The sequence below is a fragment of the Parasteatoda tepidariorum genome, chromosome 5 (genome assembly GCF_982258835.1).
Source record: "Parasteatoda tepidariorum strain Cologne lab strain chromosome 5, Ptep-v5.0, whole genome shotgun sequence".
Lineage (NCBI taxonomy): Eukaryota > Metazoa > Arthropoda > Arachnida > Araneae > Theridiidae > Parasteatoda > Parasteatoda tepidariorum.
Window position 1 is genome coordinate 2,694,595 of NC_141759.1, and position 288,358 is coordinate 2,982,952.

Consider the following 288,358-nt stretch of genomic DNA (forward strand, 5'->3'; position numbering starts at 1 on the left):
TCTAAAGCAAACAACAATTGAATCTTTTTTTAAATGAAAGTGTAAAAAGTGTTTTTAGAATAAATATGGAATAGTAAATAAGGTAAGTAAAGAGCATTTTTCTTTATTCTACCATAGATAACATGCGATTTTCGATAATTCGAATTTTCGATATCTCGAATTTTTTCTCCTCTCCCTTCAAGTTCGAGATATCGAGGTTTGACTCTAAATATATATACATATACATATATATATATATATATATATATATATATATATATATATATATATATATATATATATATATATATATATATATATATATATATATATATATATATATATATATATATATATATATATATATATATATATATGTAATAAGCGAAACAAAAATCTCTATGTTATCCCGCCAGATGTCGCTCGTCTGAACGAAAGGCATAGAACTTTCTTGATGTAAATGAAGAGAGTCAGTTGGAATTGTCAGTCGGAGTAGTTTCTATGTGAAACTGGTAACCTTAGTGGTTAAGAGTCTATATAACTATGTTATTAGTTAATTGAGGTTTGTTTCTGTGTGAAACTTGGAACCTGTGTGGTTCGATCCTGTGTAACTAAATGTTTCTGTGTGAAACTGGGAACCTGTGTGGTTCGATTTTAATTGTTTAAGAGTCTGTGTGACTCATGTTATCATTAAAGAATAAGCATAATCATTAAATGTCTTGATTGACTTTATTAATGGTAACCAAGGCATTTACATATATATATATATATATATATATATATATATATATATAGTCTATAAACGGCTTTCTATTCTGACAGACTGACTTTTAAATCAATTTCCCTATAAATGATTTTTTTTTTTTTTTAAGACTGCTAACTTATTCAATCCGTTAAACATTTTTATTATTATTTCAATTTTATTACCTTTTTACTAATTGTTTCTCATAGATGGCAGCACTAATATTTTACCTAAACATTTTTTTTTTCTTCTTCTTCGATCAAATGTATTTTTTAATTTTATTATATTCGATTCAAGCTATAAGCACAACTTCCAATATTTTACATCTTTGCGATTTTTGTTAACTGTTTTATTATTGTACTTTTAAACCTAAACCGCGTTTTAATTCACGCCGGTAAGTTTGATTTTCTTTTACATTTTTCTTTTATTTCATGATTTTTTACAACATAAGGTTTTTTGCGATATCGACACATATAAAGAATAATTTTTATCTTAGGATAATTATTCTTTATTCAGAAATATCGCATTTATAGCAATAGATGTGTCTTGACAACGACTATTTGCTTTTACCATTCTTGCTTCTCTACCATTTAGTTTTTTATTTTATTCATGTTTTTCATGTTAATTTGTGTATTATATATATATATATATATATATATATATATATATATATATATATATATATATATATATATATATATATATATATATATATATATATATATATATATATATATATATATATATATATCACAATCATCCACACAAAATTAAAAGTTGGCAATTAATTAAATCACAAATTAAAAGTTTAGTTTTATTACTATTTCTCTAAGGTAGGGATGGACATTTTCTCGCTCATAAATTAGTGTATTTTAGTCCCTCCTATTCTTAACACTGATTGTGACATACATATCATTCATTGCGTGTGAAGTTCCTTGTATCTAAGATGTATGCATTAGTGCATTCTTTAGAAGAAAAAAACGAATCTTCTTTAAAAGTTTTTATGAGCAAGTAATGAAGTTTTGTCTTAAAATCAGTCTAAAACCATTTAGAAATGTATATTTCTAAACCGTTTTGTACGACACGTAGCATGACATTAACTATAGTATGCCGCAAAAAACGTTTTGAGAATCTGTACTAAAAATATCCTTGTACCTTAAGGGAATACCTAAAAATAATTTTATTTATATTCTATAAAGGACCTGCATGAAATGAATCCAATGGCATCAGCTGACAAATAAAACTTGTCATGCATTTATTTTGATTAAATGGAAGGTGGCCGGTTTAGCAGAGAGATGGACTCACGTTTGTGGAAACGGAAGTTCGAATACAGCCGACCGAAGATTTCCCGTGTAGTGAATGATGACTGGTGCACGTTAAATCTGGTGGGCTACAAAATCCACCATTTTCCCATAACAAATCAATACCTTGGGGATGGGGGGGGTAGTGAATTGGAGATGGATCATTCTCTGGTTCAGGTCAGAATGTCGATCTGTGAATGAATGAATGGATGTATGAATGGGTCCACCCAATAAAATGGGTGTGACGTATGGCAGCGGCGGAAGTCAAATTCTGGACCCACTGGAAAACAAGAACAATCTCACCCCCTCTGCCTTAATGGCCGATGACAACAACAGCAGAAAGTGGAGGCAAAATTTTGTTTCCATTTTAACAAAAGATAATGCATTGATAACTGCGCCACAACCTCTAAATGATAATGTAAGCAGATATAGAATTTTATTTTATCGGCAATCGACTGAATGAGAAATAAGTAATCTCTAATCAAAAACTTATTTTATTTTGGCGATTTCCTCTTCGTTATCAAAATAAGTCGGTATCCACTGAGCTAAGATTTCTAATCTGCCTCAATAAATTTTTTTTAAAAATAAAAGTTATTTCTGTTAAAGATTTATTTAATCCCCCAAGCGAAAACGGAAACTTGAATTAATTTCTTACATAAAGGATTCAGCCATAAAAATGATAATTCTAATATTTTATTCTTCTTTATTTAAAATAGCATTCTTTCGTTGAATACGAAACAATAGCCAATTACTTTTTCGCAAGAATATGAAAAGTCGGAAAGATTAAAAGCATTTGTTTATTAAAAAAGTCAAAATATTGAAGAGGATAAAAGCAAAAGTGAATTGAAACAAGAATATGAATAATCCAACCCTCGATCAAAATAGATTGAAGCAGAAAATGATATGAATCGAAATAAAAATGGTCGGAATGCATTAAAAGTAATATCTTCAATAAATATTTTCGTAAAGCGATTACAGTTTTAGAGTAATGATTAAATAACTCTCTTGAAAAAGAAGAATATTTAAATCTCACTTTCTACAAATGTAATAAAAGAAGAGATGCACTTTATTGTCTACAGATGAAAGGATATATTTTTAAGTGCTTGATTAAAATAATTTCTAAAGTAAGATTGCAATCTTTGTGTTCTTTATTTAGAATGTTGGTATATATATATATATATATATATATATATATATATATATATATATATATATATATATATATATATATATATATATATATATATATATATATATATATATATATATATATATATATATATATATATATATATATATATATATATATATATATATATATATATATTTCTAAAGAAGGTTTCTCTTGGATTATCACTGATAATCAACCGATTTTAGATTTCATTAAATATAATAAAATTAATTCTATTGCTACTTTTGATTTCCAGAATCTTTTCAATAGCATTCACCTTTCTAAACTAAAATATGTCCTTTAGAGTTATTACTATGATTTTAAAAATATCCCTTGTTGCAATTGTGATTATTGGGAAATTCTGATTAATGTTTGTCTTTTTAATAATTATCTTTACAATGGAAAGGATATTTTTCTTCAAATTGATGGAATACCACAAGGATCTAATTATTCATCTCTCTTAGCTAACTTATTTTTGCATTATTATGAAAAAATTTTACTCTTAATATCAAATTTGTTTTTAGATATATTGATGACTTAATTATCTTTAATTTTCAAGATTATACTATTTTATTAAATGATATTTACCCCGAGGAATTAATCTTGCTTCGTAATCATGATGATAATATTAATTTCAATTTTGTGGATTTGGGTATTATAAAAGTTGAAAATATCTGCTTTGTTGATTTATACGATAAAAGAAATGATTTTAATTTTAATATTAATAAACTAATTACTTGGAATTATAATGTTTCTAGGAGCATTTATATAAATACTACTTTTCATGAAATGAACGAAATTAAAAAGATATGTAGTAATATTTATTTATCCAAAAAACAAATCGATAAGATCTTTCAAAATTTGATAAAAAACAATGGATACCCAACTAAAGTAATAAAATTTTAAATAAAATCATATTTTTGTGGATATATTTACTAAACATTTTCTTTGTTAAGTTATATAATTTCCCCATGTGCAAATGCATTTCGGGTAAATCCGATGCCAAAATTATTTACTAAATAATTTCTTTGTTAATTTGTATAATTTTTCCACGTGCAAATCCATTTCGGGCAAATCCGAGGTCTAAATTATTTACTAAAAAATTCCTTTACTAAAATATCTCCTTTGTTAATTTATGCAACTTTTCCATGTGCAAATCCATTTCGGGCCAATCCGTGGCTAAAATTATCTACTAAAAATTTTTTTCCTTGTTAATTTGTATATTTTTTCCATGTGCAAATCCATTTCGGGCAAATACGTGGCTAGAATTATTTGCAAAACAGGCAATTTATGTTTCGCTTTTTTATTTTATAAATATTTATTTTCTAAAATTATATGGTTAACTTTTTGAATTATCCAGTATAATATTACCTTGCGCACATCCATTTCGGGCCCATCCTTGGTAACTAACAAATCAATGCACAGCATAACAAATCACTTCAGCAATGCAGTAAGAACGGCTCTTTAAATCCTTCTAGTTACACTCAATTTGCGCTTTTGTTTTCATATTTTGTAATCTGGCAATCTTGTAGCGAAAATATTTTTAAATCATTCTTGAAAAATTTCCCGTTTATGTAAGTACATCTGATTTCGCTACTCGCTTTAGAGATTTTGTTTTATACTGTTTTTTCTTTTTCTTTTATTTTATTTTCTGTTTTTACTTGTTATTTTTACTTATTGTGTTCTATTTTATTTGTTGTAATTTTTGTAAAAAAAGTTTTTTGAGTGCTCCTTACACTATTATATTAATATATTTTGCTTTGGCTATATTGATACAATATCAGAAAGCACTCTTTTTGGCGGATATAATCGTGTGGGCTGATGAAAAGATTACATCTATTACTTTCCGTTTTTTTTTAAAAATTTCATCCTCTTTTTTTTTTCTTTTAAGAAAATCAGTTGTTTGTTATTTTATTATTATTATTATTCCCCCCCCTTTTTTTCCATATGTCTATAATTTTCCTTTGTTTTATCTTCATTTTGAACTTATCTAATGAGTTCTGTTTACTTGCAGCAATAAATGAAACTTATTGTTTTTTTAACTTTCTTCGTGTTTTCTTGTATTTATTTATTTTGTTACGCATATACAAACTTTAATGGTAGGTTACAAACTTTAATGGTAGGTACAGGACATTGTAACAATGGTTTATTGTATAGGAATGTATAGTCGCAAGTGACGCGGTGAGGCGTAAACAGGGGAAATAAAAGGAAAGAGAAATGGAGTGATCGGTTGGTATCATAGCCGGTAGAGGGCAGTAGATGTCTAGCCGCCGTTGAAAATGATGCATCGCAGTAGGGAAAAGCGCCATTCACAATTGTGCTGCCGTAGACGATGGGTGACTTTACGTATGCAGAAAAAGCAGACATGCATTACATGTACGGCCGTGCAAATGGTAACGGCAGAGCTGCGTTACGAATGTATCGTGCGGAGTATCCTGATCGACGAATGCCGGATCATAGAATTTTTCAACGGTTACATCGTCAACTTTGTAAAACAGGTGCATTCGACGTCAACAGACATGACGCTGGTCGATTAAGAGCTGTACGCACTCCAAGGCTGGAAGAAAGCATCTTGAACATTGTGGCTGATAGACCCGAGTCAAGCACAAGAACTGTTGCGCGTGACGTAGGTGTGAGTCATCAGACTGTATGCAGAGTGTTAAACGAAAATCGCTTACACCCCTTCCATTTTCAGAAAGTACAAGCATTGAATCCGGCAGATTATCCTCTCCGTGTGAACTTCTGTCTGTGGGTGATGCAGCAATGTGCGTTGCAGCCGGATTTCGTAGGTGATGTGCTATTTTCAGATGAAGCGACATTTTCACGCGAAGGTGTCTTTAATGCGCACAATTCCCATGTGTGGGCAACCGATAATCCACATGCAACGCGTCCACATGCGTTTCAACAACGTTTCTGTATTAATGTGTGGGCTGGTATTGTGAACGACTTTTTGATTGGCCCATACTTACTACCCACACGACTCAGTGGCGGAAGCTATCTTATTTTTCTGAAAGAAGTGTTACCACAACTGCTGCATGATGTTCCGATCGCCATTCGCAACCGCATGTGGTTTCAGCACGATGGTGAGCCAGCACACTTCAGCATTGATGTACGGAACTACTTGAATGCCACGTTTGGTGCTAGATGGATTGGGCGTGGTGGACCAATCCCTTGACCACCCCGATCTCCCGATTTATCGAGCCTCGATTACTTTTTATGGGGACATCTAAAGAATCTTGTTTATGAGACTCTAGTTGACTCAGATGAGGATCTCGTCGCTCGCATATCTGTAGCTGCTGCAGGTGTGCGTGAAATACCAGGCATCTTTGAACGTGTACGCCAATCGCTCCACCGACGCTGTCAAGCATGTATCGCTTCTGGTGGACGCAATTTTGAACACTTACTGTAAACATGACACTTGTCAACAACGCTTTCAATAAAATCCTTGTTTTTTCCTTTCGGCCGTTATTTCTCCTGTTTACGCCTCACCGCGTCACTTGCGACTATACATTCCTATACAATAAATCATTGTTACAATGTCCTGTACCTACCATTAAAGTTTGTACCATGAATTCGGGACCACCCTGTATATATATATATATATATATATATATATATATATATATATATATATATATATATATATATATATATATATATATATATATATATATATATATATATATATATATATATATATATATATATATATATATATATATATATATATATATATATATAAACAGAAAAAAGAATTATGAAATGAAACAAAATTGACAATTTTTTTAATGGAAAAACGTAAAGTTTCTCTTTAGGACGCATTCCTTTACTATGTTATTAATGCGATATTCAAATAAAGAATAATTATCCAACGATAAAAGTTGCTCTTTATAATGCGTCTATATCGCTAAAATACAAAAATAAAATTGATAATCAGTTTTAGATAAAAGAAAGCAGAAAAAAACGTACCGACGTGGAGAAAAAGTAAAAATGATTTAAGATTTAATCTAACAGTTAACAAAAATTCGCTATAAAGAAAAAATATATAAAACAGTGCTTATAGCTTAAATTGTATAAAATAATTTTTAGCAATATATTTGGTAAGAAACATATAAAGCGAATTACATTTCAGCTCTGCCATCTTTAAAAAAATAATATATGTATAATTTAATTTTTCGTTTTTTTGTATGTAACAACAATATTAAAAATATATTTTTCTCTTTAAAAAAAAAGAAGTACACAAGTACATATATTTTTAGCTGAATAATTTCAACTGTTTTTATGCCAAGAAACAGCCAATATTAGAAAGCAACCATCGGGCGTCGGCAAACAGGGGGATAAGCCCCCAAATTAGATGAAACAGGCAGCTGCACTTATTAAGTTGGGTGGATAAACAAAATTAATTTCGTTTATAAACTACTCTATACAAAAGAGCTGCAAGAGAAGTTTTCTGACAAACCGATTTTTGAACTAAAGGGGAAGTTTTTTTCCTTCCTAAAGCTGTTAAATAATTCCCATCCCGATGCAATGCAATAAAATTAAATAGCAAACCTACATACTTTTTTAAGAATGTAATTTTGATTAAATAGTTAAAATTTAAAATCAGTGGGAAAAGATCTGTTCCAGTTATAAATTCGACCTTCAAAATGTTGTTTCCGGAAAAAATATTCACATTTATTTAAATACGATCACACTTGATATTCGCAATAAACTCTGCCCAAATATTGAAAACTGGAGTATTTTTTTCATTATCTGTGGGTACATAATTTTAATAGTGTTTTTTAAAACTCTTTCGCCAAGGAAAATAAAAGAAGAGCTTCTTAGTTTAAGGGGCTTAAAGCAAAGCCATCTTGTGTAGAATTATCTGGGCTTTCAAACACGGGATGCCCTAGGCGACTGAATGTAAGAAGTAATGATAAATAAAGAACAAAAATCGATTAAAAGAAATTAAACTTAGTAACATGTTTCTTTCAGGTTACTTTCTAAAGTGAATGCAGAGATGTTTTTGTGTTTATTATGAACAATGTAATATGTCACAAGCTGGTAGTTACGACTGAATAATTAAAAAGGTGAATTGAGTTTCTACCACTTCTTATATTTTTCGTCACCCTTGGCATCTCTGTAAAACGGAGAAATAGTTTTACACTATTTTAAAAGTTATTAAAAATTTTTTTTGAAATTGCCAATTTGGCAAGATTTTTTCACTTAGAATAAAATTGACCAAACCACTGTCCTATTCTCAGTTTTAGCAAATTTTTAGGATCCCAGATAAGGTAGCGTTCCAGACACTTTTTAAATACTGAAACAAATTAGACTTCAAAAGCTTTTCATTTTTGCGAAACAGTGAATTTTCAGGGTAACTGAAGTCTGGAACCATTTTTTAAAAAGAGTAGACGAAATTCAGGAAAACGAACTGGTTTATTTGATTTCTCAGAAAATCCTTTTATAAGTAAATAGAAATATTTTTGGATGTTAAAGCAAGAGTAACCGAATTCCATAACATTAAAACCTATAAAATCTACGAAGCGTTTCTTTCTTACAGACCGTTTTTCTTCCTTATTGACTTCCTTTTCAGACAGCTGTTCATGACCCAACAGTCATGAACAACTGTTGCAAGCTCAACAGCATTCAATAAAAAGCGTTACTTATTTTTAGGACAGAGCTATTAACTACAGCTTTAAGGAAGATTAATACATACTTTGAGAAAAAAAAATATAAACAAATACATTTTTTGGCAGTTCTATAGTGTTCTTACTCTTCAGTTCGTCGGTGAGTTTCCTACTTTTGTACTTAACTCAAAATAATGGGCACAATGAACGCTTTTCAAAGCAAATTTGACAACTAAACGAGGAATTACTTTTTAAACGCTAAGCCTAATCATAAAGTCCTGAACGTCAAGATAGTTGATATCATGCAGATATAACTTTTCAAGCATCTCTTGGTATTCAGAACACTTTAACTAAAAAATCGTTTTGAAAATTCGTGCAACGTCTATTTTGTTTTTAATTTTTAACCTTCCTCGAACAGTTGACCCAAATTTTTGGGTTTACGACTACTATAATTCAACTCCTTGTCATTTTGAACCCAATCCATTTTACGTTACCACTTGTGGTCGGTACGAGTCGGGTGTGGAATTTGAATCGACCCGCCATCGCTTGGATTCGAACCCGGGTCACTTCATGCGAATGCAAGCGCTCTATCCCTTGAGCCACCACGGCCCTATCCTCTTAAATGAATTAGTTGTGAAATTAGGAAAACTGCGTTAATGCGTAGTTTACTACTACAGGTTTTTTTTGGCAGACTTTTGGTGATTTCGCCTATCGAAGATCGGCACGAACTTTCCGGACGACCTAATCCATTAAATCTATTCACTTCCTGATTATATTTACACAGTTGCCCACTTTCGAGAGTGTATTTTCCAAGAGGTAGTCAAACAAATACTGAGAATACAGTCTTACTCAAAAATATATTCGTATTTTGATCTGGTTGAAAGATGCTTTCTTGAAGATTATTATGTTTTTATATATGTGTTGTAATTATTTATACGCTATGTGTGGTGATCTTTTATAATTATTCTTATCATTCAAAAAGGTGAATGGACATGCGTGAGTTTCGCTATCACTTTAAATATGAAAATAAATGAGCAGCTATGTAGTTTTGTAACATTTCTCTTATTCTTCTGTAGGTCGACACTTGAGAGTAATTTCCCTTTTTACTTTCTTAAAGGGAAAGGTACAATTATTTTTAAAAATATAATTATTCTGTTGGAAGATAACGGTGGGGTGCAGCCAGTAAAGAATGATGATGTTCTCGAATGTCAAGACCAGAGCTTTTCCGAAGTACGCTTTACGAGAACAGCTGTTCCTTTATAAGGGGTGGAAGCATGCCTTCTCCACTGAGAAATTATTCTAGATGCATGAGTTTTAAATTTATAGTAAAATTTCCTGCTAACCTCTAAGCTTTTCGCAAAGTATTTTATCGATGGGTTGACACTTAAAAACCAAAGGTTTCGGAAGATTTGGTAAACCTGCCAACATTTTAAAAGCCTCACCGCTGAAGAGCTGAAGGGATTGGAATGACATACAATCAATTATAAGGTTTTTAAATCATTGTCAGATAGAAGGACAGATAGTATAATACAGAGAAGGACAGCACGAAGATACATCTAGGGTAACAACGGGATTCGAACCCGCTACCTTCAGTCCTTGCACAGTGTTTGGAGGCCCTGAAAAAGCTGGAAAAAAATGGAGTTGCGTATGTACTGGTGTGAAAAATAGGTTTGGATGAATAAAAAATAATTCATTATATATTAACTTATCTACAACTGGATTAAATTTTTACAGAAAGCGTAGAAAATTGGCATCTCTGATTGATGTATTTCTGATCTTTGGTAGAAAACTAAAATTTAATGAATATTGTCACAATTTTTTATTTTATTTACTCTATATCGGCTGAAAACAGTCGTATACCTAAATAGACGACCAGTGTGACCCTTTCTATATTTTTGACAGTAAATCTAAATTATATACCTAAAATCTCATATTGTGGTAAAAAATATTTAATTAAATATGTACAGTTCACGAAAATAAATAAATTAACTGACAATACTGAATAACTTTTGATCAAATGATGGGATCTCACGTTTTCGGACTTAATCTTTAATATTCGAGGGGGCAATCTCAAATATGTTAATTAATTTGTGCAGACGATATTTTAAGTTACGAAATCAGACAAAAAACGTACTTTCTCTGAATAAACATACCTTATTTTTTACGTATTCGGTTTTCTTTCCCCCAAAATATAATAATAGGAATAGGGTTCCAATGGTTTGGTCAGGAGAGCGATTAAAAACTTGGACCCTCGAGAACTTTTTAAGCGAATTGAAAAAATTTTGCACACAATTAAAAAATTTGGTTATCTGAAGATATTTCCATGTAAAAAGTAACGTTTAGTAAATATTTATTATTTCCTTATTATTTATTTAAAATTAGTCGAAAAAAAAAACCTTTTTAATTCTAAAGTACACAATTTTTATATCATTTTAGAGAATGCAACTTTAATTGGCAAAATACGAAATTTGAGCGAAATCGGCCGAATAGTTTGCGAGAAATCGAATTTTGAAAAACTCGTGAAGATTCGATCATTAGATCAAAAGTCATTTAGGGTGGTCCCTTTTTTATTTTTGTCCCTGTAGTAGAGGTCTGATCATTGGAATTTAATGAATTTTTTTTTATCCATTTGAATAACAAAAATGTCTGATAAAGGGGAGTTTTTTCAATTAAGTTTAGTTGTTCAGGTAATTGAGTTTTTACCCTTTATTAACACGTTGAACGCCACGCTAATTTTACATGGCTTGCCCATCTGGACACGGTAAATAACTACAAACTAAATTTGCAAATATTAGACGGGATTTTGCTATTTTTTTAGAAGGTTTATCGTTACATATTTGTCTTTCGTTCTTTATTTAAATCAAGCTGGGTGCCTGGGCCGCGCAGCGTCCCCTAACCCATTCATCATGAAATAATTTACATTGTCTGTAAACATTTTATATTATGCAACATTGTGGTGGCAAGATTAAAAAGACAGGAAATAAGAAAAAAGAAAATATAAAAAGAACAGAAATCACAGGCATTGTCTGCAGATTACATATTTGTCAGTTCTATTGGAATATGTTATTTAATAATTTTTACAGTAGGTTCCTAGATTTTAATAATAATGGATTTTTTAAAGTTCTGTTAAATGTTCAGAGTTCGTGTTTTTGATTTTCAGCTGCTCAGAATAGACTGCAAGATGACACATGAGATTGATGTAGCTCCGGATGCATTGGAAAGTTGATGATTTTTACTGCGATCGATGATGCTGTGCACTATGCTGTTTCTAATGATTTGACGATATGCTGAAAGGATGGATGATTCTGATGATATTTAGAAAAAGTGACATCAGTTGGGGTCGAACCTGGGATCTTTGTGGTTGTATGCGGGTGCTTTATCCATTCGGCTATGACTGTTTACTTCAATTTCTGTTGCTGATGATGAAATGAGGCATCAGATGTATAGAAGGCTGCAATAGGTCGGAGATGGCAATCTTTTTTATAGTTTTCATAGGATAGGATCTGGTTGAAGTTGGCTGTTTGGCATTTTTGTAGAAATCTGCATTTAATTTGTTGATGTATTCGGAGAGGAGAGGAATTTTGAGGTCTTGATGGATATTTTTATTTCTAATGAACCAACGGGTGCGGGTGATTTTTCTGAGTATTTTGTTTTGGCATTGATTTAGTTTTTTCATTAGATGTGCCGGTATTGTTGCAGGAGAAGTATAAGGTAAAATAGGCCGGATCATACTGGTATAGAGGAGTTTTCGTAGATTTAAGGATATGTTTGGATTTTGTATAAGTGGTTGAATAATATTTGCTGCTGCTATTGCTGTTATATGTTTAATGTGGTCTGCCCAGGAGAGTTTATTTCTAAACCAAGATATGCAGCTTTCTTTACAATTGGAATGGGGGTATTGAATAGTTTCGGTTTGGCTGGATTTTTATTCTTCGTTTTTGAAAGATAAGGATTTGTGATTTTTCTGCGTTGACTGCTGTTTTCCATTTCCTGCACCAGTTTTCGACCTCTAGTAATTGATCCTGTAGTTTTACTAGGGCTAAGTTGGGGTTGCGTGATTTGATTATAATTCCAGTATCATCTGCGTAGTAGTCTGTTATGCTGTTGTAGATGACATATTTGACAAAAGTGGTGAATCATATAAGCCTACGAATTATGTAGAAATAGTGGTGGATAAAAATCCACTAAATTGAATTTATTAAGCCAAGAATCACAATAATTAAGTAAATTTTGAATAAATTTTCTGCAATTTCATGAAAGAGTGTAAATTTTATAGTTCTATATCTTGTTATACGCTGTCAGCCAGCTGTTTTTCGCGGCCTATGTGAAAGGTCAGTGTCAGCAAGCTGTGGCAGACGCAGCCTAAATGTAATTTCAGTGTCAGCCACCGGTGGTTGACGCGGTATAAATGTAATTTCAGTGTCAGCCACCGGTGGTTGACGCGGTATAAATGTAATTTCAGTGTCAGCCACCGGTGGTTGACGCGGTCTAAATGGAAAGTCCAGTGTCAGCCACCGATGGCTGACGCAGCACTCAACGTGTTAAAGAAGGAAAATTATTATAGATATAGTATTAAAATAAATCACACTATTTTTCAATTAATGCAACTGCAAATTTATGACACTCAACCAATTTATATTCATTTTTATTCATTCACTCATTGGATTTTTTGTGGAAATTAATTGTTGGAAGTAAATAAGGATATTTAATGCTATTGATTTTCAAACCAATTTTCTTGGAAAAAAGGAGAAATTTGACTGTCAAAACAACCTTACAGAATATAATTATTGTAATTATAATTTTTTAATTCAATGTATTTGAAGAAGTTCAACTAATTCGCCCAATATTGAAATCCACATAAATAGCTCTATCCGAAAAAATTCAGGTTCCTGAAGAATATAGATGGCAGCACTTTATTTGATTATTAATGATTAAAAGTTTGTGATCTCTTTTTCATGTTTTTCGAAAGAATTCAGCTAGTAAAAACGAAGAAATAAAAAACTTTAAAAAGAAGAAAGAAGAAGTAAAAAACTTTAAAGATCTGGCAATTTATATTTTATTTTATTTTGATTTGGTTAATCTAACTATGTGTAACTACAGGTATGTCTTTATTTATATTTCTTACACGTTGTTGTTGTTGTTGTTAATTTACGTCGCACTAGAGCTGCACAATGGGCTATTGGCGACGGTCTGGGAAACATCCCGGAGGATGATCCGAAGACACGCCATCACAATTTTGATCCTCTGCGGAGGGGATGGCACCCCCGCTTCGGTAGCCCGACGACCTGCGCGCGAAGTCGAGCACTTTACGGCAGCACAGTTTAACGAGGACCAATACCGCACACCCTCGGTCCCTACGCAGACTGATCCAAGTGGTCACCCACCCGCACACTGACCGCAGCCAGTGATGCTTGACTTCGGTGATCTGCTGGGAACCGTGTCTTAACGATCAGTCCACTGCGGGACATTTCTTACACGTAGACGTGTTCTTGTGAGTATTTTCAGTGTACTTTTGAGTTGTGTATTTTTGTGTGAATTTTTGATTGCATTTTCTTATTTAGTTTATCCATTATGGGGCCTCGGGGCACAGTCAGTTTTTGGTTTAATCACTGACAACAGAAAGACTTCTTCTGTGTTAGCCGACAGTGTGTCCCCTGATGAAGCGCTGTTTTTGCTAACATACGTACCTTAAAATTTCGTTTTTGGTTGTTTTCAGTTTCTCACTTTTTTTATTTAAATTGTTTACATAAGACAAATTTGGTTTTAATTGCTTTTAGCGCTTTTCCATTCTGATTTATTATTTTAAAGTTTTTTTTCTTAAAATTTGCTTAAATCAATTTCATACTTTGATTAGAATTCAAGTTAGTTTGTTTTTTCTTTTTTTTTTTTAAATAAAATTTATCTTGGATAAGTATCAGCTCTGTTGCAATTGAAAATGTCTTTTTTTTGTTAATTTTATTCGTGTATTGTAGTTAGTAAAAGAAAGAGAGACAACAAAGGAGGGTCAGAAGTTTATTACAAGACGTTGTCCGTTGAGGAACTGCCACCTGTGGTGTTTGCCGATATCGATCATGAGATGTGAATAAGATAAATGTTCATGCCTCCACAACACTCTGTACTTCACTGTGTTGAGACCATCTCTCGACGAACGCTTCTTCGCCATCCTCAACAACGCCGACCTGCAACAACAACTCATTTCATGGAAGGATTCTGAAAAATATGCTCATGGAATACCAGTTCTGAGAAATAAGAGAAAGGATTCTGAATGCTTAGAATCCGTGCATGTTTGGGATATTTGTACCATAATATAAGCTAAATGATTTTGAATACTCAGAATACGTGCATGCATTAAGCATTAATGTCACGAAATAAACTAAAAACATTCCGAATAATTTTAAACACAAAAACTGTGCAACAAGATTTTAAGCACTGTACACCACAGTCAAACCTCTTCACTCCATTTTTTGCGCAGCTATAGATCATGTTAGCATAAATAACAACCATTGGACTATAAATGTTGGCATTATCTTCAATTCTGTCACCAAAAATTTGCACTATTGCTCTTTGTTCTGCTTTGGGCGCTTCCATTTCTTGTCAAAATCATTATTAGGTAAATTAGAATACATAATTAAGCCAACGAGACGGAAAAATGGCCCTTGTGAAGGCTTTTTGATGAAATGAACCCACTTTTGCGTTAGATGGCGAGGAAAACCACGAAAACCTCCCACGATTAGCCTGAAAAGAGACTCAAATCCCTCACCGTCTACTACTGAGGATACTTTATGTCAGCACGATCGTCGGTGCGAACCGTGTGTAAAATTCGCATCGACGAGAACCGTGTGTAAGATTCGCATCGAGATTTGAACACGGTTCACTTCATTGGGTGGCGAGCGCTCTATCCCCTGATCCACCACGACTCCCAAGCAAACATTTTCGCGTTGAAGACCACTCCGAGTCGGGCCGAAAATCAGGCGCATGGAGGAGAGTTCCTGCTTCACGTGGTTATTTTCAACTTATCGTTGGAGAGAGTGGTGTTCTTAACTTCAGTCATGATGTTCATTTCCCAACTTTTTTTTCTTCAGGCTTATGAAGTCACGAGGACTGCCTGTTTTCAGTCAGCGAGTCAATGGAATGTTAGAAAAGAGGAACTGATAGAAACAAAGAATAAAATGTATCACCTGATGGCGTTTGGAGATTCAGGTCTGTGTTCATGCTTGATCATGGAGTATCTGGCGAGTGCTTCTGGAGGTCGAATGATATCCAACTTTCGGAACCGTATCCTATAAAAAAAGGGAATAAAAATAAACCTGAACTGTAAAAAATTTTAGTGTACCTTCACACAAGTGACGGAAAGCTACTTTACACCAAAATGGGTGCTGTAAAACAGATATAATTCTTGGTGTCATATAAAATAAATCCAGTTCTTGATGTCGTAAAACACCAGGGATGTTCCTTCATATCACACTACTTTTTATGTAAAGTAGTTGTCACCATTTTTGGTTTTCACTAACATTTACGTTTGTAATAACAATAAGATGTAATACGTATAAAAACAGTAGCATTTACGGGGCAATTAAAAGTAAGAACAGTTAGTTCAGAACGCAGGAAAATACTTATTCCGCAATTTTTTTATTTTCTTATTATTTAATTCAGCAGTTCTTAACCTATGGGTCGCGACCCAAAATTGGGTCGCGAGGCATATTTCTTGGATCGCGCTGAGTCGAACCAAAAAAGTTAGTAATACACCAAATAATAAGTAATACCAACACCTCCTAGAAGAAGTCCTTGTGGCTTACTCAGCCTAATTTTGACTTTTTTTTGGGTCGCGACATGAACATATTTCTCAAATTTGGGTCGCGGCTTAAAAAGGTTAAGAACCACTGATTTAATTTAACAACGAGTCAAACAGTTTTATCGTCATTCCACTATTGCTTATTTTCTTGTTTAATTCAACAACGAAGGAAGCAGTTTTATCATAATTATACAGTTTTATAGCAGTTCCATCGCTTACTTTCTTATTATTTAATTCAACAAGAAGTGAAACAGCTTTATCTGAATTCCTACATTGTTTATTTTCTTTTTATTTTGCTCAATTTTGCTTATTTTCTTGTTTAATTCAACAACGAGGAGAGCAGTTTTATCATAATTATACAGTTTTATAGCAGTTCCATCGCTTACTTTCTTATTATTTAATTCAACAAGAAGTGAAACAGCTTTATCTGAATTCCTACATTGTTTATTTTCTTTTTATTTAGTTCAAGATGGACTGTAATATGTTTTATCGTAGCAAATTAAAAGATTTAATCCGCGGTAAACTCTTTTTGAAATTAAAATATTTTCATTGAAATAAATCATAAAAATATCTGTATTGCTAGACTGAAATCGGAAACCTCAACTTGTTAAGCGCGTTTGACGTGTATACACGTCAGGCCAAATCTCTATTGCAGTGTGTATGACGTGTACACTCGTCGTGTGGCCATTAATTATCAAAACTCGAAATATCAATGAAATACAGTAATAATATCATTTGGCGATATGTTTCCTTCGTATTATTACCAACAAAATTGCCAAGTATTTCATAGTGCGGGCACAGTAAGGGAAAAAAATTCATAATTTCTTATTTTAATGATGAAACAAAGGCTGTGCCCATACCTTGTATGTAGAATAGTATAATATTAAAATAATCATAATAGTAGAAAACGACTTTGATTGACTTAATACATAGAATTTAGCTGAAGAACATAAAAATTGTGATGAAAGAAATTCAGATCAATGTAGAAAATAATTCTGTTTGCATTTTCATCTCAAAGGTCCCGTTTATTCTTTGCTATGACATATTACAAATTTTTTATATGCATAATATAACTTTTTCTATGACTAATTCCTCAATACCAAAAGCTTGACACCGGAATCTGTTTAAATATTTTTTATATTTTTAAAAGATCCGTTAAAAATGTTTGCTTTTAACACCTAGTTTTTTAGGAAGTATATTTGAGTCCTTATTGCAGAATCTTTTATGGGTGATATACAAGTGATGGAAATGGTTAGATATAAAAACAAAAACAAATTTTGTGATAGCAGCTTTCTCAATGGTAGAGGTATTTCGCTCATTAATACTGAGAGCAGGTTTTAAAACTTTATGTGAAAAATATATGTTTTCTCGTATGATTCTCGAATGCACAACATACACAAACATGTTTCTGCAAATTTAATTTAAATAAAACACTACATTTATTACTCTTTTTAAGTTTTGAAATTTAAATGTTATGTAAATATTTTGTTAAGGATTGCTGGCTTAGTACATGGTAACTTTAATATAATCATGGAATAGTTAAACATTTCTGTGGGTGCCTTTGTGTTCTGTTTCAGGATTTCTATTAGGTAAAATATCTGATACTAAAGAAAATAAAGCCATGTAAGTATTTCACAATTTAATTTCAGTGAAAAAAGAATAGAAAGAAATCTTAGAGAAGTAATTTGGTTATATTTAAATTATTTTCTTTATTATCACAATTATTGCAAAGAATGGCAAATTAAAAATTCAAACGATAATTTTATTTTAATACCAGATAAATCTTTAAGAAAGAGCTTAAATTTTACTTTATGGAAACAAATAATGATTTATAGCTATGTTTCTAGATGATAGATAAAATTATTTCCTTTAAAGTTAAAAATTTTCATTCAATTAAATGAAAGTGTTCAAGAGTAACAGTCAACAGTGCGCAGGCGCCGTCATTCTATCTGTAGGTTAGAATTTCTGGTTCTTCATTAAAACAAGTATTACAAAAACTTCGCTTAAATGATGAAATTCTCTTTTAATTACAACTCGAGAAGCATTTCATAGGATCCCCCTGGTCCCATATCTCAAAAATTCACTCACCAACCCAATGCATAATAATAAAAGAAAAAAAAGAGGATTCTGAAAAAATGATCAAACAGCAGCGGTCGCCCTAGCAACGCATACAATCACGACCCATGCGCTCTGTTTACTGTTACTCCTGAACAGAAAGTATAACTTCATGACTAAATAGTGAAATTTTTATTATTCAATTTTATAATGCAAATAAAAATAACTAGAGTTAATAACTTTTATTAAATATGTTTCCTAAATCAACAGGATCCATTGAAATTTTGATAAAACAGGCTGATTTCTAAGAGAAAACAATTGAAATGAATTGGAGAGAGATAGTTACCTGTATGCCATATCATCGTCTTCACCCCCCCAACCCCAGTACAGGTTAGAGTATCCGTTCACTGCCAGGTAGTGTTCCAGTTTGATGGAAAATACTCCTCCTACCAGTAATGCGTACGGTAATCTGTGTGTACAAAAAAGGCATGATACATTTAGAGTGTTTATATAACATAAATTAATTAAAGATTTCACATAGACATTTAATAGAATTCCTATTGATTATCAGGTTAAGTATGAATTGTGATTATATCCTCCAACATTTGAGGTTTAACTAAAGTATTTTTTACTGCGAATTGAATGAGAAAATTTTACTTAATACTTAAATTAGAATTTAAGAGCCTGACCATTTATCGATACGACCCTTTATATACATGTTTCAAATATCTTTATTTATTTAACCTTTTATGTATATGTTCCAATCATTTTTATCTATATGACCCCTTAGAGATATGTTTCAATCATTCAATCATTTTTATCTGTCCTTTATGCATATGTTTCAACCATTTTCATGTAACGATGGGCAACATTTTTGAAATTCTTATTTATTATAATAAAACGTGAGTTATTTATTATAATAAAAAATTTACTTTTGCTAACCTCATGAAATGTAGTTTCTGAAATTTAGAAAATTCCGTAGTATATATATCCGTAGTATATCATATTTTAAAATAAGGTATTAAACTTTGCTGAAACTGTTCATTATAAATTGGATTTTATTTCATTTGACTTGGTTTTATCTCATTTAATTAATCTTAAAAAACCTACAATTAAACTTGCACAGAAATGTACTGTTGTATTTATCCATAATAACTTTTATAACTTCTCATCTCTTAGATGTATCGACTTGGGTGGGGTCTTTATTCGATTTAACTTTTTTAAAAATGCATCAAATAAAAATGTCACTTGTCTACATAACAAAGTTTTTCTCCTCCCCCAGTAAATTCTAGAATGAGATTGCAGCTCACCTCAGGAAGGTGTTAATTTAAGATATTCATATGGCGCCTAAATCACATTTTTAAAACTATGTACGGGGCCTGGATAACCAGGTTGGTAGGACTATGGGCCTATGTGCAAGGGGTCGTGAGTTCGATCCCCACCGGCTGAAGACTCCTTGTGTAGCAAATGGTGATTGGTGCACGTTAAATGTGTGAGGTGACAAAGTCCTCCATGTTCCCATAACAAATCATACCTCTAGTGGTAGTGAATTGGAGATGGATCGTTATGTGGTTCAGGTCAAAATTACGATCTGTGGGTGAATGAATGCTTGAATGGATCCGCCCTATAAACGGGATGTGACGTACGTGTGTGGTAGAAGTCAAATTAATGGACATGGATGGCGCCACTGGAAAACAAAAAGTAGCGCACTCCTTCACTTTAACAGCATATGACAACAACAGCAACAAAACAATGCGCGGCATTCCCAGAACTATTTCTGTATTCAGTGACTCGGGCATGGGTCTCAAACTTTAGGGCTTTATTATAAAAAGTTCAATCAGTAACCATAGCTCTTACTCATTGATTTTGTTTTTGCTATACTTGAGGTTTTTTTTCCTGCTAATTTCCTACTTATCTAGTGTAGGCGGATGCAGTTAATGATCTTTGAATTTTCTGCAAAATGTTAATTTCCTGCTACTTTAAGCTCAATTTTAAGGTCATCCCAAATATACACCGCATAGATGTGTATTCTTTTATCATTTCTCATTGATATGCATGCAATAAAAAATACATAACATTGTATTTCACTGCCAATACTAATCGATTTTGATGAAAAATATCCCTTTTTTCGCAGATTTTTGAATGACTTTTTGCCCTTGATCCAAAGGTCCACAGAAAATATTTATGTCTAAATAGTTAGAGGGCAGTAGTACATCATAAAACAATGATAAGTGTTGCGATTCACTAGTTTAAGGAAAAGAATCGCCTCTTGTAAATTGATGTGTTTTTCTCAAAATTTCGGAAAATTTCATTTATGCATTTTTGACACCCCAAAACTTCGATAAATGTTTTTCTCAAAATTAAAAACAAAAACATGTTTAATGATTTTGCATGAATTTACCAAATATATTCTAAAAGTTTCAACGAAATCAAATATCCAACCCAGTATCTGGCCTTTTCTTCTTCTTCTTCTTCTTAAAAAAAAAAATGACTCTTAAATCCTAATGAGAGAGCTACCACCCAAAATCAATTGCGAATCTTTACATTTGCCTATAAATTTGCCCATTTGCCTTACACCTATAAATTGACAACGCTTTTCATAGAATTTGGTTATTGCTTACGCAACTGGTATTCACTGTTATCTCTGTTCCCAGTTCTATTTGTTCTTAAAATGGTAGAAGAATAAAAATGAAGAGAAATAAGAATTAACAGTTCTAATGAAGCGACACTTTTATTTTAAACCTTCATGTAAAAAGTGTTCTGCTGTCGAATTAATACCATATCATTAAGAGTTATATTTTATAACCGGTGTTGAACAGCCGACCTAATTCTGAGTTTATGATGTTAGTTACAGAGATGTTCAACTTCGTAGTCTTGTTACAGAAGAGAAAGGAACTTCCGCCTCAAGCAATGGGACAAACAAGTTTTCGTGGAGGATTTGATCGAAATAACCCTCATTTGTGCTATAGGGAGAGGAAAACCATGGAAACCTCCAACGGTTAGCCTGTTGGCAAAGAGATTCTAACTCATGATCCGTCTACCACTGAGGATATTTTCCGTCAGTATTGTCGTCGGTGTGAGCCGGAAGCAGAATTAGAATCGACCCATCGACTTTGAGATCGAACCCGAGTCAGCTCATTGGGAGGCGAGCGTTCTATCCCCTGAGCCACAATGGCACATCATCCAAAATTTGTTAAATACATAAAAAAGATTGAAAATAAAAAATTTAGCTAAAATTCCAAGGAAACTGCGATGGATAGAGCGTTCGCCTTCCAATGAGGTGAACCGGGTTCGAATCCGAATTCCTCATTCATGCGAATTCCCCATCCGGCTTTCACCAACCACAGTGGGGATGTTAAATTATCCTCAGTGGTAGACGGATCATGGGTTAGAGTGCCGTTGCCATCAGACTAAGCGTGCAAGATTTTCGTGTTTTTCCTTTTCATATAACGCAAATACGGGTTAGTTCCATCAAAAAATCCTCCACGAAGGAAAATTTCTCTCAGTACTTGATACAGGAGTTTCCTTGTCTTCTGGATTAGGTTAAAAATGACAAGGCTACGGAGATCATGAGTGGACGTAGACACAAAAAAATTGGGTCGGCTGTTCCAAGAGGGGGGGGGGGATAAATATAGAAATCAAAATAATACTGACGTGTAGTTGAATTTGTCGACGGCTACTGATAGGTGACGTGGTGAGGGTGGACAGGTGTAAAGGTTTCTGTCATCCTCCGGTATCATGTCGACATCATGGAAGACGAAACATTGGAAGTCAGAATCTTTCAGAGCCTCACGCACTCCTGCGTTCATCAGCACACCTTTGTTGAATGTATCATTTCCCCACTATATCAACATTTAACTTCAATTATTTCATTAATGTACAAACTATTAATATCTTTAATTTTATAAATATAATGTATCACATTAGTTTCAGTCACTTAAAAAGTTCATCCTCTTCTCTGCAGAAGCAACACCTCTTAGAAACGAGGATTGGTTATTCTAAGAGGAAATTACTGTCATTGAATCAAAAATACTGATTTGTTTAGAAAAATTCATTTCGACATCATTTCAATTTCTTTTTAGTGGAAAAAATCATTCGCCAAAACGCAATTTTATTTGCCAAATGTATGATTTTATCGCATTTGGAGAAGTGGTGAATGCTCCCAGAAAAGAGAAGGCCTCATCACAGGTTACCATGAACAAGAAATTTGATCCTTAAGTAGTCCAAGCATATGATATCTTTTGTATTTTTCCCCACTGCGAAGCTTAGTAGCCCTAGCGTAGTGGCATTTTTCGTATTTGCCATCCACTGCGCAGTTTATCTGCTAGATTGATTCGTGCTGAGGTCTTCTTTCTTCTCGGAGGTGTTGATTGAAGTATAAACGCGAATATTTAAAAAAAAATATTTCAAAGTTCCTATTTTACTGTTATAATAAAACAAGCAAAATATGAATTATACTTATAATTTTAGGCACATAAAAGCATGCCTTAAGTAGGAACAAACAACCACATTGTTATATTATGTTCAACGTAAATACTGTGGGTATCTCGATCCCCAAGGGTTGTTGATACGTGGCATTTGTTTACGTTAGCCACTGTTCTTTCCATTCTATTTTCGAGTAAACCATGCCCGTCAAGCATCAATGCTCCTAAGTGACACGTTCTAAATTCTATCACAAAGATTCTTTCTCTAAGATTTCAATTCTTTCACTAAAGATTTACACGGAGACTTATCACAAATATAGGCACGAAGGCATTTGGAACATACACAAACTAGTTAGACCTCGAAGTTGCCAGGAGGTACACAAAACAAAAATATATCACGGTTACAATAAATTACGTAAACACATAATAAATATCTAAGTTAAGTAAAAGAATTATATTTCAACTAATTTAGTGTGCGATAGGCACTGTATTTAATTATCGTTCATTAACATTCTAACTTTTGTGAAAAAACTTAGCTCAAATTTAATGCTCCAAATTAGGAAAAAATTAAAGTTATTAAATAATTATATGCATTTTAACACAAAACAATTAATTAAATACACATAAAAATATTACTAAATAGATATAAAATTAAATACTCATAATACAACATGATTTCATTTGACTACTACGCTGTCATAAATATCGCCATATATGCACATCCGTGTATACCTACATGTTCCTAAATGTATTTTTTTATTATTATATATTAAGTAAATACAAGTCTATACTTGCTCAAATGTTTTGTTATTTTTACCCGTATGCTTTGTTCAATTATGGTTTGCAAAATTGTATTACTTTTCATGTATTAAATCTTATTTTATCATGTATTTTCCTGCATCAAATCTTACTTTATCATATATTTTCATGCATTAGATCTTATTTTATCATGTACTTTCATGCATTAAATCTCATTTTCCAACGTGTTTTCAAGTATTAAATCTTATTTTATTATGTATTTTCATGCATTAAATCTTATTTATTACTTTTCATAGATTATATGAATTCTTATCTTCTATATTTTAATTTCAATTGGGTTTCGGAACACGAATAACACAGTTTTGTTTTATTAAACAGTTACTCACAAAAAAAGTTCTCACGTGAATGCTTGCAGGGAACACTCAGATGAAGTCCTATATTGCATTTATGTTAAATAAACTACACTGGTTATCATAAATTAAGGAAAATTCACAAAAATCGCGATAACTCAAGAAATTACACATGGAATTTTATGAAACTTACCCACAATATACAACACATAGTAAGGTATTAAACAACATAAAAAGAAATTATCAGACATTAATAGTAGTATAGAAATTAGCACATGTATAAAATAAACAAATTGGAAGTATCGGTTTGCAATAGAAAAAGTACCTTTAATATGGAATATGATTGCCTCTAGAAGCAATACAGCACAAACAGCGATGTGTGATGCTTTCAATTATGCGGTCTATCAGTTCAATAGGAAGTGAGAGCCATTGCTCTTGTAAAGCAGTTGCAAGCGTGGCAAGGGTCTGAGGGGGCGGATTGATGGCAGATACACGCCTCCCTAGAGCATCCCAAACGTGCTCGATAGGATTCAAGTCCGGGGATCGAGCTGGCCACTCCATGCGAGTAATTGTTTCCTGTTGAAGATAATCATCAACAATGCGAGCTCTGTGTGGTCTTGCATTATCGTCCTGTAACAGGAAGCAATCACCAATTGCCCCGCACATAAGCATCAAGGATGTTGTCTCGATAAACCTGAGCATTCACGGTTCCCCTTGGAAAGACATGGAGGTATGTGCGCCCTCCTAAGGATATGCCTCCCCAAACACAGACACTGCCTCTTCCGTATGCATCTCTTTCACGGATGTTTGATGGATGATAACGGGTCCCAGGTTCTCTCCATATCAAATAACGTCTACTGTCACTTTCTAGACTAAACCTGGACTCATCCGTAAAGAGAACAGGCCTCCATTGATCTGACGTCCAGTGGACATGTTGTCGGGCTCACTGCAAACGGTCTCTCCTATGGCGTGATGTGAGCGGCACGCAAATGGCTGGTCGTCTCGCATACAGACCACCTTCGTGGAGCCTTCTGCGCACAGTTGACGTTGACACCAACCTTCCGGTGGCTGCAGCAAGAGAGGATCTAAGATGTGTCGGAGTAGCGGTTCTATTCCTGCGTGCACTTAATGTCAAATATCGGTCATCGGCACTGGTCGTAACAGTTGGCCGTCCTTGACTGAACCTCCTAGATGCCGAATCTGTGGTTTGAAATTGCCTCCAAAGTCTATGAACCACAGATGGACTCACATTTAGCCATCTGGCCACTTCTGATTGACTCTGCCCTGCCTCTAGTCTCCCGATGGCTCTCCATCGTAGTTCTTCAGGCAAATGATGCCTAGAGGTCATTATTACGAATTGGCTATCTCAGATTTTCAATGTCGCAATCACAGTAAAATTTGTGTGCTTTCTCTCAAACTTGGACTTTTATGCTCCAGGCAGATGACGTAAGCCGAGTGCAGCGCCACTAATTTGCATATTGCAATTTTACTCAGCTACTCTTAGTGGACAACATATGCAAATTTTGCACGGTTTGGCTTACTTTTGAAAGAGTTATCGCTATTTTTGTGATTTTTCCTTAATTTATGATAACCAGTGTATTTATTAAACTATTATTAATATTTAAATAAGTGATTTCATTTTAATTTCTATGTCTATTTCAAGTTAATTACAACTTTCTAATCTTTTTATAAAGTTGTTTTTTTTTCAGATGCCCCTTGTACAATTTTAACATAATTTAAATGGCCATGAAGACATATTATAAACGAACTTTTACGAAAATGCTTCCCTCAATCTATTTCCTATTTTTGTAGTAGATGTTACCGTGAATGATCGAAATCAAACGAATGTCGACATTCATCGGTGAATGTCAACAATCACATCATCGCTTTGGTGAATGTCCGAAATATTTGTTGTTATACATCCGATTTGATATTCATTTATCTGTTGATATTATAATATTTATTCGATATTTTAATATCTGTTGAGGATGTTATATCTGTTAGGAGAAACATCAGTGTTCGGAGTACCGGTTGAATGCATACCGGGCACTTGTCCTTAAAAAAACATTGATGTAGGGCATACCGGGCAGTGGCACATAACAAGACCTTGTATATATTTCGGACATTTACCAAAGCGACTACGAGATGGTCAACATTCACCCGTGGAGGTCAATAACCACACATTTCTGTCATTCACAGTAACAGATTTAAAAGTCAAATGTGTCTGTAATAATTACAGAGAGAGAGAGAGAGAGAGAGATACCTGTTCAACGACGTACACCCTGTATTCCAGGAGTTGTCGCTGAAGGAGAGGGTGTAGGGTGTATAGGAGGGTGGTGAGATGTTCTAGTCTATCCCTATAAGGGATAATGATAGCTACCCTGAAGAGAGGGGCGCAGTGATGGGGCGTCCACGAGCCCCGTCCCCTCATGTAAGGGCTCCGGCGCAACAAGTCTTCGACGTCCGTCCGGTTATGGAAAGACACATCGACCCGAAGTCTGCCGGCTGCAAGAAAAAAAGAAACTTCATACATTTGTTTAAAATTATAATGCAAAGATCCGTTATAACAGATGAAATTTGTCGTTATAGCGAGATTATTATTTATAGCAAATACACATATGACTAAATAGTCCTAAAACACTGAAGCAGTAAGTTATCACTTGGTTTAAAACTTTATTCGCTTAGAAAATATACATGAATAAGAAATAACAGTCGATGTGCTTTAAGCGCTTAAAAACAGGCGCTCATTTTCAAAACTTGCCAGACGGTAATGAGAGCTTTCTACATGTCGTGCATTTTATATAAAAACTCCTAAACTTTTAAACTAAAATGTTCTAATTAATTTGTGTAGGGTTTCACTCAATCCAGTGTTAACAAAAATATATGGGAAACAATGTTTCACTTTCTTTGATATCAGATGCGTAAATAGGCACGCGTACAAATTTGTATTGTTTTGTTCGTAAACCCTTATAACTTTTAAACTATTAGTCTGATGGTTTCATACAATTTAGCGCGAAAAAATACTAATGAAAATATATCTCTTCATTTTCCCCCTCAAATCGTCCCCCAAAAGAGGGAAGTGTACGGTGAATAGATGGGGGAGTTTTCAGGTACCATTTATAAAAGTATAAAAAAGCTTGTATTTGAAAAAATTCGGCAAACCTGCAACGGAGATTTTACTAATGACATTTTTTGGGGGGCTACGTGTACAGTTTTGATACATCATGCATAATCATGTAAGTCAAAAAAAGAAATTCAAAATTGGAAATAACATGAATTCAAAATAACATAAGCACTTACTTATGTAATAATATAAGCACTTATGTACAAGTGTAAAAAATATGTTAATAAATCTCATTCTAAAAGAGATATTTTTAAACTATTGCTCATATCTACTTATAGTATAAACACTCAACCACAAAATAATTTTCCTAATTCTAAGTAATCAGCTTTATTTTACAGAATTTTTACCTATTCATATTTCGAACATAAGTAGCTGATTTGGCTTTGCATAGGAAATTTATATCTAAGTTCTGTTCATAACAGTTACCAGAGAAATTATTTTTCTTCAAAAGCAAGCTTTTCATCAGATACCCAAATAATACCCAATTACCAAGATTAATAACAAGACTTCGGTGTTAAATTTTCCGAAGAAAAAATTTAATATTACTGAACTACAATAATTCTTAATTTTACCTACACTAATGAAAATTAGCATATTACTGGCCAAAGATAGATGCAAATTAATCTAAATTTTATTTACAATTTTTAAAAAATCGCAACAGTTATAAAAAAAAGCATATTACTGTCTAAAAGTCGGTATGTAATACGTCAAAAGAAATGAAACGATAAAACAATGGAGATATTTTTTCCCCTTTAACAACGTTGGAGTATCACTCGTGGGATAAGCCAGCCCATTTTGAAAAGCAAACAAAATGAAGTTATAAAATCCTGAAAGAAGTGAGTTTCCACTCAATTGAGATTCGTAACACGATCTTGGATAATTTTTAAATCGAATTTATACCCAAAACAAATGGGAGTTTCTATCTTCTTTTTTTTCTTTTCTTCTTAGATCTGTTCTTCGTGCTCTTGTAGGTTAAGCTTTTTATCTCGCCTAACTAGGCTATGACCTTTCACTGATGGCCACTTTTATATGTTTAATACAAAAAATTTCGAATTTACCTTTGGATTTTTTGGTAGATAATATCAATTTTTAGAATAGTGTTTAATAGATTTAACAGCGTTTAAAGCGAAAACAATTTCTAAGTTTAAACTTAGAAATCATTACTTTTATAAGACACACCACACAGCAAAATTTTATAATTGTAAGATCTCGATATGAATTTCAATATGTAACTAAAACAGAATAGCTGAATTCCAGTAGAAATTTATCATTCAAAATTAAGAAATACTTATCAAGAAAACGATAAAAAATTTATTAATAATCAGCACAAATGATATTATTTTAAGTAATTCGAATGATTTTTATTGTTGTTTTCCGACTTATATTGATACAGAAATATGTACTATTCGATAAGGAAGAAGAATATTCTATAACTATTACAGTTCTTCACGTTCTGAAATCACATTTCTTCATTGGAATGAAGTAAGCAATGTTGAGTTCACTTTAATTTGTAATGAATTGAAGACGGAAAAATGTATTTTACCTTAATACACACATCTGTAACAGTATGCAATGATGGAAGTTATCGGTTGTAGGTTTGTTGATAATAGAAAGGTAAAAATTATTGAGAAATTGTTTTGTTTCAGAAAGATTTACCAATGTTCTGGGTCGTTTTTTTTAAAAGTTCTTCTGTCTTTTCCTTAGCGAAATTTTGCTTCTTATTTGCTACTAAAAATATGTCGTCCTACTCTGCCATTCATTTTAATAGAACTAAATGAAAACTTCATAAATAAAAGCCTGAAAATATATTCTCCGCTAGAGGGTGTATTCAAGTGTTGCGATCGCGAATTGTTTTCAATATAAATATTTTTGTTTCCCTAATTCATTAATCAGTACATTATCGGTGCATTGGCGGCTGTTGCTCCTTTCGTTGGTACAGTTTGATTTTACCACAGCGTTCTGTACTAGCATAAGAGTACATCATTCTTTCCACCTAATTTAAAGATATTTACCTGTATTGTTATTATAACGTTTTTAATTTTGTTTGTTTCCTAAATTAAGAGGATTGTTTTCATTTTTATAATTAGAATAATGTAATTCTGCATTACATTTTAAGATAAAGTTATTTAAATCGGTGTCCGATCTTTTATTAACCATCTTATAATTATTATTTATTATTTTTTGGTGCAAATGACATTAATATAACGGTTAAAGAGATTCGTTAAATGATTTACACTTCAGTTTCATGCAGAAACTGATGAATGCAAAAATTGTATTTAAAATACATCCGTCTGTTCGGTAAGTAAAAATATTAAATTACTCTTGTGAACTCACCAAATTTTCTATAACTATTAATTTTAAATGTTATTTCAAAAAATGATTACTTAAGAAAATAATTTTTGTTCACTTGTAGATCTTAATAGTATCAGAAGGAAACTATTTGGATGTGGAAAGTGGAGGCACAAGTGTTCTTTTCATATATTTTATGGTGCATATATTTTTTGTTGAATAATTGGATGGTTCCTAGAATAGCCCACCCCTTGGCGATTTTTTTAAAATCTCGCCAAGCAAGTTTTGCAAATAACCTTAGCAAGTTTTGAAACCTAGTTTACCATAACTAGGTTTCTGGAATATATTTTGGGCAGATTATTTTGAACACACGATCACACCTCCTAAATTCTTAAACCTGATTGGTTATTTGATACGTATATCTACGTGATTATTGGATCTCGTTAGAAAAGAGGTAAAAGAATTTATTTTTTCGCCAATTGTGCATCTGATCCCTTGCTGTAAGAATCATCGTTATTATTTAATATTTTAACCGTTATTATTTCTTTTCTTTTTTTTGTGCGGTACCGGTTGAAAATGGCGAGCGAATGAACGATTACATTTTTAACTTTATTGAATGCAAAAGGTAAGAGAGCGATGATTGAATGGTGTATGAATCAAAAGTTAATTTCGATAACGTATGAATTCCTTAAATAGGGAGAATAAATGGGTTTGATTTTTTATTCTATTAAAAGTATTTTAATAAATTTGTAATCATTTAAATGTTTTTTTTTTAATAATCAGAAAGCAACGTTGATGCTAGTAATAATCACCAACATGGCGAGATTTCAAAAAGTCGCCAAAAGTGGGCTATTCTAGGATTTTACCGATTCATTTCAACTGTTTTATGCCAATAAATAGCAATGATTTCGAAGCACTCACCGGGGTTGGTGAGCGTCATTGAACAAGGGGCTTGCCCCCCCCCCAATGTACAGCATAAAATACGCAAAGCATTATGTCTACCCACTTCAAATTAAAAGTTTTATATCTTAATAATTATTTTTTAGAAAATATCTGATTATATTCAAATAGCTGTTTAATGACTTTAAATTCTGATTCAACGAATCGAATCGGATGTTACATTCGCTTCATAATGAATGAAATGTTATTTTTTGAGCCTTTTCTTCCAGTGCTCTTTTATCCGCTATATCAATATAGCACTGCACATCGTTAGTTGCTTTTCTGTGTTCCACAATGGGCTGGTCTTTCTTCTCAAGGTCACTCTCTTCACGAAAGTGGCCTCAAGATGAAGTGACCCAAAGAAAACCGTCCCGAAGTAAAGCAATCCTGTAGGTGTCTGGAGAAGACGATAATCGATAAAAAGGACGCAGACGATGGATATTTTTTCTGAGCCATTGGGTCCACACACACCATCCATATGTCAGTGGCGTTGTCTCAGGGCGTTTCCCCCCTCCCTCATCCTCCTGCATGAAATATTAAAGGACCTCATAAAGACGTGGGAGGACAAATTCTGGACTAGAGAATGATGGTATTACAAGATATGCCATCTTCCAATTTTTATTCTCCCAGAAGAAGTCAACACAACCATTTATCAAGTTGTGAACAAAAGTATTGAATAATTAAGCGGGATAATTCGATAAGTTGCCTTAAAAGAGATTTTCTATCCGTGCTAAAAGTTCCTTTTCCTGTTTATTTAAAAATGGATAATGATTTAATGGCACAAAGGTTGTTTCTTGAGTACGTTAAGACAAATATATGTTTTATATAACTACTTTTTTATGAAAAATGCATGTTGAAACTGGGTTTTAAATATGTAATATACAACAATTTATCAAGTTGCTATATAGAGTCTTGAATAATGAGGAGAAATAATTCAATAAATTATCGAAAGGGATTTCCTAACTTTGTAAAAGATTTTTTGTGCTTATTTATAAGTGGGAAAAGATTTAACGACATCAAGGTTTTTTCTTCTTTCTGTTAAAACGTTTCATAAAACTTTTAACAAAAATTATTGCACTTAAATTCGGTTTGAAATTTCACGTAAAACGCAAACTACGGAGGAGAAAAAAAATTATGACACAAAAAATGTTCATGTATTGTAAAAGATTGAGGAAAGTGATTTTATTTTTGTAGAAAACAAATTTAATAACAGCACTAGTTTAGAATAATTTTCTTTGTTATCATTTCAAAACTGTCGCTTTTGAGTTAATAAAGAAACATAAGAGATTGAAGAAAAAAGAGGAACCTTAACAATGCAGCCATCCAAAGAATCATACACAATTGCACATTTTTGTAACCAGTCATATTCAAATTTTTAAGGAAATGAGATGGTTGCTGGTTAGTTAGAGTGTTGGGGGAACTCGATGTGCTATCATTTTAAAATCGTGAGTTTCAGGCAGTGGTCAAAAGTAACGCACTACAAGTAATAAAACTACTGTAGTCACTACTTTTTTTCGTAGTTTGTAGTGTAGTGTGGTACTTTTTTTTAAAAAACTTACTATCGATTCCTCACACCTCTAAAAGAAACCTCATTAACAAGTATGTGAAAGCACATGACCTAAACTTATATAAGTTTTTAAAATGATTCTTTTAGTACTTGTATTTTTTTTAGAAAGAACAAAAAATGTGTTAGTATAGAAGTGCTGCCATTATTTTGCTCAACCTCTGTATATAAATGAATGTCTGCCGTTCCTTAATAGCCATTAAAACAAGAAAGATGAAATTTTGCATACTTTCAGAAGCACGAGAAAGATCACCGATATTAGAACATTCTACAATAAACCGTTAGAGCAGAATGAGATAAAAACGCATTTGCTCATAGGATTAATTTTAGGCATTGTTGCATTTTAAAATGCAGACGATTCTTATTTTAGCTTATAGCTGCATTTAATAAAAACCTAGTTCTACCGAAAATTTATAACGCGTTTCTAATAAATATTTATTTTTCGTTCCTTATATCAGGTAAAAACAAGTCAATTCAAGGTGAATAGTTTTCGTAATGAATAGTGGTGTCAACGAATTAGTATACAGGGTGCGTTCTAAAAGTAATGCGCATAATTTTATTGTGACGCGACTATTGATCGCAGCGCACTCAGATGGGTCGAAAAATGTGGTGGGGGATTTGTCCTTCCAAACAAGCCTGATCTCAGATCGCTCCGAGCGGTAGGACGGGTCTTCGCGCAAAGTCTTTTTTCGATCGAGTCACGGCGTGATGGAGTGCTCGCTGGAACAACGATACACGATAAAGTTTTGTGTGCGACGGAAACTCATCACGTGCTTCAAGACGACTCTTAGGAGGAATGGATTTCGGGATCTCAGTGTGGAAGGTGACACAAGGCCTCCAAGGAGGGTCGGGTGAAGGTCACCGACGAGCCTCGTTCTGGAAGCCCCACAACAGCCCGATCCGATGAAAACGTCCAGCGTGTGCTTTTGAAGTCAGACAGTCGGTTAAGCATTCAGGCAATCGCTAACACCCTGAACTCGTCAAAATGTGTGGTACATGGGATTGTGACGGAGGATTTGCAAACGCGAAAGGTCTCTGCGAAGCTTGTGCCGAAGGTGTTGAGGGAGGAGCAAAAAAAGTTCGAGTTTTGTGCAGTGAAGAATTGATGAGTTGGTGCCTCAGCCTCCCTATAGCCCTGACTTGGGGCCGTGTGACTTTTTTTTGTTGCTCCCCCAACTGAAAAGAGAGCTGAAGGAAAAGCACTGGGAGTCGATGGAGAACATCCAGGCTCATGTTACAAGGCTCCTGAGAGGCAATCCTGTCGAGGAGTTCCAGGATGCCTTCCAGGAGTGGCAGAATCGTCTCCGCAAGTGTATTGATGCACAAGGGAACTATTTTGAAGAATTTTAACCGTTTGTACCCATTGGATCAATGATCAATAAATCTATTTTTCCCAGAAAATGCGCATTACTTTCAGAACGCACCCTGTATTAGCATTTTGATGAAGATATTCAGTGAAACCACTCTTGAGCGACCCCTCTCCGTTCCAAGGGTCACACACACATATTTGGAATACATTTTAATGTAGTTATTTATTCTGTTAAATTTTTTGTTTTGATAATTTTTGTAATTCCTTACTTGACCTTTTTGGCATTGGGTGCAGATGTTTTCCTGGTAGCTTGGAGAGGTCTTAACAGTCGCTCCTAAAAGTTTTCTTCAACGCAAAGTCAACAGAAAAAATTCCCTGCCTCCAAAAAGTGATTCTAAATAGAAGTGGTCGCTACATAGAGGTGGTCTTTCCAGAAGGTTAACTATATAGTTTTAATATATAAATACAACGAGAAGCGCGAATTGAAATCGATCGATAATGCAATTTCAGACTAGAAGCTTTGCTACGCACGCACGGTACAGTTCGATAAACAATTCCACCCTATTCGTCAGGCCGGGGATAGCCTGGTCGGTAGAGAGCTGGGCCCATGTCCGAGAGTTCGTGGGTTCGAACCCAGCCGGCCAAAGACTTCCCGTGTACTAAAGTGACTGATGCACGTTAAATCTGTCGAGTCGCAAAAGTCCTCCATGTTGCCATAACAAATCAATACCTCTGGGGGTACTGGATTGGAGATCGTTCTCTGATTCAAGTCAAAATTACGATCTGTGGATGAATGAATGGATGTATGAATGGGTCCGCCCTATAAACGGCGTATGGTGCGGCAGAAGCCGAATTCCTGGCCATAGATGGCGCCACTGGAAAACAAGAACAATCGCACCCCCTCTCCCTAAACAGGCATGCGTCAACAACAACCCTATTCCTCCTCTTGACGATTTTCAATGAAATTTTGATTGCCGTCTCATCTGTGTCTTAAGCTATCTGATTAACATGCAGGGTTAAAAAATACAGGGCCTATCGGAGTTTTCAGACACAAAAGGCCTTTCATTCAGCATCATTTTCAGGTCCTGCTAATTATGCAATGTTTTTTCGCAGTAAGGTTGTCCCTAATACTTTAACGGAACATTCCTATTTGATAAATACTCGGATATTTTAGGAAATATATTCAGTGCAAACAGAACACTGAATAACTATATAATATTTATAATCAAATTTAGACCGTTAAAAAAACGAATAAGGTAGAAAAGATACTGTGTGGGTAGCATTTCGTCGTCTGGTTTAGTAGAATATAACAAAATATTTATTACACTGACAGTTTCGAAATTCTAAATGACTGCATTTTATAGGAAATGAATTCAAAATAAAACACTGCAAAATAATGTCTGATGTCGGAAAAAGGACATTTAAATTTCCAGCGTGTGACAGTAACTTGATTTCTCAGGTATACGCTGCATAATATATGTTCCACTAAATCTATCACGAACGATATTCTTCGTACAATGAAAAAGAAAAAGAAGAGCTCAGTCATTTCCACATTCTTTGTCAAACTGTCCTACCCTATAAAAACACTGTGAAGGGGAAAATAAAAAAGGATTCTACGAAAAGCGAGAAAAAAAGATGCCAAAAATTGAATATCCAGTGAGAAATCTTTATATCCGCATCATCATTATAGTTTATTCAAGTTATGCAATAGCACGATCGTCTGCGAATTTGAATAACGAATGAGAAAACTCAACTCTGCATTAGAATTTCACTTTTTACCTTCTAATACATATTCTCTGGTTTAGGAAAACTGCTGCCAAACGATTCGTGAAAATTATTCAAATATTCTACGCCTGTATTTTAGTAGAATGTTTTGTGTCACATCAGTACCTCTAAGTTAACATTTTTAATAAAATTCTATACTTTCGGAGTTCCATTATTTTCTCTTCTTTATTTAAATACTAATAAATGGAACTGTTTATAGAAATAAAAATTGAACTTTGCATCGAAACATTTAATTAAACATCGTAATAATTAACTATGCATCGGAATAATAAATTGCTATGCATTGGAACAATGAAATGCACTAGGCATTGGAATAATAAATTACATTGTGTATTAAAATAACCAATAGCTTTCTGTATCGTAATTATAAATTGAGCTGGCATTGGAATCATAAATTATTTTGTTTATTAGAATAATAAATTGCATTATGGATCGGAATAACACATTAAACAATGCATTGGAACAAAAAGTTCCACTTTTCATCGAAATAATCGATGATACTATTATAATAATTTGAGTTATGATTAACCGAATAACATATTGATTTATGCATTGGAACAATGAATTGCATTGGGCATCGAAGTAATGAACTGAACTAAAGCGTAGGGATAATAAATTGAAATAGGAATTTCAATTAGTGACGGATATTTTCATCACTAAATTTTTTTCCAATTGGCTCATTCTTAAAAAACTGTCACTCAAAAAAATTTCAATTTTTTATAAACTTTAAATAAATGAATAAATTTATTTCTACCTAAACCTCATTAAGGTATACATATTGACACGTTTTAACTAAAATGCAAATTTTTACAAATTCCACTGCACTAAGAAAGGAATTATGAGAGCAAAATAGAAAACTATTCATCAGTTTGATATAGTTGAAAAATATTTCGAAATTTCTTTTTATATTGTCAAAAAAATTCACACTTTGTCTTTAAATATGTATTGAAAGCCGTCATGTTACCAGTTATGGGTTATGGTAACTATTTCTTCTGTTGAAATTACAAAAAAGATTTGAAAAATGTCCTCTTTTTTTTTAAGGAAATAAAAGATTTATGATTATAGAATTATATGACTCTCTTTTTTCTTTATGAGTCTTCACTAGCCCCACGAATGCATGTTTATGCTTAAAATTGGTTAACAGAAACTATACAAAGTAAAAATGAATATTAAAACAGGCAAAATAAAATGAATATAATTAATATCATAGTATAACCTTTTTTTGAAATCTTCAAAATGAAATATGTTAATAAAAAAGTAAAGAGAAAATTTACAAGCATCTTGAAAGCTTTTTTTAAATTGTTTTATGAACTTGCACCTTAAAGACCTTCTTTTATAAAAGCATTCACAGTGTGATTATGCAATTGAACATAAAAATGCACAATGCAAAAATGATGGATAACCCTGAATAACTTTTGATCTAATGATCGGATTTTAACGTTCAAGAACTCAATCTTAATAACTCATAGGGGAACCACAAATGTGCTGATTAATAAGTGCAGGCGATGTTTTAAGCAACAAAATCAGACACTAAAACGTACTTTCTCTGAATAAACATATCTTTCTTTTCGAAGAATTTGCATTTGTGCCTGCCAAGTTTTGGGGGGAGAGTCACAATCTGCGAAATAGGGTCCCAATAGTTTGGTCAAAAGAGTGATCCAAAGTTTGGACCCCTTCATGTTAATTTTGCGTATTTCGCCCTATCTCGAGAAAGTTTTCAGTGAATTGAAAAATTTTTGTACACAATTATAATATTCATTCATCCAGAGATAATTCCATACAAAATATAACTTTTAGTATGCATTCATTATTTTTTGAAAAAGACGTATTTTTAAAACTCATTTTCTCAGGAACTATTCAACCAATTTTGCTCAAATTTTATGTTTTGCCATGCAAAAATTCTTTAGAATTATATAAAAAATTGTATACCTTACAATTGAAAATGTTTTCAAATGTTATAAAATAAACTAATAAAAAATAGTAAATACTTACTAAAAGTTGCTTTTGCATGCAATTATCTCTGGATAACTGAATTTTATAATTGCGAGCAAGCATTTTTCAAATCGCTGAAAATTTTCTCGAGATAGGGCGAAATACGCAAAAGGTAACATTAAGGTTTCCAAATTTTCGACCGCTTTTGTGACTAAACTATTGGGACCTTATTTCCCAGATTGTGGCTCCTCCCCCCCCCCTGTAATTTGGGCTTCAGACATTCAAATTGGTTGGAAAAAAAGGTATGCTTATTCAGAGAAAGTACGTTTCAGTGTCTGATTTCGTTACTTAAAATATCGTCTGCACTTATTAATCAGCAAATTTGTGGTCACCCACTTGAGCCAATAAGATTGAGTTCTTGAGCGTGAAAATCCGATCATTGTTTTGGAACGTTCTCTTCTATCAATAGTTATTTAGGTTAGTCCGTTTGCGCACTGTCCATAAGTTTAACTAAATAACGAAATCTCACCGAGAAAACTTGACCCATCAATAATAAAGTTATCGAAGATGCCAAATCCCCTGAATTGGGTCGGTTGTTCAATGACGCTTATAAAATAAAATAAAAGGTTTGATTCACTTAATGTTGATTTCAATTTTAGCGTATTTCTCTGTAGATAAAAGTGTTGAAACATTTCACACATGACTGTAAAATTCATTTATCCAAACATAATGATTTCATTTCAAAGATTACTATTTATATATTTTTTTATTATTTTAGTTGTTAATGACGTAATAAACAATGTAATAGATGATATATGCAATATAAAAATTTTTTAAAAAAAAGTGTCTACAAAAGGGGAAGTAGAATTTACGAAATTGAAACTCACCGTACATAAAAACTTTCTATTAATCCTATCAACTTCATTTCGGTCTCAATAAATGAGCTTAAAAAAACACATAAGAAATACCTCTGTTGGCCTCATAGCAAAGATAGATGCGTAAACAGTTAGAAATACAAAACTGTTAATAATATTAGTTTGCCTCCTCTTCAGCTGAGAATCCCAAAAGTCCGAAATTGCTTTTCTCCTCTTCTTCTCCTCTTCAGTTGAGAATTCTGCTTTTCTTCTCTACTTCTCCTATTCAGTTGAGAATCCAAGAAGTCCGAAATTGCCTTTCTTCTCTTCGTCTCCTCTTCAACTGCGAATCCCAAAAGTCCGAAATTGCTTTTCTCTTCTCCTCCTCTTCTTCAGTTGAGAATCCCAAAAGTCAGAAATTGCTTTTCCCCTCTTCTTCTCCTCTTCAGTTGAGAATTCTGCTTTTCTTCTCTTCTTCTCCTCTTCAGTTGAGAATTCTGCTTTTCTTCTCTACTTCTCCTATTCAGTTGAGAATCCAAGAAGTCCGAAATTGCTTTTCTTCTCTTCGTCTCCTCTTCAATTGCGAATCCCAAAAGTCCGAAATTGCTTTTCTCTTCTCCTCCTCTTCTTCAGTTGAGAATCCCAAAAGTCCGAAATTGCTTTTCCCCTCTTCTTCTCCTCTTCAGTTGAGAATTCTGCTTTTCTTCTCTTCTTCTCCTCTTCAGTTGAGAATCCCAAAAGTCCGAAATTGCTTTTCTCTTCTCCTCCTCTTCTTCAGTTGAGAATCCCAAAAGTCCGAAATTGCTTTTCTTCTCTTATCTTCCTCTTCAGTTGCGAATCTCAAAAGTCCGAAATTGCTTTTCTCCCCTTATCCCCCCTCTTCAGTTGCTGATTCCAAAATGTCCAGAATCGTTTTTCTCTCTTCCCCCCTCTTTTCAATTGCAGATCCCAAATCTCCAAAACTGCTTTTCTTATTGTACAACTCGTCAGTTTCTTGTTCTACAACTGTCAATTGGCAATTTTTAATCAAAAACAATTTCATCATTACACAGTGGATATAACATGTCCGTACAATGTTTGAGCTATACATAAGCACAAACATTGTACGGACAAACGTATCTTTCGCTATCCCAACCTTCTTCCTTTAACTGCGCGAATTTCTAAAATGTTGAATGACACTGTGAAGTTTTACATTTAAGATATGATTTTATCGTATCGAATACTGTAACACATTAATTTAAAAAAAAAATCTCCTTTTAAAAGAAATTGTTATTACAATGCAAATCTGAAGATGTCTTCAGTCAAAACTGAATTGAAATTTGATCACCTCTCACTGGAACAGGGATAAAAAAAACAACAAAAAAAACAGCCCTTCCCTCAGTGTACGTCATCCGAATTTATCCCTTTTCCGTTCAGAATTCATTCCGCACCAGAGAAGGCAGACTATACTTCTTCCAAATCGTAAAACTTCCCGAATGCCTCACGGGGTGGAAGAAAAAACAACCCGCTTTTAGATGTTTTGGGGAAGATGTTTTTTATTTATTCCCATTCTTCCGCAATGATTTCTTTTTTTTTTTCATAGTGATGTGTGTCGAGATTTCCCCAGAGCTATTTCTGAGAAAATGGAAGAAAAAACTATAGAGGCAGGGAATAAAAAATAAATAAATAAACTCACCCTTTTTTGAAATCATTTTCCCGAAATGAGGGAGAAAATAAAAAAAAAAAACATCTTGCTTATCCTTCCTTTGTGATTTTTTATGACATTTCTAACCACAAACATAAAGATAACGCTTCACATGATGTAGTACTGTTCCACAAAAAGTTAAAAAATAATAACGAGATAGAATTTTCAAACTACAAAGGAAACTTTCCGGGGAAAGATGTCAATAATTGAAAGTGCTGACTGAAATGCGAACCCTTTCTACGTCGTCTCATACATACTTTGTGTTGCAGATATTTTTAGTTTAGATAGTTTAATAAAGGTCTGTTCGGCAAATAAAATGGAGGGTTTTTCTTTCCAGTTACTACTTCATAGGTCGAGTTTTATTTGAATTCTAATTCTGCATGCTTGGAAACTCAAACGTTTCTTAAATGTTATGGGCGTGTATATAATAATAATAAACTCAAACCCATAAATAAGTTAAAAATACAAAGAAAACAAGGAAAAATTATAAACATTATATATATAATTAACATTATAAAATTGCAAACATTGCATATTATATGGGTCATACTCACGAAAACTGTTATTTTTCAGTTCATAAAATCCCAAAAAAGTAAAGTGAATAAAAAGCTCTGAAACTTTTTATATTAATAGAAATATGTAATGGCATTATAAAGAAAGTATATATCCTATAAATTATACTTAATATTTAAATTAATTAATTTTTTAAATAATTAATTTATAATAAATAATAATTAATTAATTAATTTAATAAATAAATTAATTAATTTAATAAATTAATTTATAAATTTTTTAATTTATTTTTCAAATTAATTAATAAGTAAATTGATTATTTTCACTATTTAAAAAGTGAGGGAATGACACTAATAGTGAGGGAATGATATTTTATTTTAATACATGTTTTTATCTAAGTTACATCTACCTAAAGTTTGAAAATGATAACATACTAAGTATATCTAATATTTATTATAATTTAGTCTTATATATTTAATAGTTTTTACAGGTTTGGGAAATAAAATTGGCTGGCACGATTGAACAAAAAAGAATTTGGTAATATATTCATCTTGAATCATTCCCTCACTTCAGCGTCATTCCCTCACTTTATACACTAGAGAGGGAATGACGAATTCAATAAAATTTAAAAATAACAGTTAGGCCTAATTAATTTCTGAAGTCAATCACATACAATTATATTCATACAAGAAAGCAACATATAATTATCCACTTTCTCGATGAAGTCGTATTTTATTTTACTCTAAAAAATGACATGAGGGAATGACAAATGTAAAAAATTTTACCTGGTTTGGTTCATTCAAACTTATTCCACAGCAAAGCTTCTTTAAGTTGAAGATGGAAACATACTGACTATTGTTCTATGATGACAACTATTGTTATTGTTATTAAACTATTTGTTCTATGATGACAGTTGTTAACTTCTGAAGTTTTTATTAAAATATTTTTATTCTAAGAAGATTGCAGGTGATAAGAACATTGTTGTGAGGGAATGACGCGAAACACTGGGGACAAAGTTTAAAATAGTGCTGTGTTAATATTTTTTATCAGAAATTAAATATAAAATTGATTTTCTGAATTCTATATTTCAGTATTCTGAAATAAAAAACACGAATTTGTAAAATAAAATTTTTTATTTCAGAACCAATTTTTTTCTTTTTTTAAATCAGCAGTGGGGACAAGTGAGGGAATGACATATTGGTATATTTTAATTACCTAAAATAAATAAAAAATAAAAATTGATAATTTTATTTTTATTCTTTTGTTAGCTTGCATTCTGAAGGACACTTTCCCTGAATTTTTTTTTTTTTCGTAAGCTGTAAAACAAACATAAAATATACTGGGAACATGAAAATGACTGTTTTTGTGAGAATGACCCATGTATATTATAAAAAAAGAATACAACGAAAACAAGGCACTATTGTATTGATATATTTTGCTTCGGCTATATTAATACAATATTAGAAAGCAATCGTTTTTGCGGATACAATCGTGTGAGCTGATACCGTGATTATAACTTTTCACTATTTTGTTTTCCGGCTTTATTTTAAAATAAAAAATATTTCTTAAATACTTTATTTTAAAATAAAATAAAAAATTTCATGTCGAAAGTTCTATTATGAAAAGAGTGGTATCTTTTCGTTGCTAATATATCACAGCAGATTACACACTCTTTACTTCTTCAAGCAGGCTTGCCACAGGCAACTAAAAATGCAAAAAGTGGTGACAAATTTTATTAAAAGGAATTATAATTAGCAACTTTTCTAGCATATTTCTTAGTTTACTATTGATAGTGATTGCAAATAATGTTTTGCTTTGAATATATAAATCATTTGAAATGTAAGATCTAATAGTAGTTAAGATTGAATCATTAAAGAGATAATAAATAAGCAAAGATGATTTGTCCACTTTTTTTCATTTTTAGCATGACTGCTTCGTGATAGAAAGTAACAACAAATTAGTTGTGGTACCAACCTTTATATTTTCAGTTAAAAGAACTGTACCCAAACACGAACACTAAATGCAAATTAGTTCAATTCAATCAAAAACGCAACTTCAAATCATGATTTTTCTATCACTTTAAACATAAAATTAAAACAGGTGATGAATTATTGCAATGAATGAAAAATATTAGAACATTAGGACATAATTCAAATCTGAGGGCGCTGCTGAGAAGCGGCATTCACTGATTCGTTGGATTTGTGAGAGAAGTCTTGCCTATAGATGGCGCCACTGGAAAACAAGAGCAATCGCACCCCCTCTTCCTTAATGGCGGTCGACAACAACAACAACTAGATTAGAATATAATTATATTTACAGGAGTCAGCATAACATTTAAGCTGGTGTAATGAAATGTAAAATAATAGAAAAAAAATATGTAAATATTTACATATTTACACGAGACTGAGAGAAATTAAAAAGCGTCAACGACAAAGAAAAGGTTATGCAAGTGATAGATAGTCCTTCAACTACCTTCACTGTGACTCTGTTATAGTGATGACCTAGGCTTCCTGATAAGAATGAATAATATGAAAAGATTATTATTATTATTTACTTTAAATAAATTATGTGTGGCCATTTGAAACAATCAGTTACTCATAATTTGCTATTCAATCTAATAATAGCAGTGGACATAATAGCCGTATATATACATAAATATCTACTTCCGCAAATAGGTCATATCCAACTGTTCGCGGATCGGTTCTCCTATTTTCCATAAATCAACGCCCCCCAAATACTCGAACATTCTCTTTGAAGCATTCATAATCAGTGATCGATTGTTTAATTGAATGGCGACCCTTTCCGCAGATCATGTGACTGTCAGCAATCCTAGAATTGAAAATCTCCCTCGGGTTATTAACTGCAACCATCTCCCAAGCTTTGAGATTGTAAAGGAGATATGACGTCACTATCACGTTCACACTAATTGCCATCCAATAATTATGATGGGATAAAAATTGTAGAAATATGAGAAGAGAAACCATCAGAAATAAATCAGAAAATTTCTACATTTTTTGGATTGTATTTGTATGTATACAGTTATGATTTTTCGATTTTGTAGAAAAATGATGAAGGAACAAAATAATATTTGTCGGTGAAAAAAAAGTGAAAAAAAAAAAATCAGGAGAAAATTTGACATTAATAGCAAGGTTTTAATGGTGGAAAAGTAACTTTTTATTTTCTGATTTAACTTTAGATCAGCTGTACCCAATTTTTCTCGGCTACGGAACTCTAAAAAATCAACCTTTTTTTGACGAAGACCCTACTTTATAAATAAAAGTTTATTGAGGTGAAAGTTACAAACCCATTTTTGCAGGTAGCGCACTACGAGCAGTGAAATGACTGTACTTTTCTTCGTAGTTTGTTGTGCAATGTGCTACTTTTTTAAAAAAAGAAATGTAGTGAGATACAAAACAAATAGTAGTTTGTTGTGATTTCTGGCAACTACTTAGTTGTTAGGAATGGTGACACGGCTCTAACGAGACTCATTTTTCGAATGGGAAGGGTACACATTTTCGCGGGTCCCTATAACTGCTGCTGAGCGTTTATAGAAATCATACGTATTTAAAATCACGCATAACTAATACTAAAAATAGATAATTAATCATATATAGATAATGAAACGAAAAACAGATTATTAATAATAATATTGATAATGAATCACTTCCCTACCCAATTTATAGGTCTGCTATTGGAAGTTGAATGAGGCCGCAGTGTGCTTTTCTGACAATCACATAGTCGCTTTGGTAAATGTCCGAAATGTATACTAGGTCTACTAAAGTGCCACTGTCCGGTATACATTTACCCGTCATCAATGTTTTTTAAGGTCAAGTGCCACAGCCTAGTATGCATTTAATCGGTACTCTGAACACTGATGTTTCTCCTAATCTATCCTATTAAAAATATCGAATAACTGTAATAATATCAACTCTTAAATTAATATCAAAGTATTTCGGACATTCACCAAGGGGACTATGTGAGGGTAGACATTCACCGGCAAAAGTCGACATTCCCTTCATTTCTGCCATTGAACGTAACATAGACATCTATTTTTACTACATACCATAAAAATACGAAATAATATTCCTGAAATAAATAATCGCGCAATTATCTTCTGGAAGAGAAAGAAAAAAATCTGCAACATAATCATTCCTCCAATTGGTTTACCTCATCCCCAAAAGTAGAGGATTGAATTCTTTGTCCAAAAGGCCGAATGAAATGAATAAGTAACGATTTCTACACCAGTATTACTTTTTTTTATGGCAACATCTTTGCATCTCCTTTGATATCATTACTTTCAGCGCGTGAGCGAAAAAAAAAAAGAAAGAAAAGAAAGAAAGGACAACGAGTGTCATTTTCTTTGATGTCTCTGTAGAAGCCACAACACGTTCTTTCCCTTTTTATCGTCTTTGGGTAAAAACAGATAAATTCGAATGACCATTGCATTTCTGACAACATTTGCACTTTTTGAGGAAAGTTTTTGCTCGATGACAGTAAACTTAATTAAAATGATTGCAAGCCGTCATTTTTTTTAAAAAATTGGACCATCAAAAATTTAATTTATTATACAGACGTATTTTCCGTGTACAGTGCACACTGTAGAAAACGGACCACCCAGCATAACTTTTGATCAAATGATCGGATCTTCACGTTCTAGGACTTCATCTCACTGGTTTGAGGGGGTGACATCAAGTATGCTCATCAGTAAGAGCAGAGGAATATGCTAAATAGGGTTATATAGTTCGGACAAGAGAGTGATTCAAAGTTTGGATCTCCTAATATTTATTTTATTTTTTGAGTATTTCGCGATATCCCGAGAACTGAAGCGAATTGAAAAATCTTTGCACACCATTATACAATTCGCTTGTCAAAAAAAAAAAAAAAAAAAACCAATGCGGAAAGAAGCAATGAGTACAAAGAGTTTTCAATTCGCTTTAAAAGTTCTCGAGATACTACGAAATATGCACGAAATAAAATTAACATGAGGGAGTCCAAACTCTTCACTCTTCTAACCAAATGATGGGAACTCTATTTCCAGATTACGGCTACCCCCTGTAGGTGAGGGGTCAAACATCTGAATCCATTAAAAGAAAGATACGTTTATACAGAGAAAGTACGTTTTTGTGTGTCTGATTTCATAACTTAACATATCGTCTGTACTCATTCATTAGCCTAGTTGAGGTCACCCCCTTGAGAGGGAGTCCTAGAGCGCGAAGATCCGATCATTAGATCAAAAGTCATTGAGGGTGGTCCGTTTGTTTATTTTTGAGCACTGTACATGTATGAATACATTGATGTTTAGAATTCGAACTGTGGTCATCTTATCGGGTGATCAAAATAATGCGGGAATAATAAACTTAATATAATTAAGAAAGATATGTGTTTATGAACACACATTCGTTCCTCAGATACCAGTTTTTTCGAAAATAGAATTTCGAACGTAACTACATTTTGAATACTTTTTTACAGTAAAATGTGCTCAAACTCAAATATATACATCCCCACTACATTCAAACGCGACCCTAATGATTGTTTTTTTTTAATAAGTTGTACTGTGGTATTCTCTCATTTATGTGCTGGCCCATAAGAGCTCAATGAAGGAAATAATAATTAAATCAAGATTCAAATATTAAAAAAAATAATTTTTTTTTTTACTTCCTCCATATAAAATCTTCGGAAAAGAGTTGACAGAGCTTAGTATAAAATAGTTAAATTAAAAAACAACTATTCAATGGATGGTGAAGTAAAATGTGTTAGATATAAAAATTATTTTTGCTAATATTTGCATTTAATATATAGACTGTATAAAAATATATGACAAGCTAAAAATCATTATTGTATTGCGTGTCACTTTATCAGTTTGTTTAATATTATGTAATTCTTTAACACTTTCAGAAGCAGCAAATTTTGACTGCATAGTTTTGGCTGAACTATGCAGTTTGACTGAATAGTTTTGGAATGAGTGTTTCCAAACTGGTAATACTACGCCGAAAAAGGTTAAAACAAATGTAAATATGTGTATTTAAATCATTACCGGTATAATAATATTTAGTATACTGTAAACCATGTATAGGAAGGTTACTTTTAAAAAGTAACGAGTAAAAGTACAAGTACTTTTAACAAAAGTAACGAGTGAAAAGTAAAAAGTTTGGATTTTTAAAAGTAACGTGTAAAACGTACAAGTACAAAACCAAGAACACTAATACTTTTTAAAGTACATTTCGAAGAAATCGAAATTTCAAAGTGACCTAAAATGTAGGAAAAAAATAAAATTTTAATTTAAAATGCATAAATTTTTTATTGAATTGTATAAATCTTCAAAATGCTTGAAAATGTTACCAAAATTTATTGAAATAGTGAACGTTAAAAACACACAGAAACTGAACCACAAATTAAAATTCAATGTTGTTTGCATATAAAAAGTAGTTTTATTTATTAACTAGTGGGCTGCACCCCCTTATCGCTAACGCTCGCCAACCCCCGAAAATTGTTACGCAATCTTATATGGTTTGCTTCGCAAACCAAGCTCGCCTCGCTCGCTACTAACTTAGCTACATTGCAAATGCACAAAATTCTAAGAATTCAAAACAATCATTCAAATCCATATAACAAAATTTTTTTTTAAAAAAAATTACATCATTTTAGTAGATACTAAGTCAGTAAAATAAATTTGAATTCAAATAAATGACACGTAATTCGCTAAACCTATTAGAAATGTGGTATAGTATAAAATCTTAAGATAAAATTTCTGAAACTGATATCTCTTTAAAAAGGTTAAAAATTTGGCTATAATTAAGTCTATTAAAAATTGAAATAAGTAAATTGCAATGGAAAAACCTGCATAAACAAATAAATTCTAGTAAAACAAATAAATTCGTCAAATAAAATCGTCAAATAAATTCGTAATATATAAATTCGTGAAAAAAAGCGCTTTCGACAAAATACTAAAATAGAGATCTATCGACAAACACTACTCACTTCTGCCTAGCTTATGCTCCCTCTGGTTATTTCCGTTTCCGTTTTTAAAAGCGTTATATGCTGAGCCATCTCAGCTAGATTTGGCATGTGACATTTTTAGCGGCAATCATTGGTCGATTTTCTAGCGTTGCGATTCGGGGAGTTGTAATGAGACTTTTTTTTTGTCGCCGTGTAAGAGAAATATATATATAGATTTTAAAATTACCAAAGCTTTAAAAATTTTATTTTAACTTTCGAAAGGTGTGGTAATAAACTAAATTGTTGAACAAATTCGATGAATATTGTAATTTTTATTTAAAAAATGAGTAAAAAAATATTCAATATCTGGTAACCCCTTTTAAATCCATTTAACTTTGTAATTTTATAACCGTCGTTGAAAAGCCGGCCCCTTTTTGGGTTTAGGACTACTATTGTTCAACTCCGTAGCTTTGTTATTTTGAACCCAATCCAGTTGACAAGGGAACTCCTGGATCAAATATTGAAAGAATTTGCCTTCGTGAAGGATTTTTTGATGGAACTAACCCGCATCTGCGTTACACGGAGAGGAAAACCACGAAAACCTCCCACGGTTAGTAAGACGGCAAGGGGACTCTAACCCAAGATCCCCCTACTACTGTGGATATTTGACGTCAGCACTGTGGTCGGGGCAAGCCGGATGCGGAATTCGTATCGACTGGGATTCGAACTCGGTTCGCTGCATTCAATCCATAAAAATTTAGACCTGAGCAATTCTCTTTCAACACCAGAGGAATTCATGTCGTTATACTACAAATGAAATAAGTGTTAAAAAAAACCGAAACTCTCTTTTTAAAAATAATTGCAATCTTTAAAGGTATGTGAGAAAAAAAGTTAGCTTTTAAAAATATATAATGCATTAAATTTGCAAATTAAAAGGAAAATTAATTTCTAAAAAATATTTTTTTTTGAAGAAAATTTTGTGAAGAAATTTCAGAAAAAAGGAATGATTTTTTCCAAAATTTTCGTTACGAACTACTTGTGCATTTTCTCAAAAAAGTAACGGAAGAGTACTAAATTTAAAAAGTAACGAATTACAAGTAAAAGTACGTACTTTTTACTTTTACTCTCGTTGCAAGTAAAAGTATTGCCATGTAGTACTGTCAACCATTATTTCATTGAATTCTTCTAAATATTACTTATATTTCTTTAAATAATTGCCAATATGTGTATTTAACATACAGCCGGTATAAATATATTTAAAATGCCATTATTTGTAGTGCATTCCGTTTTGTGAATATGTAAATGAATGTCCTACATGTGTTCCACTCTTAAGTGATAAAGCAATACGTTTTACATAGAATGAATAAATGAATTTTTAGAAATGCATCGTATAAAGAAACGATATACATGCAACCCACATCTTCATTCTCTATTGAAAACTATAAAATACAAATGAAATTTAAAATAAAATCTTCAATGCTTTTAGTGCACGCGAGCTTTCAGATTTCAATAATCTCCAGAAAAGAAGGAAAAAAAAATACTCAGTAGTTGAATTTTAGGAAGCGGGATACGATTCTAAAGAATAAAATTCGATTTCTTTTTGCAATGATGAGTAAAAGATAAAAAACAGTTTGCATAAAATATATATTAAGAAACTCTGGAACACTTTTCTTTTTGTTGTTGCCGGAAAGAGAATCTGAAATGCATGATTGTTTTGAATATTTGACTGTTGCAATATGCTTTTCAAAAAGAACATTTTATGTTATGTTAAAACAAAAATAAATAAATTCATTTTTTTTATTTCAAGTCAATAATTGACGTTGTCAATAATTAATAAACAAATAACAGACAAATGATTATGTCTTGAAAAATATTCTTGACAAATAATAATTTCTTATCTTCCTAAGGATGTTTCATGAGTTGAAATCAGATTTTTATTTCGTTACGATAATAATAATGACCATTTCTTATCATTTTACGTTATGGTAAGAAATAAGAATAAAAAAAATTAGATTGTTATGAAATTATAATTAAAGATGAAAAAAAGGAGATTCTTATGAATTTACAAAAAGAGAACACGAGGAAAATTAAATTCTTATAAGTTTATAAGACTAAAGTGCAAAAGGAAATCAGATTCATACGAATTTACAATAAAAAATGCAAAAAAATTTTATTCTTATGAATTTATAACAAAAAACACCAAAGGAAAATAATTTCTTATGAATTTATAATAAAGAAATGAAAGGAAATTTAGATTCTTGTGAATTTACAATAAGAAACACAAGAAAAATTAGATTCTTATGAAATTACAATAAAAAAAAACCAAGAGAAATTAAATTAGATTTTTATGATAGCAATAAAAAAACGCACAGTCAATTAGGTTCTTATAAAATTACAATTAGAAAGGCAAAAAAAGTTTTTGTTGTTGTTGTTGTTGTAATTTTTTAAAAATAAAGGGAAAACAAAGAAAATGTAAGGAAGATTGAATTTTGAAAGTGCAATAAAAGAGCGTGTTTAAAATTAGAATCTTCTGAAATTAAAATAAGGAAAATTAAATTACAAAAAATTACGATGAAGAAAACTCAAGGGAAATAATTATTATCTTATGAATTTACAATTAAAAACGAAACTCAAGAAAAAAAATTGGATTCTTCGGAAATTACAATAAAAGAAACGCAACAAACAAAGAAAGTGGTTGGATTCAGAGATGAATTATTTGAAACGAAATGTGATGACTTTGAGCTTTATTGATTTCTATATTTTTTTCAGTTTGATTTATAGGGAAAAAAAGAATTTTTTTCATTTTACTCAAGACGTTAGTTTGATTCATCTTTTTTATTCGATTCCTGCCATTCGAATCCGTCACGAAATAATATATCGCTCAATAATATCGATCACTGTATGAAGGGTTCATACAGTTCACATGAAACTAAAAAAGAAAAGGGGAAATTTCCTCTCACGTGATACATACAAAAAATTTATATTTCAATTATAAGAAAATATTTTTATATATGTGTGTTTCTAACTAATGTATTATATTGTACTGAATGAGAATGACAGAAATGGGTAGTTGTTGACTTCCAATGTCTGAAAGGTCTAATTAAGTGCCGGTACACATTTAATGTGAATAATTTTTGATCTAATGATCGGATCCTCGCGATCTAGGACTCAATCTTAATGGTTCGAGGGGGTGACCTCCAATAGGCTAATGAATTCGAGCAGACGATATTTTAAGTTACGAAAAAAATCACAAAAACTTACTGTCTCCCAACAAACTTACCTTTTTTTTCCACGGATTCTTGTTTTTGACCCCCGAAATGGAGGGGGTAGCCTCCATCAGGGAAATAGGGTTCCCATCATTTGATCAGGAGAGCGATCAAAGTTTAGACCCCTTTGTGTTAATTTTACGCTTTGCGTATTTCGCCATATCTCGGGAAATTTTTAAGCGAATTAAAAAAGTTTTTGCGCACATAACATTCGTTCAGCCACAGATAATTCCATGCAAAAAATAAATTTTAGTACATATTTATTATTTTTTGTTATTTTATTAAATAATAGACGAAAAAGTTTTGAATTGTAAAGTAAATAGCTTTACGTCATTTTACGTAATTTTCAATGTCAAGTTACAAAATTTGAGTGAAATCGGTCAAATAGTTTCTGAGAAACCATATTTTGAAAGAGTCATATTTTTAAAATTCGATTTCTCAGGAACTAATTGACAGATTTTGCTCAACTTTTGTATTTTACCATGTAAAAATACATTCTTTAAAATAATGTAAAAAGTTGTTTACAATTCAAAACTTTACAGTTCAAAATTTCTTCAACCATTATTAAATAAAATTATGAAAAATAATAAATACTCACTAAAATTTATTTTTGCACGAAATTACCTGTGGCAAAATGCTTTTTATGATTGGGTGCAAAAATATTGTAATTCGCTTAAAAATTTCACGCGATAGGGCGAAATACGCAAAAAGTAAAATTTAACATTCAGGGGTCCAAACTTTGGATCTTTCCTGGACAAACAATCGGGGCGCTATTTCCCAATCAGTAGTCCGAATTCAGTCGGAAAAAAAAGGGTGCTTATACAGCGAAAGTACGTTTTTGTGTCTGATTTCGTAATTTAAAATATCGTCTGTATTCACTCATTAGCCTATTTGAGGTCACCCCCTCGAACCTTAAAGGTTGAGTCCTAGAGCACGAAGATCCCATCATCAAATCAAAAGTTATTCATTGTTGTCCGTATTTTATTATGCGCACTTCACGCCTTTTCTGATTCTCAACACTCATTTTTGTTATAATCCTGGACAAGGAAGATATATTGAATAACTGTTGCCATGTATACCAAAATATATATTTATCGCATGACTAGCAAGCTTTGAATTCAAGTTTTTGTTCTCAAATGACGTAGAATAAAATAAATTTTGAATAATTGTTTTCATTTGTATGGGTTCAAAATTGTATTACAATTCTGGGAAAATAGAGTGCTGAGTGCGGGAAAATAGAGTTCGATATGTGTAGAGTGCGGGAAAATAGAGTGCGGGAAAATAGAGTTCGATATGTGTGGGACCGCACCTAATCCAAGAGCGCAGTGGGACAACAGATAAATATTTTTTCCTCCCAATAACTTGCAAATAATGTTTTTTTTTTCCATTTACTTTCGAAATACACGCATTTGAGCCGTGGGCTCAGAGGGTAGAAGGTTTGCCTTCCAATGAGGTGAACGGGTTCGAATCCCAGCGATGGCTGGTTGATCCGGCTTGCCCCGATCACAGTGCTGACATAAAATATCATCAGCGGTAGACGGATCATGGATTAGAGTCCCCTTGCCGTTAAACTAACCGTGGAAGGTTTTCGTGGGTTTCCTTTCCAGGTAACGCACATGCTGGTTAGTGCCATCAAAAAGTCTTCCACGAAGGCAAATTTCTCCCAATACTCGATCCAGGAGTTCCCTTGTCTTCTGGATTGGGACAAGGCTAAGAAGTTGAACATAAGTAGTCGTAAACCCAAAAAACTCGGCTGTTCAACGACGGTCATAAAAGGCAATATAAAAAATACACGCATTTTAATAAGTGCAAAGAAAAAATCGATTTTTATCAACTCTTCTAAATTTTTCTGAAAATGATCTTTACGCGTAAAATTTCTTAATGAAGGCTCACAGTCTTATAAAATGATATCAAATTTAAATTTTCCCCCTCACTATTGAGAAATTTATACCTCCATCAATTTTAATTAGGCCTGAAACTAAATGAACGTTCTCCACATTCATTTTTATATGCAATCAAAAATTTCCTATTTTCTCATGAATGGTTATAGCTAGATTATTTATGAGAAAAGGTTATTGCTTTCGTATAATAAAGGGAGGAAAAAAAGACATAAATAGTGTAGAGAAGTGTTTACTTAATGAATTACCTCATTATTATGATGCCTTCATTCATGAATAATGCATTCTTTTGATCGCAAAAGAACACTATTATGGGATGTGACTATAGAAATATTTTCTGAGGGATGCCTTTCATTTCTTTTCGTAATCTCAACATCATTCTATCGATTGATGTTTTTATTCTAAGCAAGACTGGATTATTTAGTCCTGAAATTTAACACAAGAATAACGGATGCCACAGCTAACTAAAAATGTAAAGAGTGGTAGAATCACAATTCATATTTATTTGTATACTATTTCTATAATTCCTCAATTGTGATTACCACTAGGACTTGCATTTCAAATTATTCATTCTGAAATCTTATTTAAAACAATAAAAAGCGTAGCTTTCTTTTTCAGCAGTAAATTAAAAAAAATATTCTAAAAAAGTTGCTGATTTTAATCTCCTTCAATAAAAGTTTGAATTTTATTAGGCCATCATTCTTCGTATTTTTAGTCCCCGCTGCAACTGCATATATATATATATATATATATATATATATATATATATATATATATATATATATATATATATATATATATATATATATATATATATATATATATATATATATATATATATATATATATATATATATTGTTCAAAATGTAGAGAAAACAAGGGAAAAAATAATAAAAAAATAACAAGAAACCGGGAAAAAGAAAAAAGAACAAAAATTTTAAAAAATCCAGAAAATAAAAGATATAATCTTTCCATCAGCACACACGATTATATCCACAAAAAAGAGTGCTTTCTAATATAGCATCAATATAGCCAAAGCAAAATATATCAATACAATAGTATGAGAAGCACTCAAAAAATGTACAAAAAAATTACTACAAATAAAATAGAGTAAGTAAAAATATCACGTAAAAACAGAAAATCAAATATGAAGTAAAAACAGAATAAAACATGAAATAAAAACTATAAAGCGAGTAGCGATTTCAAATGCACTTACATAAACGGGAAATTTTTCAAGAATAATTTAAAATATTTTCGTAACAAGACAGCCAGATTGCAAAAAGTGAAAACAAAAGCGCAAATTGAGGTAAAAGCGTAACTAGGGAAGTTTTGTATTAAAGTGCGTTCTTGCTGCATTACTGAAGTGCGTTTGATTTGTTAGTTACCAAGGATGGACCCGAAAATGGAGTGAGCAGGGTAATATTATACTGGATAATTTAAAGACATTGACAATTAATAATTTCAGAAAATTAACTCTTAATTGAGAAAAAAATAAAATAAAACCGAAAAGGGAAAAAAAAACATAAATTACCTGTTTTACACATAATTTTAGCCACGGATTGGCCCGAAATGGATTTGCGCATGGAAAAAGTATATAAATCAACAAAGAAAATTTTTAGTAAATATATCCACAATAATATACGATTAACTCAATGATTTTATATAGAATTTTATTATTTTAAGACTGTCACCATTCACTGGTGGAAATCAACAACTACCCATTTCGGCTATTCACAGTAACATAAATAATTAAAAGCGGTATATTTGAAAACATTGTCAGAATACAATGCTGAACCAAAAAACAATAATTTTAAGACAAGATAATATTTATTATTTTTTGAATAAGCATCTATTTCTTAAGGGAAAAGAAATACATTGTTGGAAATTAATCTTAACAAAAATGGAAACTTTCTGACCACAGCAGTGAAAAATGTATAAAATGAGCTTGACCAGTCGGTAACAGGTTATGATGTCACGGTATTATTTAAACATAAGTGGAAAAATGGATGATGTGTGTTATGACTCAATATTTTACGACACATTATGAAGTTATCCGCCTGAATGAATCTCTTCCATCGCTGAAGTACTCACTTGACTTTTAACATATTATTCGATGGTCTCCTACAAGTATGCTGTATATGCTATTTTAATGAATGTAATACATATATTTGTGCAATTTCTAAAATTCATGAAATAAGGCGGTTACTATTTATGAAGATATAAAAAATTTAGACTTTCGATGTCACTTCAGAAGTAACGTCGAAGTGTTACATGTAAGTTTTAATTCGAGACAAAAAATAATTTTTGGATTTCACCTTTAGAATGACACCGGTCTTATTAGAATATTTAAATGGTTACAATAACGTGGAAGTTAAAATAATTTGCTTCATTTAGAAATAGGTGAAAAATGTCATAATTTTCCTACCACTATTTCAATTTTAATGTGATGCTGTGACTAGTATTTGCTGCGTTCTCCCGAATTCTTTTTTTTTTTTTTTAAAGTGGTTGTTACTCATTAAGGATGTGCCCTGATGATGATGAAGACCATTACTTTTTCCCATTAAAAGTTTTTCTATTTTATATTATTTTATTCTTCTTTTCTGCATATATATATATATATATATATATATATATATATATATATATATATATAATTCATTTCCGTGTGTGTGTATTGTATATGGCGATAAAATGAATCAATTAAATATTCGTTACGAACTAAATATTATAGAATTTAGTAATAAGATTTATATTTAAGAAAAAAAACTTTCTCTTTTTTATAATTTTATTCATGCTTATTTTTTGAAGAAAAAGAGTTCAGCTCAATCGCTGTACTTTGGAAAATAAATTAAATTAAGTTGAAAATTAAGATTCAAATTATTATTAAAAAATATGTTTCGAGATGTTATTATACAATTGCGAATTCGAGAATTATAATTTCGAGATATTATTGTATAATATATTATAATTAAGTTAATAAAATTTTTTTCAATTGCTTCAGGTAAAAGTTGGTAATTAAGAAAAAAACGTGCGACCATGGTGAATTACGCTAACATTAAAAATTTCCAAACTTTGATTATAATTTTTTTTTATCTGATCGAAGAAAAATGGATTGGAGGAAAAAAAAAAAAGAATGATAGAAAATATTCTCAATTTCACCTCGAAGGGGAGAAACAGTTTGATCAATATATAATTCATGTTTTAAACATGAATTCTGAAGTTCCCCGCCAGGAAACGAAAAATAAGAAAACCCCTCCCTTTATATATATCTATATATGCACGCAAGACTTCATCTTTATCCTGTTTTCCGAAAAAATGCACTCGCTTAAACTGATCGGGAAAGAAGGGGGTGTTGAAGGTCCGGAATACGTAACGTTCTGGGAAAGCATTCCATCCTACGAGACTTCTTCGAACATTTTATTCGATTTTTCTCCATCATCGAATTCGAATACTTGAATACAGTACGCGAATGGCATTGATCTTCTTTGACGGATGATTGAACGGCGAATAAGTAAGAGGATTGAAACTCTCCATTTAAAAATTCGGTCTTAACGCAGTGGTTGTCAGAAGTGATGTTCAATGACGAATGAAATACATAAAATCATGTTCCTTACGAGTTGTCATCTTTTTTTATTTATTTCTCTGTCGTTTCGAAGTCGAAAATAGGGTGAAACCTCTCGCTCACTCTCCGTTCCACAGTAAAATGGTCGTTGATGGGTCGTTCTCAGAGGTTACCTCCATTCACTTCAAAATTGTTGTCGAAGGTACACTATTTTTCGCAAACGATTTTATTTTTAGTCGTTGTTATATTTTCTGGGTGCGGAAATGCCACTTCTGTTGGCGTCACGAAAAGACGGATGAATGAAAAAAAAATAGTTCGTGGAGTCCCTCCGCGCGGAAGAAGTGAAACTTCGTAATGTGGAAATGAAAATAGAAAGGGGTAGAAATTGATATTTAGTGAAATCATACTGTTTCTTTAAGACAAACTTTATTAACATTGCTTACAATTCACAATTGATCGCATCTTTTAATTATCATTTTCGAGTGGAGAAATATCCAAATCTATAACATTTACAATGGGATTATGATAACTAAAGTAAGATACGAAATGTTTGAGTTCTATTTTTTCAATATTTCTCGCAAAAACTGCATCAATGGTAGTTCCCCCTTTGGTTGTTGAATCATTCCTACCATTTATCATTTCCAATCCAAATTTGTCTTTAAGGAAGGTTAATAATGTTTCAGGTAACGAGAAATTCACATTAAAATCTCCTGCAAGGATCACAGGCCGCTCACAATAATCAATTTCTTCACCAGTAACGTCTGCCAGAGCTTGTGAACCTGCAGTGACCTATCAAGCAATATTGGAGCAAAAAAGTTCACAAGTTAACGTTATGTTAGTATTGTGCTTATGTTAGCTCTTTGGAGCAAAAATAGATGATGAGTCGGCCTGTCTTATTCAGGGGCTCTAGATGGTGGCAATAAAGATGTTCCGTCATCAATAAACAGTTAGTTTGAATAATTGCTTTAAATCGTCTGCTGATATAATAACTGCAACTCTAGCTGGTTGCTAGGCAACCAAACGACTTTTTTTTGTTATTAATGTTTTGTTTTGTTTATCGTTGCGTTAAACGTTTAACGCAACCTTGTTGGAAGTCGCATTAGAAGTTTCACTTCAATAAAATGCAGAGTCTATAAAAATGTTCCTAACTGATATAACTACGCGTAAAAAACAAATGTACCCATCATGAATGATAAAGTTATTTTAAATAAATAAAAAATTTTGTTTTTGGTTTAAGCTAGAATTTAATTTCTAGCTTAAACCAAAAACAAAATTTTTTATTCATATCATAAAAATGAGATGGCTTTAAACGACGTGAAGAGGTGTGTTAGTTTGACATGCTTGTTTTTCTAAAATAATTTCTTTTTCTAATTTCACATTCAATTCTAGAAGTAATTCTTTACATCGTGTTGAGAGCACTCTGATTGCAACATGAGTTTGTATCGTCAAAAAGAGCTCTCTAAATTAAAATCTCATACAAATATTTTGAATAGAATTTAATCTACTTATATGTTTTTTGATATTTTTTCATGTTTCCTCATTTGACCTCTTCTGGGGCAGATGTTTGCCCGGTGACTGGGGGAGGTGTTTTAATGGTCTCTTTTAAAGGTCAACACAAAGTCTATGGAAGAAATTCCCTGCCTCCCAAAAGTGGTCTTCCTGGAGGTTTCACTCTAATATAGGATCTGATATTAGCTGTCAATTCTAGACTCAGCTTGAAATGCGTGTCACGGAAAATGGACACAGCTCAAAATGCTGTTTTTAGAAAATGGACACAACGCAAAATGCGTGTTTAAGTAATGGACACTGGAAAAAAGAGTTCAAACCAAATGAACTAAATAATGAATTTCATTTCCCCCCCCCCTTTTTTTAAAAAAAAAACGTTTAGGGTAAACCTTTATTCTTTATTTATGACCACAAAAAAGTTTCAGTGACATGGTTATACTAATTCTCACCGTCTTTTGGGTGATTCGCTTTCGCCGAATTATTTTCAAATTTAATATTGATTACGGAGGGATTGGCTTTGTTTTTGGCTATGTTATCTTTCGATAAATCGCCAAACACCGATTTCTTCCTATGCTCCTAACTGTGCGTTGGCAACCTTTCACTTACTTTTTAACTTGTAATTCTTGGTGCAAGGATTGGGGACCCTCAGCCCAAACACTTATTAACGGTTTTTCTGGATGAGAGAATAATTCTCTCGATCTCTTTAATGGGACTTTATTTTATCATTTTGGAATGTGGTTATAAATAAGGTGAATAGTTCATTAGAATAAGATTTACAAAATAAATCAATTCTTCCTAAACAATTTTATTTATTTTTCTGGAATTAAATATCCTTCCTTCACATCCAAATTAAAATGCATCTCACACGGCCAAAAATTATACTTCAATTCTACAAAGAAACTGCATCCAGTAATGAATTTGGGCTAAACTGCCATGAAAACTAATAAAAAGAACAAACGTGCTGAGCGATATAGGCGAATGGGTGACATCACACTATTAAATTCCATTGGATTTGTTTTTTTCTTCTTTAAAAGCAGAAACATGACTCTTAAAGGAAGTTTCAAAAATGGAATTTGCTATGTCTATTTTCTTGAACTCGCATTTTGGTCAAAAAACAAAAAACTTTTCTAGGATAAATAGTTTTTGCTGCATTGAATTTCTTTCTGGCAAATCATAAAAATATGAAGTCACTTGAGATATATTCATCACTGTATCCATATGACAACCTATAATGTTTGCTTTCTTTATAATTTCTTAATGAGTTGGACACATTGTAACGACATAGTGTGCAAAATACGAGGGCTGTTTGCAACCAAACGAAAAATAAATGTTTACGGAGCAAATTTACTTTTTGATTCTACATACGTTTCTTATCTTTTTCTTCAAAATAGTTGCCAAGTTTGCTTAAACATTTATCATAACTTACAACTAAATTTAGAATACCCTCTTCATAGTAACCTGCCGCCTGCTCCGATAACTGAGAGGTAAGTATATCGTTTTCCTGCCTTCGTCATCGTTGTACTGGTTGCCGCCAAAATGATATTTGAAATATCGGAAAAGATGAAAAACACTCAGCCCAAGGCGTGGGCTACATTGAGGGATGGTCCAAACCTTCCAGTCCAAAATAGTCCAGTAAAGCTCGGAACTGAGTTGTGGAGGGAGTCATTTTCAGGGAGTAACGAAATTTGTTGTCATTATGCCAGTAGGAAGCTTCGTAAACTTCACACATCTGCCGGTGAGTGTTGGTAGCAGACAGGTTTTTTGCAAACGCATCACTGACCGCACCTCATAGGCGGCGGGCGATTGGTTGAACATTTTAAAGACACAGAACTGACTGTACAGGTTACCTTGTTGTTGCTGTTGTTCCTTATCCTCCAATTGTCTGAGTCGATGACAAGAAGTGGAGTAGTGTCCTCCTTGGAAAGGCCCAAGCAGTCAAAGATATGTTCGGCAGAGGCGTGCTGTGCTTCACATTTGGAGCAGACTGCATAAGTCTTTCTTCCTTCAAATTTGCGAGAGACTATTCATGTGTCCACTTGCCAATCTGAAAATTGCTGTTTGAGACACTCCATCACCTATATGAACAAGTGAAGTGCCCAGTTCCTTGGCCGCATACCAGTTATGAGAGGGGAGGGATCCTCACCTTTTTTGATTGATGGCTTTTGATTTTGAACTGATTCTCTGAGTAGGTAAGGGCTGAGGACGAAGGTGTAGATGCAGCATCAAAATTCTGGGTCAACAAAGTCATGGAAGAAGTAGAAAGCAGCTTCTGTTGGGTTGAGTACCATATAGGTAGAAGTCTATCTTGGCTCTTGTTGGTGTTCTTTTCAGTCTGGCACCTACTCTTCGGCCTGTCCGGCTTGGGAGACCCTACCAGTAGCAAGCTACCGCCGGCATAGCCCTCCAGGTCAATGGTGCGCACATCGCCGCCCCGTCAAGACAGGAACACCATCGGTAGGACAGGTTACCTACACAGCACCGTTGTTCCCAAGATAACAGAGCACAGCTGTTCCCAAGGAATGCCAGGACACGGCCCACGCGTCGCCTATTAGAGTACGCAAAAAAAAAAAAAAAAAAAAAAAAACACAACCCTTACTTAAACAACACTCGTATTTAAAATGTTCGAGTCTCTTCATGAAAAATTTCACAAACGATGAATGAACTCGAGTGAAGAGAAGCTTCACTTTGATATGAATAATTTTTTTTTTATCATCTATGGAAAATAAACAATAAAAAAGTATTAATAATGCTACATGAAGACATATTATCATTTTGGTTCGATAATGAGGAACCTTTATCCCCGTTCAAACAAAAAATGAAAGATAGAAACGCTGGGGTTCAGAAGAAAATCATTGAAGACTACAACAAGGAAAGAGGGTGCTGACAGATTGGAGAAAAACGTATTATCTCTACAAAAGAGAGAAAACGATTAAGAAACTGAATTCCTTATTAATTTTTATAATAACTGATACCTGCACGTGATGTTTCAGACTTAAAAAATGGCCCATTTCATCAATATTTTTATTTATTTATTTATTTATTATTTTTTTTGCAGTTGTTGCAACGTTGTTGTGAGTGCAGACATACGGTAAATATTAAACTCAGATCCAATGAAATACTTGATTTGAGCCATTTAAACAAATCAATGCTTTACTTACATAAAAAATTGCTAACTAACAGATAAATTGGTAATAAAGCTAATATTTTTTATATACTATACGTAAAAGTTCTCTTTCAAATAGTTCATGAAAAATAATAAACTCGTAGGAGATTGTCATTTCTGATAAATAACAGGCATCGAGATAACTAGGAAGACAACATCTTTTAATTTGAAAATAAACCACAGGACGTGACATTTAACAAAACTGAGTAAATACAATTCAAGAAAAATATTAAATTATTGTATGCTTTCGGAAGAAATTATGAATGATCAAAAATTAAAACTACCAGAAATTAGGATAATAATGAGGTCATGTCCCTTCATTGAAAGAGAATTGTTTTACATTTGTTGTGCTCTGTCACCTCAAATTAAACAATAATTTCTTTTAATATATTTTTAAACGAAATGATCGCTGCATTAGAATGAAAGGTTCCATTCAAATAACATTGTGTTTGTGGAACAGCAAACGGGACTTAATACATGGGTCGCTGTTAGGGCGTCGGACAAAGGAGAAGAAACTGAATTCGATTTTTTAAATTTTTTAAAATTGCCTTTCCACATGGAGATAACTAACAAACGATGAAAATGGATAGACAAATAAAAATATTCATTTCCTAACGAGAGACTAAAAAAAAAAAACAGTAAATAATACAAGATTCAGTGGAAAAAAAGGGTTATCTGGCCAACACCCTGTTCAAGAATATTATTTTATTCATGAACATCGTGTTTCATGTTTTTTAAACCTAGCTCTGTATCAATTAGTAAGTAACGCGAAACCAAAAACAAAACCAGCTGGGCGTGTCCCCCCCGTTTGGCCACGTGACTGTTCTCGTCTACTCCATCCTGGCCTGTTGCCATCGTTTGTTTACATTTCCGCTTTCAGATTCCTAAACCTTGAAATTTTGAAGGTTAAAAACTTCTTCAAAGAGAGAAACTGTTTTATAAGAGGAAAATCAACAATCGCTTGAGACAGTTAAATGCCGAAGGGTTATAAGTTATTTTTAAACATTTTTATGGCATTTTTTTCAATGGGGTTGGTATCAACGGAACAAAAATGTTCTAAAATCTTTTGGCTCTCACCATTCTAAAGAACTTAGCTTCAGACATCACGAACTAAGAAATAATCGTCTGCATTGGAATCAATCCAAAATCCTTTTTGTCAAACTGGATTTTCTTAGATTTTTTCTTCTTTTCTATTTTTCCCTACTTCCGAAATAACCTTCAAATAATGATAGATTTTTACCAAGCAGCAGAATTTCTTTTTCTTACTTTTTTAACTTTATTTGAATCGATTTCCGGATTTATACATTGATTACTTCCATGTTCTTTATTTTTGAAATAGTTCCAAAGAAATCTCCAAACAAATGTTTATTTCTAAAAAATTCAGCTGAGTCGTTATTTTTGAAAGTGGAATAATTCCATTTGTTTAGAAGATTAAAAAGTCGTTTATTTATTCATTTATTTTATGACTTTAATAATCATTGTTTCTTTTTGATATATAATCAAATTTTAGTATTAAAAACATCGCCCAAACTGATTAACCTTAGCTCAAATTTTTAAATTCATTCAAGAACTAAGCCTTAAATACCATGGACTTGGACTACTCCACTCTCAAAAATAACAGCTCAGTTATTCCTAGGAGAGAAGTTTTAAAAGAAAAGTGAGCACTCGTCTTTCGTTTCTCAACAAAATCTTGGAAATCAACATTTTTATTAAAAATTATCTCAAAAACAATTTAACAATTCCAATTTTATTTTTTAACGAAACTTTTGCTTAACCGTTTTTTACGCTGAAATTGCGTTTCCGCATTACTTTGTATCGATATAAAAAACTTCCTTGAAAGAAAATTGTTCTGAATTAGCTTGATTATTAAATTCGTAATTTTTCATGTCAACCTTTTTTATCTTTAAATTATATCGGAAATGGATCGTTACAGATAAAAATGAAATTAAATATTTATATCATTAGATATATTTTTGTAAATACTTGTAATTGTTTACCCGAAACAAACTTTAAAAAATATAACACAATAAAGTTACAATTTTCTCACAAGGATATTGTAAAATTCACTCGAGTGAATGCAAAATGTGTCCATTTCTCTGCTACGTAGGAAGTAGTAGGACGAAGGTGATTATATATTTCAGTAGTGAAATTTTTTTTGACCATTTATTTTTGGTTCAAAATTTGAGTTACTATGAGTTCGTCTATAATAAATAATTCAAATGATATAGTATTTAATAATTAAAGTTGAAAAATATTTTTTTTCAAATTCATAAAGTTTTCAATTTTTATATGTCCCTCCATCCATGATGTAGAATGTTTGATAAATGAAACTTCGTTTGCTTTTAAAAATTGGAAGATGGTCAGAGTTCACATGCTTCGACAGCTCAAAAAATAAGCAACCCTTCTCAAGACTTGCCAGACGTGAATGAGGAAAACAAAAGAGAAACAGAAAAGGTAAAGGTTGGCCATGAAAAATAGAAAAAATGAAGGTGAAAAAAATGAGGAAAACCTCAGTGGTCAAAATAAGTAACTCAGGATAAAATGCATTTCCACGCGCAATGGAGAGGTAGTCAGGAACTCATATGGTTAGCAAGGGTAACAAGGTGAGTTGAGAGTTGGAAAGAAACCCTCACACTATTCTTGGCAACTTTACTATTGTCGACAATAAATGGAGAAGTTAAGGCGCCAATATTTATAATAAAAAGTTATTTACCACTGGTTTGCTATATTTTTAAATTGATATTGCTTTTGAAAAGAGGAATGATAGTTGAGGCAATACTTTAACCGAAATCTGATTTCTTTTTACCCTCATTTTTCTTTGTGAAGCTTTACAGCAAGGTTTCCATTTGTTGGATAAGTACATGTTTTAGAACATAGCTCAAACCTCAGAGAGCTGCCGCGAAGCTACATTAGCTGATGCGTCTGATTTTTGAGGCATCTATTGGGGGAAAGAGAGAGTGGTATTGGGGGGGGGGAGGACTGCCAAGCACCCAATAGTAAATTCATGAGTGAGAAACCAGTCAGTTGAACGTATGATGAAAACGATCGGAAATTAAACATAATTGAAATTAATCTAGATTAGAATGTACTAATATTTACAGGGGTCAGATTAATATTAGCATTTACACTGGTGTCATAAAATAATAGAGAAAATATTCAGCTATTTGCATATTGACATGAGATTGGGGAAAAAAAACTGTCAAGGTACATGATTGTCAACTTCTCCCATTTTTATTTTTATTTCCTTAAATATTGAAAGCGGTAAAGCATTTTAGGCAGTGCCGGATTAACCTATAGGCACACTAGGCACGTGCCTAGGGCCTACGAAATTCAGGGGCCTACGAAAAACTAGGGAGAAAAAAATTTAAAAAAAAAAATCAAACGTAGTGGAATCAGAAAAACAGTTTCGTTTTTCTGATTCCACTACGTTTGATTTTTTTTCTTTTCACGATAAATTTCGCACTCAAGAAATTTTTTTTATTCATAAATTTTATCATTAGGTTTTTCTTTTTTAATTTCCGTTGATCTTGCCTTGTTCCGGGTTTTAATATTTATGCTAGTGCCTTTTTTAACTATCGTTTCGGTTCCATAATTTTCAAGTGTTTTTATTTAGATCGAGTTAATTAGGTATTCGTTTAATTGGTTTTGTTTATATAAGTTAATTTAGGAATTGTAATTATTTTAAAAAAATAAATATGAGAATTTTGTATTTTTTAAACTGGTTTTTCTTGTCTAAACTTGTATTTTTTTTAAATTCTTTTAAATGTTATATTTCTACCACTTTTATTTTCTCGTTAAAGTTAGGAGTATCTTTCTTTTTTCTCTTACTTTATGCATTACACTTGTCGGTATTGCAGATAAAGTTCGATAAACAAATTCGTAAATTAAAATCCATATTAATAAAAAATTTTAAAAAAAATATGCAAGAAAATTTTAGCATATATTTTGAAAAGAGGGGAGGAGTGGGGGAAGGAGGGGAGGGCCCAAAAACGGCTATGCCTAGGGCCTACGAAAGGTATAATCCGGCTCTGTGCCTAGGGCCTACGAAAGGTATAATCCGGCTCTGATTTTAGGCTAAACTTTTTAATTTTGATTTTGTAAATTTTATTTGGAATGATTTTGGCTTCCACTATATGTAAACAAATTTAAAAAATCTGTTAGACCTGATAATCGGGCAATCAAATATCTATGAGCCAGCTAAATTTTTTTTAAAAAAAAGAAAGAAAACATTACCCGTTATCACTTTATAATGACTGTCTCTAAATTACCTACGCCAGTAGATTTAAAATATTATTAATATTTTTTAAAGGAAAGTTTCATTTTGGGAAAATTTAATAGAATGTATATTCGTTCGAACTTTTTAATAGGTAACTAAATTACTTTTGACTAAGAAGTAGAAATTTTATAAATAAAAAAAATGAAAAATGCTTGATAATTAAATGCTAAATAATGAAAATAAAAATAAATTAAAAAAAAAAAGTCTTCGAAAATCGAATCGCAGCTGATGGTTTAAGTGGACGAACTAAAAGTTCCTTTCTTCTGGATATTAATTTAAAAAATATATTATTTTTAACCGGAGGCCATCTTCTATAATCTTTAAAACATTTCAAAATGAGTAGGAAAATGAGAGAGGATATTTTTTCGACCACGGAACACGAATGAAGATTTAAAAATTATGCTTTTAGGGGATTTCCTTGAATCCGTCTGTAAAAATGTTGACACACTCCCATGTTTGGAGATAATTAACGAACAATTCTAATTAGCATTCTTACCTTAAGGCAATCTCTATTCTAGTAGAACATTAATTATTCACTTAGAGGAAAGCTTTTCATAATTAAGCTCTGATTATTAGGGAAGCAATTGAACCTTATATCCATAATTAAAGATGGGAATAAATAATTAGTTGCGAGTGTACTACTCATAAACTTTAAATATTTGTTTATTTGCTTATACTACTTTACCCTACAATAATGGAAGAAACGCTTTCAGTTTTTGACATTTTTTTTTAAAAAAATTTCAAGAAACACTTAAGATAGTATTTTATGGTTTAAGAGATGTTCTGAGCATGCGATTTCTCATATTTATCAATGAAGTTTAAAGCTTTTCGATGTTTGAGGAACTGGCAATGAATAGAGAACAAAAGAAGAGTGTTCGAAACCTATTTGTTTTGTGCCTATCATCACTGTAAAAAAAATTGCAGCAAAAGTGTTTTATTATTTGAGTTTATTTTGCCGAAATAAAGATCCATCTACTCACATCAATATATTAATAAAGAAAAGCTCTGGATTCCTTGACTGACTGACTGCATTACTTACGGAACACTTGGGTTTATCTTATCCGCCATCGTAAATAAAATCATTTTAGGGAAAGAAAGGGGGGCATGCAACGAGAACTGACATCTAAATGGGAGATGATCTTATAGAAATATATAAGAATGCAATAAAGGGTAATAAACAGTGATAAGAGCCGTGATAGCTCAGGGGATAGGGCGTTCCCCTTCCAATGAGGTGAACCGGGTTCGAATCCCAGCGACGGCTGGTCGATACGAATTCCGCATCCGGCTTGAACCGACCACAGTGCTGACAAAAAATATCCACAGTGGTGGACGGATTATGAGTTAGAATCCCCTTTGCAGTCAGACTAACCATGGGTGGTTCTCGTGGTTTTCCTTCCCAAGTAACGCAAATGCTGGTTAGTTCCATTAAAAAGTCCTCCAAGAAGGCAAATTTCCTCCAATACTTGATCCAGGAGTTCCCTTGTCTTCTGTAATGGGTTCAAAATGACCAGGCTATGGAGTTGAATATTAATAGTCGTAAACCCAAAATATTGGGTCGGCTGTTCAACGACGGTTATAAAATAAAATAAAATGATAAACAGTGATAGGAAAAAATAGAGAAAGAGAGAATATTTACATTATTTACATGTATTTACAATTAAGGGGATGTCACCCTACATACTTCCTCGCCTCTCCCCAACAAATCGGGCTTCGCAGGTGCAGAGTATGCAGTTTGTCTTAATTTTGATCCAATTAACCAAATCTGGGATTAAAATGCTTGGATAGCACACAGTAAATATCTGAATTTGAAATCAAAGCACAGTGCTTTTTTCAAAAAAAAAAAAAAAAAAAAAAAAAAAAAAATAGTAATAAAACCGTTTGTAACAAAAAGAAATATCCCTTTGTACCTCATTTTTTTCCATACAAGTGTTTTCGATGCATTAACCTTTTGTGAATAAACTCCACGATTTGAAGTATTTGTGAGTACAAAAGTAAAAACGTGTAAAAGAAATTGAACTTATTTAGAAGTTTTGTCAGAAGCTACAGCTATTTGAGGATAGGACTTATTATTTATTTTAGTAGTAGTAAACTCAAATTAAATTTTTTTGAAACAAACACATCTGCAGGGATGCCAACTGCTCCACTTTCTGCAAATGTTTTAATAAATTGGTAGCGAATTAAATAGTAAAACTTGAAAAATAAGAATAATTACTCCTACTTTTTAAAATAGCTACCACGAGACCACTGCAATAAAGTAGCATTTCATGTGCTACTTTAAATATTCGATATATAGTGGTTAAAAACTTATTTAAAAGGAAAAACACAAAACTAAAAATTACTTAAATTTCGTCACCACTAGAAAAATATTATTTTCAAAGCGGAGCAAGTTGGCATCTCTGCATTTTTAAAAAATATATTAGAACATAAGCATTCCTCTATATAACCCTGTATATATTTGTTTAATTCGCTTGTTTTTAGTGGTGGATAAAATTTTTTCATTCTAATTTATAAAAATATAAATACAATACCCTCACTACCACTAGAAAAATTAATTTCTGAAATAACGCAAAATAGTACATGTCTCTGCTTTTACGCTCTACCAAAATGTTTATTTCCGGTGGTTGTAAATAATTATTGAAGTGCTACCGTGAATGATTGAAATCAGGAGCATGTCGACTTTCGCCGGTGAATGTCACCCATCACATAGTCGCTTTGGTGAATGTCCGAAATATTTGTTATATCTGATAATATTTCTATCCCAATTTTGGTCAATTGCGTCAAAGTTTAGACAAACTGTATACTCTGCATCGGCGAAGCCTCGACGAGTCGGGGGGAGGCGAGAAAGTATGCAGGGGGTCATCTCCTTTTATTGTAAATACTTATAAATGTTGTAATTTCATTTTTCCTTTCATGTTTTTTGTACCGTTTATTGAATATTACCATATATAATTCAACATTCAATCTCATTTCCCACTTAGATGTTAGTTCTCTCTATAATCCCACCTTTACTCCCCCCTCAATTGTTTTAATTCTGATGAAGGAGAAGATTACACCAGAGGTTTCATAATTAATGTATCAGGAACAGAACTTTAGACCAAAAATCACTGAAAAAAATTACCACTAGAAAATTTTTTTTCTTTCCTTCCGGAATAGTTGAGATTTATGATTTAAGGGTTAAATATAAATTCCTTATCTTATATTATTCCGCGTACTTTATAAACGAGTTACTCATCTCCGACTTTTATGAAACGTTTCATTACTGTCTACCACAATAAAATTTCCGAGTGAATTTGATTCATTCCGCAATCAACTAATACATTAATTCGCTCCATTCATTCCTTGATATGGGGGAGGGAGGGGGGAGTAGAAAAGGAAGGCAAACGGAAACTACCGCAATGACCCATGCAAACATTTGAGAGAGAGAGGACTTAATCTATGATAAATGCCACTAATTTCGATTCGTATTACCTGGTTTGGGAGTTATTCTAGTTTCCTGGAAATTTCTCTGTTTTGGTTCGTCTTAACGGATGACTTCATTTTGGTTTTTATTTGAATTTTGAATAATGTTTTTTTTCTCATTCAACAGGATTAAACATGGTAGGCGGGTTTAAAATTTTATCAAGAAATTTTCAGCGTTGTCTAACTAAAAATACATGACACGGTGAAGATGGTATTCAACTGCACCCGCAACAAACCTAACCTTTAAGCTTTGTTTATACCGAGACATAGTATGTTCCATTCCTGAAAATAGTTTGCATGACAAGGTAGCGTCATTTCAGAAAAATTTAGAAACGGGTGGAAAACGATTGAGTGCATCAGTGGTCACCGATCCCCGGGCCGATCCATAGATCAAATGGTACCAGACCACCCAAAAAACAGTAAATTATTTTATATTTTATTTACTGTGGTGTACTTGTCTCGGGGTTTTGCGACTTTCCATGGACGATAGCTTCACCGTGAGATGGATGCACTTAAAACCTTATTGCCGACCACCTGTCAGTGGGAAGCGAGATTTTCTGCACTGACAGCAACCAAAACAAAACAACGGGGTAAACTGGACGTGTAGTTTGTCTACGGTGAGAACTCCCCTCGCCAACCGTCTGCTACTATGGACACAAGGATAGCTCATTTCAGGGAGGGTAGTTTCTCTTCACTCTAGGACTAACACAATGGATCGAAAAGATAAAAAAGAATTCCTTTCTCTTGCCGATCCGAGTCAAAAACTGCCCTAAGCCATGACCCCACACCCCTACTTGAAATAGTTATATCTCGTTACCGTATAGTCACTACCACGGGTCCAGACAAATTTTTATAAGCATAATACTTCGGGTGTCCTATCACCCGCAAATGTCACCGGATTCTCACTGCTTAAGCGTTCTAGTGAGTAAAAATATTAAATCACTTTACATTTATTTTTTGATGCAACTGTACTTTATTTTGAAGGCGAGTTTAAATGCATTTACGCTAAAATTATTAAATCAAAACAATCTAAATTATAAACAATCAATCCGCAGCGCGATCAGACGTTGGCCGATCCGCTGCGATAAAAAGATTGCTTTAAATTACGAGCGATTCGGGAAAGGTTATAAAGAAAAAGCTTGAATTTCCTCTTTCTTCACAATTCCATGCAAACCTATAAATTACAATATCAGAATCTTAAGAAAACGTGTTTGATGTTAAAAATGAATCATTTGAAATGTTTCTAAAAGAATCGTAATTTTTTATCTAAGGAACGTCGTGCGATATTTTTATCCATCTTAGTATACATGGGTTTGAAACTCACGATTCAAGAAATAATTTCCCATGGGTTGTTTGAAAGTTTTTTCCCACAAACACCTTTTCTGAGTCAACAAAATCGTTTTGAGAAACAGATGTTCGGAATTCTTTGGAACCTGCACTTGACGTTCGAGAACATCACCATTCTTTTCATGATGCAACTACATCTCCCTTGATACATTTTCTGACAGAATTATTTTTGTTAGGAACACTCTGACCTTTCAAGGGTAATGAAAAAATAAAAATATTTCATCTGAAGCGTCGAAAAGAATAAAAATAGTCTATTCAAATTCATGAACGGATTGGAATAAATACGAAAAATATTTTGGGAGAATTAAAATGCAACAGTTGTTGTGTACAGGTCAGTCAGTCAGCACCCCAGAAATTTCAGAAAAAATAATGCATTTTATATTACTTTACCAAAGAAGGTTGACTTAAATGACAATTTTCCAAATGGCATTCATTATCAATGTCATTGTGTAAAATAGAATTCTGCTCGAAGCGTCTAAAATTGCTTATAAAAATATAAGCAGTTGAACTTGTTAATTGTAACTATTCAATTAGCTCGACTTGACGTGCATTGAGAGACCCCATCGCTTAGGGTAGTGGTCTTCACCCCCGGTTGGCCGATGGGCAACGGTTCATGAATCAAAGAGTACCGGATCATTACCGGTACATTAAATTATGTTCATTTCATTGGCTGTGATGCATTTCTCTCGGGTTTGTACGACTTCCCATGGATGAGCGCTTAACCTCAAAAACTTTACTTAAAGCAGCACTCATAAAGCGTATGTAATTATACTTTATTTTGGAAGCTTGTTTAGATGCAATTGAATTCAAGTTATTAAATTAAAACAATCCAAAATTTAGGCCTGGTGAGTAGGGCGCTGGACTCGCGTTTATGAGAACGGGAGTTCTAATCCAGCCGGCCGAAGACTCCCCGTGTAGTAAATGGTGTCTGGTGCACGTTAAATCTGTCGGGTCACAAAGCCCTCCATGTTCTCGTAACAAATCAATACCTCTGGGGGTATTGAATTGGAGGAGATGGATCAGTCTCTGGTTCAGGTCAAAATTACGATCTGTGGACGAATGAATGGGTAGATTAAGGAACTAGGGAGCCTTCAACTCTTGCCGATCCCACAATGAGCTATTTTGAGAAAGCATCACATTCTTTTTACGTGCAACAGAGAAATAAAGAAAAAGTGTACCATATAAAATTATTTTATGAATTTCTGTTTTTTACTAACCTAATTTGTGTTGAAATGTTTTATAAATTTCTTGAGATATATTATATGGAAGCTATCAGAAAAAAACTCAACTGCTTGGAAGCATTTCATAGCCTTTGAAAGAATTTAAAAAGAAAAGAAAAACTTAAGAAAAAAATGGACATTCCTTGTTTTTACACTAAAGGCCTGGTTTCTTTGGACAGGTCGGAGTTTCAAAACGTTAGTTTGAAGCGAGCGCTAGCCTCTGATGGGTCAATTTGTGAGTTCGACAACATACATCATCGAACGCTCCATTTGAACGACAACTGCCGTCCCAATCAGCTGCAGTTGGATTGCAACGTAACGTTAACGACAGAAGAAATGATGGACAGCAGCCAACAGAGCATTGTAATCGGCCAAGAGTTTGATTTGGAGGAGAAATTAATCTCTGAAATTAAAGAAATGACCTAATTTGTATAATGTAAGATCAAAATCTTACAAAGATTCCATGCTTAAAAACCATCTGTGGTTACAGATTGAGAGGTCATTTTTTCCCTCTAAAGCACTGGTCGACAATAACACACATAAAGTTATAGGAACAAGCTGCAAAATCAAAATAAATATTTGTTTACGTCATTAACGCATGCACAATGTGAGATAATGTCTGCGTTGGAACGACTGCTCACGCTGAGCTTACAAAACAGTATTTTGCTGACGTCAGGGTATATCAACTCTCCGCTGACGCCCAGAAAAGGCGATTGTCTTAAGAAACCAGTCCAGCCCTCTCAGTTGTATACCTGCGAGCGACGTCATCGTGGGCATCGATAATGATTGGCTGTTGAAAATTGACACCATGCATTTATGTTATCCATTTTTAAATTCATTCCATCTCGAGTAATCCTAGCCCAATTAGATATGTGATCTCGTAATCAATTATCGTATCATATAATTATTTAGTAACTAATGAACTCTTGTAAATTAGTTAAATATGTAACTAATACTCAGCAAAAAAAAGAGACTAAAGAATATTTTAGAATATTTAGAATATAGAAACTAATATTTCTTTATTAAAGAAAAGAAGTAAGTCGACACTAAAGCAAGCCTAATAGTTTTAAAGTTTACACGCCATCGTGTTTATAAGCAATCAGTTGGCGCTGAAATGGTAGGTCAAAGCTAACTATGAATTTGCTTTACCACTATCTTTTTCTCCTTTCCGGGTACATAAACAGCGCTGCTGTATTTTACGCATGTAAAATAGATACGAACAGCCTTAGTGCCACCCAGTACAACTGTTCTCTGAAGCCTGAGCAAAAGACAACGCGCTCAAAGTAAAGCGAAATGTAAATAGTCTCTTTCTATATAAGGACATTCGTGTCATTTAAACTTTTCTTAAATGTTCTAAGGTTTTCCATTTCAACGAGAGATTCTAAGTTATTTTTTTATTCATTTCTCGATAATCTGTTGTTTGCCTCCCCAAAAAATATTTCATCGAGAGTTTCTTTCTTTTTTTAGAATAATGCTATGGATCGAATTTCTTCGTGAAAGTAATGAGGATCAATAATCTTAGAACACTTCAATCCGATTCTTTTAATAATTGAAAACGCAGCTTAGTGGTCTCACCGTCTCTATGAAATTCTATTTTCTCCCTAATATCTGAAGGAGAGGAAACGATGTTGCCAATCGATGCATTCAAAGTACCTCGGAAAATCGTCTGCGAATAAAAGCAATCTTGTGACGACGTAAAATGGAGTATTGTCTATTGCTTTAACACACGCACCGGTTCGTGAACATTTGGAGTGCAAAAGATATCATTTTTGTGTATAAATTGGGGGGCAGAATGCTCGTGTAAAATTCAAAATGACACATGCCAACAGAGAAAGCAATTCAGCGTTTAAAGTAATTCCTTGTGTGATGGAAAATGAAATAAGGCTCAGAATGTACCATTTGGAATTGTTTAAAAGAACCATTACAACGAAATGATGTTGGAACTTAATAGGAATAGAAACAACATTGTGTGAATTTAACATATTGCGAACCGCGTTCAATAACAAAACTGTTTTTTTTTTTTAAACAATGCTGATTTTCTTTTAGTTGGGCGTGGATTCACAGCGCACGGAAATAGCTGTTAGTAATTGCTTCGTGTTTAACAGCATTTGCATTTTTTTTTAATATTTATTGCTTTTTTGCGATATTTTTGCGATTGATAAAATAATGTTAACGAATCGTTCTCATTTTTTGTTGCTCCTAGAAATATTAAGTGCTTGTAACATATAATATCTCTTAAAAGTCTTTCTAGATTAATTCATCGCTTATAATAGATTCTCTTATGTATTTTAAGAAGTAGGAAATCATTCAAGCAGCCATTAAAAAAGTCAATATTCCAATTAAAAGATAATTTTCGATTACGGGTTCGATTACGTTAAAGAATTTCTTGCCCCCCATTCCGTTTCAGAATCCCTAAATATGTGGACAACCAGAAAGTGTGCGACTTTTTCAAGATGTAATTGCTTCTAGAACTGTGGTTTAAAAACTCTCCTCCCAACATCCTAATTGGTGAAATCCTTCCTAAAAGGATTTTCCATAATACGCTAAATAAAAATCAGAAGAAACCAATTTATATGTCGTCTATACAGGGTGATTCTAAAAAGATGGGCAAAATTTTAGGAAGTGATAGTACACACCCAAGCAAGCAATTTTTATCAAAGAATGCATAGTCGAAAACAAAACGCAAAACCGCTAGAGGGCGTCAAAGTTTATGTTCTTATATGAGGCAAAAACACACAAAGAACGATGAAGTTAAGAAATAAGTTAAGAATAAAAGAAAATGTAATGGCAAGTGATTACAATAAGTGTACAAACAGAGGCCGGCAGCGGCTATGCACGCAGTTCAACGGCGATGAAAAGATAGGCGAACATTCTGAAACACACCAGGCATACCACGAACTTTCCCTGCAGCTGCCGAAGGCTTGGCGACAAGTTCTTCAGCAGATTCAATGAGAGTCTCATACATAAGAGCCTTCAGCTGTTCCCACCAAAAGCCAATTATTTTTTTAATATTTTTAGACATTATAGCACTCGAATCAGCAGTTTTTAAGATCGTGACGAAAAATTTGCATACGAGCTCTTCTTCTTCCCATAACATGCAAATAATAACTCGCAACAGGAATGGAGCTTTCACGTTTGCATCAAACAACTTTCCAAATGCGCCAGCACCTTTGCGTTTTGTTTTAGACCAGGCATTCTTTGATAAAAATTGTTTGCTTGGGCGTGTACTATCACTTCCTAAAATTTTGCTCATCTTTTTAGAATCACCCTGTATATATATATATATATATATATATATATATATATATATATATATATATATATATATATATATATATATATATATATATATATATATATATATATATATATATATATATATATATATATATATATATATATATATATATATATATATATATAGTCCCTGCCCAAATTATTAGACGTACTATTAAATTCTATGTAAAATTTTAATTATCAAGTGATACTATACAGCTTTATTGTTTTTATGCGTCTGAAACCGGTTTGCACTTGTTTACGTTTGCGTATCAATTAATAAATTAGACGATATATAATACAAAAAGTCAACGATTGGATAAATGAGACGATTAATTATATAAATATAGACTATTTATTACATCAAATATTATATTAATATATTATAATAATTTGACCAAATTATGACACACATTGTAGTTTTTTAATAACGACATGTTTTGCACAAGTTTATGGGCAGTACTTTTGTATTTAAATGTACATGTCATGAGCTCTTATTGACGAGAATTTTTATATACTCCCTATTTGTTTTTATTTTGAGCGTATTGCATTAACCAATGGATACACGAAGGTAAACAAGTGAAAATCGGTATTAACCGCGTAAAAGCAATAAAGCTGCATAGTATCACCCTATAAATAAGATTTTAAGTAGATTCTCATACTGCGTTTAATAATTTGGCCCGGGACTATAGATATATTCACGCTAGCTTATGTATAAAAGGCAGCCACATTTGATCATAAAATTAAAAACAATATTAAAATCATTATCTAGCAGGACATTTTTGAATACGAATATAGTGTAGTTTATTGTTATTTCAATATTAACAAATATTTATTCACATAATAATAAATAAATAATGAGATATTAGGTTACAATAATAAAAAGGAAAGCTATTTGTTTTTTCACTCATAAAAAGACTTCAAAGCTGGCACATTTTATAAAAAATATAGTGGCAGGAGTCTCGCAGACGCCACTCTATTACCTCTCTGTTACTAGGCAACGGGAGAATTTAATAGTATTTGATTATTCTACAAGGTGCTAAATTTTTCCTTAGGTTGCTAAGCAACACACTTGTCAGCGGTGAATTTTTTCCTTAGCAACGCATATTTTTTATTCCCTATATATCAGACCAGACTGCGGATAAACAGCAAAAATAATAGAAGTGAATTTACTATATGAGTTTATTGCCTTTTAAGGTCGCTGGATAAGAATTTTTTGAAAAAGATAGGAAGGGCGGGAATCCAACAGTCGTTGGATTTATGTCTATTGATGCGTCGGATTTATAAATTTATGTTTGTATACAAAAAAGGAACAATAAAAGTGAACTACCGGTAAACTTTATGCCAAGTGAAATGTCCTTTTAGCTGCAAAGATCATCCGTTTTATTAAAATATCAACGAGAAATATGCATTGTTATTTAATTTCATGATATAGAGTATTAAGGGAAGAAACTAAAAAATTTAACAATAAGCAAACTAGAATGAAAGGTATGAAATGAATGAGTGTAAACGAAAAGAAAAGCTAAATGTAAATAATAATAATACGATGGAGCCTCCTTAAAAGACCTCCTCTATCTGCGACCACTTTTGAGAGACTTATTGTTGAAAAAATCCTTTAAGAGAGACCCCTCTCTCAGCACCAGATGAGGAAAAAGTCAAATAAGGAAAACAAAAAAAAGAAGAAAAAAAGAATATCGAAACAAGAAATATGAACGAAACAAATAAGTAGATTAAAATATATTCTATGCGTTTGTCTCTTATTTAGAAGAATCTTTTTGATGATCTCTGAAAGTTATCTACAACCTCATGTTGCAGTCACTAAAAACGTTCATTTACTCATTTTTAGTGTCGAACGATGTATCCATTATTTTTATTCAATTATTTTAGAGTGGATTGTTGAATGGATTATTTTTAGGGTTGAAAGTAAAATTAGAAAAAAAAAGTTATTTTAAAAAAAACTAACCATCTTAAACAAACAAACCTCCTCTCCTATTTTAAAGCGAACTCATTTGTGTGACATAAAATTAAGTGCAAACTTGAAAACATAAGTTTTGTTAAATCTGCGTTTACAAAACATTAAAACATTCACATAAAACAGTAATCTCTGTTAAAGTAACACTGTTAGCAATTTCTCTGTAAAAATGATTAAATAGCGACTCATTTAATTGTTATTTTGTCAGATTCCACCGAAATAGAGATATAACCATAAAAAAAAGATGATATTCAAACTGAGAGAAAAAATACGTTTATGGATTGTTTGTACCCAATACGGTTTAACAACCAGAATTCTCTCCGCCCCCCCCTCCCCCACTAGGCCTACGTCATGAAGCCACTTTGTTCTGTACAGCTGGATAGATATATTGTAGCTGAGAGGGCTAAACAGACAATCTTAGATCGGGGATCAGTCAGTACCCGAAGACTTTCTAGTGTCCTGCAGTCTTTAATCGGTTACCCTAGACTAAACTATCATTCTTGCATAAATTGCACAGAATCCACAGAGCTCCAATGTCCATTTAAATTTTATTTTTATGGTTTAGAAACTATGTTAGTGGTAAATGGATGCAAACCCGTGTAGTTTTGTATTTACGGTTTTTTAACCGTACAGATTGTAAACGGTTCCGAAACCGTAAAGGTAAAGAAATTTTTCTACCATAAACTTCATGGTAAATCGGATGGATCCACTGCTGTCGGTTAATTGACCGTCATTTTAGAATGAAAATTCTAACAGTGTAAGATAGATTGACATATCGCTTTAAAAAACAAAACTGCTTTCATTTAGGCTGCATTTAAAAGAAAGAAAAAAACTTCTTCATTTCGATTCGAGGTTTAATATATTTTTATTTGCTCGTCGAATTAAAAGAGTTAAGCTGTCACTCCATCTTTGTCTAAATGAAATTTCGACAAAATCTTACAACAAAGAAGTTAATTTACTCGACCGCGCCATTTCTTTGTTTTTTCTTTCCTTTTTCATTAAAGCAATTTTTCTTTTTTTCTTTTTCTTATGAAATAAGTTTAATGAATGTAAAGAAAAAGCCTTTTAATCATGATTAAAGATGTAGGGATGAAAAGGATTTATAAACGCTAAGTTTCTTACATTACCTTTGTAACATTTTTGTTAACATTAACATTTTTTGATGTATATTGTATATTCATGCTTCAAATCGCTCTCTTAAAATTTTTAATCGATACATTCTAACAATTAAATAACAAAGTTCCAATCATTATGCAATAATTTTTAATTGCTATTCAAACTTATAATTATATCCATCGTTGACCCGATTTTGAGTCGACGTCCGCCATCATCCAATTCCGTAGATTTGTCATTTTGTTTAATTATTAGACAATAATTTTGCTTCTGTTCGTACGTTTTAAATTCAAATAGGGTAGCAAAGTTTTTCATAACAATTTGGTAGGTTTACAGTATTCTGCTCAGAAGTTACTAATATTAAAACTTTATTATAAAAAATTAGTATTTTATAATTTGTAATAAATTGTATTGTATTGTGTAATTGTATTGTGTAATTGTATATAAATTTGCTTTGATAAAAAGAAAATTAATCAAAACAAAATATATCACAACTACATCAAAGCTTAAATTGCAATGAAATCCATAATAATTAGCCGAATATTAGTAATCGACCAAGATACTGTTCCCTCAGATAACACTGTTACCAGTTTGCGACCAGATATCATTCTATATCAAGTCAAGTAAGCCGCAGGGTCACATGTGACTCCACAATAAATGAGTCTCCTAGACTATTGCATTTTTGTTGCAATCTGGTAACGGTGCTATGTGAGTTGTTACCACCTGAATATTTTTGGCGAATATTTGGGAACCCTGCCTAACGAAAATCGACATAACTTTTTCGGATGACCTGATATTTAAGAAAATTTTTCGATTGAAACGAAAAAAATTAGCATTCGCGTGAATTCACAATGGTGAATTCTATGCCGAATTTAGGAGGATTATTCAGAGATAAATTTTTTTCCGACTTTCCCTAAATTAACCTTTGTTTCTCAAACTTTTTTTAGACCTGCAACCCTCTCATAAAGGTTAAAATAAAAAGAAATGTAATCATTAAAACAACAACTTATATTGCAATTTCTTAAAAAAAAAAAATTATATATATATATATATATATATATATATATATATATATATATATATATATATATATATATATATATATATATGTTATTTCTTTTCATTTTCAGTCAGATAAAATGTAAATTAAATGTATTATTTGTAAATGTATTTAAACGTGATACCCCTGATTTTTCTCTGGCATTCCTAGGGAAAGTGTTCCCCCAGAAAAACTGCTAAAGATGATAGTTTTCAGCCGTATGATCATCACAAATGAAAAAAGCATAAAACTTCTTAAAACAAAGCGTCATAGAAATTAATTCGAAACAGGAATTATTTGCACACAATATTGTTTCTGAAGGTACAAATAATTTTAATAAAATTTCATCACCTTCCAAGGTTACTAAATATACGGAAAAGTGAGTGTATCAAAAGATCTGCTGCTGTGTCATTGAGTCTTTACGAACCCATTCAGGTGCGAAAACGATCCTCAGACAATGGAAAACGAGAACCATTAATGAATGATTTGACATTTTTTCGCCATTGCGTTGGAACTCCAACTTATAATCTGTCACAATCAACATTCAGAGACTTCAGCGCAATTAACATGACAATGGTTTCCTTTTTATTCTGAGGTAATAAAAATATCAACTACAACAGCTACTGTTCCACTTATAAAAATGAGACGCGAGAATATGGAATGCGAAAAGACGCAGACGATAATTTTCTCTGCTTTTTAAAGCAAACGGTAATTTTCCTTTATTTACAATTTTTATTTTACTGTTTGTTGCCAAACAAATAAACGAAATGTCCGTGATATATAACACTAGTCAAAATAAATAATAACCATTGTTTCCAGCTGCACCTCGTTGACTGAAGCTGGATACAAAATGACTATTTTACTACATTGAACTGCCATTCTAAAATTTCAGTAGCACGTGGACATCACAGTTACATTTTATTTTTTACATTTTTTATGCAACGAAGCAAACATTTTTTAAAGTTAAAACTATTTGTTACGCACAATTTCAATTTTCATACAAACGAAATATAAAACAAACTGAGCCCATATTTACAGTGTATATTACTACATTCCAAGAAATTTAAAAATTAATGGAAAAAGATTAAAAAAATGTTTTGACCGTTTATTATCGACAAAAAATATTTCTAAATTACATAACTGTGTTACAACTGATCACCTGACTCTCTAAAATTTACATAAAGTTAAAGCCAATACAGATTACGTTAACCTCATAAAACATATGTCACCATTTTTGAAAGTATTTCCAAAATGTTTTCTCATTATTGAATAAAAGAACTGTCCGTTTAAAAGAACTCTACACATAAATGGGTTAAATTAATAAAATTTGGAAAAAAATAGAGTACTTCATAGTTAAAGTAAAATTTATGCTGACAAAATAATTAACGAGATCTTTTGATGATTCTTTTTTAGAGCTGCTCAAATGAACTCCCCGTCGAACACTTTGCATGCATTGTTGGAAATCTCTCGGAAATTTTTTTTAAATGACACTTTATTTCTTACTTTAAAATAATCAAACAAAACAGTCAAATAATCATTAATGAAACACTATTAAAATTGTTAACTGAGAAAAAAACCCGTTTAGTAACTGCTTTCACCTAATACGGTTACTCAACCAGAATTTCATCGCATCCACTAGGCCCACCTAATCAAGCCACTTTGTTCCATGCAGCTAAGTACATATTATAACCGAGAGGGTTAATCTGTCAATCTCATGACCGACAGAACGGAGGTTCGAATCCCTACGTTGACACCTTTATATTCCTTTCATTCCAGTGTTCTGCACTCCCCAATTTGTGACCATGGTCTATTCGAATAAGATACTCTCATTACCGCTAATATAGCAGCACCATAAAACTGCTTAAAACCCCAAAAAACCTAGTATTTCCTTGCTAGTTGAAAAACCGAACAGTTTTGTATTCACTGTAATTTTTAACCATACTAGTTGTAAACGGTTTCCAAACCGTAAAGGTAAAAAAATTTTCTTTACCGTAAATTTTACAGTTAATTGGATGAACAAACTGCTGTCAGTTATTTTACTGTAATTTTAGAACGAAAATTTTAACAGTGTGATTACAAAATAATACATACCGTCGAAATATACGACCAATTAATATAAATATAAAAATAGAGTTCCCTAGACTTTATAAATATATATATTTTTCGAAATATGTATGCATTTAAACACGGAAAACTTCATTTAAAAATGTTCTTTTTTAAAAGAATTTTTAATACGACGGAAGCCTCATTATGAAAACGTTTATTACCTACTCTGTCTCTCTAAAATGTGATGTTGAAATATTGTCAAAGCGATGCTATTGTTGAAGTTTTCTAGCGTTCCACTGAAAATGAGACATTCCTTTTGAAAGAACATTTTTCTGATTTTGATTTAAATTGAATATTTCATGATGAGACATAATAACGAAATTCACTTCAGTGTTTCCTCACAACATCCATTTAAAAATCAATTTACGCATTAAGTAATTGGGATTTATTTAACAATGTCATTAATTTTACGAAATAATTTCGGAACGAAATCGGAACTATGTCCTAACAGTTCGCAGACGATAATTAAAGTGAATCGTTCGTGTCTGAATGTAATTTAAGACATACTTATTCCGCTGAGTTTACCAAATATGGATTTTTCTTCTTTTTTTTTACTACAACCGCAAATCAATTTCTCATAACAACATTGCCTTGAGCCCCGCACGATTCTCTGATGCCGCCGTAATTACTAGCGCGCCCCATCACAAAGAGTGTGCGCCCCACCCTTTCGCACAAAAGAATGGAACGTCAGAGCGAAAAGAGAACTAAATTTAAGTTTTATTCGCTGGGGACGGTTATTCGTTATTTTTCGTCCGTAAGTGCATTCTGTATGAGAATGGAAAACATTAATCGAGAGAATAATTCTCACGAGAGAGTTGAAGTGTTTCCTCCTGCTGTTTTATTTTTATTCTTTGGCTGAAGAGAGCGAAAAGCTGATAATTGCATTGTAAATGAATTGTGGATTATACCGTTGAGAGATTTAATGACTTGTAAATTATTATTCTCTGAATCCCGGTAAAATTCTATATCTAAGTGAGAATAAATCGATATGAAATGGAACTGCACGAATTTATCTGATCTAAGCATATCTCGAAGACAAATCGGAAAATCAAAACTTTTTCAGAACGTCGCTGTCTATTTACAATGTGCTACGTTGAAAAAATTTTATCATACCTTCGATTCAGTCTAAAAAATAATTTTTAGACCGAAAAGTAATTTTTTAAAAATCCATATATTTCAATCTAAAAAATAATTTCAAAAAAATATACCGATTCATATTTTGAGATATATTTGTATCTGTTAAATAGATTTTCTTATTCCGTTTATTTCGATATGAAAACTTAAAAAATTGATTCTATAAAAATAATTGGAAATTAAATTTATGAAATTTTAAGCAGTTTCGAGAATATATATATATATATATATATATATATATATATATAGCACAATAAAGATAAAAAAAATAGAAAAGAAAAGAGAGAGAAAATTAATAAGTTTTATTTACTGCGCATAAGCTGCAAGTATATAAAATTCATAAAATAAAATATTTTTAAAAATATTTGAAAAAAGAAATTATTAAAAAAATATGACATAGACGGAAAATAAAATAATGAAAAGATAGAATCTCGTCATCAGCTCATACGATTATGACCCCTTTTTTAACGAATATAATCATGTGAGCTGATGACGAGATTCTATTTTATCATTATTTTATTTTCCGTCTATGTCATATTTTTTTAATAATTTTTTTAAAATATTTTTAATAATATTTTATTTAAAAAATTTATCTTCTTCTCTTTTTATTAATTTTATTATCTTCCATGTTTTGTCTGTATTTTAAACTTTTATGTACCTATACAATGTTTATCAATGATTTCTTCCCATTTTCCAGAAAAGGAAATGGCAATCCACTAAACAAAGGAATAATTTATCATTTAATTCATGCGAAATAAGGAAATTCAAATTTTCTCCCCATAAAAAATGAAGAGAACTTGAAAGCATTTGAAGAAGGTTTTTATAGTAGTTTCCGCCGACGCATTCCCATAAAACGTCTCGTACGAAATGAATGCGCAAATAAATATATTTTATGTGAGTGAGAGGTTTCATAAAAATATGTTCATTCACTTTCCATATTAAGTACCTTTACACTTTTTTCTTACTTCAGAAATTTTAAGGATTTCAAATGAAAAATGTACATTTTTTGATCTTACTTGCGTAAATTTCTTCCATTTCTTAAATAAGCATCTAAAGCAGAGCCGATAATAGAAGCCAACTTTTACTAATTTTTTAAAGTTTTTAGAATTTTTTCTCAATAAATTTGATAATTTTTAGCTCACTTTTGCAGGATCGAATTTGTAATCAAAATTTGATCGAAGCTCATCAATGTTGGATAATATTTGGCTATCATTTCAGAAAGCAGGTTCGAATATCTGTTTTTCCTTTTCCAAAATTCAGAAAGCGTACCATAAAAATCAGAAACCTTCCTAACTTTTAACACCCTTTCTTCTTTTAAGATCCCCAACATCCGTCGCTTATTATATTAAACAAAATTTGTAGCCGTTTCATCACTTAAAAAATAATATTATAAGATCATTTTTTTGCTATTCGTACGACATTACACAAAGCGGTTGTCAGTGTAAAAACAAAATTCGTCGTTTGCATTCTTTTAATTACATTGAAAATTCATAAGAAAGTTAAAAAATTCTATTCAAGTAACCTTTTAGAATATTTTATGGAATATAAATATCTAATTATTCGAGGTCAGTATATTTTGTTCTATGTTGTAAAGAATGACACTATTACAATATCGTATCCTATGAAAAAAATGCTAAAAATCAAAATTCATCATTTTATATGCAATGATTAAAAAAAAACGCTAAATACGTTTAATGGATTGGATTTTTTCGAATATATATTTTATTGTATTTATGAGTTTACTTTCTTCAAGGCTACAGATTTTGCTTTAGTAAAAAATGACTTTTTCTGCCATTGTTAAGACCTCGGGTGTCAGAAAAGTTTTAAAGCTTATATTGATTTTACTTCAAAAACAAAAAATATTGCAAAGACTATGAAAACAATGTATAAGATAATTTTTATTTGATATTTCTTTTGCTTAACTTTAACTATTCACCAAAGTTTTATAATATTTTATTTTAATTTAAACTTGAATCCATCCTCTAGTGTTTCTTTTTCTTTTTCAATATTTGTAGAACGTGGAATAAAAATCAGAACATTTTCGGAATCGAATGTTTCGCTGAATGCATCATCGATTGATTTCGATTGCTGCTGAGGAGTTGCAATTTTGCACCAATAATATCGATTGCAATTAGTAAGCAAATAAATATATCTATACTCATGAAAATATCAGTCATGTGTGGAATAGCCGAAAAATAAAATTTTCCAGGACAGAAACAATTTTTTTCGTATATTTTATATAGATTTTATATTTTATATAGATAGCAAAATTGTTACATTTTATCAAAATTTAAATGTTGTTTAGGTTTCATAGAAAACAGTTTGCTTCATAATCTGTTTATCTTTCCTAGACTCTATTGCAAAATTATAGAATATTTTGTTGCGATTTGAATGGAAGCAAATTTTAACAGTTAACGTCTCTTGAGAGGCCCTTCATCTTCATTTGTCGAAAGGGTGGAGACGGGTAGGGAAAGATTCTAAATCTTTCTACCTTTTTTTTATTTAATTTTCATAACTAAACTCTTTTTTTTTATTATATAAACATTTTTGAACAACCAATCCAACTTTTAGGTTTACGACTACTAATATTCAACTCTTTGGCCTTGTCATTTTGAACCCAATACAGAAGACAAGGGAACTCCTGGAATAAGTATTGGGAGAAATTTGCCTTCGTAGAGAACTTTTTGATAGAACTGACCCGCATTTGTGTTACATGGAGAGGAAAAACCCGAAAACCTCACACGCTTAGCCTGACAGCAAGGGGCCTCTAAACCATTTTCCGTCCACCACTGAAGATATTTTACGTCAGTGCTGTGATCGGTGCGAGCCGGGTGCGGAATTCGTGTCTCCAAACCATTGCTGGGATTCTATCCCGGTTCACTTCATTGGACGGCGAACGTTCTATCCCCTGAGCCACCATGACACAAACTAAACTGATAATGGACATTTACTCTATTTGGGATTATCTTTCGTTGCATATAATATACAAGTTCGCCAATCAATCTTAATCTGAGATAATAAAAGCGCGACATTTTGGAACCTTTGTTAATTTTTTCTGATAAAATTATGTTGCGATAAAATTTCTATTTTTCTGATAAAATTATATGCGAATAATGTTAAAAGAATTTTTTTAGCGTTATCCAAATCGGTTTTCATCAGCTTAAACCGTAATAAAATTAAATCTTAAAAAATTTAAAAACGGAGAAACTTGTAGTTTTAAGTAACTTACGTACGCATCGCTTCTTTTTATTGCTTTAACGTTTTGAGGAAAAATTCCTAAAAGTTCTAAAAACTTTTCATTATTTTCTACTTTTTCAGAAAGGTATTGTACTGACTAATAATACTGTACCCTCAAAAGTTTGTTAAGTGGAAGCAATATATCGAGCAAACACAAAATAAAACTTTAACCAAAAATCCAAGGTAGCGAGGGTAGAGGCTTTATAAAAGGACCAAAGAATACAGACAGGAAAAGTCATGATCTTAGACTAAAGCGGGGAACTGTTCGGTTCGGTATGCAATACCTGAAAAACAACTTACAGGTTGAGCAATATACTCTGATTTAACAGAGCATCTTATGTATTAAGATCCAGCGCATGCGCATAGGAAGTGAAGTGGCTGTCAGGAGGTATGTCACTTGTGGACCAGTTGTTGGTTGGTTAAATGTATGGTTGGTGAGGCTGACTTCAGCCAACTGCAGTTTTATGCTTTCTGTCTAGATCAAAGTGTGTTAGCAGATTTAATCAACATGAATGATATAAATAGTTTCTCAAAGGAATATCTTCATTAACAGTAAAACACCGTTTATCAATAGTGTCAAATGCAGAAAAAACCAACAATAAATAAAAAGATAACGCTTTTTTTTTCTCCCCAACCCCAGCAGCGGATGGCATACCCTCCAACTTATGAAGATTTTGAAAATAATTCTTTCTAGTGGTAGCGAACCAAAGTAGAAATTTTTAAAGCAAATGGATCTCTCATAAAACTTTTATCAGAACTTAAGAATCTAGCCATATGGCCTGCACTTTTATAAGTAATAGTGGACAAGTTACGCTAAAATTTTTTTTTTTTTAAATATTAAGACATTAATTTTGCTACCGTCTGAAAAGAAGATTTCTGAAACTACGGAAATTCCGTACCAGTTGGAGGGTATGGCGGTTGGGAGGAGAGGAGGGAGGAAGCCCGTTTCAAGAACTTCAGCCTCTAATTATTTTTTTCTCCTTTACACACGGGGAACACACCAAATCTTGGAAGACTGGTCTACATCATGTCAATGAAAGCTAGCCTTCTTCCCCTACCTATATTCTTTGGCTACACTATAGAAGAAACTTATAGTGGTAAATTCTGTTTCTTTTGTATTTTAAAGTATAGAGAAAAGTGAGGTCACAGGAATAACAAGAGAGAATTGTGAAGTTTCAAAGGCTGAAAAAATGTTTTCAAAATGATAACAAATGATTGCAAGATTCTCCTCTGCGTAATCAATTAATTCTGCAATAATTTGTTCGCATTTTCAAATTGTGAGTTTTTTTATTATTATTGTTAGGAAGATTTCGCACTTCTGCGTTAGCTTTCGGAAGTAAAATTGAAGCAACTGCGCATGCTCGTGTTTATATTAGATGTATCTTTACGTTAAGTTGGTGTGATGCATGCAACAAAGACAGAGCTACAAGCGAGCTGTTTATAGCTCTTAAATATTGGTTTCTGTTGAAGCCTACCTTCGGCATGGACATGGAATGTGAATTTGAAGAAATGTATTGAGGAAATTTAGAAGTGAATCGTGTAAATTTACAGTCACTGGTTCATTCAATGTGTTTAACATTATGGTTATCTAATTGCACAAGTTCCACACGAAACTAAATATATTTTCGCTTTTTCAAAATTACTAATTATATTTATTTCAAACATGTTATTTAAAAGACATTAAATAGAAGTTCAATAATATTTTTTGTAAAATTAATAACAATAAGTTGCATTCCTTATCGCTGAATTCAGTAAAATCTAAAAAAGCTAGTCTATCAAATCTCACAGATCTTCAGTAGAGCAAAGCATCTTGAATGGTGTGATGCAAGTTTTAAAGAAATTGTCTGCAACCATTGTAAATGTTTGTTTTGATTTTATGGTCAAAGTTAAAATGATTATTCCGCTGCGTTAGAGTTTTTAACTTACAATCTTCTTCAAAATCTCTTTTTTTTTTCACTGACGTAAGTTTGATATTTTTTTACGGGCACATTTCACCAGAACTGATGCTTACTTGAAATCTTACTTACGGAAGCTAACGTCCATTTGCGAAATCTCACTATTGTTTCAAAATTCATGTTTTACTTTAGGTTTACACGAATTAATTTTTCTCAGAACTTTAAATTGATTTCTGCAGGTGAAAGAAAATAGTAGAAACCGCACTGTGAACGGTTTCTACCATTACATAGCGTCCTTGTTCAGTTTATGGAACTTCACTCAGATAAAGGGGGCGATGTTCAGTTTTATGGAAGACCTTTAAAATTAAAAGTTTCAGTTTAAAATGTGTTGCCAATGTAAATCAATCGAAACATTTTCGAACCACCATTAAAGATCTATTTATAAACAAATACAAAAATTGATATTCGTAAGATTTAATGAAAATAAAAATTCGAAAATAATACCATTTGAAGTCGAAAATCTTAGATTTATGTTTTATTGACTTTGATTAATCGATCCAAATTAGCTTGATTTGCAGTCCTGCCAAAATACAACGGAGTGGAATATATTTAAAAACCATATTAAGTCTCACCACGAAAGAGCTGGAAACAAATTGACGTTGCATATGAACTTTTAAATCATTTATATGTATTGGTGTTGAAAAATAAGTTTAAATGAATAAAATAATACATTAATCATAAACTTAGCTACCACTAGAATACATTTTTACAAAAAGTGCGGAAAGTTGGCAGCCCTGGATTTATTTTATTTATGAACTTGAACCAAGAAAGAAATCAAACTTTATAATTCATTACGAAAGTTAATATTTACCTACTAATTCTAATTCAATCCAATAATCGGGGTAGTCAAGTGAAACTTGATGTTTCATAAGAATTCAAAAAACTTACCAATCAAAGCATTCTTTTCAAACCGAAGAAAAATTATTGAATGATAGTTTCCTTTTAGTTCCACAAACCTATTCCTCCCTACTTTTTCATGGTGAAGATGATAATATTCATTGGTAGTCACAAATATGCTAAATCGTCTATTTTATTATAAGTTTTAAAACTTTTAGATTTTTTTCAGTGTTAGAGAGCAATGAGGTGATCAATATAAAAATAATAAACTGACGGATAGACAAAATTATCATAAAAGTCATCTTATTTCATCATATTATTTAAAAACTAGTAAATTTAAAGTTTAAAAATATTCATAATTTGCAACTCAAATTAAAAAAAGTAATTAGTAATAAAAGTGATTCAAAACTCAGTCACAATTAGTAATATCAGCATAAAAGGCATCGAATTAAGGCTTTGACTTTACGTTCTATGCCCTAACGCCATAACGAAGGCTTCGCTTCCAGCTCGCATGGAAAGATAAGTGTCTGAAGCATGCATATTTTCCAAGTCACGTAGAAATGGCATAGAGAATATCTTGCTTGTCAAGAAACTTGATGAAACAGCACCTAAAAGGCGAAAAAGGGTTGATATTTGAAACATCCAATCCGCATTAATGCACCGAGGCGCGAACTTTAGCGAAACGAGATAAATGTGTACCCGGATGTAATTGGGCGCGAAATGATACCGGGGCAATTAATATTCTTGGAAAGAGTTAGGTTAAAGTTAAGCCGGGCATGGCGTTATTGAAAAATGGAGTGAAAGTGCGAATGATTTGGAATGATATTTTATTCTGATTTTTAATGGCTAATGAGTAAACTAATCTAAATGTGTAATGAACAACTCTTTAAGAATTATACATTATTTTTAGAAAGTTACATTTATATGTAGGACACAGGAGGATTTTTAAAAATAGTGGAGAAAAATTTGTATTATTTTCAAATATACGCAAGTTGGAAAGTAACGCAACAAGAACCTCTCATGATTATTGTGATTGTAAAGGAACAAAGTGAAAATTTTTGATGGTTTTCCATTGATGAACCAATATAATCTAGATGATAACCATCACTACCATTATATTTTTGATAGTAACCAGCATAAGTAACCATCACTCCAATGTAGGAATTCGGACTGATTTATGAATGTCCAACATACATAAGAACAGCAACTTGTTTTGATGGTTTGTCCATGCTTAACCATCAGATTTTTCCACCGTAGACAGAGATGCCAACTTGCTCCGGATATCAATTATATATTTTAAAGTGGTAGTTGATTCTTGGCTTAATAAATTCAATTTAGTAGATTTTTATCCACCACTATTTCTAAACAATTCGTAGTTTTATATAATTCACCACTTTATAATACTTATGTCATGCTATATCTTTAATAAGGTAAGCAAAAATAGTCAAATATTTGCAAAATTCAGTTTGTAGTTATTTACCGTTTTTTTAATTATTTTGTCGTGTCCCGAGCAGTTGGCATCTCTGCATAGATTCACAGAAATGAAATGTTAAAACGATCATCAACCACCATCACCCCTATGTAGGAATTTGGACTTTTTGATGGGCCAACATAAAAGAAACAAATTGTTTTGATGGCATATTCCTGAGAACCAACAGAAATTCCAATTAAACCAGTTGGAACCAAAATGGACTATCAAGGATCATCATGGATTGTTAGTCCATGAGAATCAAACGTCTCCTGATGGTTAGCCATCATAGTATTAAAGTAGCTTTTTCCATCATGGAATGAAGGAAGTTTATTAGCATATCAAAAACCATGAACTCATAATAGAAAATGTTGGATGATGATGACCATCAAATGATGTTGGACCATCAAGGATTTTGACTTCAGAACTGTAACTTATGATCCGTCATTAGAGTATTTTACATCAACACAGTCGTCTGATCTAGTCAGAAAATTATACGAATCAACCAACCATCACCAGATTTCGAACCAGGTACAGCGTTGAGAGGTGCACTTCTTGAGCCCTCCCAGTACACTGTAAAAAAACTCGGTAAATCTTTAACCGGCATTTGATGGAAGGTTTCTAATTATCCCAAAGTTCAGTTAAATGAAAGATCATTTTATTTCAGTTACACCAAAAATTGGGAATTACGATCGAGAAATACTTTGATGGTGCACCAAAATTTGGTAAAAGACACAAAACTTTAGCTTTTACTGTAAACTAAAAGATATTTATTTACGACTCATGTTTTTTTAAGTTTCTCCTAATTTAGGTAGGTAAATGGCTAACTTGCACGAATTAAAGCTCATTTATTTTGGGTTGCCTTTTTAAATTGGGTTGGCGGTATGGAATGGTTAAAGGTATGTCATAAAATAACTTCGTACGGTAAATAGTTTTGTTACGGTAAATAGCAACCTTGGACTGCATTTGAGTGCTTTAAAAATACCTTATAACAGTGCAACCTTCCTCTGTTTTTATGAAAGGAAGAAAAAAAGAGAATGAAAACAGGTATTTTGCGTCTTCAAAACACCGACTCTTGGTGCAATCATCAACTGACATTCGGAGCAAGTAAAAAATATGGTAAAATTAAGCTCCATTTTATGTAGTCAGAAAATAAATACTAACTAGTGGGCTGCGCCGCCTGCTCGCTAACGTTCGCCAACCCCCGAAAATTGCCACGCAATCTTATATGGTTTGCTTCGCTCGCTACTAACTTCATTGCAAATGCACGAAAATTCTAAGAATTCAAAACAATCATTCAAATCCATAAAACAACTTTTTTTGTTAAAAAAAGTACATCATTTTAGTAAATACTAAGTCATTAAAATAAATTTGAATTCAAATAAGTGACATGTAATTCGTTAAATCTATTAGAAATGTGCTATAGTATAAAATCTTAAGACAAAATTTCTAAAACTGATATCTCCTTAAAAAGGTTAAAATTTTGGCTATAATTAAGTCTATTAAAAATTGAAATTAGTGAATTGCAATGGAAAAACCTGCATAAACAAATAAATTCTAGTAAAACAAATAAATTCGTGATATAAATCAAAAATCGTCAAATGAATTCGTGATAGATAAATTCGTGAAAAAAAAGCGCTTTCGACAAAATACTAAGATAGAGATCTATCGACAAAGACTACTCACTTCTGCCTAGCTTGTGCTCTCTCTGGTTATTTCAGTTTCCGTTTTTAAAAGCGCTATATGTTGAGCCATCTCAGCTAGATTTGACATGCGACATTTTTAGCTGCAATCATGGGTCGATTTTCTAGCGTTGCCATTCGGGGAAATGTAATGAGGCTTTTTTTGTCGCCGTGTAAGAGAAATATATATATAGATTTCTGTTGTTGTTGTTCATTTACGTCGCACTAGAGCTGCACAATGGGCTATTGGCGACGGTCTGAGAAACATCCCATAGGATGATCCGAAGACATGCCATCACAATTTTGATCCTCTGCAGAGGGGATGGCACCCCCGCTTCGGTAGCCCGACGACCTGCACGCGAAGTCGAGCACTTTACGGTAGAACAGTTTAACAAGGACCAATACCGCGCACCCTCGGTCCCTACGCACACTGATCGGAGTGGTCACCCACCCGCACATAGATTTTTGGTGCAACGTGGCTCGGAATTTTTAAGAGGCTAAATTGAATTTATTAAACCAAGAATCACCAAATGATAAACATCCAGTTTAAAATATTAATTTGCTGTCCGTAGCAAGTTGGCATCTCTGCTACAGTTTGACATCCAGGGCTGCCAACTTTCTACGCTTTTTGTAAAAAATTATTCTACTTGTTATGTTTTCACATATTTACTCTTTCTGGAACAATTGAAGTTAATTGAAACAGTTAGACAGATAGCATATTAGCTATATGCGCTGTTATCTATATATTATTAATTCTAAGTAATTTAAAAAATAACGGTATCTTATAAACAGTAAACCGTTCGAAGCAAATACAGACCTGCAAACTACTACGCTTTTTTCAAAATATTTTATCGAGTGGTAGGCATTTAAAAACCAAAACTTTCAAACTTTTTTGTAATGTTGCCAATATTTTGAAATTCCCATTGCGAGAAAACTGGAACAAAGTTGGATTGGATATGAATTTTTAAATTATTTATTAGTAGTGATGCGCAAAAAGAGTTTAAATGAATAAAAAATAATATAGAAAAACATAAACTTAAATACCACTGAAATAATTTTTTACAAAAAGGGTAGAAAGTTGGGTACCCGAAAATAGTTTTATTGGTTTGCAATATGTTTGTTAATAAATGTTGCCAACTGCGTCGGAAAGAGTTAAATAAGTCCTGAACTTTAGGATGAAAATATGAATAACTATATTACTTTTTTATGCTAGATAAAATAAAGTTGTTTCGGCTGAATAATGATATATTTGTGTTACCACCATTTTCTTCTTTGTAGAATTATTTTTGAAGCTAGGCATAAGTGGGTGAAAATTTAATTTACGTTAATGGTTTCGTTTACATTCCTTTGAATTAAAAAAAAATGACTTCTATAAAAGTCTTTATAATAATTATTCCTTAGAAATATTTTATGTCGTAGAAAATATTCTTGCTTTGGCTATAAAATCAAAAGCCAACTCTTGCCGAGTGATTAAGTTTTTCGTTTAAAGATTTTTAAATATGTTCTACCATTTCCAAAAGTTACACCGGATATATTTTACGACATTTCTATTTTTATCGATACATACAGACCGATAATAGGAGAGAAAAACCATTGTAAATAACAATTAAATTTTTATCATAGTTGAAGGTTTAACTCACAAGATAAGAATTTACTGTGTGAAGGATTTAAAAAACTAAATGATAGGGTAGTAGAAAAGTTATTCTAAAAGTGGAAAAATAATGAATTGATTTATAAATTATGGATCCGTTTTTAAAGTAGTGATTTAGAATTTTTTCTTTTCGATTTTTTTTTTTTATCGTTACTGTTAAAAGATCTTGCTAAAAAGTTCTTAATTAGTTTATAATAGGACCATTTGTCTTGCATTGAACGAATACAGTACACAAAAGAAGAACTAAGAAGAGTAACTTTTAAGCTAATGATCGGATCTTTATGTTCAATTACTCAATCTCAATGATTCGAGAGGGATAACCTTCAAATATGCTATTTAATTAGTGCAGACGTTTTCATTTAAATCACATATTTTAAAATGATGTAAAAAATTGTATACCCTACAATACAGAATTTTTTCATCTCTTGTTAGATAAAATAAAAAATATCTACTAAAATTTATTTTTTCATAAAATTATCTTTGGGAAATTTTTTTTATAATTATGCGCAAAATTTTTTCAAACATTTTGGTATCCAAATAAAAACAGAATAATTCCATGGAATTCTATTGATCTTGCCACAACTGCAGAGTGAAAAATAAAAAAAAACGGATCATCCTGAATAACCTTTGAGCTAATGATTGGATATTCGCGACTTCTTCTAAATTCGATTTCTCATGAACTATTTGACCGATTTCACTCAAATTTCGTATTTTGAAACTCAAATTGCATGAAACTCAAAATTACTCTCTTTAAAAAGATTTTAAAATTGTGTACCTTTCTATTAAAACTGTAATGAAATCGACATTCAATACGTTACATTCAATAATAAAAAATGATAAATATTTACTAAAAGGTAGAATTTACGAAATTTATAATTGTATAGAACGAAATTTATAATTGTGAGTAAAAAATTCTCAATTCGCCTGAAAAGTTCTCGAGATACAGCGAAATGCGCAAAAAAAAAAAAATTAATATTAAGGGGTGCAAGCTTTGGACTGTTGTCCTGACCAAACTATTGGGACCCTGTTTCCGAGTTTGCTGCTCCCCCCCCCCCATATTTTGGTGGTTAAAAATCCGATTCTATCAAGAAACTATGTTTATTCAGAGAAAGTAGGTTTTTTTTGTGTCTGAATTCGTAACTTAAAATATCGCTTGCATAATTAAATAGCATATTTGAAGTGACCCGCTCCAACCATTAAGTTTGAGTCCTAGAACGTGAAGATCTGATTATAAAAAGTTATTCAGGGTGGTCAGCTTATTTTTTGAGCGCTGTACAATCTCTCTATGAAATAAATTATTAATAATTTTAACTTTCTTTTGGTGTGAAAGGATTTTTTTGTCTAGAATATTTTCGTTTGTAAAAAAGACATTTCTTTTATTGGAAATCATAGATGTTTAGCCGATAAGTACCTCAAATAGTTATTTAAGAAATATTTTTTTGTATCTTAAAATTAAACTGAATTGCATGACTATTTTATTGCTTAGTTTAAAAAATCTCAACATTTATGACTGAACTTAAGCAAAAAGAAATTAGATCATTGACGATTTTTATTTTATGTTTTCATATTATATAAATTAACAATCATTTTTACAGGGGATAGAGCTTTCGCTTTCCGATGAGGTGAACCGAGTTCGAAACCCAGCGATGGCTGGTCGATGCAAATTCTGCATCCGTCACGCACCGACGACAGTGCTGACGTAAAATATCCTGAGTGGTAGATGGATCAAGAGTTTGAGTCCCCTTACAGTCAGAGTAACCGGGGGAGGTTTTACTTTGAATTTAACGCAAAAGCGGGTTAGTTCCACCAAGACAGCCCTCCAAGAAAGCAAATATCTCCCAATACTTGATCCAGAAGTTCCCTTGTCTTCTGGATTGGGTTCAAAATGACAAGGCTACTCAGTCGAACAGGAGTAGTCGTAACCCCAAAATTGGGTTAGGTGTTCAAAAATGTTTATATAATAAAAAAACGAGTTTAGTTATGAAATTGGGTTCAAAGACGGTAATAAAATAAAATTAAATATGTTTTATAAACGTTATGAAATAAGTTTTGAAAAAGTTGAAAAAATTTAAAACACAAAGTAAAATCTGTGTGACTCATATTTTTTTGCTTTTCCACTTAATGAAAGATAGAAGTTGTTCTAATTGGTACACAAGCAAAAGACTTCATAAATTTTTCGTACAAAAACAATTTTTTTTAAATTTACAGAAACAAAAACTGTTAAAATTTCAATTTTCTTAAAAGTTTTGATTTCTCTACAGAGACAATATAACTATTGTTAAAAAAAGACGTTCAACATGGATTTGCAACTATGAGCCGACTAAGCAAAGGACGTGGATTTTGTGGGTTAATTAAATGTTGAAAGAAAAAAATCCATTTTCGAAAAATGTGGTAACGATAATTTTAGAACGATCGCTCTTTACATTTTCCCAGTACCCTCTGTTCCAAAAAAAAAAAAAAAAAAAAAAAACACTCATGTACATATTGTTTGACAATTGGAAACAATAGTGAACCTGATACTTAATAGCCTCTTGCATTATTCGATTCATGAAACCAACACACTTTGCATAGTTGGGTCATACAGGAAGAAAAAAAAGACTTTTGGGGCAAAATATTTAATTGGAAACCAATGCGATCGAGGAAGACCCAAAAAAGATATCGTTAACATAAAACAACAAAAGATCTAACAAGATGAAAATATAAAATTGGAAATCCAAGGCTAAGAACAGAAAGATATGGAGCAACGTTGTTGAGCAAGCTACGGTACACTGCGGGCTGTAGCGTTATGAAAGAGGAAGAAGCACTATCACTAAAAGTAAGCTGCCCAGTGTTCCTTAAAGTAAAGAGCTGGTAGAACAATTTCCTTTCTGGTATTTGAAAACTAACTAATACTTTTCCAATTATTCTGGTAACAGAAATCCCATCTCAAACGGAAATATTTTTTTACTGGTAAAAAGGAGTGTTTTCAAATGTTCGATTAGAAATTGTTTGATAATCCCTATACTAAAAGCGTAAGAACACAACAATAATTGACATCCTCTCTATGAATCAAATAAAGGTTATAGCGCGATTCATCCCAAAGCGAAGATCATTGTTCGACCTTTTACGATTGTCTTCAATCCGCGTGTAAAGAGACGGATTACTCCAGCGGGTGATTCAGAACAGGGAAAGATTTAATTTATAGGATGGATATTCCGGCTCCAGAAAATAAACCGAAGAAACTGGAGAGAGGTATTACACCAAATTGCTTTTGCGTCCCTCGAGAGACGATAACTCATTATACGAACGCATAAAGAGTGTCTTTTCTGGCACGCTTCATCTTCCAGAGAATTACATTTCGTTCACAATGATACATTATTCGGTAGGATTTTAAATAACTCTCTCTCCTGTAATGTTCGAATAGTGTGAGTACGGGTCGATAAAAATTACACACCCGGCTCGCACACACCACAAAAAGGCTGACGTAAAATATACTCAGTGGTGGACGGATCATGGGTAAAAGTCCTCCTGCTATCAAGCTAACCGTGGAAGGTTTTCGTGGTTTTCCTCATCGTGTAAAGCGAATGCGGGTTAGTTCTATCAAAAAGTCCTCCACGGAGGTAAAATTTTACCCAATACTTGATCCAGAAATTCCCCTGTCTGCAGGATCGGGTTCTAAAATGACGAGGCTACGGAGTTGAACATTGGAAGTCGTAAACTTAAAATTTAGATCGGCTGTTTAACGACGGTTATGACATAAAAGAATAGAACTGCTAAGTATATATTGTATTCCAATTGTATGCAAAAGCCGTCACTTGGACTTGTTGATTTTTTTTTTTCTATTGGCAAGGCCAATACTGTCCATATTCTCTGCGAGTCAGCTGTTGTTGAGAATTCTTGTATTCAATTCATTCTGAATTGAATACAAGAATCCGAAGCATTCAATCCAAAAGCTCTTTGTTTTTTGAAGCAGAGCAGAAAGTAAGACTATAAAGAAGAAAAGGCTGACAGGAAAATCATTTCTCAGGAGTGAAAGATGCTATTGCTATTTTAAATAATAAACTATAATATGTCTACGAAATCATGGGTTAAACTAAACAATCCAATATGTTTGCTGTTACTGTTAAAAAAAATTGCTAATAAGTTTCTCGATTAGTTTATAATAGGGCCACATTGAACATTTTTTTATAACCATCGTTGAACAGCCAAGTTTTGGGTTTACGTCTACTCATGTTTAACTACGTAGCCTTGTAAATTTGAATCCAATCCAGAAGACAAAGGAACTCCTGGATCAAGTATTGGGAGAAATTTGCCTTCGTGGAGGACTCTTTGATGGAACTAACCCGCATTTGCGTTACATGGAGAGGAAGACCACGAGAACCTACTACGGTTAGCCTGACTGAAAGGGGACTCTAACTCATGATCCGTGTACCACTGAGGATACTTCACTTCAGCACAGTGGTCGGTGCAAGACGGATACGGAATTCGTATCGACCAGCTATCGCCGTGATTCGTACCCGGTTCACCTGATTGAAAGGCGAACACACTATCACATGAGCCATCGCGGCTTGCATTGAACATTTTGAACTAATGATCGGATCTTTATGTTCAAGAACTCAAGGATCTTAACAGTTAGAGGGGGGTAACTCAAAATATGCTAATTTATTAGCTCAGATGATATTTCAAGTTACGAAATCACACAAAAAACGTTCTTTCTTTGAACAAACATACAATTTTTTTCCTCCGGAGTCGAACTTCTGACCCTCAAAATATAGGGGGTAGTAGCTATCTGGAAAAATAGAGTCCCCATAATTTGATCAGGAGAATGATCCAAATTTGAGAACTTTTGAAGGGAATTAGAAAACGTTTGCACACAATTATAAATTTCGTTTATCTACACATAATTAATTCCACGCAAAGAACAAATGATAATAAATATTTATTATTTTTATTACTTTATTTAATATTAGTGGAAAAAATTTTGTATTGTAAAATATGAATTTTTTTACAAGATTTAAAAGTATGTAATTTTACATCTAAATGTACAAAATTTGAAAGGAATCAGTTGAACAGTTTCTGAGAAATCGAATTTTAACTATACGACGTTTTTTAAACTGTTCATTGTACTTACAATCTTTTAAATCTGTGCAAGTATGTACGATTTTTTTTAAACTGCATTGATGAACATTGCTTGATTTCAATGAACGCTGAGAACAGTATGTTCTTTTTCTCAGGAAATAAACAGTTTTATATCTGTGATATAATTCTTAAAAAAAATTGTCTTTACTTACTGAAATTTAATGTTTCTGGAAAAAAATGCTAGAATGAAGTACCTTTTGTACAGGCTTTTGTTCCTTTCCGTCTATTGTTATATACAGGCTTTCAGTACTCATTGGTATCATGAAAATAAACTTTCTTCTAAGATTACTACCACTTCATTAAAATTAATTAATGTTTTAATTTTATAGCTAAAATTTTTAAATTTAATTTTAATGTAATAATTTAAGTGTTCATGAAATATGTAATTTATATTAAATTTTTAAGGCCCGAAAAATTAACGTAATTCGAATTAACATTTTGCCTTTGTGTGAAATGCTTTTCTTTTGTGTGAAATGTTTCTTTCTCTGTTGATGAAACATAGTAGCAGACATTTTTGAAACAAATAGAATTCACATTTAATTTTATTCTTTTTATAAATTATTTAGACATAGCGAAGCTCTTTGAATTCAAATTCGTTTAGAGATTAATACTATGTCTTTGCTACCACTAGCGTATATATTTCCCTAAGATACGGAAATTCCGTGGTAGTTGAAGGATTTGTTAATGTTAAGCCTCAAAAAGTAGTTTAAGCGCTTATAACTTTCAACTTTAAATATTTTTGTGAAATACCTTTTTTTCGGGGTAGAGTACTAAAACATAAATTTAATTAAAAAAATAAGATTTGTTTCATAAAAAATAAAGAATTTATGTACATAACGACTCATATACGTGATCTTTTTTTTTTGCCAGTTTAAATTGTTTATAGATTGGGGTGGACAAAATTATAATTAATTAAAATAATAATGCACGCTACCACTGGGAAAACTACGGAAATTCTAGGCTGCGAACTCTGTCCATACTGTTAATAAATAGAGGTAATTAAGGATTGTTTATATTTTCTTAATGTAATGAACTGTTTTTGAAATCAATAATTTACGTTTTCCACCTCCGGTATTAGAAAAATATACTTTATTATTCTACTCTATCGCATTAATATGTTCTGAAACAATAAAAGTCTTAAAGTGAAGTTTCATTTTGTACTTGAAACGCATGTTGGAAAGTACGAAGAGAGAAAACTAAGCAAATCGAAAGAGATTGACAGAAATATAATTTGATGGTAAATATTGGATGCCAAGAAAATTCTCTATTTGCTCTTAGCAGACAAGCATTGATTTCTTTGTGTGAGGTTTTCCTCTCCAATCGATTACGTAATGAAATGTATTTATATATCGATATATTTATCTTTTGCCTCGGGACAGTGAATAGTTTACGCCTATAGAAGGGCTTTAGTATTTATGCTTCGATTCTTTCTTTCTTTGTATCACGGTCTGTTTCGTACCCTGTATTCCAATAACGAAATGTACCGATTACAGCGATAGTGATTTCTCATGACAGTACAAAATAATAAGTATAGATGCATACCTGTCAACTTTTACGCATTTGGCGTAAAATTTTATTTCCATAATTAAAGTGGTAGTAAAATGTATATTTTCCATAAATTCCTCGTATTTATAAAATTAATTTATAATTTTTTTGACCACCACTATTTTTAAAAAAATTAAGCATATATAATAATATGTAACACTACCGTGTCAGAGATGCCAACTTGCTCCGGACAACAAGTATATATTTTAAAGTGGTAGTTTATTAATTTTGATTCTGTTTGTTAATAAATTCAATTTAGTAGATTTTTATCCACCACTATTTTTAAATAATTCGTAGGCTTATATAATTCACCACTTTATTATTTTACATCATGCAATACTTTTTGAAAAGCAAGCAAAAATTGTCATATATTTGCCAAATTTACTTTGTAGTTATTTACCGTTTTTTTTAAACTAATTTAGCTTGTCCGGAGCAGTTGGCATCTCTGCCGTGGTAATTATCTATTAAGCTTATGCCTTACAGAATATGACGAATCAGTTGGTGGCCCTTCGGGCAAAATACTGAGATCAAGCATCAATCGTGGTAGTTCGCATAAGCTCTTTCCAAATACAGTGTATGTTTCTGCCTGAAATTGTAATTTAAATTTGATTTTACTACCACTTCGGAAAATCATCGCCGAAAGAATGGATAGTCGGCAGGTATGCCAACTATTTTATAAATATTTTCTATTGGTAGGAAAATTTATGATCGAATGTATGATTCTTACTTCGATTTACAGAGATCTGCCAACTACTACGCTTTATGTAAAATATTTTATAGAGTGGTAGACATTTAAAAATCAAAGCTTTCAGAATTTTCGGTAACTTTGACAACATTTCAAAAGCCTCACCGCGAAAGAACTGGTAATAAATTGCCACTGCATCTGAACTTTTAAATCATTTATCTATAGTGGTGTGGAAAAAAAGTTTAAATTTATGGAAAATAATACATTAGAACATTAATTTAGCTACCATTCGAATAAATTTTAACAAACAGCATAGAAAGTTGGCAGCCCTGTCTATAAGGTTTTTATTCAACACTACTTCTAAACAAACCACAGGCTTATGTAAAACGCCTCTTTGTTGCATTACAGAAACAGGGCAGCCAAATTTCTACACATTTTGTCAAAATTTAATCTAATGATAGCAAAATTAATGTTTTAACTTATATTTTTTTTTATTAATTTAAACTTGTTTTCCACGCCACTATAGATAATTGATTTGAAATTCCATTATGTTAAAATCCTGCTAACCATCCATTAGTTATTCCGTTCCACACCACATTGGTCAGTTGATGAGGACATTACGAATGTCAATGACTTAAACAGAATATTTTATGCAGAGATGCCATCTGCTCTGGATTCGACAAAATATTTTAACCCTTTCAATACGGCGAAAAATCAGCAGGGGTGAAAGCGAGACAGAAAAGAGGAAAGGCTGGTAGTAAAACCATTTCAGTTATAGCTAGTTTTGGGGAGGAGTTTACTTATTCTTTTTTTTAAATTTTTCAACAATATCTACTTTATCTTGGAAAAGAAGCAGTTTCATATATATGCCAGAATTATAAAAGAAATCTTGATAGTTATAGATATTTCATTTTTTTCGAAAAAAATGCTGGAATGAAATGTTTTACGTACCAGGTTTTTCTCTTTTCCGTCTTGCTATATAAGGGCTTTCACCCATGCACTGGGAAAGCAATTGAATTTTTTCATTGTTTTATTATTTCACAAGTAAACGGCTTGATTTTTTATGGCTACCACAAATCATTAAAGCATGCTAGATGGCGCCACTAAGGCTTAGCAAAATTTATGTAGAATCTTCATGATTTTGAATCCCGATTTTCTGTATCTATGCTATCATCAATTTTTAATGCTCAATTCCAAATTACTACGGCAATTAATGTAAATTTCACAGATTAAGCTCGTATTTCATGTATATCCACCTAATCATGGCTGTATTCATTTTTCAATGGCAATTAATGTAAATCTCCGATCAAGTTTGCACATACTTCTAATCATGGTTACTTTATTATAATGTGACCACATTGTTACATAATTCAAAATGTTTTATTCACTGTATATAATTTTCATGATGAATGGGGTAGGGGCCTAGCACCCAGTTTTGTTTAAATAAAGAAGAAAGAAAGACTGGGACAGCACATGTCCCGTCCGGTGCGAAAGGGTTAAGAAACAGTAATGAACTGCAAATTAAAATTTGCAGATTTTCGGTTAATTTTGGCAATTTGTTCGGAGACTCAACACGGCTTAACTGCAGAGATGCCAACTTGCTCCGGACAGCAAATACATATTTTAAAGTGGTAGTTTATCAATTGTGATTCTTGGTTTAATAAATTCAATTTAGTATATTTTTATTCACCACTATTTCTAAATAATTTGTAGGCTTATATAATTCACCACTTTATAATACTTATGTCATGTTATGCTTGTTAAAAAGCAAGCATAAGTAGCCAAATCGTTTTTTTAATTATTTTGGCATGTCCGGAGCAGTTGGCATCTCTGTAACTGTATCACATAAGCCTTTAAATCATTATAAAGTGATCAAAAAACCTTTTAATTATTAAATTGGAATGACACATGCGAGTATTGATGTAAAAAGTGGTAGAACTCAATTAACTGTTTTTATTTTTATTATCTCTGTTATTATTCAATTGCATCTACCGCTATGACTTACATTTCATATTATTTATATATAAACATTCTTTTCATTCACTTTCAGTAGCAAACTGAAAAAAAAAAAAAACATGCTGGTGTTTTTTTTTCGGTTGCTGAAACATGCTGAAGTTGCTTATTTCAATTCCTCTTTATAAAGTTTTGAAATTTATTAGTCAGCACTTTTTGTATTTTTAGTCGCCCTGACTATGACTGGGAAATATTTTTTTTATTTAAACAGGGAGCAAGTTGGAATCTTTGCTTCATAGAGTACAAAGGAAATAAAATATATATAAATATAATTTTTAGAATTTTCATTATATTTGGCAGCATTTTAAAATTCTTATCACATAGAGGCCGCAACCGGGAAAACAATTGTTTTATGACTTTGTAAGACATTTCGTAGGTTTTAATATATTTTTAAATTTATAAATTAAGTTGGTACACCTTTAACATCTAGATACACATTCACTTTAATTTAAAAATAAATATATCAGTTGGTAAAAACTAGTAAAAACATTGTTTTATTCTATTTGTTTTGATTTATTCATGTGTTGGGCATTGACTGACTGATACAGTTTAACCCCGGGCCAGGGATGCATAACATAATATTGGTCTGATGCACATGAGGTAACTATGCCTTTTTGTGTTAAGAGCCACTTTACTATCACTGTTCAACATTGGTTTGACAGCTTGATAGGCAGCTTCGGCTTCTATGAGTATATTTGTGATATGCAGTTTCCAATTTAGAGAGCAGTTGATGATTATTCCCAGATATTTTGCTCTTTAAACCTTGGGGATTTCTTAGTTAAAAAGTATCATTTTCTCATTTTGTATTATTTTTCTTTTGTTAAATTTTCTAATAACTAGGAGATTTGATTTAGAGCTGTTTATTTTCACTTTCCACCCGCTATACCAGGTTTCTATATCATTCATGTTATTTTGCAGCACTTTCTTAATTGCATGATTCGTGTTTATTGATCTACTTAATATTTCCGTCTCATCGGCGTAGAATGCTGTAAGTTGATTGACGTCGTTTCTGTTAACAGGGAAAATTCAGATTCAGTCAATTAAAAAGTGTATAAATGGAGCCTTGCTTTGATTCTTCTCATTGAGGGGAAGTGGTCATTCATTTTCATTGAAAAGGATCTGTTGTTGAGATGGTTATTAATAATGTGGATTATATCATTTGGGATATTATAATGCATCATTTTGTAGACAAGCCAATATGCCATACTCTGCTGTCAAACGCCTTCGCGATGTCCAACATGAGTAAGGCAGTGGTCTCGTTTCTAGTAAAATCCTTCACTAATGAATTCCAAAATTCTAATGGATTGTTTTGTCGAGGATAGATTTTTCCTGAACCCGTACTACTTGTTTGAGAGGAAATGGAGGAGGGGATAAAGTCTATTTAGGAGGATTCTTTCCATGATTTTTGATAAGGATGATAGTAGACAGATGGGACAGTAGTTTACAGCATGAAGATGGTTTTTTCCCGGTTTAGGGAATAGAATAATAGTTGAGTGTTTCTAATAGCTTGGGAAATGGCATAATTTAAGGCTTGTATAAGTAATATTTGTGAGTTGATTCATTCTTGTGGTGGGTAGGTTCTTGATCATAACCCCGGAGCTTTCTTCTTATTTAATTTTTTAATGATGTTTAAAATTTCTTAATTATCAGTACTGCTCATAGAATTATTATAATAATTATTATTGTTATGTGAGTTGTATGTGCAGATGATTTGTTTGTCTCAGTTGCTATCTGAGGGTTCTATACTTGGGGAGAATTGCTCTTCAATGGATTTTGCAAACATTTCTGTTTTTTCTTTATCAGCCTATATTTTTCCATTTCAGCAAATAAGTGGCATATTTGATAGTTTTGTGCATTTTAAGAGATTTCCAGACAGAGTTGTCGTTTGAGTTTAAACTTACGACTTTCTCACCACTGCGCATATATGATTAAAAAGTTCATATAAAACGTCATTTTGTTCTCTCGTGTTGAGGCTTTTTTTAAATGTTGGCAGCATTACTAAACATTCTGGAAGCCTGGGTTTTTAAATGTTTACCACTCTAAAATATTTTTTTCAAAAAGCGTAGTCATTGGAAGTAAGTTGTAAGTGAAATGACATACAGTAACTCTTTGTTGTTTAAAAAATAGGGGGTTGCTAAACGTTCAAGAGCAATTACTTTTACATTCTAGTGGTTTGTAACGCTTGTTGAAGTATCGTTGCCACAATAGCGACACTTCACCGAAAAGGGTAAAGAGATTTTTAAAAAAAAATTAATACAATTTTAGTGGTTTACATTGTTGCTGTCAGAAATAAATGGGACAGTTTTTATCTCATCTCCCTGAAAGGGTTAAAATGCAAAATAGGCTAACACTAGAGAAAGTTTTTTGCACGAAGCGCATCAAGTTGCATCTCTGCATTTTATCCTTAAGACTTTTATAGGTTGAAATATCTTTCAATCATCTTTTGAGGAGCAGATTTTTTTAAAATTCCATTCCTAACTCATACGTCAGAAGGTCAATAATCATTCAAAAAAGTGAACAAAAATTTTGAAACTTGCGTTTCTAAAGTGGACAAAAAATGGAGAAATTAATTTTACATTTATTGCATCTAAAATGAACAACTTTTGCCGTAACACTTATGAAAAGGTGAGCGAGCGGAGAATTTTAGATGGTGATAAAAGTTTTTTTGTTTCTCAAAAGTATATGAGGCTCCCTCGGCCCCTGTACCTCCTCTACTTGGTGCGTCTATCGCGGCGGCAAGTCTAAAAATTTCAACCGAATATCTTTTTTTAGGGGGAAGGGAGGGAGGTTCTTTTCTCAAAAGTATTGAGTGGAAAATAAGATTATTTCCCCCTTTTCAGTTCAATTTAAAAGCATAGTTTTTAAATGTTTATTTTCTTTTTGTTTTAGGGCCAAAAGTTTTCCAAATTGAAGATACATTTTGGTTGCAGTATTAAGGAAACAATAGCAACTTGTATGATCATAAAAGACAGAAATCGAGTGGTCTGAATTTTTTAAGAATTTAAGTGATATGAAAACAATTGTCTGAATTATAAATGATAAGTTATATTGGGTGATAAAATAATTGTATATTCTGCTTAAACTGGTAAAAAAAACGGCAAAAAATGGTCACCCAGAAAAAATTTCCCTAGATTGGGAGCTCTTACTAGACTTGGCTGGAATTTTGTCTGTTTTTGCAGTTGGAAAATGTTTGAAAATTGTACAGAACTCTAGATAATCGGAAAGCGATAAAAAAAAATCGAGTGAGACTTTCCTTACGATATTAGACTATTTTCTTACTTTTCTGACATCTTGCGTAGGAAACTCAAAACAGAAAATGTTTCTTAAAAAAATTCTAGTGGCAATCTGAAACCGTTTGGAATTCTACCTTTGAATTGGATCACGTGTCATACACTTCATCACTCATCACACTATCGATTTAAATCAAAACACCGATTGTTCAGAAACTATTTTATCACAGTTTCCCTCACTCCCGATTCCTAGAAATTGCACTCAATTAAGTGAAAAGAGAAATGAGTTCTTTGCTGGGGAGGTCGAGACTAAGACGTGTGTCCCACTTAATGGACCGGGAGACTTTGTCCTCGTGTGTCGAGTGACGTCATCTCCTGGGAATGACCCACGTGACCAGGATTCGAGAAAGCCCTCCATTAAACCGAGAGAGAAATCCTTTTGGTATAAGATTGCGATGGAACAAAGAAAGATCCCAGTTAATTCTTCCATTTTCCTGGAAATCCTTTAACTGAAGGGATTAAAGATCTTTTGATTCCTTCTCCTTTCACTTTCACTCTAAGAGGACATTCTTTAAGTTAAATTTGTTTTGATAAGATTATTTCTTGTATCGGGTCTCATCTATACTTTCATAAAAATGTTATTTAGTAATTGAATTATTATTGTTCTTTGTTCCTTTTACGCATTCGGTAGATATTCTTGATTTCTCTCTTCGATACATGGATTGATATTTTTGATTTATTCATTTTGATGTTTTCACGCACATTTCGTGAATGATTTTGACATTCTTGCTGATGTTCTCTGACACATTTCGTAAAATGAATCGATAAGTTGGGATTATTGTTGCTAATGTCACTCATAGTATCAATTATATAATTTGGATTTTTTACAAGTTTGTTTGCAAAAAGATTTCTCTTGTACCTTAAGTATAATTTGCGACCCTCTCTAGCAGATCAATTACAACTTCATGTTCCTATGTATTTTTTATTTTTACTTTGCTTTTGCCTCGAAACTTTGAATCACCCTGTATATAGAATCTTAGTGCAGACGCTAAGCATTCTGTTCAGCAGATATTTTTATGATTTCTTTCTGCAATCCTGAAATGATTTGGTATATATAAAGTCACTTTATTTTAGTCATTTTTAACCAGATTGTTTAAACACACTTGGCAGAGTCATTGTTTGTTATGCCTTAAGGCAGGGGTTGCCAAACTTTTTTGATCATCGACCCCTACATAATTTTTCGAAATCTCCATCGACCCCCATAAAAATAGTTTTCTGTTAATTAAAATAAAACTCTATTAGATACTGTGTTTGTACATTTATTAAAGTAATAGTACAAAGTGTAACAATAGTTTTATGAAAAATATATTAATGTTGAAATATAAATACCTTAATATTTATGAAATAATAAGTAATTATAAGTAAGTAGAAATAATAAATAAAGTAACTACGGATTTATTGCTTCTTAATCAATGACATGGGTGTGTGGTGCTTTTTTTTCCTGGAAGGTTCGTTATATTGGGATCAAAATTGGTCAATTTTAATCTCAAATCCCCTCGAAACTCCACGTTTAATTTATGTGACTGAAACCGACTTCAACCATACAGGAAATTGGGAATGCTATCATAAATGGCTGAGCTATTTCGTAAAGTCTTACATATTTTAGCATTATATTTATATTTGTCCAAAAATTGCTTATTGTTATATTTTTAAAAAGCGTCTTTGCTTCAAATCCCCATAATAATTCAGCAAGCTCATCTTGCAGGTTGATGTCCACGTTTTCAATTTGAGCAGAAAATGGCACAATAATCCAATCAGGGATGTCAATGTTTTCCAAGTCAACAAAACGCAGTTTAAAATCGTCGCTCAATTTTTGAAAATTACCTGCATATATTTTCAAGTCTTCTTTTATTTCTAATTGTCACATATCTGAAAAATACTGATAATCCTTCGACCAATCGACCCTTCCGGTGCGGATCGACCCCCATTCGACCCCCTGGCTCAGATCGACCCCCGCTTATGTTAAATAGACCCCTGGGGGTCTATATAGACCACTTTGGCGACCTCTGCCTTAAGGTAACAGAACCTCAAAGCATAATTCTTAAAACTAAAGTAAAAAATCAAATTTCAAGTTCCTCTCAGGGTTTGACACAATCTGATTTTTAATAAAAATATATCATCTGTGAAAAGTAGTGATTAACCTAATTATTAATAATATATATTATTAATCAATAGCATATGGAAGCTATTCATTCATCATCTAACCATAACTAGTAAATTATAGTGAAGAAAACAAACTTTTATTTTCTATTACTTCATTAATAGCTAATCATATCTCTGGAAAAAAAAACTCAATGTTTCAGCCCCTCCTCCGCTCTACTGAAAGACTCATTAAAGTATGTGGACATTTTTTCATGAAAAATTACACATAGAAATATGTGTGTGTGTGAAGGAGTGGAAGAGATCGATTATTTGACAGGATGGAAGAGGAAAAAAAAAAGTTGTTTCTTGGAACTAATTTGTCAGGACGACACGTCCCCGTGATGAGAACGTGATTAAAAGAAGTTGCGAGGTGTTTCTCTTTTTTTTTCCTTCCTCCTCTTAAAGTAAGCTTTGGCTACATCAATATTTAGTAATTATAAGAAATAACCAAGATTTAGTTATGCTTAGAAAATGCTGAGGACAAAAAGGAAAGAAAACCCTCATATTTCATGAAAGAACTTGCTTCGTTTTATTCATGCACTTCATTAAAAAAATAAAAAAGTTTTGTTTCATTTTTTAACTAGAAAGACCACTCTTTTTTTATCAGAAAAAATGCTTTTTGCATTAATACAAAGTGCAACTTGAGTAGCTAATCTAGTAAATTTCCGATAATGGTATTCGTATTGTATTTTTTCTAAATTAAATATGCGTTAAATATGTAATGAATTGTATTTTTTTCTAAATTAAATTGTAATCAATGGTTTTTTACGAGTATATTTGCTTGAATTTATTTTACCTATAAATTTGTACTAATTTATTAACCTCTTCATTAACTCGGTACACATCCGTGAACTTTTTTATAAACGTCGTTGAACAGTCGACGTTCAAATGACGTTCATTGTATATTTGTTAGTCTTTTGATATTTTATTCATATATTTGCTCTCTATAATGGACTTCAACTGTATTTTAAATAGGATAAATAACACTGATGATTTTGAGCTCCAAGTGTTCCCTATAAAATAGTGTGGTATGTAAATTTTTGTCTCAAAACGAATTTCATGATTTTAAAAAAGAAACATTCCTCATCATCACAATAATTTGATAACTAAACACATATAGAGATTTAAGTTATAATTGTAGTAGTTGCTAAACCATGTGAATTGCCACTGATTTGAGTCAACTACCACTCTAACAATTTTGGGGGGACCACTGGACATTTCGTTTACCTTTTGATTCAATGCCATGGGTGAAAGCGAGACGGAATGGCTGGTTTTCAAAGTATTTCAGTTATTGTTGGTTTTCGTGAAGAGTTTACATATTCTTTTTTCAAACTATTCAACAATATCTACTTTATCTTTGAAGCAGTTTCATGCTAAAATAAATCTTGATAAATAAAGGTATTTTATTTTTCTCGAAAAAAATGCTAGAATTAAATGTCTTTCGCGCCAGTTTTTACTCCTTTTCCGTCTTGCTATAGAAGTGCTTTCAGCCATGTTCAAGGCTGTGAATTACTACGCTTCCGACAAAATATTTTAAAAAGTGGAAGAAAATTAAAAAATAAACTTTCAACATTTTCGCTCATTTTGCTAACATCTAAAAAATTTCATTATACACAAAGGTTGGTTCATTGGAATTAAATACATTTTCAGACTTGTGTGCTCAATTTAGGCTTATGAAACTTTGTCAATAAAGAGACAGATAATACAGAGCAACAGCGGGATTCGAACCCGCTACCTCCACGCTTTGCACAACGTACCGCTCGGCTAGGGAGGCTCCGGCTCCACGCAAGGACATTATAACCGTCGTTGAGCAGCCGACCTAATTTTGGGCTACTAATGTTCAACTCTGTAACCTTACTCATTTTGAGCCTAATCCAGAAAACAAGGGAACTCCTGGATCATGTATTTGGAGAAATTCGCCTTTGTGGAGGACGTTTTGATTGAATTATACCGCATTTGCTTTCCATGGATAGGAAAACCATGAAAACATCTCAGGCTTAGCCTGACTGCAACGGGACTCTAACCCATGATCTGTCTATCTCTGAGGATATTTTGCGTCGGCACTAATATCGGTGCAAGCCGAATACAGAATTTGCATCGACCAGCTGTCGCTGTTATTCGTACCCGGTTCACCTCACTCCCACGCAAGGGTTTGGTCACCGCCGGCGTTCAGCCGACCCGCGAAGCATGTTTGCTGCTTTTTACGGCCACTGCGTAAATTTTCCCTAAGGGCGTAGAAACATGGCAGTTCTGTTAGTTTAAGCAGTTTGATTTACGAAGATTTTATGACAATTACTATTTGTAAACAATTTAAATAAATCTGCAAACCGAACAAATTAAATTACGTTAATTTGCTTTTTCTCTATCGTTTTAAATATTGTCTGGAAAAAGAACTTTTCGAGATGTCACCTATGAATTAAATACTTATTTCATTTAAAAAAAAAATCATACGCATCGCTTCCTTTGAATTATCTCGAAGATTCTCTACTCACATTTAAAAGTGACAGTGAAATGTTTTTTTTTTTTTTTACTTCGTTCTTGGATTTATAAATTTAGTTAAAAATGATTTCAACTGCCACTACAGATGAATAAATTAAACAGAAATGTAAATGCATGATAATCAGGTGTGTTTAAGCTTTGACAAAATACATTTGTCTTTAATTAATATTTCACTTTTCATTTAACATCCGCTTCCAGAAAGTAAATTAGAAAAGAAAAGTTGGCAGCAATTCATATTTCTTTGATTGTATTTTAGTTTTTTTAAATTATTGTTGTTTCATATATAAATATTTATAAGTTATTTCTTTTTAAATATATTATGAGTTTTCTTAAATTTCTTTTACTTTTGAATAATGTAGTACATAAATTATTATTAGTTTTTAACAATAAATCACATCAAAACTTAGAATCTATTCTACATTAAATAAATACGCAATTCTAGGGCAAAGAAATATTAATTGTGTTCGAATTCAATTTATCGTTTGCTAAAGTGGCAGTTGCAATATTATATCGTTCTTTACGACCTTTTTCTCGCAGACAATGTAGTTGCACTTTTTGTTTTATCGTCTGCTGTGATCACAAAACTTTTCTCTTTACTCACAAAGGACAAAAATTTATTATTTATGTGATAAAATAATCGTTTGTTTATTCATTTTATCTGTTTTTAGGTTCATAGGAAGTGAGTTATATATTTTTAATAAAAAAAACCTCAAATGGCAACGGATGAAATAAGGCAGTAAAGTAGGGAAGGGGGATCAGAAAAACCTGGAGTGTTTTACATCTCATAGCGGTAATGCTGAAAGCTTGTCGTCAATACCTATCATTAAGAAACGTGAAAAGTTTTCTTGTATTTTTGAATTAATATTTCCTACTGCAACTAAGAGGAAAAAATGAGAAATTGAGATAAATTGTATTTGGTAAAATTCCAACATAAATCCGAAATCGTCTGCGACCCCAATGCAGTCAGACAATGTCATTATTGTAAAAATTAAGATATATTGCAAAATTTTCAAAAGTATTTAAAAATTACACATTAAAACATTTACCTAAACCTTTTTTTTTTGGATGAAAAATTATTCTTAGAAGAGTGAAATAAATACTTATACAGTAAAACAGTGTCAACAACTAACAAAAAAAAAAAAAAGAAGTTCCTTTACTTTTTCTGTTAGTTGTAGTCTTTCTTTTGCGATGTGGTTCTATGCGATGTTCTCTTAACTCAACTTTTTTTTATTGAAAGAAGTTAAGAGACATTTTAAAAAGGAGTCTTAGTTATTTTCTCCATTTTTTAAAATGATCTGCGGATGATGCAGAAAAATTATCTGCTGATGATGTGATCATTTGCAGTTCTCACTATATGCTGGAGGATTTCTGCTACCAGAGTCGTGATTAAAACAAATATTTGCTCAATAAAAACTGAAAGCATTTTGAAAAGAAAGAAAAAATACATTACTCTCCTTGTCACTTCCTTCAAACTACTTAAATTACGTTTAAGCGAGAATACCACGTGTTTTATCCCCAAAATAATCCACCTCTTGCAACATACAGTTTCATTTCAAGAAAAATATGTTAGATGAATTGATTAAAAAAAGGGGACATAGGAGCCTCTAATTTCCAAGCACTTTACACTTCTTAAACTCAATGATAAAAGTAATCGATATTTCACTATCTTTTTTCATAGATTATGCTAAACCTAGCCTAATGAACCACCTCTAGAGAGAGAGAGTCACTTTTACTTTATTCGAGGAAAATTTGAAACAGCTTGTCTCCAGTGAATAAAAGTCATATTTTTACCATAACTGGGTGCAAAAAAAAACTAATGAGAAACAAACATATATTTTATGATAGTCTAAACAACTTTCAACTCTTTTTGTAAAAATTTATTCTAGTGGTAGCTATGTTTAAGTTTTAATGTATTATTTTCTATTCATTTAAACTTATCTTCCACACCACTACAGATAAATCATTTAATATGGAACACCACTAGATCTTTGAATGATGGACCTTCCTTTTATATTCCATGCATATTATTATCCAAAAATCTCCAGTTTAAGATATTTTGCTGCGGTCATCTGAAGGCATTCTCTCGAATGAAATTCATACTTGAGTCACAATTTCTTGCTTCAAATGGATTTTATTTTATTTTATAACCTAAGTCGAACAACAGACCCGATTTTGAGTTTACCGGCTACCGATGTTCAACTCCGTGACCTCGTCATTTTGAACCCAATCCAGAAGACAAGAGAACTCCTGGATCAAGTATCGGGTGAAATTTACCTTCGTGGAGAACTTTTGGATAGAACTAAACCGAATTTAGGTGGCATGGAGAGGAAAATCAAGAAAGCCTCTCGCAATCAGCCAGATGGAAAGGGGACTCTAACCCATGATCCGTCTAACACTGAGGATATTTCACGTCAGCACAGTCGTCGGTGCTAGACGGGAGAGCAAAATTCGAATTAACCAGCCATCGCTGGGATTTGGACCCATGTCTCCTCATTGGGAGGCAAATGCTCTATCCCCTGAGCCACCAGTAAATGAAACTGTAGCATTTTTTGGTGATGAAGGGGCGGGATCTTCAAGCGTCTTGGGAAAAAGGTAACGTTAAATTTACTATCATTGTCGAAACTGCCGAAAAGCATTTATGAGCCTCCACATTGATGTCCATTTAACTCCATAAAATGTGATAACAATAAAATTTCAAATATTTTTCTAATAGGCTAGCGAGTAAACTGAAGGTATTAAATATATCTTATTTTCAAACAGTCAAAAGGAAAAAACATCATATATTGACATTAACTAGAAGGTTCATCAGCATCCATCATATAATCTAATTATATGTTGTAAAAGAAAAGAGAGAAAAAAACTCAACCATGTAAGTTAAGAAAAGTGCAAATATTCGATCGGCAAATATTCTATTTCGTTCGTTTTCAGTGACATGACAAGGGACACTCATCGATCTTTCCCGTTAATGAAGGGGGAGAAGTATTTCCGGAGTATAAAATGGACGATCATTCATTAACTTTTACACCGAGAGGGGTGTTGGCGAAGAACAAGTGATTTTCACTTTCGAGGTCCTTTCAGAGAAAAGGATGTCATTGGAGTAAACGTGTATGTACCAATCCTTTCTGAAAAGAGCTTTTGTACATTCAATTTATGGATTCTCATAGTTATGCAAAATGAATGAACCCTCATTCAAATATGTGAATTGCAAAATCAATATAATATTGTATTTAATAATTTGATTTTTTAAAGCAAAATGTTCGATTTTTTGGAGAGAAAAAAATATATGTTATGCCCTATTTTATCATAAGCCAGTGATTCCCAAAGTGTGGTACGCGTACCCCCAAGGGTACGGGAACAGTTTAGCGAGGGTGCGCGTTCTTATGCGAAATACCTAGGAACAAACGAAAATTTCAAAAAATTTTATTTAAAAACAAAGATAGCCATGAAAATGTACGATTACGTATTTTTTTAATGGCTATTTTTTGAAGAGTTAACAGTTGATAATGAGTGGTGTCAACAGCCAGTTGTGATTTTTAACTTTTATGCAATTTTTTAATACTAAAAAATACATTCGTTTTTTTTATTAGTGGTACACAGCGTTGCAAAAATTTAGAAAGGGTACGCAAAAGTCATAAGTTTGGGAAATACTGTCCTAAGCGAATGGAAGCCACGAAAATACTTATAAGCCTTTCTAAGTTTCAGCAAAAATACTGAAAGCAGTCAATTCCACAACCACTTTATAAATAGAAATTGTCTGAAAACTTTTTTTTTAATTTTCGTTTAAAGTTATTGATTAAAATTTTTTGGCTTTAAATCTGCTTTTCTCAAGTGATCTGATTGTTCTACTCTTTAAATCTTCGTTCATATGTCAAAGCAAACAGAATTTTTAAAAATTTACAGGTAAACTATTTCTTTTACTTTTATTTTGGTTTTAAAACAATTCGAATCATGAAGTTAAAATTGTAAGTTCGAATTCTTGATTGCCATTTTGTGAGGTTCAGATAATTCGGATACCCTGTTATCTGATATATATATATATATATATATATATATATATATATATATATATATATATATATATATATATATATATATATATATATATATATATATACCGGGTGGTCCCGAATTCATGGTACAAACTTTAATGGTAGGTACAGGACATTGTAACAATGATTTATTGTATAGGAATGTATAGTCACAAGTGACGCGGTGAGGCGTAAACAGGGGAAATAAAAGGAAAGAGAAATGGAGTGATCGGTTGGTATCATTGCTGGTAGAGGGCAGTAGATGTCTAGCCGCCGTTGAAAATGATGCATCGCAGTAGGGAAAAGCGCCATTCACAATTGGGCTGCCGTAGACGATTGGTGATTTTACGTATGCAGAAAAAGCAGACATGCATTGCATGTACGGCCGTGCAAATGGTAACGGCAGAGCTGCGTTACAAATGTATCGCGCGGAGTATCCTGATCGACGAATGCCGGATCATAGAATTTTTCAACGGTTACATCGTCAACTTTGTGAAACAGGTGCGTTCGACGTCAACAGACATAACGCTGGTCGATTAAGAGCTGTACGCCCTCCAAGGCTGGAAGAAAGCATCTTGAACATTGTGGCTGATAGACCAGAGTCAAGAACAAGAACTGTTGCGCGTGACGTAGGTGTGAGTCATCAGACTGTATGCAGAGTGTTAAACGAAAATCGCTTACACCCCTTCCATTTTCAGAAAGTACAAGCATTGAATCCGGCAGATTATCCTCTCCGCGTGAACTTCTGCCTGTGGGTGATGCAGCCGGATTTCGTAGGTGATGTGCTATTTACAGATGAAGCGACATTTTCACGCGAGGGTGTCTTTAATGCGCACAATTCCCATGTGTGGGCAACCGATAATCCACATGCAACGCGTTCACATGCGTTTCAACAACGTTTCTGTATTAATGTGTGGGCTGGTATTGTGAACGACTTTTTGATTGGCCCATACTTACTACCCACGCGACTCAGTGGCGGAAGCTATCTTATTTTTCTGAAAGAAGTGTTACCACAACTGCTGCATGATGTTCCGATCGCCATTCGTAACCGCATGTGGTTTCAGCACGATGGGGCGCCAGCACACTTCAGCATTGATGTACGGAATTACCTGAATGCCACGTTTGGTGCTCGATGGATTGGGCGTGGTGGACCAATCCCTTGGCCACCCCGATCTCCCGATTTATCGAGCCTCGATTACTTTTTATGGGGACATCTAAAGCATATTGTTTATGAGACTCCAGTTGACTCAGATGAGGATCTCGTCACTCGCATATCTGTAGCTGCTGCAGGTGTGCGTGAAATACCACGCATCTTTGAACGTGTACGCCAATCGCTCCACCGACGCTGTCAAGCCTGTATGGCTTCTGGTGGACGCAATTTTGAACACTTACTGTAAACATGACACTTGTCAACAACGCTTTCAATAAAATCTTTGTTTTTCCTTTCGGCCGTTATTTCTCCTGTTTACGCCTCACCGCGTCACTTGCGACTATACATTCCTATACATTAAATCATTGTTACAATGTCCTGTACCTACCATTAAAGTTTGTACCATGAATTCGGGACCACCCTGTATATATATATATATGATGATAGCAGTCGTGCGAGCAGGACAAACAGGCACAGGATTTGAGAAAGGCAAATAAATTTTATTTAATCACTATGAGATGAATGACGAGAAAGTGTATGGATATCGACAGAGAGAGAGTGACACAAACTCGCCGTGTTCTTCAATAAAAGTTAGGAAAAATCTTGCAGAAAAAAGTCCGCAAAATGTCACGTTTTAGGGAATAAGGGAAATCTTAGTATCTGTAATTGCGAGATTCCCACAAAGAGCAAAGGGACAAATGTCTTACTTTTAATGAATGCATATTTGAGCCAAAAATAGATTAAAGGACAGGATGTGAATTTAAAAGTGTGAGAAAGCGTTTCGTTTTGTATAATAAATTAAGAAGAGTATTTACAGAAAAGGAATAACATAAAAAGATTAATTGAAGCTTTTTATGTTACATACCCCTTCCCCGAAAAATTTTAATTGCAATACAAAAATTTTAAAAATCATCATCTATTTGCAAAATCTTCCCTATGACAGAAGCACAAATAAAATGAAAAGAATAAAATTTTTAATATTAACAATGTACATATATATATATATATGAGAGGAGAGCTCAATTTCAATTCTCTTCTAAATTTCTCGAGATATGGCAAAATACGCAAAAAGTAAAATTAATATGATGGCGTCCAAACTTTGAAGAGCTATCCTGATCAATCAATTTGCTACCTCAAATGGCGGCTACTCCCTATATTTCGGGGGTTAAATATTCGAATTCGACGGAAAAAAAGATACGTTTATTCAAAGAAAGTACGTTTTGTGTCTGATTTCATAACTTAAAATATCGTCTACACTAATTACTCAGCATATTTGAGGTAGGTTACTTCCTTGAACCATTATGATTGAGTTCTAGAACTTAAAGATCATTAGAACTCCAGTTATACAGGGTGGTTCTTTCATTTTTTTGTATGCACTGTATGTATTTTTTTTTAAATCAGTCATTGATTTGAGTATACCGTGTTGTTTAAATTCTTTCTATCACTTAAATATTGTAAGTATTTTACATTACAATTTAGTAAATTGGTAAATATTTTACTTCACATAACATTTTTGTAAAACTCTATACTTAATTCAAGAAATGTTCTTTATTTTACAATTTCTTTGAGCTAGTGTGGTTTTAAAATAGCATATATGGCTACCTATTAAAAGTTGATTTAAGTCATTAACATGATTTTTGTTTATTTTTTATGTGCGCGCAAGATATTTTTTTCATCAAATATTTGCATTTATGGGAATTGAATTATAAATATTTTTTGCATTATTTAACAAAAATGTTTGCATTGAAAGAATATCTGCGCTTTTGTTAGAATCCAGAATCCTAAGTTTAAGTTTAGATAAGTTATAGGAAATCTAAGATGACAACTTGCTCCTGGACGATAGACAGATATTTTCGAGTCTTTTTAATGTATAATTCTTGGTTTAGTAAACTCGATGAATAGGGTTTTGAATCAACACTACTTCTAAATGATTCAAAGGTTTATGTAATACGCCACTTTACACACTTTAGCCGTGTTGAACCTTTCAAAAAATTGGCAAAATTATCCAAAAATCTGCAAATTTTATCTTGCTATTCCACACCGTTTTTTCAAAATATTTTATCACATCTGGAGCATTTGGCAACTTCTGAAAAACATAAAAAAGTAATGCTTTCTTCATGAAATCAGAGCTATCTTCCATTTAAATAATAAATAAATATCTATATATATATATTTCTCTTACACGGCGTCAAAAAAAGCCTGATTACAACTCCCCGAATGGCAACGCTATAAAATCGACCCATGATTGTCTCTAAAAATGTCACATGCCAAATCTCGCTGAGATGGTTCAACATATAGCGCTTTTAAAAACGGAAACTGAAATAACCAGAGAGAGCATAAGCTAGGCAGAAGTGAGTAGTCTTTGTCGATAGATCTCTATCTTAGTATTTTGTCGAAAGCGCTTTTTTTTCACGAATTTATATATTACGAATTTATTTGACGATTTTTGATTTATATCACGAATTTATTTGTTTTACTAGAATTTATTTGTTTATGCAGGTTTCTCCATTGCAATTCCCTTAATCCAATTTTTAATAGACTTAATTATAGCCAAAATTTTAACCTTTTTAAAGAGATATCAGCTTCAGAAATTTTATCTTAAGATATTATACTATAGCACATTTCTAATAGGCTTAACGAATTACATGTCATTTATTTGAATTCAAATTTATTTTAATGACTTAGTATTTACTAAAAAGATGTAATTTTTTTAAAAAAAAAAAGTTGTTATATGGATTTGAATGATTGTTTTGAATTCTTACAATTTTGTGCATTCGCAATATACCTAAGTTAGTAACGAGCGAAGCGAGCTTGGTTTGCGAAGCAAACCATGTAAGATTGCGCAGCAATTTTCGGGGGTTGGCGAGCGTTAGCGAGCAGGGGGTGCAGCCCACTAGTAAATTTAAAAGCTTCATACAGAACTACTAAGTCAAGGTAAAGAATAATATTGTTCTGGCAGTAACTAAAATATATAATATTTAAAATGACTATTGTTTTCGAACACTTGGATTTGACGTTCTTTTTCGGAAATCACTTTCGTTTGCGCTGAATTCTACCCAAACAACTTGCATGTTCTGCATCTCCAGAATTCTCATGAATGTTTCAGTGATTGTATACATTTTCTTATAGCTTGTTTTTAGAAGCGAATGTCCACACAAGAGCCGTGATGGAACTCAGGGGATGGAACTTACGCCTTCCAATGAGGTGAACCAGGTTCGAACCCCAACGATGGCTGGTCGATACGAATTCCGCATCCGGCTCGCACCGACTCACAATAATTTCTAATCCATCTTGGAACACCCATTTAAACAATAGTACATATTAAAAAAGCCACTTGTCGACAACTGCGCATTGAACACAATATTCGACGCCAAATCAAAATCTAGAGCTCAGATGCAAAAGAACTTTATATCTTATGTCTACACGCCCAAACTTATATGCCAAAATCCAGAAATTACCACCTTATCAGTGGATCTGAAAAAAAAAAATTCTAAGCAAACCGTGTGCCTTTTTTTGAAACGAATTATATAACTTTTCTTTTAACTATCTTGACAAAAGTTTTCTAAGAATCACGACTAAATAAGAAAAAACTAACACGCATTTTAAAAAATATTGTTTCTGTAAAATAAAAAATTTCAATGAGTGATAAAGAGCTCCTTTTCGCCCGCTCTTTATAAAAACAAATAAAGATTTTTTTGTCAATTTTCGTTACACCTTTTGTTACAATTAACACCTTTTTAAATATACTATCTCCTTAAGTGAACAACCACTTGACTCGATAATAAAAAATAAAAAAATTCTTAACAACAAAAGGACACCTTACTTTTCCTTACCATAGTTTCAAAAAATAAAAAGGGAAGAAAAACTTATTTTTCAAATCTCAAGAATTTCAATTTTTGCTTTCTTAGCACTTAAGCTAACAACATAATTAATTTTAGAAATATTCTATGCTTAAACTAAATTTAGCTTGTTCTTAGATTTAATTGAATGGCATATATAAAACTAAGCTAACTCTTTTCGAAAGTCTTTTTAGTCATTTATATTTTTAATGAGTATAAATTTGTGTTCCTTTTTTGCAACCATTTTGTCGTTTCTCTTTTAAGATTCCGTTATAATCCCTTTTTTTTTCAACTACAAAAATGTGGCATAACGGAGCCAAAAATGATGCCAGCGAATTTTCGACTATTATTCTTACAAATTTTCTATTTCTTGATTTATTCAGAATGAGTTTGTTTTTGGAAATAAACTTTATTTTAATCATTGAAGTTACCATTATTTACCATTATTTTAAAAATTCTATAATTATCATCAAATAATAATCATGGCATAGAAAATAGATAGATAAATATCACCCTAACAATATGCATTTTCTAAATCGGTGGAACGCTTACAAGTACAGTCCGCAAAAAAAAAAAGATATCACCCTGAATAACTTTTGTTCTAATGATCGGATTTTCACGATCTAAGTGTCAATCTTAATAGTTCCCGGGGATGACCTCAAATATGCTAATTAATTAGTGCTAACTATTAATTAAGTTACGAAATCAGACACAAAAACGTACTTTCTCTGAATAAACATGTATTTTTTTTTACATATTTGGAATCCTGACCCTTAAAATAGGGGGGTAGACAAAATTTCGAAAAAAATGGGTTGTAAATTAGGTCGCAATAGGGATTTATATATCTGGCGATGGTTTAAAAATATGCCAAATTACCTCGCCATAGAAGGGGAAATAATTTATAACAACCATAAAGAAACTGAATGAATGACAAGATGGGAAAAGATAGTGCTTCTCGTTGCTAAGCAACCAAAAGAATTTTTCACGTTGCTTTCTGGGCTTTTTTTTTTTTTTTTGAAATCTCCTTTAAAAAGGAAATTTAAATAAATTAATAAATTATTTTTGATTCTCCAAGATTATAGAATCTTTGAATTTTTATCTGACATTATTTATTTTTGTAAAGCTGTTTTAATGTAATTTGTATGACAGTTTTGAATTAAAACCAAATTTTCACAAGTTATCATAAATTTATGAAGAGTTGTAGGGTTAAATGCTTTTGCCCCGTACTTCGAGTTTCTTAGGAAAGGAAAAAAAAGTGATCAAGCAAAGGTGGACCTGAAAAAAGATAGCTATTCTGATGCATAATCGCAAAATTTTATAGAAATCACGGTATTTATTTTCGATAAAATTGTAAAACTTAATAAATGTTATAAGGCATTTTAAAAGCATTTTGATATATATATATATATATATATATATATATATATATATATATATATATATATATATCATAATAAATAAAAACAAAAAAAACACGAAGAAAATTACGAAAAATAATAAGTTTTATTTATTGCGCATAAGCTGCAAGTAAATAGAACTCATAAAATAAGTAAATAAGTTCAAAATGTAGAAAAAACTTGGGAAAAATTACGGAACAATAAAAAAGGGGGGAAGAAAAATAATAATAAAAAATAAAACAGCAAGAAACCGGAAAAAAAATTCTAAAAATATCCGGAAAATAAAAGATATAATCTTTTCATCAGCTTACACGATTATATCAGCAAAAAAATAGTACTTTCTATTATTGTATCAATATAGCCAAAGTAAAATATATCAATGCAATAGTTTGAGAAGCACTCAAAAAAATTTTACAAAAAAATTACAAACATAATGGAACACAATCAGTAAAAATATCAAGCGAAATCAGAAAATTAAGTATAAAGAAGAAACAGAATAAAACATGAAACGAAATCTATAAAGCGAGCTGCGAATTCAAATGAACTTATTACATGAACGTGATTAAAAATGTTGACTACGCATTCGTATTAATAATTATAAAATATATATTCAAGAAATTGATAAATATATTATTCCAAATCTATGCATACGTGTGTATATTATTGAAATTGTATCAATTATTGAAAAAGAAAATCAAAAATTAAAAAATAAGCACATTAAGTAAGCACAATCTGGTGCATAATCATATTCTATCAGAAGCACGCCTTTATAAAACTAGACATTCGTTGAATAAAGTGTTTTTTATTCAAAATGTTTTATTCATAATTTCTTTACTAAATTACAAATGCATTATTAAATGACTAAAAAGAAACATCGTATTTTATAGTTTGAAAGAAATAAAAATAAAAAGATTAGCAAACGATTATTAGCGAAAAAAATATGAATGAAATTTTACACTACGCGCGCGAAGTCAAGTTCCTCGCAAGTTTATCACATTTTAATATTAATCGCCCCATTTAATCATTTTTTTATTGTCACTAAATTATTTTTTTAAAAATAATTAATTTTAATTTTTTTCAGCTTCTAATAAATAAAAACAGTTGAAACTTTAGATTTTTCTATTGAAAAATATGTAGATTATTATGGTATAAAAAAATTCATACCTTATAATTCAAAATTTTTTCATCCTCAATTTAATTAAATAATAAAAAATAATTAATAATTATTAAAAATTCTTTTTTTCATGAAATTATCTTTGGGTAAATGAGTTTTATGAGTGGGTGCAATTTGTTTTGAATTGCTTCATTAGTTTTGAAAATATGACTGAAAACGCAAAAAGCGAAATTAACATTAAGGGGTACGAACTTTGGATCGCTCTCCTGACCAAACTATGGGGACCACATTTCCCAGATTGCGGCTACCCCCTATATTTTGAAGGTTAGAAATCCAAATATGTAAAAAAAAATACATGTTTATTCAGAGAAAGTACGTTTTTGTGTCATATTTCGTAACTTAATTAATAGTTAGCACTAATTAATTAGCATATTTGAGGTCAACCCCGGGAACCATTAAGATTGACACTTAGATCGTGAAAATCCGATCATTAGAACAAAAGTTATTCAGGGTGATATCTTTTTTTTTTTTGCTGACTGTACACTGCGTAAAATAAAATAAAAAATATATAAGTCAAAATAACTTGTGTTCCAATGATCAGATTTTCAAAAATTAACGGTGTAAAGAATTGACTTCAAATACGCTAATTAATTAGTACTAACTATTCATTAGGGAATCAGACAAAAAAACGTGTAAAGATGAAGAATTTCTGACAGATTTGGGTTTTTGACTGTCCTAATATGTGAAGGGGGGGGGTGCGAAATCTGGAAAAATAGTCCCTATAACTTACTTAGGATTAGAACCGTCCGTAACGTTAATTTTAACGTTCAGTTTTTAAAGAAATCACAAAAGTTCTGCACGCATTTATAAAATTCATTTATCTAAATACAATTCTATGCAAAAAGTAGATTTCAATAATTAAACTAGAAAATAAATTTTTTATTGCATTTATCTACAAACATTTGATTTTATCTGATTCGGATATTTTAAATATATCTGTTTTGTTCGAAGAGATAAAGATTTTTTTACTAAATGATATTTTATTTATACGTCTGAGTTTTTTGTCTGAATGTACAAACTTATATAGAACTTATAGATTTATTTACATATGTACACACTATATTTTTGGCGCACTGTACTTGTCTGCTCCATCGAAAATAACACTTAACGCAAAAATCACATGACCTTAACGTATTACTTCGTAAGCTGAACCGTATTGCAGCGTTCTTCCAGCCCCTCCCTACGCAGCAGAGAAGTGGGGACACTCGAGGGAGTTTTAAAAAGTGCTGGTTAGAAACATAAAATTTAATTCCATGAAAGCTATAATTTGTAGAGTGAAACCGATTACAGATTTGAAATCAAAGAAAGAAAAATACATGAAATTCGTTTAAAATCTCATTCCACAAAAAAAATTGTTCCGCATTGATATAACTTTTTAGTATTCTATTTAATAAAAATTTGAAAGTAGGGTATGCAAATTTTTACTTCCTTTTAGGCTGTGAAATGCTAAATGACAAATTAGGAATTGAATGAAATTCGTCGAATAGTTCTTGAAAAATCAAATTTTAAAAATACTGTCCGAGAAACTATCGGACCCATTTCGCTCAAATTTTGCATTTCACGATAAAAAATTACACAGTTCAAAATGAATTGTAAATTTGTATACCTCACTATTCTAAAATTTTCGACCCCTATGACATAAAATAATAAAATATTTTAAATAAATATTTAGAATTATTTTGAACAAAAAATTTTCTTTTCATAAACGAATTTTATAGTGTGCTATAATTTATTAATTTGTCTAAAAAGTTACCGAGATAAGGCCAAATACGAAAAAAGTGAAATCAATATTATGGGGTCAAACTTTTGACCACTCTTAAGGATAAACTATCCGAACAACGTTTTCCAAATAGCTGTCATGAAGCCAGTGTGGCTCAGGGGATAGTGCGTTCGTCTACTAGTGAGGTGAACCGAGTTCGAATACCAGCGATAGCTAATCGATACGAATTCCGTATTCAGCTCGCACCGACCACAATTCTGATGTAAAATATTCTTAGTGGTAGACGGATCATGTATTAGAGTCCCCTTCTCGTCAGACTAACCCGGGAAGTTTTCGTTATTTTCCTCTCCATGTAACGCAAATGCGGTTTAGTTCCATCAGAATGTCCTTCACGAGGAGTCCTCCGCAATCTGGGAAAAATTGTCCCCATAATTTGGTCAGAAAAGAGATCCAAAATTTTTATTCCTTGATGTTAATTTTAATTTTTACGTATTTCGCCATATCACGAAAAACTTTTAAGCGAAGTTAAATATTTTTGCACACAATTATAAAATTCGTTTATCGAATGATAATTCCACGCATAAAATAAATTTCAGTAATTTTTTTTTTATTTTGTAAAAAAATAGTCGAAAAAGTTTTGAATTGTAAAGTATAAAATTTCTTATCATTTTAAAGTGTGTAATTTTACACGGCAAGATACAAAATGTGGTTAGAAAATTCGGTTGAAAAGTTAGTTACTGAGAAATAGAATTTAAAAAAAATCGTGTTCTATTAAAAACTAGGAGGCTCCGCCCCCTGCTCGCTAACGCTCGCCAACCCCCGAGAATTGCTACGCAATCCTATGTGGTTCACGCCGTGAACCATGGCTCGCTGCGCTCGCTCGCCAATGAACACAATGCTCTAGCACAAAGACATAATATATTATCATCAAAGACATAGTATTTTATCATCAAAGAAACAGTATTGTACTTATGTAGAAGAATTCTACCAATGTTCTTATTGGCTTTTAAAAAAGTATATTAGCTATTTAGATTGTACATGGTGAAAAAAATCAAAACATTTGCTAAATAAGAAACATATTAGCAAAATAAATTATCAAATATTGCTTCACTAATATTCTGCATTTTAAAGCGTGAAAATTCAATGCGTAAATAAACGCTAAATATAAAAAAAATTCAATGCATTCAATACAAACACTTAAACGTTTTTTAGACGTTTAGGTAGCTCCCAGTAGAAAAATATCAATTCAACAGCGGCCTTTTAAAGCATTCTCACTTCAATTAATTAATTAATTCCTAATTGAGTTTAAATTAAATATTGTCATGTTTTTAGTGCATGAATCTGAATTGAACAACCTGATAATGCTCACTCTGGTCATTGTTATCTGGTTGCTCACTACGTGCTCTTGCGCGCCGAATCCAATCAATTAAAAATGAAAACTGTTGCCAGCGCGAGAAAAGAAATATCATCGGTTTTATTGATACATACATACGTACGTATTAGCGTTTTATATAATATAGATTTGATTTCACTCAAATTTAGTATATGATCATGTAAAATCTCATACTTTAAAATGGTGTTAATAATTTTCTATCTTACAATTCAAATTTTTTTCGAATATTATGTAATAACTAGAGGGCTCCGCCCCCTGCTTACTACCGCTCGCCAACCCCTGATAATTGCTACGCAATTACTTTTTCGTTCGTTTCGCGAACAAACTTAAAGTCATTTTACTGGAGATGAGCTGGCAATTTTTCTGCACCAGCGTCACATAGAGAGAATATGATAGGATTGTAAAATGTCTTATTATCAATATAATCTAATCTTATTATCAACATTATAAACTTATATAAAGCAATTTCAATACAAACAATATTATAAACTTATGTAAAGCGAGGAAGCAGTATTATTTCACACATTACTATAGGGAATTAACCGGAGATTAATCTCCGTATCCGAAGCACGCGCGGTAGAGCCTAACTCAAATCATTGTTGATCTTATAAGATGCCAAACGCTCCCTATATGGTGCTTTATCTCTCCCCCCCCCCCCAGTAATTTAAATTTTAAACTAAAAACAATTAAAACCTGATGAAAAAAAAACTTTGCAGAAATTGCAAACAAATTAAAACATGTAATATTAATAAGTTGATTCTAAGTAATATTTCAAAAGCAAATACCATTGCTTTTGAAATATTACTTAGAATTGCTCAATTAACTTCAATACTGTCAACTGACAAAATATTTTAGTTTCAATCAGAAGTATTCGTAACTACACCAAGGTATTCGTTTTCATTTAAACGTCTTGACTTTTCAACGTTTCCTCGCCGTGCATTCCGCCGTCGCGTATTGATAGCACTACGATTATTTTCCAGTTAATTTTGTGCAGCTAAATCATGTTCAGCTCCATGCCGCTCTCGATATCGCCTAAGATATTCACGGCGATATCGAGACATTTATAAAAAAAAAAAAATCGATCCATTTTTTATAAAAGATATAAGTATTTTAAAGTAAACTCTGTTCAATATTTTTTGATAATTTGGAATGTAAATACTTTTTTGAGAAAGTGTTGGTTCGTGCTTCCAATAACTCTACCCGATTTATCAAAGCTATTAAAATATATTGGAATTCTAAAATAAATAACTGCGTTCTATCAAAACAAACACTTTATTATAAAACTTTAGAACAACTATCTTTTTTTACATTGCCACTCAAAATTATTAATAAACACTGAATAATATTGCGTTAATGACACTTTTATCTAATGACGTCATAAACAATCGTTTGCATAAAGTTTAGTTCATAATAATCATATATAATCGTTTGCATAAATAATCATTCGGTCTTTTTATAGCATTACGTAGCAAATGTGAGATTTTTTTTTTTTTTTTGGAATGGCGATGTTATAATTTTGTTGTTGAGTTAATAAATCTTCCTTTTTATAAATGTAATAGTAGAGTTTTCCTAATTATTTGATTCGAAGTCCTCTGAGTTTTATTTGAGGTTAGTTTGTATTTTGTATTTTTTGACAGCATTATTAAATATACCTTTTCACATACATGCGTTCTCAATTTTGATTGGCTGTTTTGTGCGTTACTAACCAGAAGTCTTCTGTGATTGGCTATGTGTTATCATTCCACTCTCTTCTTATATATAAAGAAATAATAATAAAAATTAAAACTTATTCATTAAATTTTTTTTTGCATGGAATTATCTTAAGGTTATTCTGCTTGTAATTCTGCTCAAAAATGTTTCAATTCACTTAAAAATTTCTTGAGATATGGCGAAACATGCAAAAGGTAAAATTAACATAAAGGGGTCCAAACTTTGGATCACTCTCCTGACCAAACAATGGGGGCCCTATTTCCCAGCTTGCAGCTACCTCCAATATTCTAAGGGTCAGAATTCTAGATTCGTTGAAAAAAATGTGTGTTTATTCAGATAAAGTAAGTCTATGTGTACGTTTTGTTTTTATGAACTTAAAATATCATCTGCACTAATTAATCAGAATATTTATGGTCACCCCTTTCAACCATTATGGATGAGTCTTAGAACGTGAAGATCCGATTATTAGATCAAAAGATATTCAGGGTGATCCGTATTTTTTTATGCACTGTACATATAGGGAATATATATGATTCAATAATTTTTAATTCAGTTTCTTAAATTTCATATCATATTTATTTGAGTTCATTTTTATGATCAGGATTGCATAAATCCTTGGTGGCTAAATGACAAGAAATTGAATAGGCATTTGCGCTTTTACTAATTTTACCTACTGCTGCAAATTATGTTTGTTCGATTCTTGTTCGAAATCTTACTATGTTCTTAACATCTAATAGCATAAGTATAGCGTAAGATAAAATTTTGACGAGGCACGCGGTTTTTTTTTTGTTGTTTTTTTTTTGTTTATTTATTTTTATTTTTTAGAATATATTTCTCTGTGTTCAAACTCTAAAAGAAATACACAGAGAAAACTTTATAAACGTCTCTCAGTTTAAGAGTAATTTTTTGTATTTAACAGAGAGTTCTATAAAATAACATAAGTTAATGTCGAAATATATTACATATAGGAGTTAAAATATCTACATCTTATTACTTTTTTTCCCTAATGTCGTAAACTTTAAAAATTAGATTTCTTATATATTATAATATAAACTATAGTATTAATTTTAACTCGTAAAAATTTTTTCAAATTCAATAAATTATCGATTAAACAGTCGTACGCTATTTTTTTATTTATCATCCATCACATATGAAGAAAATAAGAGAGAATTTTATGTTGAAAAATAAAACGACCTTAAAAAAGGCCATGACACAATTAGAAATATGAAATGTCATTCTGTTGCTAAAACAAGTTGCACCATCAGTGTTATGCCCCGATTCTGATGAAGACGCATCCTATGGGAAAAAAGAAAAAGAAAAAAACGGCAGCCCAACTATTTCGTCACTATTTAATGTGTGGACAATGCTTTCTTTAATTTCATTCACAACTGCTTATTTCCTATATTTCAAGCTGATATGGATTCAGTTATTAAAAATTAGAGGGAAAATAAGAACAATTCCGCTATGCTATATTAAAACTCTAAACTCTTTGATCGTTAATTTTGTCACACTCATTTTATATTCCTATCCATACTTTTGTCCCCCAATTAATATCTTAAACGATCGAAGAAATGAAATATTTTTACTATTTATAGTCATCTAAAATTAGCTGTAAATATCTGTGTTATAAATGACCCACTGTTTTTCAAAACATTGATGTAAAAGTAAAGCCCAGCCTGTGAAGAAGTTTACGATACAACACGATTCTTCAGTTTTCCATATTGTAATCACCCTTAGGTGAATGAGGACATTTTTCAACTTCGGCAAAATTATTTATGGATCAATAATCTGCTATTTTATCTTAATAGTTGTCTCAGAAAATATTTCTCTTAATAGTAGTAGCAAGGCAAATGTATTTATAGTTCAAAAAGTTGGAATTTAAAAAAAACTTTGCCTTAACTCTAAACACAAATAAATATATATAGTTGAAAATACAAGGAAGATATACATTTTGTTTTACGGTTTTTTAATTTTCTTTTAATAATTTTAAAAGTATTTTATTTATTAATAATTTTAATCTTCCCTTTAAATATATATTTCTTTCCTTTTTTTTTCTTTGTACTTTTAGCTTATTATTAGTCGATTTACATTTAAAATTAAATTTTCTTTAAATAGAATATTTTGGATACTTTTAACACTAAATATTTATTCTTAATATTATTGGCACTTTGAAGTATTTATCTGCAAATCAGGGTGGCTGCAATCGGAAGAAAAAATTTAAAAAGTGGTAGAGATTGATTATCGAATTTAATAGTTTTTATCAATTCCTGTTCATACTCAGTTTTATTAATATATGATAGAAGAATGTATGCTTTTTGATAATCACAGCATCTAAATTTTAATATAAATACGCGTGGTATAGCAGTATGACAGTTTAGGCTATTTCAAAATGCGAAGTATATAAACTGCTGTTTGTAGAAAATGCAACACCATGAAGGAATCATCAGAATCAAATGAAATTCGCAGCAAATGTCAATTATAGGATATTATGCAAATTAATAAAGTTTCAGAGCCATCGCGCGTGCGTGGCGCGCGCAGCGCCCTCTGAATTGATGCTGAAAGCGTATAAATAAAGTGCTGTAGCGGGACGTTGAAAATAGTCTATGATTATTTGTTAGTGGCAAACGTTTAGTGAGACCTGAGTATGCCTCCACGACGGAAGAATAAGAAATTCAAGCAACTTACGGAGTTTGAACGAGGGAGGATAATCGGCCTTCGAGAAGGAGGATTTTCCTATCGCGCAATAGCAGCTCGTATGCAGCGGAACAGTTCCACAGTGATGCGAGTTTGGAAGCAGTGGACCGACGAGCACCGAACAACTCGAAAAACAGGCACTGGACGACAGAAGGTGACGTCAGAGCGCGATGATCGACACCTGCTCCGCATGGCGGTGAATGATCGCACAGCTTCCTCCAGGCAGCTGGCAGCACATTGGTCTACTGCTACAGGTGTACAATTGTCGGCTTCGTCAATTCGTCGTCGTCTGCTGCGCCGTGGATTGCGTGCAAGGGTGCCATTATACAGGATTCCCCTCACGGCGGATCATCGACGGCTGCGTCGGCAGTGGGCTCTTGAGCACAGAGACTGGCGAGCTGATTGGCACCAAGTTGTCTTTTCAGATGAATCACGCTTCATTTGTGGACCCATGATGGCCGTGTTCGTGTTAGACGTTATGCCGGTCAACGCTGCCTTCCTGAGTGTATTATTGAACGACATAGTGGTCGAACACCCGGAGTTATGGTCTGGGGTGCGATTTCGTATCATGGACGATCCAATTTGATACGAATTGAGGGTAATCTCAATAGCAACAGATACGTCCGTGAAGTGCTACAGCCCGAAGTCGTTCCTTTCCTTCAAGGCATCCCTGGAGCTATCTTTCAGCAGGATAATGAACGCCCACATGTTGCGCGGACTGTTAGAGACTTCTGTTCAGCACAACGCATGCAACTTCTTCCTTGGCCTGCTTATTCGCCGGATATGTCGCCTATTGAGCACGTGTGGGATATGGTTGGTCGGCGTCTCACTCGTGATCCGCGTTCTGCAGTTTCCAAAGACGAACTTTGGTTGCGCATACAAGCGATATGGAATTCTCTTCCTCAAGCAGATATTCAACATCTGTTTGACTCCATGCCACGTCGTATAGCAGCACTTATTGCAGCGCGTGGTGGCTGCACCAAATACTGATTTCGGACGCTTAATTTGTTTCTTTTGTTTTGAAAATTTCATCATTTATTTGTATCAGTACAAGTCGTTTCTGCATTAAATTTCATTTGATTCTGATGATTCTTTCATGGTGTTGCATTTTCTACAAACAGCAGTTTAGTTGCAAACTGGTACGGTCGTTGAAAAAGATTTTCATAGTGGTAGCACCGTTATAGCGTGTTGACGTATTAAATCTTCAATTTAAAGTTTGAAATTTCAACTTATTACGTCAAATCAGTCATTAAAATAAAATGTGAATAAGAGAGTGAACTATTATTTACCCAAATGGGTCGCAACCGTGATAAATGGGTAACTTTAGTGTGATGAGCAACTCAGAAGCGAGTTTTGATACCAGTTTTAATACGCCTGGGTCATCCCCATAACAGAGTCGCAGACAAGGCAGGACTATCTATCACTTATATAATCTTCTCTTGATCGTTGGAAATTTTTTTTTTCAATCTCGTGTAACTATGCAAATAGTTGTATATATTTCCTTCATTATTTTTATTACACCAGCATAAATGTTAATACTATTCTAAACCCTCTAAATATTATTATATTCTAATCTAGTTTAATTTCAGTTATGTTTTACACACTGGAGTTATAGCAAATGGGTAGAATGTTTCTCTCCAATACACTCCATCTAATAACACGGAAAAAACCGGTTATGTTATGCGAAGAAGAGTGCAGGTTAAAATACAATTTTTTTTTGGTGCAGAAGAGTCAGTGGGTTCATTTCATTATGTGTTCAACAAATGGTTTCCCACTCATGGTTTCCCACTCATATTTGGGAACCTCTCTACCCCCCCCCCTCCCCACTATAAGTCTGAAAAATCCGAGTTAAAGGAGCGCACTGAGATTTGAGCTATGCTCTAATGTTTATTTATTCAGTTATTAAATGTTTCATTTTTGGAAAATTCTTCCAAACTTAATTTTTGCTTCTCTACTAGATTACTACTTTTCGTTACAGTTTCGTTTTTTGTTTCTCTACTAGTCTACTTTTTCTGAGCGACCGTACAAGTTGGCAGTCATGGAAGTATAATACTGCTTCTTTTGACTAGCACTGAGGAATATCACATTCGAAAATATTAAAAGTGGGTATGGCTTAGCTTCCAAAATATGCATTATAAATTTAGTAAAATATACCTGGGCGTTAAAAGTACTAACAAACCTCATTTGGAATTAAAATCTTTAAAATTTCAAATGGTTTTCTGAAAATGTTGTCGCCAGTTTTTAATTTTTTCCTGGTTGGGCCACCCACTTTTTTACTACTAATAAGACGCTGTCAATACTATTAACCCACTCACGGGTCTGCGCGTAAAAAGTCGTATTTTAAATCTCCAGTCTTCTTTCGCATAGCAAAACCGGTTTTACCATGTTAATAGATAGCGAGAAATTGTGTATTGGAGAGAAACGTTCTGCCGATTCCGCCAGTGGCCGGGCGGTCAGCATGCTTGAATGCTAAGTCAGTGGCTCCAAGCATGGGTGTCTCTCTCTCTGTGTTTTGTTCTCTGTTAGGTTCACGGTTAACGTTAAAGAGCAGCATTTTTTGCAGAAAGAGTGCCCGCAGTTTAAAAAAAGTATTGTAAGACAATAAAAACTTACTTTCTGAGGGAATTCTTTGACATGCTTTTCTCCTGCATGGATATTCCTGTAATTTCAAAGAATGGGAGCACACATTTTGTTGTTTTGTTTTATGCACCACAGTAATCACTTTGGCGTCACCTACGCTGCTTCTATCGTTGAGAAAGTCTAATATTTTCCTTATTTTAACTTGACTAATAAACATCATCGATGACTTCGTAGTATTTTCCAGTTCGATGGATAAATTTTGTATTATTTGTACGTGTATAGCACTTTCGCTATCTGGTAAATGGCTCGATAACCACACTAAGAACAATAACACAAAAGTTGTGATTAAAATTCCTTTGAAAGTAAAACTCATTAATTGCCGCGTCATTTTTTTTTTATGTGGGTCTGATATTTGCCAAGCGAGTCAAATATCTTCACGGAATTTTGAAGTTAAAAAAACTCCTTTTAGTGTTTCTTTTAACACCTTTAACTCCTTTTTGTGTGTCTACGATTATTTTCACAATAATATAGAGATCAATATTCCATTTTAATCAAGCTTAAGGCGACATAACATGCATGATTGTTTGTGACAACAAGTATTCCTATAGAACTATTAGTTCGTATCAAGCAACAAACTAATTTAATTTTTTTTTGTTTTCTGGCGTCCTTTCGATATATTTAAATCATTTGAAAATAATAACTGATCAATAAATGTTGTATTCGCTCACTATTACTGAAAAACTAAGTTCAGATTCTGAATGTATATTTAAAAAAAAAACTGTGCGAATGAAAATCTCTTAAAGAACTGTTCAAATGAAGAAGAAAAATTGGTCAACTAAATCCTTTAAAAAAAATTAAAAAAAAAACTCGTTGAACTAGATATGTATAAAACTGAATCAAATTATAGTCCAGAAGATTTCAATTTCAAAACAATAAAAGTGTACTTTAAAAACTAGCACAAGTTTTTGCATTTAACACTGCAGTTTAAACAGAATTGACAACACCTTTCATCTCTAAATCGCAGATTTTTACAGCACATCACTCAGTTTAATAGGTTGTATTTTTCACCAAAATATAGTAAAATGCTCTGAAATTACTCGAGTGGCTTCACTTACACTGTTTTTAATTTAAGCTTCAATAGTGCAAGCAACAGCTAACAAAAATATTAATTCATGATTCGAATTTGAATATTACGTGAAATATTTAGAGAACTGTTCAACACTTATATAAAAGTTTACAAATTAACAGATGTGCAATAAAAAAGTTACTGGAAACTTGTTCTCGAATTATTTTGTCTTTAGCCGTCAATATCACAGACAGATATAACAATTTAGGAAAAGATCAATGATTATTCATGATTTACCTATCAATATGCACAGACATCAATTTCATAAAATTTCAGTTCCGTCTCCAGATTATTTGTTCAAACTTCTATATGACATATAAATAAACAATTGAAATCACGTTCAATGATGATTCCAAATTCACCTTTCAATTACAGATAGCATTATATAAAAAATGTTGCTGTCTCCAGATTTAGGTTTTAAACTTCAATATCACAGACAGAAATCAATCAAGAAACACTTCAATCACTTTTCAAATCATATATATCTATTTGCAGTATTGCAGTTAGAAATTTCCTAACTGCTGAATACTAATTCTGGATTTAGATTACAAACTTCAGTATCACAAAGAGAAAGCAATTATGGAAAATTTCAATTATTGTAAGAGATCCAGCTTTCAATTTTCAATATCACAGTCAGCAACTTCATAGGGATTCAGTCAGATTATAATTTCAAACTTGACGACAAATGAACAATAGAGAAAAGGCTTAATGATGATTCAAGTTTCAACTTTCAATTTGCAATATGACGGTTAGTTGTTTAACAAAATTTCAATACTATAGATTCAGATTTTAAACTTCAGTATCACATATAGAGAGTTTAGAAAGCTCTAGATTTCATCCTGCGATATTGCAGATAGGAATTTCATAACAGTTGAATACAATTTCCAGATTTAGATTTCAAACTTGAGCATCACAGAGAGAAAACAGTTGAAGAAAAGTTAAATGATTAGGAGAGATCCAGTTTTCAAGCTTCAATATCACAGTCAGCAACTTCAAGAAGTTCTGTCAGAGTACTATATCAAACTTCAATAAAGTCAGCAACTTCATAAAGTTCAGTTGTAAATTAATATCGCAAATTAAAAGAATTGAGGAAAGGTTCAATGATGATTCAAAATTCAGCTTTCAATCTGCAATATTACAGATAGTTGTTTAATAAAATGCCAATACTCCAGATTTCTAACTTCCCTATCACAGATAGATAACAATTAAGGAAATGTTCAATATTTAATGAACAACATTAAAGATAGTAAATTTAATTTTAAAAAAAAGGTTCAATGCTGTATTACAACTGAAGTATACAGCAGATGCAGTATTTTTCTTCAATAACACTGACAGCAGCATATGAGAGAACTGTATCGCGTTATGATATTCAAATGCAGTTCTTGTCCTACTTTCCCTACTGACGCCAGCTGATTTTTACTACTCAAATATATACAATTCAAAATTATTAAAAAATAGTAAAGCGAGCAACAAAGGAATATAAAATGAAGGCTTCTTATAATGGAAAACTATCAGATATTTTTGAATAAATATTTGAATTCACAGGTCACGAAAATCACGAAAGTGTTTCTGGGTTAACATTAAAAGCAAAGAAGAGTAAAATAAAATTCTTACGACTCTCCTAACAAAGTACTTCCGCTTTTCTCAATTTGTTTTCTCCAAATGTTTCGTTTTTGCAGAGTCAGAATTGCATCACATTTGTTTGCTGATGTCTGTAAAAATGTCGTAAATGCGGCGAGATTATGAACACCTTTAAACATATAAAATGTGTAAAGATTTTTATCTCGTTACTTGCATAATTCTCAGAAACATAGATAAGGGACTGTGATAAGCAAATGATAAGATTTGCCTATTGTTTCACCCATAAACTATAATTGAATCATATTTTTATAGTATATGTAGAAGCAATGACGTTTGTAGATTTATTTTGAAATATACAAACGATGCATAAATTTCCATTATATATTTATAAAATATATAGATATAACTCATGCGTATGTACTTTTAAATATAGAGTGCTCGAATCTATAAAAATTAGAAATTTATTACATTTTTTGTAATATCCATAAATTTAGTATTTGCTGTTATATTACGTCTTATTTTTATTTGACTATTAAAGGAAAGTTCTACAGTCATTATTATTATTTGATCAATACAACTATGTTGTTGGAGATTGTGATGCTACCAAAGGCATTACATATTTCCTAGCTTTTAAAATTTCTTTCATACCTTAAGTTTCCTCATCATTCTTAATCGAAAGTTAATTAAACTAATTATTCAATTTTTATTACATTTAAAAAAAGGTTAATATAAATATTTTATTCTTTTCTTGACACTCAATGTAACGGCTAACTTTTTAGTTCAGTTCATATGTAAAACTCATTCATTCACTGTCGGGACTCAATCGAAAACAAAATCTATTTTTAACTTATATTCTTTATTTCTCTTACCACAAAAATGTTTCACTTACATGGTTATTACTAATTCTCACAGTCTGTTTGGAGATTAGCTACAACCAAATTATTTTCAAATTTAATATTTTTATTTTTGGCTATGTTATCTTTCGAAAAACCGTCAACCATGGATCTCTTCCCATGCTCCCAACTTTCCGTTGGGAACAATTCACTTGCTTTTAATTTGTAATTCTTAGTGTAAGGACTGGGGGCCCAAACGCAAATGAACGATTTTTCTGGACGAGAGAACAAAGAATAATTCTCTCAATCCGTTTAAGGGACATTCTTTCTTTATCTTATCATTTTGGAATGTGACCATGTTCATTATAATGATATTTACATAATGAAATAAATTTTTTCTAAGAGATTATATTTATTTTTCTGGGATAAATATCCTTCCTTCATATCCAAATTCATATGTATCTCACACAGCCAAAAATTATAGTACTTAAATTCTACAAAGAAACTACATCCTGTATACAATTGGAAACTACAGTATACAATTTGGACTAAACTGCCAGGAAAGAGATAATGTTTGAAGTCGTAATTTCTCAATAATATTTTGTATCTTAATACTGGACATCGTATAGGATATATACCGAAGAGCCATTACATTATGACCACCCTCTTTCTATAACAATGGGCTCGCCCAGGTTTTCATGGTTTCTCGCCCATGAATAATGTTTTCATGGGGCACATTAGGACCCATAAACCACATAGAACAATCCCTGACGTCTGTAAGCTACTTGAACATAGTTGCAGACCAGGTTCACCCATTCATGGCAACAGTTTTTCCTGCGGGGGATGGTGTTTACCCCACAGAATAATGCATCATGACATAAGGGTAAAATCGTCGAGGAACATTCCAGTGACTTTCAAGTCATGACTTGGCCCCCAAATTCACCTGACCTTAATCCAATAGAGCATTTGTGGTCCTACTTGGAAAACCAAATTCGTGCTGCCACGCTACTCCCTCGCAATGTGAGGGAATTGCAGGACCAGTCGGTGAGCGCTTGGTACCAGATACCTCAGACTACCTATCAGCACCTTGTGGAATCAATGCCACGGCGGGTGCTAGCAGTTTTGAGGGCTAAAGGAGGTCCTAGCTATTAGCAGGGTGGTCAGAATGTCATTGCTCTCCTGTGTATATATACACACACTATTTTGCTTGTTTCAAAAATTCTACGTAAATTCTTTGCCACAGTAATAAAATAAATTGAAATTGTTTCAATTTGGTGTTGAAGATTCTGATACGGTGTCATTTAAATTTAATATTACAAATTAAAGTAGTAACGACGAAAATGACGTTTTAATTTTTGTCTCATTCTGAAAATAACCACTTGTTATTCGCCACGAATCAATAAAGAAAAGTGGAGGCGAAAATTAAACAAACAACTGGTCACTTTCCCACATCATTACTCATTTATTATTATTATTTATTTATTATTATTATTATTTATTTATTTATTTATTTTTTGAAATTGTTTTATTGCGCTTCAATTTTTCTTGCTCGGTGAAGTTAGGTCAGTATGTTAAGCTATATTTTGTGACAAATTCAATTTTGTTTTTATTGAGTTTTCTTTTTATAGCCGCAGATTATTTCGAATACGATTTTTTTTTTAAATATAATTTTATTATGCAAAAAAAAAGCAAAAAGTGGCTATTAAATGAAGATAGGCCTATCGATATCGGTCACTGTCTCATTAGGTTTGAGGGAAAAGTGGCTACTAAGTTAATAGCGTATACCGACCACTGGCTAGTAACTGGAAATTTAAGTTTTCAGATCTAACTTCAGGCTACGTTAAAAGGTGCATAAAGGAAAATTATAAAGAAAGAACTATACATTAAGTTAAATGTGAGCTTTTTCTTAAACTCTCGTTACATTTTTATAGTACGGTAAATTTTTCAAATTTTTTTTTCTAGTATAGAAAATTTATTTTAAAAATAATACTATGCTAAATTTAATGGAATAAAATTTGTTTAATTAGGGTCAACCGGGCCGAATGTTCTTTCAAATGCTTTATAGAGATAAGGTAGCGGATTCGAACTCCCACGTGATATCCTTGTCTGGATTGTGTTATCTGTTCTTAAGTTTGTCAAGGATTTATAAGCAGTAGTTTGTAGCGAGCGGATAAAACTGCAGATGTATTTGAAACAATCAAATAAATTTCTTGAACATGTATATAATTATTTGGAGGTATTAACCGGAATGTTGCAGGCGAATAAAAATGTAAAAAATGGTGACTCATAAAAATCTGTTAAAAATATTAAAATTAGAACACTTTCCTGCATATTTCTTTCAGTCTACTTTTGAGATTAGGTATTAAGAATAATTTTGTTTCATATATCAAAAGTTCTCAAAGTAAGTTAGTTACAATTGAATAATTTAGCAGATTAAGTAAACAAAATGTACAATACTTTATTTACGTCGCTCCAAAGCTGCACATAGGGCTATTGGCGACGGTCTGAGAAACATCGCTAAAGATCCCTCACGAACTGTGAGTTTTAGTTCTCTGCAGAGGGGATGGCTCCTCCGCTTTGGTAGTCCGCATATTAGAGCATTTTACGGTAGAACAGTTTGACGAGAACCGATACCGCACACCTTCGGTCCCTACGTAGGCTGATCAAAGTGGTCATCCACTCGCTTACTGACAGCAATCAGTGATGCGTTTGATTCGGGTCCGTGTTTATAAGATATAATCAGTCCACTGCGGGACTAAATAAATAAAAAGGAATTCATTTTTTACCATTTCTTACAATTTTAGTCGCCATGTTGCATCCCTGTACGAAACAAAAATTTTCGATCTTCGAACAATTCTTTGTTCTTCAATCGTTCATTTCGTCATTTAATTTTAACGTTTAAAACTGTTATCGGAAATATAATTTTATCGGGAAATGAATAAGAAAATCAAACCTTTTTAACCACTTACCTCATCTCTTGATCGACATTGCAAACCAGACATTTTGAAATTGTTATATAGGATTAATTTTAGTAAACAATCCATCACTTCAACTCTAAATTTCGAACAGGAATAACTGGTGATTGTAAAAGGAGGCGACGTATTATTCGCGAGAATATTTAAATCTGTGAAAAAGAAACCAAATTTAAGGTGAAAAATACTGAGCTTTTTTTTCCCCAGCTATCAATTGTTACCCAACAAAGAATTATCCATTTAAAATGAAAGCAGGCAAATAAATACATACATAAAGAGTTTTTATTTATTTAAAAAAGAAAAAGAAAGCAAAGAACTGAAATACAATCCCTACAAGCATCATTGTGAAAGATCTAAACAATTATAGAGAATGACTGTTATTACAAAAACGAAGTAAAATAATAAGAAAAAACCTTAAAAATAAAACGTGATAAATGTTGCATGGAATCTGTGGTTTCGATTTGAGACAGTTATAAGTATACATAAGAATACTTTCTTAAAACTAAATGATTTTTTAAAGCTCTTTTTGAAATAACAAATCATGCCAATGCAGATTTTTTTCCGGCAGTAGATTACCTGGATGCGTACAGGCAGATCCTATATTGAATAAGACTCAGTTGGCGAAAATTTCAATTGGCCCAACGCCGATTTTAGAGGAGTGCTCTCGACTATCGCCAAATAGTTTCCAAATAGTTTTTGTTTTGTCTCGGTATGATATCAATTACCAAGTTTAATATGGATGCGACTGTGTTTATAAGAGTTTTGTTTTATTTCCTTTTTTATCTTTTTATTTACTTTATTTCATTTTATTTATTTATTTATTTTATTTTATTATATTTTATTTATTTATTTATTTATTTATTTATTTTATTTATTTATTTTATTTATTTATTTTATCTTATTTTTTTTCTATGTTATTGGGTTGGAAAAAAAAGGGGAAAATGTTCAGGTCGCAGATATTCTTTCACCCGTAATGGAAATCTTTTAACAACTTTATTCTGGGTGCAACTTGAAATGTATGCTTACTAAAATCGACACAGCTCGAAATGCGTGTTTATGATAATGAACACAGTTCAAAATGCATTTTTATGATAATGGGCACAGTTCAAAATGCATGTTTATGAGAAAGAACACAGCTCGAAATGCATGTCTACGAGAAAGGACACATCTAGAAATACGTATTTAAAAAATAGACATCGCGTATATTTTCGTTTATGATGAAAATTGCTCTTCTTTTAAGAATTAACTAATGCATATCCTAATGTGATGTCATTCATTTGCCCAAATTACACAGCACATTTTGTTTTTTAATTGGTCTTTTTTAAAATGATATTAAAAGTCATCAATTTTTTAATATTATACCGGATTCTACAAATTTATAATAGTAGCATTAGGTCGAAGTTATACAAATTGAGTTAAAAATTTTATCGTTAAGCTTATTAAATTAGAAGAGATGCCTGAAAAGATGTTGTTGTCATCAGATATTAAGGCAGAAGGCGAGCGACTGTTCTTGTTTTCCAGTGGCGCCATCTATAGCCGAGAATTCGACTTCTGCCACACCCGATTATAGGGCCGACAAATTCATGCATCTATTCATTCATCCATTATCCTACTAATTCATACATCCCTTCAAGTAATTCTAACTCTATAACAAAGTAATTCTAACAGTAATGACTAAAATAAAAGCAGAGGAAACCGGATTACTCATGTTTCATCAAATTTCTTCTTAAACTAGGTAGACATCGAATCGAAACCACGAATTACTTTATTTGACGACAAATATAGACGTTGTGAGATGAAAGCACCACCTACGCTGTTCGCCATTTTCACTTTGTGTCATAAGTTTAATCAACCTTGAATGGCAACATAGTTAGTAGAAAAGATATCTCATAATAGTTAATAGAAAATATATAAGCGATAGAAGTTTATTTTTAAAATGATGTTTTATGTTATAGAAAAATAAAGAGTTTGAAAAGAATCTATTGGGATACCTTTTTATTAAACTCAACATTTGTTGATCCGAGACAGAATCCTGTATAAGGTCAGTTAGTTTATAAATTTGTCTGAAAAGTTTTGGTATTTTATATATTCGGTTGAAAAGATTTGTCAGTACGCAACAAAACTTCGCAATAGATGTCTTAGTAAGGAAAAGAACGCCTATAAGGGCAGCATTTGCCAAAGCTTATAATAATTTAGTGAAACAGTTACAACAATGGAAGTCAAAGTTAAACTCACCTCATTGGGAAGATTAAAAACAGTTTAAGTATCGAGGAATTTTATATATTTTAGGCAGGTAAACTTGTATTGCTTTGATGATAAATTTACTACAACTACAAGAATTTTGAGGAACCACTGTCACCCTAAAATTAACAGTCCTAAAGGCTGCAAAATTTTTAGGCGGAAAGTTTCCCAATTGTTGATGTTCCCCAAATTTCATTTCATAAAAAAATTTTTCTGGTATCCTCCAAGTTGATAGTTCCGCAGTGGACGGATTGTAGAGACACGGTTCCCTGTAGAACAACGAAGTCAAGCATCACTGGCTGCAATCAGTAAACGGGTGTGTGGCCATTTTGACTTGTCTGCGCAGGGACCGAGGATGCGCGGTATCGGTCCTCGTTAAACTGTTCTACCATAAACTGCTTGACTTCACGCGCAGGTCGTCGCTCTACCAAAGCAAGGGACCCATCCCCTCTGCAGAGGATCAAAATAGCGATGGGATGTTTTCGGATCATTCTCAGGTGTTTCTCAAACCATCGCCAATAGCCCGTTGTACCAATAATTTAATGTTGTCGCCAATAGCCCGTAAATAAAGTACCTACCAACCTTTCAAGTCTGTAGTTTGTAATGAAACACAATAAATGAATTTATAATTTATTAAACTCATACTTAAATTAATCATACTTAAATTAAATTCATAATTAAATTTTATCAGAAAACCAGCCTGTGATGTGGCTGCATCACACTAGCGCCGAATCGTTTATTTTTACTATTATTATTATTTCAGCTGGTTTAATTCAGTTATGTTATTGTTATGTTATGCTGTGTCAGTTATTATGTGTGCTCAACATCGCTTTGTTGGAATCAAGAGAGATCCACCAGCTCGTATCTGATGATGTCTGACTCCCACGTAAATATGGGAATAAAATTATGAGAAACTCTTTTTTGCATACCCTGCTTACTTGTCTAAACAACAATAACATCGACCCGGTTAACCTGGAATTAATCCTTCTAGGACGAAGGATTACGGTCATATCAAATCTTTCTTTTCTTTAACATTCATGAAATTCTGAACATTCATTTAAATAAAAATTATCTTGAAAGAACTAAAAATTTCATAGCAATATACGTCATAATTCATGATGTTTATTTTTAAAATTCAATAATGACAACATAACACAGTGCGTCATAGTTTAAATGACTCGATTCAAATTTTCTTCAGAATTTTAAAATTTATTTTTAATGTTAAGAAATATATAAATAAAATAGCTTAAATGGATGATACTTCGTAAAGTTAATTGAGTCGTTTCATCCCCTCATTTACTCACTCCCTTTAAATAAAAATAAGTCAGTGGGTATTGCACCGTTCTTCGGTAAAATATTCGACTTTTGACAACAGCTCCACTTTACAGGAACTAATACGAGCACTTGTGGAAAAAAGAAAATAAATCAATGTAGGCGTACAGAGCCACTGTACTTAGCCTATTGGCGATCGAAATAGGCTACAGGTGGCGTAGAGCAGAACTCTTTACTTATAGCAGCACTTCGCATGGTTTCACCATTAAAGTGTGTGGAGAGTCCTAGGGAAAGGAAGTACGCTAGTTTCTCAATTGCTTTTCATATGGATTAAAAACTTTTAAGTTTGGAAATTATGTGGAACTGGAAAACTACATGGAACATAGTTCTGAAATAAAGCATTGCGAAAATTTAAAGCATAATTTTTGTCAATTAAATGCAAAAAAGTATTAAGAAAGAGGAAAATATTATATTACATTCCTATACAACTGAGCAGAGGAGGAAAGGGTGGTTACAGTCACGATAAAAAAGAGAAAACTGGTAGCCTAACTAGTTTTATAGCAGTTTATTTGTGCGCGGGATCATAAAAGCTTTCTTTATTTAATTCACCAAGACTCAGTTCAAATAAAAAATTATCAAGTTACACTTTTAAGACACATAGATTAGATGTATTAGATTTAAAGTGAAAGTAAAATAAGGTTCTCAAATCAGCCATACACAAACTTAAGCTACCGCTTTTTATTTTTTCCATTCTATTTCTGATTCCATACGAATATATTTATGACTCTCCCGAACAGCCGTTTTCCGTGACACTCATATTTCCTTTCATCTTTCGTAAGGATAGCCTTCATTCTTTGAAATTTCTCTTTAGAAAAAAAAAAGGTGATCCCAGCGCAATCGTGACAGCCATGATTATTAAAACTGAAAATTAAGCAAGAAAATTTTACATGAGCAGAATCCACTCTGATAGGGGTCGACATTTGCTTCCATAAACAACAAAAGGAATTATATAGAACCGGCTGATCGATGTAACGGACAGTTCAAACAAAAATAATGATGCATGCAAAATGTTCATTTCGATTTTATTGAAATAAAGAGTAAAGAATCGTTTCTGATAAACAACCACCTCTGTGTTCTATTTTTATTGATAAAGAAATGAGTTCGGAATTTTTGTTTTTCGTAAGATAATTATTTATTAAAATTTGTTGAAGCCTCCCTGGTAAATTAGTCTTACTAAACGCTCTACAGTTGGAAATTAGCAGGTCTCACTGTAACCCTTCATATTTCTTTGCAATATCCATTCTGAGGACGGTGTGGCAAATGGTTATATCAATAACGATAGATAAAAAGTAAACATTTACTACCACTTTAAAAATAAATATAAAAATTTCCGAAAAAATCAAAAACGTTTGCAGCTATGTATTTTAATTTATCAATGTGTTTAACTCAAAAAAGAGATAAGCTATTATTTGACTCAGTATCCTTGTCATCTGAGTTAGGTTCAAAGGAAAGTAAAATTTTTTATATCGTGATGAATGTATCATTTATAATCGATGATGACTAAACAGTATCATTCGTTTATCGCATTTTATGAATCGCGCGAATATCAAATAAAAAAACAAACACTGAACTCGTTTCAAAATAAGAGAACAGTTTAAATTGCAACATTTCCGGAAAAACGCAATCAAGAGCTTTTCTCTGATTGCTGTATATCCGAACGGAAATGAGAAAAACTGTAAATTCCGCTTTCCACTTATTAAACGTAATCAAGTCAGTAAGAGAAGATTTTCCAGTCGACAATAAAAACAAAGAAAACTATTTCAACCCTTTAGGTTAGAAAAAGAAATAAATACTTGAGAACTGAGGAATTCTCTATCAGAAATTGGAATGCTTCGGGTGCAGTTGCAGTTAAGCAAAAAAAAGGAGATAACTTCTTCCGATAACTCCTTCCATTTCCCTTGGTGTTATCTAAATCGTCGCCTAAAACAGGAGAACTCATCTTATCTTTCAACTTTTTCTTTTGCTGCCGCTGATATACCATTACTATTTTGCCCAATGTTTTCTTTTTTTTTTCTTTTTGCAAATAAACTTGAAGAGAAAAGATAGCGTTAGTATCAAGGGCTCTTTATTTGCTTTGCTCTACTTTAAAGTAAACTAAACTTCTTTAATTTTGTTATGATTTATAAATATTAAACAGATATTGGTTTTATTCACCTGTTTTAAAGATTGTTTCTTAATCGTTTTTAAATATTTGAGAATTTCTTTAAGAAATCTCATTCGAGAATTTGTGTCTTGAATTTACTTGAACGTAATGGTTTAACACTAGATAGGGTCATTTTTTTCTAGTAATGTTATGTTTAAAGATTTTTAGAATCGAGATTGATTATTTAAAAAATCATCTAATTTATTACCTGAAATTAGTTTAATTTTTAACTTCTCCGAGACATGCATTCTCAGGTTTGGTCACCGCAGGTGGTCAGCCGACACGCGAAGCAGGTTTGCGGCTTTTCGCAGCCGCTGCGTAAAACAACATCCCCAGCGCATCCGGAGGTCGTCAGGACCCAGGCCCGTCGGACGTGGAAACCACACAGCCGTCACCCAGAAGACGCGTGCGCAGTCCTGCGCACCTAGTGCCCAATCCTACAACCCTACAGACCCAGCATTCTCAGGTTGACGACAATCAGAATTAAAAGTTGAACTTGGTTGTTGCTGTTGTTAAAGTTGCCATTAAAGCAAGGGATACGATTGTTAATGGCGCCATCTAACGCCAAGAATTTGACTTCTGCCACACACATACATCACACCCATTTATAGGGCAGACCCATTCATACGTCTATTTATTCATCCGCAGATCGAAATTTTGAAGTGAACCACAGAAAGATCCATCTCCAATTCAGTAGCCACAGAGATATAGTTTGTTATGCGAACATAGAGGACTTTGTGACCCGACAGATATAACGTACACCAGTCGCCATATACTACGGGGGGAGTCTTCGGCGGGTTGGCTGGATTCGAACTCCCGTTATTACGAACGTGATTCAATCACCCTGCCAACCAGGCTATCCCGGCCAGATAAAACTAGTAGCCAAAGTATTTCATTTTTTTTTAAAAAAATTCACAACTATTTAGTTTAAATAATAAAAAAAAATTATAGTTACACTTAGAGCTAACATTGATTAGTTCAAAGACGTGATTAATTCAACTACTAAATTATGCAGGGGTGCTTACTACTCTGCCTTTTGAGAATGTTTTAATAATTTGGTAGCGAATTAAATAGTAAAACGTGTAGAATAAGGGTAAGGGGAGTGGGTATGCACTCATACTAACAACGTTTCCCCACATACTAACAATGTTAAAATGGCAGGCAGTGCTGGCTCAGGGGAAAAAACGTTCGCCTTCCAATGAGGTGAACCGGGCTTGATTCCCAGTGATGGCTGATTGATGCGAATTTTGCACCCGGCTCGCACCGACCACAGTGCTAACTTGAAATATCCTCATTGGTAGACAGATCATGGGTTAGAGTCCCCTTTCATCCAGGCTTAACTTGGGAGGTTTTCTTGGTTTTACTCTCCATGTAGCGCAAATGCGGGTTAGTTTCATCAAATATCCCTCTACGAAGGCAAATTTATCCCAATACTTGATCCAGCAGTTTCTTTGTCTTCTGGATTAGCTTCAAAATGACAAGGCTACGGAGTTCATTAGTAATCGTAAACCCAAAAAATTGGGTCAGATGTTCAACGAAGATTATAAAGTAAAATAAAATATTAAAATGGCAAATTTTATGTACTTTTTCTTAAACTGTATTCCACATAAAGATTTAAAATTTTTGATGGAGCTGATTTGTACACTCTTACATCTACTGAGAATTATACAAATCGATATTTTTTTATTTAAAAAAAAATAATAAATACTGAGCACCACTGCAAAATGCCATTTTTTGGCACGCTATTGACAGTTAAAAAGTAAAATTTCGTGAATTATCTCAAAATTTTCACCTCAGAATCTGTACAGTACAATAAAAAAATATTTACTAAGAGTGATATTTTGCATGAAATTATCTTTAGATAAACGAATTTCATAGTTATGTGTAAAAAAATTTCAATTCCCTTAAAATGTTGTCGGAGCTATGGTGAAATACGCAAAAAATAAAATTAACATTTAGGGATCCAAACTTTAGACAGCTCTCCTGACCAATCTATAAGGACCCTATTTCCCATATTGCTGCTACCCTCTATATTTTAAGGGTCAGAAATCCAAATCTGTTGAAAAAGAGGTTTGTTTATTCAGAGAAGGTACGTTTTCGTGTCTGATTTTGTATTTTAAATATAGTCTGCACGTAATTAGCATATTTGAGGTTATCCCCTTGAATCATTAAGATTGAGTCCTAGAACGCGAAGATCCGATCATTAAATCAAAAGATATGGTCCGTTTTTTGCTTTGATCACTGTACATATGCACAATAAATGTATTGTTAAAATTTCAAGGCTATGTCTTTTATAGTTTCAAGAAAATGGTACACGGAGATTGAAAAATAACATTCTGATAAAACGCCACTTTAATGTAAAAATCACATTTTCTAAAATACTCCGGCAATTTTTCGAATTTTTTTTAATTTTTTTAGTAGTCACTTATGCCTTACTTATTTTTTTTTAACTTCTCTCATGTTAGTTTTGTCACCATAAGCGCATTTCTGCTAGCACGAAGTACATTATACAATACAACGTCAATATTAAAATCATAAAAATACTCACCTTTTTTTTAAAAAAAAATGCAGGTTTTAAAACTTATAAAGAGGATTAAATGATAACTACTATGCATTGCTAAAGTGTTATTTAATAAATATAAATTCGAATAACATATTTTTTAATAATTTAATATCACAAAAAAACATTAAAAACTGCACTGACTTTCGTTTCATTCTCAGAAATTTATTTTTGATACATTAATAAATCAGAAAATATTTACGAAATGGTGCTAAAATATTTAAGCCCACCAATTAGTACATTGTTTTCTTCAAATTGGAGAAAAGAATTATTTAAATCAGGTTCTTTTCTTTTTTTGCAGAAATTTTTACATCAACATCCATTTTTTTTAAAATTCCTGATACCTTCTTTCTGTCGTAATTAGCTCCTTTGTGTTTTTTAAAGATATATTTGATCTGGGCAAGCTTGAAAATTAAAAGAACAAATTAATAAAAAAAACATAATACCAGTAGTAAAAATCTCACATTTTTATTTTAAATATTCGCAAATGATATCGTCCAACGTTTCTATGCCAACAGTACCAGTCGCTCCTGGGCAAAGCACAGATTAAGAGGTCTGGTGCACGCTAGCGCGGGCAGGTACCTTACCAACTACAGATCGTCGTCGTCGTCCAACGTGCTCGATAATCAGATGGAGTGTGAAAACAAAAGCTTTGTTAAAGGTATATTAATGGTTAATTTTCAAATACATGTTATTAGCTTATAGCTTTCATATTTAGAAATAAAGTTTTATCTTGCGAAAACTATAAAATAATATAAAAATTCGCGATGATGTCAAAAAATTGAATCTTGTGTTTACGTTTTGAGCTTTCAAATGTGGGCATGGCACAGCCAGAGGATAGTTTGTTCACACTTTGAAGTCTAAATTTAACGAACTTCCAATTTGAGTAAACACAAAAATAAGTAATAAAAGTCTAATTTGAGTAAAGTTATGATTTCATTACAATATGTATAAGTCTTTTAAGCAACTTTTTGAGACTAACATATTTAACATTAGAAACCCATTAACATAAGGAATTTATATGTGAATCCCAATAGAGTCGCAAATGGTCATAATGATTGCATTTAAAAATGTGACCTTTTCAAATGTTTTCGAAAACCATCATATATATGACTTAGAAAAATAATTTATTTTCGTGAACGTGTTTGTTCAAAAAAGAAATTATTTCCATACAATATTTCTCCCTTTCCTTGAGCTCAAAATGTCTGAAAAAAGATTTAAAATGTGAAACATCGCTAGTTCAAATATCGTGTCTAATAAATTTATTTGCGCAATAAATTTATTTTGTATTATCTATTTGATGAAAGAATTTGGATGTTTTTTCCATCTGTTTTTAAAATAGAATATACACCGAAGAGCCATTACATTATGACCACCCTGCTAATAACATGTAGGACCACCTTTAGCCCTCAAAACTGCTAACACCCGCCGTGGTATTGATTCCACAAGGTGCTGATAGGTAGTCTGAGGTATCTGGTATCAAGCGCTCACCAACTGGTCCTGCAATTTCCTCACATTGCGAGGGGGTAGCGTGGCAGCACGAATTTGGTTTTCCAAGTAGGACCACAAATGCTCTATTGGATTAAGGTCAGGTGAATTTGGGGGCCAAGACACGACTTGAAAGTCACTGGAATGTTCCTCGAACTAATCCATGACGATTCGACCCTTATGACATGGTGCATTATCTTGTTGATAAACATTATCCCCCGCAGGAAAAACTGTTACCATGAATAGGTGAACTATGTTCAAGTAGCTTACAGACATCAGGGATCGTTCTATGAGGATTATGGGTCCTAATGTGCTAAAAACATTGTTCCCAGGCGAGAAACCATGAAAACCTGGGCGAGCCCACTGTTATAGATGGAGGGTGGTTATAATGTAGTGGGTCTTCGGTGTATGTTCATAGACTGATGTTAAAAATTTCAAACTTTGCACAAATTTTATAGTCACAAACAGGCCTGATATGATTTATTTTATTCAAAAATATTCTAGCAGACGAAGAAAAAGAACACAATTTTTATGTGAACAATTCGCGATCGCATCGCTTGAATACGCCCTCCAGCAGGGAGGATATTTTTAGGATTCTATTTCTTAAGTTTTCATTTTGTTCTATCAGAATCATTAGTAAAGTGGAAATTTTTTTTAGCAGCCAATATGAAGCAAAATTTTCCTAAGGAAAAGGCAGAAGAACTTGAAAAAACTTCCCTGAATAATGGTAAATCATTCGGAAACAGAAGGGGCCCAATATTTGAAGAACAATTTCTCAATAATTTTTTCCTTTCCATTATCAACAAACTTGCAGCCGATAACGTCCGATTTCATGACCGCATTTTAAATATTAAATACAAATTCAATTTTGATTTCAGTAAATTATATTAATTTTATACGTTAAATTACATAATTTCAATTAAACTTAAATGTAATCCTTTGACGCATTTCCTGTCTCTCAGATAGCACGGTTGCCAGACAAAAATACGGCAGTCACGGAGACTCATTTGCAAAGTCACATGCGAAGTTTTTGAAAGTTACCATGTCCGCCTATGGTGACGTCACTTTAGGTCGTCATTCAGACGTCAACAAGAGACCACATAGCTGTCGCAATGACCTCACCATGTGAAGTCGTCTGCGTCTCAACATGGTCTCGGTGTAACGAAACTGTGACATATTTACGTCTCAACAGGGTCACCGGGCGACAAAGATGTGACATATTCACGTCTCAACTGGGTCACCATGTAACAAAGATGTGGATTAGTCACGTCTCAACAGAGTCACGATTTGACGAAATTGTGGCATTTACGTCTCAATTGGGTCACCGTGTGACTAAGCTGAAACGTGAATATGGCACACTCTTGTCACACGATGTCACACTACTACAGTTATATGTCTCATAGTGGTCGGGCGTCAAAATGTAAAGTCCCCAAATACGGATATAGTGTACTTCGAAAACCGTCGCAGAGGTCAGATGTGATTTCACAATTTTTGGAGCAAACGTGGGGGAGATTTTGAAAATTTTACCTACTATAAAGAGTTCGCTTTTGTCTATTAACTTGAACTTCTGTGCTCATAAATTCTATGTTAATGACTACATATATTCCTCAAGCTTGACTTTTTTTTACAGCTCGCAAACCATTACCGTTACCTATATTTACGTAAACGTAAACCATCGTTGGTATTTTCATTATTTAAGTTATCAACAGGCAGCCGCACACATCATAAGTAGTAAAACAGCTTTAATGATATTGGAATAGGAAACAATGATATTTAAAAAAAGCTTATTATTTTTTTCAAATAAAAAAAAATATCAAATAGCGTGTCCTGAAACAGGTATGGGCAGGAGGCAGAGTTGGCCGTTGATTACAGTAATCGATTACAACTGTAATTGATTACAGATAATTACAGCTATGTAATCAATTACTTGTAATCACGATTACAAGTAATCAATTACTTGTAATCGTGATTACAATTTTCAAAAAATTTTGATTACAGCTGTAATCATGATTACAATTCTGATTACAGTAATCAATTACTTGTAATCACGATTACAAGTAATCAATTACTTGTAATCGTGATTACATCTTTCAAAAAATTTTGATTACAGCTGTAATCATGATTACAATTTTGATTACAGTAATCAATTACTTGTAATCATGATTACAAGTAATTGCGATTACAAGTAATCACAACAAAAACGATTACAAGTAATTATGATTACAAGTAATCAAAATATATGATTACATGTAATCATGATTACATGTAATTGTGATTACTTGTAATCAAACTATACGATTACAAGTTATTACGATTGTATACTATAGTCAAATTTTTTATGTAAGTATTCATGTGTTTACTTATTTTTATGTACATAGAATGTACGCACGCATGAACGTACACTTTTCGATTCCTATACATACAATGTATGCACAAACGTTGTTTGTACGTACAATATTCATAATTATATTGTAATATACTTAATGCAATGCGCATATGCTTAGTACATATAATTATGCATTTATGATACATGTACGCATGTATGTTAGTTTGTACAAAAAGGCAATGTTTTGTATCTTTGTATACATAGACAATGTATGTATGAACGTATATGAAAATAATGCTTATGCGTTTGCATGCTTTTATGTACTTAAGTGCATATATTGTATAAATTTACGATAATAGCACGCATATACAATGTACGTATGTATATAAAATTGTACGTATTTGCTTACAATATGTAAGAATGTTATTTAAAGGTACAATATATGCACATAGTTGCGTAAATAAAATGCGTACATGTATACACGCATATTTATATGTACATACGATATATGTGCACGCAAAGTATGTACTTATGTGCAACTTACGTATGTACTTGTATAACTACATACTTTGTTAATACTTATGCGCATGTAATGCATGGATGTACAAAAAATAGTTATATGCACAATGTATGCATGTGCATACAACGTATACATGTACATAATTACAGGTAATGTACAAATACGTGCGTACATTTAAATATATGTAATTACAATATACACATACATTGTGCATACATTAAAAAAATTTGAGTAAAGTTATTAAAATTTGTTTTAAAATTATTCTAAGGTATATGAAACTCGACCTCATATTTTTTAGAAAGCAAACGATAATTTTATTTGGAATTTCTAAATATTAATTCCACACATAAAATTTACCGTTTTTCTTACCATTTAAAAAATTTCTATGAATCATGCATTATGTTATAAAAAAAATAAATCTGTATTGTCAAACATTTCATGAAAATACCTGAAAATAATTTTTTATTCAGAGAATTTCAAAATGATATAGAACAATTAAAGCTGAAAACTAAATTTAAATATCGTTTGATTTCGTCATTTAACTTGCTTGAGTCATTAAAAGTTAACTTACATGCATTTTATTTATTGCATTGTACACATATTTAGACATAAATGTAATGTACATATGTATACGTGTAATGTATGTACGCATGTACAATGTATGTACATACATTCATGTATTGTACGTGCATATATAGTACATATGGATATGCATACATGGAACATACGTGTATTGTACATGTGTGGATACATCCACATATATACATTGCACCATATGCATAGATAGGGACAGCATGCATGTACACATGTAAAATTTGTACGAAAGAATTATGCCCAATATATTTATGCACATACGTACTGTATATGTACACACATATGTACATTATATGAACATTATATGTTCATTTCATCATATGTACATTATATGAATATACATCTGTACGCTATATGTATATACATCTGTACGCTATATGTATATACATCTGTACAATATATGCATCTCAAATGTGTGTACGTACGTTATGCATGTCGAATGCATGTATGAATATATGTGAAATATAAATACGCCCAATGTACGTACAATAGTTCACAAATGTATTATGCATATTTGGATACTTACATTGAGCATGAACATATTATGTACATGTACATAAATACAGTGGACATGCATATCATGTACATGTATACATACATATATTGTACATCCTACAGATATACCAATATTGTACATGCATACATATATTGTACTGTTCATAAATAAATTGCACATACATGCATGGGACATACATTGTACAGACAATGTATGTATGTTCGTACAAACACAAGTACTTGTATATACATGCGTACATGAACATAGATATACATTTTACATACACAAATATTTGCGTAAAATGCATATATTCATTGTGTATAAATGTACATGCTTACATTGTTTGCACATACATACGTAATTATTATCTATATACATACGTACATATATTTTATACCTACAATATAAGTGTATGTACATGTGTGTGATACTAAAATGTCTGAACATATGCACTAGATAAAATCATATGTACATACATTTCAGTTACATTCATTTGTACGCATACAAATACGTACAAAATGCAGTACATGTTAATACGTGCAAAATGTATCATTATAAAATACATTCTACTATCTACTGTAAAATATAATCATTTATAAGAATACAATAGTCTTGTAATCGTGTAATTAGATTACATGTAATCATGATTACATGTAATCAAATTACATGTAATCAAATTACATGTAATCATATATTTTGATTACTTGTAATCATAATTACTTGTAATCGTTTTTGTTGTGATTACTTGTAATCGCAATTACTTGGAATCATGATTACAAGTAATTGATTACTGTAATCAAAATTGTAATCATGATTACAGCTGTAATCAAAATTTTTTGAAAATTGTAATCATGATTACAAGTAATTGATTACTGTAATCGACTATGTAATCATGATTACAGCTGTAATCAAACTTTGTAATCACGATTACAAGTAATTGATTACTGTAATCAATATTGTAATCATGATTACAGCTGTAATCAAAATTTTTGAAAATTGTAATCATGATTACAAGTAATTGATTACTGTAATCAAAAAATGTAATCGATTACATTTTTGGCCAACTCTGGCAGGAGGGCACACTTGAGCAAACGCATTTTCCCATGAAACTTTCATTCATTTTAAAAATGTATTTAACTTCCATAGAATGCTCATTTAAAGTTATAAAGCGCAATTCCTTTCTAAATATATATTTAAAAAAAACTTTATTTAACATCAGGCTGGAAGCTAAGTTCATCGCGATGGATGAAAAAATCTATTTAAACTCTTTAAAAACCCATTCACGACATAATTACGTTCTTTTTTTTCAAGTCTATACTTCAAACTAAACATAAAGGAAAATTTAAAAAAAAAACAATTTCTGAAGATCTTAAATAATTATTCTTCTGGGATGTTAACTATTACCCACTTTTATGCAATATTGTATAAAGAGATAATGACGAATGCTCATTATTCAAAACTGCTCCTTTCTTACCACTTTTTGTCCACACAAAAAAAATCAAGTACAAAAAAAAAATTCGGAGACTTTGCTTAGTCGAACTTAATGAAGTATTTTTATTCTAAAAATAATATTTTTTCTTTCTTCTTTTCATTGGCGCGCTTTTGAATTAAAACTGCGCGTAAGAAATGAAATATATCTCCATTCATAATGAAATGAAGCGCCAAGTCATTTTTACGCTCAAAACCCAGACGCCATTCAATGTGCGAGATTAAAATTTTTAAGAGAAAATTGATGCCGTTTAGGGGGAGAATTGTTTTTTTTTTTTTTAATCGGAAATCTTTAATGTTTAGAAAAATTGGGAAACGCTTATGACGAAGCATTCCGTTGAGTTGCATAGCGAAATGTTCATTATTAATAAAATAATTATTATTTTGCGGAATAAAGGTTTTTTTTATGTTTCATAGTTAAAATGTTCGAATGATTTTGAACATTGAAATGTTATTGACAATTTTGTATATTTTCTTTATAAAATAGTAACATCCATTTCTAATCCATTTTTTTTCCCTTTTTTTTTGCACAAGAGTTTTAGGGTGGTTAGAGAAATGTATTTAAACTATTATGTAAACCAGCTTTGAAGCTTCGAAAATATAACTTTTTCTTAAATTTATACAAATTTAAAAGGGTACCACAATATGGTATTTAAGGTATCTGACTAGATTCGACAACTTTTTTTTTTTAAATATTAACATAAAATTTTTGAAAACTGGTTTATTTGTTTTATTATGCGTAGAAACTAGCGAACTAGCGAAAAATTATTATTAATTTTTTATTATCATTTTTAAACTTCCGTTTTTAAGAAAAAATTGGGCATTTTTTGTGCATGCGCTAAACACAGTAGAAATAATTATATCTACCAGAACAAAAATTCCTTTGAGGATTTCATTTATAAGGCTGTCCACTATGTTTTGAACTATTATTTAAAAAAAACAAGTGCATATATTACTGAGTTAGGAATCAATGCAGTTAAAAATAGCAAATTTTTAAAAATTGGAGAGAGAAAAATGCATAAAAAATTAAATTTCACTTTTTTCTCTTAGTCTGCAGTTCAAAACATTCGTACTTTAATCATAAACACTCATGAAAAATTGTCGACAATTATTTCAAAAACAATATGATTCATCGTGTAGGTGTGAAAAATGCGTAAATGTGAAAAAAATCTAATTTTGAGCTAATCGCATATTTTTATTATTTTTTTTTATTTCCTATGAGCTGCACAATCAGTCTTCCCGAGCTAAACGCATATAAAAACATAAAATCATTAGTCTATCCACTGTTATCATGAAAACTGCTGGAACTTTGTAAACAGTTGGAATAAAACAAAAATAAACTATTTTTAGAACGTTAAAAGTTCATGGAATTTAAACTTACAATAAACTCAATTTCAAAAATTATGATTTTGCACTAGTCAGGTGTTATTGTTGTTTCAAATGGAATGTTTGATGTAAGAGTATTTTTAATATATTTAAGTAGTTAAGAAAGTTAAACAAAAATCTTATATTTATAATTCTTCAAACAAATTAATTAAAATGTATTCACCCAAGTCAAAATTTTTGATGGTTTTCCATGAATGGATAATCTTGATGGTAACCATCAATATTTCCATCATGAATCATTATATTTTTGATAATAACTAACATAAGTTACCATTATCTCAAAGTAGGAATTCGAACTGATTTATGATGGTCCAACATAAGAATAGCAACTTGTTTCGATGATTTGTTTATGTTGAATCATCAGAAATTTCCATCATAGTTTCTTAGAAATCAAATGTTGAAACGATCATGAACCATCATCATCCCAATGTAGGAATTCGAACTGATTCATGATGTTCCGACATAAAAAATAAAAAAATTGTTTTCATGGTATATTCCTGTGAACCCATAAGAATTCCCATTAAAAACCATCATGGAAATCTATAAATGGAATCATCATGGATTGTTGGTCTATGAGAATCAAACTTCTATTGATGGCGAACCCTCATAGCATTAAAGAAGCATTTTTCATCATGAAGTGAGTGAAGTTTGTTGGCATATCAAAAACCATGAACGCAAAAAGGAAAATGGTGACCATCAAATGATGTTGGCACCATCATGAATCACCCTGAAAAAAAGCATAAACCATCAAAATTTTTTGATGGTACTATCAGGAACTTTGATTTGGTCAGCAATCACTTTTAACCCTTTGCAGTCCAATGTTGTAGTCCAAATTTTAAAGCGGTCACGGATTTGTTCATCGAGCTAAATTCTGCAAACAAAAAACAATGGGAGATTTTCTAGTCATCATCCAAATGAGAGCTCTGATTCTATTTTAAGTACCCTTGCTAAATTATTAAATTATTATTATGACCACTTTTCATGCCAAATTTTTATGACTTATTATTATGACCACCTCACAGTTTTATGCAAATGAGTTATTGCGTCACAGCGCTGCCGCTAGAGGGCAAGATAACTATAACACGGGAATGCTGGACAAGTGAGTCATCAGTTATACTGTGCTGCTTGCTCAGATATAGGAAAGAAAAGTGATTTAACTGAATTTTAACGTGGAATGATTGTGGGTGCGAGATGTGTCGGAACGAGTATCAGCAAAATGGCTGCACTTGTGAAGTGTTCTAGAGCAGCAGTTGTTAATGTGTACAAAGAATGGACAATCAAGCAAAAACCCGGATCTCAACGTCAGACTTGTGGTCGTCACAGGGTACTGAATGCTCGATCAGGGAGAAGGCTGGCCAGGGTTGTGCAGCGCAACAGAAGAGCAACAGTGCGACAAATTGCAAGTGATCTTTATCAAGGAGCAACTGTGAACGTCTCTGAACGGACTGTTCGACGCACATAGTGCCGTATAGGGTATGGAAGCAGAGTTCGTAAGCCTCTACTGTCTGCTTTAAATAAGCGCAGACGTCTCCAATTTTCAAAGGAGCACAAACATTGGATAGTAGATGACTGGAAGAGGGTCATGTGGTCCGATGAATCACGATTTCAAATGCATCGCGCAGATGGCAGGATGAGAATATGGAGAAGACAGCACGAAAGCATGGACCCCAACTGCATTGCCACGCACTTCAAGCTGGTGGTGGCAACGTTATGGTATGGGGAATATTCTCTTGGTATTGTACGGGTCCTTTCATTCCTGTACCACAACGCCTTAATGCCCAAGGGTATTTAAGTATCATCACAGATCAAGTACATCCGTTTATGTCAATGGTGTACTCTGGCGGGGATGGATACTTCCAGCTGGACAACGCTCCTTGTCATAAAGCTGGCATTGTCCTCAGATGGTTCGAAGAGCATGACGGAGAATTTTACTTGCTTCGTTGGCCAGCAGAATCCCCAGATCTCAATCCAATTGAGAATTTGTGGGACGAAATTGAACAGGCGCTCAGACAGATGGCTCCAGTACCATCAAATTTGCAGGAATTGGCAAGTGCAGTTCAGTGAGAATGGTCTGGCATACCTTCTACCACCTACCAACATCTCGTAGAATCCATGCCCAGACGAATTAAGGCAGTAATAAACGAAAAAGATGACCCAACAGCGTACTGAAGGGGTGGTCATAATAATTTGGCCACTCAGTGTGCCCAAAGTGCCTCAGTGTGCCTCAGTGTATATATATATATATATGCATACATTCATAGGCAGGCTTTTCTGCTTATTACGAAGCGTATGGCCTAATTTCAATCTTATTGAACTTCTCTTGTGTAATTGAAATCATAAAAGTAAAGTTATGATGCTCGAAAACAACCTTACTTCTGAATTCTCAGATCACTTTTTAAATTTTTTTAAATATTCTCTAAAGACCTATTTCAATACCCTAATAACTTGCATGCCATTTAAATAAGCATAAAGCGGATGGAAATTTTTATTATCGTTATTATTCTTTCTCCATGTGTAGACCAAAATAAAGTTTCTTTTTTTTTTTCGATACTTTTATGAATCGACATGGGATGGAAAACAATTTAAAATCTTGTTTGTTTATTGCAAAAGATTTCGCTTCGTTCGAATTTTTCAATCACGCGTTACAAAGAACACTCAGAATAAATGATAAGCTTTTTCAAAAAAGTATGTGCTTACGCATTTAAATTAGCTCATCAGAATGATTGGAAAAAAAATCAGTAGATCATTTTTATGACGATAGAAAAGATCTTCGATTCAAATTTTCATTAATACCCTGAGAACGAAAAGAATGAATCTAGCGAAAATAAAAATTCATCTCTTTTCTAGTTTCGAAGAAAAGAATCTTGTTTTAAAATGAATAATAAAATAAATAGTATAGTGGCCTTTAAAATTATGTACTCACAAACGTGTATACAGAGAGGTTTTGGAAAAAATCAATAAGCTGTAACATTCCTCAAAGCTACTAAAAATGCCTAAATATTATTTTTATTTGAGCATTGAAAACATGAACGAGGGAAAATCTTTGAGCGTTTAAAACAGTAAAAATGATCTCTAAAATCTTGTATATAATTATAATAAATTATGAAAATTTAATTTTAGAATAAAATCTTCGTATAAACGAGGAAAAAAACAATGTAAAACACATTTTATCTGAATCATGTATTCAAATTATAAAACCTTAGAAAATCATAAATAATTTACAAATCTATTCGAATTTTCTTTTCGAAGGAGATTAAAAAGAAAAAAATCTTGGCTTTTTGGTCAGAAATCAGTTGAAAAAATTTCTATTGCCTAGAGACGTCGAGATTTTTTGTATTCACTCTTAGTCAATAAACCTCTCCTATCAATCACAGAGTTATTATTTAATTTTTTTTTTTGTTGAACGAAATGGTTTGCTTAGCAACTGAGTAAAATTAGGCATTGCTGTCTTGAGTTTCTCTATGGTTTTTAAATGACTCATTTGTGGCGGCGACTTTGCTTGGCTGTTTTTGGGGGACTATCGCAAAACATATATAGCTTCTGAGCCCCCAGTTTATAATCAAATCTTTCCGAAATTCTGTCTGTCCCCTATTTTGAGGGTCAGGAATCCAAATATGTAAAAAATAATATATGTTCATTCAAAGAAAGTGCGTTTTTGTGTTTCATTTCACACCTTAATTAATAATGACCACTCATTCATTAGCATATTTGAAGTCAATCCCAGGAACCATTAAGAGTGATTCCTAGAATGTGAAAATCCGATCATTAGAACGAAAGTTATTCAGGGTAATATCTTTTTTTATTTTGCGTAGTGTACACTAACTGTACACTTATCTAAACGTGGTTATTAAAAATGTAAAAGTGTCTATAATTTTTTATGACACGGGTAGCCAGTGGTTACCATTCGCAAATTGGTTACTTAGAGAGCACTATAACTAGCATTATTCTTAGATTAGTATTCTTATCTACTAAAATTTTGAATGATATTTAAATCTATATTTGGTTCTGTGTTTCAAATTGTAGTAGAAAAAATAAAATTGCTAGCAATTTATTATAAAGGTAATTTTCTCCATGTAAGTCAGTTTAGTTGTGAGTCTGAAATGTATAATGTTATGGGTTAATTCACCATTGGGGCCGTCCAGGAGTGATGTCAAGCTTGAAGGTGAGGATAAAGTGTGATATCACAGTATGCAGTTAATTTAAAATAATGTAAGACTAGCAAGGTGAATATTTCCACCCTATTAGTTCTTATAAATCATTCATTAAAATAAGTAGAGGCCGTTATGATGCTCATAAAGACTAAAATAACATTATTAGTGTCATGAAAACGTCACTTCATCTCACAATCGTATGTCACGTGGACTCAAAATAAAATTAGAAATATGTTTTACTACACGTGCTTATTTCAGAACCGTTGGTATATGTTTATACAATACATCGTGATATGTGACATTTCGTGACGAAGAGTGTGTCAGAAAATGTGACACCCATTATGAATGGCACCTTACGCATAATGCTCAGTTTTCTATTATAGAATCTATTTATACTTCCTCGAAAGTTATTGTAATTTATTCTAATGATCTGTTTAAAACACGATAATACGATTCCTCTTTTATTTTATAAAATAGCCTCTTGTCGATAACTACCTGTTTATTTTTCAGTGTTATTTCACTGATCGATTTCTCTGTCCTGTTTTGCTCTGAATTGTTTTGATCGAAAACAGAATCTATACAAACTGGGAAAACTTTCTTTAGGAGAATATTTGATTTCAAGCTCAGTAAATTCTAATGGAAAGTTATTGATTAAAATGAATCAAATACTTACACTCTTGCTTTAACAGGGCTGCCAATTTTCCACAATGTTGGTAAAAATTTAATCTTTTAATAGCTAAGTTAATGTTATTACTTTTAGTTCATTTGAACTTATTTTCAACACCACTTTATGGGATTTGAAAGTTTATAAACAATGCCACATTGTTCGAGATCTCACGTGATAAGGCTTTTAAAATGTTGGCAAAATTACAAAAATTTCTGAATGCTTTGTATTTTAAATGTCTATCACTGTATAAAATATTTTGTGAAAAGCGTAGTCGTTGGAAAGTTTCCTTCTTTAATGTAAAATTTATTAAAAATAGGATATCCAACTCTTTGTCAAACCATACATAAGATTTTAGATCGTGAATTGTTCTTATAATCTGAGAGCGTCATCGCGAAATCTGTTTGCTTTAATTGTGAATTTTTGCTTCAAAATATCATTTTGAAAGTATTTAGGAAGCTATTTTGAAACAAAATAAAGTATTTAAATGACAACTTTTCTTAAATTAGTGCAAAAATTAGTCTTTTTTTAAGGGTAATCGATAGGTTAAACTCTCATTTTGTCAACCCATAGCTGTCAATTTGTAATCTCGTGCAAATATTCTTGTGGAAAGCTTTTCTTTGTAAAAACATTATTTATCTTTTATTGTAAAAATAGTGTGATAAGAGTGAAAATTAAACAGATTAACTCACTACGACATATTTATAAGATAACAAAGCTTAACTCCGTCCCGTCTCCGTCAGGGGGCATCCGGGGAATACTGTAGTCTCAAAGTGCGTGCAAGTGACTACTCAGCAAGAAAAAAAGCGACATATTTATAATTTAAACATAAGTATATAAGATCTGAATGACTATTTTCTTTTGTAGAATAAAAATGTAGTTACGTTTACCAGTACCAAATATTTTGAAGAAGGTTAAATATGCAAACGTTGTAATATATATATATATATATATATATATATATATATATATATATATATATATATATATATATATATATATATATATATATATATATATATATATATATATATATATATATATATATATATATATATATATATATATATTTAAATATATATATATATATATATATATATATATATATATATATATATATATATATATATATATATATATATATATATATATATATATATATATATATATATATATATATATATATATATATATATATATATATATATATATATATATATATATATATATATATATATATATATATATATATATATATATATATATATATATATATATATATATATATATATATATATATATATATATATATATATATATATATATATATATACAGCAAAATAAATAAATACAAAAAAACACGAAGAAAATTAAGAAAAAGAATAAGTTTCATTTATTGCGCATAAGCTGCAAGTAAATAGAACTCATAAAATAAGTTCAAAATGAAGATAAAACAAAGGAAAATTACAGACATATGAAGAAAGTGGGAAAAAGAAAAATAACAATAAAAAAATAAGAAACAACTAGGGGGAAAATGATAATAATAATAAAAACAGAAAAAAATCCGGAAAAAAAGGATAAAACTTTTATAAAAAAAATCGGAAAATAAAAGATATAATCTTCTCATCAGCCCACACGATTAATACACAAATAAATTGCATTAAAGTATACATAGTTGTTAACTAGCCTTTGGGATACAATTTAGTAAGTGGTACCTGTTAGAATTCCTCACAACCGATGTAACATTTTTCAATTGGGAATTTGAAAGAAAATGCGTTAAAATTATTTTATATCTGTTACTGTGAATGACCGAAACAGGTGGTTGTTGATTTCTACCGGTGAATGTTTGACATTTTCAAAGTCTTTTTGTCAAATGTCAGAACTGTATACTAGGTCTAGTTAAGTGCCCGGTATGCACTACATCAATGTTTTTTTTTAAGGTTAAGTGCCCTTGTCCAGTCTGCATTTAACCGGTACTCCGAACACTGATGTTTCTTCTAATCTATCTTCGGAAGATATTAAAATATCGAATAAATATAATATCAACAAATAAATTATTGTCAAACATCGGATATAACAAACATATCTGACAGTCACCAAAGCGACTATGTGATTGTTGACATTCACCGTTAAAAGTCGACATTCACTTGATTTCGGTCATTCATGGTAGCATATCGATATAATAACTACAATTTAGAGTAAAAAGTCTTCAAACATTCCACAAAATAAAGCATTTTGGGTTTTGAGGAAGGGGTCGCAATACCTGTGTACAGAAGTATGCAGCTGTGTATACAGATAAAAGTACTAATTACATAAAATTGAGTGGTACTTACCTAGGGGAGGCACAGAAGGACATGTTTTTCTTTTATGCCATTTGACATAATCCGAGCAACAAGGCTTCTTCATTCCAAACACAGTGTCGTCCTTAAATGACAATTTCTCAACCACGTGCACCTTCTCCCTGGAGGATGTCCGAGCACCCAGGAAGTCCAGCACCCTTCTGACCCTAGTACAGTGGATCATATTTTTCACAATAACCGCATTAGCCTCGAGAGTGGGAGCTGACTTGTCTAAAAAGGCCTCCACTCTCAGTGTCTCCGGCCTCTTGTGGGGAACGGGCCTTGTCACACTGTTCGGAAGTTGTAGACTGGGCACCCCCAGGATGGTGTGCCCTGTCGGGGGTAGAAGGGTGGAGTTGCTGAGAGGGTCGTGTCGACCAGGCACGAAGTGACCTCTTCTGTGTGAGTGTATAACAGCAATTTGCATGAGAGTTACAAATATTAGAGAAAAAACAAATAGAAGCAGAAGAATCGAAGGCAGAACTCGCAAAAGGCGTTTGAATGTGCAACGCACCAAGGGCCGGACCAGCGGTACACGAATCCGGATCATAGTTATTCCTGATGGAATCAGTTTCGGTTCTCAAAGTTCTAACAACACTCCTTTTAAATCAAATGCTGGAAGTTACCATTTCGACAGATGAACACCTAAATTCAAAATATTTATTTCTGGTGCACATCTTGTTGGAAATCAAGATGGAACATGCTTTTATGACTGAGCGCATTCTTCAAACTAAAACAGGGTTAAACTTGTTCGTTTAATTCACCCATTCGAGTTCTTCATATTGATTCAATGCTAAACGAGTCTTTTAGTGAACGTACTTTTCTAACTTAAAAATTTAATACTGAAACGTTGATCATCACTTATTATTCCTCACGCTATTTCATCAGTAATCTGTTTTAAAACTTAATTCGTCATCAAACATTACTTTTCTTTCCTAAATCTGTCTTAAGAGAGCAGTCAAATCCTAAAGCAGTCTTTCCTAAATCAATTTAACAATCGTTGAATTACAAATCAAATTCACCGCAATATCTTATATATTATTGCATGTTTTTATAATCGAGATTATAGCACTGTTTTTTCATCGATATTCAGAGAAGTATCTGGAATCATTGCTATCTGGTATAACCTACTGGTTTTAAAAAAACAGCCAAAAATCATTTTCGCCAATATGGCGATAATTTAATTGAACATTACTTTGAATTCATAGATTTGGCGCTTGATTGCTTGTAAAAATCAGTCTAAACTGGATGTGCGTTTGATAGCTGCTTGGGATTTTTTAAAATTATTTGCATTCAGTTATAGCTTAATTTGTTGAGTGAAATGTATACCCATTTTAGATAAACAATGCAAAGGTGAATGATTTTACAACTTAGGCATAAAACGTTAAATCTCATTACATGTAAAAAAATTGAAACGGGAAATTGAGTATCTTTCAAAATTACCAAATTTAAAAAAAATTGGGTAAAGTACTGATTACAAATAAATTATTTAAGTATAAGCTATATTTTTTTTTCTTTTTTAAATGTTATTAATGAAGTGCATAGTCATTCCTGAAATATGGAAGTTTTAGTCCGAAAGAATAAAAGTCTGTTTAAAGCAATTAATTTTTCATTTTTAAGTAAATCTTATTTGCTTTGTTTTGATTACAGTGTTTGGGGTGGCCAATGCTGTTCGTTCACTAAGGAAAATTACCAAGCTCTTAAATGCTAATTAAATCTTTTGCCATGAAGAACAGGTAAGATATTTTAGAACATGGAGATAAAGTATTCTTTTAAGACAATTAAGACATTCTCAAGTATTGCTATTTTAATTATATAAGTACTGTTTTTGAATTGCTTTTATATAAATTATATTGCACTATTATTGAACGGAAAATCATTTTAGAATAAAGAATATAAACAAACTTGTTTATTCTTTCAAATATTATTTATTTATTCTTGCAAATATTATTTATTTAGTTTGCAAAATCACGTAAAGGGGATTATAAATTTAACAATGTTATTATTTCTACTATAGTTAACTGAAACAAATCTTTTCACTTATTAAAATTTACTCAAATTGTTAAAATTTTGAACTTCCAGACAAAATAAAACTGAATGTTTAAGTGTTATAGTTTTGGGATTCACTTGAAAATATTCATAAATTAATTACAATTAATTGAATAAAAACGAAAAATATTCGTGCATGTTTGGAAAATAGAATTTAGTAGTTCTTATCTATGTAATTGCATTTGTGTAAAATAGTTTACATTAAATAATTGAAATCTAATAATTTTCCAAGAAATTAGTAAGCAGAAATGTTTAGAACATTTTCTACAAACCTTCCAAAAGACATAGAAATTATTTTCTGCTTTTATTTGATATTATAATAATTATCCCCTTATTTTACTTATCCGTTGTTTATCAATGAATTCTAAAAGCTGGAGTTGAATATATTAGGGAAAAAAACTTAAACATTATATTTCAACCTGTTGAAATAAAGAACGGTTTCCTGACTGAAAATATTAACATATTTCTTTAAAAAATTGAGAAAATATAGAGTTTATAACAACACATTTTGAAACATTCAAATATCGAAAAAATAATTCTGGTAAGGGCACTTCATCTTATGTTAAATTTACTTCCGAACTAGAATTTGTTTTTATATAGCAATACATTGAATATATATGTCGATCGTTGGTTAAACGTCTTACAATAATCATTCTATTAAATCATGCATGCAGCTTTATTTTAATAACTTTCATTTTTAAATGTAACTTACTCTGTTACCGTCTTAAAAACTTCCGTACTTTGGATACAATTTAGAAAACAATTTGATAGAAGAAATTGTTACCCAATAAATCATAAGTGTTTTAGTATTTTTGTCACTAAAAACTATTGATGAACGCTAAGATTGGCATCGCTCTCCATTTCGCTCTATTTACCTTCACAAACATTTTCTTATTATTGATATCACTGTATTATAGAAAGCCAATAGGTGTTGCTATCCAATCTTATTAGGTATTGCAGAATAAATCGCAGGTTGTTTTAGCATTTTCGAAACTGTACGTTCACCAAGAAGTGTCACATCAATTGAAATTCCAGTTCATTCTATTTTCAACACAAAGAAAAAAAAGTAATTTAAGAGTGTTCACTAAATAAATCAATAGGTGTTACCAAATCCCAAAAGGTGTTCCAATCAAATAAATCATAGGTGCACTCATTTGGCCATCACAACAACACTCATGAGGTGTTATAATTCCACATGAATAAAGTTAATTGAGTGAAAATGATGTTTTGAGAGAGACACACGCTGTATTTGAGGTTCCCAAAAGAGAGATTTTAGTGAGGGATGCTCACGAGTCAGATGCCGGTCGCACAATGCCACCCTCAGTACTGTTCTGCGTATCGACCGACTGCTGCGGCGTAACCATAGCAACGGGATGCTGGCGGGCGGGGGTGGAAGAGATCCAGACGACGTTTTGAGATACGGATGAGGGTATAAATAGTGAGGAGAAAAATTCTGCCGAGTCGGAAGTTTTTTTTTTTTTTTTCTTTCTTTTTTGTTTTCTGCTTTCTGCGGAAAACTCTTTTGTGGTCAGCTTTCAAACTCTCGCTTCGCCACTCCATCGAGAGTAAAATTCGAAGAAGAAAATATTGCAACATTCTTAAAAATTGTGAAAGCGCTGAAGAAAATTAAATTAAGTATGAAATATTTTTTTTCCTAAGAAAAAAAAAAGAAACGTGAAACTTTCAAGATTTTTTTTCCCTCTCTCGTATACTCCGAAATATTTTTAACCCTTTGTCATACATACCAACTACTGCGAAATTTTTTCATTGTTATAGAAAAAATTTCTCCTTGTGATAGCAAAGGCAATGTGTTGCTGTTTAAACACATCAGAATGGAAACTATTTTACCCCACCACTTACAATTAAAAAGGTATAGGAAAGGTCAGATCGACAAATGGTGGCGTTTTGAAATTCTAACGAAAGTTTCGCAATATTGTATTTGTTTTAAAATGTCCTACTTTAGTTTGCTAACACTTAAAAAATTATTTGATTCAAAAATCTAATATTAAAAAGAACATTAAGTGAACATTAATTAACATTGAAAAAAAGCATTTATTTTATTTACCCCTATGGGATAGCTTCATTCCAAAGAACGACTCATCACTTTGTGAAACTAAGGAAGCGAAATTTCAATTATACTATTTGATTCTCTTCTCGATTTAAAGTTTCTTGACCAGTGCAAATATTATTTATTATAGATTAGAAGAATTGTCCGTAACAAGAAGTTTTTATTATCCCTTTTTGACTAGCTCGATAGCTGACATTTTCTAGTGAGTTTACCATTTGTTGACAATTCAAATTAGTATGATTGTTTCTTGTCATTTGTCTTCATTTTTTATGAACAAAATGTCGACCACATTAACAAACGCACACGTTCTAACTACTATGGAATTCCCAAAATAAAGACTTCCGTCCACCTCTACTTTGAAATAATTTAAGGATCCATATAAACGGTCATATTGACTAAGAACCGCATAGGTTCTGATAATAAATTTAAAATTTTAATAGTTTTAAAACTCTCCATCTTGGTTGACTAACACTTTAAATTTTAGAGAACATGCAAACACAAACTGAAAAGAAGAAAATTATAAAACAAAACAATTAACTGTAAAAAACTGCGTTTTTCAAGAAGACAGGAGAAAATAAAGTAACAAAATAATTTATTTTAAAAACTACGTTTCTCAAATAGGCTAAGAAAGAAAAAATAATTTTGAAATCAACGTTTTTCAAGTAAATTAAAATGGAGAAAATGATAAAAAAAAATAACTAATTTTAACAGATAAGTTTTTCGCGTAAACTAAAGAGGAGATAATAATTAATTTTAACAGCTACATTTTTCATATAGACTAAAAATACGAAAATATTTAATTTTGTAAGCTACGTTTTTCAAGTAGGCTGAAAAGAAGAAAATAACTTTATGTCAGACGTAAAACATAAAGTGTATTACTTTTGTATTATTTCTTATCAACACCGAAATTTTCGTTCTAAAGTCTTTTTAAAGTGATACACCACTAAGTTTTTCCAGTTAGGTTTGACAAAAGTAAAAATCCTTTTTAATCTACTAGAAAATTATGAATATTAAAAGATATTCTTTTTTAAATATAATTATAGCTAAACTAAAAATGATCAATTAATATTTAAAACCTAATCTCTTGATTTGAGAAAGATAACTTTCAAAAATTACTGAGTTTGTATAATCCATGCATTGAGAGCTTCTGTTTATAAGTCCACTATTTTTCAACCTTTAAAATCATAAAGAAGTGGATGGCGTGTTCAAAAGGTATATTTTTGGTAAATTATCGAATTTTTGTTTGAAACGCGAGGGTATCGTGCAAGAGAAGATGTAGAAAATAGGTCGGCAAACTGCGCAGGAATAGTTTTCGACCTTGTATATTTTCTAAATCACCACTAAACCTGTCACAGAACTCCCTCGTAAACATCACTAGACATTTTTACGTTAGTCTAAAAGTTGCGGTGAATGTCCAATTGTTAAATTTCTTGTAACAGAGGGAAGAAAAAAAAACGAGAAATATTTCTGAGGAACGTTTCTTAGAATATAATACAAACTGATTTTTTAGAACTGCAGCTCTAAATATGCAAAAAGAAATTACAGTTTTTCATTTTCATTTTTTTATATTATTTTTTTTTTATATTTATTTTGTACCCATTCGATAAATGGGTCTTGGTTCGGATTTGATGACGTCCACTCACTTTTCAATAGTAATAGTAAACAGTGCGCATGCGTCGTCACTTCATGCGTTGCTATGGCGACCGCTGCTGTTTTTCTCTTTCTTTTCACTAGCAGACATTTTTAATGTATTTACATAATAATAATTTAAAGCATTTTTGTACTCTTTTTATTATTAACGTATAATGACTGGCATGACGGTGATTTCAATATAAGTATGAATACTGAAGAAGGAAAAGTATTTTGTGACGTCTTGAAACACGTACATAGGGAGAATTTGAAAACCAATCCGACGACAAACATCAATGAAAGACAGTTTTTGCAACCCATGATTTGAAGTGTGGCGTTCAATCCAGAAAGAAAAAGCATTTGACCAAGTCTTATATGTTTTATACATAATATTTTAAACAAAATTATAGAATTTATCATAAAAATTTATGTTTATTTTATTTTTTAAATAATATAGCTATTTTTTGAACCACCATTTTATTTCTTTTTTTATGCAATATTGTAAAAAAGAATCATGTGATAAAATTTGTAACTAAGAATATTCGAAAATTTTTATCTGTCCTCAACTTCTAATTATTAACCGTTACATCGGTATTTACATGTAAATTATTCCTTTCATTCAACGATATTTCGTCTATCTTATTTTGATTGCATAGATCAGCTGTTCCCAAATGGGGTTTCGTGGAAGAGTGAAAGGATACTTTTCACAACCGGTGATGAGTTTTGAAAGCTCTAATTATATATTTAGTTCCAACCAATAATTCAAAATTTACTTAATATTTCGGTTGTGTTTGTGAAATTATTTGACGCAACATGCAAGTGAAATACAGATAGAATTTTTTTAAGAGAAAATAAACTATTTTTAATTGCAATGAAAAGAACAAGTCTTTCTACAATATTGCGTGAGTATTTTCCTATCTAATTTCACAAATCGAAAAAAAAAACTAAATTTTTTAATAAAGAAGTATGCTTCCCTAACATTCATTTTCAATGTTTATAGCAATTCTTTTAAGGGTTCTTTTTCTTAAAAATTGTTAATGAGAAATCACAGAGAAGCGCAACATTGAATAAGCTCCCCGAGAGAACTAAATTTTTCCGTTATTTTGCCCAAAGAGTTTTGCTTTTGCTCATCACTAACAAAATACTTTCCCTCGAGCCATCTAATCCCTTTTGTTGGTAAGTTAAAGAAAATATTTATTTGCTTTTTTTTAAAAAAATGCAATAATTCATGTAGGGGAGAGTCGGGTAGCACCGCCCAGCGGGTACCCCCGCCCACAGTCAATTTCATGTGTATAGAATATTTTTTCAAGTCAGTGGGCCATCGGACATTAATTGTTATATTAAAAAAAGATTATTTTCAAAGTTTCAAGTATTTATGCAGCTGGTAACATGGTAAGCAATAGTTTTGAAAATATGTTGAATACAGAAGTCATGAAATTGAGAAAAATTGATTGAATGTTTCGATTAAACTTCATTTTAATACTAAAAAAATAAATTTTTTTTTATACATACAGCATTAAAGTATGTAGTCTTAAGTTTAATTTGCACAAAGGAAGAAGTTTGTATGTAAAAAATTGTTCTAGTAATTACAAATTTACAAAAAAATTGGATTTCGGATAGCCCCGCCCAGTTACAAAAATTGTGTTTTTTGGCTATTTTTTCAGATGTAAATGAGAATGACCAATGTATTGACAATAGATAAACCTTATTTATCATTTTTATCACAAAATTATCTTATTTATTACATATTTATATATTTTTAGTGAATTCTATCATTTAATAACAACAAATGTCATACCTTTTATCATTATTAATGTATATTAATATATTATAATATTAATATATATTTATATTAAATATTTAATGAAAATAATTTAATTTAAGTAACAATAATTAATAATAATAGTTGTTTTTCAATATAAACTTATTTGGTTGATCTCTTCTTATAAACATAATATAAAATACTTCTTATAAAATTACAAATTCACTTTGTATTTTGATTGCATTCAAATGCTTCTGTAGATTGATTCGTTAACAAATGAGTGAAAATAAATAAGTAAGCAAATAGCTTATCATAATATTTATGATTTCTTGATATTAAATTTAATTTGGATATATCAATTACCAATATGTTTTAATATTATATGAAACATAAATTTATCTATTTAAAAATGCAAAAATTTATATATTTAAAAATGCAAATTAAATATTTTTAAAATGTAATTGATGTATCCTAATTAAATTTAATATCAAGAAATCATAAATATTATGATAAGCTATTTGCTTACTTATTTGTGAACGAATCAATCTACAGAAGCATTTGAATGCAATTAAAATACAAAGTGAATTTGTAATTTTATAAAAAGTATTTTATATTAAGTTTATAAGAAGAGATCAACCAAATAAGTTTATATAGAAAAACAACTATTATTATTAATTATTGTTACTTAAATTAAATTATTTTCGTTAAATATTTAATATAAATATATATTAATATATATTAATATACATTAATAATGATAAAAAGTATGACATTTGTTGTTATTAAATGATAGAATTCACTAAAAGTATATAAATATGTAATAAATAAAATAATTTTGTGATAAAAATGATAAATGAGGTTTATCTATTGTCGATACATTGGTCATTCTCATTTACACCTGAAAAAATAGCCAAAAAACCCAATTTTTGTAACTGGGCGGGGCTACCCGACACATCTTGAAAGGAGCTAAAAAACATGTTTTTTTTTAAATTTCTATTTTTTTAAGTTAAACTATTCTTTTTTTGGTTTATTCTTTTTGCATTATTTAACTAGTTGGTAAAACAATAGAAACATACAAAAACATTGATTATTACTCAATATTATGCAGAAATATAAGCAAAACTCCTTAGGTGGGAGAGGATACCCGACTCTCCCCTATATATTATCAATTTCTAAATTTTGTTACCTATTCACATTATATAAAAGCTTAATAGTTGAGTTATACGAGTCTTTCATAATAAAAGATTTTCCACTGAAATTTATTCAGCAAAATACCACTCTATTTTTAAATTTTGCGGATGGAGTGCTTTTATGGAGGGTCATTTGTCAAGTGATGGACCCAGAGAAAATTAAAATTTTTAGCTTCTCCACATTTTTTATTTGTTGAATGAAATCAAAATAACTATAATTTTGAAAATGATCGAGACTTAATTTGCTTTATACTTAATGCTGGGAAAAAATATTCTCTTTAAAAATTTAAATATTTTTAAGAACAGATTCGTCTCATGTTTATAGAGTTTAGGATTGTCATTGAAATTGGCAGTCTTTTTTAACATTTTCCTACTATTTTGAATCTGTCGGCAAAAACGAAACCATTAATGTCCACCAGTGCGTTAAGGGTTAAAATACAAACGATTGTGATTTATGATTCTTCAACGAGTCACAGACAAATGGATGAAAATTATTTATGTTTTATTAATGAAAAAAGTGGTAATAGTTTACAGTGACAACGGAGCACATTTTATCATGTGCTGACTTCAACAATGTCTCTCTCTTAAAGCGAAAAGATTGTTTGGATGTTTATACCACAATGGAACTCTCTGGTGGGAGCGGATCATCGAAATGGGGAAAAATATTTTTAAAAAAAACTTAGAAGAAGCAAGTTTGAATCAAGAAAAATGACCACCGTTTTATGCAGCTGTGAAACAATTTTGAAAGGTAGACATTTAACTGTTGTCACAGCTGATTCAACAGTACTGTTACACTTGCTAATTTTTTTTCTTTGAAGAGATTAAGAGCAACTCTATGTTCGAATGAACACAGTTCCCAGTCCGAATCGCCAACGACAACTTCCAGATTGTGCGAGAAGCTTTTCGAGCGAGATCTCGGAAAGAATATTTTGGGGCAGCGCTGGTTCTAAAACAGAGTAAATTATTTTATCCCTTATAAGAAAGGAAATAGTGTGATTATAGAAGACAGCGACAATCATTGTCGAGTAACGGCAGATAGAGTTGTTCGTCGAGTGAAAGACACTTAAAGAACAACTTTTGAGAGCTGATCGAAAGCTCTTGAAAACGGCTTACAATGAAGATCCATGCACCAAGACAAAGAAGATCGAACATAGGAAAGTACAACTAAAAGAGAGAGAGTGAAAAAAGATAAATACAAATATGACATATGTGACGCATGAGACGCGTTTTGCTCGTGTGATCAAGAAACCAGAGAAGCTGAACTTGCGGCATTACACGTTTTTTTGTTGTTGTCATTTTTTGATTAAATTTTAAATATTTCATTTAACTGTTATGAATTTTTATCCCCCCATCGAAGATTACAAATTTTAGAATAAAATTAACTTCGGCAAGAGAAGAAAAGATTGTTTGGAAGTCTGGGAGGAAGTTAGAAATGGTGACCTTCCTTTTAAAGGTTCGCATATACAATATTTACTTTACACGTAGGTGCAAACGACTCACTTTATTTTTATTTTTTATTTATTTTTTTGTTTCCATATCAACGATAAATTCTTGGTGCTCCAAAAGCTTCAATATGGAGTGCAGGTTATTATATTTCGAGATTAATATAATAAATATTGTGACTCCAAAGACATTTATTTTGTATTTCCGTGACAACTAGATATATAATGTTTGGTAATCTGGCAGTAAGAAAATTGTTGTGTTCTAAATTTACGTGGCGTTAAAGAATTATGTTAAAATTTGTTACTCTCTGAAAATATGTGTTTACGTTCGTTATAATATATTAATTCTTCTGTAAATAACATTCATGTGCCGTATTATATATTTTAATAAACTATTGGAAAACGTATATCAGCTTCTTAGTTTGAGCATTTGGCGTCCGTGAAAGGTACTATTCCTATTATTATTATTACGAATTTGGTTTATATTGTTACGTTTACTAAAAACTGTTCCATGTTTATTAAAAATTGATAAAATGTTAGCATTAAAACTACAGCGAAAAACTTTAAGAATGGCGTTTACAAATTCTACGAATGTTATTTCAACAGAAATTAATCAACAAGAAGTTAATACGCATATTTTACAAGAATTTAGTTCTCAGTTATTCGATAAATTTCAGAGATTAGAATCAATACGGAATTCTATTACGGAAATATTATTAAAGGATATTACAAAGGATAATGAAAAAGAATACATAAAAGAGTTTAGTGAGGATGAAAACTATAGAGATCAATATCTTCCATTTAAATCAAAATTTGAACGCATCGAAAATAGTGTTGGCGTCATTGCAGAAAACGCGCCAAGTAACAGAAAGTATCGTTTGCCAAAGCTGGAACTTCAAAAATTTAACGGCGATATTAAATCTTTTTCGGGATTTTGGAGCCAGTTTTTTAGAATACATGAAGATAAAGAAATACCATCGGAAGACAAATTCCAATATTTAATACAAGCTATAACTCCTGGCTCTAGAGCGGCTAGCTTAATAGAGAGTTTCCCTCCAACGGCTCAAAATTATCCCAAAGCGATTGAGCTCCTTAAAAATATATTTGGCAGAGATGATCTGTTAGTGCAGGTTTACGTTCGAGAGTTGCTAAAATTAGTTTTTAAGATCTCTGTTAAGTTTATCTGGCCGGGATAGCCTGGTTGGCAGGAAGCTGGACTCACGCTCGTAACAACGGGAGTTCGAATCCAGCCCGCCGAAGACTTCCCGTGTAGTAGATGGTGACTGGTACAAGTTAAATTTGATTGGTCACAAAGACCTACATGTTCCCATAACAAATCACACCTATGGGGGTACTGAATTGGCGATAGATCATTCTTTGGTTCAGGTAAAAGTGACGATCTGTGGATGGATGTAAGAATGCATCTGCCCAATAAGTGGACTGTAATGAATGCTTGTAGCAGAAGTTAAATTCCTGACCATAAATAGCATCACTGGAAAACAAGAAGAAGCACACCCACTCTTCTATAATGTCAAACGGCAACAACAACAACAACAGCAGAAATAATTTTTGATGTAAGTTTATCAGCATTAATTCCATTCTCAGAAAGGTTTTCAACCTCTTTCCGTGGTAATTTAATTTAATATATTCCTTTATTATTTGTATTTATCGTCTTCTTAAAATGATCCATGGCAGCTTCTTTGGTTTCCTTTCTGGTATGCAATTCATAGGGATCATTAATTCCAATGGATTCCAACTTACAAAGTTTCGGTAAATTGTCATTGTGTCAGTGTTATGTTCATCAGTATCTATTTCATCGGCTGATAAAAAATTTAAAATTCCCCGATACCAAAACTGTTTTTTAATCATCCCAATGAAGTGAGTTCAACTATAATTCCCATTGTTTTAACTGTTTCATTTTCAAAGAAAGCAACTGAATTATTATAAGCTTTGTTAAATGCTGCTCTTATTGGTTTTCTTTTTCTAACTAAGACATCTATTGTAAAGTTTTGTTATGTGCTGACAAATCTTTTCAACCGAATATATTAAATACCAAAACTTTTCAGACAAATATATAAATCAACTGACCTTATACAGGATTCTGTCTCGGATCAACAAATGTTGAATTTAATAAAAAGGTATCCCAATAGATTCTTTTCAAACTCTTTATTTTTCCATAACATAAAACATCTTTTTAAAAATAAGCTTCTATCGCTTATATCTTTTCTATTAACTTTCTATTAACTATTATGTGATATCTTTTCTACTAACCATGTTGTCATTCAAGGCTGACTTAACTTATGATGCAAAGGGAAAACGGCGTTTTTAATCGAGCAGCGTAGGTGATGCTTTTATCTCACAACGTCTATATTTGTCGTCAAATTAAGTAATTCGTGGTTTCGATTCGATATCTACCTAATTTATGAAGAAATTTGATGAAACATGAGTAATCCAGTATCCTCTGCTTTTCTTTTAGTCATTACCGTTAGAATTATTTTGTTACAAATGTAAAGGTATTCGAATACTTACTTTATCTTTTTTTAATGATTCCGTGCTTAATGTAATACGTGTTTACTGGATCATATGGTGCATGCCTATTCTTTATCAAACAAAAGCCAAAATAATGAGTTTAATTCTATGATCTTCAGACCATAATATTAAATAATGAAAAAAATGCATTGAACTCGAGTTTCTTATTATATATGATATAAAAATCTAATGATGATTTCGCAGTTTTAGTTTTCCATTATTGTCAATACATTGTTATTGGCAGGAAAGTCACGTGATAGGATCCAGTTTTTCCATATTAATTTTCATATTGGTTTGGTTGTCATCAGCATAAAATTGATATAAGTCATAAAGATATTCACGATTGCAACGCTTGAATACGCCCTCTATCGGGAGCCTGAAAATATCTGGTATTTATTTATTAAGTTTTCATTTAGTTTCATCAGAATCAATGGCAGAGTCAGACGCCATTTTCTAAGCATCAAATAAGAATCAAAATTTCCCTAAGGAAAAGGCAGAAAAACTTGAAAAAAACGCTCCAGAACATTGGTAAATCTTTCAAAAACAGAACATGCCAAACATTTGAAGAAAAATTCCTCAATAATTTTTAACTTCTATTATCAACAAATTTGCAACTGATAACTTCCGATTTCGGGATCGCATACTGTTATAGATGTGTGTATTACGGTAAAATAAATTTTTTCTGTCTTCAATTCATTACAAATTAAAGTGAAGTCAACATTCATTTCTTCATTCCAATGACTAAATGTGAATTCAGAGCCTACAGAACTATAACAGTTATAGAATGTTCTTCTTCTTTAAAGAATAGTATATATTTCAGCATCCATATAATTCGGAAAACAACACTAAAGAATCATCCGAATTGCTTGAAATAGTATCATTTATGCTGATGTTTAATAAATTTTTTATCGTTTTCTTGGTAAGTATTTTTTTAGTTTTGAAAGAATAATTTCAACTGGAATTCAGTTATTCTGTTTTTAAGCTACATATTAAAATTCATATCGAGATCTTACAATTATACAATTTTTCTGTGTGGTATGTTATCTAAAAGTAATGAAGGGATAATCTATGTATATATTATTTGAAAATAAAATTTTCAACCAAAGAACATTTTATTTGGAATTCTCCAGATTTATAAAGCAGGTAAGTGTTATAATTTATAAAATAAAAAATTATACATGTAAATTTTTTTTTCTTATTTGATGATTATCTTCTATAGAATGGTATTATGAATTTTAAAAAAACGAAGCAAAAACCTGAAATTTTTTATTTATTTTAATGTGAGGAATTTTTAGAATTGTTTTTTTTTTTCTTTTGCTTCGTAAGCATTCTTTATTTTATAGAATGGTCTTTTTTATTTTATAGAATGGTTTCCTTATTTTATAGTTACGTTTTTTAGTTTCTAAATAATGATTTTTATTGAAACTTAAAATTTTTCGATAAAAATTGTTGTCAAGAAACTTTTTTCACAAAATGAAATTATATAAAATTATGAGACTTATGTATACTTTTTTCTTACATTAATGGCTGGAGTAATATGATTCTTAAAACTATGGTATGTAAAGTTTAAATAGGCCTTTCATGTTATATCAGTAAATTTAGTAAAACTATTTCTCAGACATTAGGTTTTAACTCTAATAAGAAGATACATACTTTTTTTCTGCTTATTTACGAATATTTTTCCGATGTGTTTTGGATGTTCGTTCTCTAAAAAAAAAAGAGATACCATTTTGTTTTTGCTTGCCTAAGAAGGAATATCAAACTTTTTTTTTTAAATTTAATAAGCCACAATAAAGAAGGAACGTTACAGTGCTACACGCTACATTAAAGACGTCTCCAGAGCAACTGAATGACTGTTGATATAGAAATCGCAGGTATTCGTCTCATACAACTACGCCCCCTATAGTTCGTTGTGATCGCGAATTGTTTTCCTATAAATATTTTTTCCCTAGTTTAAATGTTAAAATTACCTGTACTGTTATTATTACGTTTTTGATTTTGTTTCATTTCTAAATTAAAAGTTAACGAGAATTGTTTTTATTAGTATTATTTTTAGAATAATGCTATTTTACGTTGCATTTCGAGATAAAATTATTTAAATCCATGTCTGATCTTATTAACCGTTTTACAATTATTATTATTATTATTATTTACAATAATATACTATAATGGATTACGGTTAAAGACTGATAAGAAGACTGATAATAAAGACTAAATTAACTGATTTAGAACTTAACTTTCAGTTTTATGCACAAACTGATGAATGCAAAAATTGCATTTAAAATACATCCATCCGTTTGTTAGGCAAAAATATCAAATAGCGGTTGTAAACTTACCAAATTTGTTCTAGCATTATACTTTTAATTTAAAATGCTGTTTTAAAAAATGATTGCTTAGAAAAATGATTTATATTCACTTATATATCTTAATGGTATCATAAGGGAAGTATTTAGACGTGGCGACACAAGTGTTTTTTTAGTACATGTATTTTCAGTTGAAGAATTTGTAACAGTTTCATGCCAAGATACAGAAATTATTGCGAGGCAATCATCGGGTTTGGTGAGCGTCAGCGACCAGGGAGATTAGCCCCCCTAGTTTCTAAAATAAGAATGCATAATCTTAATCTGATTTACTTCTTATATAAGGCTTATCGTTATTGAAGCATTATACAGTGGGGAAAAAAATACGAGGCAATATATATGAGTGTAACATTTCATTATTCATTTATTTTAAAGAATATTGCTTTGTGATCTTCTAATCTCGATTTCAAAGTATGGAAAAAACGAATGATCGAATGTAGCTTATTATCTCCAGGCATAATATTAATTATACTTTAACACTTTATTTGTTGTCTTGGCGGTACTAAAGAGTTATTGAAATTTCAGTGAAGGAAAACGAAACAAACGTTTACTTTTACATTTTAACGAAAATATATAAAAGGTAGGCAGTTGTAAGAAATAGATTAGCTACCTTCAAAAACGTCTAGAAGCTATCATAAAAATGAAATTCTTTATCTATGGCAGTGAAATGTTATCACAAAATAATTTATTTAAAAAGAAATTCAGTCATACGACACTTGAGAAAATCAGTCATACTCATAATGGACAATAAATTTATTTTATTTCTTGACGAATCGTTAAGAAGAGACTGATTATTTCAAAACCCTTTTTTTCATTCGATGCAAATACAGTATACTCTCGATACCTCAAAGTTGAAGAGTCGATGAAAAAGTTTCGAAATAGCGAGTTTTCGAGATAACAAGTTCAGAACTAAATATGTTCTAAAAAGTAGAAAAATATATTCTAAAATAGGACTCTAAAAAATGGAGTCATGAAACATAAGATTAATAAATTTCTATGTATTGATAGTTGACTGTAAGTCTAAATACAACATTTTATTTTTAAAAGTAAGACAAGAGCAATAATGCATTAAATAGAAGAGAATTAAAATTGTTCATGAAATGTTGAAGAATTATAACTATTGGTTAACAATGAACGTACGTGGTTACTTTTCCGAAAAACTTTATTTTCTATTTCGAAAAAAGTTCGACACAGCAATATTTTTAGTCAAACCCCTTCCATATAGAATTCAAATTAACATTAGGGGTATAGACCAAAGAGCCATTACATTATGGCCACCCTGCTAATAACATGTAGGACCACCTTTAGCCCTCAAAACTGCTAGCACCCACCGTGGCATTGATTCCTCAAGGTGCTGATAAGTAGTCTTGAGGTATCTGGTACCAAGCTCTCTCCAACTGGTCCTGCAATTCCCTCACATTGAAAGGGGGTAGCGTGGCAGCATGAATTTGGTTTTCCAAGTAGGACCACAAATGCTCTATTGGATTGAGGTCAGGTGAATTTGGGGGCCAAGACATGACTTGAAAGTCACTGGAATGTTCCTCAACGATTCGACCCTTATGACGTGGTGCATTATCCTGTTGGTAGACACCATCCCCCGCAGGAAAACTGTTGCCATGAATGGATGAACCTAGTCTGCAACTATGTTCAAGTAGCTTACAGACGTCAGGGATTGTTCTATGAGGATTATGGGTCCTAATGTGCCCCATGAAAACATTGTTCCTGGTCGAGAAACCATGAAAACCTGGGCGAGCCCATTGTTATAGATGGAGGGTGGTCATAATGTAATGACTTTTCGGTGTATATAATGTCAAGGAAAAAATATTTTTTTGACATAACAAGGGTTACGAGTTATCGAAATTTGAGACATTGAGAGAGTACTGTATTATTAGCAGGTTAAAACGATAATACCTGGTTAGTCTTTAGACAATGATGAATTAGAGTTAAAAAGCAAAAGTTTTGAGAGGATTTTAGAATATCTAAGAATATCTGAGATAGTGGTTCCCAATTTTTTTCGGCTACGGCACCCTTAATAATCAACCTTTTCTTCGGCAGAACCCCGACTTTATAATTAAAGATTTTTAAAATAATTGTAAACGCTATAACCTATGAAAAACTATTTTTGAAATATTTAATTAGAGGAATAAAGATTTTTCATCATTAAGTTTAATTATATGTCCGACAGTTAAATTTTTATCCCTTACTTGGTTATGAATTCGTTTTTGGTGTTACCGTGAATGATTGAAATCATGAGAATGTCTACATTCACATTTGGTCCCAAATATTTATTATATCAGATTCATTTATTCGATGTCTGCTGAGGATTGATTAGGAGAAACATCACAACAATGCTCGGAGTACCGGGCAAATGTATACCGAGCAGTGGCACTTAAAAAACATGGATGTACCGGACACTCCTAGTTCGGTACATTTTCCAAAGCGTCTATGTAATGGTCAAGATTCACTGGTGTCATCAACAACCACCTATTTCGGTTATTTACAGCAGTGTTTCCCAAACTTATGACTTTTGCGTTCCCTTTCTAAATTTTCCGTAACGCTGTGTACCGCTAATAGGAAGATTAATGTATTTTTTACTCTAAAAAATTGCACAAAAGTTAAAAATCACAACTGGCTGTTGAGACCACTAGTTATGAACTGTTAACTCTGCAAAAAATAGCCAATAGAAAAATACGTAATTGTAGATTTTCATGGCTAGCTTTGTTTTTAAATATTTTTTTTTTAAATTTTTGTTTGTTGCAAGATATTTCGCATAAGAACGCGTACCCCCGCTAAACTGTTCCCGTACCCCTAGGGGTACGCGTACCACACTTTGGGAAACACTGATTTACAGGAACTTATATGGCTGATAAAGAATTAGCTGATTTATAATGACTTCGAAATGAAAACTTATAAGAACTGCTGTTGAAAAAGGTTATTGGGTCTCTCTTTGTTAAAGAGTTTATTTGTTTTATTTTGATTTGAAATGCTTTAATGCAATATTTTTATAAATGCTTTTCGTAATGTGTTTAATTCTTTGTTATTAGAAGTATTATATTTTCTTTATATAATTGCTTTTTCTATCTCATGGGTGTTTTACTTGAACCGAAGGATTCAATAAATTATAGATTGGATCTGAACACAATCAGATGTTTCAAAACTCATCACTGGTTATAACCTCTAAGGAACCCTTTCAACTCTTCCGAGGAACGCCAGGGTTCCACGAAGCACCCTTTAAGAAATACTGATTTAACATAATGGAACATAAAATAATAATTTTGATATACTTTTTTAAAAATGTGTTCTAATTTTCTACGGAAAGACTTTTAAACCTTTCCGGCAAGATGAGATTTAACTTTTCGATTGTGTCACATTTTTGTAAACGATTCTACTATAACGCCTGGATTAGACAGAGCTCGCTTTTGTTTTTCTGATTCTGCTGCGATCTTACAGGACTTTCGAATGAAATAAAAGAGTTTTGGATACATTTATATTTCCTGGATTTCATCAGAGGAGACAAATTGCTCAAACCAGTTTTTCTTAGTAAATTTTTTTTCTTACGCAGCTACGTGAATAAAATTAAATGATTAATTTTTGAATCTCTTTATGAACAGAAATAAACTTTCTTTAACTAAAAAAAGCAACAATATTTCAGTGGGTTTTATTTATTTTGTTGAAAAATGTCTACATCCGGATTTACTCAATGATGTCGAGAAAGAAAAAAAAACAGTTTACATTGTAAAAAATAAAAGCTCTGTTTATTAACACTAAGAAATCTGTTTATTGAGTTAAACAATTACAATGACCTATGTACTGTGCGCCAAAAAAATGGGCCACCATGAATAATTTTTGATCTAAGGATCGGATCTTCACATTCTAGGAGTCATTCTTAATGGATCCAGGGGGGTGATCTCAAATTATCTAATTAATTAGGGCAAATGATATTTTAAGTCACAAAAACGCACTTTCTCTGAATAAACACACCCTTTTTTTTCAATGGATTCATATTTCTGAACCACAAAATATAGGGGTTAGTCACAATCTGAGAAATAGAGTCCGAATAGTATGGTCAGGAGAGCGATCCAAAGTTTTTACCCCTTAATGGTGATTTTACTTTCTGAGTAGTTCGCAATAGCTCGAGATCTTTTAAAGCGATTTGAAAAATTTTTGAAACGCAATTATAAAATTCGTTTATCCAAAGATGAAAGATTATGAACAATGAATGAAAACTATAAATTTTAGCAAATATTTATTTTTTTATGCTTTTATTTAATAATGATCAAAAGAATTTTGATTATTATTTTATTGACTTGCCATAAGGCCATCCGTATGAGATTTTTTTGGTTTTTCTCTCCATTTAACGCAAATGCTGATTAGTTCCATTAAAAAGTTCTACACAAAGAAAAATTTCTCCCGATCCAAGATATTCTTTGTCTTCTGGATTGGGTTCAAAATTACAAGGTTACAAGGCATTAGTAGTTGTAAACTCAAAAATTGGTTAAACGACGGTTATAAAATAAAATAAAAAATATCTCAACACGTGTTCTGATTGTCCACAATGGTAACAAATTGATACGTTAGCGGCAGTTTTCAACGGATCTTTCAAATCATTGTGGAAGGATTCTGTTTTTTGTTCCACATTTTATCCTAGACCTAACTGAGGCTGATTGTCGAGGAGTATTGCACCTTCTTGGCCCGTAAGTGAACCATCGAAGAATGTCCATTGCAAACTCTGGTACATTATCTCGATAACTTTTACACTCCGAAGGAAATTTTTTAAGCCCTCTCTTTATAACGATGCGTATCAATGATCTACGCATCATTCATCTGCAAATCATTTTTCTCTCCTATAAATAGTTTCTAATCATGCTTTTAAGTAGATGCCCCATAAATGTGCATGTTCTTGAATTTCATTAGAAAAATCTTAAAATTTTTCACGATAGCATTTTTTATTAATTGAAATTTAGACAATAAGATTAGACTTAAGACAAAAAGACCTTTTTCCCTCACCACTAATTAAATGGTATAATTAACCCTCAATCTGAATAGCCAATTTCATAAAAAAAATGGCCCTCCTGAGCAATGTGACAATCTTTAATATTTAAAACTAATTTTCTATGTGGAAAAGCTACTAGGTTCTGCTGACTAACTAACTAACTAAGGGACAAAAATTTAAAGACAGTTATTAAGTAAAGAGAATTTGTGATTAATTGGAATGCAGACTTTCCTGAATCTTTTTTTTTCAATACCCACCCGATTGACACTCATCATGCAGATATCAGTAGGACAGATTAGTTGGCCACTCTTACCAGGGCCTCATATTAGTTGGACAATCGTTGCTACCACAGAAAGGATAGATAGTTGTGTCTGCAATTTGGCTACTAATTTGGAATAGGTAGCAATTTATAAATCTTTTCCTCCAGCGGACTAACAGTTGGTACTTTATTTACGTCGCACTAGAGCTGCACAATGGGCTGGGAAACATCCCTGAGGATCCGAAGACACGCCATCACAATTTTGGTCCTCTGCAGAGAGGATGGCTTCTCCACTTTGGTAGCACGACAACGTGCCCTCGAAATCGAGTACTTTACGGTAGAAAAGTTTAACGACGACTGATACCCCGCACCCTACGTAGGCTGAATAAAGTGGTCCTTCACCCGCTTACTGACCGCAGTCAGTGATGCTTAACTTCAGTGTTCGACTGGAAACCGTGTCTTTACGAACAGTCCACTGCGGGACCCAACGGATTAGCATATTCTTTTTTAAAGATTAAAAAACCACGGGTCTTCATTTAAAGAGCAATGGTAGTCCAATTATACAGCAATGGTAGCAGAAAAAGAACAATGGTAGTGGACTTACAAATTATCATTGAAAATTATTTAAGTAACTTAATATGTCTTTGGTCTCTTAGTCCAGTGTTAGTGTTGTTTACCTAAATCGAAAAAACATTGATAATTCTAATACAAACAAAATAAAACTAAAAATACTGCATTTATTTTGCTTTCCAATCTTTTCCCTTTTTTAAAAAAACTTTTGTATATATTTTAAATCTTCTGGAGTGTTATTTTCAGGGAATAAGCAAAATTACTATTACTAAAATTTTAAACATATAAATTTTAAACGATAAAACATTGTATAACTTAAGTTGTAAATAGTTAGTGAAAACCTTTTACAATAATCCTGACTGTGCAAATTTGTTTAAAAATATTCTATTTATTTTTCTCATAACATCTGATTCTTTTTTTCTTCTTCTTCTTTTTTTGATACAGGAAATCTTGCAAATTCTACTTCGAATGCTGTTCATTGTACACAGAAAAATTAATCTTCATATTGATTGGAAAAACTTACTCATTATTAAATTCCCTTTGAACAATTTTAAATTAAGACCTACCCTTTTATCCCTTTATAAACATACATTTATGTCTGAAAATTTCCATTGTTCATCACGTTTACATAACTTAGGAATCGCTTTCTTCGCTTAACCCTTTTGAAGGCCGTGGTAAGTATACTTACCACCACGTTTTACCACTTTTAATTTAGGTTTCCATATTTCAATAACTTCAGCTTTCTTGAAGTGAGTTTGAATAAAATTGGTAACCATTTGTCACTTTTAAAAAACGTATAAAAGTTATAAAATACATAATTCCTTTATGAAGTTTGTAGCATTTAAGGAATTTATTTTATAAATAAAGAAAAATAAAAGTCAGTAAGTTCCTAATAGGTCATGTTAAATATATTTACCACCAAAAAAATGGCATTTTTATAAACTAAATGAGTTTTTTTTTTATATCAATTACTGTTCTTAAAACAATTTCAATTCCGAAAATACTTTAATTTACCTTTACTAGAAATAAATGGCCCGTTAAAGGGTCAATTAGTGATTGTGTTGTGAGTTAACTACTTGAAATATAATGTTACTTGTTATACTGATCTTCTCAACAAAACAAAAATAGATTTAAGAAGTTTTTAAGAAAATCATAGCAAAATCTATCAAAACTATAAAAATTTAATCAAATTTATGATCTTGTGTATGATATTTCATTTTTAAATTTGATTTTAAGTTATTTTCTGCACTACTATATATAATTGATTCAAAAGTTCATACTTTATGCTATTTAGTTTAACTCAAATTTTGTCATTTTACACATAAATTGTCAGGACCTGTGAAAGAGCAACCCCTTGTAGGTCTTGATCGGGGCGAGAGTAATCCGTGTAATATTAGGGTAGGGAGCAACAACCTGGCATGAGTGGTTATTACCAGGACGACAGGGTCCCTACTTTAACAGAGATACACAATTTAATACATCACTGAAATATATATATATTGATTAGCTCATTTGTAATTTATTGTTTGGCAATCATTTCAGTATTTATTTAACTTGTTCTTATAATCAATTTACTTTTTCAATTCATAATATTTTTGTGATTTTACTTGAATTTCTATTCGTATTTTCGTAAATAATTCTATTTATACTTTCGTGTTTTAATTCAGTAATTACTATGGCAACGTGCCATCTTCTTTCTTAACTTTCTTTTTTTTCCATTTGTATTTCATTTGTAATTACTTTTTTTTTCCAGATGTTCATCAACACAGAATGTATGGAGAAAGGGGCCAAATTTGATGTCTGGTAAGTGTAACTGGCCGGATGTCCAATTACACTTACCAGACATCAAATTTTAACTAAATCTTAAATGTAAATTTAAAACATGCTACGCTTACTTACCTCCAATATTCTACTCTCCCAGAGGCACTATCGCCGATGATCAAGTGCTGCGCTGTAAACTTTTCCCATAAACTTTTGCTCCGTAAACTCCGGAGACTTTTAAAATAAATCAAAAATACGGAAAGCTTTCGAATTTAGTCGTTTACCATTTATAAAATGTGTGTTCGTACTATAGTGCAATCAGTGTTCTTTAATTGACATATAGCGAGTGACTATGGACATCTCCTTCTTAATTTTCTCTTCAAACAATGTAAGATTTTTAATTTTCATGACTTTCCAATCCATGACAAAACAGATTCGATGAATCGGTTAGTGGCGATCCGACATTTGACACGATCAGATAGTGTCAAATGCCGACGTTTCAACAATTTCCAGCTTTCTAACGTTTTGCATGGGATTGTCAATGCTGACAGAGAAAAAGAAAAGCTAAGTAAGTAGGCGTTACTCTTCACAGTGCACTTAATTGAGCTGTCTAAAGTAACGCCTACTTTAATCGCAAATATTCGTAGATCTTTGACGAACTTCATTGGATTGGATCCTGCATAGTTAAAAGTGATAGAGTCAACTGTTTAAAGTAACGCCTACTTGGATCCAATGTTCGTAAATCTTTGACGGATTAGATACACTTCGGAATAGTACACAAATTTTTAAAGAATACATTTGAGCAGTGTTAAAAATGAAAGCTTGCAGTTTTAAAATAAGTTTACATTTTATCGAAGAATTAACAAAAAAAAGTATGGTGAAATCGGGCATCAAAGTATACAATAAATAAGCAATAGTATTTCTCAGAGGTTTTAATGCAACAAGTAGGTTCATATTTTATTTTACTTATTATTTTACTATTCATTATTATTTTATATTATTATTTATAAGAAAGGCATAAATTTTTAAAAATTATTAATCGAAAAAAATTTATGTACATATTTTTTTCTAGGAATGAATTAAAAGTTTTAATTTAGAGAAAATGATAAATTTAATCAAATTTGATTTTATGCATTCGTTAGATTGTAGATTATTAAATTTCCAAAACAATGGATCAGCAAAGAATCAAATAAAAGAATGGAAACTCATTAAGTTAGTAAATGGATGAATGAGTGAATCAATGAAAAAGTGAATCAATGTATGACTCAAATTATAAAATATTCAACATTTTTTAATTTGCAGAATTATAGAACACGAACAGCGAATTAATAAATTGATGATCTAACAAACCAATTCGCCCAAAACTTATAAACTTCCTTTTCCTTCATTTGATGATTCGGTGATTTTCCAATCATTGATTAACTGTTTCACTCTTTATTTTCTGATTCATTGATATGCTTTAGTTGAATTGTTAAAATTAAAACCTAAAAAATTTGAATCGGTATCATGAAACATACATTAACACTTTCATTCTTCTTTTAAAAGAAAAAAAACTGTAACGACCTGTGAAGTTGCTACATCACACTTGCGAAGATATTCAACTCAATAGTTTTTTCAGTTTTAGTTCATTTAACCACAATAGCCTTCCACTAAATTTAAACTGATCAATTGATTTTTCTTATCGATGATTCCCACCTTAACTTTAACCGAGTAGCGCTTTGCTCCTTTACACGTGCCTTCTTGGCGTCAGTTGAGGAAGCCACGGTATGAGAGAAACAACGCTCTAATTTTCTTTAAAACTTACAGGCGCTCGCCTTCCAGTTGAATAGCTAGTATTTCACCTTCGTTTTTAAAGCACAAGATGTAAATATATTTAAATTAAAGTTCATCAAATGAATTTAAAGATAAATCACATTTTATTTTAATTTGAAAGTTAGCGAATTAAGATGCTCAACACGTGTGCCTTGTCGCCAATTGTTAGCGAGTTTTCATAGCAGCAGTCGCCAAATCTACGATGATCCTGATGTTCACAAGTCGTTGATTGTTGAATTTTCCCTTATAAAAAGAAGGAAGTCTCGTCTGATTCAAAAATATGATATAAAGCACATCTCGGACATTCGCTGTAGTGCCATTACAGCGGTAGCATTGTATCTAGAGTCTCACTCCATGGAACCTTTTGACTCGAGGTCTTTGTCGTCTGGAAGATCTCTTTGTTGTCTTCCGTGTCGGGGAGGATAACAAGAAAAGGAGGAAGAGGGGCTCTCTCTTCTTAAATTGAAGGATCTTATTGGCAGATGTGTCGAAACGGAGAGGATCCACGATTTCCTCGGCTTTGGTGTCGGCCGGAATTCTACTTCCATGTTTGACTGTTTTCCTATCGGAACTCACAACCTATGCCGGAGGATACTCTCGGGTTCCGTGGTTAGACCTGGCTGTACCCTGGCGTGTTCTTTAGTCTCTGTCGATGTTTCACTTGTCTCGTCGGCTTGTGTGCAGCCTCATTTTACAAAGACCCTGCAGTCGAAGAAAACCACGAAAACCTCCTATGGTTAGCCTGAAGGCAAGAGGACTCTAACTCATGATCCGTCCACCACTGAAGATAATTTTACGTCAGCACTAGGGTCGGTGTGAGTCAGGTGCGGAATTCGTATCGACCAACCATCGCTGGTATTCGAACCCGCTTCATCTCATTAGAAAACGAACGCTCCACCCCCTACGGCTCGACCTTACGTAATTTAAAAAATCAAATTTAATTTGAGGAGTCATCTGAAGAAGATTTTGTAACGCATCACAAAAGCATAAGACATTGTTGAGAAAATCACTTTAGAAAGCATTCAAAATGATGCAACATTTGAAATTTATTAAAGTGATTATTACTCATTTAATGATCCATTTATTTATTAACAAGGTGATACTTAAAAAAAATTATAATAAAGTAAATAAATAAAAAGATATTTAAAAAAGTTGTTAAAAAAACTCGATCTATAGGAGAACAATCTCTTATGGATCGAATATGTGAGAGATTTTTAGTACACTTTGTAGAATAGAATATACTAATTATTATAAAGTATTCCTAAAAATAGGATCGTTTATTGAAATAATTATTTTCACTGTAACTGGTCCATAAAAATGCAAATTTTATTACTTATTTGTTTTTTATTTTTCTTTATTCTTTCTCTTTTCCTCTTTTTATTTGTACTTCCCCTTTTCTTTTCAGATACTCGCCATTTTGAGTTTTCAGATAATATAAGCAGGCCTGCCAATTACTAGGCTTTTAGCAAAATATTTTATAAAGTGGTGCACATTTATAACCAAAGCTTTCAGAATTTTTAGTAATTTTGCCAGCATTTGAAGAACTTTAGCACTAATGATACGGAGTGCCAGTCAGCGAAGAAAAATATTTATAAAAACGATAGAGAACTAAAATTTCCAAATTTTCGGTTGATTTTGCTAATGACTGAACGAGGCTTGGCGGTAACAAAGTGTCATATAAATTATTTAGAATTAATATTGAGAAAAAACCCTGGAAATTGAATTTACTAAACTAAGAATCATACATTGAAAGACTAGAATTCGAAAATATTTATCCGGTGAATGGAGCAAGTTGGCATCTCTGTTATATTGATAATTTTTAGAAAATACAATTGAAGTATGAGTCTTGACCACTGTGTGTGATTATTCAGATAGTATGATGAGACTACAATCAAATAATCTAGGCATCTACTGTCAAATAAAATCCGTCATTGAATTTAGTTGATGGATAATAATTAAGCGTGTGCAGAGATTGAAGTGAACTGTTTGTTCCATTTCACGCATGGTGATCAATGGGATACCTGCAAGTGTGGGTATCTCGATCCTGATAGGTTGCCGAAACGTGGCTTTTACGTACGTTAGCAACAGTTCTTTCCATTCTGTTTCGACCAAGACAAGCACGTCTAGTATCCATTCCCTTAGGTGACACATTTTATATTCTTTCACTTGGATTCTTTCACCAAGAACTCAATTCTTTCACGTATTTCTTACTTAACACAAAGATAGGTACGAAGCCATGCAGAACATAAAGAAATTTGATTATGCATCGAAGTTGCCAGGCGAATAAAACAAAAATATATCACGGCTAAAATAAAATACATAAGCAAACAATAAATCTCAATGTGGTAAAAGACGAAGACGAGAAAGAATTGTACTTCAATACATTCGACGTGTGATACGGCACTGTATTTAATTAACGTCACGTTATTAAATACAGTGATCCTAAATACTCAACTTTAACACGCCATTTTGCTTATAAACGATCATCTGGAGCTGAGGTCACAGGCATGGGTATCATGATCTTCTTCTTAAAGTGCAAGAACTAATTATGTATAAAAATTTTATATATGAAGTCTATTTAGAAATAAAATGAGAAATATTCACTGGGAAATGTGATTGAATGACTGTGTTTTAAAGCTTTATTACTATAAAGATTTAAATTTACATTGTTTTCTTATAACATTCTGAAACTTACAAGTCTAGTTCAAGAAATCGAAATAATATTACAATGACAAGTCCACGGATGTCTAAACTAATACATGTTGGATTAAATATTCCATTTACACATTCAACGATACCCATTCTGGTCAAACTCCCCAAAATGCTCGATATCTGAAAATTCGAATATGTCAGACAAAATTTAAATCCTTTCTTACTTGTGCAACTAAAACTGGCATATTCTCTTGATTTTTCAATATACTATTTCAGATATCACAATTCATGAATTTGTTTCACCTGCTACAGCTGTTTCGTAAGACTTTTTTTTTTTTCTTGCACGTTAAGTCAGGGCTAAAGAGAAGATAGAGAGATCGTTCCTTACTCAAAGCTGAAGTTACGATTCCCCACACCATGTTAGATTTCGAAAATCACAACTTAAAGATAGGAAAATTTTGCTGTTTATACTATCTGTAAGAATTGAGTTGAATGTTCAATAATCAAAATATAGTATTCATACGTTGGAATATATATATATATATATATATATATATATATATATATATATATATATATATATATATATATATATATATATATATATATATATAAATATATATATATATATATATATATATATATATATATATATATATATATATATATATATATATATATATATATATATATATATATATATATATATATATATATATATATATATATATATATATATATATATAAGTAGTATAGGCAGCGCTACAGCGTAAACAGCAGGGGGTCCCTATTCCTGACGTCATCATGGAAAGTCAAGGGGTGCTTATTTCTGTCCACCTACAAACCGGAAGTTGCTTATTTCTGCCCGCCTGAAACTTCGTCTGCAGCGTCATGGGGAGCTTATTTCTTTTTTTCTTATTTGCTAGTTTTATAAAAATATTTTTAACTTTTTAACAAAATTTTCTATCTTTTAAGAAAAATATCTATGTTTTTACAAAAAATCTTCTATCTTTTTAACATTTTTTTAACTTTTTGCTAAAAATTTGCTAGTTTTATAAAAATAGTTAAGTTTTTGCTAAAATCTCCTAGTTTTTCAGAGAATTTTATATATTTTTCTGAAACTTTTTGTATTAATTATTAAAGAGTGTAATTTTTTCTTGATAATATAAACTTTTTTCACATGTGAAAATGATCAATAAAGACAAAATATATTTTAACAAAATAAATAACATTTCATTCAAAGTTTCATCCAACCACTTCTGCGAGCATACATCATATGTTTCTTAACAATTTTCTGAGAAATAGTTGTATTCCCACGTTCTATAACAAGTATGAAGCACTATGTTATACTTTTTATTATGCCTAATTGATAAAATGTGGATAAACCCCAAACGTCCCGGACAGACATTATCTTTGTAAAATTATGTGCGAAAATAGATAACATGCCTCTCCCAAGTTCTGTAATCAGTATCCGTTAAAGGTTATATACTTTTGAATTTACTCGTATATTCAAAATAAAGTAAGTTATTTGCATTATTATAATATTAAATAATAATAAAATGAATATGTTTTGAATATAAGTGAATTTAAAACGGCAAAAATTCGCATTACATGTTTCTTAGATTTAAAACAATTTATTTGAAATTTTAAGTAAATATAATATATAATTGATAATATAAATATGTCGTTACTCATTTTCTAATAGAAAATAAAATTAAAGTTATTAATGTATTTATTTTAATAAAAATATGATTGAATAAACACCGTAGATATATTGATATATATATATATATATATATATATATATATATATATATATATATATATATATATATATTATTTTTTAATTAGATAATAATTTGTTTAATAAATGATTTATGGAAAACTAATAAAATTTATATTTCTTAAATATCTATATTAATATGTGTTGGAGTTCTTGCAAAACTAAAAATTAAGTGAAATCAAAGGCATCTGTTCAGTTTTCAACTAACAACTATTCATTGCTAATATCATATTCATTTTTTCATCATTAGTGTGATTGCGTAATGTAACTACTATTTATGTTAGTATTTTTTCAAAATGATGAAGCATTCAACGAAGCCAAGTCCCGTACTTGTCGTCATACTAAGTGTAGAAGGTTTTCGTAGTTTTCCTCCTCATATAACATGGGTACTCACAAAGTCCTTTTCAGAAAATATTTTTATTTTTCTAAAAAAAATTTTTAACATTTCCGAAAATATTTCTTATTTTTATGAAAATTTTCTATCTTTTAGTTAAACATTTTTGCTTTTTGTAAAAGATATCCTAGTTTTGTAAAAATATTTCAAACTTTTTATTAACATTTTCCAATTTTCAGAAAATATTTTTATTTTTGTAAAAAAATTTCTAACATTTCAGAAAATATTTCTTATTTTTATGAAAAGTTTCTATCTTTTAGTAAAGTATTTTTGCTTTTTGTAAGAAATATCCTAGTTTTGTAAAAAATATTTCAAACTTTTTATTAACATTTTCCAATTTTCAGAAAATATTTTTACTATTGAGGGTAACTTTCTAATATTTTTATTTTTGTAAAAATAATATCTATCTTTTAAGAAAATAATTTTATTTTTGTAAAAATTTCTAGTTTTTTAAAGTAAAACCTTAAGTTTTTCCTCTGATCTCTGTACATTCACAGGATACTGGTTAACAAAGCCAAGCCCACTACTTGTCGTCGGACTAAGCGTAGGAGGTTTTGGTGGTTTTCCTATTTATATAACATGGGTACTCACAAAGTTCACTTCGAAGACATGTATTGTCTCAAGATCTAGAGGTTCTCTTGTCTTCTGGGTTCAATAATGACAAAGACTATATTGATAGCCGTATATCCGAACGACGGTTATAAAATAAAATCTGCAATTGTATATTTAATTGATAAATATCTAATCTTATAAAAATAATATTCGTTGATTTAAAAACGTCCTTAACCTTAACACGTGTATGGTCAGTACCGTTGCCATCCAGAGAATGTTATAACATTAAGAGGGGCAGAAATAATTATTTAATAACTGTCAAAGGTTAAGTGAAAAATATATCGATGAAACTGTAGGATGATATCGATATCAAATCCTTTTTTCATTTATACACGTGTTCAGAATACAAAAGTTTAACTTATTAACACATATCTAACCAAGCATTCGTGGGTCAGTGGTTATGATATCCAACTACTGACCCACGAAGGCTTTTTAATGGCGCGAGTTCGATCCTCAGCCTTAATTATATTTAATAAATAATATTAAAACAGATTTAAATATTAAAATAGATTTAAAGTCATTTTATTCCCACATAGATGGCGCCACTAGATCAAAAGCATGATATCATTTATGTGTTATGTAATAAAAGATGACATCATTACTTCATAATATACAATATCTCCCCAAATAACAAAGTTTCTAAGTGTTGCCGTCCTTAAAAACTAATATTAAACTTAATAAGTGTTGCCACCCTCAAAAAACTAATAAATTAAATAATAAACAGAAACCGAAACTAAAATCGAAACTACAGGCGGGCAGAAATACGTATACGGGCAGAAATAAGCAACTTCCGGTTTATAGGAGGGCAGAAATAAGCAACTTCCGGTTGGGGCAGAAATAAGCTCCGGTTGACTTTCCATCATGACGTCAGGAATAGGGACCCCCTGCTGTTTACGCTGTAGCGCTGCCTAGAAGGCTTTTTGATGGCGTGAGTTCGATCCTCAGCCTTAATTATATTTAATAAATAATATTAAAACAGATTTAAATATTAAAATAGATTTAAAGTTATTTTATTTCTAAAATTCTCACATAGATGGCGCCACTAGAGTAAAAGTATGATATCATTTATGTGTTATGTAATAAGAGATGACGTCATAACTTCATAATATACAATATCTCCCCAAATAACAAAGTTTCTAAGTGTTGCCATCCTTAAAAACTAATATTAAAAGTAATAAGTGTTGCCACCCTCAATAAACTAATAAATTAAATAATATTTAAAAAAACGAAACTAAATTAAAAACTGAAACCGAAACTAAAAATATATTAGGCTTAAGAAAAAAAGAAATAAGCTCCCCATGACGCTGCAGACGAAGTTTCAGGCGGGCAGAAATAAGCAACTTCCGGTTTGTAGGTGGACAGAAATAAGCACCCCTTGACTTTCCATGATGACGTCAGGAATAGGGACCCCCTGCTGTTTACGCTGTAGCGCTGCCTATACTACTTATATATATATATATATATATATATATATATATATATATATATATATATATATATATATATATATATATATATATATATATATATATATATATATATATATATATATTGTTGTTATGCTGAAATATGCATAACATATTTCCCATCATTTAAAAAAAAATCCTTTCTCAATAGATATAAATCTAAACAATAACAACCCTTCGGAAAGATTGTTTTCGTATATTTTATGAAAGAGGGTCGAAAAAGAATTAATATTTAGAATTAGTAAAAATGCTTTGGTATATTTTACGTACTATAGACGAAGCAAATTTACCATTTAAATTTCACTAAGAAAGTTTTCGTTCATTTTACGTATAAATATTTGCGTATATTTTATCATTTAGATTTTGGTAAAAAAACTTCCGTATATTATGCGCAACAAAAACAAGATAAATTTACCATTTTATTTCGGTAAGAATACATATAGTATGGTATATTTTACATAATATTGACGAAGTGAATTTACTATTTAAATTTAATAAAAGTGTTTCTGCTTTTTTTAGGTTTTATGGACGAAGCAAATTTATCATTAAAATTTCGCTAAGAAAGTTTTCATTTACGACGAATTGAATCTTGACGTATATTTTACCATTTAGATTTTGGTTAGAAGCTTCCGTTTATTGTGCGTAATAAAAACAAAATAAATTTACCATCTTATTTCACTATTTTGGTATATTTTACGTAATATTGACGAAGTAAAATTACCATTTAGATATAGTAGAAATGCTATTTTAATTAATATTAACGAATTTGTATAGACGTATAATTTTATTTTATTTTTTTATTTTTTTTTTTTTTTTTTGGATTTCCTTTTTTTTTACTATAATTTGACTTTTCAGTTTTACTTAAATTTTACGAATGCTTAGTAAAGTTTAAAGGTGAAATATACTTATTTTTGACGTAAAATTGATTATTCTCTACTATAGTATTCATACGAGTGAATTTTAAAGAATCTCGGTTAGGAATACATTATTAAATTGCGTAAAAAACTTTTTCTTATGGAGAGAAACTGATTGCGCATGAGCGACGCGAAAATATGTACGATCAGTTTTAACGCTGCAGAGGTCAGAAAAAAATTGTTTCATTGCGTAATTTACGTTAAAGTTAACAGCAATTACAGTTTTTTTTTTTTTTTTAAAAAAAAAACATCTTCTTAGCATTCAAAATTGTGATAGGACAGAGTTGTTGTTTTTCAATAAATTTTATTTTAGAAACAAAAACAGAATTTGTTGTAGTCACAAATGCATGAAATGTTCGAGATTCGTCTTTTTTAATCTATGTGACCACATTCGGGGGAAAAAAGTGATAGCGAAAGATTGTTTTTGCTAATTCTTATCTTCCAAAATATTATTGAAAATTACGAGAAATATTTGCTGCCCATGATAGCCTTGTTGGCAGGGTGTTGGACTCACGTTCGTGAAAACCAACCTTCCCAAGACTTCCCGTGTAGTAAATGATGACTGGTGCTCGTTAAATTTTTCGGGTCACAAAGTCCTCCATGTTCCTACTATAAATTAAACCTCTGGGGGTACTGAATTGGAAATTGGATCGTGTTCTGGTTCAGATCAGAATTGCGATCTCTGGATGTATGAATGGGTGTGTGAATGGGTCCGTCCTATAAAATGGGTGTGACATTTGGGTGTGGCTGAAGTGGAATTCTTGGCCATAGATGGCGCCACTGGAAAACAAGAAAAATCGCACCTTATCAGTCTTACTGACCGACGGCAACAACAACAAGAGAAATATTTGTAGATGTTAGATCTGGCTAACATGGATGCAACGGGACAACTAAAAATGTAAAAAGTGGTAGAAGCTCTTTCCAATTTTATTTATTTATAATCTCTATAATTAGTGAAACGTTACTACCACTTTGACTTACAATTCAAATTATTTTTAATTAAAGCAAAAGGATTCTTTGCACTTACTTTCAACTTTAAACTGAAAAAATATGCTAGAAAAAGTTGCTCATTTTAATCCCTCGAAATAAAATTTTCAACTTTATGAGTCACCACTTTTCGCATTTTTAGTCGTGGCAATCTTGGACTAACAGGGATGCCACGGGTGACAAAAAATGTAAAAAGTTGTGACTGATAAAAAGCAAAAATCTGTTAAAAAAGGATTTAAATTATCAAATATTTCCAACATGTTTCTTTCAGTTCAAGTGAATGCAAAGAATGTTTTCGCTTCAAGAACGTTTTGACTCAATAATTTTCATTGATTTAATTATTTGATTGAATAATTAAATCAATAAAAATAATTATGTTTTACCACTTCTCCCGTAGCATTCCTGGAGTAACTTATTGCTTGCAGTGTAATTAAAATCCTTAATGTCATTTTCTGATGGTAGTTCTTAATAAGCCAGCATAATTTACTCTTATATATTCATTTACTGATTAGAATAGCTTTTTTTTTACAATTCTAGTATGAACAGCACGAATAATTCAGAAAAAAGTAAAAAGTGGTGTCAAAATTAACTTTTTCTATAGTCATTTAGATTAGCCGAGCGGTGACATTTTTTTCTTAAGTCCTTTTTTATGACTGCCCACGTACCTTCGATCTTATTGACCAGAAGCAAAAGTAACCTTACCAGCCAGTATAAAACGTTGAACTAATGGACCTCTGAAATTACATATACCGTTGAACATTTAAAAATAACGCTAAAATCTTAGCCAATCAGAATCACGATTGGGTTTCAACATCGCCCAGCTTGGCGATCAACCGCGATCACAACTTGGCGAGAATGAAGGGGCAACTTCAAATATAGTCTACCCAAAAAATAATATTGAACTTCTATTGATTATTGAACACGTTTTACCTAAATTGTATAGTTAAAATAAATATAATTTATAATTTTGAAAGAGCAAAAATATATCTAACTTCTCATGGAACTAATGTAATTAGACAACCATAATGTTAAACAAAAACCAATAAAGTTATTATTTTTCTTTTATTGAATGAACTGATGGTTGTAAGATAACACGATTCTTTTCTAAATTTTCTCAATACATTTCTCCAAATTCCCATTCCATGTCCGTGCTTTCAGTTCGAAGGTAGGCTTCAACAGAAACCAACATTTATAAGCTATAAACAGCGTGCTTGTAGCTCTGTCTTGGCAGCGTAAATCACGCCACCATAACGTAAAGATACTTATCATCTTAACTAAACTATACGCATTTGCTTTTATCTTACGTTAAAGTGCGAAATCTCCCTATTATCATTTTATGTCGACTTGGAAAAAAAAATCATTAACAGAAAAAATAAAAGTAGGCAAGTAAACTTATGAGGACTTTTCTTTTATTCTATAGAAAGCCCCTCAAATCAGACTTAATTTCGACACTCCTTCTTACAATATCAAAAAGAAATAACTATAATTTATATGTTTTTTTTCTGAACATAAAATATTCTGACATTTCGTTATGAATGGATGTTAGACTTTCCTTTACATTTAAACTACCGCAATAAATTAGCCTTGTTGGAAAATATTTACTAGAATATGTTATAATGTTTATTTTTAAAATCTGTGCGGTCACGTAATAGATGATCTTGTTTTTTGACATCATTTTTTAATTTGATTTCCTATTCGCGATCGCAACGAACTATAGGGGGCGTTGTTGTATGAGACGCATATCTGCGATTTCTACATGAACCGTCATTCAGTTACTCTAGAGAAGTCGTTAATGTAGCATGTAGCATTGCAACGTTCCTATTCTTTATTGTGACTAATTAAATTTAAAAAAGAAAAATGCTTGATATTCTTTCTTATGCAAACGAAAACAAAATGGTATCTCTTTTTATTAGAGAAGGAATATCCAAAACACATCGGAAAAATATTTGTACATTAACAGAAAAAAATATGCATATTCTTATAAGAGTTAAAACCTAATGCCCGAGAAATAGTTTTACTAAATTTAATGATATAACATGAAAGGCCGATTTAAACTTTACATTCTATAGTTTTAAGAATCATATTACTTCAAAAATTAAAATGAACAAAAAGTATACATAAGCCTCATAATTTTATGAAATTTAATTTTGGAAACAAAGTTTTTTGACAACAATTTTTATCAAAAAATTTCAAGTTTCAATAAAAATCATTATTTAGAAACTAAGAAACGTAAAATAAAGAATGCTGACGAAACAAAAACAAAAAAAAAAAACAATTCTTTTTTGTCGCCCTTTTTAGTGCTACGAATATTCGTCTTTGGGATTTGCCAAAAACAAAACAAGATGCAATTTTATTCTTTCAGGAGGGAAATATTTTACCGAAAAAACGAAAATGTACCAATTCCCACAACATAAAACTTTATCTTGGTAAACGTACGTTTTGGAAATGTTATTTCATTTGGAATCTTATTCATCAGAGTTCATATGGCGATATGATTGTTTTGAATCTATGCTAAACTCTATATCGGCTCATTTTCCACCGAAATCCGATTAACTATTTTGATTTTAAATAAAGTGTTTTATTTTATGAATTGTCGCAAAAATTTTAAGTGTAGATTAGCGGCACTTAAAAACCGCCAAATCTGTAGCGGCGGTGGCGTTAATACGTTAGTACCGAATTTTTATTCCATACTTTTCTGAATCATATTACTTCAAACATTGGAATATACAAGAAGTATACATAAACACATAATGTTATACCATTTAATTTTTCAAAAAAAGTATTTTGAGAACAATTTTTATCAAAAAATTATAAACTAAAAAACGGAAAATAAAGAATTCTTAGGATAAAAAAACGATTTTAAGAATTCTTTACATTGAAATAAAAACTTTCATATTGTTTCTTTTTTTATTATTCTTATAGTTCTTAATCAGACGTAAAAACCCATTCTGTAGTGTAGAGAACCATCATCAAATGAAAAAAAAATATTTACAAGCAAATTTTTTATTGTAAAAATCATTGCACTTACCTGATTTATGATTCCCGGAGAATTCCAAAATGATAAGTTCCTTGTTTGAAAACTTTATTCTCAAATAATAGATACATAGTTTATCCCTTCATTACTTTTAGATAACATACTACACAGCAAAATTTTATAATTGATATGAATTTGAATATGTAGCTAAAAACAGAATAGCTGAATTCTAGTTGAACTTATTCTTTCAAAATTAAAAAAACTTACCAAGAAAACGATTTAAATTAATTAAGAATCAGCAGAAATGGCACTATTTCAAGTAACTTGGATAATTTTTTATTGTTGTTTTCCGAATTATATGGATACAGAAATATATACTATTCTATAACTATTACAATTCTGTATGTTCTGAATTCATATTTATTCACTGGAATGACGAAAGCAATGTTGACTTCACTTTAATTCGTAATGAATTGAAGACAGAAGAAATGCATTTTACCTTAATACACACATCTGTAACAGTATCCGAAATCGGAAGTCATCAGTTGCAAGTTTGTTGATAATAGAAGTTATAAATTATTGAAGAATTTTTCTTCAAATGTTTGGCGTGTTCTGTTCCTGAAAGATTTACTAATATTCTGGAGATTTTTTTCAAGTTCCTCGGTCTTTTCCTTAGGGAAATTTTGTTTCTTATTTGCTGCTAAAAAATGGCGTCTGATTCAGTCAATGATTTCGATGGAACTAAATGAAAACGTGATAAATTAATGTCCGATATTTACAGGCTCCCGCTAGACGGCGTACTCGAGCGTTGCGATCGCGAATATTCTGCGAACCTTGACATTCATGGGCTTACGTGAAAATAATACCAAATCAGTTTTTTTTTAATCACTCTCACAGAAGTGGATAGTGTGTTGTTTTACTTGTGCATAAAAGCTTATTAGAAAAACTCAAATGACATTTTTAAGCTTAGAATCCGGTGAAAAGTTAGTATCTGAGTAAGATTATCGTCTGAAATCTGTTATTAATTTAAGCCCATTTAAAATAAAAATTTCAAACGATATTCTTAAAATTGGATTCGAGTGAAAATATAAAATCTTTTTTTTTTTTTTACGATTTTCGTCTGATTGCGTGTTTAAAAACATGATTCTAAAAGAATGGATTCTTGTTGCTTGTTTAATATCTCTTGGAAGCGTACATTCTGAGATAGTTTTAGGGAATTTGAAGGTAAATCTGAGTAATGAAAATAGCAATGCAGCTAAGTACTATAACTTCACGGTCAGTTTGGAGGATGGTTTTAAGAAGGGGATAAAAAATGTTGTGCGACAACTCATGCCCTACATCATACGTTTTAGTGTAATGGGAAATATAAGTCACGAGTGCAGAAAGTCTTTAGTGAAATATGTCAATGGTCTGGAGCGTGCAAAGTTATGGGCAGTAAGAAGTAAGTAATTAAACTCATTTTTTTTTCTTCGATAATGTCGTTTATTCTCTTTTATCTATTTTGACTTTTAGTTTTTTGATTATACCTATTTTTGATTGTTTTGTCGGTTTTTACATTTTGACCATTTATTTATTTAGCTTTGTTCCTTTGTTTGGGCTTTTTTGTACTTTTGCTCTTGGATTTCACCTTTTCTCCTTGTTTTTTTTTTTTTTTTTTTTTTTTTTTTTTGTATACTTCTTATTACGTGACTAATATAATAAGACTAATATAATAAGTTATACTTCTTATGCGACTTCCAACAAGGTTGCGTTAAACGTTTAACGCTACATTTTTATTGGCCGGGAAATCATGTGGTAGGATCCAGTTTTCCCTCATTCATTTCCATATTGTTTTGGTTCTCACGAGCATAAAAATAATAAAAGTCATAAAAGTATTGTTTTTCTATAAATATTTTTTTACTTTGTTTTGATACACATATAATTTAATAGGGTAGTATTTTTTATTTTCAAATTTAGTGGATAACAATTGTAAAATATGAGTGAAAACAATCCTACGGACAATGCGACGGAGTTAAGGTTATGTCAAGGTACGTCTCTTGTGAATATCAATTGATTGGTAGGTTTTCTCTTCTGAAATTACATTATGACGCATTCACATACATTATTAATACAAATACATTTTCCATGGCTAGACGATGAGGCAACCGCAAGCACTTCCACTGGTTCAAGAGGTCCAGGAGGGAAAAATGCACAATATTACCGTCATTACAGAGCACGGAAGCGAGCGGAGCAGGAAAAAGAGTCGTTGAATAGAACTAGTGATCCTTCTACGACTGCTGATTCTTCTACAATTAGCGTCGCAGGTTACGAAGTTTAACTACTTCCGCGCGGAGGGACTCCACGCACTATTTTTTTTTTTTTTCTTTTTGTAATTTTTATTGTGTCTCGACTAGGACGGGGCGATACATCGACTCATCGGGAAAACATCGATGTTGTGTAATCATCGCCGATCCGATGTTTAGATTGGCGTCTTTTACGAAGCATCGGAAGTTCCGATGTTCGCACGATGTTTCCCGATCATCGTAATACATCGATGTTTCCCAATGACGCGAAGAACATCGATGTTCGTAAGCGCGCGATGAGCATTTCCCCCCATCACAAGGCGACATCGATTGCCGTGACGATCTTTCTCCATGGTTTCTTCCTTCGCGAATTATCAAGTAACGATGCGCTGACACGATGAATTCCGATGTGACTAGTAGTGAAACTAACTCATCGCCAATGAAAGATGAAAAAGTGCTTTCTTCAATTCGTGAAAATAAAGTAAAAAAAAGTTATTCTCTGAGGATTATTTATGTTTTGTTATTCGATAATACTTTGAGATCATTTTTGTCTTGTTGATCATTTTTGTCTTGTTGTTGATCGTTTTTGATCTGTTCCGATAAGACGTTTTGTTTATTTATTTTTCTTTGTTAAATCTGAAGTATTGCATTCCTTCTATGTGGATAAAATGTTTTCATCAATAATTTTGTATAAAGCTGCAATTTTGCACATTGACCACGTTTTCAATTATTAAAAAAAATATTATTATTATTGTTAGAAAATATAAAAAAAATCTAATATTTTCCCGAAAAATTTTGGCAAACGAGTTTTTAAACGCAATTTTTCTTTTTAAGACAGTCGTTTTGTTTTTATTTCTTTAGCCTTTTCTTTTTCGACTTATTGCTTTTCGGTCTTTCTCGATCTTCCTTATTTATAACGATTTTTATAATAGTGTGCAGTTAAATTTTATTTTCGCGAAAGATAGTTTAGCAGCATAATAATATATTAGGTTAGCAATAATTTTGAAAACAAATTTTCAAATAATTGATTTTTACAATATTGAAGCCATAATAATTTCCATCGTATCCTTTTCTATGAAATTTTGTTTTTATGCAAATTTTTCGCCATTTCCTCAAAAATATTGCAGGTCACTACCTTCAATATTTCTACTGCCTTCAATAAATTATTGAAGGATATTCTTCAAGAAATTCTGGAGAATGAAAGGACAGAGGTCGTTCTCAATCCATCATTTTTTAAAAAAATCTTTTTCTATTACGTTTTTAATTTTTCTGTTTATAAAGATTTTTAAATTGTTGGCTCAATGCGCATTTTAAATTTGATTTGATTTTTGTAATTGTATCCATTTTATTTTTACAGTTAGCTGACATACTTTGCGGCAGTCTAATACTTCTGGTCTATTCATCTGATTTTTACGTATTAGGACTTAATCTTTAATGGTTTGAGGGAGAGACCTCATATATGCTAATTAGTTTAAGCAGACGATATTTTAAATTACGAAGTGAGGCACAAAAACGTACTTATCTGAATAAATTTTTTGACGGATTATGATTCCTGACCCTCAAAATATAAGGCGTAGCCGTAATCTGAGAAATATAGTCCTAATAATTTGGTCAGGAGAGTAATCGAAAATAAGGATCTCTTGATGTTAATGCTACTTTTTGCGTATTTCGTCATATCTCGAGAACTTTTTACTCGAATTGAAAAATTTTAGCACAAAATTATAAAATTTGCTTATCCAAAGATAATTTTATGCAAAAATTATTTTAATTCATTTTTTTATTAGTAATAGTTGAAGAAAGTTTGGATTGTATGGTATAATGTTTTTTTTTAAAGAATATAATTTTTCATTTTAAAAGAAAAAAGTTAAAATAAATGAGTTGAATAGTTTCTGAAAAATAAATTTAATCCGATTACTAAGTCAAAAGTAATTTTTTTTCATGCACTACACTCTATCCACAAATTTCAAATATTAATTTCTAAAATATTCATGTTAAGATAAATTTATTACAATATAAAAGCTGAAAAAATGCACCTATTTCTTCTTATTTTATTTTCTAGAAAAATTATTTCTTAATGCAATAATTTTTTAATGTGTTTTTGTCTAAGATACATAACCATCTTTAAGAATTTTGAAAATTAACAGTAATTTTTGTTGGCCAAGGTTGAAATACTATTCCTTTTTTTTTAACCTTTCTTAATTCATCCTTAAATATAATTTACAAATTTTTTTCAAAGTTGCTTGCAAAATTTTAATGAATTATTCGTTTCACTAGTTAACTATTTATTCAATACCCTCTTTCCTTAATTTAAAAACTTCTGAATTTTTTCAGCAAAATCTGAAGGTTGAAAAGATGTGTTTTGTTTAAATTGAAAAAGACAGTCTATTGAATTATTTTAATCCAAAAGAAGAAAATAATCAAATTAAAATAATAAATGAAAAAAAAGTAGAAAAAAATCAATTACAATAAATATTTTTTAATAAACATTGATATACCAGGCTATAAAGTCATACATTTAATTTACTCCTATCTTTACTTTTTCCCCAAATTGATTATAATTTTTGTATAACTTCATTAAATTAAATACAACATTCAATATCATGCTAAATCACTTAGTTGTTTATATATGCCAATAAAATGAATATAATTCGTATAATGCTAGTTTGATGCACTTTGGCAGATTTTCACTTTTTATTAATTTTATCTGAATATCTCTCTCTTGAAATCTTACTCTCTTATTTCCCCAAACACACAAAAATTAAATTCCAAAAATATAATATGTATACATATTTAAAATTTCAGTTTTAGTTTTACTTTCCAGTAGCATCAAATAAATAAAAAACAACCTGAATGTAAAAAAAAAAAAAAAAAAAAAAAACAAGAATGTAAAATTGCTTATTTGGCAAAACCAAATGTGAAACAGTAATGTGACATCGCGATGTAACGAAACATCGCGATGTTTGAGTGGCAATGCATCACGATGCTGAAATCTTAACATCGCCCAGTCCTAGTCTTGACTTTGCTTTAACTTTGTTTTTTCAATTTTCCATTTTATACTTTTTCTTGAGGTAGGTAATGTTTTACTGCACTAAACCTCTTTTTTAACTTGCATTATTTTACTTGCGTTCTGCTATACTATGGTCTTTCTTTTTTGCTTTATTATTTTTATTAGGGCATGTTGGCCTGATTTGTCATTATCTCCTGTTTTATTTTTGTTATCTTGTTGGATGTGTCACAACTATATTATACAAGCACTGGTTTAAATTTTTTTACTGAATTTTTATAATTCTGTTTTTGTTACCACCTCTTATTCTGATTTTCATACTTTTTTTTTGGAGTTTTACGTATGTATTATGTATTATTTATGTATGTATAAAGTATGTATCTTCTCTCGTATGCCCTTAAATAGGGTGGGTCGAAATCCAAATAAACATTTCTATAATTACTTAACAATAGTTATTTAATACTTCACGAACCAATAACTCACTTTAAGAACTTTCTTTTTCCTTTCACCCATTTTTTTCCGCATGGAGAGAATACTTGGACTCGCATAAATGCCAATTCTTCTAGATTTTGAGGAAGATTCTGTGTTCACATTTAAAGTTAAAGCGAATGAAATGTATAAGCAGGGTTGGGATTTCATTTGGAAGAAACCTATTTCTTCCAGGATACTGTGAAAGAAAGTGCACAAAATGGAGGAAACTGGACAAAATGAAACAAAAAAAAAAATAATAACGACCTGTAAATTTGTTTCGTAATAAGTATTATTGAACAATACGATCCCTTCAACTATTCATGTAAACATGTATCCGCCGTTAAATACAGCCCGCAATAAGTTTCTAGCCATCGCGTTCTCATAACATTATCATAGTAGAATCTGAAGTATTATGTAATAATATTCTTTCAATTCATCATCATGCGGATCAAGGTTACAACAAGAAATTGAAAGAAAAATTAATTAGTCATCATCGAGTTGGGAAGTCTTAACTATTTGTTTATCAGAATCAGGGTAAACAAATCATCTAACATTAAAATAACGCAAGAACTGTTACGTATTAGAATAGTAATAAAATAATTAGATGTTTCAATGTTTCATATACGAAAACAGTTTTATAGTTTTTAAATAATAAACAATTACTTTCAGAAAGGGTCTTAACATGTTTAAAATGTCGACGAATCTGCGAAAAACCTAAATCTTGCAATAGTTATAAGTATCAGTGCCCTAAAATCTTATGGAAAAAACCTTTTTTTGGTAATCTTATTCATCATTATCTAACGTTATTTCTTTATAAAACATTTTATGTATTAAAATTCAAAAATAATGCAATATTTTCACAGATATTATGCAAAAGGAATTTCACATGAATATGAAATACATTCTTAAAAAATTAATTAATTCTAACAAAATATTCCACTTATACAATATTTTTTAATTTTAATGCAATCATTACAAGAATCAACTTGTGATAGCTGTAAAAAATATAATTCTTTGAAAACCTTGAAACATTACATTTTTTTAAAAGTAAAACTACTACAACAAAATTAATATTCAAAAGAAAGATGGAGTTGGTAATCAGCTTAACATACTTTATTCAGATATAAAATTACTCCTCTAGTTTCTAATAATTTTTATGAAAACCACATCTTAAGAAGATTTAGTTTAAACGCTGAATGGCATACAATTACGCTTAGTTCATAGCCTTTTCATTGTGTACTATTTAACTCTGCAACAAAAGTAAATGATAGGCCAATATTAAAAAGGAAAAAAAGCTTGTTGAGTTTTCATAATGAACTAGGGGGCTAAGTCCCCTGATCGCTGACGCTCACCAACCCCCATGGTTGCTTCGCCATAACTATTTTTTCTGTCAAAAAACAGTTGAAATTATTCAACTAAACATATATGTATAAAAAAGAACACTTGTGCCTCTAATTCCCACGTCCAAATATTTCCCTTGTGATACTATTAAGATCTACTTGTGATCATAAATCATTTTTCGAAATCTAACTCTATATATAACATTAATAATTAAAAATATATTATTGAAACATATTTGGTGAATTCACAAATGTAACTTAAAATTTTTGCTTACCAAACGGTATACACCGAAGAGCCATTATATCATGACCACCCTGCTAATAACATGTAGAACCATCTTAAGCCCTCAAAACTGCTACCACCCGCCGTGGCATTGATTCCACAAGGTGCTGATAGGTTGTCTGAGGTATCTGGTACCAAGCGCTCACCCACTGGTCTTGCAATTCCCTCACATTGCGAGGGGGTAGCGTGGCAGCACGAATTTGGTTTTCCAAGTAGGACCGGAAATGCTCTAATGGATTAAAGGCAGGTGAATTTGGGGGCCAAGATATGACTTGAAAGTCACTGGAATGTTCCTCGAATCAATCCATGACGATTCGACCCTTATGACATGGTGCATTATCCTGTTGGTAAACACCATCCCCCGCAGGAAAAACTGTTGCCATGAATGGGTGAACCTGGTCTGCAACTATGTTCAAGTAGCTTACAGACGTCAGGGATTGTTCTTTGAGGATTATGGGTCCTAATGTGATCCATGAAAACATTGTTCCTGGGCGAGAGAAACCATGAAAACCTGGGCGAGCCCATTGTTATAGATGGAGGGTGGTCATAATGTAATGGCTCTTCGGTGCATATTTTAATATAACGGTATAATGTTTGCACTCATTAATTCGTGTATGAAGCTGAGAATTGAATTCTAAATCATTTAACGAATATTTTAAACCGTCATTTATAATAGTATATTAATGTAATTTGCACCAAGAAATAATAATTGTAAAACGGTTAATAAGATTCAATATGAAAATGAATGTGTGAAAACTGGATCCTACCATGTGATTTTCCAGCCAAAAGAAAGGCACCGTCAACAATGAAAAACTGCGACACCCATCATTAGATCTCTAAAATTCGAAATAAAAAATAATATTTTTAAAAACCACGTTTTTGTAGTGGAGAATAATAATTAAAAAAAATTTGAAAAACGAAAAACGTGGGGCGCATGAAATACATAACAGTAATGTTATATTAGTGTGTGTATGTGTGCTCTTGAGAATATGTGTATGTATATCTGTAATTGTAATTGTATCTGAATGTGGATGTGGAATATGTTTGTGTATATGCATAGGTATGTGGATGTATATGCGGCTGTGCATGTGTATGAGTAAGAAAATGTGTATATGTATGTGTATATGTACTGTTATGTATTTCATGCGCCCCACGTTTTTCGCTTTACAATTTCTTTTTAAATTATTATTCTCCACTACAAAAACGTGGTCTTTAAAAAATATTATTTTTTATTTCGAATTTTTTTATTTTAAATTATAATTTTTTTAATGTTTAATTTTTATTTTATATTTTTTAAAAATTATTACTTTTCAATTATTATTCTTCACTACAAAAAACGTGGTTTTTAAAAATATCTATATATATATTTCTCTTACACGGCACCAAAAAAAAGCCTCATTACAACTCCCCGAATGGCAACGTTAGAAAATCGACCAATGATTGCTGCTAAAAATGTCACATGGCAAATGTCACATGTGGTGGCTCAGCATATAGCGCTTTTAAAAACGGAAGCAATAACCAGAGTGAGCATTATCAGGTTGTTCAATTCAGATTCATGCCCTAAAAACATGATAATATTTAATTTAAACTCAATTAGGAATTAATTAGGCTGGCCTTCTCCTTGTCTATAAGTAAGTCACAAGGTCAGACTTTTGAGAAAATCAGTTTAGTATTGACTAAACAAGTTTTTAGTCATGGATAACTTTATGTTGGCCTGTCAAGAGTTAAGTCATTTGACAGCCTTTCAGTAATTGCTCCAAGATGCCAAACCTAAAATTGTGTTTTCAAAGAAATTCTAAATGCTTAGTGTTAATTTTTTAGAGCTTTGCAGAAAAAAATGTTTTTGGAAAAAATTTAATTGAAACTTCTATTGGTAGTAGGCAAGGGGAACTGCCAAAATCAAAACTCCCCCGATTAGAAATGCAGCATGGCGACCTCCACGTGGTATTTCTCGGGTAATGCTAACAACCATGCATTTTAATTTAGTGTATGCAAAACATCCTTACTTTGTTCTAATGTTATGTACTTTATCACAAATGTTAATTAATATAGAAATTGATTTCAATAATGCTGATCACCAAAAAATACTTCATTTGGCGATAAAGCAAATTTTTGTGTTCTTGAAAATGAAAGACTTTTTGAGGGTTATTATCTCACAAGGAAAAGTTAGGGTTTAAAGTTTACAATTTTTATATAATAAATTTTTTTTCTAAAGCTTTCAGAATTTCTAGCATTAACTAATTTATTATACACATTTAGTTGAATTTAGGTAACTGCAATATTTGATAATTTATTTTGCTAATATGTTTCTCATTTAGCTAATGTTTTGATTTTTTCACCATGTACAATCTAAATAGCTAATATACTTTTTTAAAAGCCAATAAGAACATTGATAGAATTCTTCTGCATAAGTACAATACTATGTCTTTGATGATTAAATACTATGTCTTTGATGATAATATACTATGCCTTTGTGCTAGAACATTGTGTTCATTGGCGAGCGAAACCACATAGGATTGCGTAGCAATTCTTGGGGTTTGGCGAGCGTTAGCGAGCAGGGGGCGGAGCCTCCTAGTATATTTTTATTTAGATTATTTTTCTTAGTCAAGAGTAGTCAAGACTACTGCAAATAATAGAACTTTCATTTTAAATTAGGGATACAAAAACAATACCTTTACGACTTTCATTAGTTTTATGCTGATGACAACCAAGACAATCTGGAAATGAATGAGGAAAAACTGGATCCTACAGCGTGATTCTTCAGCCAATAAAAATACTCCGACAATGAAAATCTTTTCACCTGACATGTTATACTAATTTGAAATAATGGAATCGTCAACAAAAGACAATCTCGAAAATAATTTATTTTTAAAATTTTAATTTTATTTTACTTTGCATGTCTTCTTTCTCTTCATTTTCATGCATCGTCATCCAATTCTGAATTATGTGCCAAATTTGAAGTTTGTAGCTAGTCGGGAAGTTAGTTTGAAATCGATTACAAAATTCCACCCGGACAGACATACACGAAGGCAAGTTTATATAAACGTGGTAATAATAATAATAAATAGTTAGATACGTATATTTATTAAAATACGTAACATTATAATACACCATATTACACAATATACTTAATGTAAGCATACATAAGGTGGCAAAGCAAAACATAATAATGTCTGTGTGAAAAATTGCTCCACAGATAATTTATAGTTAATTCGTATAAAATGCAAGCCATTTTCTTACGTATTTTTAAATTAAATAAATATAGGTTTGAAACTGAAAATAGGCCCGATCACAACAAATCTGTTGCGTTAAAATGCGAGGCATTAGAAGATTAAAAGTGAATAAAAATGCGGGCGAATAAACTCCCACATATATTCATGGTAATAAATACTTATTTTACAATTGTTTCTTCAATTTTATTATATCCTCACCTTAATATCATGATTATCAAACAAATAATGTGCGAATTAATTATGTCAATACACTTTAATAAATATAACTTTTTATATATTAAACTAAAAATAATCAATGACTTCAAATAATTAAATGCAGTGCATAACTTTGACTATTTTTTAATGTTTCAAAATTTAATAACGTTAATCAATTAATTAACGTGAAATTATTGAGAACTACTGAAATATAATGTGTGCGTTTGTGCAATTAACTATATTAATTTATAACAGAAAAAAAGTTAAAATTTCTTAAAAGTTTTATTTTTATTGTTAAGTTAGCAATATTTAGCATGAAATGACTCCATCCTCTAAAAGCAAGTACACTGCCCTACAATAATGGAAAAGACAATTTCAGTGTTTGACATTTATTTTTAAATTTCTCAAACAATTCTTAAAAGATTATTTAATAATTTTATAATTTTTTTTAGTTCATGCGATTTTTCATGCTTAGAAATAAGATTTAAAGTTTTTAGAGGCTTGAGAGACCTACAATAAATTACGAAAGTAAACAAGTATTTTTGAACACTCTGTGCCAGAAAAAACCATCTTTCCAAGTTAAAAAAAAAAAAAAAAAAAAGAGTTATTAACTCTTTTTAGAATAGCAAATTTCAATTGAAAAGTCTGGCCGGGGAGACCTTAGAGTGTACAGTCTAAAGAGATACCAACTTTCTGAAAAAGTTTTTATAAATGGGTAGCGAATGAAATAGTAAAACTTGCAGAATAAGTTCAATTAGCCAACAAATTGACCTTCATTTTTTTTTAAATAATTGATTCATCGTGGTTGTTCAAAAACTTTTTCCGAAACTTCAAAATTTACCACTAAGAAAATTATTTTTTAACGATTGCGCAAGTTGGCAGCCATATTATTGCGTTGAAATTGCATTTGATATGATTGGAAATGTAGTGGTAGACAATTGCTATAAGGGAAAAATACTAAACTAAAAATAAATTTATTTTCGTTACGACCGTACGTTTCGTTAGAAATATTTTCTAACATTTCTTCACAAAGCTGAGCCATCACCTCCTACATCAAAAAGCCTCCACACGGTCTTTTATAAGTAGTCCGCTCAGACTATTTAAAAAGTGAACCAGTTGTGCGCATGAACCCAAAACCATTTATAAAAGTAACTTGAACTTGAACTATAGTAGGGAACAAAGTACCTGTCCGCGAAGCGGACAATTGACTTCTTCATCTAAGGTAGTGCCCGAGGGCGCCTGTAATAATGTCGATAGAGTTCGATAAAAAATCGAGTCCTTATTGGGGGTTGGCATGAGATGGAGTAGAAGATCATCATTCTGTAGGGGAAGACCCCTTGATTAGAGATTAAAGTAAACCTAGCACTTCTTGATTTTTCAGGATCTCCTGCAGTTCCTTGATGATTGAAACAAGTCGATGTGCTGAGGTAGCAGGTGAGAAAGAAAAGAAAATTTTTGCCCTAACTAATTGAAATGTTACTTTCTGTAAAATCACGATGAATTTCTGGATTTCGTGGTAAGGCCTTCATATAGCATTTTTAAAAACCAACTTGATTCCAAAAATCTATCGAGTTTAAATCACAATCACTTTACTAAATTACCAACCTTGCAAAAATTTACAGTTTACAACTCTATCAAACTTTCCAGGAAAATTTCATTTTTATATTTAAATGGATAGCAAAACTTCTACTTTCCTATTCTATACATGGCTTGATAAATTTAATTTTATTTTATAACCGTTGTTGAACAGCCGACCCAATTTAGGGTTTATGTTACATACGAGGGTTGTAAATTAAATAGTGGCAACTTAACCTTTAAACTCACATGCGCAAATTAGATATGGGAGCTGTGAGGTGGGGCTGTTGTCGATGTGTAGAGTGCAAAAAAAAGTCGATTAGCTTAGAAGGGTAGTTGTTGTGTGGCGTTAAAGTGAGGAGTTTCGTTTCCATCGCTCTAAAGCATGTTTTCAAAAGGTGATCAGCGGTCGTGGCTTACAATCGAGGTTGCCCGAGGCAAAAATGCAACAGAATGCTATCGAGGATTAGTGGAAGCCTTTGGAGCAAATGCTTTACCATATAGGACAGTAGCACGATGGATTCAAGCATCTCGTCTTTTTTCGTCATTAAGCCTTTTCACAACATGCTTTAGAGCGATGGAAACGAAACTCCTCACTTTAACGCCACGCAACAACTACCCTTCTAAGCAAATCGACTGTTTTTTGCACTCTACACATCGACAACAGCGCCACCTCACCGCACCCATACCCTATTTACGCATGCGCGCCCTTTTGTGAGTTTCAAGGTTAAGTTGCCACTATTTAATTTACAACCCTCGTATGTTCAACTCCGTTACCTTGTCATTTTGAGCCCAGCTCAGAAGACAAGACAACTCATGGATCATGTATAGAGAGAAATTTGCCTTCGAGGAGGATTTTTGATGGAACTAACCCCCATTTGCAATACATGGAGGGAAAACCGTGAGAACTTTACACGGTTAGATTGACGGCAAGGGGACTCTAACTCATGGTTCATCTATCGCTGAGTAAATTTTACGTCAGTACTGTAGTCGGTGCGAGCCGGGTGCTGAATTCACATCGACCAGAGATCGCGGGGATGCGAACCCGGTTCACCTCATTGGGAGGCGAGCGCTCTATCGCCTGAGCCACCTCGGCTCTATAAATCCGTCGTTGAACAGCCGATCCAATTTTTTGGGTATGCGACCTTTATTTTTTAACTTCGTAGCCTTGTCATTTTGAACCCATCCAGAAGACAAGGAAACTCCTGGATCAGCAAGTACCCCCAGAGATGTTGATTTGTTATGGGAACACGGAGGACTTTGCGACTCTCGACAGATTTAACGTGCATCACTCGCCATTTAATCTACACGGAGAGTCTTTATAAATTTAATTTAGAATGATTTTCAACCTACACTGCAAGGCTATTCCAGACGAGTCGTTTACCAGAAAAGCGATAAGAGAACAGCCAAGACAAGAGACATAATTTCAAAAACATGGCTGGTGGACCCCGGCTGTCTGCAGCTTCTGGTGGGTTTCTCTCCCGTTATATAGTGCGGCTTTGAGGAGAACTGCTCCAGACTGAAAGTCTGGGGCTGTCTGCTGCTATGGTAACAAGCGAGAGCACATTTCTAATGGGGGTAAAATGGAGGAAAGAAAGTGTCGATTGGTTTACTCACGACGACCTACTTTAAGATTAAAAGAAAACTATTCACCCCACACCCCTATTCGAAGTGACCTTCCCTCGTAACCATAGTACCCGCCACGACGCGAGACGGGTGTCTGGAGGAGTTCTCATGAAAGCTGCACTATACCAGTCCCTCATAATTAATAAGGTTTAAGTTTAATTATACAATTTTAATGATTTTAGAAAATTTGCATTTATTTAAAAAAAAAACATGTTTTTTCCCATTTTGCAAAGATTTTTAGTGTGTTTAATTATTTATCCGTAGTGATAAGACAAAATTATTTAATTTATTAATAATTAGGAAATGTAACCCCAATTTGAATACATCGACGTCAAAAACGTGTTCTTTTCTTTTCTTAACTAGGTATATTCTTATTTGGCTAACATGATGACGACATTCGCTCTGACGGTTCCTTTCTATTTGATCTTGGAAGTCCCACTCACTCATGTGGACAGAATTATATTTTCCCACAATCAGGAGAAAACAACCCAACAGGACAACAACTTGTCACCGGAAAAACTGAATTGGAATCCACAAAAGGATATTTCGGAAAATGTGATTACACTGACAATTGTGAAAACTCCCCTCTAAAGATTCTAATAAAAAAAGATTCCAAATTATAAACAGGACTGTGTTATACAATATAGAGTCAATAAACTTCGGTTAAAACGAAAACGCTTAACACGATTTTTTGCTTAAGACGAAGAAAAACTGTTTAAAACTGTGTTATATAGTCAAACATTGTCAAAACAAAAATGCTTAATACGAATTTTCGTTTAAGACGAAGGAAAACTGTTTCTTTGTCACGTTTTCTTAGAAAACATTAATAATTTCAAAGACATTATTAATTTTAAACATTATTAATTAATTCATAATGATATAAATACTACAATCTTCCAATAACTTTGATTTTATTTTATTTTATAACCGTCGTTGAACAGCCGATCCTATTTTTTGGGTATACGACTTCTAATGCTCCGTAGACTTGTCACATTGAAGGAAATTCCTGGATCAAGTATTGGGAGAAGTTTGCCTTCGTGGAGGACTTTTTGATGGAACTAAACCGCATTTGCGTTACATGGATAGGAAAACAACAAGAATCTCCCATGGTTAAACTGACGGCAAGGGGACTCTAACTCATGATTCGTCTACCATTAAGGATATTTCACGTCAGCACTGTGGTCGGTGCGAGTCGGATGCGAAATTCGTATCCACCCGTCACCACTGGGATTCGAAACCGGTTCATCTTATTGGAAGGCGAGCGCTCTATCCCCTGAGCCATCGCGACTCAATAACATCGATTAGACGATTTTTGCTTTTTATTAGCCATCACTTTTTGCATTGCTATGCGGTAATATTATACCATTAAAACAAACTTCTGCCATTTAATACGAAATAAAAATAGTATTTAATGAAAACAAATTCCTCCATTTGAAGTGACTTTCCTGTGTGAAATCCTTTTTCTGAAAACAGAGTTTAGGGAACTGAAATGAGATTGTCTTTAGTTCACCAAATGGGTGACGTCACCACATGAACACGTTAGGGTTAAAAACAGAATGACCCTTTGAATATTTCTCTCCCTGCTGAAAATCTTGCTTTATCTTGCTTTTGAGACCATCACTCTTTCGTGGGCGTTTCATTGACTCATTGTTGGTTTTAACTGTGTTCATGCGCTTATTGTAGAAATGAAAATAAAAGTCTATATGTTTGGAGACTATTATATATGTTATCGAGCCGTAGTGTCTCAGGGGACCTTCCAGTAAGGTGAACCTGGTTCGAATCACATCAATGTAGGTTTCCGCACCCGTCACACACCGATCACAGTGCTGACGTAAAATATCTTCAGTGATAAACGGATTATGGGTTAGAGTCTCTTTGCCGTCAGGCTAACCATGGGAGGTTTCCGTGGCATTCCTCTCTATGTAACACAAATGCGAGTTCCATCAAAAAAGTCCTCCAAGAACGCGAGTTTATCCAGGAGTTCCTTTCTCTTCTGGATTCGGTTTAAAATTGCAAAAGGCGACGGAGTTGAGCATGAGTAGTCGTCAACCCGAAAATTGGGTTCGACTGTTCAACGACGGTTATAACGATGTTGGGATTTTTTTTAAAAAAAAAACAGTGATGACAGGAGACGCTACAATTGATATTATTGTGACGCTACAATTGATAGCAGCGCACTCAGATTGGTCAAAAAATGTGGTGGGGGATTTGTCCTTCCAAACAAGCTTGGTCTCAGGTCGCTCTGAGCAGTAGGAGCGGTAGGACGTGTCTTCGCGCAAAGTCTTTTTTTCGATCGAGTCTCGGCGTGATGGAGTGTTCGTTCGCTGGAACAGCGGTATGCGATAAAGTTTTGTATGCGACTTGGGAAGAATGTGACGGAAACTCATCCCATGCTTCAAGACGACTTTAAGAAGGAATGCATTTCGAGATCTCAGTGTGGAAGGTGGCACAAGGCCTACAAGGAGGGTCGGGAGAAGGTCACCGACGAGCCTTGTTCTGGAAGCCCAACAACAGCCCAACCCGATGAAAACGTCCAGCATGTGAGTGAAGTTTTGGAGTCAGACAGTCGGTTAAGCATTCAGGTAATCGCTAACACCCTAAACTTGTCAAAATGTGTGGTACATGGGATTGTGACGGAGGATTTGCAAGTGCAAAAGGTCTGTGCCAAAGGTGTTGACAGAGGAGCAAAAAGAAGCTCGAGTTTTGCGCGGTGAAGAATTGCTGGAATTGATGAGTTGGTGCCCCAGCCTCCCTATAGCCCTGACTTGGTGCCGTGTGACTGTTTTTTGCTCCCCCGACTGAAAAGAGAACTGAAAGGAAAGCACTGGGAGTCGGTGGAGAACATCCAAGCTCATGCTACAAGGTTCCTGAGAGGCATTCCTATCGAGGAGTTCCAGGGTGCCTTCCAGACGTGGCAGAATCGTATCCGCAAGTGTAGTGATGCACAAGGGAACTATTTTGAAGAATTTTAACCATTTGTACCCATAGGATCAATAAATCTATTTTTCCCAGAAAATGCGCATTACTTTCAGAACGCACCCTGTATTCCTTCGTCGTTTATTAAGAATCAAGAACGAATTGAAACGACTTGTACAAATGTTACCCATTTTCGAATCGATATTAACTCAGAACGAACATAAAATGTTGCACCACAGATAAATTATTTGATATCTCTGTTTTAATTGTGTGCTCCAAAAACACTTGAACACCTTTTGCTATTTTTTATCGGTTAATACGAAATTTGACGAATACGAAAAGAATGTTGCTATCTTTCAACTTCATCTTAATGAATTTCCATTATTTTTCATCATTAAATATTGATACTTCATCTTTTTATTTTATCCTCTGCATAATGCTACTCGTCTAGAAATTACAAAAATATAAATACTTTTCAACTCTTTAAACTTGTTTCCTCTTGATCAAATTACAAAAAGTTAAACTATGCATACTTAGTTAAAATAAGCATATATAAAATATACATTATAGTTAGTGTATCCTAAATCCATATATTTTTAAAACTGAAATCAACAAGGGTCTCTTTATATATAAGTAAAGATGAAACCCTTTTTTTAAACTTCTAAAATCCTTCTATGAGCAAATACAAAATTTCCTATTTATTTTTGACAACACTATAAACCACTGAAATTTTATTTCATAACCGTCGTTGAACAACCGACCCAACTTATCGGGTTGACGACTACCAATGTTCAACTCCGCTGCCCAGTAATTTTGAACGTAAAATGATGTCTGATTTTTCGTTGGAAACTCAACTTTTTATATTTCAAATATCTTTTGTTTCTTCTCATTCTCGTCTGGCAAGTCTTGGAAATTCACACCTGTTTTTTCCAATTTGTATACAGGGTCTTTATAATTAAAGTTCCATTTTGAAATGGCTATAAAAATAAAACTTCCCGACCAAATGTCATCAAACTTGGTAAATGTCTATAAAGGTCTGGTTTCTTAGGACAAGCGCCTTATCTGGGCGTCAGCGGGACGTCAACGTTCCGCTGACGCCAACAAAACACTGGTTTGTTAGCTCAAGGCCTGGTTTCTTAGAACTAGCGCCTTATCTGAGCGTCAGCGGAAAGTTGACGTAGAGCTGACGCCAAAAAAATACTTTTTTGTTAGCTCAGCGTGAGCAGTCGGTCCAACGCAGACATTATCTCACATTGCGCATGCGTTAAATAACGTAAACAAATATTTATTTTGAATTTGTATTGATTTTGTTTTTGTCGACCAGCGTTTTAGAGAACAAATAATGACTTTGTCCAAGAAAAAACACATTATAGCTGAGCTAAATGAAGAGTGCTATGTTAAATGAAGAAGCAATCTTTAATGTCAAAATCAAAATCTTGGCTGATTTCCATATGCTGTTGGATGTTGTCCGCCATTGCTTCTGTGGTTAACGTCACGTTGTAATCCAACTGCAGTTGAGTTGGACGGCAATTGTAGTTCAAGATGAGCGTTCGATGACGTATACTATCAAACTCACAAATGGACCAATCAGAGGTTAGCGCTGATTTCCAGCTGACGGCGTCCTGTCCTAAGAAACCAGGCCTTTAGAGGTCATGGGATTTTAGTTCCCGCAAAAAAAAAAAGTAAAAAAAAAAAAATGGTTCAAAAATTCACCATCAGCGCAGAATGGCGCTGTATGCAATAGTGTTAAACAAATGTGAAATATGCAAATTTGTTTTACACGTCATGTGACTTTGCAGTTATAAAAGTGAGGCGCCTTGTCTGAGCTGTCAGTGTTCTGAGTCGACAATGTCTGTTACCATGCAAGACCGTGCTTTGCTCGTGAAATGTTACTATGAATGCGACAGCAATGAACGGAGGGCTTTACAAAACTTCCGTACTGTAAGAGGAAAACGCCGAGGTCCAATGACACCGCAAGGTTTACGGCAAATTTACGGTAAAAGACGTGTAAAACAAATTTGCATATTTCACATTTGTTTAACACTATTGCATACAGCGCCATTCTCCGCTGGTGGTGAATTTTTGAACTTTTTTCTTTATTTGTTTTGTTGCGGGAACTAAAATCCCATGACCTCTTATAGACATTTACCAAGTTTGATGACATTTGGTCGGGTAGTTTTATTTTTATAGCCATTTCAAAGTGGAACTTTAATTATAAAGACCCTGTATTTTTGAAAATAATGAAGTTTCAAATAAGATAATAAGTATATTTCTACTTTAGTGTTACATGCGGCAGTCTCATTTATGAAATTATACATCAGAGTCAAAATTTCTCAGCTTTATATTTTTCATAAAACTATGTACATTTAGTAGACTTTTATGAGGCATGGGTTAAAATAGTTTCTTAAGGAAAGAAAATGATTTCCAGTTTGTTATAAGCTGCTGAATTTCTTTGCTCTTTATTAAAAAATTATGTCTCGAGAATCACTGAAAATAAAAATTTCAGGCAAAAAAAATAGTAAGTGCTTTTCAAAAGAAATTTAATATCTCCTTAATGTTAAAATTAAAGTATTAATACTAGAAAAAGAATTTTTTGTTTTCAAAAATTAAAAAAAATTCTCTCGCTAAGGTAAATAAAAACAATGCGAAATGGGCTATTCATTGAAGATTTAAATGACGATGAAAAAAAATAGTCCGGCATTTAAAAAGAGTATGAGTCATGAAATATTTTCCACAGTTTGTTTACCTGCAGTTCTTATAGAAATTACACTTTTTAATCGATTATCATATCAATGCAAAATAAAGAGAATCTCATGGGAGGAGAAATAGGCTATTCTTTAATTATTAAAGAATGAAATTGCACTTTCTCTGGGGGTAGAAAAATCACTTTCTTTTTAAGAGGCAATCATTAAAAAATATTCAATTAGTTTTTATCTTTTCATGTGCTGCTATTTTTTTTTCAAACATAAAGTAAGCAAGCAATTCTTAAAAGTTGATGCAAATTTAACGTTTTTCTGTGTTGAGAACAGAATTCAAATTTCAGAAAAACCATTTTTAAAAAAACTCAAAACTTATCGTCGATGAAGTAGCATGTTTCCTCCTATTAAAGCTATAAATTAATAAAAGTGCTTAAAAACTTATATAAAAATTGTAAACTGTTTTGGCACAAAAAAAAAATGAAAACGCACGAGAACGCTATCTTAGTAAACAGACAGCTGCCTTTGTTCTGATGGGTCTAACCATTTCGATGTCTTGGGATATGCATCCACTTTTAGATGCACCTGGATAAAAATTTTTTAAATTTTTTTCCGCACATGCGCTGTGTAAATCAACTACTTCAATTACTCTTATCTAGCGCAGTTTTTATTATTATTTTTTTAATTTTAAAGCAATAATTTCGTTATCAGTTTAAAATTGATTCAAACGCTTTGTTTAATTTTATTTAAATATTTAAGCTACAGAAAAAGTGGCACTAGACCTAGTATATATTTCGGACATTTACCAAAGGTCTAGTCATACTAGGTCTGGTTAAGTGCCATTGCCCGGTATACCCTACCCTGATGTTTTTTTTAAAGTTCAGTGCCACTACCCGGTATACATTTGCCCGGTATATCCTACACTGATGCTTTTTTAAGGTCAAGTGCCACTGCTCGGTATACATTTGCCCGGTATACCCTACACTGATGTTTTTTTAAGGTCAAGTGCCACTGCTCGGTATACATTTGCCCGGTATACCCTACACTGATGTTTTTTTAAGGTCAAGTGCCGCTGCCCGGTATACATTTGCCCGGTATACCCTACACTGATGTTTTTTTAAAGTCAAGTGCCACAGCCCGGTATACATTTGCCCGATTCTCCAAACACTGATGTTTGTTCTAATCTATCGTCAGTAAGTATTAAAATATCGAATAAATGTAATTATATCCACGTATAAATTACTATCAAATCGGATGTAATAAATATTTCGGACATTCACCAAAGCGACTAATTTGATTATCAACATTCACCGGTGAAAGTCAACAACCACCGATTTTGGTCATTCACAGTAACATGCACATCATTTACATAATAACCTCATCAGGACGATTACTTCATACTTTGCCTAAATAGCATCCGGCATTTCAAAAAATAAAAATAATTGGTTTTGTTGGTGATGAACTCGTAAGGTGATATAGAATCATGCGTAGTACAGGTAAGGAAGCTATTAACCACGAAGGAAAAGTGGATGAATACCCTCTCTTTCAGATATTCTTTGAAAATATCAAATAACAAAATAGTACCACACTGTTTTGATAATTATCAGTGAACGAACAAACAGATTTTGGAGAACTTTATGTTTCTAAGTCAAGAAGTGTTCCATTTTAATAATATAACATTATCCCTCAGATGTCGGAGCAAAAATGAGTTCAGAACTGAAGCGGTCAATGTTTGAAGCTGGAATTCAAAATCTGTTGGTTTGGGAATCCGTAGAGGTGAACGCAATCATGGCGACATCTCGAGTCACTAGTTTTTAATCACTTTTGAAAAATAATTTGGTATAGCAACAGTGTATCTTGGAGAATCGATTACAATAATAGTTATTGCTAGAATGAGGATTATCAATATTATGTTTTCGGAATTGTGACAAAGCGAGGCCCATTCACTTTGATATTATTATTTAACACCTAACTAGACGCACTTCATATTTTAACACAAGTACACGCTTGGCGTATTTTATACGTCATGGAAAAATCAGGAAAAAAATAAATGCAGCTCAACAGTTCCACAGTTCAACATTAACCAAAATATCAATGCCACAGAAACAGTAAGACTGGCGGACATATATATATATATATATATATATATATATATATATATATATATATATATATATATATATATATATATATATATATATATATATATATATATATATATATATATATATATATATATATATATATATATATATATATATATATATATATATATATATATATATATATATATATAGATATAGATATAGATATAGATAGATAGATAGTAATTATCGAATTATTATTTAGTATTAGTCCGAATTATATGAACCTCACAAAATGGCAAACAAAAATTCAAACTTGCAATTTTAACTTCATAGTTCGAATTGCTACACAATTAAAATAAAATTAGTAAAAGGAATTGTTTACTTGTAAATTGTTTATCTCACATATAACGATTTTTTTTTATACGGTTTCACTTTTTTTTAAACTATGCCCGCTGGGACATTTGAAACCAAGACTTTTCCCATCGGTCAGCAATAGGAACGTATAGGGTAAACTAACCAGTGAAGGAACACTTAAGCTTCGCTTGCCTTTTAAAAAATCATATTAATTTCAAAATTCGTAATTTCAGTTAAATGACAGTGTCAACATATTTGTTACTAATTGCAAATTATGCAAAAAAATTGCAGAGAACTTACATAATATTGTTTTAAAGTTTTGGAGGTTCAAATAACAAGTAGTAAGAAGACCCAGTGAAGGAACAGCTTTCACCAGTGAAGGAACACAAAATTGCCCAGTGAAGGAACACTTAATTTTGGTTATTTTTTAATGCTCTTTATGAATTTTTTAGCCATACAAATACAGTCGGACATCTATTTAACGAACTTCCATTCTACGAATTTCCCTATTTTACGAATTTTTTCGAGGAACCAAGAGCATTTTGGAAATTTTTTTGTAAAATAACTTCCATATAGCGAAGTGAATTTTCTATTTAACGAACTTTTCATTGAGATCCAATTTCCCTATTTTCCAAAATATTTCTTAACATTTTAAACTTGTTAAAGCAATTTATGGGGGAAATGACATTAAATTAATTTTCGAAGCCACTGCTTTATGAAATGTATTACTGTTTTGTCTAAAAATTATCTTAGAGAAAGCAGTAAATTCCCTTTCCCTTTTTGTTTGCTCTTCAAACGAAAAACTCACTTCAAATTAACGGATTTCATCCGTAGCAATTTAACTTAACGCAAGTGGTAATGTATGTTTAAAATTACTTTTATAATAAATGCAACTATATTTTTATACATAAATTTAGACTTTTTTTAGTTGAAAATGTATATAGCATGATAGTGTAACACTGGATAATGTTTTGCTCTATTCTTGCTTTCCATGCAGATTTCTTTTATGGTTGAGATTTATATGATAAATAGTAGATACTAGTTTACAAGATAAAAGTGTATCAATTGCTATTTTAATTATGTCTAGTGTTTAAGAATTTAAAACCTGTTTTGTGTTGTTTAAGTATTTTAAGAGGTGATTTTCTATTTAACGAATTTTCCATATAACGAGCTTATTATTGGTATTAAGTGATTTTGTTAAATAGAGGTTCGACTAAAAACAAGACTATTTGTGAAATTATGAGATACAAGTACTTGTAAAATGCTAACTTTTTTCTGTAATCATGAACTAGAAATTAAAGTGATGTTAAATACAAAATAAATTTAAAAAAATCGTTCTTTCTTATAATTTGACAGTCAAATCTAAATCATTGTGTCATCCGATGCTGTTTATTATCATTATTATTTTATCACCTTTTTGTTTACTCTTTTTCCTCTTATTTCTTGAAGCTTTTTTTCTTTTTTAAGTATTTTTTCTTTCTTTTTCTTTTCCATGTTCTCTTGTTTTAATGTTTTTTAGATCTTTCAGCCTCTTGAAATTTTTGCCATTTCTCTGAAGTTAGTGCAAAAGGTAATTTATTCGCTTTTCTTCTTATTTGATCTTTCTTTTTATCATCAATATTTGGCCAATGTAAATGGCTCTTCCAAACTTCTTCTGATTTTTCAGCAACATTTCTAGAATGCCTTTCTCGAAAATAGACGGGGGAAAGGTGTCTTGAAGTTTGAGGCAAATCCATCTCTTGTTGACTTATATCTAGAGGATCTTTAGAAGTACTGATTTTACTTACAGAATCATTTCTTTTCTCAACTAAGAGAATCAGCATGAGGACTCATTTCAAATTCGATATCTAATATGCATTCATTATCAATACTAGCTTCAGTTCCTAAGTTTGACTTAACCAAGTGGTCTTCTTTTAATACGTGCTTCTTCCATATTGGAAAAAGTACAGGCTCTTGAACATTTTCGATATTAGACTCTTCCGTCAATGCTGTGTTAAAAATTTACAACATATCTTGAGGGATTTCCCTCTCAAGCTTCTGAAGAAATTGAGTATCGTTTCTGTTTAACTTTGTTTTTTGTTGAGGAACTTACTTCTAAATTCTAACATTGTAAAGTAGTTTCTATAAATTATATAATCACGTTGCTATCCTATAATGATAGCTTATTAGGAGTTCTTGGTGCAAAAGCCAGCAAAAAAATGTTCTATTTTTATGATTATATTTAATTAGTTTTCGATTTGTAAACATAGTTTATTAAGTTGCCTAACATTTGATGTAACTACACACCCCATTAATAAATATAAATTATAATTTTTTCATAAATTAAGCTATTAAATTAACATTTTGAACTGAAATTATTTCAGGAATTATTCATACAATTTTTAACAAAATTTCGGTTGTCCTCAATATAGCAGAATTACTTATCCTAGAGTCATGTAAAATCATATATCACACATTACTGTTCATTCACTGGAAGTATTCCCAGTGTAGGAATATGCCTGTTTCTTCACTGGTTAGAAGCTGGTTTTTGTCTTTTAAACAGAATTTTGATGTATAATATGACTAAAAGTACAAGAAAATTACGAAATTTCTTTTATTTTCATTAACTGAGAAATGAACCCAGTAAAAAAACATTTGTTCCTTCACTGGTTTTTCATCGTTTGGTGATCCAGTGAAGGAACATGCCTGTTCCTTCACTGGTTGGAAGTTGTTTTTTGTCTTTTAAACAGAATTTTGATGTATAATATGACTAAAAGTACAAGAAAATTAAAAAATTTCTTTTATTTTCATTAACTGGGAGAAAAACCCAGTAAAGGAACACTTGTTCCTTCACTGGTTTTTCATCGTTTGGCGATCCAGTGAATAAACACCCCCTTATCTCAGTACTTGATTATGCTATGGTGCTTTAAAAAAAATAAAACGTAACTTCAATAACTATATTTTGAATTCTCTTTTTCACAGTGAGAAAAATAAGACTACTACATGCAATTAATTCCACTTCAAACATATAAGTACAAACACTCACCTTATAATTTTTTCAACGAAACAAGGTGTTGCAGAGATAATAACAAATTCAAAAATTTTTTCAGAGAAATCTATTTGACCAGGTAATCCAAAATATTGCTAGATGACTTCCTATTGTTTGGCAGTAAGCTATTGTTACCAATCAATCTAAAGAAAAACTTCCAAATTCTTATTTTTAATGAATATATATGAAATGTTCCTTCACTGGTTGGTTTACCCTATTTTCTAAGTAAGGAATGATTTGGCAACAGTTTTCACCAAGAAAATGTTAAATCTCGCTTGCAATGGAGACATTTTTTTTTAGAAAGTCTCCATTTCATTTTCTTTTCAGAATTTCTTTAACCACATAAAAAGTATCTACAGTACACTCTCGATTATCCGTGCGTGGATTATCCGGTTTGTGGATTATCCATGCTCATTCCGGAGTCATACAAAAAATATAAAGAGAAACATTTTCAAGAAAAAAAATTGATTCATGAAGTTATAACACTACCAAATTTTTGGAAGCAATATTCGTTATTGGATTGCAGTATATGGAATATCAGCAGCATGGTCGTCTACGTTATCACGATCTTGGAGAAAGATCATACCGGTTGATGAACAATTTTTTTCAGATGTTCAAGAAAAATATGATAGCAGTATTCTCGAGCAAGCAAAAGAAATCTAAGGTTTTCAAATTCTAGATGAAGAAAATTTAGAATATTGGTTTCAAACTGATGCATGTGATCCTGGCTTCCAGTATTTGACTGATGAAGATAAATCAAATAGTGATGATAGTAACTGATGCAGAAGATGTAGTAAATGAGGGAAATACAATTTCTCATTCTGCTGCTCTGTGGAAACTTTATTAGATTATATGGGAGGATTTGATTACAGTGGCATTACTGCGGTTCGTAAAATTTGCGTATCGATATATGACGAAGACGCATTACACATTTTTTTTAAAAGTAAAATTCCTAGTCTGATGTTATGCATGCAAATGTCAGTAATTTATATTTTTTTCGGACTGATATCGATTTTTTTCTTTAATGAAAGGAGTTTTCGGATTATCCGTGTTTTTTGATTGTCTGTGCAACCTGTCCCGGTGATTAACCCGGATAATCGGGAGTACACTGTATTTGGTTATTGTAAATTTAATTACACAAATATAGAAAAATTTTAATCTTAAAAGGAACTGTATCCCTGAATTCATAAAATGTGAATATGTGAATGTGAAATGTGCCCCCCCCCCCACCGGTCCTTGACCTGAGAACCCTTTCGAACTTTGTTCCATTAATATTTTTAAAAGTGTAGAGAATTTTTAACCTTCTTCTATTTCTTTTCATTGAGCTATAACTTGAAAATTTAAACAAAAAAGTTTTTTACACTATACTGGTTGTTTAAAATATTGCACTTTTTTTTCGACCCTTTATAGCTCTTCTTCCAGTTGTGCAGAAAAGAAGGGATTCCTTTTCTTACCACGAAGAATTTTTCAAGTGTTTTAACTTTGTATATGATTGTACAGCAACAAGTCTTCATAGCATGATTACCCCAAAAAACTAAAATAGTTAGTTTTGCCGAAAATTACCTGTAAAAGTTATTGATTAATTTTATGACTAGCTTGAAAGCTTCATTTTCCCGTAAAGCACTCCAATAAATTGTCGCGCAAGTTTCTCTAATAAAGGAAGGAAGTGTCATTTAATGAATGTTTTCTTGAATTCCAAGGAATAATTTCTTATAGAAAATCTTTATAGGCACCCTTCATGCATTTATTTTCATACTAGCAGAGAAAAACTATTTATTATTGTGGATTGGAAACCCAAATAGATTGTAAGGAAAATTTTCACCAAAATTTATCATTTTTATAAATATATTTCATATCATTGGTTGCATAAGAAGCCATCACTGACCGGGTGGCGACTTTACACATTGTCGACTCCCGGGCACCTCCACTCGCCGCGGTTTTATTTGTCAACTGTTTCGCCGCCTTATCTAGTAACCCTCACTCAGAGGCAACCCTACGCTCGCCGCAATACAGCACTCGCAAAAGTCATAAACGAATCTTCGCGCTCATGGATATTTTTAAAAGTTGCTTGTTGAATTAAGTTAAAATTTTATCCTCGTTTAAGACTAGAAAAATTCAAATAACGAGATCAAAATACTTCGTCCTTCTATAAAGAAAAAGTTACATACACACAATTATTTCAGTTAATTACATACATATTGCGGTTAAAAAAAATTTCAAATAGAAACTATTCTTGTAAATTAAATAAAAATCTGGAGTAATAAAATATTTATATCTTCAGAATAATCAATTTCTTTTAAATATCTTAATTAATAAACAAAGTTTAAAAAAATAATCCCCTATATGAATCATCACATTATTAAGTGTACATATTTTTAAAGATAAAACTATTAAAAAAAAATTTACGCAGTTTGAAACATAATTATTTTCATTTCCTTCATTTTTACCAGGTTTTTTCAATTGTTTCTATTTTGGAAAAAATACGTATTCTTCAAAATGCTTACAATATCTTAAAAAAATTGCATATATTTTATACTGAACAACTTTTGATTGACAATATTTCCTTCATAAGAGAGTCTTTAAAAAAATTTGAAAATATTTTCATCAAATCTGTTCAAATATTTTCTGTAAAATGCGTGCTATTATGAAAACAAGGAGAAAAAATATTTTTAGTAAAGCCATGACATAAAGAAACAAATCTCTGACATACTCACTACTATTTTCGTATAGTTAATTTATTTTTTATAACATCAAATCATATTTATTAAAACTTAAAGTTGTGGCTGCTTAACTTTTTTTAATGTTTCTTAAATTTGTCAGGGAAAATTCCGATATTTTCCATTTTTCTTGCTTCTATCACTATTATTTGTATATATCTGAAATTACTCACCTTCGTTTTAATTGTTTCCTAATTAATTTTATCATATATTTTACTACATATATTTATCCTTTCATTCTATGCTTCATTAATTTCATAACTTATCCATCTTGTAACTTTTTATTCATAATTTTATAACAACTTTAGCTCATTAGATTCTATAACTCAACAATTGGTATATATATTTTATAATTTCTTTATTCAATTTTTAGGCTTCTAAATAAGATATGGAAAAAATACTATTAAAATTATTACATTTATTGTCAATCTAAAATTAGGCCTATTTTTCCTCCTAAATGCGAAAACACATTTACTAACTTAAGGTAACGTAATTTAACACCATTCATCTATTTTAATAAGAACGATTCAGAGAAAAGCAGGATCAGAAAAAGTGAGATGTGTATTTTAATTTATATTCTGCTTCAAAAATGAGACAAAAGAGACACAGAAAACTTTTCTGTTATTATTTAATAGTATTCATTAGTCTTTAAAATTCCAAAAGAATTTTTTAGTTGCTGGAATCATATAATAGTCTCATTTGTAACAACCTGTTTTTTAATTTTTTTTTTACACAATATCTTTTATTGTATGTAATTTGCTTTAAAAGTTCAAATATTTATTCTCAGATTGTCATGCAGTCTGTGTGTCTGAAAACTGTATGGCATATTTTATTTTATTTGTTCCTTGCAGAATGGTAATAATTGTTTCTTATTTGATAATAAAAATCTTACTTTTGCTGAGATAACTGATCGCAAGAGTTTTGTTTTATTATCATAACATCGATTAAATTTTTTTTTGAGAAAAGTGTAAGTCCTCAGCCTTTCAACCCAATTGCTTTAAAACTACTTTCTTTATTTAAAGTAAATTATTAAATTTAAAAATTGTTAAGATTCTCTTATTTGACTCAATATCTTGTCTTTAATGAATCAGAAATAAATAAACAGATTGTCCTTAAATTGTTATACAGTTATGATATGAGAATGTCAAAGTTGATGCTTACTGTTTACATTATATTCTTATTTTACAAATCATAAAAAGTTTTCTTTAATCAAAATTGTGTTCACCTCATAAATATACATTAACTGCCACAAATTTTTAAGTCTTGGCTACCAAAGCTGTGGACGTATGAAGGAATACATATGAAAGAATTTATCGTTTGGGACATAACATTTACAAAAAAGTGTCAAATCTAAGTACAATTGTTTGAGCGCAAATATTATTGGCACTGCAAATGGGAATCATGACATCAAATTTAATCATAGATATCAATGTCAGAAAAGTAAAAAAGAATAAATTCATGCATAAAGCTGACAGCAACAATCTCCTCTTCATTACACGTATATAAAAAGAAAATGCTTAAAACTCATAAATTGTGTAGTTACTTAAATTAAAGGTTTTAAAAACTAAACAATAAGGTACAAAACCCTGCTGCATTATTGAATATTGTGTCCACATACTTGGCAAAGACACCATAAATTATTTGCAATAAATTTATGAAAATAATTAAAAAGCTATACCCTACTCATATATCCTACACCCACAACAAAACTTTATCCTAAAAAGGAAATAAAAAAGTAAGAAATAAATATGTGTTTCAGGAAGTCCGAATAAAAAGAGAATGATAATACACAAAAACTTTTAAAGCAGCTAAATTTATTCACACCTCATGTTCACTCATGCGTTTTTTAAATCGTATGTCGCAAGTGAAACATGCGTGAATTAATGTTCGAAGATTTTCGCGAGAAAATTTGAAAGCCGACTTGGCGAATGTAAGATTGGCGAATTTCAAAATACGGTGCCAAAGAAGTGCCCGGGAGTCGACAATATGTAAAGTCGCGACCGGGTGTGGCCCACTAGTCGGAAATCACTAGATATTCGGCTTCTGCTACTAAGAAATGTTTCCATCTGTGGGAGCAGGCCGCCGAAACTCAACGCACATATATAATTCATACAGGACAGGTTGTTAAAGTACATTATCGTCTTTAAATACTTAAAGATAAGATGAACTATCTTACTTAAAATAGTATACATAAATTATACTTAGTTTACAGTGTTTAAATGCACTTTTTTTTTTCTTTCTAAACTTTTTCTTTAGAATCTGTAGAACTTTCCCTTTTTCTATTCATTCTGAATGTCATAATGCTTTTTTGTATACTATTGGAATAATCAATGATTTTTGCTAAAACGTCGTCATTGAATGTTCAAAGGAGTCTCAGGAAAAAGTGTTTCGAAAACAAAGTTAGCTGTTAAATAATGTATAATACACTAAATTTATGAAATTAAAAAAAATAATTTCAAAAATTTGTAAAAAAAAAAAATGTTTTGCGGAAACGTTGAAAAGTAACGACTTCTTCCGATATTTTCGTTACTAATATTTGTATGTACAGTCGGCAAAAAAAAAAAGATATCACCCTGAATAACTTTCGTTCTAATGATCGGATTTTCACGAACTAAGTGTTAATCTTAATGGTTCCTGGGGGTGACCTCAAATATGCTAATTAATTAGTGCTAACTATTAATTAAGTTACGAAATCAGACACAAAAACGTACTTTCTCTGAATAAACATATATTTTTTCTTACATATTTGGATTTTTAACCTTCAAAATATAGGGGGTAGCCGCAATCTGGGAAATATGGTCCCCATAGTTTGGTCAGGAGAGCGATCCAAAGTTCGTACCCCTTAATGTTAATTTCACTTTTTACGTTTTTAGTCATATTTTAAAAACTAATAAAGCAATTCGAAGAAAATTTCACCCAGTCATAAAACTCATTTACCCAAAGATAATTTCACGAAAAAAATAATTTTTAATAATTGTTAATTATTTTTTATTATTTAATTAAATTAAGGATGAAAAATTTTTGAATTATAAGGTATGAATTTTTTTATACCATATTAATCTACATATTTTTAAATTGAAAAATCTAAAGTTTCAACTGTTTTTATTTATTAGAAGCTGAGAAAAATTAAAATTAATTATTTTTAAAAAAATAATTTGGCGACAATGAAGAAATGATTAAATGGAGCGATTAATATTAAAATGTGATAAACTTGCGAGGAACTCGACTTCGCGCGCCTAGCATAAAATTTCATTCATATTTTTTTCGCTAATAATCGTTTGCTTATCTTTTCATTTTTATTTTTTTAAGCTATAAAATACGATGTTTCTTCTTTAGTCGTTTAAAATTCTATTTGCAATTTAGTAAAGAAATTTGAATAAAACATTTTATTGAATAAAATACATTTTATTCAGAGAATGTGGAGTTTTATAAAAGCATGCTTCTGATAGAATATGATTATACAACAGATTGTGCTTCGTTAATGTGATTATTTTTTATTTATTTTTTCTCAATAACTGATAAAATTTCAATAATATACATACGAATGAATAAATTTGGAATAAAATATTCATCAATTTCATGAATATATATTTTATAAATATTAATAAAAATACGCAGTCAACATTTTTAAGCATCTCTCACAACATCGCAAATTTCTCAAAATCTTATAGTGTAAACTAACCAGTGAAGGAATACTTAAGCTTAGCTTGTCTTTAAACAAGAATCATAAAAATTTCAAAATTTGTAATTTTAGCTAAATGACGTATTTGTTATTAAATGCATGTCGACATATTTGTTATTAAATGCAAATTATGTAAAAAAAATTTAGATAACTTACATAATATTGTTTTAAGCTTTTGGTGGTTTAAATAATAAGTAGTAAGATAACCAAGTGAAGGAACAGTTCTTAAATTGAATAAACACTAAATTTTCCAGTGAATGAACACTTAATTTTGAGAATGTTTGATGCTCGTTAGGAATCCTTAGGCCACACAGATATCTGTCGCCCTGTAGATGCCTGAATTGACTGATGTTAAATCAGGCGGGCATTAGGAAAAAAAAATCTTTTAAGTTTTCGTGCCCCCATTTCAGTATCTTAAGGGCCTTACGAGCTCTGTTTAAAAAGAGAGTATCATATCAGAGATAGATAGATATATATATATATATATATATATATATATATATATATATATATATATATATATATATATATATATATATATATATATATATATATATATATATATCTGATATATATATATATCTGATATATATATAACAAAAATAATCATAGTAGCAGTATTTGGTGGTAAATGTAGCTTATCGTAATTGAAGAATATGCTGTGCGACATTTTATGGTGAATTTGCGAACGTAAGTTTCAGAATGTATCGAAACATGTGGATGCTATTTGCTAATCATCTTTATCCAAAGAAAACCATGTAACGTAAATATCTAGCAAAATGAAGCAATTTTTTAAACAATGAATCATACAATATGCAACATATTATTTCAATATCTTATTCTTAAACATAACATATTTCAATGTTTTTAAAATGCCACTAAACATTCAGCAATTCATTGAGTTATAGAAAAAAGAAATCGTAAATTACAGAAAACCTTATGAATGTGCATTAGAATTACTATACAATCTACATTTTATTTTTCATGCATTTTTTTTTTCTTCAAACTTTCATGCCTAGAAGACTCGATTAAAGCTGTAAAAATCATTATCCCTAAAATTTTGTATATAGCTATTATAAGTTATGTTAATTTGATTTTAGTATGAAATCCTCGAATAAACATAGCAAAAATAGCATAATCTAAATAATATCAGATAAAAAGTTCATGTATTTAAATTCTGAAAACTTATAAATCGATTCAAATTTTCTTTTCCAAAGAGATTAAAATAATTTTTTATTTTATTTATTTATTTATTTTTTTTTTTTGCTTTTTGGACATAAATGAACTTAAAAATTGTCTATTGCCTAGAAACTTCGAGGTGTTTTCTATTAACTATTAATTAAACCTCTCAGAGCAATCACAAAACATTATTTCAATTTTTTTACAGTCAGAAATTGGTTGCCTAGCAACCTAGTAAAATTAAGCGTTTCTCTTTTGAATCAGTCAAGGGTTATCTTAAAATATTTATTTGCGCAGGCGAATTTTTTTGGCGGTTTTCTGGACTATCGCCAAATATATAAACCTTTATTGCAACCCAATTTACGACCCAATTGTTTTAAAATTTTGTCTACCCCCCCTAATTCAAGTGTCTAGATTCCAAATATGTAAAAAAAAATATATGTTTATTCAGAGAAAGTACGTTTTTGTGTCTGATTTCGTAACTTAATTAATAGTTAGCACTAATTAATTAGCATATTTGAGGTCACCCCCAGGAACCATTAAGATTGACACTTAGTTCGTGAAAATCGGATCATTAGAACGAAAGTTATTCAGGGTGATATCAGGGTGATGTTTTGCGGAAACGTTGAAAAGTAACGACTTCTTCCGATATTTTCGTTACTAATATTTGTATGTACAGTCGGCAAAAAAAAAAAGATATCACCCTGAATAACTTTCGTTCTAATGATCCGATTTTCACGAACTAAGTGTCAATCTTAATGGTTCCTGGGGGTGACCTCAAATATGCTAATTAATTAGTGCTAACTATTAATTAAGTTACGAAATCAGACACAAAAACGTACTTTCTCTGAATAAACATGCATTTTTTTTCACATATTTGGATTTCTTATCTTCAAAATATAGGGGGTAGCCGCAATCTGGGAAATGTGGTCCCCATAGTTTGGTCAGGAGAGCGATTCAAAGTTCGTACCCCTTAATGTTAATTTCGCTTTTTGCGTTTTCAGTCATATATTCAAAACTAATTAAGCAATTCAAAAAAAAATTGCACCTACTCATAAAACTCATTTACCCAAAGCTAATTTCATGCAAAAAAATAATTTTTAATAATTATTTATTATTTTTTATTATTTAATTAAAGTGAGGATGAAAAAATTTTGAATTATAAGGTATGAATTTTTTTATACCATATTAATCTACATATTTTTCAATTGAAAAATCTAAAGTTTCAACTGTTTATATTTATTAGAAGCTGAGAAAAATTAAAATTAATTATTTTTAAAGAAATAATTTGGCGACAGTAAAGAAATAACTGATTGGAGCGATTAATATTAAAATGTGATAAACTTGGGAGGAACTTGACTTCGCGCGCATAGCGTAAAATTTCATTCATATTTTTTTCGCTAATAATCGTTTGCTAATCTTTTTATTTTTATTTCTTTCACACTATAAAATACGATGTTTCTTTTTTAGTCATTTAATAATTTATTTCCAATTTAGTAAAGAATTTTGAATAAAAAACACTTTATTCAACAAATGTCTAGTTTTAAAAAAGCTTGCTTCTGATAGAATACACCAGATTGTGCTTATTTAATGTGATTATTTTTTATTTTTCTTATTTTGTTTTTCAATAACTGATACAATTTCAATAATATACATACGTATGCATAGATTTGGAATAATATATTTATCAATTTCTTGAATATATATTTTATAAATATTAATAAAAATACGTAGTCAACATTTTTAAACATCTCTCACAACATCGCAAATTTCTCAACATCTTATAGGGTAAACTAAACAATGAAGGAACAATTAAGCTTAGCTTGCCTTTAAAAAAAATTCATAAAGATTTCAAAATTTGTAATTTTAGCTAAATGATGGCGTCGACATATTTGTTATTAAATGCAAATTATGTAAAAAAAAGTTAGATAACTTACATAATATTGTTTTAAGCTTTTGGTGATTTAAATAATAAGTAGTAAGATGACCAAGTGAAGGAACAGCCAGTGAATAGACACTAAATTTTCCAGTGAATGAACACTTAATTTTGAGAATGTTTGATGCTCGTTAGGAATCCATAGGCCACACAAATGTCTAAAAACAAGATTTTTTTTGGAATTACGACATATAACCATAGTTAATGTGGAAAATATTACTTTTTTTTTCAGTCATGGAATGGAAAGTAAAATATGTTTGAATACATAATTTTAAAAAAATGTTTTTCATTTTTTTCTCACAGTTTAATACTCCGTTCTAAATTATGAATGTTTATCATTGTGTAATCCGATGATGTTTTTATTATTATTATAATTCGATCATTTTTTTGTTTACTCTTTTCCCCATATTTTTTAAGTTTTTTTTAAAAAAAATCTTCTTAAGTATTTTTTTTCTCTTCGTCATGAGTAATTTATTTCTTTTTCTTTTGATTTAACCTTCCTCTTTTTTCCAAATTTTGGGCCAATGTAAATGTATCTCCGAAATTTCTTTTGATTTTCCTGTTCCATTTCCAGAATTCCTCACTGGATAATAAATGAGAAAAAGGAGTTTCGAAGGAGTAAAACCCATCCCTCATTGACTTATATCTAGTAGTTACTTATAAAACCAATTGATTCTGCAACTAACAATGCCTCAAGAGGACTTATCTCAAAATCAGTTTTCAAGATACTTTCATTATTAATGTTAGTTGTCTCAGCTTCAGAGCCAAAATTTGATTATACAATTGTTCTTTTTGAAATAAATTCTTCAATATTGAAAAAAGCACAGGCTATTGGATATTTGGGAGATCAAACTTTTCTGTCAATGTTCCTTTAAAAATTTGCAACATAACTTGTGAGATTTCCTTCTCAAGTTTCTGAAGAAATAGCGCATCGTTACTCTCAAAGCCTGTGTTTTGTTGATAAGTTGTCTCGCTCATTAACTCTTGGTGTCTGTTTTGCATGCATTTGTTACAGTCAACGTTTTCTACATCGAATGGAAAAATATCGCATTTCATAAAAGCATTTTAACTTCATCAGTTGATGCCTCAAATCTTATTTAAAAATGGATGTAAAATTTTTTAGACATATTGTTTTACAATTCTTTTGTTTTCAAGATCTAACGAGAGATTTCCATGAATTAGGTAGAAAACTAAACCAGAAATTTTTTTTTGAGGAACAAAACTTGCTCAGTATCAAATTGATATGAGATTTATACCTATCCAGAAGAAGCAAAATATGGAATTTGATTGCATTTTTAATTAGCTATGGGTAGAAACATTTGCAATACATTTGTAAAATGTTACTGCGGTCATCGTTTCATTTCATGAATAGCTTTTTCCAATGAAATATGTAGCAGGGACTGATTCTGTAATATCTCAACGAATTCTTCTGTAAGGAAAAACTACCAATGGAGGTACTTTTTCTTTCCTAGGTACTTTAGAATATAAATCCTCATAATTTTTAAGGTCGAAGATTTTGCCCGTTTAAGGGCAGTATTCAACTCTTGTTTCATTCGCATTGTAAATGCAATCACTTTATAAAAGGAAGCCAGGGCTACTTCCCTCCTAAAGATTCTTCTGAAGTTTTTAAAACCAGTATTTCGAATATTATTCTCTAAGGGAAGTTTTGCCTTTTGAAATTATCTTCGCATTGCACTGAGTTATCGGTGGATGTCGCCTTAAAAAAAACTTCATCCATTTTTCACCTAGATAATTGTCTTTAAATAGATTTTTCCTACCAGTTCCCGTTAGGACATTAAAGACGGCAATAAGATAATAATTTAGCTAATTATTGGCACAAAATCCTGCAAGGAAATTTTCCATTCAAGCTTTTATTATTATATTTAGTTGTTATATTTAGTTAATAAACATAGTTTATTAAGGTGTCTAAGGTATGATGTAATAACTAATCACTACATTTATAAAGATAAATAATAGATTAATTATTATTATAATTCCTTATATAAATTTAGCAATTAAATTTGCATATTTAAATGAAATTGTTATAGGAACTATTCATACAACATTTAACTGAATTTTACGAGTCCTCTATGTCGCTGAACTACTAATTATCCATGTAAAATCATATTTCACACATACTATTCATTCACTGGGAAATCTATTCTCAGTGAAGGAACATGCCTGTTCCTTCACTAATTAGAAGTTTTTTTATTTTATTTTTAACATAATTTTGATTTATAATATGACAAAAGGTACAAGAAAATTAAAATTTTCTTTTATTTTCATTAACTTGAAAAAATCCCAGTAAAGGAACACTTGTTTATTCATTGGTTTTTCATCGTTCGGTAATCCAGTTAATAAACACCCCCTAATCTCAGTACTTGCTTATGTTATGATGCTTAAAATAAATAAAACGTAACTTCAATGACCATATTTTGAATTCTTTTTTTCACAATGAGAAAAAAAAAGCATTATTATATGCAATTAATTGTAGTTTAAACGGATAACAACAAACACTGACCTTATAATTTTGTCAAAGAAACAAGGCGTTGAACAGATACTAACAAATTCAAAACTTTTTCCAGAGAAGACTCAAAGACCAGGTAACTAAATGCATTGTTAGATGACTTCCTATTGTTAGGTAGTAAGCTACTGTTACCAATCAATCTAAATTAAAACGTTTAAAATCTTATTTCTAAGAAATATCTATGAAATGATCCTTCATTTGTTGGTTTACCCTATATCATCCTAATCTTAAACGAAATTTCCGGAAGTGTATCGCAGAACTATTTTACCAACTATTTAATTAAATTTTAACATTTTAAAAATCTTATTCTGTACCATTTTACGTTTATTATTTCTTCATTAATATACTAATAAATGTTTTTAGAACTTTAATTTAGATTTTCTTTAATTTAGGTTTCCTTTTTAAATTATAGTCAAGTTATTTTTTAAATAATTATTGTCTGCTAGCTCAGAATAATACCTTGTTAAGAAATTAAAAACATTCAGCTGTTTAAAATTATTTAAGGCAAAACAGCTGATTATTTACTTAGCATACTATTTTTTTTTTTTTTTTTTGAAAAAAGAATATAAATTATTGATTGTCTCTTTTTTTGTTTCTTGTGACTTCAACTTAGATTATCTAAAATAGTGTTGATGTTTTATAAGTCACTACAAAGAGGATAAAGATACCGAACAGCTGTGGAATACGTAGCCAATTTTTTTAGTGTCTTAAAATATCTCTGTATCTTAAATGTCGTCCTACTATCTTGGTTGTGAAATTAAATTTTTAATTATCTGACCACGTGTGATTCACTAATTATTTCATTACATCTTTTACTCTTTATGATACCAAGTAGATTTTTTTTCTGATAATATACTAAACTATTTTGTTTAATTTTTTACTTTAGCATGATTTCCAAGATATTATTGTAGTATAATTTATTATCAGGAAAATGCCTTATTTTGTTAAGCAGGAAATGCTAAAAATTGAAATTTTAGAGTCATCTGATTTTTAAAAAAAGTGCTATATAAAATACACGCACTCCGAACTTATTTTAATAAAAAAAAATTTTAAAAAAAACGTGGTAAGTAGTCTAACATACTTTTTACAGAAACTGTGAAAACTAATTTTTCCTATATTTCGTCAAAAGAGGATAAGAATGATATTGCTCCAAGGGACCTACTCAATAATTTTGCTATTTCCAGAATGAAATCTGTTTGATCGAAACATATCCTTCCTTGAAAATTCCTTCCTTGTATTCCTTGAAAATTAAAACGAGGGAAAAATTAACTTTTATTATTTATCTAAGCTTATTCCATTTATTTAATGATAGCTGTATTAAGGTTAAGGATATGTGTTGGAAGCTCCGTTTATTATTATACTATAAATGCATTAAATCATGAAGCTTGAATAATTTATTTTAAGTAAATTATTTAATAATTTTAAGCAAATAGGGGTGTAAAATTAAACTCGATCGAAATACTCCGAAAGTATGCCCTGAAATATATGTAGAATAAACTTTGGAATCGATATATAAAAAATACCTTTTCAAACAACTTCGAGTAGGACGGAAACGCTAACTTGTTTAAAAAAGTTGTCCTTGTAACTATTTAATTTCGATTCCTGGTACTAGGGGACATTCCATTTTCACATTCGACTTTTGAAATTTGAATTGTAGACGGAATTTTTTTATGACCTTAAATTAAAATGTTAAGGCTTGCAGCAAAAAAAAAAAAAAAAATTTTTTTTACTGCATTGATTTTTTTTACAAAGTAGTGAATTATTATTTTTTCAATCTAAGAACCTGTGCCTATAACATATGTAAAACTTATTTTAATATCGAGTGAAATAATTTAATATGTTGTGTAACTAAATGGATAATCCCAAGAAACTGAATCGAAAATATAAAAACTTCATTGATTTAAAAAAATAATAGATGATAATAAAAATAGACATGTTTTGAGCGTCCAATAATAAAAGCCACAAGTTATCCAAGCCTGACAAGTCTTGAGAATGGGCGATTATATTTGAAATCTCGAAACATGTCGACTTTTACTTCCCTCTTCATATGTTTTGAAGCCATTAGAGTTTTTATCGTCAATTATACTGCTTTACATTTGGATCTTGATCATTATTTTGATAAGGATTTTACACTCGTTAAAGTAAACATATGCATTTTAATATTTTATCGGGATTCATGTGGTCCTTAAAAGCGTAAGAACATCAATATTGTAAAAGTTATATTTAACTTAAAAATTAACATTTTGACACCAGATATTTTGAGTTAATGAAATTAAATAATTTATCTTTTGAGTTTTTGTGCCCCCATTTCAGTATCTTAAGGATCTTACGAGCTCTGTTTAAAAAGAGAGCATCAGATATATATAAGAAAACAAAAATAACCATAGTAGCAGTATTTGGTGGTAAATGTAGCTTATCGTAAATGAAGAATATGCTGTGCGACATTTTATGGTGAATTTGCGAACGTATAAGTTTCAGAATGTATCGAAACATGAGGATGCTATTTGCTAATCATCTTTATCCAAAGAAAACGATATAACCTAAATATCTAGTAGAATGAAGCGATTTTTTAAACAATGAATCCTACAATATGCAACATATTATTTCAATATCTTATTCTTAAACATAACATATTTCAATCTTTTTAAAATGCCACTAAATATTCAGCAATTCCTTGAGTTATAGAAAAAAGAAATATCGTAAATTATAGAAAACCTTGTGAATGTGCATTAGAATTATTATACAATCCACATTTTATTTTTCAAGCACTTTTTTTTCTTCAAACTTTCTTGCCTAGAAGACTCGATTGAAGCTGTAAAATAAGTTATGTTCATTTGATTTTAGTATAAAATCCTCGAATAAATATAGTAAAAACAGTGTAATCTAAATAATATCAGATAAAACGTTCATGTATTTAAATTCTAAAAACTATCATAAATAATTTATAAATCGATTCAAATTTACTTTTCAAAGGAGATTAAAATAATTTTCTTTTTGCTTTTTGGACAGAAATCCCCTAAAAAAATTGTTTATTGCCAAGACACTTCGAGATATTTTCTATTAACAATAAATTAAACCTCTCCGAGCAATCACTGAACATTATTTCAACTTTTTTACTATCAAAGCTTGGTTGCGTAGCAACCTAGTAAAACTAAGCACTCCTCTTTCGAATTAGTCAATGGGTTATCTTAAAATATTTATTTGCGCAGGCGACTTTTTTTGGCGGTTCTCTGGACTATCTCCAAATATATAAACCTTTATTGCGGCCCAATTTACCACCCAATTTTTTTAAAATTTTGTCTACCCCCCTAATTCAAGTGTCTAGATTCCAAATATGTAAAAAAAAAATATATGTTTATTCAGAGAAAGTACGTTTTTGTGTCTGATTTCGTAACTTAATTAATAGTTAGCACTAATTAATTAACATATTTGAGGTCACCCCCAGAAACCATTAAGATTGACACTTAGTTCGTGAAAATCCGATCATTAGAACGAAAGTTATTCAGGGTGATTCGTTTTTTTTTTTTTTTTTTTGCGGACTGTACTACTTTCGTTAGAAGCAACCGAAGTAAAAGCATTGCCATGTAATTTAGATGTTATGCTTTAAAGAGAAACGCCCACTTTCGTTTCAGAGTCTTACTCGGAAGTGTGAACAATTTTATATCACAGAGAGAATGATTTAACAAAGCAGTTTATTGGAAGTAAATAATATTTAAGATTGTATAACGCGTGATTACTATTTTTTTTTTATTGCGCAGTCTCTCTCTTGAGTCAAGGTAATATGAAAGCATAAATTCACCACCCAAGTTTAAGCAGATCCAGCTTATTTTTCAAAAACTTTTGTTAGTAAACGTTGGTACAATTTGACTGGTAGAGTGTCAAACAATTGACACTATCTTGATCTTCTTGAGCATTTCTCCTTCTTTTCATTGTTAGGCAACACTGCAAGCTTGTGGATGCTGCCCTTCAAATACTTACTTACTTTATTTACAAAAATTGGGCACCTGGGCTACTTAGCGGCCCCTATCCCATACATCTAGAAATTTACAGAAAATTTATAGTAATAACATTTTGAATTTAGCAGTCGATGTGGTAGCCAATAGAAAAACAAGCACTTTGCTTGAGTAAATATAACATTTGAATATCTGATTCATCGAATCTAAGTTGATATATATAAATATAAACATAATTTGACATATATATACATAAGTTGACATAAATAAATAATAACATAAATTGATACATATTTCACTAATTAAATTTCTATATTTTAACTAGCACATATTTAATTGTGACATACATTGAAGTTCATTCGAATACATTGTGGTAACCATAAAAAAAATTAAGCCGTTTGCTTGTGAAATAATAAAACAATGAAATTTAATATGACAAATTGACTTAACACTAGAAATATTGATTGTAGACTTAAATTAAAAATAAAGATAAAACATGATTTGATATGTACAGTAATTGATTTTTGAAAAATGAAAGGCATAATTGATGAATATAGATAAATCATACCTTGATACATGATGAAATAACATATTTGGAGAAAATGCAGTGAATATATTTTATCAGAGAAGTATTGCTCATTAAATACAATAGAATTTTCAAAAGAATTTAACATGCAAAGTTGATATATATGTATGCATAAATTGGTTATATTATCAGAAAATAATTCCTAATGTAATTTAATTTAACTTAAGTAAAAGTCTGATGTGGAAAGTTCAGTGAATTTAACTTGAGAGTCTTGAAAATAAAAGTAGAACTCACTGGGATTGAGATGGCCCTTCAAATACATAGAACTGAAATGTAAAGCAAGTCTAGTCCTAGTCCTAGTGTTTAGATTTTACTGGGCACCTGGGCCGCGAAGCGGCCCCTATCCCATTCATCTGGAATTTTTGAACAGTTTTGGTTGAGCAATGAGGTAAGCAGGCAATGGAGTTGCTTTTATGAATGTTTCAAGCTCTTTGCTTGAATAACTATAAAGGAATCAAAAATAAATTGAGCAGCTTGCTCTAAACTGTGTTTGTTTGATTTTGGAGTTGTTCAGAATTGTATCAGCATGAGTAAACGTTATTTTCAGAAAGGTTGATGAAATTATTTGTTTTGATAGTTATGATATGAGGCGTCGGAGGTGAAATGTGCAGCTATTGGTCTGTAGTTTTTATCTTTGATATAATTTTCAAATTTAAAGATTTCATTAAAATTTGCTGCTTTACATTCTATGGCTTTATCGAAAAAATCTGCGTTTAGCTTGTATATATGCTGTGATAGAGTTGGTATTTTTAGGTCTGCATGTATATTGGTATTCCGGATGAACCATCTTGCACAGGTTATTTTTCTAAGGATCTTGTTTTGGCATTGGTTTAATTTCTTCAGTAGATGTTGAGGTATCGTTGTCCAGGCAGGTGAGGCATAGGTAAGTATTGGGCGGATCATTGCTGTATATAGTAGCTTCTTTAGTTTAAGTGACATATTCTGATTATATATTAATGGTTGTATGGCTATTATTGCTGCATTTGCTTTATCTATTGTGCTTTTGATGTGATCATTCCAGGTGAGTTTGCTATTGATTATAAGGCCAAGATAATTTGCTTTTTTAACTATTGGTATTGGTATGTTGAACATTTTTGGTTGAAGTTGTGGAAGTATTTTAATTCTTCTTTTTTGTATAATTAATATTTGTGATATTCCAGCATTTACTGCAGTTTTCCATTTTAAGCACCAGTCTTCTATTTCGTCTATATGGTCTTGTAGTTTTTGAAGAGCATGATTTGGGTTTCTGCATTTAATAATAATACCGGTATCGTCTGCGTAATAGGCTGTTATGCTGTTATAATCGGCTTTGTTTGTAGGAAAATCATAAGTGTATAATATGTATAATATCGGTCCCAGGTAAAGGAAGTCTATGAAAAAAAATATAATATTAGTAAGAAATATAATTACAATTTGGCTGGTGAGTAGCAAAAGCAATATTTTTACTTCTTGAATATTTTGTCAATTTTTATTATTTAGATACCTAAATAAGAGGTTAATAATGTAATATTAAGATACATATTGCTAGAACTAAAATAAAAAAAAAAACATCGGTATTAATGACAACACAATTACAAAGAGGGCTTCTGAAACTAAATCGAACTGTCAAATAGGAATTAAGCATTCTGCTTTTCCCCATTCTAAGATCAAAGGTAACGCCTACTTTTGACTGAAATCTTAGGATGTCTTAGATACAGATGTTAGTATTAGAATCGATTTAAAGATAGAGGATATAAACATCCCACTACTTGCCTACTTTCTCCTTAAATCAGGCTGGGTTTAGATTTATTTATTATCGGGAACTAAGGATAAAAGCAGGCATTTTTTTTTTCTTTGAAAAATTTAACCTGAAAATTCATTTTTGACGATATAAAATAAATTTTTTGATCACATTAAAATATTGGTTTTAATTATTAAAAATGTATTAAGTATATTGTATAAATATTGTATGTCAAGTGCCCATACAGATGTTTGAAAGGCAAGAGATTAAATTTTTTATTTTTTAGAAATGCCGTTGAATTCATAAATCAAGTTGTGTATACTCGCGCTTTAAAAACTTGGTGAATTGAATACCAGTCCTTCGCATAGAGTGAATGAAAAAGATTAAATAAAACAGATGGTATAAAGACCGAGCTGTGAAATCATACGCAAAGGCTGCGTGACGTGATTATTTATTTTGGGCGACAGAGTCCAGCCAGGGACTCTATTCCCAACTTAATCTGAGATTACATCACATATTTGTGACTGCTGCATATTTTTCAAAAATATCTTGCATATTTTAATAGCATATTATAAAGTTATTAGGTAAATATAATTGTAGAGAAAAATATAATTACAATTTGAAAGTGTCAAACAATTGGCACTATCTTTTTGAGCATTTGTGCTAGTTTTTATTGAGTAAAATTACTGCTTCTTTTCATTGTTAGGCAACACCGCAAGCTTGCAGATGCTGCCATTCAAATACATAGATCTGACTGAAATGTAAATCATATAGCTTGTCTATTGAGAAAAAAAATATTATATTAGTGAAAAATATAATTAAAATTTGGCTGGTGAGTAGCAAAGGCGATATTTTTACTCCTTGAATATTTCACCAATTTTTATTATAAACTAGATATACTAGATACCTAAATAAGAGGTTAATAATGTAATATTAGGATACATATTGCTAGAGCAAAAAAAAAGAGAAAGAAAAAAAAGATCGATATTAATGACAACACAATTACAAAGAGGGCTTCTGAAACTGAATCGAATTGTCCTCAAATAGGAATTAAGCATTCTGCTCTTCCCCACTCTCAGATTAAAAGTAACGCCTACTTTTGACTCAAATCTTAGCAATTAGGAATAGGATGTTAGCATTAGAACCGATTTAAAGATAGAGGATATAAACATTCCACTACTTGTTTATTTTTCACTCAAATCTTTAGGTAGTCTTAGGTACACTGGTCAGATGTTAGTCTAAGAACCGACTTAAAGATAGAGGATATAAACGTTCCACTACTTGTCTATTTTCCCCTCAAATCAGGCAGGGTTTAGATTTATTAATTATCGGGAACTAAAGATAAAAGCAGGCATTTTTTTTTTCTTTGAAACATTTAACCTAAAAATTCATTTTTGACGATATAAAATAAATTTTTTGATCACATTAAAATATTGGTTTTAATTATTAAAAATGTATTAAGTATATTGTATAAATATTGTATGTCAAGTGCCCATACAGATGTTTGAAAGGCAAGAGATTAAATTTTTTATTTTTTAGAAATGCCGTTGAATTCATAAATCAAGTTGTGTATACTCGCGCTTTAAAAACTTGGTGAATTGAATACCAGTCCTTCGCATAGAGTGAATGAAAAAGATTAAATAAAACAGATGGTATAAAGACCGAGCTGTGAAATCATACGCAAAGGCTGCGTGACGTGATTATTTATTTTGGGCGACAGAGTCCAGCCAGGGACTCTATTCCCAACTTAATCTGAGATTACATCGCATATTTGTGACTGCTGCATATTTTTCAAAAATATCTTGCATATTTTAATAACATATTATAAAGTTATTAGGTAAATATAATTGTAGAGAAAAATATAATTACAATTTGAAAGTGTCAAACAATTGGCACTATCTTTTTGAGCATTTGTGCTAGTTTTTATTGAGTAAAATTACTCCTTCTTTTCATTGTTAGGCAACACCGCAAGCTTGTGGATGCTGCCATTCAAATACATAGATCTAACTGAAATGTAAATCATATAGCTTGTCTATTGAGAAAAAAATATTATATTACTGAGAAATATAATTAAAATTTGGCTGGTGAGTAGCAAAGGCGATATTTTTACTCCTTGAATATTTCACCAATTTTTATTATAAACTAGATATACTAGATACCTAAATAAGAGGTTAATAATGTAATATTAGGATACATATTGCTAGAGCAAAAAAAAGAGAAAGAAGAAAGAAAAAAAAGATCGATATTAATGACAACACAATTACAAAGAGGGCTTCTGAAACTGAATCGTATTGTCCTCAAATAGGAATTAAGCATTCTGCTCTTCCCCCACTCTCAGATTAAAAGTAACGCCTACTTTTGACTCAAATCTTAGGAATAGGATGTTAGCATTAGAACCGATTTAAAGATAGAGGATATAAACATTCCACTACTTGTTTATTTTTCACTCAAATCTTTAGGTAGTCTTAGGTACACTGGTCAGATGTTAGTCTAAGAACCGACTTAAAGATAGAGGATATAAACGTTCCACTACTTGTCTATTTTCCCCTCAAATCAGGCAGGGTTTAGATTTATTAATTATCGGGAACTAAAGATAAAAGCAGACATTTTTTTTTCTTTGAAACATTTAACCTAAAAATTCATTTTTGACGATATAAAATAAATTTTTTGATCACATTAAAATATTGGTTTTAATTAATAAAAATGTATTAAGTATATTGTATAAATATTGTATGTCAAGTGCCCATACAGATGTTTGAAAGGCAAGAGATTAAATTTTTTATTTTTTAGAAATGCCGTTGAATTCATAAATCAAGTTGTGTATTTTTGTATATTCAAGTTGTGTATTTTTGTTGTCAAGTTGTGTATTTTGTATAATTTGTGTATTCAAGTTGCATATTTTTAAAACATGAAAAAACTAGGTGAATTGAATACCAGCTCTTCGTTTCGTATGGAGTTAATAAAAAAATACTAATGAATTGGAACTGAAAAATGAAACAGTGTTAAAATTCCAGATGAATGGGATAGGGGTCGCTTCGCGGTCCAGGTGCCCAATAAAATCAAAACACTAGGACTAGGAACTGAAAGATGATATAAGCATAAGCTGCATGACGTGACCATTTATGCTGTGAGACGGCCTAAGGTTACTATAATAGTCTCCATTACTATAATAGTCTCCAAGACATAGTTTGAGTCGTATTGCTGATTTTTCTGTCCCCCTGACTTGCTTCTCATCATTACCCTTTTCCACCTTCTTGGGTTGGCCCAATCCTTCGCGGAATTACTGCGGCTCATTCTGATTCAATTTACTAATACAACTACTAACAATGCTAATCACTAACTGCTTATTTGTCAATAATTATAAATAAAAAAAATAATGATAAATAAATAATATAAAATAAAATATTTTCTTAAAGACTAATGACTTCATTCGTTTGTTTATGTTATTATCTCTCTGTGCTATCTCTGTTTCGTTCTGTCCTCTCTATATGTTTTGTCCACGATATTATTCAACTACCAAACATTAAGTTTACTAACCCAAATAATTTTAACATCAATGGCCTTTGATTCAATTTGTAATCAAAGCATTTAACCCTTTCGCACCGGACGGGACATGTGCTGTCCCAGTCCATTGGTGAAAGCCCTTATATAGCAAGACGGAAAAGAGAAAAACCTGGTACGTAAAACATTTCATTCCAGCATTTTTTGCGAAAAAAATGAAATATCTGTAACTATCAAGATTTCTTTTGTAATTCTGGCATAGGGTAAACTAACCAGTGAAGGAACACTTAAGCTTCGCTTGCCTTTTAAAAAATCATATTAATTTCAAAATTCGTAATTTCAGTTAAATGACAGTGTCAACATATTTGTTACTAATTGCAAACTATGCAAAAAAATTGTAGAGAACTTACATAATATTGTTTTAAAGTTTTGGAGGTTCAAATAACAAGTAGTAAGAAGACCCAGTGAAGGAACAGCTCTACCCAGTGAAGGAACACAAAATTGCCCAGTAAAGGAACACTTAATTTTGGTTATTTTTTAATGCTCTTTATGAATTTTTTAGGCATACAAATATATAAAAACAAGACTATTTGTGAAATTATAACATACAAGTACTTGTAAAATGCTAACTTTTTTCTGTAATCATGAACTAGAAATTAAAGGGATGTTAAATACAAAATAAATAAAAAAAATCATTCTTTTAATTAATTTGACAGTCAAATCTAAATCATTATGTCATACGATGCTGTTTATTATCATTATTATTTTATCACCTCTTTGTTTACTCTTTTTCCTCTTATTTCTTGAAGCTTTTTTTCTTTTTTAAATATTTTTTCTTTCTTTTTCTTTTCCATGTTCTCTTGTTTAAACTTTTTTTAGATCTTTCAGCCTCTTGAAATTTTTGCCATTTCTCTGAAATTAGTGCAAAAAGTAATTTATTCGTTTTTCTTCTTATTTGACCTTTCTTTCTATCATCAATATTTGGCCAATGTAAATGGTTCTTCCAAACTTCTTCTGATTTTTCAGCAACATTTCTAGAATGCCTTTCTCGAAAATAGACGGGGGAAAGGTGTCTTGAAGTTTGAGGCAAATCCATCTCTTGTTGACTTATATCTAGAGGATCTTTAGAAGTACTGATTTTACTTCTAGAATCATTTCTTTTTTCAACTAAGAAAGGATCAGCTTGAGGACTCATTTAAAATTCGATATTTAAGATGCATTCATTATCAATACTAGCTTCAGTTCCTAAGTTTGAGTTAACCAAGTGGTCTTCTTTTAATACGTACTTCTTCCATATTGAAAAAAGTACAGGCTCTTGGATATTTTCGATATTAGACTCTTCAGTCAATGCTGCGTTAAAAATTTGCACCATATCTTGAGGGATTTTCCTCTCACGCTTCTGAAGAAATTGAGTATCGTTTCTGTTTAACTCTGTTTTTTGTTGAGGAGCTTGCTTCTAAATTCTAACATTGTAAAGTCGTTTTTATAAATTATATAATCACGTTGCTATCCTATAATGATAGCATATTAGGAGTTCTTGGTGTAAAAGCCAGCGAAAAATTGTTCTATTCAAATTTTTATGATTATATTTAATTAGTTTTCGATTTGTAAACATAGTTTATTAAGTTACCTAACATTTGATGTAACTACACACCCCATTAATAAATATAAATTATAATTTCTTCATAAATTTAGCTATTAAATTAACATTTTGAACTGAAATTATTTCAGGAATTATTCATAAAATTTTTAACAAAATTTTGGTTGTCCTCTATATAGCAGAATTACTTATCATGTCATATCTATATAGTAAAATTACTGTCATGTAAAATCATATTTCAAACATTACTGTTATTCCCAGTGAAGGAACATGCCTGTTTCTTCACTGGTTAGAAGTTGTTTTTTGTCTTTTAAACGGAATTTTGATGTATAATATGACTAAACGTACAAGAAAATTAAAAAATTTCTTTTATTTTCATTAACTGGGAAATGAAGCCAGTAAAGAAACACTTGTTCCTTCACTGGTTTTTCATCGTTTGGTGAGCCAGTGAAGAAACACCCCCTTATCTCAGTACTTGATTATGCCATGGTGCTTTAAAAAAAATAAAACGTAACTTCAATAACTATATTTTGAATTTTCTTTTTCACAGTGAGAAAAATAAGACTACTACATGCAATTAATTCCACTTCAAACATATAAATACAAACACTCACCTTATAATTTTTTCAATGAAACAAGGTGTTGCAGAGATAATAACAGATTCAAAAATTTTTCCAGAGAAGTCTATTTGACCAGGTAATCCAAAATATTGCTAGATGACTTCCTATTGTTTGGCAGTAAGCTATTGTTACCAATGAATCTAAAAAAAACTTTCAAATTCTTATTTTTAATCAATATATATGAAATGTTCCTTCACTGGGTAGTGTTCCTTCACTGGTTGGTTTACCCTATATATAAAACTGCTTCTTTTCCAAGATAAAGTAGATATAGTTGAAAAATTTAAAAAAAGAATAAGTAAACTCCTCCCCAAAACTAGCTGTAACTGAAATGGTTTTACTACCAGCCTTTCCTCTTTTCCGTCTCGGTAAGTCAGCAGGGGTGAACCCTGCTGATTTTTCGCCGCATTGAAAGGGTTAAGGAGGGGGACTTTTTGGCCAGGCACTCCGGAGCACCAACTTCTAGTTTCCGTACATGACTCCTTTACGTTGTATTATTAGGCTACACCGGAAGTTGGCAGATGCTGCCCTTTTACCAAAACAATTCCATTCATCCCATAATACTTGCTCACACGATCTTATAATGACCGCACAGCATCACCAACACAATATATTTTTGTCAAACAAAATGATATAAATAGGCCGTAAGAAAACTTAAATAAATTTTTTAATTTTTAAACTTAGCGTAGTAAGCAATCAGAAGCTTTTTTATTCATTTTACAATCAAAGTCTTTTCGAATGTCTCTTGTACAAGATACATTATTATAAGTTATTTTGCGAAAAATACACTTAAGAGCTTTTTCGCACCGCTAAGTATGTAAACTATTAATTGTTATTTTATGTTAGCAGTTATTTAAATCTTTACATTCTACAACTGCAGCACCTTCTTCTACTGAATGAATTTATCGAATATGATTTCGAACAAACGAAAAAGCCATTATTCAATAAAAATGCAGTGCATCCTTATTGTAGAAATATCCTTGTTGTTGTAGTTCATTTACGTCGTACTAGAGTTGCACAATGGGCTATTGGCGACGGACTGAAAAACATCGCTGAGGATGATCCGAAGACATGCCATCACAATTTTGATCCTCTGCAGAGGGGATGGCACCGCCGCTTCGGTAGCCTGATGACCAGCACGCGAAGTCGAGCAGTAGAACAGTTTAACGAGGACCAATACCGCACACCCTCGGTCCTTACTCAGACTAATCCAAGTGGTCACCCACCCGCACACTGACGGCAGCACGTGATGCTTGACTTCGGTGATCTGCTTGAAACCGTGTCTTAACGATCAGTCCACTGCGGGACAGAAATATCCTTATTGTAGAAATACATGAAATGTCTAGAATTCTTATCAAATTTTTCAAGTATTTACAATTTTAACAAATTAAATCGTCAAACTTTTTGATAAATTTTAGAGTGCTTTGGGATTAAACATAGCATATAAGCTAATGAAGGCGTTACTTTTATCAGAAAATTAAGTGGCTCATTCCATGTGAAATCGACCGATGGCTGTAACTGTCACTTAGAGATTTTCCTCAATTTTTTTGTTAAGTACTTTATGAACTACTTCTAGAATGACTTTTTCAGAATTTTTCGATCAAAATTAGAGTTAGAAGGCCACTTTGATATTTGACTAATTTTAACAAAATTGCGGCTCTTGGCAATGTGGTTCAGATGTTTGAAATCTCTACTTCGTTTTTATTTTATTTATTAACGAGTTTTGATTTTCGGTGTCAGTAGAAAAATAAAACTATCAGTTATGTGTTCAATTAAAATGCTAAATATACACAAAAAATGTTTTAAAATTTGCTCTAAAAATTTTGGGAAAATTTTTTGGCAAATTTTAGGATTTTTTTGCTGAGAAGTTACAACTTTTAACACTTTGGCCATCTTGGCAACACTTATTTTTCCGTGCTTGGCTGTAAATTTTCAGAATGAAAAGCATTCAAAAGATGAAAAATTTTTAATTATCATTAAAATAAAAATGAATAACATAAATCCATATGTAGGTAAATAGAAGCAATTATCATGTATTTTTATAAAATAATAAGTTTATAAAAATATTTACCGTGTTTTAGTTTTTTTATTGATGGTTTTTTCCTTTGTAAAATAAACAGCTCTAGTTTTAAAACTTTTGTTTCTTAACGGCTGAATATGCTGTTAATTAAGATCATTAATTCACATAATTAATAAATTAATTCACATTTTTTAAAAAATTTTCTTTTTAAAATTTAAAATTGTGTCCTTAGATCATTTATTAATAGGAATTATATCAATTAATAGGAAAATATATATCAAAAAAAATTTTTATGTTTTCTTTTACAATTTAAAATAAATAATTTTAGCTGAAAAACTTCTTAGTCAATGACTCACCAATTACTTTATGATTCCCAAAATAAGTTCAAAAATAATGAATAATATATAATATTAGGGGGACTGGAAAGTAATGTCGTGTCAGTGCATTTGATATTAGTTATCAAGATTTTACCTTTAATCAGTATTGTATTATCTCTTGTCAGCAACAACCTTCAATGCCGGATAGAAAATGGATCGAAATAAATCGGAGAAAAAAAGAAAGAAAGAATTGGTTTTTAAGACTATGGAATATGTAATACACCAAAGCGACATTACTTTCCCGTCCTCCTAATATATAATATATTACATATAATATAATATATTATATAAGATCCTATGATACATTTAGTGCAACAAAAAAAATTAATCCGAAGGAAAAAACACGTTGAAACTGAAAAGAAAAAGATCATAAAAGGATTTGGATTAAAACTTCCTTTTTTTTTCTATAGCTTAAAGAGTTCTAAAAAATAAATTTTTTTAATTAGGCTTATTAGAAAAAAAAATGATTCTTCGAAGAAAACTCATTGTCTTGCAATTAAGTAATCTTAAAAAACAAATACATAAATTATAAATTTCAAAGAAAATGCTCAAGCTGAGTGAGTTTACAATGAAAACTAGGGTTGAATTAAAATCAGATTATGCTGTTCCCTTTGCAATTTTATTTATTTATATATTTTATTGGCGTGGAAGTGTGTGAGTTATAGAATCTTTAACGGTCTTCTTAGTTACAATATTTTGAAAAAATTTTTTTTTAGCCGTCTCTCCAGTCTTATGCTGTACCACACCAGAATTTAATTCCTTCTTATTCTTTGTAACTACATACGATAGTGGGTAAATATTTGATTTTATCATGTTTATATATGAGAGACTCCTTATTGCGGCGAATTATTCATTTCTTTCAGAAAAAGCTACGCAGTCTATTTAAGTATGGTTTAAACATATTTTTAAACATGGTTTGCCTGTTTCAAGACCTACATGAAAGTTTGTGTTTTAAACAGGCAAACAATTTAAGAAAAAAATGCATGAAAAAATAAATGAAACTATGTAAATAAATAATAGAAATTTAAATTTATTGTTTAGCTCTATTTATGAAACTGATATTATTTTCCTTTATTTTCGTAAATATTATTTTTGCAAAATTTATTACTTTGTAGTAGCGAAAATGAGCTTGAGATTTCTTTAAAGAATTCTTCCCTTACAGATTTTCTATAAGAGTATTTTAAAAAAGTGGAATATATATATATATATATATATATATATATATATATATATATATATATATATATATATATATATATATATATATATATATATATATATATATATATATATATATATATATATATATATATATATATATATTACTTATTATTATTTTTTTTAAAATTTTTATATATACATTTACAAATTTTTAAATAAAGTAATTTTCCCATTATGAAACTTCCAGATTTGTAACGCCCTAAAAATTTATTCATATTTTGCAAAGCTAGAAGGAAAAAATTAATTGAAATTATTTTTGTGTAATAATTTATTTTTAAAATACTTTCATATCTATCGCCTTACCTTCAGATAGAAGCTCCATTTATGCGTATGATATGAATTTTTATAGTATTACATATAAAACTATGCGTAACCATTACAATATATTTCCAATTTGTTATTATTTAATAAAAATTAAAAATATTAAATTTGTATTTAAAAAACATTCCAAATTTCGAGTTTTAAATTTCTTTAAAGTTTCATGATTTTAGGAAGTTTACGGGTACTTAGATTTATTTAATTCGAACAATTATGTTCGTAGTTTGATTACATATTCATATTTTTAATTATTATGAATACATTTCTTACTATAATGACTTTAAATTTTAAAAAATTTTAAAATGAGCGTGCAAAAAATATTTATATGCCATTTACAACGCACAACGATTTGTTTTCAATTTATATACGAGGCATTCATTAATTCAATTAATTTGCATGAATTGTTATAATTTTATAAGTAGTGAAGAATCGTCTAATATTGCGTTAATCGTGATAAAATAAATTAACTTGTAATTAAGTATTTTAATCAGAAATCATGCAGCTAATTTTTTATAAAATTAATACTTTAGACTAATTGTAATTAGTTATGGCATTTAAACTCGCCTATCACTTCGAAGCTGATTAATCTATAACAATAACCAGGATTCAATCGAACTCCTGCATCTAGTATTGGGACAAACTAGCCTTCGTAGCTTCATTGAACTAATAACCCTCATCCACGATACATGGCGAGGAAAACCACGAAAATCTCAATCGGTTCGCCCAAAAGAAAGGGAATTCTAACCCTGAGTTGTCGACCACTGACTATAACCACTGCCAGCTAAAAATAAAACCTTGCTAAGAAATCAAAAACAATACGCTGTTTAAAATTATTTGATGCAAAACAGCTGATTATAGCATACTATTTTTTTCGAAAAATGAATATAAATTATTGTCTTTTTTTTGTTATGTTTGTTTCTTGTGACTTCAACATAGATTTTATAAAATAGTGTTGATGTTTTATAAGTCACTACAAAGAATATAAAGATACCGGACATAAAAAGCTGTCGAATACGTAGCAAAATTTTTAAGCGTCTTAAAATATCTCAGTATCGTAAATGTCGTCCTAACATCTTAGTTGTGAAATTAAATTTTTATAATCTGACTACGCGTGATTCACAGAACTATCCAACTAATTATATCTTTTACTCTTTCTTTATGATACCATGTCGATTTTTTTCGGACTAAACTATTTTGTTTAATTTTTAACTTTAGCACGATTCCCAAGATATTATTGTAGTATAATTTGTTATCAGGAAAATGTCTTATTTTGTTAATCAGGAAATACTTAAGATTGAAATTTGTAAGAAGATTCCGAAACCGTGCTAATTTTAGAATAATCTGATTTTTAAAAAAATGCAATAAAAAATACGCAATTTTCGAACTTTTTTTGAAAAAGGAAAAAGAAAGAAGAAAAAAAAAAAACGTGGCAAGAAGGCTAACATACTATTTTCAGAAACTGTGAAAACTAATTTTTCCTATATTTCGTCAAAAGAGGATAAGAATGATATTGCTCCAAGGGACCTACTTAATAATTTCGCTATTTCCAGAATGAAATCTGTTTGATCGAAATATATTATTCCTTGAAAATTAAAACGAGAAAAAAATTAACTTTTATTATTTATATAAGCTTATTCTATTTAATTAATGATTCCATTTACTTAAAAAATGTGGCAACTATGCGGATAGAAATTAGTAAAATAATAATTGATAATCGTAATAAAAAAAAAACAATTCCTTTCTTTAACAGTGTAAGGAGAGCAATGATTAGAAAATGCATATGAATTATACATATGCAAGGAGTTATTTATAATAAATTTTCAGAAACCTTGTTAAAATTTAAGTTAAAGAAGATGCATTAGAATATATAAACTTTATCGAACTCAGGAAGGCAAGACTGAAATCATCAAAACCAGTTTTATTGCTAGAGGAAACGGAGAGTAGTTAAACTGCTATTATTATAAAAATATAGAAACCACCATTTTTCTTCTTCCTTACTATTCTCTTTTTATTTCTTTTTATGTGTTACGGTAAAAGTATTAAACTAGTGATTATACATAATGACCGGTAATTATGCATAATCACCATTTGATTAATTTTTGAGAATTTTTCAGATTAACCGGTTTGTTTGGATAATTCTCAACTAGTAATGGTAAATGTAATAAATATCATGACTGATTGGGCCAGTAGAATCGAGTGCAATTTCTTTTTGTAGTTACTATTCAGAAAGATATTTTTTCGTTGGAAACTATGGCGTAAGAGACCCCGAATTGCAATATTTTAAAATAAAAATGTCACAAAATATGCAGTTATTTAGCCTGAATGAAATTTCAATCAAGAACTGACAGGTGTATTTTACTGTTAGAAACGAAGCTTCTATTTCAGCGAATGAAATTCCAATGAATAAGTCTAAGAGAATGCTCTCGTAAGGATTCAGACTTAGATGGTCAAGGATTTCTGTATTGCAACTTGACAAAAATACAACTTGAGTCATTGCAAATGTAAGAAATAAAAAGCACTTAGTAATTCTAAATGTAACAGTAGCTTTTATTGCCATAATTAGTAATTTGTTTATCGTTAATAGTAATTTGTAAAGCAGTTATGAATTTTTAATATTTTTTATTATTTTATTTTTTTTAAAAAGTAATGTGATTACGAATTAAAGTATACCCTACACTGATGTTTTTTTGTTATTAGATTAAGTGCGACTGCCCGGGGTACATTAGACCAGTATATCGTACACTGATGTTTTTCAAAAGTACTGAAATCACGTGATTGTCACGTGTTGATAAAAGCCAAGCAGTTGCGTAAACTGAACTAATTTTCGTAAAGCTATGGACTTTTCTCACATTCACCATTACGAGTTGAAAACTATGGTTATTATACTGGTTATTATATATAACTGGTTATTATACTGGTTATTATATATAACAAACAACTGGTTATTATAACAAACTGGTTATAATAACCAGTTATAATAACCAATACTGAAACAAACTGGTTATTATATATAAACACCGGATTAATCACACTTAGAGAAAACATGGAAAAAATATTATAAAGTTAAATGAAAAGTGATGAAAAATTTTAAAAAATGAATATATCTCCATGTTTTCTCTATATTTTTAACTTTTTTTATGAGTTTTACATATTTCGGATTATGCACAGTAAATAAAACTTATTTTAGTTTTTTTAATTTTCGTCGTTATTCTCTCTTTTCTTTTATTCCTCTTTGTCTTTATTGTGAAATATATATATATATATATATATATATATATATATATATAAATGATGAAAATATATTTTTAAGAAATATATGTTGTTTAACTGTTGTATCAAGAATATTAAATGTAACCGCACGTTGTCCAATGAAAAGGGGCTTGAGAAAATCGGTGTTTATATTTCTCAAGCTATTGCGTTGAAAATTGGAATTAGTAACACTTCCGGGTATGCTTGAGAGAACCCCCTTGTGACGCGACACAGTGGGGGTGGTGTGACTTTTATTCCAACCTCCTTGACCAAGGGCTATTATCCCAACTGTACAAAATATATTCAAAGCAAAATGTATTTTAAATCCCTTTTCTTGACCGTAAAAACAAAAAGAAAATTTAAATTTTTTTATACATATTTTCTAGTTTTTCCTCAAAATTTATGTTTTTCAATAGTAATTATGCAAAAAGTTGTACGATTCTTAATGAAATTGCCTGGTGAAATGTCTTTACACGATAACTGATATAAAATTTTAAATTACTCTTAATAAGTTTTCCTCTCCATTTTACTTAAATATTAAAAAAAAAAAAGCTATTAAAATTCTGTTAAAATTTATCGTTAACTTGATGTATTTCATTTAAATTTAACTTATATACCTCAAAAAGTAGTTTCGAAAGTTAAAAAAAATTAAAAAAAACTTAATGTTCATAAATTTAATTTTAGAAATTAAACTGAAAATCTCTGTCATTATTTTGTATTTGATTTCTATCATTTTCTTTATACAATCCAATTACATGTTTTTTAAGTCAGTAATTTTTTCTCTCAATTCAATGGTACTTTCTAAGTTTTACGTCTGAAATGTTTCTTATTTTACATTCAATTTTTTTTTAAGTACAGTGACCTCTCACTTATGCACCACCTCTTTTATGCACCTTTTTCATTTCTACGACGATTTTTACAGGTCCCAGTACATAAGGTATGAAAATAATGGTAAACATCCTTCGTTTATGCGTCGCTCTAAAAATAAATTTTTCAATTATGCGCCGAAATTCTAGACTAGCATTTTAATTTTTTTATCCTTTAAATCTTTTTTTCTTTTTCTAAAAAAATTTTTTAAATTAAAAATTAAGCAAATAAGCAATCCTCGTTACAGATAAAAAGAAATATATGTTGCTATATCCCATTGAATTTTCTTCCCCCTGTCACATTTTCATTATTGCTGTTTCTGGAAAGACATTCTTTCCAGAATTTTGAATAGTGTGTCTTATCTATTGCACTAGCAACATTGAAAGTCTATTCATCTTTAAGAAAATGACCATTCCTCTTGTCCAGAGGTTTAGTTTTACTCCCATACTGTTTTCTAGAAAAAGAGGACACCTGGAATACGAAAGATGAAAGAGACCGCAATCACTTACTTGCAGTCAAATGGACATCATGAGTAAATAAGAGGAGGTTCAACTTATTGTGCAGCATATTAGGACGTCAAGTACTTTTCTAAGAAATTTAACATGTGATGTTTCACTATATCATATTTTTTTCATATTTTTTTCAGTTGCTAAAATATATCTTTCAGGAAACAAAACTAAATTATCTCTTATTCATCCTTAAAAATTATTCCCGTAAACTCATTGAAGTAATCTGTTATAAGAAATACAATACATATTCCATTAAACACAACTATTCAATAATATAATAAATATTACTTTTAAAATAGAGGTTTATTATAGCTTAAATATAAAAAGTATTCTTACATTTTATTACAAATGTCTATTATTTAGTTAATTTCATTGAAATTGTAACCCATTGTTACAATTTGGTGAGTACTTCGGAAATATCTTTAATAAAGATTCTTTCTTTTAATTGCGCAGGATTTAATGCATTTATTTTGTTTCTTTTCATTTACGATTTTAAACACTTATTTTTCATGTTATTTTTGTTGCAAATTTTCTTTTCATATTTCTTTATGCACAAAATTTTATTTTTATTTTTACGCTTGAAATAAACATATCTGATGCACAGAAATCTTAGTAATGTAAGCATTGTTTCAATTTTAACATGTGCATTTTTCTTTCCATATATAAAATAAGGGATTTTGTTTTCAAATTACTGTTACTGGAGAAATACATTAGAAACCAATATACGAGAATAGAAAGCTTTTCTTATTTCTTCAAAATTCCTCTTCGCAAACTACAATTCTTCAAATGTGGGGAAGGGAACTTACCAGCTCATCGCCTCCAGCAAGGAGTTCTAAAGAAAAGGTTAAAAGGTCACATTTCTTATCTGCAAGGGCAACTGGACACCCTGTTTCTCCCCCACTCCACTAACATTCTTTGCATTAAAATTTTCTCAAGACTGACGTACTTTTTTTTAAAAAAAAACGCAGTTAAATTTTGCAGAGGATCCTTAACTTTCTTAATATAATACTTTTAGTTTTTCACGAAATCGAACGTGTGCTAGGAGTTGCTTTGTCTTCTGGGTTAAATTTACAATTATTACAGAAATGCAGAATTTAACAAGAACGACAAATCTACCTTATCGATTTTCTGTTAAAATTTAAATGCTCAGTACTTCTATTCAACGAATAAGTAAAACTTCTATCAAACTATTAAAAAACTTTAGAGCTTGAACTACCTTAGTTTCATTGCACCTAAGATAGATTGATTATCATTGAATAGTTAAACAACTAATCGCCAAGGTTTTCTCAAAGCTGACGTATTTTTTAAAAACTAAATTGAATTTTATAGAGAATCGTTAAACTTTCATAATATAATACTTTTAGAAATTCTTCGTATAAATAAAAAGAAAGAAAATTCTGAATCAACAATATCAGAATTATTCAACCATGATTTCTGAAGATTTATTCAAAGATGATTTTTTAAAGGAGATTGTTAATCTTAATAAGTTAATATTCAGGATGTATAGAGTGCCCTATAAATATATATGGTTACTTAAATGCTCGGTATTAAAACTTTCATAAAGCAATCATCGTTCTTTCAATACTTTTTTTCTTTTCAGTTTTTAAATAATTTAAGAATTTTACATCATATAATATTTTTTTCATCACTAATTTGGGAATTTTAAGTTTCACTATTGTGCAAATCTTAATAAATTAGGAGAAATTAGATGAAAAAACGTAATAGAACGCTTTGAAAACAAAATAAAATATATCCACAACAAGACCATACTTTAATTTTAACTGTTAAATCTTATTTAAAACGTTACAAAATTAGAGTTAAAATATTAGAGTTCTGTTATCGTAAGGTTAAGTGTGGACAGTTTTTATGATTTATCACCCTAATTAACGTAAATACAGAGTTAATTTCACAAAAAATAGTTTTTTTTCAATTTGTATTCCATTTTTGTTTTGAAATTCAAAATTGTATATAATTTAAAAAGTAAATTTGCAATTAGAGATGTTTCGTATTAAACAATGATAACTGCGTTTTATTTTGAATTGATGTGTAATTTGTATTAGAAACCGTTTTAAGTGTTTTGCAACTTGATTATTTTTTCTTTATTTTAGATTTTTTTTTAAAAGTCATATTAGTTTAGTTGCATTAAATATTTCTTTAATTAGAATGTTTGATCAAATTTTTACTGCAAATATAATTTGTTTTATAATATTCAGAATGTTTTAATATTTGATATTTCGAATAAAATTATTATTTATTTATTATCATTTAAATTACTTGTTGTTAATGGTATTTAAGCGCAAACATAATCGAATGGTTTTCTATTGTGTAAAATATGTCATTGTTTCAGATTTTTGCAAGTTTGCAAGATCAGTGGGAAATTTTCTTTAGTACCGTAAAGTTATGTTATAGTACATATTAAAAAAAAATCATTCGATTCTATTTTTTTTTAATACTTTTTATTTATCTTTTTTTTTTTCTTTTAAAGAAAGAGAGGTTTCAGTAAAAAAAATAATTCGTCTTTAGGCCATTTTTAATTATGACAGAAAGTTTCATTAGTATGAACGTGGTGTTAAAAAATAAAGCATAATATGAACATAATTATGGTTACGAAAATTTTATATATTTTCCGCATTTAGTTATTTTTGATAAGTCAAAAAATAATAAATATTTTTATTTATAATTGGTTCATTGTTGCAATGTTAAAAAAATTAATTCTTTTTATGTACATATGCTTAAATAAGGAATAAAATAATGAGGTACAAATTAGTGAAAACTTTATAAAATGGTTTCTTTATTTTGATTTATTTATTTTAAAAAGTTGTTATACATTTTCCATTTACAATAAAAAAGGTTGTAAAGGAAATCAAATTTCCATTTTAAATAAGTGATTAGGTTTTCGTGACTGGCGTAGTATACATGCAGGCAGAATCCAAAAAATTATAATTGGCCGTATTTTGGTAAATGATTTTTAAGAAAAATATACTTATTGTTTTCTTTTTATCTTTATTCCATTTTTATCCTGTTTAGTTCAAGATGAATCCGTTCCCTATGGGACTCTGGATACATCACTTTTAGGAACTCCTTACATTCAAAAAATATTTTAAAAAAACTCAAATCGAAATAATTAATTTTGAAACCATTTCATAATATTTTATATATAATTAAATACTTGATTTTGAGAAAATTAATTTTTAAAATAATAAAACTAAAAGTTTTTAAATAAATAAATCCCATTTCATATCCATTCAATATTTAAATTCTCAATTTAATATATTTTCCCTCTTCATCATCAGGATTTTCATATAAGTTATTATGTTTATAATTGTTCAATTAAAAAAATAAATCGAAAAAGGTAACAGCAGCACTTTTAAAAATGTATTTCAATAAGAAAAATAATTTCTCAGGGTGAATAATTCATGAAAAACTATTATATACAGATAACTGAATATACAATTATATCAAAATTTGTCACAACCATTAAATGAATGAAATTTACAATACTCAACTGGCAACACTTCTGCGAAAAAGACATAAATAATTGCTTTACAATATATCTTATTATTTCTTTCTATAATATTCGTTAAAAAGTTATTGAAATTTTCAGTAATTTTTTTTTAAATAATAAGATTTAAAAAAAGAATTTCCGTTCTCGCCTATTTTGTAGAGAGAAAGTCTAATATCGATATAAAAGCCATGGCAACGAAAAGAGCCAAAATATAAATTCAGTTAAGTTTTGGTGCTTTTAACGCTTTGGTGATAATTCGCTTTTGAAGTATTTTCTTTGTTTTTCTTATCCTTTTTTCGTTTTGAACTCTAGGGTAAACGTCTCTAAAACTCTAGTAGAGTTCAATTATTTCTCATAGATTCTTAATCACACATCTATGCATGCATAAGATATACATTGATAAATTGTAATTTACTGCAATAAATATAAATAATAATTGCATAAAGCAGTTCAATTTTTTATTACATTAGAAAACTTAAAACATAGTGTTTATTTTTCCTTTCTGAACAGCAAAATATAAAAGAAAATGTTTAGTGGCGCCATCTGTTGGCTCTTATAACAGATCCTGGTGTACGAAATTAATGTTACCAGCCGAGGATAAAATAAACGCAAAATTATGGAAATATCGAAATTCCCCATCATAACAACAAAATTAAATAAATTTTTGTTTTCATAAAATGCATTCTTTTCTTTTATAAAGGAGAAAAATTTTCGTAAAATTTTGAAAAGCTATGAAGAATGTCATTAATACGGTGATATTTTTTGTTTGACTACACTACTAAAAATTTGTTATTAAGCTTGCATTTTATTGTACATTTAATGAAGAAATCAGAATTCTATAACATAAAGTATTGAATTAATGTCATCATTCATCGTTTTTAAATGCTCAACTACAAGAAATTTTAGATTAGATTTTCACTGTAATATCATTATGAAAATATTAGTAACGCGAAGAATTATGAGTTTTTATTTAATATCTTATCTGAGATAAAAGCTTTGCTTTTGTTATTTTAACATTTTACAAGAATTAAATAAGGTCCCGTATTGGTTAGTAAAAATCATACTACTATATTGCGTACTACGATATACATTGTTTATTAAAAATCGTCACTTTCCATAAAAAAGACTCCTGAGTATAAAGATGAATTATTTTAATTAACTACATTAAAAACTAATGATATAGATTAATTTTACTGAAAACTAATTATATTGATTAATTTTGCAACAAAAATATTATATCGATTAAATTAACTAAAAACTAATCATATCGATTATTAATTAAAATGTTTAATCGATTAATTTTTACAAAGTTTTGATAAATGAAAACGATCAATCGATATAAGATATCGATTAATTATATATCGAAATAATGACAGTCACTGCTATTTGTCACTGTTACTTTTGGATCCCAGTAGCAGAAGTAACAGTGACTGAAAAGTAGCAGTTTTGCCCATCTCTAATATGCATATACATACCTTCCGCGCATTCATTGCGCAGAAGGTTTCAGTAGTCAACAGAAGGATAAATATTTACATGGTTCAGTTACCTAATTTATAAATATAATAAAAAATTAATATATTTAGTTACTGGTAGATTAAAATTAAGATATGGAGTTGTGTTTTTGCTATTTTAATAAAATTAGAAAACTATCCTATTTATAGTACTTTTGTCCATTATGTTTTATCGATTAATGTGCAAAGAAAATACAACGGTGCTGCTATGACTCTCAACATTTCTTCCAGAACTCTGTTAAAGTTATGATATTTCATTTTTCTCAGTAAGTATATATATGGGAGAATTTTCAAAATATTCGAAATTTTAAAAATATTTTAACAGTTTTAACATTGGGTACATTATGATATTTTTGAAAGTTAAATTTTATTCACGTCTTTCGTGATTTCATTGAAGATGTTTTTACCATAACCAAGATGTTCGTACTGCAAAGGAAAGAATAGAAGAGAAAGTAGGCGTTACTGTATAAAGTTGACATGCTTAGTTGTTTTAAGGACTTCTAAATAACAACAAGTTGACATGCTCTTATCAGCCTCCACAAGACACGCTTAAAGCTGCAGTTCATAAATACAAAAACTGATTTACAACTCCAAAGTGAGCATCAAACTCAGAAAGAAGACTTCAGTATAAATCTATGTTAAGACCTATCCTCACTTAAGCGTCGCCTGCTTGATGCACATAAGCAGTCAAAACTCAAGACAATATTATAAACACATATGGTTTTAGAAACATTCAAGTGGTCTTAAAATTAAATACATAATCGAATTCAGGGCTTCACAATAAATGATAAATTCTAAAAAATAATAAATTACAAAAATTCAATGAAAAAAAAAATTATTTTCTACGAATAGTTTTTTTCATTAAATTAAAGCTGTGTTGAGGAAAAAGATTAAATGCTAACTAAAGTATTCAATCTTTTTCCTCTCTGTCATATGCAGGAGTGAAAGCGAGACGGTAAATAGGAAAGACTGGTAGTAAAACCATTTCAGTTAGAATTAGTTTTTGGGATGAGTTTACTTAATCCTTTTTTTAAATTATTCCAGTATCTAATTTATCTATACGTTGGAAATATGAAAAATCTCAGCATTCGGCGCGAAGCGCCGCTAACTGATTCATCTAAATTTTGATGTCATAAACTAGAAAGTCCTAGATAACACCATGAAGGGTAATATTTGAGTTCAGGTTCACATCATTGCAGGGGTGGGACGTTGCTTGGAGTAACATGGATCATCAGTTGGAAGGGGAGACCCCCTTTAGTAGAGTTTGTAGCAGGGACAGCACTTCCTGGTTTTTCATGAGATCTTGTAATTCTTTCACAAGTGACACGAGTCGATGTGCAGTGGCTGTAGGAGTCTTGGCTCTGGTCTGGAAATTCTTTCTACTGGGGCGGGCCTCGCACCCAGTAAAGTTGGAGGTGTGGCTCTTTCCGCAGTTGCAGCAGGTGGCTGGGGTGTCTCGGCTTTTCGTGCACTGAAACGAAAGATGCCCTCCGGCACATTTCATGCATCGTGGTTTTTCTGTACACGTTCGCTGAGAATGTCCAAATCCCTGGCATCGGAAACATTGTAGCGGCCGCCGGCCGCCATAGAAGCGCTCTACACTAACCGGGTGACCCTTGATTTCTTCCGTGTAGTAAACTTTCTTGTGATTGGCTAGCGTAGGCAGGATAACTAGGAAAAGTGGGAGGAGCTTGATGGCTCCACCCACCCTTTTCTGGAACTGGATCACTTTTGTGACTTCTAAGTTTAGCTTCCCTAATTCTAGAGAAATTTCCGATGGATCAAAGTCCTTAGGGAGACCTCGAAAGAGAACTTTCATGTACTTTGGTTGTGCTTTCTCATCAGTAGTTGTTTCCATCTGTTCATTGGGTTTCTCCCTCGTAGTTTCCTTTGGGGCTGTGATGTTTATCTCAGGCTGAAGTGGGGTATCAGAGTCGAGAGAGCTGATTTTCTGCTTTGTTGATCTGGCTTTGCTTTGCTTCTTTCTCCTCTTTCTCCTTTTCTTCGCTGGATGTTCGAGAATGTGTTCAGAGTCTGTGGCCGTAGCCTCGACGCTGTGTTCCATTTTTTCTTCCACAGGGGTAGGAGTGTTTTTTGTAGTAGTTGGGATAATCTCAGATGCAAGAGTGATAGGCTCAGGAACACTAGCAGATTCTTGGATTTGTACTGGTTCCTCCTTTTCTATTTGCTCTAATTCTTTCTTTTCCCTTTTAATCCTCAGTTCTTCCAGTCTTTTGTTTTTGTAAACTATGGTAAGGATATCAAGCATTTCTTGGAAGTAGTCGAAAATTTGTCCATATTCGCAGGATTTCAGAAATATCATAAGCAGTGTTCTTGCTTCTTTCAGTTCGTCTATGCTGAAAGTTGAGTAGAACTCGACTGGGAGTACAACCCATCTTTGTTGAATGAATTTTCTTTGAACTTTGGTTGCAGCAAAGGCTTCTTCAAATGAATCGTATTCAATAACATCAACGTATTCGAAACCTTCTTCACATTCTTCAAGTTCGGGTTGCTCGGGTGTAGTCGGGCGGCTAGGCGGTAGCACCTTACCGCCACGTGCTATTCTGTTGTTCGGCATTTGCGGAGCAGAGATAAAACACGTCTTGTCACAGGCAGGGCATGAGCTCTGGTCAAAAAATCTAATTTATCTATAAAAAGAAGCAGTCTTATATAGATGATAAAATTATAAAATAAATCGTGGTAGTTACAGATATTTTATTTTTCTTGAAAAAAATGCTAGAATGAAATATCTTTCGTAGCAGTGTTTTCTCCTTTCAGTATTGCTATATAGGGGCTTTCAGCGATGGTCATATGCAAGAAAAAAAGTTTTTTTTTACGGAGGGGGGGGGTGACATTCATGTTGTGTGGAAAAAAAATCAAGAAGTCTGAAAAGAAAATATATAATTGAATTTGGGGCCTAACAATCCATAGAAAAACTGTTTAATTTAATCTTAAAATTTTATTTCAACTTATCGAGGGGCACATGAATATAAATCAATCTGCAAACCATGGAAGGAGTCAACAATACATAGCGAAAGACGAAGTATAATGATAGATGACCTACACTTTGAGTGTAAAGAGAAATATTTATGTGTGATTTTATACACTCGCAGTCATTTCCTTGAAAGTTAGTCGTCAACATTCAAAGTTAACATACATTAGCCAGTAACGCCTATTTTAATCTTCCATACTTTACTCTGCAGTACGAACAACTTACCTATGGTAACGATGCTATCTGCAGTAAGATCTTGAGTGAAACTGCGAACAACGTGCATAAATTTTAAAGGCCACAAGTTTAAAATTGTTAAAATCTTATGGTAATCCAGCATATTTTGAGAATTCTCCTTTATTGATGCAATTACAGACAAAAGGATATTATGAAATATCGTAACTTTATTCAAGTTCTGGCAATAAGAGTGAATCCTACATCATTAACAACTTACTGTGTTTTCCTTGCATTGTCATTCATAAGACATAATATAATGCTTTTTTTTTCCTACAAATAAAAATCAGTGAAAACTAATTTAAACCCTTAAATTTTTAATTACCAGTATATATAATAGATAAAATTAATTTATTTTATTTTATTTTTTAAAATAATTATTAATTCGTTACCTATAATATCATTCTGCTGTCAGCAGAGATGCCAACTTGCTCCGGACAGCAAATTATTTTAAAGTGGCAGTTTTTCAATTGTGATTCTTGGTTTAATAAATTCAATTTAGTATATTTTTATTCACCACTATTTCTAAATAATTTGTAGGCCTATATAATTCACCACTTTATTATAATTATGTCATGCTATGCTTGGTAAAAAGCAAGCATAAGTATTAAGTAGCCAAATCGTTGCTAAATTTACTTTGTAGTTATTTACCGTTTTTTTTTAATTATTTTGGCGTGTCCGGAGCAGTTGGCATCTCTGTGCAGAAACTAGACGCAGAGGGCATGAATGTTACAGCGGTTAAATCGTTTCACATTTCTTTCCTTTTCCGTTGTTGTAGCTGCCAGCGACCGACTTTATCGGAAACTAAGGCAATAAATTAAGTCCGATTCCATATTCATAGTTTATTGCTTACAGGTGTAATCAAGTGTAGCTGCGTTGATTATTTTTATGTTAAGCTCTTCACTTATGATTCAGTAAATAAAGTAAGTTAATTGTTTTGAATAAATTTTTTTTATGTTATAATATTGCATCAATGTATTTTTAACGTTTACCACATTTTATTATTCTAATTATCTGTTTTAAAGATTTCCACGTTACTGAGTTAGGATCAGTAACATGTTTTCCGATTTTATCTTTGATATGATAAATGTCTGTTAATAAAAAGAGAATTATTTTAAAGATTCGATAGTTTATTCTTTTGAACATAAAAACTATAATCAATACAAAAATTTCTGAACTGTTTAATTCTATTATGTGTGTTAAAAATATGATAAAAGATAATTAGGGGCCGTTCAAAAAGTACGTACACAAAAATGGAGAAATTTTAACACCCTCCCCCCTTCGTACATTATCGTACATAAGTTCCTACTCCCCCCCCCCTTAGAGTACGTACATTTTATTAGACTACACCCCTTTCACATAAAAATTAAAATAATTATGTTTTAAATGAAATTAAATATTTATTTAAAATGATTTATTCTTCAAAGTCAAATTTAAATTTGGTGTATGCTTATAATGTACGTACTTTGTATAATACCTCCTCCCTCCCCATCGTACAAAACCGAACAAAATAGCAAATCAGGATGTACGTACATTTTGAACGGCCCCTTATCCGGGGTTAAAAGGTGTCAATGTACCATCATTCACAATAAAAAGGTTATTAATTGTAAATGATGGTACATTGACATCGATAATTACTTTTCTTTAAGATTATTTAATCGTATGTAGATTCTTAAATTATGATACTTATAAAGATGAATTGAATGAAATTTTTAGACGTATTGAGTTTATAATCCTTATTGTTTTTCTGATAATAAAAAAAAAATTGACTACTATGAATGAGCTTACATAGTAATGTGGTAATTGTAGACTTGTATTTTACATTGAATTAATTTTAAGTAAGCACTGTAATAAATCTATCAAATGTTATCTGATTCATTCATTGTTTTATAATTGGTGTAGTTTTTACTAATTGATGTATTTAGCGACATATTTTCAACTGAATTTAATTCCAGTAAAGTTAAGATTATTTTATAATTATATATATTTCCCATCAATAATTGATGAAATACCAGAATGTATATAAGTACTGTAAGATTTCAGCAGAGGTTGTGCAAGCATTACCTTTAACTGTGGAGAAGTGATGCAGTTTAGCGATAATATATGATGCAGGATGGCTCAGTGGGGCTTTAGTGAGGGAACTTGTTTATTATTTTGATATCAAGTCTTTCCTTCTATTGCCCTTCTAAGCCGCATCTTTTGATTTCCACATACAACTGTCTCGATGTGGAGTTTTTTGGGAATCTGATAATATAGGTGTATTAGTAAGTATAATGGTGAGTATTTTACCTTATATGTATATAGTTTTTGTTTACATCCTTATAAAAAGAAATATATATTGTATTATTAAGTTGTATGTAGATTAATATATACTGCATTATATTTAAGTTTTTTTAGCAGCTAATATAAATAGTTCATTTAACCTATGGATTTTGGATACCTAGATGCTTAACAATTTTGTATGGTGCGTATTAAGTGTTGCATTATCTTACTAAATCTAAGAGTCAAAGTATGACAGTTAGTGAGGTATTTATTGGTGCCCAATGTGTTTTGATTACCATGTCCAATCATGAGCAAAACATTTATGAATGCTAAAGGGGAGAGGTCAGCTTATCCGATTCACTAGCTTTGAAAATTTACACTAGGATATTACTAAAAGTGCCTCTCCTTTTGTGGCGAAATAATGACAGTTGGTAAATTTTGTGAAACCTGCATACAAAACGTAAAATAGATGAAGTTTGAATGCTTGTATATAAAATTTAAAAGAAAAATAAAGACAATTTGAATGGAATACTTTTATTACTTAATTTTCTAATCATTATGTTCGTGCTTATACGTACTGTGTAACCGTTATTGCAAGAGGGTGCACTATTATTTACAAGCGTAGCATGCCTAATTTTTCATTTTATTTACAGCTTGTACAAGGCTTTCACATGAATTCCCAAATGATAAGCATACTGTTCAGTTTTTACTAGTACATGGGCGTATATACAGTTTGAGATAGGTAATTTTGTTAATTGATGTTTGTTTTATGATTTTAATATTTAGTAGTGTGTTAAATGGTTTTTAAGATAAAATATGCTTCTCTTGGTGTTACTTATTTGATAAATATTTATTACTTCAGTAAGTATAAGGGATAATAACAGTCTAGACTAAAGTACAATATGGCAAGATAACTTATATTTTAAGAAAGGATATACCTATTATTGAAATTTTCCAATTATATATTTTTGAAATTATCAAATCATTCTGAAGTAACGTCAAAAGTAACCATTTAAAAAAAATGTTTAATATTAATAACATTATTTTATGATTATTAGTTATTAAAAATTGGTAATCCATTGTATATTTTAGATGAACTTGTAAGAAAAATAAATCATTTTAAAGTACTCAGAGTGCAAAGGTTTATTAAGTGGCTGAATTTCCATGAAACATTATTTATTGGCAATAGTTTTTAAGTAGTACTTAAATGCTCAAAACCGCATAATTAACAACTAAATGTATAATTTCAGTAAAGTGTCATTACACGCTTGTCTATTTTTGTTTCTTCAATTCTAAGAATCTTTTTAAATCTTCTGTGCTTTAAATACATCTTTTAAGGCAAATTAAGCTTCGCCTAATCATGTGAGAAATAATAATTAAAGCAGTAAGATTGTCATAATCATATTGAAATTATATTATTTAATCATATTAATTGCAATATTTAATCATGTAAAGTTAATTTACATATAATGACACACAACTATAATTTTACCTATTTGTATGAATTAGGCTTTAAATGAGTGTTCTGAATAGGATCAAATTAATTTTATCCATGTTTTGTATCAATCTTTAATATTTACAAAGAATGAATTGTTAAGATAGTAAAATTGAATTACCAAATAGTCTGTTTTTGTAATTGTATGCAATGTCTTAATGAGAAAAATATGTACTATCACTTAAATAATAGATTTTGTTTGTATATAGCTATTTATCTAACTATGCGCATGATTTTGGGATGCATATATATACATACATACGTTTGAAAAATTCTTGGAAATAAAAAATTATCATGAGATTGCATACTTTTAAAGATATGGGTATACCCAAAGATGCTATTATATAAGATTAATTATATAATAGTATATTAGTAGTATAAGTTAATTACTGTAGCTATCAGCACACTTATTTTTTCTTTTCACGAATATTATAAGACAATTTTAAAAAATCATCTATTTTCTGAAAATTCATTAAGAACTTAATATCATTATTAAATGAAAATTTATTCCTCTTATCACTATCTGTTCGTTGAAATTTAGCGCCATCTGGCAATGATTTGATAAACTTTCTATCCAAAGCCGAAAATCTCGCAGCCAGTTGTAAAGGGATAGGTTTGCAACATTTGGCAACTTTTCGCTGTTTACAACTGGCTGAGGTGTCAAAAATTTCTCCCTGCGCATGCGCAGTTGCTCAGCCGGTTGTACCCACAAACACAAGTCACTTAAAACGTAAACATACTAAGAAAAGTAGCTCTTACTTTTTCAGAATACTAAATAAATATACTAAGAAACATAACGCCTACTACATGTTTACTAAATTGCAAAGAGCGTCAGTAAACAATTTACGGTAGAAATTTTTTTTTCTTCCCTCATTCATGTAAATACTTGATAGTTTCTTTGTCTTTACAGGAAAACTGTTGTTGTGAAGTAATATTACGATCAAGTTCCCAAAAGTGGGCGAACCTTAACATATGCGATTCTAGATTCTTTAGAGTAGCGAGCGATATAGCCAAGAACTTCAACAAAGATAGATAATGGCGGATGTCTTTCACCTTTCTCCTGAACTCAGTCTTCAGAACTATAGGGTAGGATGACCGAGCGCTAATATTGTGAAGCGATCAAAAACAGAACAGATACTTGATACGATACAGAAAACCCAAAAATTATTTTTGTTTCAAATTACTGGTAAAATTGTTTTCTTATACTTGTAATGTTTACACAAATAATTACACTCGAGAACAAATTTATAGCATTTATGCAAATTTTGGATCTTACCTAATTTGGGTGTGGGGATTATGTCCTTCAGTGTTATCTTTTATCAAACAGTGTGTAAACTAATCTTTTGTCGTAATTTCAACGAAATATAAGTTTCTGAACCTCCTTCAAACAGGGACGATTAAAGCACTTGACCTAAGGAAAAGTAGGTGTTACAGATTGCTGGCAATTTAATTTTAAAATGACAATAGAACTGTGTAATTTTCACTCACACTGTTTCATAAAAGAAGATTAATGTTTAGAGGGATTAATTTTCAGAATAAAATATATTTGAGAATAATATAAAATAAAATCTTCTTCTTTTGAGATTACTGAAATATTTCTAGAGATCTTGTCTTTTGATGAAAACTATGTCCTTTCAATTACAACAGCAAAGGATTTGTGCTAGGAACAGAATTAAATATAGAAAATAATCAGAATATGTTTTTTTTTCCATCTACTTTTGCAAATGTTTTTCTTAGGTCGGTTACTCATGCTTCTTTTTACATAATTACACTCGGGAACATATTTTTTGTTGCATTTTCAGAAGTACTTGATCTTCCCTATTTCGTTTGTGAGTATAGTAAATGTAACACTAATTTCGTTTGGAATAATGCAGATGTATATCAAAATGATTTTTAGTTTAGCTTTTTGGCTGAATTTTTAAAAACAGATGACGTTAATATATCGCGTCTTAAATTGAAATATATTATCGCTCTTTTCCTTGCCCATCCTACGTTCTACAAAAATGGAGACACTTAGTATTCACTCGAATGAATTTAAAAAAAAAGTCCTGGTTTGGAATTAAATATGATATGGTGTTCCAATTAACAAATGATTCAAATTTGAAAGAGAAAAGAAACTGCATTTTTCGTACTTAAATAGTTTAAAAATATTGAGACATCGCATAAGATAGTCTCTATTAATTTCTCCACTAAAGAAAATATTGTGAACAATGGAAAAATTATTGGGAATGCTTAAATATATTTATCAAGCAGCTGATGCTATGTTCGGATCATGATTAAAATGAAATATTAAAATTGTTTTCATTGAAATCTGTGGAATGATTTAAATTGACAACATTCCGATTCCTTATATTTAATACATTAACAGTGAAACACTATCTCTTACACAAATCTACTATTCCCAGAAATGTCAACTTGCTCTATTTTGTAAGAATATCTTTTCTTGTTGTCACGAAATTTATGCCATTTTCAGTGAAGTATTTTTCATTTTGAATATTTTTTCCTGGTTGTATATTGAGAAAATATTAGATATTTTATGAGTAATAATCATATATGGCAGTACTTTTACTTTCGTTACTTGTACCGCCGGTACAAGTAAAAAGTACGTACTTTTACTTGTACTTCGTTACTTTTTAAATTTAGTACTTTTACTTGTACTTTCGTTACTTTTTTAGGGAAAAAGTACAAGTATTTGTAACGGAAATGTCGAATGAAATCGTTACTTTTTTCTAAAACTCAGTAAGCTTTCTAAAAATTTTTAATATCTAATTATTCATAAAAATTTTATATTTCATATAAATTTTAATATCTAATTATTTTCTATTTATAAAATAACATTTTATATTTATTTGAAACATTTTTCATTCATTTAAATATGTTAATTAAAAATTTTGTTAACAATGTGTGCGCACTGGATGCTTTTTTAAATAATTTAAATAAGTAATTTCATATTACTATTACAAAAAATTTTGACACAAGTTTTACATTTTTTAACGTTAAAGTATTAAATTATAAAGACAATTCTTTATTTAATGGAGATGTAGTATGCATTAAAAAAAATCTAAAATATTATAATTTTTTTAATTTTGCAACAAAATATTTTTTTTGAATTATATTAAACGTAACATATATACTATTACGTAAACGTATTAGTTATTCATTTCATAAAATTTTAAAATGAAACCTTTGTTTATAATTTTTGGATTTAGTATTGCACATCGTGGATTATTAGTTACTTATTTCATAAAATTTTAAAATAAAACATTTGTTCATAATTTGCACATCGTTATTACAAATCCAAAAATTACCATTATGAAATATTTTAAAATGAAAAAAATTTATAGTTAAAAACAAAATATAATTTGTAGTTTATTGGATTTATAGGGGTTTCCTGTATATGAATGTATTTTTTTAAAATTTATTTTCTAACATAAGTTGTAATGTTTATCAAATTTGTGGAACAAGGTAATTTATTTATAAAATAAAGCTTCCGAAAATAAAAAAAAAATTTTTAAAAAAATTTATAGTTCTAATATTAACATAAATCTAAGCTCCTTTTTATATGTAAACAGATAATTTTGATTTCTGGTTTGGCTCCTGGGTATTTCAAATGTTCACTATTGCAGGAGCTTTTTAACATTCGAATTAGATTTTATTCCGTAATAATATGATTTCTACCACTTTCATCTTTTTTTTCATTTAAATGAGTTAACAAATATTTATTTTGAATTAGCAAATAAAAATTTTTATTTAAATAAAAAAAAAGACTCTCTTTAAGTTAATATAAACTAGGGAAAGAAGAAAGAGCTGTCGTTTCCGTAAATTTTGAAATTCGTTTCTCATTAATCAACTATATTGAGGTTTATTAATTATAATTGTGTACTATAAGTCGCGCCAACGATATTTTAAAGTTAGAGGGACTTGCTTACTCGTAAATATTTAATCAGTTTATTTCTTTTCTTTGAACCAGTTTTCAAATTTTAGATAAAATTTCTTTTTCGTGCAAATCCATAAAAAGTTTGATATTAAAATTATATTTGATTTTAAAATTATATTATACGATTATATTATAAAATTTTATTATAATATTCTTCCGAATTTAAAAATAAATTAATGTCCATAACTTTCAAAATTAAAAATAATTAAATAAATAACAACAATTTTGCAAAAACATTGAAGAACATAGGAATATTATTCAATAAAATTTTAGGTTACTTTGAATTTTCGATTTCCTAGAAATGTACTTTTAAATCGTTACTTTTTTTGTTTAGTACTTGTACTTTTACTTGTACTTTTGACTCGTTACTTTTTAAAATAGGAACTTTTTACTTTTTACTCGTTACTTTTTTTAAAATTACTTGTACTTTTACTCGTTACTTTTTAAAAGTAACGTTGCCATATATGGTAATAATATAACATATTCAAATAACAATTATAATAAAAGAAAATATTTGACCTTTATATATTGAATTGTATTAACGTAGAATGCCCCTCCTTGGTTGAAAAACTTTTTGTAGCAAAACAGCTTTTGTGGAGTAATATCAAATTATATATAGTAAGGCCAATGTCGAAAACAATAGTTAATATAATTTAGCCGAAATATTACCAGGGAAAGGCTTTGGTAATAATACGCCGATATATTAACTGGGCGGATGTTACGAGTTTCCTGGAGTGGTTATTAAGTTAGATCTAATGACAACTTGCAACTCAGGCATCGTAACTACATTTGCTAGAGCAAAAAAAAAAAGAGAAAGAAGAAAGAAAAAAAAGATCGATATTAATGACAACACAATTACAAAGAGGGCTTCTGAAACTGAATCGTATTGTCCTCAAATAGGAATTAAGCATTCTGCTCTTCCCCCACTCTCAGATTAAAAGTAACGCCTACTTTTGACTCAAATCTTAGGAATAGGATGTTAGCATTAGAACCGATTTAAAGATAGAGGATATAAACATTCCACTACTTGTTTATTTTTCACTCAAATCTTTAGGTAGTCTTAGGTACACTGGTCAGATGTTAGTCTAAGAACCGACTTAAAGATAGAGGATATAAACGTTCCACTACTTGTCTATTTTCCCTTCAAATCAGGCAGGGTTTAGATTTATTAATTATCGGGAACTAAAGATAAAAGCAGACATTTTTTTTTCTTTGAAACATTTAACCTAAAAATTCATTTTTGACGATATAAAATAAATTTTTTGATCACATTAAAATATTGGTTTTAATTAATAAAAATGTATTAAGTATATTGTATAAATATTGTATGTCAAGTGCCCATACAGATGTTTGAAAGGAAAGAGATTAAATTTTTTATTTTTTAGAAATGCCGTTGAATTCATAAATCAAGTTGTGTATTTTTGTATATTCAAGTTGTGTATTTTTGTTGTCAAGTTGTGTATTTTGTATAATTTGTGTATTCAAGTTGCATATTTTTAAAACATAAAAAAACTAGATGAATTGAATACCAGTTCTTCGTTTCGTATGGAGTTAATAAAAAAATACTAATGAATTGGAACTGAAAAATGAAACAGTGTTAAAATTCCAGATGAATGGGATAGGGGTCGCTTCGTGGTCCAGGTGCCCAATAAAATCAAAACACTAGGACTAGGAACTGAAAGATGATATAAGCATAAGCTGCATGACGTGACCATTTATGCTGTGAGACGGCCTAAGGTCATTCTCCATTACTATAATAGTCTCCAAGAAATAGTTTGAGTCGTATTGCTGATTTTTCTATCCCCCTGACTTGCTTCTCATCATTACCCTTTTCCACCTTCTTGGGTTGGCCCAATCCTTCGCGGAATTACTGCGGCTCATTCTGATTCAATTTACTAATACAACTGCAAACAATGCTAATCACTAACTGTTTATTTGTCAATAATTATAAATAAAGAAAATAATGATAAATAAATAATATAAAATAAAATATTTTCTTAAACACTAATGACTTCATTCGTTTGTTTATGTTATTATCTCTCTGTGCTATCTCTGTTTCGTTCTGTCCTCTCTATATGTTTTGTCCACGATATTATTAAACTACCAAACATTAAGTTTACTAAACCAAATAATTTTAACATCAATGGCCTTTGATTCAATTTGTAATCAAAGCATTTAACCCTTTCGCACCGGACGGGGACATTTGCTGTCCCAGTCCATTGGTGAACGCCCTTATATAGCAAGACGGCAAAGAGAAAAACCTGGTACGTAAAACATTTCATTCCAGCATTTTTTTCGAAAAAAATGAAATATCTGTAACTATCAAGATTTCTTTTATAATTCTGGCATATATATAAAACTGCTTCTTTTCCAAGATAAAGTAGATATAGTTGAAAAATTTAAAAAAAGAATAAGTAAACTCCTCCCCAAAACTAGCTGTAACTGAAATGGTTTTACTACCAGCCTTTCCTCTTTTCCGTCTCGGTAGTCAGCAGGGGTGAACCCTGCTGATTTTTCACCGCATTGAAAGGGTTAAGGAGGGGGACTTTTTGGCCAGGCACTCCGGAGCACCAACTTCTAGTTTCCGTACATGACTCCTTTACGTTGTATTATTAGGCTACACCGGAAGTTGGCAGATGCTGCCCTTTTACCAAAACAATTCCATTCATCCCATAATACTTGCTCACACGATCTTATAACGACCGCACAGCATCACCAACACAACATATTTTTGTCAAACAAAATGATATAAATAGGCCGTAAGAAAACTTAAATAAATTTTTTAATTTTTAAACTTAGCGTAGTAAGCAATCAGAAGCTTTTTTATTCATTTTACAATCAAAGTCTTTTCGAATGTCTTTTGTACAAGATACATTATTATAAGTTATTTTGCGAAAAATACACTTAAGAGCTTTTTCGCACCGCTAAGTATGTAAACTATTAATTGTTATTTTATGTTAGCAGTTATTTAAATCTTTACATTCTACAACTGCAGCACCTGCTTCTACTGAATGAATTTATCGAATATGATTTCGAACAAACGAAAAAGCCATTATTCAATAAAAATGCAGTGCATCCTTATTGTAGAAATATCCTTGTTGTTGTAGTTCATTTACGTCGTACTAGAGTTGCACAATGGGCTATTGGCGACGGACTGGAAAACATCGCTGAGGATGATCCGAAGACATGCCATCACAATTTTGATCCTCTGCAGAGGGGATGGCACCGCCGCTTCGGTAGCCTGATGACCAGCACGCGAAGTCGAGCAGTAGAACAGTTTAACGAGGACCAATACCGCACACCCTCGGTCCTTACTCAGACTAATCCAAGTGGTCACCCACCCGCACACTGACCGCAGCAAGTGATGCTTGACTTCGATGATCTGCTGGAAACCGTGTCTAACGATCAGTCCACTGCGGGACAGAAATATCCTTATTGTAGAAATACATGAAATGTCTAGAATTCTTATCAAATTTTTCAAGTATTTACAATTTTAACAAATTAAATCGTCAAACTTTTTGATAAATTTTAGAGTGCTTTGGGATTAAACATAGCATATAAGCTAATGAAGGCGTTACTTTTATCAGAAAATTAAGTGGCTCATTCCATGTGAAATCGACCGATGGCTGTAACTGTCACTTAGAGATTTTCCTCAATTTTTTTGTTAAGTACTTTATGAACTACTTCTAGAATGACTTTTTCAGAATTTTTCGATCAAAATTAGAGTTAGAAGGCCACTTTGATATTTGACTAATTTTAACAAAATTGCGGCTCTTGGCAATGTGGTTCAGATGTTTGAAATCTCTACTTCGTTTTTATTTTATTTATTAACGAGTTTTGATTTTCGGTGTCAGTAGAAAAATAAAACTATCAGTTATGTGTTCAATTAAAATGCTAAATATACACAAAAAATGTTTTAAAATTTGCTCTAAAAATTTTGGGAAAATTTTTTGGTAAATTTTAGGATTTTTTTGCTGAGAAGTTACAACTTTTAACACTTTGGCCATCTTGGCAACACTTATTTTTCCGTGCTTGGCTGTAAATTTTCAGAATGAAAAGCATTCAAAAGATGAAAAATTTTTAATTATCATTAAAATAAAAATGAATAACATAAATCCATATGTAGGTAAATAGAAGCAATTATCATGTATTTTTATAAAATTATAAGTTTATAAAAATATTTACCGTGTTTTAGTTTTTTTATTGATGGTTTTTTTCCTTTGTAAAATAAACAGCTCTAGTTTTAAAACTTTTGTTTCTTAACGGCTGAATATGCTGTTAATTAAGATCATTAATTCACATAATTAATAAATTAATTCACATTTTTTAAAAATTTTTCTTTTTAAAATTTAAAATTGTGTCCTTAGATCATTTATTAATAGGAATTATATCAATTAATAGGAAAATATATATCAAAAAAAATTTTTATGTTTTCTTTTACAATTTAAAATAAATAATTTTAGCTGAAAAACTTCTTAGTCAATGACTCACCAATTACTTTATGATTCCCAAAATAAGTTCAAAAATAATGAATAATATATAATATTAGGGGGACTGGAAAGTAATGTCGTGTCAGTGCATTTGATATTAGTTATCAAGATTTTACCTTTAATCAGTATTGTATTATCTCTTGTCAGCAACAACCTTCAATGCCGGATAGAAAATGGATCGAAATAAATCGGAGAAAAAAAGAAAGAAAGAATTGGTTTTTAAGACTATGGAATATGTAATACACCAAAGCGACATTACTTTCCCGTCCTCCTAATATATAATATATTACATATAATATAATATATTATATAAGATCCTATGATACATTTAGTGCAACAAAAAAAATTAATTCGAAGGAAAAAACACGTTGAAACTGAAAAGAAAAAGATCATGACAAGGATTTGGATTAAAACTTCCTTTTTTTTTTCTATAGCTTAAAGAGTTCTAAAAAATAAATTTTTTTAATTAGGCTTATTAGAAAAAAAAAAATGATTCTTCGAAGAAAACTCATTGTCTTGCAATTAAGTAATCTTAAAAAACAAATACATAAATTATAAATTTCAAAGAAAATGCTCAAGCTGAGTGAGTTTACAATGAAAACTAGGGTTGAATTAAAATCAGATTATGCTGTTCCCTTTGCAATTTTATTTATTTATATATTTTATTGGCGAGGAAGTGTGTGAGTTATAGAATCTTTAACGGTCTTCTTAGTTACAATATTTTGAAAAAAATTTTTTTTTAGCCGTCTCTCCAGTCTTATGCTGTACCACACCAGAATTTAATTCCTTCTTATTCTTTGTAACTACATACGATCGTGGGTAAATATTTGATTTTATCATGTTTATATATGAGAGACTACTTATTGCGGCGAATTATTCACTTCTTTCAGAAAAAGCTACGCAGTCTATTTAAGGGTAGAGTTTTTGTTTGTTCATAGAACTAGATTTCGAAATAACAATGTAAAACATATGTTCTATAGGTTTTGCTTCAACAAAAGTTTGTCAGAGAAAAGGAAGTAATAGTAAAGAAGTTGTTTTAACAACCGTATGAGGTATGTGTGAAACAGATATTGAATAATTGAAGCTGAGAAGTAACCGTCATATGATTAATAATGTTTGTTCTTGCCATATAAAGGTTATGTTTAGGATTATTTTGAAAATAGACATAGAAATCGACAGATCTTTTTAATAAGAGTCATAAACAGAATTTTAAAAAAAAAAAACTTTGAAGGTTGTTACCTTAGCCATGTCGAAAAATATATAGCTCTCTCACTTATTCCGGGGGAGAGAAAAAACTTTGTATAACATGCCGCAAAGCCATTTTATCTTTTATGCTGTCAGAGGAACCCAGGGATGAAAGTGAATTTAAAGATTCAGAAAACTTACTAGTTCTGTCAAAATTTTCAATGGAAAAAACTTAACGAGAGTTGTTGATTACTTGAAATCTCACAATTCAAGGTTTCTGAAATAATAAAAGACACGCATTCAGGATACATAGGATTTAAGTCTTGGAAATTAGCATTAAAGCTTCAGGTAGCAGCATTAAGCATTGCCTATCCTTTTCGAAAATCTAACTGAAAGTCAAGGTGGGGATGAATGCCTTTATTGCAACATTTTAATGCGAAAACTTCAAGAAAGTTTTAGCACGAGCTGTATTCAAGAAATAATTCAAATAATTAAATCAACACCGACATCATGGAGCATTGAGCAAAATCAAAACATTTTCGAACCTAACTATGGTTAAAAAATTAAGAAAATTATGCTAAGAAAGTGGTGTTAAGTCAAAAGAAAGGAAAAAGAAGGAATCAGATTAGAAAAAAGTGTGGAAACACATGTCCGGAATTTTACTACGATGATGACGTAAGTCAAATGTCTCCAAATAAAAGAGATTGTTCCCATCTGAAAATGGCAAAATATTGTACATGAATAAACGACTAATTTTGCTTTACTTAAAAGATGTTTACTTATCTTTCAAAACAAAATATCCTGCTGACAAAATTGATTTTTCAAAGTTTTTCGAACTTAGTTAAAAAGAATGCGCTGCAGTAAACAGTCATGGAATGCATTATGTATGTGTATGTATTTATGCAATTAATGCTGCGTGCTGCAAATATAACAGAAACGTATACTGAACTGTTAAAAAAGCTAGTTTGTGACACACTCACTGAAAACTGTATGCTGCAAATATAACAGAAACTTATACTGAACTGTTAAAAAAGCTAGTTTGTGACACACTAACTGAAAATTGTATGCTTCAAATGTAACAGAAACTTATACTGAACTGTTAAAAAAGCTAGTTTGTGACACACTAACTGAAAATTGTGCATCGTCGTTCTGAATGTCCAGGAGAGTATGAACTGCATCTAATGGAGATCAAATGCTACAAGATGTTGAATATGCTATATTCAAGCGGTGGTCCCAAACAGACTGGGTACCTACTCTGGATACATTACAGGAATTAGAAGAGTTTATTGAGTCTCTAGTACAAAAATGAAAATACTCGACGCAATATCGTTACATTTCAAAGTCATCACTTAAAAGTAAGGGAAAAAATATTATCGGATACTTCATGCAAAACTATTTTCATTATTGTGGATTTCTCAGAAAACTATACCTGTCTAGTTCAAGATGCTGCACAATGCTTACACTAGAAGAACATTCAAGCTACTCTGCACCTATTCATTGGTTACTACATATATATTTTTCTAAAACCATAATTGAACAGCTGACACAATTTTCGAGTTTCCGACTACTAATGTTTAACTCCGTAGCCTTGAAATTTTAAGCCCAATCCAGTAGGTAAGGGAACTCGTGGAACAAATATTGGGAGAAATTTGCCTTCATGGAGGACTTTTTTTGATGGAACTAACCCGCAATTGCGTTACATGGAGAGGAAGACCACGAGAAGCTCATACGGTTAGCCTGACGGCAAAGAGACTCTAACCCATGATCCACTGAGGATATTTCACGTCAGCACTGTGGTCGGTGCAAGCATCGACCAGCCATCACTGGTTTTCGAACCAGGTTCACCTCATTGGAAGGCAAACGCTCTATCTGAGAAATCATTTACTAATTATGTCACATAATTCCGTTTTGGCATGTGATTGTTTCAACTATTCCTTCTAGAGAACTGCTTTAGCCTTCGTTCTGGACAATTTATTATAAATCCAAAATATCATTTATTTTCTGTTCAGTCACATCCTTTATATTGCTCAATACACAAACTTTGTAAATTTGTGTAATCACTGGCCAGAATGACAACCAAATGGAAAAATTTTGGCATAAACAAGCAATGGAGTTGGTGCTGTTATTAAGTGTTCAGCCACCAGAGCAAGTTCACAACATTCTTATGAAAATTCAAATTTTTTTTTTTTTTCATTTGCCAAAAATAGCGTTTTAGGAAAACACACGTTTAATGTTACGATTGTAGAAGTAAGAAAATTATCACTTACGTTAAAATCACGATATCAAAATGCTATCATAATTACAAAGACTAGGATTAAGTATTTAGGGGGTGCCCACTGGCAATTTCATATGTATAGAATATTTTTTCAAGTCAATGGGCCATCGGACATTAATTTCTATATTAAGAAAAGATTATTTTCAAAGTTTCAAGTATTTATGCAATAGTTTTGAAAATACGTTGAATACAGAAGTCATGAAATTAAGAAAAATTGGTTGAATGTTTCTATTAAACTTCATTTTAATACTAAAAAAATAATTTTTTCTATACGTACAGCATTAAAGTACGTAGTCTTAAGTTTAATTTGCACAAAGAAAGAAGTCTATATGTGAAAAATTGTTCGAGTAATTACAAATTTACAAAAAAATTGGATTTCGGGTAGCCCCGCTCACATGAATGTCGGGTATCACCGCTCAATTTCATTTCGTCGATAAATGTACAGTTGCAAAGATTATCATTTTAATGTTTCAAATTTGAATGTTATATGCATTTTTAACAACAAATATATGTTTTAATATTATATGAAACATTAATTTATATATTTAAAAACGCAAATTAAATATTTTTAAAATGTAATTGATGTATCCAAATTAAATTTAATATCAAGAAATCATAAATATTATGATAAGCTATTCGCATACTTATTTATTTTCACTTATTTGCGAACGAATCAGTCTACAGAAGCATTTGAATGCAATCAAAATACAAAGTGAATTTGTAATTTTATAAGAAGTATTAAGTTTATAAGTAGAGATCAAGTTAGTAGATTAAGTTTATAAGTAGTAGTTTATAATAAGTTGATAAGTAGAGATTAAGTTTATAAGTAGAGTATATTAAGTTTATAAGTAGAGATCAACCAAATAAGTTTATATTGTAAAACAACTATTCTACACATTTTGAAAAGAGCTGAAAAACAAGTTTTTTTAAATTTCGATTTTTTTTTAAGTTAAACTATTCTTTTTTTGGTTTATTCTTTTTGCATTATTTAATTAGATGATAAAACAATAGAAACATGCAAAAATATTGATTATTACTCAATATTATACAGAAATATAAGCAATACTCCTTAAGTGGGCTGGGCTACCCGACACTCACCTACATCAACCATAAGTCGAAAAATATTTACTGATTATGCATGTTTAAACATAAAATCAATATTTTCTAGGTTCACTTTGGCTTCAAGTCAAAAAACTACCTACTACGATTATAAAAGAAATTAGTGGCAGCAATCTTTAACGCGTTGAATGTCATGCTAATTTTACAAACATGGCTTGCCCGTCCCGTCTAGCCTGGCCAATCGGTAAACAGCTACCTAAAATGAACCTCTATCTTAATGCAATCCACCACATTCGCTAGAAGAAGACATCAGCTTCCTGCAAATGTTCTATCTAAAGAAGTTCCGTTCAATGTTGGTACCCTATCTTTTACAGTTGTAGCTCATGCTCAACCAATATTTCAATTTCATGATTCACTCATTAATTCTACCGCTACCAATAATTGGTAGAAGTTAATGCTTTGTTAAACAACTATCTCGAATACAGGGATGCCAACTGCTCCGCTTTCTGGAATAGTTTTAATAAAGTGGTAGCAAATCGTATAGTAAAATTCGTTAAAGAAAGATAGTTACGCCTACTTTTTAATAGAGTAACCAGTATATTGAGGAGATAAGGTTGCATTTAATATGATACTTATAATTTTTGACATTTAGTGGTGAAAACATTACTTAAAATGAAAAATACTAAACTAAAAGTAACTCAAATTTCGCTACCACTCGAAAATACTATTTTACAAAGCGGAGCAAGTTGGCATCCCTGCGAATAGTGAGGATTCCATTCAACGCGACATCAATTCAAAACAAATAATCTAAATATTTTTCCTTTATTTCGACTGGTAGTTTAAATTGATCAACACATAAAAGGAAACAGTATATAAGTATACGAACTTGCGTTTTTTTTTTTTTTTAAAAAAAAAGATTAAAAGAAAGCTATATCTCGAGAAACACTGAAAGAAATAACACAAATGTTTCAGACAAAATAAAATAAAAAGTAAGTGCTTTTCATAATCAAAATAAGGAATTTATTAAAAAATTTAGAGACGAAATAATATAGTTCAGCACGTAAAAAATGCAAATTTTATGAAATATTTTATATTGTTTCTTAGCCTTCATTTCTTGTTATCACTTTTCATTCAATTAATTCAAAAATAAGGAGAATTTTTGTGGGAAGAGTCGTTATTTCAATGAATAAATGATATTGAACTATTTCTGGGGGTAAAATAAAAAAAGTCACTATCTTTTTTAAAAAAAACGCATTAAAATTGTTTTGTTCTGTTGATGCATCATTTATTTCGAAGAATAGTGTTCGTAATGTTTAGGTTGCGTGAATAAATACAGTTATCAGATTTAAAATAATTTATTTAAGTACATTGTTACTGCAGCATGGCAAAAAACTTATTTATTTCTACTGATTTTTACAGTCAAAGTTTAGTTAGAGTTCTGAAAAGTATACAATAAAATAAATTAGAAAGATAGTAAATTTTATTTTAACTTTTATCATTCATAAAACTTTTTTAACATACTATGTAAATATATTTAAATGTAACGTATTGCTTATTAATAACTAATGTTATAATTTTATGTTATTGACAGAGCCTTTAATTTAATTTTAGATAAACTTAAGATTATGTAGTGCTTATTTCTGGTGATGGGATTACTAAGCTCTTAAAGTTCTGTTAAAGTGTTGCATGATTTCTTTCTTTCATTTTTTATCATTAAAATCTTTTGTAAATTTCCCATTTAACACTGTTTTTTATTTTTAGCAAAAGGGAAAACATTTTTTTAAGGTTTCGAAGAAATGTGTTTTTATCCAAAATTATTATAACACATATGACAGCTTAAGACAGTATTCAGCAAGATTATGACTTATTTATGGAAAATGTTTGATTGCTTCAACATAATTCAATACCAATTGAAACTAAATGTGAATGACCGAATTCAAGAGGATGTCAACTTTCAGCGGTCACATAGTCTCTTAGGTCAATGTCCGAAATATCCGATGTGACATTAATTTATTTCTTCATATTATTATATTTATTCGATATTTTAACAGCCCTTAGGAAAATTTGCCACAGAGAAGCCTATGGTAATCTATGGCAACCTATGCTACCATAGAAATTTGTATGGCAAGATACCATACGCCTATGGTTACCATAGAGATTTGTATGGCACAACCCCATAAGCCTATGGCTACCATAGAAATTTGTATGGCAAGATACCATAGGCCTATGGTAACCATAGAGACCTGTATGGCATTTATATGGCACGTCACCATTCTCCTATGGCAACCATAGAAATTTGTATATCAGTATACCATAGGCCAATGGCAACCATAAAGATTTGTATGTCAGTATACCATAGGGAAAAGCTGATCTAGATCCCCACCAACGAAACAACATCTCCTATGGTGTCCTCAAAAACATCTTCTAAAAGAAATAAATATCCATTTTTTCACCCCGAAGTTAATTAAATTCAACATGTAATCCCACAAGGCATTCCTGGTGAGTCATATCCGGCCTCCGGGTGCCCAATTTTTTCCATTTTTGAGTGTTTGAAATCCAATGTTCCATTGATCTAGGCTTAGAGTATCAGACCGCCATATTAACGTGTCATCCACTACAAGTGGAATCTTTCGCTACTTATTTTAATATTTTTCCGATCTCATTCCTGATCAAAAGCATTTAATTGCAAACGCTTATGCGATTATCTATCTGAATGTATTATGTTTTTAATTTCCGGCTGTCTGGTACTTTTATTATCTGTATCTTTTCAAAATGTGTCGCGATTGGGTATAGGTTTTCGCTATGTTTAATTTTGCCATTTGTTAACGCTGACTTTGTACACTTTAATTAATATCTCGCTGTTTATATTTTTTTCTAAAATTTTTATGTTTCTTTCTCCCAACTGTTTCTGATTAAACGACATCTTTCTTTTTATTTTATCCCCTCCCTCTGATTTTATATAAATTTTTATTAATGGTGTTCTATTCCCCATAGCAATTTATAAACAATCTTCATGATGAAAAACGCAGTTACGTACTTATCATCAAGCCAGATCCATCATTTCTTTAATAATTAAAATTTTTTAATTCTTTTAACTTGTTCGGTGACAATTTCATTTTATTGCTGTCCTATATCAATATCAAATTCAGTGTTTACATTCTTATTAGTTTTTGATGTTAATTCCACTTAGGTTCTTGCAATGCTTTTTTACATTATCTTACATATGTTAGGGCTTTATATTTTTATTTTGTGTTTAATTTTTGCTTGCCATTAAATTTTTTTTATCATGTATCTGTGTTTTACTATCTTACAACTAATATTTCTTAAGTATCCACATATATTTGTACAATGTTCTGTTACATATTTATGCATAGCTTAGGGTCATCACTTAACTAGATTTGCTGGATTACTGGTTGACAATTGTTTTGCCTCAATATCATCAACGGGACAGTCCCTGGCCATGTCATCTGCTGCTGTTACCAAAATGCGTTTAACAATTTAATCTTTCCTTAAGTTTACAACTTTTTCGTCATAGTGATTTCCTATACCCAATTAATTTTTATTTACTATCCCTGACCAAGTGTCAATAGCAATTATTAATTTTACCAATTTTAATCATGTCTTGAACATGTTTTGTACTTACCAATGTTTCTATATTGCGTTCTCTTTTCTGACTGTGCTTGACACAACTCAACATAAATTTTCTGAGTTGTATATCCCTCACTAGTAGGGGATCAACTAATTTAGCCTGTTTTCTATTCTTGGCTTTTCATAGTCTAATACCATCTTTTTTAAAGATGAAATTTTGTTCACATGCCACTGGTTGCACCGTTACATATTCGGCTTTTGTCCCGTTTGGTCTAGTTTAAACTAATTTCGCTTCGACCACCGGCCCCACTCTTTATCTTTTGAGTTTTCATAGTATTTTATTGTTTTAGTGGTTTCTATTTCTACTTCTGTTTAATTTTTAGCTTAGTATCACATATCAAAATTTTAAAAAATTTCATACTCGCTCCGACCATCGGACCATTATTCTACTTCACTTTCTTTTAGGTTCCTCCAATATCTGACGCTTATCTAACTAATTATGATACCATTCAATCAAATTAACGTTTTTTATACTCGCTTCGACCTCCGGACCCACTTTTTATTTTCTTGTTTTTTACAGCTTTAGCAAATATTGGTTGCCTATACTCAATGTATTTTGCTCCTAATCAACATAACCAATATTTTCCCCCCTCGCTCCGACCACCGGACCCATTTTCTAACGGTTAGTACTAACCGTTTAAAATTTATTTGAATAAGAACAGCATTCAGAAAGGATTCTGCAAGTAAAACAGGGGAAGTTTATCAAAGAAATTTTTAAAAAAAAAGCTTTCTGGATATATATTTATTCTACAATTATTAAGTTTTGCATTTTTAATATACATTGCGAAAGATTCTTATAAGTAATTATTTTTTGATGTATGGTGAAATATCAACGAGAAATGTTGCCATCGCTGTACGGCAAAGGTGTACCATAGTCTATGGAAAAACATTTCTTCATAAGATGTAGCACATCTTAGTTTTATGGCAAAAATTTGCCATATAAAAAAATGCCATAGGATATTCCTATGGGCTTTTGCCATACGTATATGGCAAAATTTTACCATAGGCATAACCCCATAGGAATATCCTATGGCATTTTTTTATGGCAAACCTATGGCAAATTTTCCTAAGGAAGAATAGATTAGTAGAAACATCGGTGTTTGGAGTACCGATTAAACGGATACTGGGACCTTAAAAAAACATTGATGTAGGGCATACCGGGCAGTAGCACTTAACTAGACTTAGTATAACATTTCGGACATTTACCAAAGCGACTTTGTGATTGTCAACATTCACCGGTGGAAGTCAACAACCACCCATTTCTGTCACAGTATATAATGAAAAGCTATTGAGGAATGGGTTCAGGTGGAAAATAAAAAATTTCTGTACTGTTATTGACCCAATGGTATGTAATTATTTTGGAAGGCACTATAATAGTATTCGGTGGAATTTTAATCAGTACCAATTAAACCGATGTAAGTGAGTATATTTGTTACCTTTTTAAATTGTATTAATATCGTGTCATTTTAAATGTAGATAATGCGTCAGGATGTGTTTTGCAGACCTTCAAATGGGATATGTACATATATGGCAGTACTTTTACTTTCGTTACTTGTACCGCCGGTACAAGTAAAAAGTACGTACTTTTACTTGTACTTCGTTACTTTTTAAATTTAGTACTTTTACTTGTACTTTCGTTACTTTTTTAGAGAAAAAGTACAAGTATTTGTAACGAAAATGTCGAATGAAATCGTTACTTTTTTCTAAAACTCAGTAAGCTTTCTAAAAAATTTTAATATCTAATTATTCATAAAAATTTTATATTTCATATAAATTTTAATATCTAATTATTTTCTATTTATAAAATAACATTTTATATTTATTTGAAACATTTTTCATTCATTTAAATATGTTAATTAAAAATTTTGTTAACAATGTGTGCGCACTGGATGCTTTTTTAAATAATTTAAATAACTAATTTCATATTACTATTACAAAAAATTTTGACACAAGTTTTACATTTTTTAACGTTAAAGTATTAAATTATAAAAACAATTCTTTATTTAATGGAGATGTATTATGCATTAAAAAAAATCTAAAATATTTTAATTTTTTTAATTTTGCAACAAAATATTTTTTTTGAATTATATTAAACGTAACATATATACTATTACGTAAACGTATTAGTTATTCATTTCATAAAATTTTAAAATGAAACCTCTGTTTATAATTTTTGGATTTAGTATTGCACATCGTGGATTATTAGTTATTAGTTACTTATTTCATAAAATTTTAAAATAAAACATTTGTTCATAATTTGCACATCGTTATTACAAATCCAAAAATTACCATTATGAAATATTTTAAAATAAAAAAAATTTATAGTTAAAAACAAAATATAATTTGTAGTTTATTGGATTTATAGGGGTTTCCTGTATATGAATGTATTTTTTTTAAATTTATTTTCTAAAATAAGTTGTAATGTGCATCAAATTTGTGGAACAAGGTATTTTATTTATAAAATAAAGCTTCCAAAAATAAAAACAAAATTTAAAAAAAAATTTATAGTTCTAATATTAACATAAATCTAAGCTCCTTTTTATATGTAAACAGATAATTTTGATTTCTGGTTTGGCTCCTGGGTATTTCAAATGTTCACTATTGCAGGAGCTTTTTAACATTCGAATTAGATTTTATTCCGTAATAATATGATTTCTACCACTTTCATCTTTTTTTTTTCATTTAAATAAGTTAACAAATATTTATTTTGAATTAGCAAATATAAATTTTTATTTGAATAAAAAAAAGACTCTCTTTAAGTTAATATAAACTAGGGAAAGAAGAAAGAGCTGTCGTTTCCGTAAATTTTGAAATTCGTTTCTCATTAATCAACTATATTGAGGTTTATTAATTATAATTGTGTACTATAAGTCGCGCCAACGATATTTTAAAGTTAGAGGGACTTGCTTACTCGTAAATATTTAATCAGTTTATTTCTTTTCTTTTAACCAGTTTTCAAATTTTAGATAAAATTTCTTTTTCGTGCAAATCCATAAAAAGTTTGATATTAAAATTATATTTGATTTTAAAATTATATTATACGATTATATTATAAAATTATATTATAATATTCTTCCGAATTTAAAAATAAATTAATGTCCATAACTTTCAAAATTAAAAATAATTAAATAAATAACAACAATTTTGCAAAAACATTGAAGAACATAGGAATATTATTCAATAAAATTTTAGGTTACTTTGAATTTTCGATTTCCTAGAAATGTACTTTTAAATCGTTACTTTTTTTGTTTAGTACTTGTACTTTTACTTGTACTTTTGACTCGTTACTTTTTAAAATAGGAACTTTTTACTTTTTACTCGTTACTTTTTTTAAAAATACTTGTACTTTTACTCGTTACTTTTTAAAAGTAACGTTGCCATATATGGATATGTACCAATGAAAATATCTTAATTGCCAAAATTTTGATCATCATGATTTGGTCTCCATCAGTGGCCGAATAAACTACATTACTTTTGTAGAACTACATTGTTACAAATGAAGTTAACTGGAACAATTTTTTTTTTTATTTTATATAATTTTAGTGACTACAAACTACTTTCGACTACTTCACTCATTTAGGAACTTTGCTGGAGAAATTAATTTGCTTATTATGTTCAAAATGGGTTTGAATAAAAAATTGGCTTATATTAAACAGGAAGAATTATTTAGAAATATTTATTCATGTTTACATCAAGCAATTTGTTATTCTAAAAATAAAAAAAAAATCGAATTTGTTCATTTGATGTTCAACTTATGCCCTTCTCGAAAGCGAATATTTAATTTTAGAAATTCTGGAAAATTATCAAATACTTGCAATTTGTTTACGTACTTAATGCTTTTTATTTCCTCAAAGAAACGAAGTATATTTCCTTCCTTTGAAATAACATCAATGAGAAAGTGCAACCAAAGTGATAAATTCGTAATTGCTAACTTAATTATTAGCTTTGCGTGTTTCTAAATGCGTAATTTCTGTTAACTCACAGTCGGAAGAGCATTTTAAATTGCATCCATTTACGGATCCGCGAAGATTTGCACCCATTAAATTCGAAAAATGAGTTGTGTTAGAACCCTGTTTCTTTACTAAACTATACGTAAAAAGTAGTTGACAGGATAATCACTACAAACTACTGTTGTTTGTATTGCACTACTCACTACATTTTTTTTTAAATAGCACACTACAGCACAAACTGTGAAAAAGAGTAGCGACTACAGTAGTTTCGCTACTTTGCAGTACGCTACTTCTGACTTCTGTTCAATAGAGCATCATTCCGAATTGAATAGTTGGGGTCGTTATTTTGATAGAATGAAAATACCTTGTTTTTTTTTTTTTATTCTAAAAATGTAAAGAGGAGAAGAAATTTTTTTAAAATTATTTTAGCTTTATTAATTGTGTTGG

At 31.1% G+C, this 288,358-nt stretch overlaps 1 protein-coding gene across 2 annotated transcripts; it reads right to left on the bottom strand.

The window, feature by feature from the left end:
* Window positions 1–14,800: 14,800 nt before the first annotated feature.
* Window positions 14,801–164,866, bottom strand: LOC107437815 (beta-1,4-N-acetylgalactosaminyltransferase bre-4). Of its 2 annotated transcripts, none has more exons than XM_016049931.4 (6): window positions 161,491–164,866; window positions 26,446–26,687; window positions 22,304–22,491; window positions 18,996–19,118; window positions 15,981–16,082; window positions 14,801–14,981 (listed from the first exon to the last, which is right to left on the bottom strand). In XM_016049931.4, exons 1-6 carry the CDS (start codon window positions 162,044–162,046, stop codon window positions 14,807–14,809), a joined length of 1,386 nt encoding a protein of 461 aa, XP_015905417.1. In that variant the 5' UTR covers window positions 162,047–164,866; the 3' UTR covers window positions 14,801–14,806. The 2 variants fall into 2 exon arrangements, with proteins under 2 accessions (XP_015905417.1, XP_042901848.1); XM_043045914.3 differs by lacking the exon at window positions 161,491–164,866 and adding an exon at window positions 131,290–134,153.
* Between the last annotated feature and the right edge of the window lie 123,492 nt (window positions 164,867–288,358).

Excerpts from the sequence above, each read along its gene's own strand:
- LOC107437815 (XM_016049931.4), bottom strand. The coding sequence starts at position 162,046 with ATGATCCGGATTCGTGTACCGCTGGTCCGGCCCTTGGTGCGTTGCACA. Across the intron at positions 19,119-22,303 it reads GTCGACAAATTCAACTACAC|ATTACCGTACGCATTACTGG; the intron begins GTCAGTATTATT and ends TTGTACACACAG. Across the intron at positions 16,083-18,995 it reads GACGATGATATGGCATACAG|GATACGGTTCCGAAAGTTGG; the intron begins GTAACTATCTCT and ends CTTTTTTTATAG.